Raw genomic sequence first — 288,358 nt, 5'->3', positions numbered from 1 at the left:
CATAAAAAAAATCCTATTGCGTATTACTGTGTGTCTTTTTGAAAGGAAGAAACCGGATACCGTACGATGTGAGAGGAAGGTCTTTTTGATAGTTCTTTGTAAAATGTCCAAAAATGAAATGCGTCCCGACAAACAATAAAGCAACGTTCTATTGTGTCGGGTTGGTTGCAAAGGCTACAATTTGTATACCAGGGCAGATATGGTAATTTTTCCTGAAGCCACGTTTTAACTGTCAGGGTGAAGGTGTGCAGGTGCAAGAAAAATCTTTTCGATGCTAGAAAAATCCACATTCTACGAACACGGCAAAGAACATCTTGACCAAATAGACCGATACGGCTTTCGCTACATAGGTTCAGGGAAAAGGTTTCGTATAAGCGCTACATTTAAAGGCCTTCTAACAACGGTAAACAAATATTCTAGAGTGACTCTGTCTTTCAAAAATAAAATACTTTCGACAAGTTTCTTTAGAAATCCCCATAACGGGAGTTCTTCAGTAAAGTTTGTCTTGAAAAAAAAAAAGAAAAGGGATGCGTGAATCAAGACGTGTTCGATTAACCACGAGAAGGAATGGATGACGGACGTTTTTAAGCTAAAATAATAGTATGACCAGTTATTGCCCGAACAAATGCACAAGACTCAGGCCTCCCTTCTCAAGTGGAAGAAATCGGTTGTCCCTTTTCACGTCTTCCCATGATGAACGCCAAATAAAACATGCAAGTATTCTATGAAATGCCTGATAGATACGTGAGCATTGCAAGACCTGCAGAGCATGAAGAAGCTCAGAAGCAAGAAATATATTCCATGTCTTACCTCTCGCGAAAATGGCGAAGAGGTCATGTCCCTGCCAGGCTGTCACCTTTTGACAGATAGTGGTAATTGTTGATGTCCAATGAGGCCCACTATTACGGAAGTTATCGAGAGGCACATCAAGATATCGCGACAGAGACTGATTCCGATTAATATTCGCGAATACAGAGGGAGTGAGCGTCCACATGCCTAGCCAAAAGCCCCAACTAATATAAAAATTTACACTAGCTCCTGCAGTCTCACAGAAATGCAGGGCAGCGTTCATTGCTTTGGTAATGTATGGCTTATCGATACAAAAGAAGGCAATGTTATCTGCATGAGCTAGCACTTTAACTTATTTATCTGCATAGATGCATCCTTTAATGCTCGAGTCGCAAAGCCCGCTTAAGCAAAGTGGTTCCAAGTATATAGCGAAGAGTAAATCCGAGAGCGGGCAGCCATGATGAACGGATCACTGTACGTGTATTTTATCTGAGTGGGTACGGTTGACAATTAACTTTATTGCAATGTTATAACAAAGTGTTGTACCACTGCAAAATACATCCCCTAACTGAAAATGTCCAGTAGTTTGAACAAAAAATCGTGCTGAACCTTATTAAGGCTCTGGCGAGGTCAATTTCGAGAAGAGGTACTTGATCCATACTACCATCTATGCAATGAAGGAGTGGACGTGCTATATGAACATTTGTCTGTATAGAGCGCCCTCAAGTTCCGCATTTTGATGGTCACCTACTAATTTGGTACTGACTGTCTGCAACCTATTTGTCAGTAACTTTGCAAATGTATTTATATAGACGTTACATAACGATACCGGCCTAAAACCGTTTGCTCTCTTTATTAGTTCCTTATCAGTGTTTATGGGGAATAATGTTGTGTGTCCCTGAAAGAAAGACAGGGGAGGCTCACCATGTTTATAGGCTTCCTTGAAAAGCTACTCAAGAAAAGGACACAGGAATTCTTGAAGCTTTACATAAAATTCCACACTAAGGTCACCAGGGCCAGGTGTCCTGTTTTTCTTCAGGGTTTCGATGGCAAACCTAATTTCTTCGAGAGGTATTGGTCCAGCATCGCTGAATCCATCATCTTGACATAAGGGAAATAAACTGATCAGCTTTTTCTTCGTAACCATTCTGAGGCCTAACTGCAGTGAGTGAGTGAGTGAGTGAAAACTTTTATTGAGTCTTTTAAGAGTTTCGCGGTTACGAGGCCTCCGTCGTCTTCATCTTCTTGGCGCTGGCGACTTGAGACTTCTCTTCAGCAAGGGTGGGCCCCTATTCCAAGGCTCCACTGAGTCGTGCTGCATCGCTCGCTTGCTGCACTAGGGCCCTTTGGGCCGTGAGCTCGCTGCTGGTGAGCCGACTCTCCCATTGCTCCGCACTCGGGTGTTTGTGTTTGTGGAATGCTTTGTTGCGTTCGCACTCCCAGGTGATGTGGTAGAGTGTAGGTGTGGCACCGCACCAAGGGCAGGTGGCCCTGTATTGTGTCGGAAACATCTTATTGAGCACGTGTAAGTTGGGGAAGGAGTTTGTAGTCTGCGCCAGCTGGTCGCTTCCTCCTTTGTGAGGGCTTTGTGTGGTGGCGGATATCTAATTGTAGTTCCTCTATATAAGTTCAGGGTCTCTGCGTATCCCCCCTCGCAAGCCTGTAGTTGGGTCTGCGGAGCATTAGACCGTCCTGCTCGAAACGCTTCACCTCGAGCTAGGCTGTCTGCCCTTTCGTTCCCCCCTATGCCTACGTGACCCGGGATCCAGATTAGTTTGTGCCTGGGCTTTTCCTTCTCGGCGGAGGTGGCTCCGCTGAGTATTCTGAGGGCAGTTTTGCTGATTCTACCCCTCGTGTAGTTCCTGCACGCCTCTTTTGAGTCCGTCAGTATGTTGAGAGATCGGCCTGTTCTATAACCTTCCGCTGCCGCCAGCGCTACGGCAATCTCCTCGGCCTCCGCTGTGCCAGCGACCTTTGCCGTGGCATACGTGATCGTGGTTCCTTCCTTGTTAACCACTACCGTCGCGGCCACGCGTTCTCTTCCGTGTGGATATATGGCGGCATCCGTGTATACTGTATTGTCTAGCTGGGCTAGCGTTCTCTCAACGTATTCGGCCCTAGCTTTTCGCCTGTTTTCGTGTAGGTTGGGATGCATATTTTTTGGCAGTGGTCCCACATTAATGGTTTTCCTGAGGTGGTCCGGTACGTCCGCGTATCTGTCTGTCAGTCCGCTCATATCCCGACCCAACCTCCTCAGGAGCGCTCGTCCCGTAGGGGTGCCTCTGAGTCTCGCGGTTTGCGTACCCAGCAGAGCCTCGGCGAGCTCGCTGAAGGTGTTGCTGATGCCCAGCTGGAGCAACTTCTCGTTCGACGTGTTTCTGGGTAGACGCAGAACCGTCTTGCACGCCTTCCTGAGGATGGTGTCTGCTTGCTCTCTTTCTGCCTTGGTCGACACGTGGTAGGGCAGGGAGTACGTGACTCGGCTGACAATTAGGCTGTTGACTAGCTTGGCAGTGTCTTCTTCTTTCATTCCGTATCTCTTTTGGGAGACCCTATTGATCATGCGGCCCACCTGTTCCGCCGCCTTGCTCAGCAGGCTAATGGTGTGGCTGCACTTCCGGCTGCCTTGTAGCCACATGCCCAGGATCCTAATCATGTTCTTCTCCGGGATGTTGTGTCCCTCGAGGATCACCTCCAGTGTCGCTTGCGTTGGGTGCTTGCCGACCCTGAGGAGCTCCGACTTCTCTGTGGAGCATCGCAGTCCCCTTTCTTTGGTACAGTTTTCCACGCAGGTCGCCGCTTCCTGCAGTTTTTCTTGTTTTTCTCCGAGCGATCCTTGGGTGACCCAGATCGTGACGTCGTCGGCGTATATCACGTGCTGGATGCCTCGGATCTCCTTAAGTTTTCTTGCTAGGCCAATCATTGCCACGTTGAAGAGGACGGGCGATATGACGAATCCTTGGGGTGTGCCCTTGCACGGCATGGGGAAGACGTTGCTTCTCAGCTCGCCCAGCCCCACCATCGCCGTTCTGTTGCTCAGGAAGTCCTTGACGTAATCGTGCACTCTCTTCCCGCAGTTGGTGTTGTTGATGCCGTCCATAATGGCCGCGTGGCTCATGTTGTCGAAGGCCCCCTTTATGTCGAGGGCCATGACGACGTTTTCGCCTGTTTTCGGCATCGTCTCGAGCACTTCCCCTTTGAGTTGGAGCAGCACGTCTTGCGTTGAGAGGTTGGCTCTGAACCCGTATATGCTGTCCGGGTACCATCACTCGTTTTCCAAGTGTGACTGGATTCTCTTCGTGATCACTTTCTCGTACAGCTTGCCCAGGCACAACGTTAGGGATATCGGCCTGAGATTTTCTATTCGGAGTTTCTTCCCTGGCTTCTGAATCATTACGACGACGGCGTGTTTCCACTCCGAAGAAGGAACTCTTCCTTCTTGCCAGAGCTTGTTGAGGTAGGCCGTCAGTTGGTCGATGGCCTCGTCGCCGACATTGCTGATTAGCGAGTGCCGGACTTTGTCCGGCCCCGCCGGCGTGTTCTTGGTGGCCGATCTTATCGCCTCGACGACCTCTTCTCTCATGATGGGTCGGTCCGTGGTAGGGTTTTCTTCGCCGCGGTATTCTTCCTTGTAGCTCTCGACCTGGTCTTTGCCGTAGCATTTGACCTGGATTCCTCAAGGAGTTGTTCGTCTGTGCCTTCGTACTGATTGACTAGCGTCTGTATCGACTTGCTGCCTTCGGATTTGTTTTTGCTCGGGTCCATGAGGGCCTTGAGGATCTGCCGCGTTCTGGCCGAACTGAGGGTGCCGTTTAGCGAATTGCTAAATTGCTGCCACCCCTGTCTGGCAAGCTGCGTCGCGTACTCCTCCGTTTTCTTGGTGATGTCCGCAATTTTTTTTTTTAGCTTTCTGTTGAGTTTCTGTCTCTTCCACCTCTTGGTTAGCCCGCGTCTCGCCTCCCATAGCTTGAGGAGCCGCTTGTCCACCTCCGGCGTCTGTTCCGTCCTGTCTACTTCCTTCGTGTATAGGTCTTGGATTCGCCTGAGTTGTTGGCTCCACTCTTCTGCCGAAACGATGCTGCCTTCGAGCTGCTTGCAGTGCGCTCTAAAGGCGTCCCAGTCCGTCAGCAGAGCCGTGCCAATCTTCCTCCGGACGTTGTCCGCCACCGTGCTGATCCTTATTATGTGATGGTCGCTCCCAAGGTTCTCGAGCAGGTTTTCCCACTCCGCTTGTTTGGCGCCCCTGATTAAGGTTAGGTCGGGACTCGTGTCTGGACTGACGCTATTCCCCTGCCTGGTTGGTTGGTTCTCGTCGGTTAGCAGCTCGCACCCTACGTTCTCTGCCGCCGTGCAGATACCGCGCCCCTTTTTGTCCTCGTTAGTATAGCCCCATCTCGGACTCTTGGCGTTAAAGTCGCCCGCAATGATTAGAGTATTCTGCCCCGCTAACTTTTTCGCCTCCGCAAAGAGCCTAATAAAGTTCCCCTTTGTTTGTCTGGGTGGGCTATATAGATTGACGATGTAGGTGCTCTTGGCTTTTCTGTTCTTTTTAGGAATTATCTCCGTGATTACATGCTCTATTTGGGTATCCTCTATATCTTTGTGTGCAAGATTACTATTTGTTTGCTTATGAGGGTCGCGGTGCGGCCGCTCTCTTGACATGTGTAGCCCCTGAGCGTTGGGGTGTTGTTTGTTTCTTGCAACATGAATACATCTGGTGGGGTTCCTCGGGCGTATATGAATTGCTGTAGGAGGCCCTGCTTGCGCTTGTACCCCCTTCAGTTCCATTGCCAGATTTCTAAGTGTTGTTGTTCCCGTTCTGCCATGTCTAATTATTGTTGGTTGCGTTGGGGGTTTCTGCGCCGAACCTACGTTCGTTGTATAGTCTGTCTCTGGTGTCGTTGGTGGTTCTTTGCGTATTCTGATTCCTTACGTAATTTCGGAAACTCTGCTCTTGCAGGGCAAACTTTTGTTGTGTTTGCTGTATTTCGCTTTCCATCTGTTGCATTTGAGTTTGCATCAGGCTCTGTAGATTCATTATGAGACTTCTGGTGTCGTCAATGGGGTTCCCCTTTTCGTTGTTTTGTTGCGCCAGCTCCATGGTCTGGGGTGGCATAGAAGGTGTGCTAGTCGGTGTATAACCTGCCCTCATTTCTTGTTATTCCCTGATTAAGTCGTTTAGCTGTTTCTTTAATTGTCTCGATTCCTCGCGACTTTGCTCGAGTTCGCGCCTGAGACTTATGATTTCTTCAATTAGTTGTCTGTCTTGCGTTGTCTGTGTGTTGTTCGAGTGCGGTGCAAAAAGCGATTTGGGAGGGCCGTCTCCCCAGCTCACCTTAACTCCTCCGCCGCTCTTCTTTTGCTGCTGTTTCTGCTGCAGCTGAAAATATTTTTATAATGAGCTTTAAATACGGTTCTACGTGCAACGTTTCTGTGTATATGAAACCACAAGACTCAGTTTGTAATATTTGCTTGGAAAGCGCGTGTCGCTTTTAATCACCGAGAGCCCCTTTTGTGGGCTCCTCATCTGTGAAGCGAGTTGTGTGTGAACGCGCCATTGTTCCATTGTACACTTTCGTCTCGTACTTCTGTATTTGTGCGCGAACTGTTTTTATCTCATCGCTATACAACCCTGGTTCCTGGCTTTTGAAAGTGTGCAGCTTGTGAAGTAGATAATAAAGGGGATGCTTTTCAGCATTTTTTTGAGACAGCTCACATGAAATTGCAATCGCCTCATTTTTTACTATTCCCACTGAGCAAACAATGGAAGCTGTTGACAATGTGTTATATCTAGCAATAGTTCTTTTGCTTTGTTTGCAATAATTTCCTCTCGTAAAAGTTGTGCATTAAGTTTCCACAGTTTCCAATTTGGAGAAAACTTACGAAACTTTCGGTGACGCCATGGAACAGCTACTAAACAGCGGTCTGTGAAAAATACAGGTTTTGCGCCGTAGTTGTGAATGTGACACCACAGATTTGTCAAACCTACACACGATGAAGTCGACCTTGTGAGATGCCTTGAAAGTGCATAAAGCGCACCCGAGAACGTGTGTAGGCTCCCACGTCTATTAGATTGTGATACGCTAACTCATGTAGGGAAGTAGCACTTGTATCATAACGATTCGTTAGGTATGAGTGATCTCTGGAATGACAAACACAGTTGAAGTCTCCCAACACTACCAAATCTCTGTCAGTATCTACGATAGGATCATGAGAGGGGAAGAAACCCTTCCAGTCACTCACTTTTGAGGAAGCATAAACGCAAATAAACCACCAATTACGGGTACGAAAAGAGTGGTCACAGCATATAAGGCGGCCTTCCCCATCAAGACGTAGCGACAATGAAGAATGATTTAACTGCTTTCTGACTAACAAAAAGCATCCAGTGGAAGCACCACATGCTTGTCTAATACACACCTCGTAATCTGGTTGAAAAGTTTGCAGCGCAAGGTTGACATCACCAGCAGACGATATGTTTGTCTCTTGCACTCCACCAACATCAACCTCATGCTGCCTAAGCACGTGTAGTAACTGCTGCTGACGCCTTATATTCCTCAGCCCACGTACGTTGAGTGTCGCTACACGTAAGGGGAGGGTGAAGGCGGTGGCCATTTTGCTCACCTAAAGCTTCTGTGTTTCATCGCCCTTGGCCACAGGTAAATCTGTGGTCTCGCTCCTTTTAGACTTCTTTGTGGCACTTCTGCCTGCGCTGACAAAACCGGTGTGGCACATCCTCACCAGGGGAGGGATTCATTGAGTACCATTAGGCACTATTTCGGGAACCTGTACTGTACCTTCTGCTGCTTCGTCGTTGCATGGTGCCAGATGTTTCCTTGCGGGACTGCTGTCCGTCGCCTTTTCTTCTTCTTTGTGGTCAGGGGTTTCCTTCAAGGTTTGCTAGGCCATGTGAGTGAACCGAGTTATCCTCACCTGTAGCTTCGTTGGTGCTACTTCAGCTGCTGTGACTGCTTGGCATTGGCTTTGGGGTCCCCTGTTCTTCGTCCCCAATGCCACTTGTAGTTGTTCCAGTGGAATCTACTACCCCTCTAGAATCCATGAGATAGTCGAGTAGTGGCTCGTCTACGCTATATTGACTTGAACGAAGCTTATTGGCGTAGGTCAACACGCAGGCGTCCAACGAGTGACCAAATCAGTAGCACTGCAAGCATCTCGGTGTTCTGCATTGTCGGTGGACTTGTCCCACACGCTTGCAATGACGGCACAGCGGAGGCCTAGCGGGGATGAGTACCAGGCACTGGTGTCCATAAAGGACATATTGTGCTGTATTGAGGTTACGGTGACCGTATCCTTGAGCACTGAGGAAACCTCCCGGTTTCTTGTCACCCACTGTTCCATACCAGTGCACCTTTACACTTCTCTCTTCACAAACTTCGCCTCACCATACGCCTGTAACGCCTCTTCAACGCGTCGAGGTTCAAGGTGAGGTGGTAGCCGCAGTAATTTGAGCTCCAGATCTATTTTAGTCTCTGGATCTATCACCATGCACTTCAGCCCTTTGGCAAGGAGCTCGCCAAAGGCGACGAGAAATTGTTTCGCCGCACTACTAGTGCAAGTAACCATCCATATGTGCCTCATTTGATACTGCTCCACAGCTATAATATCTGCAGCATTCACTACTTCAAGCGGAGCGTCTTGGAAGTCAGGAGCTGCTACCCAAATCCGCGTGAAGAAAAATGGAATTCAAAACATCATTACTGGTTGGTAGACGCGAGGGGACAACTTTGTAACTTGCCTTTTTATTCAGAAACGGTGTCGATGGTCTTCGGCCTGGATTCGATACGTTGTTTCCAGCAGAGAGTGTTTCCGTTCCGCACGGCTTCTTCTTTCGAACGTGTTTGCACATGTACATTTTGTCCATGTGCATTTTGTCCATGTGCAATTTACATTTGTATGTTGAGAGCCTGGGTGCGCTTTTACTCCACCGCTTCAACTGGCGTCTCTCTAGGAGAAGAAGAGTGTTGTTACTACCAGCAAGTACAGTGTGGAGCACTACAACATCGATTTTTCTTTACGGCATCCATATTAAATAAGAAATTCAGAAATAAAGGTCGTTGGCCTGCTGTTAGCCAGTGTTATGGTTGTTACTGCTAATTTCGACAGCAGCCTCTCGCTCGTTACACTTTTGAGTGCGCATGTAACTTGCGTGCTCAATGCAAAATAGCTGCATAAATATTCGTGGATAAGTGTTCATTTATACAGCATACCGTTTTCTTACGGGAGCGCTGCGCCAGAATACTGACACCCGGGCGAGACAGCTTTTCACGCAACTTTGTGGAACAACTAAAAACTTCTTTTTCGCTTCGCAAGAGCGTATGCAATATTTCTGGGAAATTCTTGTGTCAGCGTAATGGCGCGTGAAAGTCCACAAGGCTGTGTGTCACATCTTACGAAATGAAACAAAATGAATACGCTGTCGTTCCCGCAGATAGTGTGATTGTGATCAGCGCCCGATATTGAAAGAGGTTGGTAAGGCCTTGCTGGTGCCTCGTCGCCATGGCACAATTACGAAAATTGTCCACGTCGACTTTACTACCGGTGTCGGTCCTATCAGCATTGCCCGATTCAGAGAACGCACCGCTGAATACCGCACAAGAGAAAACTACAGTGTACAACTAGTGTGTCGCCACCGATTTTAAACTGACATACAATTATAAAGCGTCGGCGATGGAAAGCAGTCCTATCACGGCCTCAGAACTTATGTCATTGCGACAGAGAGCGGTACATTTCTAACGGCACGACAGAAAGTGTGCCATCATGCCAGAGAGTTCCCGTTGCTACGTCAGAATCGCTGTTGCGATAGAAAGCTGTTGCGGCTTCAGAACTCTCGGTCGTCGCGACGGAATGTTTTCGTTGCGACGTCATCATTTCTGTCGTAACGTTAGAATCGCTGTCACGATAGAAATAAAGCCTCGCGAACCAAAACTGATTATGCGTGGAAAAAATATAAAGAATTAGCTCGTGAATCACAAAAAACAATTGAAGAAGCTAAGGATCATTATTTCAATTATACCCTGCCCACTTTGTTAACGTCTGATCCAAAAAAGTTTTGGCGTGTAATTAACCCTAAAGATATGGACACTGCAATAACCCTAAAGGACGCAGATGGCTGCATGGTGCCCAATGAAGCATGTGGTGACCTCTTGAACAACACTTTCACTCAAGCTTTTACCGACGAACCGCCACTCGACCAGTTTTGTACCGTCTCTCTTTCTACGATAACTCATCCAAGCGAGCCCATCACCGTTACTGCAACAGGTGTATCACGGGCTATCGACAGGCTCCCGCTTAGCTCCAGTCCTGGACCGGATGGCATCAGTTCTAAACTACTAAAACTAACTTCCCACGTATCAGCATTTATACTGTGTTTAATTTTCCAACAATCACTGGATACCGGCTGTGTTCCAGATGATTGGAAGTCTGGCCATATCATACCTATATTCAAATCTGGTGATCCCTCATGTCCAAGCAATTACCGCCCGATTTCACTGACATCAGTTTGCTGTAAACTCCTTGAGCATATAATTTACTCCCACATTATGAGTCATCTTAATGCAAATAATCTGTTATTCAAAAATCAGCATGGCTTCAGATACAAACGGTCTTGCCAAACACAGTTGTTCGAACTAACCACTGACCTACATGACTCTTTGTACAATTTGCTTTATACTGACGCAATATTTATTGACTTCTCGAAAGCCTTCGATCGTGTTCCCCATAAACGGCTAATCATGAAAATAAACAGCCTTAAGTTAGATGAGAAAACTACCCAGTGGATTAACGAGTTTTTATCTGGTCGCTCTCAGTCGGTAACTATTAATAACAACCAATCTACTTTCTGCCGCGTTAGGTCAGGGGTACCTCAAGGGTCAGTGTTAGGCCCATTATTATTCCTAATATATATTAATGACATAGCTACGAATATAACTTCAACAATACGGCTGTTTGCCGATGATTGTGTAATTTATAGACAGATAACCACCCCTGATGACGTTGCCATATTACAAAAAGATTTAACCACATTAGCTGAATGGTGTCGCGTATGGAAGATGGAAATTAATGCAGAGAAAACTAAGGCCATGACATTTTCTTCCAAGCTAACCTTTCCATCTAACGTATACACTCTACGCAATTGCATACTCGAACGAACCTCTTCCTTTAAATATCTGGGCGTTATTCTTACATCTGACTTAAGCTGGGCCATGCATGTTGAGCATATTACTAACAAGGCAATAAAAAAACTTGGCTTTTTAAAACGCCGTCTGTACCTTGCAAACAGTGACACAAGACTTCGTGCATACATCTCCCTTGTCAGAACAACCCTCGATTACGCCTCAATTATTTGGAACCCTCACACAGCTAACCTTTCTGATTGCATCGAATCAATTCAAAATAAGGCCGCCCGCTTTATTTTGCGCTCCTACTCTCCATATCAAAGTGTGTCAGTATTAAAGCAGACCCTTAATCTTCCGGATCTTGACACACGACGGAAATATTTCCGTCTGTCTTTTTTTCACTCCCTTTACTATAGTGGTTCATCTTTTTCATCTGCTCCCATCTTACCCGCCCATTATCTGTCCACCCGCAATGACCATGTATGCAAAGTGGCTCCCATATTTGCTAGGACGAAAAAATTCCAAAATTCCCCTTTCGTGTTATCAGTGAACGAATGGAACGCCCTACCTGAAGATATTGTAACAATCACTGACCCGTCTGCCTTCCAATCAGCCCTGCGCACATTTTTAAATGTATAAAATGTTCAGCTGCCACTTCTTGACTGGCCTGTGTTACATATATGTATAATTTCTAAATTTCCATTTACCCGCACCCACCTGCCACTTGTGCCTTGTTGAAAAGTGCCATGTACAGCAAATATGAATTGTACCATGTACTCTCGCCCAAATTACTTTTCGTTTTTTTTTTTCCCTCTTTTTTTTTCATCTTTCTTTTACAAAGTGTTTCTTCTACCGAAATCTGTGCTTGTTGCCTTCAGTCATTTTTATTACAATATCATGTGTGAATTGTATCCCCCCCTATGTAATGCCTCTCGGGGCCTTTAGGGTATTGAAAATAAATAAATAAATAAAATAAATAAAGCTGCTGTTGCGACTCCAGAAATCTTGTTGTCGCGACAGAACGTTTCAGTTGCGACTTCAGAACTTTTGGTGTTCGCGACAGAATGTTTCAGTTTAGACGTCATAATTTCTGTTCTGAACGTCAGAACTGTCTGTCCCAACTGCAGCAACGTCAGGAACTTCTGTCGTACGATAGCAATTTCTGTAGTTGCGACATAAATTTCTGTTGTTTTTTCAACTGAGAAGGTTCTTCGCAGCTGTTTATCCGTGATAGATCCCTTTCCAATGCATTTCTACAATGTCAGCTTGATAGACCTAATGAGCCCTTCATAAAAAGCTCCCAACAAGAGGCATGATTGCTATTAAACTTACATTTTATACGATGGTTAGCGATGTAGTTGCAGATTTCTTCATTTCTCAATGATCTTAATAGTCTCGAATGCTCTCTCTTGCTCTTCCTGAACGCCAAAGCGCTGTCTAAGTAGGTAAAAAAGAGTCCCCGCCACTACATAAAGCTTCCGAAAGCGTTGAGAAAGCTTGTGGCGGTCTTCGCTTCCACAAGTTCTAGGTGAACAGCTTTAATCACAGCGAACGCGAACAGGAAATATGCACTTTGGCGTAGTCACCAAGGTGTTTATTGTTGAGTGCACCGGCGAAACCTAGACCTGTTGCTTGGAAGGGTTCTGCGATGGTTACTCTTTAAGGGGTCACATGCAGTTACTTCGGACAAAGGTCTCACGTTGTAGCATTGTCACATATGGCATCTTCTGATGAGCCACCTAACTAGTTGCCGTCCTCGTGTGTCTCGAACTACTGCATGAAGTTGTCAATGATAGTGGTCTTTTGGTAAGATGATGAGATGTTGTTTATCGTAGGACATCTTGCTGAATTGCCGAAGTCCTGCGACCAGAACTCCTATATTGTCTAGGGATCACGTGACGTCCTGTAGTGCTGATTCCTTTCTATACTGAGCTCCCTTAGAGATGCGGTCAATTTCTTGCGAAGAAAGCTGAACTTTGAGCCTTTTTTATTCAATATACGAGATGATCCCTTATAAGTTTCATGAAGATTTTAAAAATCGCCTTTGGCAGATAGCACAGTTTTTGTGCTGGAGCTGGATTATTCGAAGAGGTAGACATTACTACCAAGAGAAATCGATCGATATATTCAAAGAAATAGCAGAAATTAATTAGTTAACTTCTAAATAATTACTTTAGGTCAGAGACTTCTGTCCAGGAATTGTAACCTATGAGTTTTCGAGAGGTACCATAATAAATGCATTTCCCCGATCATGATAGCTTCTCAGCGTACGTTGGACGCGTTTTCAACGCAGCCCGCTCAGGTTAATTTTGTCGACACGTACGGAACCCCACAACCGTTTTCTTGTTTCGGGATACCGACGACGTTAGCTCAAGATGATGACCGATGGTCGCCGTCAAAAGAAAGGTACTACAGGTCGTGCCATACGGCACTGTGTGCCAACGTTAAAAAATGGCGGACCTGCCGCGGGCACTTTCTTCAACCACAGGTATAACTGTACTTGCCGGTGGTACTCATTTGCGGAAACGCTTTTTTTAATCGGCTACTAAACTGATACGATGTCTTTCAAACCTAAGCAGCAGTCCTACGCGACTGACTGGTATTAAGGTCTGGTACGGAGTGCGCGCTGTCGTACAATGACAGTCCCCTTTTATTGCGACACCAATTTATGTACCCTTCCGGCGCATTTCTTGCTGTCGCTGTCGCCGTTGGAGTCAGCGTCGCCATCATGTTCCGTGTAAAGTTCAAGGGTGATAGCACAGTCGCGGCCGTTTCATGCTGTACGTGCGAGTGCATGTGCACGCGAGGGAAGCGAACTATCGCGGCTCAAACTGGCGCGCGCGAAGGAGTAAAGCGTAGAGTACACGCGCCGTGTTCCGTCGCGTGACATACCGTGGGGGGACGGGGACAGCGCTGTGCTACGTCAGCAACCGCGCATTTCGCAGCCAGGCGCAAGAGGAACTGAGGATAGCTTCTCCATGTCACATGCCATATATATGAAGAAAAGCGGGTAGGCAGCGCGGGAGGAAAGGGGCGGGGGGAGGTGCGGCTTCAAGTCCGCAAAGTGCGAACTTTGCACGGCTCTCGGGCGCTCGCGCTCGCCCTATCTTCAAAGGGATCTGCAGGTGGCCCGTACATTTGTGCGCGCTGTGTTCTCGCCGCTCTTGCGTTGAAGCAATTTACCGCCCGAAGGGCACGTGGCTCGCAGCGGCTGCTACATTTGCTCGCACCAGTGTTTTGACCGCGAGTGTCCGCGCTGATCGAGTGCGGTGTGTTCATGTTTGCTTGTGCGCGCTGACACCATGCTTGGTAATTCAGTTAGCAAGCGAATGTTTCCGCGTTTACACAGCCGATAAAAGTAACATCTTTACTTCGTATAGCTGTCTACTAATTTGTTATTGCAATAGGTGCTTCGCCTTTCGGGCGAAACTGCGACTTTGTTTTTAGGCAGGAAGCATCGGCCACAACCTTTACTGTTCTTGTACGATCCTCGCGTATTACTATGTCCTACTGTTTTGTAGTCAGTGACCTTTTCAGCTGCACCCATCATTAGTGTGTTTGCCTATGGTGACGTCATAATCTCGGAGGAGTTCAGGGCACCGGTAAAGCTTTCAAAGAAGTTGACTGAAACTCATGTCTGGATTTGCTCGATTGATGCGGTTGAGAATTGCCGGTTTCCACGGAAGCGAAACATCGTTACGTTGATTGTTCGTCTCAACAATGCTGTTGAAGAGATTGAAAACTTGGTCTCTGTCCTGGATCTTGTTATGTCCATCACATTTATCCCCACGATTTCAGTCCTAGTAGTTACCTGCGGTAATGCTACAGCGCGTCACTGCCGCTTCAGTACCAGTATCTCGTTGCCGTGCCTAAAAGGTGGCGATTGAAGCTGCCGCTCCATGAAGTGTACCGCCTAAGGAAGGGTCGACGGCTTTGATTCCATTGTCCAACTTACGTGCCAACTTACGTGACAAATGACGAGCAGTAGTCGGTGCCAATTAGGACATCGGCAGCTTTTGGGTGTTGAGCTTCATCTATGCCATCTAAAAGGTTCCGGCGCCTTGGTGCCTTGGTGCTCGCGCTCGTCGGTGATCCCTTCACTTGGTCGGACTGGTTGCAGATCTTGGTCCTTACGACAGCTTCGATGAGCAGATACTTGTGATTATTCACTGAACTCTGAGTGAGGAGTAATTGGCGTAATTTCTTTTCATCATAATCCTACAAGATATCTTGCTGTGAGACACTCATGATCAAGAACATCACAACTTAGTTTCTCAGCAAGTTTCTCGTTCACAAATGTGCGCTGACTGCCTCCATCCAACAAAACGAGAACAAGTACTTTTCTTCCCTGTGCAGCTGCCCAACGCACAGCTGTTTGGAGATATACGAGCTGCTTCGAACTGTCCGTTCCAATTATGTGTTGTTATGTTTGTTTAGAGAATATCTGTGGTCTGCCAGTGGATTTCGTAGAACAGGGGTCCTAAACTGTTTCCAAATGCACCGACTGTACATTCAAGTTTGACCTTTCTCATTGTGGTTTTTTCTACGTGATGCTCGAGGGTAAACAGGAGCAGTGACATTCGCCTTGTAAGCGCCTTTTTTTCCTCGAGAGATATTGCAGTGTTGAACTGCCTGGTATAATGGGTCGATGACTCAAAGAAACAGCAGGCCTTTCTTTGACGATTAGGCTTGGCGGAAGAGGCCAGGGACTCTGCGGTTGACCGTTGATGACATGGCCGTTTCTTTAAAGATGAAAATTGCGATGTCGATGTCGCGCAACAGCAAAAATACCCTTTGCAGATCAAAGCGCCCGTTACTACGCAAAGAAGCAGGACTGTTTGTTCTCGAGACTCCATTTCTGTCTCAATTGCAGAACAGCAGCAATTTGGGCTACTTGGTTGAAGTTTACCTCGTAATACGAGGGTTATTGCACTACAAACAGAGGGACAACAGAAGCAGAAGAGGACAGGACTGCGCAAGTCCTGTCCACTTCTACTTCTGTTGTCCGTGTATTTGTAGCGCAGTAACCCCCGTATTACAATCTGTCTGAATAAAAAGCAACAAAAATTTATCCACATCTTTTGTTGTTCGGTGTGCTGTTTTTGATCGGCAGTAATTCCTTCCAACTCTTCCCCTTTCCCCCGAACTCTGGCATGCGATGCTTTTGTTGAAATCGAGGACAGTATTATCTTAACGGAAGAATTATCTTCAAATACTCCGATAGCCTTAAGGCCACGTGTATGAAATTGCACCATGTCGTAGAGGCTTTCGAAGTCCTTCAGGGTCCATGGGGGATCGAGGAATTTTTAAATCAACGAGTAGCTGCATCTTGTTCTGAATGATCGAATGTGCCTTAGCAAAGCTACATTTTGTAATGTCGAGGGCGTCACTGTAGCAGCTTGCAGTTTCTGGAACTCTTGCAATTTCCAGTGTAGCGCCGCTGATCAAGACCGAGCCCAACTAGATGAACCTGTCAACGTCAGCGAGTGAGGCCGATACTACTGTGGATAAGTTCCTTGAACTGTAGACAAAAAGATGGCCAAACTTATTGATGGCCGTCGAACTCCATGACGTCGATTTACGGAAGGTGAAGAACTAGCTCCCTTGATGTCAGCGGGGACGTGTTGTTGCATTACGGGAAAACAGCGCGAAAACAACGACACAACAATGAACACAAGGTCTTGTCCTGTTTGTCTTTCTTGTCTCGTTTTTTTTTTCGCGCGGTTCTCCCTTAATATTGTCATGCGACCAAGCTCAAATTCAGACCTTTTTAACGTAAGGTTGGATGATTCGTTGAACTGAGGTATGCTGTATGTCACCTTCGCAGTCATCGCGGTGGCTCGGCTATTTTAGTCCACAAACCGCTCAAACTCTGCTTCCGCTTCTGTGATACACAGCAGAGGGACAAAGCAGGAGTCAGTAATACTCAATCCAGTGTGAGCATGATTGAAGCGCTCGCTCTGGATACCAAGCTGTCCATCCGTCGCACTGTGTTGTCGAAGCTTTTTTGATATCTTTAGTAAACCACTTTAGCTGCGATCTCTCTGCTTTGCGTTTGAGCTTGAGGGGCTCCATGGTTTTACCACATGATGACGAGCCACAGACCGGTATGATGAATTGGTGGACACAAAGGCGATGAACCTGTGGCCATTGATGTAGCTCGCTTTTCCGATGAGTTTCGGCACCACTTGTAGGGAGTCAAGCCTCCTGGTGTATACAGAAAGGGCTTCATTAACCCCACAAAGCTCGAACGCCACTCAACGCCAAGGAAATTTAAAACTTCCTCACACGTATTTCTGGCCATGGAGAGTATTGGTATGCAGAAAACCGCGAAATTATAAATGAGTAAAAATTAATTTGCATGGTAATTATTTAATAGTAATTCATTTGCTAAACTATTCGCGACCGAGCACTCCCTCCAGAATATCAACAACGCTAATATGGGCTGTTCATTGGGTTTACACCATTAAATCAGATTTCTAAGGCTTAAAATTCAGCCTATTAGAAAAACGTTGGGCTTTGTGGGGTTAGGAATAAACCGCAGCCCGAGTCCATGGGTAGCTGCGGTTGAGCGTGTGCCGATGCACGTGAACTCCCTTATCCTCTTGCTCATCGTTCTTCTTCCAACAGCTAAGTCATAACAGTTCCCTCGTAAAGACGAGTATATTGCTGCAGCTCTACTTTGAACTGCATTGAGCGACACACTGAGGGTCTGTTGATTTGCGCGAAAAAAGGCACATTGTGCATTCTCGCGTTTGACAGCGTGCACTTCACCGGTAACAATTTCTTAGCAGCAACTTGCTAGCGCTTGTGTTATTTATTACGGCTGCAAAACTATAAAGCTATCAAGCTCGAAACGGACCAAATTTTTCGGTCGTGATCAAAGGTGGTAGTGTTCCACGGTCCATCAATTCGGATTGAGTTGGTTGGGCTCATTCAAAAATACGGTGCAGGCGAAAGCGTACGACCACGATCTACCGTATCCGGATCGTGTAAAATCGTGGTGAAAAGCGTCCGTGTAGAAGTGCGCGATCCAGGTTGGACTCGACAGCGCTCCAAGGTTCCTGAGTGACACGGGTGTAAGTTCACAAAGGGTTTAGACACCTCAGCGACGTCACAATCATTCTGTAGCGCACGCAATGGTGACATCGTCTGTCTCGGCACTTGTGAGGTGGACTTTCTCTTGCTCTTTTAATCTGTCCTAGCCCTTTTCCTTTGCTCCAGTGCAGGGTAGCCTACCGGGCTCAGTCATGGTTAATCTCGCTGCTTTGCATTCATCCTTTTTCCTCTCCCCTGATACTTTTTCAGCCTTTGACGAATAATTTACCTCTTCCTTTGTGTTAGTTTTAATTATGCAGTGATATTGCATCAGATGACACCACTAGCTGCTCCTGCCCGAAGCTGCCGCTTCGGCCCATGCAAAGCGGTGGCACCCAGCGGAGGTTACGAGCCCCGGTGTCACTTTAATAATAGATTCAAGTTACATACGGAGCCCTCTCGACTGAATGGGGCATGTGGACAAACATATCGCATGCCAAATCAATAAACAAACCGCATAAATTGCATTCGAAAGCGGACCAAGCGCGAAAAACTCTGCCAACAACAGCATAAGTATCACCTGTGTTTTTTGGACTACCTGGTGAGAAATATATAGGATTTCACAGATGGATGTCATCCCTTCGTATTTCCGAGGCAGTTGGGGCACTGAACAGCAGGCTTGTGAGGACAAATGCGCGGGAGACACAATCTCGCAGCCCGTGCTTGCATACACAATACGTATACGCAAGCGCACTGCCCGGCGACGTATTCATCTGCTGCCTCGAGCGGCGCTGCTCAGGAGCGCCCGCAGCGCTGCCTATTGCCAAGTTTGGGAACTCTATACACGCTGACAATACCACAGTAGTTTACTGACATCCAAGCTAGAAAAAAAAAAGACAAAGCACACTTAAACACTTCGTACGGAGCGTCGCCAGCGTGCTAACAACATTGTAGGTATTGACTTGCTTCTTCGCACGCCTTTAAAAACTCAGTGCCTTTTAACTGCGTAGATCTAGGAATTTAGTAGAACGAGTGCCGCAAAAAAAATTAATTATCGAGCATTCTTTGTAATGGATTCCACCTGATCACTCTATAGAGGTTGTTCTTATATACTGCAACGTGTACTTGCTTATCGCGTGACCGCGTTTCCCCGTCTCACAAATATTATCGCTCAGCGCAGGACGCGCCTCCATGAATCGGAAGTTTCTCGAATGTTATCGGTGGTTCTATCCGCTGTCTGTTGTCACAGGAGTTTGTGTGATCTGATTGCGTGTATGCTCGACGCTTATGGCGTGGTACTTTCTGGAAGACACGCGGACACCAACGATTACTCTGCAACCTTCGATAACTCACGTATCGAAGCGACACGCTTGACCCGCTGATCAGATTTTCGATGATCGCCGACTATGTTCGCTGCTGTCGTTGTTCGCTAAGAGCAACCTGTTTTTGGGGGCAGAGGTTCGCCCAATAAAACGCTAAATTCATCATTCACAGCTCTGCTGCCTTCTTCAGCGTCACTACTACGTCAGAATACGCAATGAAGATCAGTGGTGTATTATTTTGAACAAATATACTTCAAAAAAAAGAAAAAAAGAAACGGATAACATCGGCAGATTCACGCGTTATTACGAGCTCATCGTCTTGTATCCTGTGTTTCAGTGCATTAGTCATCTCCGTAGGTAGCAGGATGGCTCCTATCTCAGCCGGAAAGGGGGTGAGGGTGACAGTTGTGAAAATGATCGACCCAGTTCTCTACCCGCCGAGGATACAATACTCCGTTCCATACATACATACATAGCAATCAACGTTGTGGATGATATAGAGACTTTTTGCAATGGCTTCGTTCGCACCTGAATATCGTTCGATGTTTTTTGGCCGCAGCTGTGGCCGACTGTTGATTGTATATAGGCTCAGTATGGAATGAAACAAGTTTTAATTCTTAGAAACAAACACACTGAGGTATATGGCTGCGAATGCTTTGTCTTAGATGATTTTTCATTCTCTTTATCTTTTATATTTGCAACCTGTCACAGGGAGCGTCACTTGCATGCCAACGCGAGCGAACGCTTTTGGCGCGTAGCGACGCATGGACAAAGCACAGAAGGAATGCGCGGAGTGATAAATGTTCTTCACCTAAATTATTGCGCAGCTTCCACATCGTTGACTGCTATGTACGGAAGCGAGCATAGACAGAATGAAATCCCTTTTTGCGCATAATATAAGCATAAAAGCAAAGTGACAGAAAACACTTCAGAAGTTCAATTTTAGGGATTCTTCTCGATTCAAACATGACCTTCTAAGCATTTACAACAAAACTGATACTTTGTGCAGCCGAAAAGACCATTTATCGTTCACCTGCACTTTCCGACATCAGAGCGCCGACAAATTACTGCGGCAACTATTTGCACACTGGCGCTGTCGGTCATGGGCCTTTTTAATTAACTGCGTAGCTCAGATGTTAAAGATACGTTGGGTGACCCAATCGTTCCGCCTTTCTACATACGAACATACATACATTGTACATATAATAATGTACAAATATGCACGACCTATGGGCCCTATAACGTAAAACTATTCCAATATGTTTTTATTCCAATCTCCAGATGTCAGATTTGCGTAACCGCCGACGCAAGCACCGGGCGGTCACGCACAGGGTTGTCTGAACTGACCAATGAAGCGCTCTCCTCATACATAGGTCACTTTTGTTAACTTGATGAACGAATAACATTGCCTACACTGAGCTGCTTGTGTTATCTAACTGGCTGACAAGAGGCGAGGAGCACGCTCAAGTGGAGAGGGATTCAATGGGGCCGACCCAATGCAGTGAAAGTCGATAACCGGATGAAGAGGGTGATGCCGGCGTCTGCGATTGGTCCACTTTCCCTTACATAGCTTACGGTGGCTCGTCGACAATCGCGGCGGCATGCAACGGAAGTTTAAGGATGATGCTAAAACGGACCCTCAACAAAGAAGAGTTGGCAGAACGAGGTCGTAAACTTTCTGAAAGTGCGTGAAAACGTTACAAGGCCACGCAAAAAGTTTTATTATAAGCAAATAAACCCATGCTCTCCGGAAGGTGCCAGTACCTAGCGCCTGAGCGATCGACGGCAGCCATCTTTTATTCCTTTCGGAATGGGGCAGCCTGCGGCTATTCAGAAGAAAATTTAGTTTTGTTCGACATATTAAGGCATCTTTAACGCGTACACGTTACTTTGACGCGGTGAGTTCTTGCGGTTTCGTGACGTCGCCTCACAGGCAGGTGAAATGGTTGCAGCCCGAAAACATTTGACCAATTGCCCTGGGTAAATGGCGAAAAGGCGTCGAATCAGAAATAACTATTTTTCTTTCTTTTTCCGTGAAATCATACATAACCAGTGTGTGCGCGTCATATCATATGGGGAGTTATCGCGGTTTTCGTGACGTCGCGTGACAGACAGGTGAAGTGGGGATGGCTCAAAAACGTTTTTGACCAATCGCGGAGGACTGATTACACAATTGGAATAGAAAAGATTGGAATAGTTTTACGTTATAGAGCCCTATATTGTTTACTTACCCTTCGTGATCGGGGAAACGTGCTATGCGCTTTGTATTACGCGTGGATGCCTATACAAGCACTGAAATATTTCCGAAGCGCATAGTGAACCGACACACTGCAGCTTTCGGTGCATATCTCCAATAACTTGTCAGCATTATCTGCCCCATTAAATTATTGCCACTTTTGGTTCTCTCACGGTAACGGTGGGATATTGAAAAATCCTTTAAAATATACAACACAAGGGTTTATCGCATGTACTTTACACCCAAATAAGCCACGTGCGCCTAAATTTCTCTGGACATTTCTCCTAGCATGCTCTCAGTTTCCTGTCATTATAAACATGGAAAATCGTGCAGTTCTCCCATAAACCGTGAAACCGCGCACATAAGGTTTTCAACGGTTTCTGCACGGTCACGGCTTCGCTGTAAAAAGCGCAGCGTACATCAGCAGCGTTTTAAGCACGCTCTACGTACCCCTTCTAAAATCTGCATTGTCATTAGGCTTTTAGAGATTGAGCGTAACACAAGCATGAGATCGCACGAATGTTCCAAATGATTTTCACAACTAAATGACTTTGAACCGCTTACCGAAGACGTCTGCTTGTTTTTCAGGGACAGTTACTGCAATTACCAGGGTTAAAATCAACACCGCTTGGGGAACCATGGCTTCCTTCCAGCCCCTTGCGACAGTCTGCCACTTCAATACCGTCCTGTGCGTACAACTATATACATAGCGATCCACGAGACATAGCTCAACGGGCACAACGTTGGGGATCGATGCCCTTACTTTAGTAAAGGAACACAACAGTCCAAAGGGCCCGTAAGTATTTGTTGAGTGAAAGGATGACGGCTACAATAAATCGACCTGCGCACAGCTTATCGTATCCACTCTGCAAGAGCAAACAAAAGGTTGTAGCACGCCATTGCGTCGTTTTCATCAAGCCATAGAATGCTCCTGCACTCTAGCACAATGTCACGAAAGTTGAGAGCGCGCAAACATGTTGCTTGACGCCCGCGCCCTCCGCGAGTGGCCACGTGCGTTACATGGATATACCGAAGTCAATCGATAGGCGCGTGCATCAAAACACAATAATAAACGTGTGCGAGTGTTACCTTTTGAGACCATATCGTTACGGGGATGTTGACAATATAAGACTGCCTTTACAATGTATATACAAGGAGAGTCAGTTGGGTTAAAAATGGCTGACTAGTAACACGCAGCAGGCAGCGTCTCGCGATCTTCTTCCTCTCTTCGTTCACCCTTCCATAACAGAACCCCCGGGTGGTGAAGCACCGTCTCGGCGCATGGCACCGTCTCACAAACAACTAAATAGAGAAGACGCCGTAGCATGGCGGCAGCTACAAACGGGAACATTCCCGTGCCTAAACATGCTAAGCAAGATCTACCACACGCAGTACGAGAGCAAGTGCCCATGGTGTGGAGACAAACCAACCCTATACCATACCACATGGGCTTGCCAGAAAATAGATGGGCTAGCCATAATAAAAAACCCGAGTGCGGAACAGTGGGAGAGGATGCTATCCAGCGACATCCTGAAAGTCCAACAAGGACTAGTAAGGCGTGCACGCAGGGCAGCTACCCTCAGCGGAGCCCTGGACTAGGGGAACCGACCCTGGAGAGAAGATGGAAGACTCCATCTGAAGCCGCAAAAATCACTGCAAAATAGAGCAAATAAACGTTTTTCATCATCATCATCATCGGCGCATGGTAGGCGAAGAACTACGAGCGAAGTATGGCTTCAGCCGGCAAACATGCACGACGTCAAAAGGCGGCGGACTGGAGGATGGATGAAACTGCAACGGCGCGATCTCGTAATTGACGTCATTAACTTGACGTAGGACTTTATCAGGACCTGTGTAGCGAGAGAGAAGCTCCTGGGAGGGGCCGACCCGACGACATGGTGACCAAAGCAGCACCCAAGCACCTGGGGCGAACTGAACATCGCGATGGCACCGGTCGTAATGCTCTTTTTGCAGATGCTCCGAGGCTAATAAGGGAGATCGTGCGACTTGACGCGCCATGTAAGCGCAATCGATGACATCACGGGCGTACTCAGTGGCAACATGGGGCACAGAAGGTAGGATAGTGTCAAAGACAAAGTGGGGTCGCTACCATACAAAATATAAACGGGAGTATATCCTGCGGTGTCATGTTGGGACGAGTTGTACGCGAATGTCACGTTGGCCAGCGTGGCGTCCCAATCTCGGTGATCGTTGGAAACGTACGTCGACAGCACCTGTGTGAGTGTTCGGTGGAGACGTTCGGTAAGACCATACGTTTGTGCACGGTAGGCGGTGGACAGCTTGTGCTCAGAGGCACAAGGGCGGAGGAGTTCGTCCACAACTCGAGACAAGAACGAGCGGCCGCGTTCTGTAATTGTTGAGGTGCACTGTGCTGGAAAATGACGACATGAAGGAGAACATCGGCGACGTCAGTTGCGCAACTACCCGGCAGCGCCTTTGTTATCGCGTAGCGTGTCGCGTAATCAGGAGCGACGGTGATCCACTTATTTTCTTTAGTAGTCGTCGGAAAAGGGCTAAGCAGGTCAAGGCCTACGCGAAAGAATGGTTTGATAGGGAACTTCAATTGGATGGAGTTGGCCGACGGGTGGCAGGGGACGTTTCATTCGGCGTTGACACAATTCGCAAGTTGCGACATAACAACGCACAGAGCGGTAGAGGCCCGGCCAGAAGAACCGGCGTCGTACGCTGTCGTATGTACGCAAAACTCCAAGGTGTCCCGCGGTCGGTGCATCGTGAAGCTGTTCGAGAACGACGGATCGCAGATGACGAGGAAGGACAAGGAGCAAGTCAGGGCCGCCAGAGTTGATATTTCGGCGGTTGAGGATGCCGTCATGCAGCACGAACATGCGGCACGTGCCGTCGGTGCTGCCAAATTGCAGTCCGTCAATGATGGACTGTAAGGACGCGTTGCGTCGTTGTTCAGCGCGCATGTCGGTCATCATCATCATCATCATCATCATCATCATCATCAGCCTGGTTATGCCCCCTGCAGGGCAAAGGCCTCTCCCATACTTCTGCAACTACCCTGGTCATGTACTAATTGTGGCCATGTTGTCCCTGCAAACTTCTTAATCTCATCCGCCCACCCAACTTTCTGCCGCCCTCTGCTACGCTTTCCTTCCCTTGGAATCCATTCCGTAACTCTTAATGACCATCGGTTATCTTTCCTCCTCATTACGTGTCCTGCCCATGCCCATTTCTTTTTCTTGATTTCAACTAAGATATCATTAACTCGCGTTTGTTCCCTCAGCCAATCTGCTCTCTTCTTATCCCTTAATGTTACACCTATCATCCTTCTTTCCATAGCGCGTTGCGTCGTCTTCAATTTAAGTAGAAATCTTTTCGTAATCCTTCAGGTTTCTGCCCCGTACGTGAGTACTGGTAAGACATAGCTGTTATAAACTTTTCTCTTGAGGGATAATGGCAACCTGCAGTTCATGATCTGAGAATGCCTGCCAAACGCACCCCAGCCCATTCTTATTCTTCTGATTATTTCAGTCTCATGACCCGGATCCGCAGTTACTACCTGTCCTAAGTAGATATATTCCCTTACAACTTCCAGTGCCTCACTACCTATTGTAAACGGCTGTTCCCTTCCGAGACTGTTAAGCATTACTTTAGTTTTCTGCAGATTAATTTTTAGACCCGCCCTTCGGCTTTGCCTCTCCAGGTCAGTGAGCATGCATTGCAGTTGGTCCCCACAGTTACTAAGCAGGGCAATATCATCAGCGAATCGCAAGTTACTAAGGTATTCCCCATTAACTCTTATCCCCAATTCTTCCCAATCAAGGTCTCTGAATACCTCCTGTAAACACGCTGTGAATAGCATGTTAGAAATCGTATCTCCCTGCCTTACGCCTTTCTTTATTGGGATTTTGTTGCTTTCTTTATGGAGGACTACGGTGGCTGTGGAGCCGCTATAGATATCTTTCAGTATTTTTACATACGGCTCGTCTACACCCTGATTCCGTAATGCCTCCATGACTGCTGAGGTTTCAACTGAATCAAACGCTTTCTCGTAATCAATGAAAGCTATATATAAAGGTTGGTTATATTCCGCACATTTTTCTATCACCTGATTGATAGTGTGAATATGGTCTATTGTTGAGTAGCCTTTACGTAATCCTGCCTGGTCCTTTGGTTGACGGAAGTCTAAGGTGTTCCTGATTCTATTTGCAATTACCTTAGTAAATACGTTGTAGGCAACGGACAGTAAACTGATAGGTCTATAATTTTTCAAGTCATTGGCGTCCCCTTTCTTATGGATTAGGATTATATTAGCGTTTTTCCAAGATTCCGGTACGCTCGAAGTCCTGAGGCATTGCGTATACAGGGTGGCCAGCTTCTCTAGAACAATCTGCCCACCATCCTTCAACAAATCTGCCGTTACCTTGTCCTCCCCAGCTGCCTTCCCCCTTTGCATAGCTGCCAAGGCTTTCTTTACTTCTTCCGGTGTTACCTGTGGGATTTCGAATTCCTCTAGACTATTATTTCTTCCATTATCGTCGTGGGTGCCACTGGTACTGCATAAATCTCTATAGAACTCCTCAACCACTTGAACTATCTCATCCATATTAGCAATGATATTGCCCTCTTTGTCTCTTAACGCATGCATCTGATTCTTGCCAATTCCTAGTTTCTTCTTCACTGCTTTTAGGCTTCCTCCGGTCCTGAGAGCATGTTCAATTCTATCCATATTATACTTCCTTATGTCAGCTGTCTTACGCTTGTTGATTAACTTCGAAAGTTCTGCCAGTTCTATTCTAGCTGTAGGGTTAGAGGCTTTCATACATTGGCGTTTCTTGATCAGATCTTTCGTCTCCTGCGATAGCTTACTGGTATCTTGTTTAACGGAGTTACCACCGACTTCTATTGCACACGCCTTAATGATGCCCAGAAGATTGTCGTTCATTGCTTCGACACTAAGGTCCTCTTCCTGAGTCAAAGCCGAATACCTGTTCTGTAGCTTGATCTGGAATTCCTCTATTTTCCCTCTTACCGCTAACTCATTGATCGACTTCTTATGTACCAGTTGCTTCCGTTCCCTCCTCAGGTCCAGGCTAATTCGAGTTCTTACCATCCTATGGTCACTGCAGCGCACCTTGTTGAGCACGTCCACATCTTGTATGATGCCAGGGTTAGCGCTCAGTATTAGGTCTATTTTATTTCTAGTCTCGCCGTTCGGGCTCCTCCACGTCCACTTTCGGCTATCTCGCATGCGGAAGAAAGGTATTCATTATCCGCATATTATTCTGTTCTGCAAACTCTACTAATAGCTCTCCCCTGCTATTCCTGGTACCTATGCCATATTCCCCCACTGCCTTGTCTCTAGCCTGCTTCTTGCCTACCTTGGCATTGAAGTCGCCCATCAGTACACTGTATTTTGTTTTGACTTTACCCATCGCCGATTCCACGTCTTCATAGAAGCTTTCGACTTCCTGGTCATCATGACTGGATGTAGGGGCGTAGACCTGTATAACTTTCATTTGGTACCTCTTATTAGGTTTCACAACAAGACATGCGACCCTCTCGTTAATGCTATAGAATTCCTGTATGTTACCAGCTATGTTCTTATTAATCAGGAATCCGACTCCTAGTTCTCGTCTCTCCGCTAAGCCCCGGTAGCACAGGACGTGCCCGCTTTTTAGCACTGTATATGCTCCTTTTGGCCTCCTAACTTCACTGAGCCCTATTATATCCCATTTACTGCCTTCTAATTCCTCCAATAGCACTGCTAGACTCGCCTCACTAGATAACGTTCTAGCGTTAAACGTTGCCAGGTTCATATTCCAATGGCGGCCTGTCCGGAGGTCATATCAGTCAGAGCCATCGAGCAGGTCACCGGACCATGCGCAACAGGATTGGGAGGATCCACGGGATGAGGCGAGAGGCAGTCAGCGCCCTTGTGCAGACGTCCAGAGTTAGAGTTGACAACAAATGCAAATTTCTGGAGCCGCAAAGCCCAGCGACCAAGCCGTCCTGTGGAGTCCCGGAGGGAAGACAGCCAGCAGAGGGCGCGGTGGTCTGTAACGACCGAAAGCGTGTGACCGTACAAATATGGCCGTAACTTGGCGACAGCCCAAGCTAAAGCCAAGCACTCTTGCTCGGTGATGGAGTAATTTCTCTCAGCAGGTGACAGCAGGCGGCTGGCGTAAGCTATGACGCAATCGGTACCATTCTGTTGTTGGGTAAGAACAACGCCGATAACGTGGCCGCTTGCACACTGTGGACTTTGGTTGGTGCAGATGGATCAAATTGGGTAAGTATGGGAGGGGTAGTCAGAAACCCGATGAGAGCGGCGAACTTGTGAGCTTGCATAGGGCCCAGTGAGAACGGCGAGTTCTACTTTAGAAGATCTGTCAAAGGCCGAGCAATGTCGGCGAAATTTTTGACGAAACGGTGAAAGTAAGAAAACAGGCCGATGAAGCAGCGCACGACAGAAACAGAACGTGGCAGAACCGGATTTAGTTGGACACCGGATGCGTCAACGAGGTGTTCCAGTTTCTTCTCTATAAACTTTCCGCATTTTTTGTATATCTCAAGATTTTGAGGGGATTTGCTGGTTACAAATGACTTAAATAATGGGTTTCGTTGCTTCATACCGTTAAGTAATTCCTTTGTAATCCATTACTTATGACACTTTCTTGAACGTGTAAAGGGCTTGCAAGGAAACGAAGCGGAATATGGAGCTTAAGATAGAGTCAAGCAGCTAACGTCAACAGCGTTGGCGTCAATTTCCTCGGCCATCGGTTTCCAACTGAATCTGTAAAAGCGATCCCTAAATGTATGCAAGGTTTTTCAGTTGATAAGTCTGTGAAAAAAGTTCCTTGCAATGTTAGTGTAGCCTACTGTTAACTTTACGCAGATAATTTCGGACAGATGTTCACTAGCAACCCCAGCAATGGCAACTAATTTCACTTTAAGACTGGCGAAATTTATAATGGAGAAGCTCATAAGAGCGCATGTCGTTCATTCGAGTCTCGCGGGTGCGTTCATAACGTTTACTAAAGGCGTAAACTTAAAAGTGATTCGAAATCTCAAGTTCTCTTATTTTTGTTCAGCATGCTGAATGAGGTCTCTACCTATATTATGCTGATAATGATTTCTGTCCAGATACATTTAAAATGTGCCTATAAGTGACACAAAACGGGAAAATTCACTTCCAGGGAATCGATAGCACACGCAAAAAGTTCACGTCTCACATTTATTCGTAAACACTTTGCAATTGGGAGAAATACAAGTAAAATCAGAAATCGGCTTAGAGTGCTTTGCCGTCTACGTCAACATAGAAACAACACCACCTCGCGTTATAATATGGTTGAGATAGTGTCGTTGGTACATCAGAGCTCAGCAAACATTTTCCTCCGAGACAAATCGCGTTTCGAAGAACATCTCGCACATCAAAGCGTACTTCAGTTTCACTAAAATAACAAACAAGAAAGAGAGAGATATATATATATGATGCATAGAGGGACAGAAAGGTTACATAGAGGTAGTGCGGAGTGGTTGGCAGAAGGGTTTAGGGAGAGAAAAGAAAAAGAGACGGGAAGAGTGGGAGAGAGAAAGAGAGACGAGCACAAACAAACTGCGTACGCAGTCACTTTTATGACGACCTGATCTTAAGTCCATATGAATGCATGTACAACAATGCGAAGTGTCTTTGTTGTTGAATCTCTCTAACTCCAATAAATCTACGGCTTGAGTGAGAAGCGATTCGATGATATAAATTAAAAAAGGAAACAGCTTGGAGTGCAATTATATTGTGTGTTTTGCCTGTCACACAGCTTCTTTAACCTCTCCTACGCCCTGAGTCGTATTGGACAGTCAACTTCCCAATTCCTGAACCAAAATACTTTCATTTGTATGTCATCTAAACCAGTAGCCGTTGTGCGCTATGCACATAAAGTACAGCTATCCACTAAAGCGCTGTTTTGTGGCATCATATTTTTCAACAACCGAAGCATGCCCGTTACATATGCAATCTACATTCTACGGTCTGTTATTACATCCTTTCTGATCCGTTTAGCTGACGCACTCGTGAGTCATTCCACGAGGGATGAACAGAGGTTCAAAAATTCCTATTTTAGATTTCATTAAATATCCTATATCTGATGCGTATATGAGTCGGTAGCGCGAAAGGGATCTTGGTTATTTCGCCAAATTGATACTTTAGGAAGAAAAAAATTACCGGAATTCTCCAGCGTGGTGAGGCCATTTTCATGCAATCGGGCATTCTCGCAAGTTCACAACAATGCGAAGTAGAAAATACTACGGCTACAATGAATGACCTTTTTCTGTGTAAAATGTATACGTAATGAAGAGTCAGCTAGCATTGTTAGAGGTTACTGTGTGACCCGGAAATCTTTTAGAAAAATTATTCAATTTTATACATTCTCTAAAATTTGCCATACTTACGAATTTACATGTACTAAACCGATGCATGTAGCCTTTTGCAATTTGGTGGGCTGTGAGAGCTTAACCCATTCAACAATTTTGTTGAATATTGTTGCTATATCACACATCATCATTTTTACCATTGGCCTCAAATAAGAAGATTCGAAGAAAATTAACGCTATCTAAAAATGAAAATAGAAAGAACATCGCTAATTTGTGTCAGAATCTCGTAAATAGCGGTCCACAGACACCGGAAAAAGAACATTAATAACATGTCGGAATACTTTGTAATGACAATATAGGTGGTAGAAATGAGAGCTTCGCCAGAATGCTGCAAGGTATTAAAGAAAGGGACATCGTGGTAAAAAGAAGGTCCATATGTTCCTGACTAGTCTAACATCACCATGGTTGCTGCAGAAAGCAACTTTAGTGTTATGATTAGTATTTACGCATGAAAGTGCGTTTGATACAATACTCAATCGCTTCGATGCAATAGATACGTCAAAAGAGCAACGTTTACATGACTCATTTTTTTTTAAAGAGCAATTCTCCATAGATTACAGCGTAGATAATTTGTTCTTTCTGTTATTGTAGGTTTGTAGTTCCCTTTTCCCTGCAGATTTAATGGTGAACTTCCTGTGCGTGTACAAAAACTAACAGAATTTACGGCTGGTAAACGCCTGTGAAACTGTCGTACTGGCCATGACTCCGCCAGAAACGTCAATGTATAACCTACGATGCAGTCGTGGAAGTGGAGACGGCCTTGGTTAGGGCAGGTTTAGCTAGCACATAGTACCAGCGATTGCCCTGTTCCACCACCTATTTAAAAAAAAAAGGATGTAAGATTATTAAGTAACGAGAAGTTCACAGTCCCTAACAATTAGGACTACTTGACGGAAAGTTCACAGTTCTTTAGAAATGCTCAAAAAAAACGCGACACTTCTCTCCGTACTTAAGTGTTTTTGGAAAGACTAGTCATTTCCTGTACTCATAAGGAAATTTTCTTCTTTGCAAGGCCTCCACTGGAGCATTTATCTTTTCCTTGAAGTATTGACAGGGCAAGATGAAGAGTTATGCGTCGCCAATTTCGTCACATTGAGTGCAGAGCAGAAAAGCTCCAACCTTGAACGCCCAAGCTGGGGTGTTTGCAGAGCTAGTTCTTACTCTATGAAACAACGTGGATCTTCCGCGTTGTGGATTCTTTGAACCACTCTTGGATCGTGAAGTGATATACAAAGTGTTCAGAAGTGCCTTATCTTTAGATAAGAGGTGACTGACTGGCACTCTTAACTTCACCTTCGGCTTCATTACCTGTAGGTCCAACATGCAGCGGTTCCCACTGAAACTTCAGGCTGCAATGGCTATTACTAAGCTCTTTAACACACATCAATGACTGTCAGCGCCCCCGAAACAGCTGCAGTGTAAGTAGTTTCTTCTGTTTAACCCTGCGTCCATACCGCCAGAAACTTTCAACGTATTCTGCTTCACTTGCTCCGTCCGCCACCCCCTCCCGTGGACCCACTCCCCATTTTACTACACTCTACCAACTTGTTCAATGGATGGATGGATGAATAGATGGATGGATGGCGGCTATACCCTTTGTAATGGGCGGCGGCTGGCGCCACCTAGCCTTTTGCTCCCCCTCCTAGTTTTTTTAATTCTTTATATTCCGTTCTCCTTAAACTAGTTTTCACTCCCCTCCTCCCCCCAAAATAAATATCTAGGATAGTATAAAAAATTTTAGCTCCCCGATTTATGGTATTATCTCTCCCTTGACTTCCTCCACAAATCCTCTAGACTCCCCATCGTTACTGCCACTCTTTTCTCGTCTGTTGTCCTCTTTCCCAGGGAAAACCTAATGCCCCTTCCATATATGTGACTGTTCCCTCAGCCAGAGCCGGGCGAAGGTCTGTGCATCTCAGCACTATATGCTCTATGGTCTCAGTTTCGGCTCCGCAAGTTGTGCATGAAACGTCCACCTCTTCAAATTTAGCCCTGTATGTTTTCGTTCTCAAAACCGCCGTCCTAGCTTCGAATAATAGTGAGCTGCCCCGGGAGTTATCAAATAAGAGTTCTCTCTTTATCTCCTGTTTTGTGTCCTACACATAGCTTGCGCTGGCTTTCCGAGCATCCTTTCTTCCCACCTTTTTCTTTCCGTCTCCTTCACCTTCTTTCCCACACTAGAACCACGTTGGACCTCCTCCCTCGGCTGCAGGTATCTAATCCTCAGCTTTCTAGTTCTCATTGTCCACTTTGGGTTCAAACTTTTCATGTATAGATATTTGTAGCCTTTTCCCGGCCACCTTTCTTCCCCCTGTGCTACGAGTCTCTGTTCATATTTTAGCTTACTTATTGCCTGTCTACCTTCGAATGACGTCCATCCGATGTGCCCCTACACTGCCGCATTAGGGGTGTTCCCGTGCGCTCCTAAGGCCAACCTTCCTACACTTATCTGTCTTGTTTCCATGCATGCCTGAACTTCCGATTTCATGCACAGTACTGAATTTCCGAATGTGAGGCGAGGTACCATAACCCCTTTTCATACCCCTCTAACCACCTCGTACCTATTATAGTTCCACAGGGCCTTGTGTTTCAGTACAGCTGAGTTCCTTTTAACTTGTTCAATCACAATTTTTTCATGTTCTTTCAAATACTTTTAGCGTTCGTTTAGCCATATGCCCAAATACTTGTATTTTTCAACATGATCAATATTAGTGCTTTGTATTTCCAATGGTTCCACCCTTTGTTAATTATATACTATTATCCCAGACTTCTCTCTACTGAACTGCAGAGGATTCACTGCGATATCAAATATATGGGCATTCCAAGGCACTTTCTGGCCGTTGGCGTCGCCGCGAGCTTCCGCATAAAGTCTAGAGAGATAACACCATTGACTGAAAGCGCGCGTGCGATCGCGGCTCAATCTCGCAACACGAAAGGGCGGAAAGTGGGCGCAAGCTCGCCTTCTTCCGTCACGTGCAAGGCTCCGGGGGAGGGAAACTGAGGGGGGAGGCGCCTTCTACTCCTGCGCTGCCTGGGCGGCCGCGCGACGGGGACAAGGTCTGCCGTGGGTTGGAAAGTACGGGGGGGGGGGGGGGGGGGGGATTGCGTTCTGCTCCGTGCGACGCGAGTGGCCATGCGCTCTTGGCCCGCGTTATCTCGAAAGCCATCCGCGACAGGGACACGTTTCGCCGCGTGCTGTATTTCGTGGCTTAGTTCCCCTTGATGCGAGACAGCTCAGGGTTCGCTCGCTGCTACTGCCTCGCTTCCTCAATCCAGCGTTATGACAGCGAGCTTCCGCGCCCATCGAGTGAGCTGTGTTTATGCTTGCTTCTGCGCGCGTGACACTATGTTTGGTAATTTAGTTAGTGTGCCTATATAAATAATCTAATACCGTTGATAAAGCTACTATCCTTATTCAGTACAGATATGCAGGAATTTACTATCGTAGTCGACGCTTCGCCTTTCGAGCGAAACTGCCTCATCTTAAAGCGCGAACAAAATGTGGGCGTAAATATGGCCAAGGAGAAGCATCTATGCAGAAATTTACGTCAGAAAGTTAGACATTGTAGAACCGCGTGCTTGAAATCATAATTCGAGGGCCCTATAACGTAAAACTATTCTAATATGTTTCTAGTCCAAACTCCTGACGTCAAATTTGCGTAACCACCGACGCAAGCACCGGGCCGCCACTCGCAGGGTTGTCTGAACAAACCAATCAAACGCTCTCCTCGTTCATAGGAGGTCACTTTTGTTTGCTTGAAAACCGAATAAAATTGCCTACACTGAGCGGCTTGTCGTATCTAATTGGCTGACAAGAGTCGAGGAGAACGCTCAAGTGGAGAGGGATTCACTGGGGCAGAGCCAGTGCACTGAAAATCTATAACAGGATGAAGAGGGTAGTGCCGGCGTCTGCGATTGGTCGGCTTTCCCTTACTTAGCTTGTGGTGGCTGGTCGAAAATCGCGGCGGCACGCAACGGAAGCTTAAGAATGACGCTAAAACTGACCCTCAGCAAAGAAGAGTTGGCAGAATGAGGGGGTAAACGTGCCGAAAAGGCTCGAAAAGGTTACACGGGCACGCAAGAAGTTTTATTATGCGCAAATACACCCATGCTCTCCGTCAGGTACGAGTATTCAGCGTCTCAGCGATCGGCGGCAGCCATCTTTTATTCCTTTCGGAACGGGGCAGCCTGCGGCTATTCCGAAGAAAATTCAGTTTTGTTCGGCATATTAATGCATCTTTATCACGTACACGTCACTTTGACGAGGTGAGTTTGTGCGGTTTTGTGACGTCATGTGGCCGGCAGGTGAAGTGGGTGCAGCCCGAAAACGTTTTACCAATAGCCGTGGGCTAATGACAAAAAGGGGTCGAGTCAAAAATACCTGTTTTTCTTTTTTCTGTCAAATCATGCATAATCAGTGTGTACACATCATTCAGATGGGGAGGTATCGCGGTTTTCGTGACGCCGCGTGACAGACACGTGAAGTGGGCGTGGTCGAAAAAAAGTTTTTGACCAATCGTGGAGGGCTGATAGCAGAATTGGAATATAAAAGTTTGAAACTCACAGTTTTACGTTATAGCGCCCCTACTTCACCAGAATTTCCTTTCTGTCCCAATCAAGGTTCATTTTAGGCAAGTTTGAGGCATGTGTATGTTTTTTGTTACCCCGATGTCCCTTTTTCTTAGCACCTTGCTGCGTCCTGGCGAAGCTCTCATTTCTCTCACCTATATTGTAATTACAAACAAAACAATGAAATGTGTTTTTAATGTTCTTTTTGCAGCATCTATGAACAGCTGCTTACGAGATATTGAGAAAAATTGGCGATGCTTTCCTTATCTTCTTTTCAAACAGTGTTCACATTCGTGAAAGCTTCCCATCTGAGGGAAATTATAAAAGTGGTGTTTTGTGAACAATATAGAACAAAATTTTTGAAAGGGTAAACTCTATAGCCCACCAAATTTCAAAAGCCTACATTCATTGGTCTAGCATAAAAAATTGAGAACACACCAACTTTTGAACAGCATAAAATTAAGGAATTTTTGCAAAACACTTCCGTTTCGCATAGTAACCTCAAACAACGCTAGCTGACCGTTCGTTACGTATACGTTTGACGGACAGAAATATATTCTTTGTAGCCGTAATATTTTCTATTTCACGTTGTTGTGAATTTGTGAGAATACCTGGTGCATGGGAATGGCGCCTCCGCACTGAAGAATTTCGGTATTCCTTTCTTCCAAAAGTACTCATATGGTAATGAAACCAACATCATTTTTGTGCTGCCGAGTGATATGCGCACAAAATGTAAAACATTCAGTGAAATCTAAGATGTGAATTTTCGGACCCGTGTTGATCTCTTGTGGAATCATCCTCGTACTTTGTGCTACATATTCTGCAACCAGATATCGACATCCAACATCCCTCGCTTCGGAGGAGTCTTACAGGCGGTGTCGTCGGTTTAGCCTTTCATTCATTTTTGCTTCCGCGCTAATATTTTTGCAAGGAAGTTACATCGTACGCCGTGGAGCAATGACTGCGCTTTCAATTTACGATGGTTATAGGAATCACGAGACGTAAGTCTACATTGCGAATACGCCTACCAATTCCGTCTGCCCAAATACATATTGAAATCCTGCATTATGTCTTTAGTATTCCAAGATGCACCTGGGCTCTTGCTGGCTCATCCTTTTGATTAGTGCACACCAAATCCCGAAACGCTGTGAAAGGTAAAAAAGGAATTTTCTAAAGCCCGCCGGGTACATGAAAAACTCACAGCTTTAAAAATCGGCGCTGTCATTGAGCTGTAATCTATAAGGGCATCTCTTCATAGGTGAAGTGCCTGGGAGCATAGTTATAGGCCAAAGTAGTTTTTTTTTTCTAGCACTGAAGTGAGTGAAAAATTGTTAGTTAGTGTTTAACTTGCAGTTTCACGATTGTCCATTGTAGGCGATGCATAGCGGTCACGGCTGTTGCCATTTCTTCACAATGCCGCAGAACATTTCGGATATGAACACCCCCAAAGCCCCACAAAGACCAGCGCCTAGGATGACGAATGGCAGCAATGACTCCTCCATCTCGAGCGGTTGCCAGACGTCTTCTGCGGGAGTGCTGTTTGGCGCTGGTAGAACACGGTACCAGTAACGATCACTGAATTGGTCGATTAGTCCTGCCTCCATCATCCTGATTGCCCTGTAACGTGAACATCAGTCGAAAAAAACGAAAATTCTGTGGTTTCACGTGCCAATACCACATTCTCATTATGAGGCACGTGGTAGTGGAGAACTCTGGATAAAATTTTACAACCTGGGTATCTTTAACATGTCCACAATGCACGCGACATGGATCATTTGACATTTCAACCCCACCAAAATGTGGCCCCCGTGGCCGGCATGGCTACAGACGAAAAGGAACATTTCTTGCAGCACTCTTGCCTTAAATTTAGTACGATCAACAGGAAGCAGGAATCAGATTAAATTTGGAGGAAAGCTCTCTGCACTAAGCAGTAGCATTAGGTAGACTAATCAGAAACTTCTGGAAATTTTCTTTGTGTTAATAACAAGTAAGCACTACAGTTGACTACGATGCTCAGACGACGCGAGTGTATAGCGATTTCTACCGATTTCCATGGCAGCGGCAGATACCCGCCTTTTCCGTATTGTTTCAACAATCAGATCGCTAATGTGCCTCGCGGCACTTGCACCTAATATATTTTTTTCAAATTAATACATGTATTTAGGAATAAAGCATAAACCGTTGATTTGCTCAAGAAGTAATAACATGAATCGTACGAAAACTTCTTTATATACCATAGTACCACAATTCATCGCCTGTTCATATAAATGACTCCAACGTCAACCTTCGTAAACAAACGTCGTGAATTACATATGGAAATGGTTAACCACTAAACAAGCACCACCTATAGAGACTGCCCTGAAGCAGCTAGGCATAGACGTAATTTCCCGCTCTGACGCCTATGGTATTTGTAAAAGATATCTGCGCGTACAGATCATATCCGTAAAGTACGAAAAATAATTTCTTACACAGAGCTCCTAAAAAAAATCTTTTTATTTCGAAAACAATACGGAATTGGAATATATTGCAATTATCAGTAGTTGATGCAATTTCGAAATCTAGTTTTTAAGCTATACTGCAGTATTAGAATATTACTGTCTACAATTATTTACTCTGCATGCAAACAGTGTACGTATATTCTTGCTGTACTTAGAGTTTCATAATCTTGCTTGCTTTCTAGTTTTTGTTTTTCTCAAAGAATGCTAGTTTTTTTATTGGCATAGTGTAATTTAATAGCGTAAATGTGTTTGATGTTGCATACTGACTTGCGATATAACGCGTGTAAGGACTCTGTATCACATATACATACGCCTGATTTGGCGGAGTTACAGAAGAGCAGAGCTTCCTCGGTCTACGAAGACCTCTAGTTATAAAGCATCTCGATTGCTTTTGATCACCGGGATCTTCTCGCGCTTCGTGTTTGTTAACTTAAATAAATTCTGAGGTTTTACATGCAAGAACAACGCCTTGATTATGCGGGACGCCATAATGGGGACACCAAAAATTTGAACCACCTGGGCTTCTTTAACATGCACCTAAATATAAGTGCACGTACATTTTCGCATTTTGCCCAAATTGAAATGCGGCCGTCGTGGCCCTGTGCTTGTTGTTTTTCAAAATGGGGCGTCATATATTTTGGCCGAAATCTGGCGTGGCTCCAGAATGACTCGTGCATAAGATTATGCCAATAACAAATCGTTATTAAATACCGTGATTTAAAGATAAATAATACTCTTCGCCTGCTTATTTCAAGCCCAACACAGGATCAAAATATTTGCCAACGATCTATATTGTGCACTCTCTTCCGTCCACCCTGTCGCATACTGCACGTACAGTTTCTGCACTCACATGACACAATTGCGTGGCAGTGCGATTAAAGGCACTGTTTGTATGCACATCGTTGCATGGTTTTGGTGAGCTATCAGTCACAAATTCAGGGTGTTGGCTATATGCTCGTCAGCCGAGATTTCCTTTTCCTAATCTTTTGTAATTTTTTTATAGTCCTCTTCCTCTTTGTGACAACGTCGTCCATAGTTATACCTTTGAACAACTCGGAGACAGCCATCCAATCACGAATGCTAATTCGGTTGCTCGTGCATCCACATCATCTTAGTTATTTGCAAGGTAATAAGGATTGTTAAGGATTGTTTGGATTAAAGACATTAAACGTTAGTCGTAATTCACCACCACCGTAGCCCACTGACCTGCACAATGTTTTGCTTGATGCCGCTCGCCCTACAGGGCATAGGTGAATCCGGCGTAAGTGCGGCGTCGTGCGGTGGTTTTTCCCGGATGTCGGGCATAGGCTGCACTTACTAGTTTGCTTGGTTCGGTAAGACTGCAGCCGTAGCAATTTTCTTCAAGGTTTTCCGCGCTTTAGGGGGTTTTCTTGTCTACTCATGTCTGGTGAGCGATTTTACGGTAATGCGAACCGGCGTGCAATATTTTTTGTTTGTTTGCCACAAGGCGTTTTCTCTATTGCCAGTGCTTCCAACGCGCACCACCCATGTTAGCGCATGGGCAAGTGTGGATGTCTACACGAAATAGTATTCCGATAGCAATTATGTGGACATTGGGAGCGCATTTCTCCCGTCGCCATGAGGTTCCGTATTAAGTCCAAGGGTGATAACACGGTCGCCACGCGCCCTGCGCTGCATGTGCGAGCGAGAGCGCGCGAGGGGGGCCAAGGACCGCGGCTTGATCTCGCCCGCGCGAGAAAGGCGAAAGCGGCGAGGAAGCGCGCTGTCTTCGGTCGCGCGCGAGGCACCCAACGTTGCGAGGCGCCTGGGTCGGGGGAGCAGCGTCTTATTCCGGCTGCAAATGCATATACAGTCAACTCTCAGTTGTACGAACGTCGGTTTAGCGAATATTTCAGAATAACGACCTTTTTAGAAAATCCCCGGTGGTTTTCTTATGCGTACTACGCAAAAACATTTCAGTTGAACGAATGTCTGAATAGCGAATATTTCTGTTTAACGAACTTGATGGCCCTGGTGGACAGTAACACCGGCTACAATTAGAAACTGCTGACATACATCCGGCCCTTACCCACTGTGAGGAGAAAGTGAGCAAGAGGAACGGTGCAATGAGGTGATCGACCCCGGCATGTGGACAGAGATCTGTCACCAGCTGGATGTTAACAGATTCAAATACTGTAACTCTAGCCAAGACTGTAGAATGCCTTGGAAAGTTGCGACACTTCGCGTCTGTGCAAGAGGAAGTGCACAAAAACAAAGACTGTCTGGATAGCTTTGTTACTTCTTGCGCTTTCAGAGCACTAGTGCAAATGATAATTAGAGATTCGTCTCTTTAAAATATGAGATAAGCAACAACGTAACTGTTACTCACTTCGTATATATATATATATATATATATATATATATATATATATATATATATATATATAACTGCTTAAATTGCATTTAACACTTTAGACTCGATGTCGGCTGTGCCCTATGTTCTTCCACATTCTGGCGAATTTTCAGTTTAGTGAACTTTCAGTTCAGTGAACTATTTCCTTGGGTCCCTTAAAGTTCACTCAAGTGAGAGTTCACTGTATATGTGGCGGCCGCGCACGGTCGCGCGGCTCCTTGGTGAGAGCGATCTGCGTTGGGGGCAGAGTCTAGGTCCACTGGCGACTCCTAGCTTTGTGCTTGCTGTGTGTTCTCGGCGCTCACTCTGATTTCGAGCTATAGACATAGTACCACCATTGTTGTTTCTTCATCTCTCAGGCTTTTTTTTAGGCACCCGTTTGGGTTTCTTTTGTAGCAATTGCTACGAACGGGTGGACGCCTGATTTTCCTTTACGAAGGTACAGACAGCAAAAATATCACTTCATTCGCTGCTGCTGCCGCGTGTCCTCAAGCCAGAGTTCTGACAGTTAGTTTCCGCGCTCATCGATGCCTATGTTCACAAGATTATACGGCCGAGAAAACTATATCCTTACTCCGTATAGCTGTCCACTAATTTGCTATCGCAATCAGTACCTCGCCTTTCGAGGGAAAGTGGGAGTTTATTATCCGGCTTCCTAGGGTAGTTATCGGTAGGTGTATTATGTAACAAAGGAAGCCGGGATAGCGTGCTTGTGAAGCGCCACTGCTGAGTGGCAAAGCGCCGGCTCGCGGTGCAATGCAGCTTACTTCCAGTGCCTTTACTCGACCATAGCGCTCGATGCGCTGTCAAGCGCCCTAAATTGCAGATCAGTGGCATAGCCCAACAGGATAATGTGATCTGCAAACCAGACCTGGCTGATATCGCCCGCTTATTGTCGCAGCTATCGAATTTCGGTTTAAAATTTTCGATGCGTCTGTTAAGCATGTATTGAAATCTAGAGGGAAAACTTTGTTTCTTAGATAAAGGTTTAGAATCATTCCAGATATTTCCTAACGTTAACGTATCTCTACCCCTCGGATACACAATAGTTCAATTTTGAGTAGTGTCCGCCCCTGATCTGAAGATCTTCCGAAATATATAAATGCCGTACATATTGGTGAGAATTCACACAGTTTGCAATTTATTGAGTGCGGAAAGTGAAATGATAAATTCTTAAGTATCGCTTTCAATCGTGTTTTGAACATGACTGAAATCATATAGTGAGCCTGTGATATTCCAATTTCGTAGTCTGTTCTTTTTTATCAATACGCAATATCACAATATTTAGTATTTCTCGTATTCTCGAAGTCACGCGACATAGCGTTTTAATATTTCACATCTGTTTGGAGAAAAGTATTGCTGCCATCTTTGATAAGCACAATTACTTCATCCTGTTGCGGGTCGGTTTCCCAGTCCTCATGATTAAAAAGACTACCAGTGCCGCTCTTCCATACCCAAAAGATTTCAATTTATTCATTGGAACTACGTCAAAGCTTTGTTGCATGGGTTCTTTGCATCATGTACAGTACCGTGTGGAAGGAATCTCATCCCATTATGATATGATTGAAACTGCTAGTGACTGTTTTAACTTTCTTAATTTCATGCATACCACTGGTTAGTGCCAAAGTTCTGTGCTTGCAGGATTTTTGCTCTTCTGGTTTTAGGTTCTTTCATTTTTTTTATTGTCATAAGTTTGAATGTAGGCTCTTTCTCTTCTTCTTGGCAAATTGTGAGAATTCAGTCCGTCAGGCCTGACCTTAAGTTTTCAAGACATGTTTGCCCTGGCGCTCCTTTCTTAGGTGTTTTATTGTTGCGAGTGCTTGCCTGCGCGTTGTAGTAATGTCGCACCTGCAAATGCTGTAGCCGCCTCTAAATAAACCTTCACTGGGGTATATTCAATTCTCCTGATGCTACCAATAAACTCGTAGTCTAGAGCTCAACAGTTTTTTTTAATCTCTAAAATCAATCCATCCGTTTACTGCTTTATTGTTACGAGGTTTGTCCGCTGTTTGGTTAGTAATGTGCTCATTTTACTTTTCTCATTCAGTGATGTCGTGGACCTAACTTTACACCACTGCTTTTTCTCAGGTCCTATATCTTGCATGTTCTTCAAGTCGGCAAATATCTTGCCTTATATTTCAGTCTTTATCAAGTAATACTTTTGTTCAGGCTGTTAGTTTTGTGTAATGGAGGTGCAAATGTTTGAAAAGAATCGATTCCAAGTGGAATATTCACTATGACGTAGGAACTGCTTACGCCTTGTCAAGAACGTCCTTGTAGGGGGAGGCCTTAGGGATCAAAATGGAGGCCGGCAGAGTGATGTATGGCGCGTACGCATCCGATACTTGAACTTGTCCTGGGAACAAACGGAGGCCATTTTCCGCGATGGCGCTGTCCGAAAAGTAAACAGCGCGCCGTCGCCTCGTCGACTCGATACAGGCGCTTATGCTGTTTCTTGTGAATGGTGCCCAGTCCTGCACCGTGCTCTTCAACCTCGACAAAGAGGGGTTCTTCGAACGCTGCGAGAAAAAAGCAAGTAAATAATAAGGTACGATAAAAAGCCTTGTGCTCTAATCAACAAAAAATAACAGCAGCTTTAAATGCGGGACTCTCCATTGAAAACCTCATCGGTCATTCAAAGTGTCAGCGGACTTTCATATGCTGTAATGGCAAAAGTACAGACTCGAGGCAAATCTAAGGCACCTGCAACATTAAACGGTGAACGAAATGCATCCGAAGACTTCAAGAATAATATACAGGAAAGAAATGTTCTTTGCAATTTTTTCTTGTACTTATGGTGGAGCTCCGCATGTAAAGATTTAGGGTCGCATATACAGATAAAAAAACAAAGGGTAAACGAAGGGTCGGCGATCAGAAGACAAGGTCGACGTACATGATCTTCCAAATGATTCGATGAGTAGCTCTTAATTCTACGTATGTATTTGTTTCTTTTTCTTAATTATTAATAACTGATTTCGTATACTAATGGCACCTTATTTCACGCGGAATTACGTCGGTCCCGTCGGGTCTCCATGGCAGCCTTGCAACACAAGAGGCCAGCGTTGTGTTCTTCAGAAGTCCCTGAATACACGTGTCTGTTTTCCTCTTCAAATTTGACATATTGTTATGGAGCGTTCCTCACATGAACGACCAGAAGGGTTTGAAACAATAACAGGTTAGGCGAAGGCTCTATTGCTTTTTTATGATTAGTTTAACGAGTTCATTTTGGATGAGTTTACGTTCGGGTTGGGATGCCCGACGTGAACTTCAATGTAGAGTATTGGTTCCACCAGTGTAGATTTCATGAGTCACGACAGATGTTTCACCTAGAACACAATCTTCAAAGTCGAGGAAGGACGCAAGGACATGGTGGAGATCGTTAGCTGGCACCTGGATGAAGTCGGGAAGGTTCATCATGTATAGGTCCTCTAGAGACAAAGGAGCGAAATTGGCGGCGTAGAATGAAACATCACTATCCATAGTGGCAATATTTCAAGGATCAAGCGCAGATATGGTTGCCAGCAATATTCCTTGCAGGGTAACCTTATTCAACAGGCTGACGTTGGCAAGGCTAAGGAACAGTGTATTTTCAACAAGAAAAACAATGGTGTGAACAACTGGGGCATGGCGTTAGTCCACAACATCGCCGTTGCCCTAACGCCTAACATGACTTGCACCCTGTTAGGTGCTGTCCCGCTAACGGGACGTCGAAAATCGCAGACAATTTGTAGTCGCTATCAACAACGTCGTGTAAAAACGTGAAAGTAAGTCTCAGCTAGAGGCGGCAAGTGAACGTGATGGCGAGAGCTTATGCCCGGTCATATGTGAGCTCGAATGTCAATAAGATGGGGTAGCGCAAGCTGAAAAGCACTGGTCGCACAGTTGAACTACGGCACAATCACTTGATAAAAGATCCATACCAAAGAATATGTCCTCGGGAAATTTCTCAATGAGAGCAAATAGAACGGCAATTGGATGACTAGTAGCACAGACTCGGCTGGTGCACAAGCAAGAACGGCACGACGCCATCCATCAGCGGCACATAGGATGTGGATGGAACTGGCAAGAACCATTTATGCAGACAATAACGAAGACCTGCGCTCATAACAGAGATCCTAATACCATCCAAATCTTGGCCAATCCCCTGCAGTATGTGCGCGCCATCGAAGAAGGATATCTTATCCTATCCTATAACACAGATATGCGCCCTAGTTTTGGCGTGCGCAGAATCTCAAATCTTGGAAGAGGACGGCTCCTTCATGACGGACCCCTAACAAACAGCTTCTTTTAATGCTCTATTCCCTGTGTATAGTACACCAATACTGGCCCATTTCGAACCTGCATCACCGATATAACTTCATACCGATGCCAACAGTCATGAAATTGGGGCTCTCCTAGGTCAACAGCAGCAAGTCAAGAAATGAGGAATCACCCTACACCAGTCACCTTCTTTCGTCGTCGTAATGAAGCCTTTTTTTTCATCACTGAGAGTGAGTGCCTGGTTTCAATATGGATTGTCGCCAAATCCAGGTCGTAGATACTTGGGCGAACTATTTTGCTAGGTACCGACTATCACGCCCTCTGCTGCCTCTATTCGTTCAAGAATCCGTCTGGGCGTCTAGATCGACGGGCACTAGACCTTCAATATTGTTATTTGGTTGTCCACAACAAGTCTGGGCGATTGCACCGGGACGCCGGTTGCTAGGCATATCACCCTGTCAATGCTCCCGACCTCGTTGGCCGTGACTCAAACGCCTGCCTATTGGCCATAGTTGCTTCGGATTATAACCCGAACAAACAGCTACGAGGTGCGTCTTTACAGCTCATCATCGACCACCTCCTATCTACATCATGAGACCTTTTGTCAGCTTGTTTCAGCCAATCAACAACGTTCTGTAAAGTTGCAACATCAGCCGAGATGGCCCGGAACTTGTGCTTGTCTAAACCTGGCCATCTACGCTCCAGTGCTCTGCACCAGCTTCACGACGTACTAACTGCCGGTCACTTGGGTTATTTTCTTTTTAGGCCTAGCATGTAGTGTTCTGTGCCCCGCTACATCGCTGCTTGCGAAACGCTGCCAATGCTGCAAGCGTCTTTCAGCGATTTCTCCCGGTCAACTACAACCTATCGATGCCTATGAGAAACCATTCTTCCATGTTGGCCTTGACTTCCTTGTTCCTTTCCCCACATCAACCTCCGGAAATAAATTGGTTGAAGTCGCGACGGACTACGCCACACACTTCGACATCACTAGGCATTGTTAAAAAGCTGTCCTACATATGTCAGTTGTTTTCTCCTCTGCGACGTCATTCTCTATCATGGCTCCCTTAGTCATTTGCTCAAGGACCGCGGCAAGTTTTTCCTGTCAAGAGTGGCAGATGACATCCTCCGTGCCTGCTCCACTGAACACAAACCCATTAGCACTTATCTCCCGTAGACGAATGGAAAGACCGAACGCCATAACCGAATTCTAACTGAGATACTGTAGTTGTATGTTTCACCTCATCATCGTGACATCACGTTACCGTTTGCTACCTTTGCGCATACCTCGTCACATCACGCCACCGGATATATACAGCTTTATTATTGCGATAGTAATTATATAAATACTACAGTCACATGTTTGCCGTCGCTGTTGGCGTGGCCGTGATAGTCCGTGTAAACACCATCGCCGTGCGCCCTATGCTGTATGTGGGAGTGAAAGCTCAGGAGGCCGACGATAGTGGTTCAATCTGGCAGGCGCGAGGGAGGAAAGCAGAGAGAAAACGCGCCGTATTCCATCGCGCGATAGGTGGTGAGAGATGGAAGGGAAGCAGGGCGGTGGGGGTGGCGTTGTTCTCCGGCAGCAACTGTGTATTTCGCGGCCGGGCGCAAGGCGAACTCACGATCATGGCTCAATCCCGCGAGCGAAAGGTAAGAAAGCGGGGAGGCAGTGCGGGAGGTAGGGGGGCGGCGGCGTTTACTCCGCTAGCAACTGCGCAGTTCGTGTGGAAGCTCGCGGTCATGCGCTCCATATCTTGAAAGCAATCTGCAGACGGCTCATTCCTTTGTGCGTGCGGTGCTGTCGCCACTCAATTTCCGTTGATGCTATAGGCAGCATCAAGGTCACTTCGCTCGCTGCTGTTGCCACGCTTGCTAACAGCAGTGTTTTGCTAGCGAATGTCCGCGGTAATTGAGTGTGATCTGGGGCGCTATTTTGTAGCAATCCCTTATGCCTTATTCTATGCTATTCTTATCATCCACCACACACTGCCGCCTGATCGCGTTGATAATGTGGGCAGACCGTCGCTGTGACCAGTGGCCAAGCGCGAAAAGCCTGAAAAAGCATAGAATCGGAAAAGGCATCGCTACAAAATACCGGCGCTGTTCATGTTTGCTTGTGCGTGCTAACAACATGCTTCGCAATTCAGTTAGCAGGCGAATGTTTCCAAGCTAATACGGGCTATAGACCTCAAACTCTGCCCAGGCGGCGCTGCGGAAAAACCCGCTACCAGCGCCCCCATCGCAGCCTTGGCGCTAACTGAGTAGTGCAAGGAGAGCTGTCCGCAAGCGAAGGTGCATAGGCCACAATGGACCCTTCTCTTTCGTTTGTGTTGAGGCCCGGTTTCCTAAAAATCAACGACCTGGAAAGCTTCTTCTGCCCATCCACGCTTTGGAAAGGAAGCTCAGCAGGGCGAAGTGCGTGTACAATATAAAATAAAGTCTCAAGTGGTATTTCGGCGTGCTGCAACTCGCAAATACAGAGAGCATCAGGTTTGTCTGTATATCAGCATAAAAATCTAAGCATTTCAAATTGGTTCACACTGAATATTTGAAAAACACAGTCGAGCAGGCTCAGCACATTGCGAAGCGTGCTTGCTGTATCGGCGCAGGACTTACAAAATACCGAAAGTGGAAATGAGCTCGCGATACAACGATGCTCTAGAGCAGGATTTTGAATTCATAAACGAACCAAAATGCTTGGTTAAGCTGACCTGCCAATTCTCTCCGTTGCACTTGTTGAGTCAAGCGGAGGCGGACGTCTGTTAAAAGGTGGAGATATCGATGGCACATAAGCAGGATGGTTCACAACGTTGTTGTTTCTGTTACTAACGAAGTGGCGGCTGCAGATTCTTGAGTTTTCGCTTGGCTACCATTGTCCTCCGCCAGGGCTACGCAACACAATTACAGAAGAAAAAAACTGTCGCACTTTCTCATGCGAGCCGCTGTGTTGTGGGGAATACAAGTAATCCGATTACCCAACAGGTTGAACGGCCCGTATCCAGCGCTCTCGCCATTCCCCTTAATACGATCGCGATAGAAATCGGTAAAACTGAACGTTGTTATTCCGTCCTTCACGTTCATGGCAATTTACAACACAACAGTAACGTATATTGCGGCCTTTCTTCGTAGCGCGCGGAGCTATCGCGGTTGCCTTCGTTTCCGCCATCAGTCTGAAGAGTGAGCCAGCAAGCGCTTTATGGCAGTTCAGCGGCGCGTCCGACTAGCGTAGAAATTCATAGCTGTCTGTCTGGGTGTTAAATGCGCAAAACACTCGCAATATGGACCAAAATCTAGTTAAATCGTTGTTTCGCAGTCGCTAGCTGCATAGGCAACTTAGCAAGGGAGTCGGGCTTCGCACTACTCAATTACTGCCTCTTCGCAACGGCAGGTGGCGCTACGCGTCTTGCAAAACTCCACAGTCTGACGTCCATAAAGCTAGTATCCTTATTTCTTACGGCTGTTTCCTAATTTGCTATCGGAATGACTGCTTTCTTTATGTTTTGCCGATATCTTGCACCGCAATTCCAGACTTTCTTTCGACTGGTCGTTTTTCTGCCGAATACGCCAGTGATGTTGCTTGAACCCGTGCAGCAGTCACCTTCCCCGTGATTGACTTTCTGCGTCTCAAGTATCTCAGAAAACCAATTATGACCGGCAGCACACATGCTTGTAGTTCGCGATCGGCTCTCGGGTCATCTGCTCATCGCCGCGCCTCCGTGTTTGCGTATCACAGAAGCTTCTCTACAAGTTACTACGGCGAGTACGTGACGTTAAGAAAAATATCTCACCCTTGGACATTGCGTCTCGGACCTCCTAGCTACCTATTAATGTTGATTTTGTGCCGCCGTAAGAGGAAGATGTTACCTATCGATGCTGTCATTGATGAACGCGGAGCTCGGAAATGTATTGAAGACGACAAATATGTGGGTCGCTTGCGCATGTTCCTCTTTAGTCAACTTGCCCTGCGTTTCTATATAAAAATAATTGCCTAAGCATCCTTACGCGACTAAACCAGGAAATCTGTCCGTCCGTAACGCATAACACGATGTGCCCAGTACAGAGAGGAAAATAAAACAGAATAAATTTGCAACAACATATTATTAGAAAAAAAAGGTTGGTTTGTGCTCGTGAGCTTTGGAGCTACGACCTCACGCTGAAAAGCCGAGTGTCTTAGCCACTGGGTTTAACATCAAGGCTAGCAGAAGGTGAATATATCTGAACCATATAAATGTGTTGTATCTGCTGTACAAAAGAAATGCTAAAGTAGAAGAGTTTCTGTGAAGGCACAGTTGAAACATGGGTTGATCATGGAATAAAAGCCATCTCTAGGATCAAATATAGTGCCAACTTAGAGCCTTGAACATCAGAAAAAGTGCGGCTTTGTCATAACTTTATGCCAAACACGCCACATATCCGATGCGTTTCGCTGATCGCGGGATGCGACTACCGTTAGGGCTTCCCTTCACCGACCGAAAGGCCAACGATCTCTGAGGACACAGGCGCTTCGCGTCGTGCAACTAAGACTAATACGCAGTCGATGAGTTAATAAGGAGTGATAATGGGTTGTCTGGGTCTGCTCAGGCTTGATAATGGTTGGATGCGGATGCATAAAATGCGAAAGAGCGATCAGGGCTTATAATGGTAGTTTAGACTATGGCAAGCTTGATAGTTGTCTAATAAGGGTTGGATCAAGTCCAAAAAGGTCGATAACGACCGAGAAGGCTTGATAAAGGTGGGATCATGTCTGATAAGATTGATAAGGACTGATAATGGATGATAAATAACGGATCTATTCCGATAAGGCTGAGAACTACCAATAAGTGTTCGTAAGGGTTCGTAAGGGTAGGATCGAGTCCGGTAAAGTTGATAACAACCGATACGGGTCGCATTGAGTCCGATAAGGTTGCTAAGAAGCGATAAGGGTTGATAACAATTTATACCGGTCGTATGAAGCTTGATAAGATTGATAAGGAGATCGGGATACATGGAGATGAGCAAGTGATGTAATGATTACGCATACTTGGATAACTACGAGATTCTCTGCAGAGTAGTAGTAAAACTTTATTGACAAAGGGAGTGGGGGAAAAGGGGTCAAATAGCGATGCGGTGCTCCCTTAGTTCAGTGCTCCACTGGCCTTGGCCGCCCGCCGGACTTGCTGGAGGAGTATCCTCTGCACCCCCAGGTCCGAGCTGGCGAGCTGTATCTTCCACTGCGCCGCTAGTAATTGCTGTTTGTTTGTGTTAGGGTTAACAGCTAACTCTGGCGACATTCTTTCACACGTCCACGAAATGTGGGAAAGGGTTGGTCTACCGCAACACTACGGGCGTGAAGTTTTAGGAGGTGAAGTTTTAGCGCGTGAAGTTTTAGGAGGTGTGGATAAACATCGGTCTGGATTTTTCGGATGTTTGTGGCCTCTTCCTAGTTTAAGGATTTGTGCGAGCAGGCGTATTTTTGGTTTGTCAAACGCTGGTGTTCCAACATTTCGCGCGGGTGTTTCGGCATAGGCAAGGCGTGTGAGCTGGGCTGCTCCGTTCGGTTGCAAAAGTCACGAGCTAGAGCACTAGCCCGTTCGTTGCCTATGAGGTCTGAGGCACCATATTACAGTGTGGTAGCTGCATAATTCTTTTGCAAATGTACATTTGGCCTATTTCTCGCCTCCATCATAATACCATCTCCCGTTTCATCGGCGGAAGCAGAATAGTTTGGCTACTGATTACACGTTCTCTATAGGTTCAGAAGTGGGCAGCCCTGCCCCGATGACAAAAAAAAAATGTATGTAATTTTGGGCAGTTAATTTTATCAGAATGTTTTACATATAACTCGCGTATTACTAATTAATTTACCTTGACATTAGCGTGCCAGTACCGTCTGAACTGGATCTGAACTTGTCTCATTGTTTCAACGTTGTCTCCTTGCTTAGTGTGGGAAATGACAAAGGACAATATACTCATCGCAACATACAGTTCCAGGGCTTTCTGTCACAAAAAAAAAAAAAAGATATTTGACGGCATGTGCGAGCGCAAGACCGGCATTATTTTTATCAGATTTGCCAGAAGAGTCAAGCATTGTGATTTAACAAATATATAGGGTGAGTAGTTGCACGTAGTTCACAACGCAGGTGTATTTGAATGTAAACCTCTCCTTTTTTCATTGAAGCACCAGAAAGGTACGCCAACTTTGAGAGGCCTCATTAGACATATGCTTCCGTTGTAAACTTCAACTGTCCTGTCCGAAGGATTGTCACAGCACCAGTGCACTTAGGTGCATGGCTTGCTTTCACTCAGCTAATTGAGCATAAGAACAGTACGTAGACATACTGAAGCATACGAACCCTCATCAAGACATCCTCGAAGGAATTGTTCACAATGCAGGGAACCAGGCTGCCCTTCTGCAACGTCGTCAGAAGCTTTTCTTCCGTGTCTGGAGCTTCTTCGTGTATAGGCTTGTTGAGGAAGCTGATGTAGGCGCCCGTGAAGCAGTGCATTATCATGAATAAAAGGATGTCAGTCACCAGCAGCAAGATACGAAGGCTTCGTTTCATACTGCACGTCGCCACTGGAGCTGAAATTAAAAAATAAACGAAAATATTGCATTACTAGTACGGTTTTAGATGTGGAAATGCTCTTTCTTCTTGCCGAAATCTACGATCACAAAACCAGGTTGTGGGGACGCAATATTCACGAAGTGTAACACACTGCGCTTCCTAATCGTAAAAGAAGGAGATTGTCAGGCAAACTAGATTGATTGCGTTTTTATAAACATCATACAGCCATGCACAATGTGTCTGTGTGGCATTAAATGGAAGTGTTTCAAATAATGTTTCGAGCATCGCGTATGAATGATTCTAACTAATGGGCTGGAAACGATCTAATTTCTTCGTCGCAGAATTCTGAAATGGCCTGCCACAGGCGGCATAATTGTACGTCCTTGGGTAGGGTAATTGAAAAGGCCGACCATAATTTTACGACAAGTTGCCCTAGCGATATAGGTAATTTATGAAAGAGAAATTCGTGGCACTGCAACATTCATATAGAGACGAATTACCAGTACTTAGGCTTCATACCTGGGCTGAATACATTATGAAACGATGCACTTTTTTTTCTACGGCACCACACTACGCCGAATCAAGCACTGCCGCATTCACAGCCTCCGCCCCTCTCCCTGCCCCTGCCGAAACCGCTGATCCAGCCGTGCCGGCCCGTCCTACGCGCCTGACGTTATAACCACCGAAGCGCAGGCCACGTGCACAGGCACAATCTCCACACTCTATCCCCCTCTCCCCTGCCCGTGTCCATTCCTGTACACGAGCAGAGTCCCCTGTACGGATGTAAGGCGCCTAGGGTACCCTGATGCATACGGGCGCCAGAGGTAACCAGCTTCCCTGTAACAAATTATTACGAGTTCTTGTTTTACTGCACCAAACAAAACATGCAAGGCAAGATGGAGGCTTGAAGTGAATAACGACGGCGGACTATAAGTGCCACTGGAGCCATCGTTCAGACAAGGGGATTTGTCTTAGGGCAGCAAGTGTATGCTTGGCAGCCTTTAAGTTGGTGCGGTTCTCTCTCCCGCACTCAACAGAGGAGCTTGAGGATAATAGACAGTTTTGCAATAAAACTGCACTTAGCAGCTTCACAACACGTACTTCATATTGTTCTATGGCACTTTCTTATTCTATTTTCTGCCCGTGCGCCTTGCCTTGTTTCACCTTCTATTTGCAGGCCGTCATAGGATTGGTTCATTCCCCCCAGCATTGTTTGCATCCCTCCTGGGATGATACTTGAATATATTCCCAATAGCAGCGGGTTCCATGGTGTCATTGGGAGTAATGTACCATATGGTCTTTAAGTGTTCTTGTTGACTTGCCGTCTTGAACACACGAAATGCCCCGTTATAGGCCGCGTTCAGGCTTGGTCCTCTTTTTACCACTATGAAGTCATCGATATCGACTGTACGTAACGTTGTATTTTGTTTCTTGTCGAAATTTATTTTCATTCTTTCACGATACCTTGATCTAGAACCTTCAGTTCTTGCTGCGTCCGTAAGCTTTGTGTTCTTGTCAATGCCGTGGCTTGTATCTGCAGGCAGATAAGGTGGTCTCCCAATTGCAGCGAATAGAGGAGTGCATTCCAGGCCAGTTGTCTACAAGCGGCTGTGGTGAGCTACTGCCGCTTCCAGACATTTCCAACCACCTGGGAATACTCGATTCATGCTAATGTATTTTTTGATCTCCCTGATAGCCTTTCTGTCGTGGAGTAGTTCAAATCAGTTTTGTTGAGCGTGTAGCTGTAATATCCATCTATACACCAAGCTGTTGGCTTGGTGTACGGGATGTCTCTTTGGTATACGATTGCTCCCGTCTCTTGGTGAGGTGCATCGTTATTCAATTCGAAGGGCACCGCAAAATCTGGTAAGCACAACACAGGATCAGTAGAAAGTTTTGGGACCAATCCTCGATAAGCGTCATCACATTTTTCTGTCCAACAAAAGGGACATCCTTCTCAGTCAGTCTTTTCAGACAGTGACTTTTGAGAACATAATGTTGAATGAATGCTCTGAAATGGCCCGCCAAACCTAGAAACACGTGAAGTGAGTGTACATCGTATGGCTTTACTAGTTTAGCTATGCGAGCTGCTGATTCTTCTTTCGTTTTCTTCGTTGTTCCATCCGAAACTCTGCCTAGAAATATCACCTCTTTCCCCTAAATCTCCCCTATCCGTGCCCATTTCAATACGCGCGTAGTATCCCCGACACGGATGTAAAGCACCCTGGGTACCCCCATGCATACTGCCGCTAGAGGTAACCAGCTTCGCTGTAATCAATAATTACGAGTAGTTGCTTTACAGCACCAAGCAAAACATGCTAGGCAGCATGGAGGCTTGAAGTGAATAACGACGGCAGACACAAAGTGCCACTGGAGACATCGTTCTGACAAGCGGATTGGCCTTCGTCAGGGCAGCAAGTGCTATGCTTGGCAGCATTTAAGTGCTAGCGGGTATCTCGCTCCCGCTCTCAGCAAAGGAGCTTGACGATAATAGAGAGTTTTAGAGTCGCGTTTGTCGCCTTACGTACGTTAAACCTAAGCATCCTTGTGGGAATTTACGGTGCGCGTTCTTTCAAAACATTTAGGTGAGAGCACGGCCACGCAAGCGTAAGGAAGACGTTATAAAACAGGGCGCTGTCTGGTGCCTCATGCCAAACGTGTCCAAGCCAAAACAACCCATTGGTATCCATCATGTTGTTGCTATGCTGGTGTGTCTCGTTAGGCCTACTTGTGCCGGAATCACCGAATGATCTTAGAAATTGGATCCGCTATGCAAGGATAACTAATCTGTCAGGTGCGAAAGCTCATTTCAATAGTTACTGGCTATCAAGGCGACTGAGAACGCAGGAATCACGAGAATTCACACTGAATTGGAAGTCATGGGTGCCCCCATCCCTGCGAACGCTATTTCTTGGCGTCCGTAGACATGAAGAACATTAAAGTCACAAGAAAACGTACCTTATCATAGCTCACGTAAATCACAGCAACCCAATAACGTTCGGAGCATGCGCAGTGAGGACAAAGCCATTTCGTTATGTACGTTACGAGTTTACGCTCAGTTGTAAACGCTATGCTAAAACTGCCTTATGAGCTAGGGCCACGTGATGAGACGAGCACGTGGTGATGAATTCAAGCCGGTGAGGACCCATGGCACACATACTTTAGGAATAATTCTAGGCGTCCACCAGATTTTGGATAAAGGCCGTGAAGCTACGAAAAAGATTATACTGTTGTTTAACTTACATTTTCACAAGAACCAGTGCAGGAGAATCTAAAATGGCACGTTTATTCATAATTTTGAAGCATTTGTCTCAGAACTTGTGCTAAACTCAATTTCTTTAAAAAAAATATAACTTGAGATCTCACCGGCTCACATTCGTAAACCGGAATACACATATGAAAAATCATTTGTTTAAAAGCTAATTGCGAAAATTTGTTAAAGGGTGGTCGATTCACTTTTGCTTCAGCACAGGTAATTTTGTGCTCTTCACGTGTTCTAAACCAAAAAGTAAAATAGGGCTATATGGCACAACCGAAATAAAATTACTTCGCCCTGGCACTTCCCAATCGGGAATCCTGATATAATGCGGAGCAATATTTGTAATCTTTACTTATGGAGCTTATATTTTGCTCCTGGAGCCTAGACTTCCATATTGTAAGATATAAGAAACTACAAAGCATACTTTATAACAATATTCGCAGTAAGCTTGTTTTGATCGCCCCCCCCCCCCCCCCCCATCTCGTGATTGTTAAACGAAAGAAACGTTGTTGTAGTGTTTCTTGTCTCTGGTAATCTGCACGCTACACGATCGCCTGCGTTCCAACGCCCCCTCTTCAGAAGAAAAGGTCATTTGGTTGCGTTCTCCACGTTGCTGCGACTCGGTGAGGACAAATCAAAACGTGCCAAGCGATTCTACGCTCTCGCTTGCCCGCGAGAAATTCATAGGGGCATTCTATGCTGCTCGTCGATGCATGCTTCCGTGGCGTAATGGTTTCACTATCCGGTTTCTGTAACAGACGTCGTGTGTTCTCTTCCTTCCGTTGGACCATTTTAACGGTGCTTAGCTATACATGAAACAATGACTGTTGTTAATTATAGGCTCACAAACGTCCCGAAATTCTTTGAAGCGTTAAGGACGACGTTTAGGGAAAGTATTTGTAGTAATCGTCGGGTCGTATATTATCGTGTCGGAGGTTCGTGCGCCCCTCAAGTAAGTGTCGATAAGCGTACAGAATTTTGTGTACTCACACGCAGGCGCAGATGTCGCCAGGGTCTTGCGGGACACGAAATGCAAGCACTAACGAAACGGAGTGGAAAATGACCCGGGGAAAGTAGCCAAATAATGCTATAGGCACTGAAAAACTTGTGTTTGTAAATTAACATGTGGTATAACTGGGATCGTTACTTTTTTTGCGTGCCTCATATTCGAGGGTTAATAATTCATAGAGCTTTATTCCAGGAAAGAATACATGCGCCTTGTCAGAAACATACAATAATTATTTCGAGTCAAGCAGAAGGACGCCTAGTATCCATGCAGGCCCCAATTACTAATATTATACTGTTTCAAATAAAAACATCATCAGCTCACCTTGAAACTGGGCCAGTGACGATACCTTAGATACACCGTTGCTATGGGCGGAGCAGCGCTCCACTAGAGATACCGCACGAAGTGCGAAAAAAATCACAGCTAGCGAGGCACCCCAAAAGCACCAAACCTGAAAGAATAATATAATGTGCAAGATATATATGTTTCACTCTATGTGCAAGACATTATTGAACGTTTCCATAGGAGCAAAGTTCGGATAACTCTTTGGGATAGAATAAAAAAAAACTCTGCGGTTTGCTGATGCTACGCTTCAGCGAGGGGCACGCCAAATCATCGGTAGCTTCTTGGTCAGTCTACTTGCGACTCGTTTTTGTTATACACTGTTGTTTGTTTCGTGTTATAGTGTATGGTATGTCGACTCATTATAGGATTGGTTAATTAGTAATGATTACATCGAGCAACCACCGATGGTAGTGCATGCCACCACTGAAGAGCCATATGAGCACCGCCGCTGTACGCGGAGAGACATAACGTAAGGTATGCCATACTTCACTTATTTTGCCGGATATCCACGAGGACCCGCATCGCCAACTTTCGCAAACTTTCTTTGTCAATGGCTGCGCTTCGCCATTCTCATTGCTTTCCAAACTCGCAGCGCTTCCCTCCATTCGTTTTGGTAGCATAACGCTTTCTTGGAGATTGCGAATTGCGTTGACTCGTGTCAAAATCTTATGACATGCTGTTTGCACTTATACGATAAAGTCAGAGACGAAGATAATGATGGGCGTAATAATGATTAACAACAATGATTCTGTAAGCGCCAATGCCTTCGAACGTCTTTAGCGGCAGATGCGAGATGCGTTTTAGTAGCTCATTTCAGCAACGTTAAACAAATATTTATATTTCGCGTAATATACTATAAGGATCTGCGTATAGGTGTAAAACAAGACTCACAGCAACCGAAAATATCTTCATCACCGTGAAGTTGCTCGTCAGCATCTGGGGTGACGGATACAGGTAGGCGAAGCTGTATGTCACTAACAACGGTGTTACGAATTGCGTACAAAATGCACGGCGCTCCTTCATCACAACGAAGCTCAACCGAATGTCCGCCACCTGAAGAGATCCAACAAAAAATTCCGTAAACAACCAAGCACGCAAATAAACAAGCAGACAGACCAACAAACAAAAAAGAAATATATGAGGTTCACAGGCATGTTTGTGCATGTCAAACAACAATTTCATTTTAAACAGTTCCTCCCGGCGTAAGAAATGCCCGCGGTGCCTTGTTACTGCAAGTTGTTGCCGATACCGCTTGACTCTTGGTGGAATCCATGCCCTTATAACGAAAAGCGGGCCCATAGAACACCATTGTTTCAATCACAAATAGACTTTTGCATGTTTCACTGTCACACTGCAGTTCTTAGATTCAACTCCAGACGCAAATGTAGAAGTAGCTCCATGTCAGTTTACTAGAGAGCTGCAGCTGCGTTAGGCCTGGAGACAAGATTGTACTACATATGAAGATCTGTTCCACTTGGCCTTGATGATGCACCCGAAGGCCATGGAAGCATGGAAGCTATGGAAGCCATGGAAGCCATGGAAGCCACGGAATCACTGAAGCAGTGCTTCCACTGTAAGTTAAGGGTATTCCATAGCGAACACCGCGCTTGTTGTTTTATTAGGGCGAAGTGTATTAGGAGTGCGTTGATGACAAATGCTACAATGATATTTTTCTGTTTCAAAACAAATACGTCCGGCATTTAGGATACTCGCTAATGCTATATTGACCACCAGCCGTCGAGTCTGGCCCATGCATCTGCTTCTCACTATATCCATGTCGGGAATGCTGGCGTGTAGCCAGCAACTCTGTATCTCAGGGTCAGAGAAATCGTCGAAGGCGTGAAACATGATGCCTCGCACGTCGTCGTCTCCAGGGTGAGCGTACACGTGAACCTAGGTCGACGACTCTGCCGGTGCCCACGTTGACGGATTTGATGCGAATATGGTGCGGAGGTAGGCTTGGGAACGCTGAGAGTCGACGATGCTCAGCGTGAAAGGGTTGTTTTTGGGATGCGTCCGGAGGCGATGCCTGTTCGCTGGTGGTTGATCGGGCAACGAAGCTGCCTCGAGCAGGGCTTCTTGTAGCTGCCACGGTGGCACCTTCGTGAGGTCGATGGGTGACTGCGGGTGTCCCACGATGTGGGTGGCGTCCGCCGGCATTCTAGTTAGCTCAGTGGCGCATGCCTGCGTCGGGGTGTCGGGCGTGGTTTGGGCTTCGATAGGCTTCGTACTTTGCCGTAGGAGCTCACTCCCGTCTCACGCAGGCTGGGAACTCCCTTGCCTTGAGTCGAGTTCGCAGCAGCGTCGTGCTTGAGCTATGGAGCCGGCTCACTCACAGAAGCCGTCCCACCATATTTCCTCGGAGATAGGTTGTCCTTCGACCGCGTACTCCACGTCGATGGGCGACCGGGGCACGTCGAGGGAGCACTTGCTTCGGTTCTCCTTGAGTGTTTCTGTTCCGAGATATTCATCACAAAACTTGTCAGGCAGTTAATTTCACACTAAGGGTTTCGGTCCTCGGGGAAAATGCGGACGCCACGCCGTAGGCGCTGGTGAGCGCACCGCAATAACAAAGGAGCGGCGACTTTAAATCGAAAGCAATACATAGCTCCTGAAGCGCTAAACGGTACAAAAAGATGGTACAAAGTCAAGTACAAGTACGCGATGGTACCAAAGTCACGTGGTCACAGCCGATCAACCAAAGGCAAGCACCGAGTGGGAGCTGGGTTCCCAGAAGCACCCCGAGATGGCCCTCACGTCCGCTGACGTGTGGAGTTGAGCTTAAGAGAAAAAAACGAAATCAGGAAAGAAACAATTTATGGTAAGTCAAAGGGAAGCTCATTACTTTTCGAAGCGAGATTAGGATGCCTAAGGACACGCACTGATAAAGCGACATATGAGAAGGAAGAAGAAGCATGTGCTTGCTGCGGTAAAGCCAAGGAAACGTTGAAGCATGTTTTATTAAATGGTGAAGTTATCTGCCCAGCGGTCGATGTAGGCATCTGTGGACTCCTTGAAGGCTTTGGGTTAAGCGAGACTAGGGGGAAAGTAAACATGTCGGCAGTAAAGGTTAGTAAGCGGTGCTTGGAAGATTGATGGAAGGAGGGAAACGACAAACAATAGATGCGTGCAAAAAGAAAGTTCACAATAGGGGTTCAGAGAGTGTGGTTATGGGAATTCATCGTGTTCTTTCTTTATTTTTATTTTTAACAAAGGTAGGACATTAGGCAATATAATAACAAGAGCTTGGTGGAGCAACCCGCCAACCTGTTAGCATCCATCCATAGCATCCATTCATCCATCCGCGGGAACATTGTTGTTCATGCCATATGTTAAGATCATAGAAATACGACTGGAAAACGGCGAATTCGGCTTCCATTTATCATACATGAGTGAGGGAGAAATTCTGCAAATGAATCTCTCCGGACTGATCTGTGCTGAGGACGTAGGGCTACTAGCAGGAAATGCAAGAGATTAACAGGAACTTGCGCTTAAATGTGCCAACGCAGCCACAGATGTAGGCCTGATGTTTAGCACACAGAAATCTGGAATTATTATCTACATTGAAGAGACGAGTAATTACGTGGTGTCAATTCAACACCGAATTACACCCACAATCCAGCCATATAAATACGTCGGCGTATGCATAAACGAAAAGAAAAAAATTACCGACGATTACGTTACTTCCTAATGCGAAATTTGAGCGCAGAAAATAAGCTGTTTCACCTTTTCGATAGATTGAGGCAAAGAAATCGAGCAACACATGTATGCGCTATCACAGAATTTTTTTTTTTTTTATTTTTCACACGTATTCCTTTAACAAAGACTCCACTAACAGTTCTTGACAGACATGAAGGAAGCTTTGTGGTCGGAGAAATAGACTGATATATGTTCGACTTGGTACACCAATGCTTGATTCTCAAAGACGAGATCTATACAAGTGCCTCGCGAGGTTGTCACAGCCGTGGGACGCGTTACGAGCGAGAGGAACGGGATGTTCTCCCGCATAAGTGTTAGGAAATTGCTGTTTGTCTTTATGTCAACATTAAAGTCCCCCACTACTAACATCGGTGTGGATCGATGGACGGTTAATGCGAGTTGCAGGAAGTGCACGACGTCTTTCGTGAGTGCGGTAGGGGCGAAGTAGGCAGCTACTACCAGCAAGATAATTTCGCAGTGGCGAACGGCAGCGGCAATTTCGGCTCGGGCGGTGCACATATACAGATCCGCCGCCACCGATCTGGCTCTCTGATTGCCACCGCACAGGGCGAACGGCAGCGGCAATTTCGGCTCGGGCGGTGCACATATACACATCCGCCGCCACCGATCTGGCTCTCTGATTGCCACCGCACAGGGGTTGCATTGGAGGAGGAGCGAAGAAAGGAATTAAGTTCGAGCCGGCGCTTTGACAACCGGAGACTCGCAGGAAGAGGGGGGAGGGGGGCGGCGTGTACACCCAGCGGCAAACGATGGGGGCAGAAGCGCGCGCAGCAAGCGGACAACACGATAAAGGGAGGAGGGAAGAGATAGCAGCGACTGACTGATGCCGCTGACGCCGATAGTGAGTCAACCCCAGCTGCGGAGTTGGTTTCAGGGACAACGCCGCCGATGCCGACACAAACAATATGATACCCTCGCTTCCGCAGCGCTAAGAACCAGGTCTAGCCGTGGGAAGGTGGTCACGTATTCGTCGACGTGCCGGGGCCTACGTGAAATAACCGGCGCGTCGGCAACTGAAGAGCACCCTATCCGCCACACAAGAACAGGGGGGGGGGGACCCTTTCCTCCTCTTTCTGCATGGCGGCGACGGTGTTCTATGCAGTCACGTTATCTTGACTCTCTAGCGGCGTCAGCGGCATCCAGCGGTATCAGTCGGTCGCTGCTAGCGCTGGGGGGATGAAAGGGGGGCGGAGCTGGTTACGAGGCCGACGACAACGCCGACGACGACGCGAAACCCAGGAACGGACGCCAAAGAGCTGCGCTCTAAAACACCTACTCAAGCACCGACCAAGATAATTTGAAAATAAAGGGGAAGCGGAAAGCAGCAACTATGGAACTCAAAGCACTTTGGGGCCAGAATAAATATGAGGTGCTGCGTGGAATCAGGAAAGGCATAATGGTGCCAGCGCTAACAATCGCAAATGCCATTCTGTGCTTAAAATGGGATATCTTGTCGGATGGCCGACTGGATTTGGTAGCCCACGGTAAAATCACGAATGAGGCAGTGCAGGATCACATTGGTTGGGCCTCGTTCGAAGTCAGAGAAGCGCAGACCAAAATTAGTCTTCAAGAAAGGCTCAGGTACATGGATCAAAATAAATTGGCGGCTAAAATGCACAAGTATCGGTACTTGAGAAGGTTGGACACACATTGGAGCAAGAGGTCAAGAAAGATGGCAACCAAGCACAGCGTAATTTAACGTGCAAATAGGCTACCAGGAGTCATCAGAAAGAAATTGAGCAAGACAGAGACGGTGAATTGTATGCAAAGAATGGAAATAAAGAATACCATGTACATTTGGAAGAATACTAAGAAAGAAATTAGAAGGGAGAATGTGTACTGTAACACGAACGGGAGTGCCTTGCTATATTTAGCTGGGGCTGGTTTCCTAAGAACAAAAACACACCCGAGCAAATATTCACAACTAGCTGTAGCAATGCTCTAGCAAAACCCAAAGACCACTCAGCACATCCTAATAGAATGCGAAGGGATTCGCCTAGTAGGATTCGTAAGCGACGTAGACTTTCCATAATCTATTGGATTTTAATTGGACGGAATTATCAACAGGTCAGCAGTCGAGATGAGGGAGACACGTTTGGAGTATCAAGGGGAAAAAAAAGCAGGGAAGACATACATACCACCAGATCCGTTTAAGGCATATATAGCGGTAAGATACAGAAGTGTTTAGGAATAGAAAAATAATAAATAGATGTATACAAAAATGCTCGGATGCGAAGCATATACAGCATACCTGAGTAACTCGAGCAGGCTAGGCTAGAATTTGTCACCATCCACTTTTAAAGGGGTTGCCATTAAAACACCATCATCATCACCACGGCACCGTCGGCGATGGCCATGCGGGTGAACGAAAGAAAAATACCCAGAATGCTCGTCTTCGCGCATAGCCTTCGCTGAGAGTGTTCCGTTGTGAATACTACGGTTGCATACGTTGCAGTTGCCGGGACACGGCCACTGTGTGGGCGGTCTATATATAGTACCATGCGCCGCAGCGCCTCCAGCCAGTGCGGTGATTTCATTGAATTCTGTCGTGCGCTCCGATGGACGAAATTTCGTCGTCCACTTCTCAGTGAGTACTTGCACCCGGCTCCAGTGTACGTCCATGAAAGTAAGCGAACTAGGCCGAGGTGTCAACGCAGAGACGTCGCAATACATTTGCATGCATACCTACGAGCTCTTGAATTTTTTTTCCTTCAGCGGAGCGAATACCTATCAGACTTGGTTTTCGCGGCATGCTTCTCGCTGCCGATCAAGGAGACGAATGATTGGCCTGCTCATTCACGTAGGCAAAAGAGGCAAGGAAATATAAACCCTCTCTTTGTATACAGTGTGTTTTTTACACCAGTAAATACATGGCTTCACTGCGATATGCAACACTCAATAATACAATATATCCTCATTTGCACGGGCATGTTGAATTGAGAATAAGTATCACTTACGCCGTGCGTCAGAAGGCCAGAGTACGTTCCTTCAGGAGGAAATATGTCGTCTGAAACTATGGGTAACGGCGCCACCATTGCAACCATACGGCTGGAATAGAGTGGGGATAAAAACGAAGTACACATTGTAAGGCTAAAAGTAATTGCGAATTATCATATATCAATAGAAGGTAATGTGGATCTACGAGAAACACATATTTCTGGAAGAAATACACTCCAGAATCCAGATACCGCCCGATACCGCATGAACATTACGTTTTCTAAGAAGTGAGCAAAATTAATAGGGGACCTTTTCATGGAGCAAATATCTTTTTTTGACAGAATGGTTCCACCTGTTACGGAGAATTGATGCTGCTACGGATCGGTCGTAGCATGTAAATATTTTGAAGCTCTTAGTCGCCCGTTGGAAAAGAATGTTGCACATGCGACCAAGCTTGTTCTTTTAAACTTTAAGGCTCATCGAAAAGTCTGGAACTTTGCATACTAAACTGCAAATTATCGCAATAGATAATTTGCAATAGAAATTGCAAATTATCGACCAATATCTGTAATTCCGGTACTGTCGAAAGTGTTCGAAAGTGCTATTAATATCAGATTACAAATTTTTTTAGTAAGTATGGTATCATAAGTGAGGCCCTGTTTGGCTTTCAAAAAGGCAAATCGACCGAGCTTGCATTACTCGATATTAAAAGTGAGATACTAAATAATTTCGAGGAAAGGCTCTACACTCTGGCACTGTTTGTAGTTTTCCGTAAAGCATTCGCTACCGTGTGTTATAGCATTCTTCTACAAAAACCTAATAATTACGGCGTCCGTGGTATTGCCAATAGGGTTCTACAAAATTTCTTGACAGACCGTTACCAATATATAGTTAGTAATCAAGAGACATCCTTGCATGCTAAGGTTAACAAAGGCGCCCCACAAGGATCTATACTCGGTCAACTGTTATTTATAATTTACGTGAATGACCTGTGTCGCATTCGGGATTCTCCTAAAATAATTACGTATGCCGATGACACTAACATTTTTTACTGGTGCTTCAATTTCTAACCTTGAAGGAAGTGTAAATACATATCTAAGTAAGCTGTCTTGTTGGCTTAAAATCAAGAAGTTACAGCTAAACACGAGTAAAACTAAATACATACTGTTAGCACCTGTCAATAAGGCACGGAATATAAGCTTAAATGTTTCCTTTGAGGGCCAGACTCTTAAGCAAGTTAGGGTTCGAAGATTTCTGGGCGTATGGTTGCAGGAAGACCTGTCTTGGAATGAACATGTAAATAAATTAGCATTAGAATTAAGTAAAAGTGTTGGATGTATGTACAGATTAAGTCTATTATTACCGCTTTTGCTCAAGAAAGCGCTATAATATACATTATTCCATTCCAGGCTCAGTTACTGCGTGTTGATTTGGAGTACAACGACAGCACAGAATCATACCACATTACTCACATTACAAAAAAGGTGCTACGAATATTTGAGAGATATTATGGTCACCCGCAAACTCTCAGCACGAGTCCGCGATTTTCAAATTATTGCATATTGCAAACGAAATCTATTATCTCAAGCTTTTCTTGCATATACAAAATAATAAGCTATACCCCACCTCCAGTTCTTCTGGATGTGTTCAGTACTGCCTCCGTACACAAAGTATAAGAACACCAATAATTATAACTGCATATTCGGCACCAAATAGCCAGTCTGCTTAATAAACTTGAGAGCATTTTAGACCTAAAGGAACAAATTTCCAAAAAGAGGTTCGAACGAATTCTGCTAGGAAACTGCAGTGAATATGTTTAAGTACTGTTTAAGTGTTAATTACAACTTCCATGTGTATAGACTTTTTACCTTGCTCAATGTTCTGTGTGTGTTTTATTTCTGAGCGCAAAGTGTTTCTTTTGTTGCTGCTTGTCACAACATATGTAATGTCGATTTGCTTATTTTCTTTACTCTGTGGCAGTTCTGTATTTTTTGTTTTTGTTTTTTATATATCTTAGAGACAATTTAGATTGTTAAATGCTTATCTTATTTTAATTATTGTATATTGTTGTTGTTTCTCTACTTGTATTATGACTGCGTGCTGAACTCTATCTCGGAGCACAAGCCTCTGTCAGGTTGTATAGCCTCTAGCTTTTGCTTCAATTTCTGTTGATGTAGAGAAAGAAATCAATAAAACAGACAAACAAACAAAACGAAACAAAATTTACAATAACTACATCCCTTTATCGCATACTTTCGTTTTGCACAATAACTCCTCTAGCCATCTGTCAAGACTCTCTACAAGAGATTAATATCCTTAAAAGGTAATGTCACGGCAGCACATCCAAATGTCTTCGGAATTAATATTCAGCCATTGTACTCAAATAGCCTCAACCTTCCCTTCCCCCTTTTCATGCGTGTCGTATTCACATTAAATGTTTGTTATACCTAGGCGTTCTGAGAAACATGTCAGGTTTCTAACCGCAGACCATTTTTTTTAAATTATGGGGTTTTACGTGCCAAAACCGCGTTCTGATTATGAGGCACGCCGTAGTGGAGGACTCCGGAAATTTGGACCACCTGGGGTTCTTTAACGTGCACCTAAATCTAAGTACACGGGTGTTTTCGCATTTCGCCCCCATCGAAATGCGGCCGCCGTGGCCGGGATTCGATCCCGCGACCACGTGCTCAGCAGCCTAACACCATAGCCACTGAGCAGCCGCGGCGGGTGACCGCAGACCATTGCCCACGAGATTGGTAAAAGCTTGTTGTTTCATCTTCTTTCTTTTTTGCCATTTTTTGGGCTGTGTGATACCTTCAATACTACTCAAGCGCTGGTTCCATATCAAGTGCTACTGTCAAATACACGTTTTCTACACCGCTGACTCTACATTTAACAATCTCTTGCCACTGTCAATCAGATTAAGATATTTGCTGGTCTGATGAAATGATGTAACAGTTGTGGAAGAAACCACCACTGTAACCTTTCTATAAACTTCGTACCGGCGACAGCTTTCTCAAATTGGACAAATATTCAGGAGATCAAGCAACAAGCTTGAAGAACTGATTGAACGTGCAAGTCGTGTATAATTAGCACCGTGTAATATGACTGCAAGCTCATCAAGTCCAGAAGCGATCGCCGAAGCATCACGTAGTCCCTATATTCGGGATTGCTAAGTGCACAATTTCAAACATTTTCTATTAGCTGTTTAGTGCACATTGTTTTGCAAATAGCGCCAGTAAGACTGATGTTAAAATTCAGAAAGAAAACTATCAGAGGCCACAACACTGAAATGACTCTAAGACCTTCGGTAAGAACTTACGTGAGGTTCAGGTATTGCTGAATTACTCGCTGTCCCTCTTTGAATAGTGCGAGGGAACAGTAATCCTGAAAAGCCGCAACAACAAGAACAACAAAAAAGGAAATGCCAGTGTATCATAATTCCCGGGACAATTGAGAAAGAATCATAAAACCACCCGCACTCTCCCCGAAATAGGACATGCCATCATTATGGAATGCACCTTGATGGCACAATTCTTGTCCCAAAATGTGAGCAATCCACGTCATCTATTCTGTTCTGTTGTCACCACTCAGTCTATCTCGCTTTGATTACCGCCTCCAGTAAAATATTTTCAATATTTTGAACACCCATAAACTGTTACTCGATAGACGCATGATGAGGAAATGGTAACGCACAGCTTCAATTCAATTTCGCTGCAATCAAGCTAACATCAATATCTAACAGCAACACGAAGACAGCTAAGTTAACTTATTTTACACACAAGACTGGGCACGACGATCGCGCCTAGGTTCATCTGGATTGTAGGAATTTTTGGTTGGCTACTCGAGATGAAATAATACTCTGGGGCTACGTTCTCTATAATACGTGGAGCGGCTTTCATTCGTCTCTATCCTGACAACGCTCGGTTACTAAGAGAGCGCTGTCAAGGACTCGAAGGTTTATATGTTCGAGGCTCCGTGCTGAATGATGTTTATTTGAACAACAAAGCAATATCTCAATGCTCGTGGCTAGTGGATTCGGAGCCAATTTTTTTTAGCAAAAATTCGTTCGAGAAACAAGGCCATCACGCTGCATGGGCTGACAAAACTCGCTGAAGCAACAATAGAAGCTGCACTTTCCGAGTTCTCTGTGGTTTTTCATGAACCTCTCACTGGAAATGTAGTACGCCCTGTACCACTTGATCTCACAGACAAAGCAGGGATTACTGAGGGGCCGTCAAGTGCCACTGGCATTACGTGACGCTGCACGCAGACAATTGGCAAAAATCATGCTGGTACCAGTCCCCGTCTCGGAAAGAGCGACGCCTGTGGCTATCGTTACCAACCCAAATTCTTCGCGACGATAATGCAGCGAGGACAGTACCACGGTGACCACTAGCACCAAGCCAGCGGCGTATTCTTTCGTCAGCGCTGTAGTTCAGCACTACGCAGATGACAAATATTTTTGAAGATATATGTGATAGGCACGTCGCACGTCGAGAAGCCCACTTCGCAGGTTTTGGCCATCAGCTCCATTGATGGATTAAGGGATTTTATTTATAGACTCATCGAGAATTGGCCATTTTGTCCCCTCCATCCATATTTCAACGTTACACGGGCCGATTGCTTGCATAATGGACTCATTGGGTTTGCACCCATCTAGACGACATTAGAGGCATAGAATGAAGAGCATTAAGATGTGCTGAAAGGCTGAAGAACGCCTTTCAGCACATCTAGCAAGCAGGCCTAAAAGCAATGAAGGGAAAATGGAAGTTTGCAGTTCGGGAAGTGCAACATGTGGGCTTAAACGTGAGCTCTAGGATGGTTGAAGTTAGGTCTGAAAGGTTGAAGCTATAACGAAGGCTCCACCGCCAGCAAGCAAGTCGGAGATGCAGTCAACTTTATGAACGATACATCATTAACGCCGGTTCCTCCGCGGCGAAGTGTCCATCGCCGAACATCTTCTAAGGAGCACTAGACTTGCAGGTCATAAGGACTGGCTGAAGAACTTCCTCAACAACCCCAGTGGTTACCCACTGTGAAAGTTGAACATTGGGGCAGTAGACGTTTCCAACGACCATCGAGGATGGCAAGCGCAATAACGTCATGTGGAGCACACCAGAGGCAGACCTACGGATGATAGAGGTCCACTCTAAGAAACGCGGCATCATTCTTTGGCAGGAAATCATCGAGTTTCTAAATAAATACTCTAGAGGGAAATGTGGCGCTAGTGCCTACGGGGGTTCTCGTAAGCGTTGTCTCAACCTACATGGGAATGATGGCAAGTACAGGCTTCCGATTGACCTCGAACTTTAGACTAGCGGCGTTTGCTTGCGGCGCAGTAAACGAAGTTCTACTCAAATATTATCGCGTAAAATATAATTTTATTTATGCAGTGTATTATATGATGCACAACACGTTACTCAAACTTACTGTGACTTTGACATTGAAGCGCGGCTTACTATGGTTTATACCAGGACACACCGGGGTATGCATTCTTGTACAATTCTGTTCCCTATTTAACGCCATAGAATCATTATTTAATTATTTTTACAACAGCAATAACAACCGTGCGTGTGCTTATATCAAATACTCATCAAGTATTTATGGAAATAAAAATTTTGTGTTGTGGAATGCTACAAATGTCGTCTGCTACGACGCGTGCTCGCTGCGAACGGGATACTTCTCTGGCAGACGACAGGCACTTGCAAGCTCTCTCGTTCTTTCGAAAGGCTGCGTCGGCTGTCACGATTGCTGAACGTCTTCAAGTGCTTTTAAGCACATCTGCTGGACTACTAGCAGGGATGCTTGAGGCCTCCTACGAGTATGCTTCATTTCATTTTACGTTGACGTACCGCTTCTGAAGCGTTACGGCGTGGCTTTGTACTTACCCATATTGCGACACTGGACCACAGACAAGAAGCAGCAACCTTTCTAACTACAAGTAAGTTTGTGTTCTCAAAGTCCTAAAACACGCATTTCAATGAGCACATAAATGAACAGTGCGTAATGAAGCCTTCAATAAAATTTGTATGTCAAGCCACTAGAAGTACAACTCCCTATGTCTTGTATCAGTAGTGCCTTCTTTTTCCTATGCTCAAGTTTCATAAAGCACGTAATGCTACAGCACCAACCCAACACACTTAACAAACCACGGTCCAAACGGTCAAAACATATTCTTTCAACGTTTACGACGCCGTCGCTTTCTGGTCGAGGTTTCGACACCACACTGCGACACAAACATCGTCCTAGGCGCTGGCCCAGCGCGCTATCGCCACTTCGAGCAACAGGAAAAAGGCAGATAGCTTTGTGTTGCACTGTCTCCCTGCAGGTTATAGCAATTGTGCTTGGAGCGAAAACAAAACTGCCAAAAAATACTTGTAGACTAGTACCCATCATTCCGATGATGTTTGAACGATCACAGCGCCACATTTGCCTCTAGTTATACTGATATGAAACTCTATGCAGGAAATGGACTCCTCGAGGACACCGGTCTCACTACAATGTAACATATGCGAAGGTCAGATGCCGATTCTCTGAAAGAAGGCTCCCACGCTGCTTCTGACATTGGAGCGCCTCCTGGTTTAGATTAGTTTTCTGACTTCGTGCGACGGCGCAGACGCTCTTCTGTACTGAATTCGCCAGAGCGCCTAGAGATATGAACATGCCATCGGTGAATTGAGTGTCCAATTGAATTTCAGTAAGACTTCCCTAGAGGGCGGAAGTATTACATATAGTAGCCTGGCGAGAAAAGGCTGACGAAACTGACGAAGGGGCGCTGCCAATGACTCAGGTCGCCTCGCCATCGGCCTGCCTGGCAGACAATTACAAGTGTTCTAGAGAAGTAATAAAGGGTCTGCGACAACGGCTGTAATGATAGTTCTAAGACTGAATTTAACTAAACTGTCAGGCGGTTTAGCAGTGTGCGCAGTATTTTCTTCATATTTACTTCCTCCCATATTTGGTATACCTGTTGGAATATTCAACATATTGCAGTTCACTGACGCCAGGGTTTTTCCTAAGTACCGTTACAACACATGCTTCTCGGAACGAAATATCTCGAAGGTATGCTCTATAATACACGAACTCACTGCCATTTAAATAAATTATTGTGAGTCTCGTAAGCAACCTATCCGTTTAGGTATTCACCTTCGTATGTACGCCTTGTTCGCCTTAATACTGCAAAATCAGATGTGGATGTGACCTTTTTTACGATAGTAACTATATGGGTCTTTCAGATGAATTTTCGGCATGACCGTGAGCCTTATATTACACAAGGTCCGAGTGTGGTAGGATCCTATCGTGCCCAGCGCGTCGGACGCTGAAGGCGCGAAAGCAAGCGTGCGAGGTCCAGCTGAAAAATACGGTGGCATGAAGCATGCCCAATTTCCAAGGTCACGGGATAATGCGCATGCAAGGCTGGGGTGGAGAGACAGTGAGCACATGGTATCGGCATCAACCGATCTAAGGGGGAGAGGGTGCAGGTGAGCTCCAGTATCCTCCGCTAATCTGGCAGTGGCTGCGCTTGCTGTCCATCTGGCTGACCCCGTACACCACTCACACCCTGTCTTTTAGGTAATGTCCAGCAGGTGCGAATGTTGGGGCGAGCCGGAACGGCTCGCGGATGCATGTGCGATGTCTTCCCGCGTGCCTCTTGGTGGACGTTGTGAAGTCTCAAGATTCAGAGACGCATTGAAGCGAGAGGCAGCAAGAGCACTTGCTTGCCCGTATCCGGTGGGATCATCGGTATTGCCCTAGTTGAGCCACAAACGAATGAATCGCAATAACACTAACGCAAATACTATTAAAAATACTATCGTAAATATACTGTCACAACAATACATACCAAATACGTTGGACAAGCGCAATGTAACAAAGCAAAAAGATGTCCACTGAAGCCCAGAAAAACATACAGCGAGACTCGTTTTAAAATGTAAACATTTAAATAGGTGCTTGGGCTTCGACCATCAAGTTGGCGCGAAGTCTTCGGTGGGCTGCGTTAGAAGTGCTCGATTGTGCTTGCTACAATTCTGAATACTGATTTACCTTCACAATATCAAAAAATAGCTAAGCTTCATACTTTGTGCAGAAAAGCCATGTCTGCAAAGTCAACCGCTCATTAAACACGTGTTGTGGGCTTGAGTACTGCGCCTTTCTCCATTGTCCTTAGCGTCTGCGAAGAAAATTCGTTTAACGTAAACGTTGAGGCCATTCCCCGTAAGTTACCGTAACATTGCTTCATTGCGTTACAACTTCTGTCTTTCCGTGATTTCTTGATCCTTGAAGTGTCGAGCACTTTCCGTTTGCCTTTACCAACTGCTTCTTCAGACAAATAGATAAAATAATCACTCGTTAAGGTAGATAAAGCAGTAAGACTCACCACTTTCTTGTCCCCCATGTCATGGGCAGCGCAGGCAAGCGCAAGGACATTGGAACGTTGTTCCTTCGCCGGTGGCACTAGCATTACTGATTTGGATCCAGGAGACGTGGGCCACCTAGCGATGGTCCGCACTCCAGAACAATTGCTCCGCTTTGCATCGTTCGGCCCCAGTAACACGTAACCCTAGAAACAGGAACCATCTCTGGCTTTCGCAATACTTCGCAGGCAATACTATTCGACAACGAAATTCAACGTTCGCATGCGCAGGAACGTTTACAGAAAGTAGTACATGACATCCAGAATGCGCACCATAATACATGTGTACACCGTTTGTCATTTTTTGGATTTGCCTAATTATGACAACTACAGGGCGTAGGCGTCTTCTAGCGATCTCTTTTATCATAAGGAAACACCATTTGCTTTTAGGAACACACCCTTTCCCTGCAGCTCCTTACAGACCACCGTTGACACATCGCAAATTGAATCTGGCATATATTGGCAGATGCTCTTTGTTTGCTCTTCAAGCAGATGGGCCAGTTATGACACCGCAGTGCAAGCCGCCCCAACAAATGCCCAAGCGTCTACTGCTAAGAGTCCAGCAGCGCTGCAAACCTCCTAAGCCCGTTTTCCTATAACTCTGATAAAATATTTTCCGATATGTCCCCAGGTTTCTGCAAAACGTCGCGGTTAAGTTTGCTAATATTATATTTGTAACCATATATCTTTGTTTATGCCCTGAAAATGGACGGCAAAATTTGCTGAAATTTATTTCTAAGCTCTACCCAAAATACTGAAGTAATGAAGTCATTGCACCGAAGATCATATTGTGTCCTAGTGCAACTTGCCATGCTAATAGCACAGCGTGTTAGTTGGAATCATATTCATAGACGAAGTCAGCACGTATATACTTTGCTGTTCCCCGACGTTCCCTTGCACCAAGAGCAATGTGCCAAAGTTACAGAAAACCCTATTCAAATTGTAACGAACATGGGTGCATCACATTCCTTGCCGAATTTTAAAATTTTAGAACAGTTCGCCACTTCACAACATGAACATGAAAGATGTGAACAAATTTTTGTTTGCCGTTTACTTACCTAGCACCATAAAAATACGCGCTTATTGGTCGTTTGCAACAAAGCACATCGATATGGTGACCAATAGTAGTCAATCCACGGTTGCTTCGCCTATGGGCGTCCCCTAGTATATTTTAGTTTAGTTTTAGTTAGTTACATTTAGTTTTAGTTTTTTCCCTAGTATATTTTAGCTAACTAGGCAAGGCAGACTGCTGGTTAAAATTTTGTGCCTGCAACAAGTCCTCTAGCCAGTATGAAATTTCGTATCTTCGCTTATTCATTACTGTAGTTTTCCTGTCAAATTATGTCCCACTTTTCCATTATTCCACCTGGATGGTATTCTGCTTCGAGCAATTTCTCGCGTAAAGTTATTTCATGGAGAACAGCATCGCGAGTCCTTACACCATGCCAAATTATTCAAATATTTCTTTGTCGTGGTAACAATAATTTGTATTCGCTGTAGTAACGTAATTAAATAAAACGAGTGTCTGTGCAAGCCTATCAATTCCAAGCACTTCCAGCCATCGTACGAATAACTCGCTCATGCAGTATACTTGCGCAAGATCAAAGAGGTTATTGGAAGCCGCCGTGAAATGGGGCGATCAGCGTAGTGAATACTGGTTATGAGAAGATCACCATAACTGAAATTTGAGAGAGTTTGCAAGAATTCTTACTTAAAGTGCCAAAAACGACGACTCAAGAAACAAGACCAGGAAGCGCTCGTGCTATCTGGTCTTCCTTCTTGTGTACTTGTTTTTGTGCTTTAAGTCGAGTTGCATCAATTAGGACAAACGTTTACCTCTGAAAACCTACATGATAACTATAAGTAATGATAGCAGCGACAAAATAACACCGCCTCCTATTTTTCGTTCTAATCTTGTCAAACCGAGTGCTTATTTCTATTAATAATGTAAACAAACCTATGAAATCTTACCTCTGTTGTGGCAGTGATTAGATAAAATGTACATGGTCGCTGCTTCAATATTATATTAGTCAAGTTGTGGCCACTACCAAGCACAACCCAGTAGGAGTAAATCAGGTGAGTCCATACCTTTTTGATCTGTTAGGAAATATCGTAACACTTATAATGCGAAATCATAGTTCAGCAAATCGGAAATTGTTACATCATAAATGAAACCTTTCACTCTTGAGTACGCTGCGTTGTAGGCATTTAAAAAAAATATGCGTAAAAGGGGAATTTCAAATGCCAGTAAGAAATCTCTGCAAAGGTGTAAAGGTGTTGTTTTTAAACATTCTATTTCCTCAAATGCAAGCGCACTTGCAGCGTTGATTAGGACATTGCAGTAACGTCATTGAGATCCTCTTCCGCCTATTAAGGCTGCTAACTTCATCTGCAGAAATTCTCCAAGTGCGATTTTTATGATGGCGCTGGTATGCATTATCAACGTCTGAAAATATTGCGCGCCAATATAAATTGATTTTTTCCGTTGCACTCCAGTGAGGTAGAATGAGGTAGATGAGCTGTGATTTGCAGTATACGTCACCAAGTGTCAGGTCATTGTGAAGGAAGATTGTTTATTCAGAATACTAGACAATCGTATGGGTCATCCTTATGGCCAGACGTCTACGCTTCACTACCTACTCTGGTGGAAAATGAAGGAGGACCGCATCACGTCGACAAGAGCACATGAAAGCGCAGCTGAAGTTGTACAACAGAGGTGGTCGCTCACATTCATGAGCATCGCCATTTATGAGGTATAGGTGTTAAGAAAAGCTGCACACATCACCACAGGCGACAAGGAGCAGTGAAGTAAGCGCCCTGATGGTTCCGTTCTTCGAGGAAGGCATATTATAGCAAGTTACGACCCTGCGCAAGCCACTGAATGCACGTAAAGAACACTTCGGGAAGGTTTAGGCATTTTGTCTTTTCATGCCAAATCTAAAAGCATGGGTGAAAATTCCTCAGGCGTAGAAGCTATGAAAATCACAAATTACTTCCAGGAAGCCCGCTGATCTGATTTGCCGTATTCAGTGTCCCAGCGCTTCGAGTTTCGAGCGACCTGTCATTTTCTGTTTAGCAGAGATGGTAGAGCGACAGCCCGATAAGGGTTTGGTCCCTGGTTCAAATCTCGGTCCAGGAGGAATTTGTCTTAATCGCAAAGTTGTCGTTCCAAAAAGCTACTACGGAGCTTTTCCATTGCAGCTTCGGGCTGCTGTAGGCTTGATGTCAATTTTCCCGTTTGTGCTAAGAACACCGTTAAACAGAAAGCGACTTACCGATGGAATAATATGCATCCTGTAATCTTCCTCCGATAAAAGGCATATGATGTAGAACTTCGTATTTGTCGGGAGCCCATGCAATACATGGTTTATAAAGTCCAATCCAGATTTAGTTGATGAAATTCTTATCGTGGTAGTGAGAACCGAAGAGGAGTGTAAGGTTGAACTAAGCAGGGAAGGGAAACCGTCTGGAATAAAATTGAGAACAAGTGTCTGCACTTTCGTATAATATATTTTGTTATTCGAAAAATCCAAACACTCTTAGAACGGCGAAAAAATTTCTACCACACACAGTTGGCAACCATGATTTGCCAGTCAAGAGGCGCTGTCGCGAGTGAGTGCGTTTGCGTTAAATCTACGCGCCACAATAATGACAAAATATTGCCGTTAAGCTTCGCTATTTTCACCATCTAATGTGTTGCATCCAATACCCACGATCTGCTTTCTGCCTTAAAAAAACCATTCGCTAGTCTCCAACGTCGGCCAGGTGTTTTGCGTAAAGAGAACCATACTCTAAAAGCACCTTAAAACATATGAGACCAGCAGTATGTCGTTCATAGTGGTTTTCAGTTACTCAGACAATATTTCCAGTGCCTGTTCGTTTTTTTTTTTTGTTAAGTTTGGCTACGCAAAATTCTAAACATAAGTTGGAGAGAGATGTCTTATTGTAAAAGTTGTAGCACGTGCTCATATGCGTCTAACACAGGTCTCGTCATTGGCATATTGACGAGTGTATTTGATTACCTTTCTCAGGTGGACGCTTTTCATCGAATAGGAAACGTCAAACGTTACCACTCAGTGAAGGTTGCGCCTAGATGTATCGGAGTTTTCCCGAGTGTGATCGATGGTTCTATTCGCTGTCTGTTGTCACAGGACCTTCTGTAATGTGACTACGTACGTGACGCAAATTTGGTGAGTGAGTGGGTGAAAACACTTTATTTGGTCTGCAATAGACGCGAGCAAACTCAACTTAACCTGGCTAGGCCCACTCGCGGACCATGATGTGAAACCTGACGCCCCTCTCGCGAGCCCTTTGGACTGCCAGAATTTCAGAGGCCTGGTCCTAGGCCCGAATGAGTTTCATCATTTCCTCTTGGGTCAAAGGGGTACCGGCAGAGGCCCAGCGCCACAGGACATGCTCGAAGTCCCCATAATCACCACTCAGGGGGCAGTCCGGGCTTGGGGACCGTTCGGGGTACAATGTGTGCAGCGCCGCGGGGCTCGGGTAAGTGCTTGTTTGCAGAAGTCTGCGAGCGACTGCCTGGGCACTGCAAAGCGAGGAGTGCGGCAAAGGCAGGAGTCTTCTTGACAGACAATTATGTTTGCAAATCTCGTTCTACGAGCAGAGAAGCTCGGGTCACCCAGGAGAGGACGCGTTACCCAGCTCACGGTCAGTCTAACCTCGTGCAGCTGAGTGCACGTCCTCGTTGGGGTTGATCGAGGCACCCTCAATGGTTCCAAGGTGCGCAGGGAACCAGGCCAAAGAGTGATGTTTGATGTTTTTAGCACTTTGGATGATACGTAGGGCCTGGAGAGCCACCATTCCCATCTGAAAGGCCCCGACAGTGGCCTTGGAATCTGAATAAATCGTGTCATGTACACTGTCCATCAATGCAAGAGCAATAGCAACCTGCTCTGCAACGCTGGAACTAGAAGTGTGGATGGTAGCGCAGGTAACGACTTTAGAATGACAGTCGATGGCCACCGAGGAGAAGGCTTCTTCTTGAACGTTCGAAGCAGCGTCTACGAAGCATGTTCGGTCCTTGTTCAAGCAGGCGCTGGCGAGCAGAGCTTTAACCCTGGATCGTCTTCGTCCTTCGTTGTAGGTGGGATGCATATTGCGTGGCATCCGGTGTATGTAAACCTTGGATCTTACGTCGTTGGGCAGCTTCACAGCGTCAGGACTGACGATCGTGGGGTTACGTTCCAGGTTCCCAAGTTGGCTCGGCCCACTGGGGTAGCGGAGAGTCTGACAAACAGGGAGAACTCTTGGGTTTTAACGATTTCTTCGAACGTGTTGTGAATTCCCAAACTTAGGAGGTCTTTTGTGTGCATTCGGACGGGAAGGCGGAGGGCAAGCTTGAATACTCTTCTGATTTGGGCATTGAACTTGTTGCGCTCTGACACGAGCCATTTGTGCATAGCCCCTGAATAAGCGAGGTGGCATAGCACGAAGGCGGGGATAATCCCGATCAGATTGTCCTCCCTGATTCCGCGATACCTTTTGGCGATTCTTCGGATCAGGCCGAGGGCGCTTTCGGTCTGGCTCCATTGGCCCCGTTCGACTCGATAAACATTCCTAGGACCCTGAAAGTGTCTACTAGCGGTAATGGGTAGCTCTTACCGGCGAATAACGGAATGTGGTTCTCTGTTGCTGACTTCCAGGACCGGTGAGAACCGCCTGTGGGCCTCTCTCTACTTGTAGAGCAAGAGCTCGGATTTAGCGGGCGAGCACCTTAGCCCGGTGGCGATAAGATACCTCTCCGTCACATCGATGGCCTCTTGCAAAGCACCCTCGACCTGACCCTCACATCAGCTGGGGCACCAGATGGTGATGTCGTCCGTGTAGATCGTGTGGTTCATGTTAGGAATCTGGTTGAAGGCCCTCGACAGGTTAATCAGGGAGATATTAAACAGCGTCGGGGAGATCACCGCCCCCTAAGGTGTTCCCTCTGGCCCAAGCTCAATTTCGTGGGTCAAAATACGTCAATCTTGAGTATAGTGGACCTCGAATAAAGGAAGGCGCGCACGAAATTCTACGCCCACTTGCCGACGTTAAACTCTGCACCTTGCAGACAATTGCCAGGCTAAAACTTGTAAGTGTCCCAACTGTAAGGGGCCCAACGACGCCTCATCAAACAAATATCCAAGTGTTCAGAGAGAACTCTCCCTCTTGAAGAAATTGATGAGGGACCAGCCGACTCATCGTGAAGCAGCTGCTGACGTCAGGCGACATCGTTCTCGTCGCAGACGCTCATCAAGAAATTCTGTTCTGCGCAGGCAGAACACGCCAGCCGCAAAGCCTCTTGCTGTTGAATACGCTCCAACTCCAGTGCAGAATATGTCCAAACCGCGTATTGATAATGGAGCAGCTGAAAAGAATGCCATGGATGAAGCATGGCTACAACTGCCAAGGATAAGCCTAGTGGAAAACCCCCAACAAGGGGGTTTTCCCTAGATGAGCTGACAGAGCATGACCGCCGAATTCTAGCAATGCTCAAATCTTTTATAAATGCGATTCGCACGCTTGTGGGCAACTCGAATACGCAAACAGCTCGAGGCCCAGTGCAAGTGTTGGATGCCCTGAGCACTGTGATTGCAATTCTTGCGTAAGCCCAAATGCTCTTCCTGTGCCTTCACTTCGTGCTGAAGTGCGTAGTGCAACGATTTTCCAGTGGAGTGCCAGACGACTTAAATAACGAATTTCATGTTTCCGCCAATACGTTCTTACGAACCGATTTCCCTTAGTGGTAATATGTGAACCGAACGTGTCAAAAGCGCTAAGACTCTCTGGATACGAAGTCATTATGGCGTCGACGTGCGGGCAATCCAGCAAAGTAATAGTTTACATCCGTACGGAACTAACTTACATTACCCACTTGGTGCAGCTTCATGATGGGAACGAATACATGTGTCTCTGCATTACAAAGAATAAAGTGGTCTTCACACCCATCGGCGCCTACATCTCCCCTTATAGTCGGTTCGACGGCGACTGACTGCGAGAAATCCTGACGGCAACTTCTGGACCGTGGATTATCACGGGAGACTTTAATGCTCATCACTTGTTTCCGGGAAGCTCCAGAATAGATTCAAAGGGCCGGAAACTTGTGGAATTTGCTTCCGATCACGAACTCATTAGCATTATGAACGATGACAGTCCAACGTACCTGCGCGGTGCAACCTATAGCAGTTGCTTAGATTTGAATTTGGTGTCAGGGTATCTTGGTCAAAATGTTCGACGTTTCTCTGATATGGAGACTCATGGCAGTGACCATATTCCCACCTACTTAAGAATCACTGGAGTTGGTAGCTTCTCCTTTACTACTTCCTGACAAGGGGGTCAATATATAAGACAAAGGTGGAAGAAGCATGCAAAGAAGGATTTACCAGCACCATATGGAACCTTATTACAGGTGTACTGGAATCGTCTAAGTACACATTTACATCCGCTAAAAGATGTAACGATTTCGATTTGGAACTTGAGCGACTTCGAACGATTCGCAGTAGGGCTGATGGGCGATACAGGCGCAGCAAGTCACTTCATGACCTAAGAGTCGCTCGAAGTATACAGAAAATCCAACATCGTATGAACATGCTGGAGGAACAACAGTGGAAGACATTCTGCGAATCACTTGACCCCCCGCAAGCCACTGTCTATCATATGGAGAACGGTCCGCGGCCTTGGTTCATCTCCACAACAACGACACCCATTCTGCGCCCTAGCCCTCCATCAAGACCGCTCGCAGGTTGATATAGCCGAAGATTTCTTTGTGAAGATTTCGGGCAGTGTGGTGACCATCAATAGCGAAATTCTGGGTGAGGTTCCTACGACACGTTTCCCAGGATTGAACATGTCCTTCTCACTTGAAGAATTGGACGCTGCTCTGGCCACATGCAAGGGTTCATTTCGCCAGGACCAGACGGCATCACCTACGCTGCTTTATGCCACCTAGTTTAAGATGGCCGAGGTAGCCGTCTGGAATGTTACAACCAGTCATGGAATGAAGGCGTCTTTCCTTAGCGGTGGAAGTCCAGCCGCTTGATACCACTCCTGAAGCCTGGAAATTGCGCTGTCCAACTGTGTTGGGAAGGTCGCGGAAAGAATGATTCTCACACGCCTAGAGTGGTATATTCAGCGCCACAACGTAAACCCCGAGGCCATGGCTGGGTTTAGAAGTGTCCGTTCCTCTATTGACAACGTCATCGACCTCGTGAAGTCTGCACAACAAGAAAAACACCGCAAGCGATATCGGTTGCCCTTTCCCTCGATATTAAAAGCGCCTATGATAATGTAACGCATGAAGCCATGGTTGATGCCTTGGAAAATAATGGAATTGGTGGACGCATATTTCGGTGGGTTCGGAGCTATCAATTCGAAACATATTTCTTTGTGCACTGTGCAGATGGCCAAACCGCTGACCGTTGCATTTGCCATGGCGTACCGCTGGGAGGGGTTCTTAGCCCCACTTTGTTCAACCTTGCAAACCTTGGACTTACCGACGTTCTACCACACACAGTAAACCTTTCCATATTTGCTGATGACATATGCATATGGGCCTCGGCAGTTATGCATCACCAGGTGCGTGCACGGCTCCAAAAACAGTGGTCCTAAGATCATCGTACTTGCGTGCTCAAGGCTCAGAATTTCGACCGAGAAAGGCGCCTTAGTCGCTTTTACCCACTAGCCCATGACCTGGCACCCCATTTCTGCTGACTACCAAACAATTTCATGCCCAAAATCTCACCTATTCCTAGGCGGTATTATGGACACAGACCTTTCATGGAGCCCCCACATCTCATACTTGAAGAAGAGGCTTACTTCTATCGCCCATATACTAAGGTTTCTTGCCGGTAAAACGTGGAGCACATCCGTCGCATCTATTCTTCAGCTATACAGGACGCTCTTCCTAGGATACTTGCGATGTAGCAAACCAGTGCTGTCCATTGGCAACAACACTAACATCCATGTCATACAGAGCATTCAAGGCGAAGCCCTTCCGACATGTATAGGGCTACATCGAAGTGCTTACACCATAGAAACAATTGCCACCACGAGAGACCACCCAATAATGACCTATATAGGTATCAACGCACTCCGGGCGCATGTTTGCCATATATCCAGTGTTCCTGACAATCATCTCGCTCGCTTGGATGAGAAGAGACCCAAGGCAGCGTTCACCAGATCAGTTGCGTCTGACCGGCACTCTTCGTCATTGAGGCATTCACTCGCGACAAGAACGCCATCCCCTCTGTGGTGCTTGAAAAAGCCTCCTGTGTACCTTGCCGTTCCAGGAATAGAGAATAAAGCTAGCCTGACCACCGAGGCTATCAAGAAGATCACATTGGAACTTCTGCATTTTTTATACGTTAACCGAATCCATGCTTACACGGACGGTTCCGTCTCGGAACATTCAATGAGTGCCATTGCTATACAATCTCAATCGGTTGTCATCAAGTTTAAGGCATTGCATGTAACGAGATCTACAGGTTCCGAACTGGCCGCTCTTCGTGCTGCTGTCGAATACATTAAAAAGGAACCGCCCAACAAATGGGCAATATATTCGAAAGCAGCCCTCCAGAGCTAGCGAGGTTTACAACGTGGCAATTATGAACAGCTCGTGTCTAAAGTCTACTAAACTTGCCATTACGCTTCTAAACGAGGATATGATATCATCTTTCCGTGGCTACCGGGACATTGTGGCATCGCTGGTAATCACCTCGCTGATGACGCTGCCCGACATGCCCACGATGCCGCACCGACATTCCTTATACCTTTATCGAGAGTAGACGCTGCAAGAGAGCTTCGCGGTCTCGCTCGTACCATCACGTTAAGTTACTGGCATACACCACAGAACTTAAGTGTCATTTATACAACCTCGACTCGTGACCGAAACTTAAATTACCAGCAAACGTTTCACGACCTGACGCAACACTGCTGTTTCGGCTGTGGGTAGAAGCAGCATTCACCAACTCCTACAGCTACGTATTGGAATGGCAGATTCTCCAATGTGCGCTAAGTGCAAGTGTGAAGAGACCATTGGTCATCTTCTGTAAGACTGTTCTCGCGTTGATAACCAACGTCAGACTCTCAAGTGTGCCTTGAATAGAGTGGATGAGAGGCCATTTACAGAAGCAAAGATCTTGGGAGCCTGCCTCACAGTTCATTAGCGCAGAAAGCAGTTCGAGCGCGTCTTCACTACTTTAAGGCAACAGACTTGATTGCCCGACTATATACATCCTACACCTAACTTATTGCATGTGAAAGTGCGGTGTATACTTATGTTTTCTCTCTATTTCACTCCCCATTCCCCTACCCACGTGTAGGGTAGGAAACTGGACTCAGTCTGGTCAACCTCCCTGCATTTCTTTCTTGCCTTCTTTCTCTCTCTGATAGATGAAGGTAAGATAAACTATAGTTGAAAGCTCTAGAAACATCAATTGACCAATTGATAAATGCCAGCAGAATGTGTATAAATATCAACGGGAAGTTCTTGGGAAGCCTAACAAAATACAGCAAAATATCAGTAGAAAGCCTGACTGAGAGACCGGCGGAAAGTTCGACAGCAAATCAGCCGAATGTTTGCCAGCACGTAAGTAGAGTGTTCATCAGAAAGTTAATCAGCGGGTCAGCAGAGCGTTCATCAAGAAGTTCAACATGAGATCAGCAGGAAGTTCAATTGAAAGTTCAACAGCAGATCAACAGAAGGTCCAGCTAGGCATTCGCCTTCACCCGCTTAGAATGTTATAAGCATCCACCGAAATTTTTTACAGCGAAGCTTTATTTGCGACCCCAAGTAAATGGTCGCTACCTATCGGCCGCGCCGAGAAACAGCGGATCCAGGTTCAGGTTTGAAACAAAGGAGGGTGTCCTATCACGCCATGCGCTGAATGCTTCGTTGTTCACAAACCATTGTAATGCCGCCGCGCATGAGCCCGAAAAGGAAAGAAAAATGCAGTTGGGTGGAAAGACTTTTGTGGTGTATTATTATGGCGTGTCATCGTGATAGAAAGACAGAAATGCATGATTTCATCTTTTCTAGAAAGAAGTAGACGTCGCGCATCGAAGAGCGACTTGGATAAGAAACTTCCACATTGGCAAATGTTGACAGATACTATACCGGTTTCTACGAAACCCTTCACTCAGGTCGGCTTCGTCATTACCGGTCAGTAGACCACTGCGTTTTTTTTGCTTGTTTTAAACATCTTGCTGCCCTTTCCAAGCGAAAATGTACTTTTTAAGACAGGCGCTTTCATCAATTTTAATGGTGTAGGCTTCAGATTCATTTCCTTGTTTTCTAATTTATTTTTTTCTGCTCCAGCATTAGTGTTACTGACGCTTTAAGTGGCAGGAATATTCCTGCTAATGTACTTTTTTCTGCTTTTGTCTTGTAATAGGAATAACTGCCATGGAAGGTCTGAAATTGATCGTGACTAATGTTATACCGCGAAGCAACACGTGGTTGCCATAGCATGCTATAGTTTGGCGGCACAAGCAGAACGCGCAGTTTTCTCATTCAATGCAGCAAGTTGTCAGTTTATTTACTTGCAAAAAGTTGGAAGCGTCTGCAAACAATGCTCATTAGAGCTTTGGAGCATTCTATCTGCGCACAGTTCCGTGCATTCCGACACTGTGCACGCGGCTAAATTCAAATGCAACTAGATCAATTCATTTACAAGTCATGCATTTACACTACTACAATTGACTTTTGCCTAAAGAAAACGCTCACTAAATTTTGAAAACCTGGTGGAACAAACTCAGCTTGGGCCGATTCGTTGTTTATAACTTCTCAAGTTTCACGGGATTTGAGAATTCTTACGGGCGGCAGGTATCTGCTGTGTTCCCAAGCCCGTGTCGTATTTCTGAGACTGCGCACTTCTAGCAGGTACAAGCCCTATAGCTCGGTCGCAGACGACCTTACCACACGTATCAGCTTACTATAAAAAGAAAGGTGCACTCCGACTAACGGAATTTGCATTTGTTTTTATACCAAGGCAAAGTGACCGGGTAATTTTACAGTTCTTGGCCTCGTTTTATCAGTGCAGAATATCCGTACATAAATTCCTAAAGCACGATAGAGGTTAGTAAATATATATTAGGAAGGGATTGATATGATATACTGCAACACGATTCGCAGTGGGACGTTGTCTCTGAAAGTCAAAACCAGTCAATTATCATACCTATAGCAGTGGAGCAACCCCACGAACAAGTGCTTGCACCTTTGGGAGGCCGGCTACGCAGAAACACTTCCTTCTTTTTAACCTCCGGCTCGATTGAAAGGTTCTTTCTTTTAAAAAAAATCTGATGCGGCTAGATGGGCAGGTTGGACGTTGGCACGCACAGGACAACTATTTCCGCGAATTCATCGCTCAGATCTTTCAGACCGATAAAAATATTCATTGGCCGCAAGGACCCGTTCGGTTTTCACGGAACACCTTCACTAGACGGCACAAAAGATAAGCATGGCCACTGCAGTAGCAAAAGAGCCGCCATGTACCTGGATGTCGTACCCGTCCTTGGGCGCCATTCTGGACACGCATGGCGGCTGCACGGCCGCCATTATCCGCCATGTTTACTCTCTGATTGGCTGTCGAGAGATCACGTGTTTTGAAATTTGTGCTGGGAAGCGGAAGTATTGCAAAATGCAATTTTGCGTTTTCATCAATATGACGAAACGTGACGTGGAGCTGCAAATTTTATGGACTAAAACATTTTTTGGGTCCTTGGCAGCTATATTGCGATGTTAGCGCTTCAAAAAGAATGTGAGCGGTAGCGTGCAGAAGCCAGTGCAATGCATCTGCAATTGCGCGAATATGTGGTGGCGATCCAAGATATGCGCCATGCCAGCTTGCTGATTGGCTGAAGGAATATCTCGTGAGGAGCGTCACAGGAAGGGCTGTTTCGTAAACGTCATTTTGACGATGCGTGACGTTGCGCTGGGCCGCCATTGCTGAGATTTTCCGCCATAATTTTTGCTGCGACGAGCCGCGCGAATTATGCTAATAAGCAGCCATATGCAATGGCCGCCGAGAGGAATGCGTATCGCCACATTTTCCCCGTCGTTTGGCACCACGAAAATATTTTGTTCATAACGCGTGCTCATAGTATTTGCATCGCTCTCGGGTGGTGTTGACATCTGTGTTTGGGGCCATCATTTTTTAAGAGAACGCGTTTATACGAAATAATATTGGTTGAACATAGCAAACTTTCGGCAATGTTGTCCACTTTTCACTGCTGAATTTGTATTGTAATCAAGATTGATGCCTTTTTGCACAATCAAAAGTTATGACAACGGCCTCTTTCTGATTTATAAAAAGAAATGTACGCAAGGCGGCGCCTTGAAGTTTCCTCCCCTCGGTGCGAGTAACCAGCGAAATGAACAAGAGATGGCAGCGCCGGCGCTTGCGTCGCGCTAGTGGATATCTCTGGCGCGCGCAACGCTATCGGTGATACTCGGCCGTTTCTCAGCCAGCCGAGTCGGGCTGAGTCACTTGCGTTTCACGAGATAGCGATGACGTGGCCTAGAACGTGCGCGCATCACCACTGGTAGGTCGCGTATGTTGTCTCAAGCAAGAAAACAAGCGCGTTGGCGCCAACCATGCGATGACTCATTCCATTTTCCGGGGACACGCATCCTAGCTATTGAAGCAGACGACGGCTTGTACGCAGCAGAGGACGGAAGCGAGAAGCGTTTTCGACGGAATAATCATATGCTTTGAGATAGCTGCTTTATTTTTACTGCGGAGGAAAACTGTTTTGCTTTACTGATAACGCTACATTCAGTGCCACCTTTTCAGTTTCTTAGGCGAAACGTCAAGTTGGCGTCACGTTACGTAAGCAAAACTGGGCCACCAGCGCCATTTTGTTTGCGTCGCGCCTACATCACACACCGAAGAAAATGGCGGAATGTCCAGAATAGCGCCCCTTGTTTATTTGGACGTTGTAGCCAGCTCAAGTGTTTGGTTCAGGCGTTGCCGATATCTCTGTCCCTCAGTGCATTTTTCGTGTCCTTGGGCAAATGTTCGACCAATGCGAGCACCACCAGATTGCGCTCGCATCCACAGGAGCGCCAGCGTTGGCCGTGAGGGGGAAATTAACAAAAAGAACCAGAAAGCTCCTCTTCACGCATAGCTTCGCCGCCAGCGTTTCCTGGTTAGTGCAGCTGCCGGCACCTGCACTAATCTACAATTGCTTCTTTCCGGATGCTGCAGTGGCCCGAAAGAATCAATTGTAGCATACGAAATATAGAGTGGCATAGCCATATGTTCATATATAAAAGAAGAAGTAGCCTAACAACTGATTTGATTTGTCTTCTGACAGCGCCATGGAAATACCACGCATAGTTAGTGCTCCCGAAAACCTCCGTGAAAACGCTGAGTGGCGAAGGGAACAGCTACGCAATATGCACAACGCCTTCCCGCTCAGGCTTCATTGAACTTAGCGGTTCAACCCAATGCTAGCCACGCACAGTTAGGACGCCAGTAGAGCAGGGGGAATGCGATGAGCGAGCAAATCAACAGAAACGTCAATATCCGCAATGGCGTCAAGACCAGACTCGGCAAGAACCAGTTCCAAGCTGTGCCACACTCGTTTGTACGATCGGTTAATACCCCAGTTTTGCTGGCCAACCAACTTCACTGAGTGGATTGGAACACATTTTTGAGCGAAGTTTTCTTTGCTAATTAGTCGGCTATTTCACGTGTCATTGCGCCCTTCGTAGCCATTGTCAGTTTTCTGTGCAAGCAGAAGTATTGCTGCTCTAGCCACAAGAACAGTTCCTGTCCCGATGCCACGTGCGCGTCCACCAACGAGAGGGGATACTTCAGTCCAGTAATGTAATGATGTTCGTATCCTTGCAACCTCCACCAGATGGTGTTGCCCTCCGCGAATTACGTACCGTAGAACCAACAAATTGCGTCTCGAGTATCCTGGAAGTTTCGCAGTGTCACGTTTTCGCCTACGACCAAAAAGCCATGCGGTTTCAGCTGACAGCGTTCCTGGTGCTGTACCACGCTCGCTATATTTTCACACGCCAGGAAAGCGTTAGGTCGTTTACTTCGACGTGTCTAGGGCAGAGACACGGCATATTTCACGAAGATGATAGAATCATGAGAAGTTATCGCTTCAGAATATCGCCCTTGTCTAAAACATTTTTGCGCTGGAAGGTACGCCACAGTGGCTGATGGTCATAACATGCATGTTACGAGGCACGTTCATCGTCCACGTCCACTGCGTTTTTCTCATCGTAATGCGCTGTTTTGTCTTATCGGTTTGCCCAAGCTCTGACTCCCGCAGTGCATGGGATCTATCATTTATTTTATTTTCTTATATGTATGCGTACTTCGCCCTTTCGAAGCACATTTGAGAGAGTTTACACCCCGATTGGTGAGGTCCGAGTTGCATAAATTTGTTTTCTCATCCTTCGCTGTCTGCATAAAAAATCATGTAAAGTATGAAGTCGTGGAAACAATTTTCAGTTATATGCCTGCGTGCGTTAGGCAACTTTTCCAATATGATATATCTAATGTGACATGTCCTTTATGACATACCAGAAGAAGAATACATAAAGCTTTTCATAATTAAACCAATGTAGTTAACTAATCGCACTTCAAAAAATAGCCTGGATAACCCGTGCGGACTTCAGGCCATGCTTGTGTGCATGCCATGAAGTTGGAGCCACGAGTGATTGTGCTCATAACACGCTTTCACAATATCCTCACAACATATCCAATTGCGTTTCATCTGAATGTTCTAAATTGTGCAAAATATGTATGCCGTTTCATTGAAGTTACTTAAGGTACACACACGTGGTATAGAGAAAGAGCAGTAGGATCCTGTTATTTATAGTGAAGGAGCTTACCTGAATATGATGACACTAGAATTTCAACTCGGGTAGCATTGAAAACATCTACCATCACCTCAGCAACGAAGTCAGCAATACATTCTGGCACTGCAAAAGCAAAATAGTGCCACTGAAGTGAACCCGCGAACCTACCAAATAACAAACTTTATTGGAACCATCGCACATGCTTGTGTGCATGGCATGAAGCTGGAGCCACGAGCGATTGTGCTCACAACACGCTTTCACAACTACTTCACAACATATCCAGTTTCTTACAAAAACGATGTTAACCAGATTGGTATATTAGTACATCTTAACAGAATATTATATACTGATGATTGCAACGTGCGCTTACTTACACCAAGGCCGAAGGGACGATTGCAACAGCAAAATATTAAACAGCTATAATAACTAAGGATAGGAGCTTTATCGGCCGTATGTACTTGTAAAGATTCGCTTACTAACAAAATTGGCAATCATGGTGTCACGGGTGCACAGGCAATCAGGAACACATATCGCTCGATGAGCGCGGAGATACGCTATGGGACGCTGCCGTGAGAAAGTGCAGCAGTAGCATTGAGAGAACTGTCCCACGTGCTGCCTCTGGCTTCAACCCGAACTGAGCAGTCAGAACACACCCCACACGAGGCCACCAGCCCTCGGCGCTCCTAACCTTTAAAGCCAAAGCCGATTGGTTCCAAGATGGGGACCACACGACGCTCTTAGCAGTGCCATACGCAGCCGCGGCCGGAGTTGAAAGCCACCAGCAATTCTCTCTAACCCACTCCCCCTCGCTGCCTTGCGCGCTATGGAAGGCGCGCTTCCGCCGCGTCTTCCTGCCTTGGGCGCGCGAGATCAGGCCACCATCCTTCACGGCCAACCCTCACGTGATTTCACCTATAGCATACGGTGCATGGCCCCGACCTTATTCTACTAGGACTTTATATGGAACATCACGGCGACGGCGACAACGACCGTGGGTGAAATTACGATAAAGTCTCCATATAATCGGTCATAAAAACTTACATCTATGTGGTATTTCTATAACGAGAAATCGTAAAAAACGATAACTCTCGCAAGACAAAATTGGCAGGCATTTTTCGTGGCAACAAATGCCGCACACCGTATGCGGTAGCCATAGCAATCTCAGGGTCGTCTGTTCTTTTGAGGCTGGGCAATAAGTTTCGGTTCTGCTGCTTCGGAAGAATGGCTGCTGCCTGTAATCCTTTCAGGTGCACTGCAAGTATTTGGTGCCTTGGGCGACTACTCCACATCCGCCTTGGTAAAAATGTCGTTTGGGCTTTGCGGACGAGGCCCTCCCCTGTAGAAGAGAGCCTGCATGGACCAGCAGCACCGTTTATTCCACCGCACGTGTAATGGACAACAGAGGCTGATGGTATCTACGACAACACGTCAAAGTGTTCCACGTTATGCAATCATCAAGGCGGAAATACGACGGTTCTTGCGTGCTGAGAACTTGGGCCACTAAACGTACGGTAAATTTTGAAGTTTGTTGTGGGCCTCTTCGCTCTAACAGCGTCACCAACATCCACTCTATATTCCCTTGCGACTCTGCCAGTGTACGTGGAGGCTTTTCTGTTCTGCTGCTTTTGCTCCACCCGCGCGTCTTGGCGGCGGAACTCCGAAACAGGGTCAGCAAGCAAACTGGCTGACGGGCGCCCGACCACATCGAATTTACTTCTTGGCAAACGACTGTGCAACTCAGACTTGGGCACCTCCAGTTGTAGCATTCTCCGTGTAGAAGCTGTGTTGTCCTTTTTAGTCTAATTTTTACATTGCTCTCACTCGTGCGGATACAAAAAGGTGAAAAGAAGGACGCCGACAAGTGGAGGGTAAGACACGTACGGTTTACTTTGCATAAGGGAACATCACAAGACAGAAAATATTCTAGCTTTGGTGTCACGCTGCGACGCACGAGATCGCGGGATCAAACCCTGGCCGCGGTGGCCGCATTTATAAAGGAGCGAAATGGAAAAATCTCCCGAGTACCATGCATTGGATGCACGTTAAATAGGCCCACGTGGTCGAACTTATTCCGGAATCCCAAACCATGGCACGCCTGATAATCAGATCGTGGTTTTGCCATGTAAAACCTCATGATAAAAAGAAATATACCAACGGCTCTCGCGATACAGACACCGGAAGAGAAGGGATAAAACAAATGAGTCCCACGGCTCACTAACATTGTCTTAGCGCGCCTGAGCCCTTCTAGTGTGCTTGATGCTCTAGCAGTAACGGACAAAACATTAATGCTGTCGTACCAGGAGAGGGTTTCTCCAAGAGTCCACGTAGTGGATATGTCCATTTTGCCTGCTGCTGAAGTGCTGAGTGAACGGATGTCAGTTCACAAAGGGTTTACAAACCTCAGGGACGTCACAGTCATTTTCTCGCGCACGCACTGGTGACATCGCCTCTCTCGGCACTTGTGAGGTGGACTTTCTCTTCCTCTATTGATCCGTTCCTCCCCTTTTCCTTCGCTGCAGTGCAGGCTAGCCAACCGGGCTCAGTCATGGTTAACCTCCATGCTTTGCATTCATCATTTTTCCTCTCTCCTTATGCTTTTTCAGTCTTTGACGAATCATTTGCCTGTTTCTTTGTTTTAGTTTTGAATATGCAATGATACTGCATCAGAAGACAGCATTCGCTGAACCTGTCCGAAGCTGCTGCTTTAGCCCACACAAACTGAATGCGGCATGGGGACAAAAATTTTGCATGCCACACCAATAAATAAACTGCACAAATTGCATTCGAAAGCGGACAAGCGCGCCAACCTTGACTCTGCCAACAAGAGTAGAAGTATCTCCTCTGTTTTTTGCACTACCTGGTGAGAAATACTTAAGATTTCACCGCAGAAATGTCGGCCCTTCGTATTTCCGAGGCTTGCGGGGCACTGAACGGCCGGCTTGTGCGGACAAGTGCTCGGGAAGACACAATCTAGCAGCCCGTTCTGGCGTACACAACACGTCTATGCAAACGTACTGCCCGACGACGCATTCATTTGCTCCCTCGAGCGGCACTGCTCAGGAGCGGCCCCAGCGCTTCCTATTGCCCAGGTTGGGAACTCTATACCTGCTGGCAATACCGTACTAGTTTACTGACATCCAAGCTTGAAAGGAAAAGACAACGGACACTTAAACACTTCTTAAGGAGCGTAGGCAGCGTACTGATAATATTGTAGGCATTGACTTGTTTCTTCGCAGGTCTTTAAAACCTCAGTGCCTTTGAACTACATGGGTCTAGGAATTTATTGGAACGAGTGCAGGAAAAAAAATTATTCAGAGAGTATTCTTTGCAATTCATTGCATCTGATTACTCTATGGAGCTTGTTTTTATCTATTGCAACGTGTACTTCTTTATCGGGCGACCACGTTTCACCGTCTAACAAATGTTATCGCTCAGTGCAGGACGCGCCTGCATCTATCGGAAGTTTTTCCAATGTTATCGGTGGTTCTATCCGCTGTCTGTTGTCACCGAACTTTCTGTGATCTGATTGCATGCATGCGCGACGCTCGTCGTGTCGTACCAACGATTACTCTGGAACCTTCGATGACTGACGTGTAAAAGTGACGCGCTTGACCCGCTGGTCAGATTTTCGATGACCACCGACTGTGTTTGCTGCTGTCGTTGTTGGCTGCGTGTAGCCTGTTTCTTGGGGCACAGGTTCGCCCAATAAAACGCTATTTTCATCATTTAAAGTTTTGCTGCCTTCTTCACCGTCACTACTACGTGACAATACGCAATGAAGAACAGTGGTGTATCATATTGAACAAATATATTTCAAAAAAAGAAAAAAGAAACGGATAACATCGGCAGATTCATACGGTATTATGAGCTCATCGTCTTGTATCCAAGGTTTCTGTGCACTAGTCATCTCCGGAGGTCGCAGGATCGCTCCTTTCTCAGCCGGAAAGGGGTGAGGGTGACAAATGTGAAAAAGTGCGGCCCGTTCCTCTCTCCGCTGTGCCGTTACATTGCTCCCAAGGATGCTACACTCGGTTCCATACATAGCAGTCAACGCTGTGGATGCTAGAGGGACAGCTTGCAATGGCTTCGTTTCCGCTTGAATGTAGTTCAATATTTTTTGACGGCAACTGTGTCGGAAAAAGAATTTCACTCATCCTAATTTCTTACTATATACTTACTACTGTATACATGCAAAAACGTTTATAATCTTATTATGCAATTATGTTATTGTGTTTATACGTTTATTGTTATTGCTCTACATTTTGTATTAGCTAATCTCGTATTAATTTTCCATGTTGCGTGCATATTCCTTTCATTATACTGATGTTTCTTTTTTCCCGACTCCATACTAATATGTTGCGGTATTTCCCCCTTACACAATGCCTGTTCGAATGCCTGTAAGGTACATGTAAATAAATAAATAAATAAATATATAAATAAATATATAGGCTCGGTATTGAATGAAACAAGTTATAATCCTTAGAAACAAGTACAAAGCGGTATTTGGCTTCTAATGAAGGGTTTTAGATTATTTTTAATTTTTCTTGTTCTTTTGTCTTCTTTATTTGAATCCTGTCACCGGGAGGGCCATGTGCATGCCCGCGTTAGCAAACACTGTTGGTGCGCAGCGAAGCCTGGACGAAGCATAGACGGAAGGGGCGGAGTGATAACTTTTCTTGACGCATCTTGCGTAGCTTCCACAGCGTTGAGCGCTATGTATGGAACTGAGTACAGACACAATGAAATCACCTTTTACTCATAAGAGTCGTTTAATAAGCGTAACAGCAAAGTGGCAGAAAACACTCCATAAGTGCAACTTTAAGGACTGTTCTTCATCCAAGCATGCGCCCTACTGTTGGGCTTCCAAGGATTTACAACAAAACTCCTAGTTACTTTGTGCAGTCGAAAAGGCCATTTATCGTCCACCTGCACTTTCCCACATCAAAGCGCTGGCAAATCGCTGCGGAAACAATTTGCACGGTGACGTTGTCGGTGCTGGGCCGTTTTAAGCGCGTAGCTCAGATGTTAAAGATAGTTCGGCTGACCCAACCTTTCCGTCTGTCTACATATTAACACAGATACACAAAATAATGTAAAAATATGTACCATTTACGTTGCTTACTTCACCTTTGTTGGCGGGGAAATGTGTTATCCGCTTTGTATTACGCGTGGATGCAGATACAAGCATTCAATAATTATTTCCGAAGCGTGTAATTAACCTACATACTATACCTTTCTTTCGACGCATATCGTGAATAACTTGGCACAGTTATCTGGTATATTATATCGATGCAGTTTCGGCCCTCCTACAGCAATGGGGAAACATCGCAAACGCCTTTAAAAAGTCGAAACAAAAGGTTGCATCACCTTTTCCTTAAACCTAAATAACCCACGCCCGCGTAACTTTGTACGGACATTTCTCCTAGCATGCCCTCAAATTCCTGGAGTTATAAACACGGCAAATGATGCACTTCTCCCGTAAAACGTGCAACCGCCCAAGTAACGTTTTCAACCCGTCCTGCTCTATATTACAGCTTCGCTGTAGAAAGCGTAGCGTACATAAGAAGCGTTTTAAACATAATCTAGGTACCCCTTATAAAATGTGCATTGTTTTAGGCATTTAGAGATTGGAGGTAAAACGGGCATGAGATCGCATAAACATTCCAAATGATTTTCACAAATAAATGACTTTGAACCGCTTACCGTAAAGTTCGCAGTGCTTTTCAGGTACAGTGACTGCAATTATTCCGACTAAAATCCACACCACTTTGGGAAGCATGGCTTCCTTCGAGCCCCTTGCGTCGGTCTGCCGCCTCAATACCATCCTGCGCATCAAGCTCTATCATATAGCAATCCACGAGACATAGCTTAGCGGGTACAATGTTAGTGATCGATGTCCTTACTTTAATAAAAAGCAGAGCAATACATTAAAGGGTCCGTAATAGTTTATTGCATCAAAAGATGACGCCTAAAATGAATCGACCTGTGCACAGCTTATCGTTACCACTATGTAAGAGAAACGAAACGGTTGTTGCACGCCATTGGGTCGTTTCCTTTAGGCCATAGAACGTTCCTTCAGTATAGCCCAATGTCACGAAAGTTGAGAGCGCCCAAACATATTGCTAAACGCACGCGCCCTGCGCGAATCGCCACATGCATTAGATTGACATCCCGAGGTAAATCGATAGTCGCGCGCATAAAAACACATCAGTAAACGTGTGCGAGTGGTAGCTTTTGAGACCGTATCCAATACAATTCAAATAGTGCCGAAATCGAATCGAATCGAACATGGAAATTCTTTTCGAATACCTCGCAAGTATCCGCCGTGAGGCCGTCGTGGCTTTAGCATTGCGCTGCTAAGCCTCAGGGCCTGGCGTCGAATTCTGGCAGCGGCTGCTGCATTTCGATCACGGCGAAATACAAAATCGGCCATGTATTCAGCATTGGGTGCATTTTACAGAACCCCAGGTGGTCACAACATTCCGGAGTCTTCATAATCGAATTGTGATTTTGGCATCGGAAAACCCCTGAATATTGTTTTAATAGCTTGCTAATATTGTACAGCCTTCTCATCGCTATTATAAGACAGTTCTTACATCCTTGTATTTACAATAACATAATGTTTCCATTATTACATTGGGCATTGTGAAGCGTGCTTTCTTAAATGCACAAATTGCGCATATCAAAGCAACCAAGCAGCTTATTTGCTCAGTTCGGGCTTTTCGGAGCAAACGCGGTAACTAATTAGAATGCAAATGTTTCAAAAAGCAACCCTGTTAGCCATTACACATCGGCACCTAACCTTGCAGCCAAACAGGATGTGCGGTTTGCCTGCGACGATGGTGGATCGCGAAAGTTATTTTTCGCCCGAAGGAGTAAGCATTGGCAGCGATATTGACGGGATGGTAAAGAACTGGACAAAGGCACAACAATGATTCCCAAAACCAACTCTTTATTGGGCGAACCTGCGCTTACAAAACAGCGGGCAAAACGATACTGATGAGCGGTAGCATCGATCTAAGAAATCGTATCTATGAGTCAGAAGCGTCGCCTATTTATGCAAGACTCGTCAAAGGCGACAGCGTTATCAGGGGCGCTCGCGCACCTTCCAGAAAGTTCAACAGTGTTCGCGTTGCGCATACATTCCGATCACACAAGGTTCAGCGGCAATATACTCAACAGATAGAATGGTTTCCAAGAATCTAGACAGTTTTCCTACCTAGAGGCGCATCTGACGCCAGGAGATACCTTTTACCTTTTGTTAGCCAGTAACAGGAAAACGGAAATAATGGACGCGCGTCCACCTTTAATGGTGTGCTCGAGCTCGTTGGTTGGTGTTGTAGCATTATGGAAGCAGATAGGTCGGCTCGATACTGTGCACTAGGAAACTGTTTGTGTGCCTAGATCCTAGATATACCTAGATATGGTACCGACAATTTGGAGCTGCTATTCTCTCTGCTGGCGATGCGCGCTAGAAAATTAAAGAAGCCAATTAATTGGCTGCAATTTGATACAATTTTCGTGGGTAATTGAGCGCGTGTGATGAAATAAGCTAGCGTTTGAGTACCACATTAGCCCATTATTGTAGGTATACAAATTATAAGTAAAACGCACCAATTGTTACGCTTATAAAAATTTATTGATCTCCAATCTGCCGCTTGGCAATGTCTACAAACAATTATCAGCACAAAAAGGTTGTTGCATCGGACAATTACGTAAGTATGACTGGCTTGCCTAGTTTGAGTTCAGGAGGATGGCTAACTCGAGAAATCTTCAAAGAAATTGCTACATTTGCGACACCTCCCTTTAGATCCGCGAGCTGCTTCAAGCCCATGCATGGGACGAGCTGCATGACTTGCAGTTGGAGACTGCGTCCGCACGTTATAAATGTCGCATACCGAATGATCGTCCTCCCCATCTGCAGATAAAGAAGAAATCGGACTGTGTGATTTACCACTTTCTGAAATGTGAAGGTTCATGCAAGTACCGTATTATCTAAAAATAATTCTGATTCCTTTCGATTTGAATGCGGCATTGAAATCAGTTTCACTATGGCCACGCGTCATAACTTTGTTTGGGCTAAAGCTAACTCCAACGGAAATATATGGGCAGAGTTGTCGCATTTACTCAATTGCAACAAGCGTTTTCTTTTTCTTTTTAAAGATTTTTGTTGCTTGAAGCCCTCCCCTGCGTTAAATACGAATAACACAAAAATTCAGATTTTGCGCGACCACAAGAATTCTACGAAATATGGTGGCGGGAACAGAGTTTGCTCTGTTCCCACAAGGGAAACTGTGGGGCGGAATACGCTAAAACTGCGCGTGAACGTCGATCTCAAGAACAGCGCGACACACCCAATGGCGGCCCCATGACGTACTATCCCCTGCGCCCGAAGCGAGCAAGAATAACGGCGAAGAATAAGCTTAAGTACCCCATTCCAAGATAAGAGCAGCCAAAATATTTTCCTATGGTAATTGTTTTGGTGTCCTACCCATTGAAGGGCAACTAACACCGTTAGCGTTTGTTACCTTATGCCGTAATTGAACCGCAATATAACAAAAACTGTAGATAACACATTCCTAATCTTGTAAGATGTAACTGCTGCTAATCACAGCTCCTGGTGCAATGAACCTAAATATTCCCTCCAATTTAGTGGAGCCGTGGCAAGAAACGCACCGCATGGTCTTCGGCCATCTATATTTGGGACAGGATCCACTGGCCGCATAAGAGCATACCGCATTCTTATCATCTTTCATATGCGGATCTTCACTGCTCTTTGTGGCGTATATGGCTTCTTCACGCATGACCCTTCTTCCTAGGCCGCATATATGCCTTTTTAAATATGCGCCACGCCGATGAGTACCACTTATATCCGAGAGGTCAACCAGGACTTGACTAAGACTGTATTAACACCAGTAAAGCTTTTGTTCACGTGCTAACTTTATATCTGTATAGTGCCCGTGTCTGTATTCATTTGCGTTGTTAGTTTTCACAGGCAGGCAGTGTTCCTATAGCTCGAACACTATTTTAGTACCATTAGACACGGGGAGAACAAGAGGGCTGTACTACGAAACAATCCTCACCCACGTTTAATAAAGGTGCTCAAAGACAGCAACCCCGTCCGCACTCTCAAATAATCGAAAAGCGCCAAATTATTTGTCGAAAAAAATGCAAGGGTACATGCAGTGCATATGACGCATGCGATAACCATTTACTTTATCGGAAGCATAAAAATATTATTGCTAAGCGGTAAACATCTTAACCTTTAACAGGGCGCTTCTGGTCTTTGCGGACTTTCTCTTTTATGATAATCTCGCACACAAAGCGTGCGAGAAGCCGTTGCTCATCCTTCCGGTTCCGATGACAATTGCGGTAGCAGCCGGGAGAGGCGCGAAATGCAAGAGGCCCATGAGCTAAGTCACTATAATCCTTGCTATAACTGTCAGGTGCATTTTAAGAACGTAGGTGTTCTAAAGACTCTAATATAAACTAATGGGTAGTAAATAATTTGCCAGCCACTTGCGATGCGCGATACCTTTGCATAATTTGTGCTCGTTTCCCAATTTCGCAATGACTCGAGGACCGGGTAGCCATAAAGTAAGGCAGTGTTGCGTGGTATACCACGCAACTGTGCCTTACTTACAAAATTAGAACACTCCCGAAAAAATGACAGTCACTTACGTATCCTTGTGTGATCTGAATGCTAAAGCATTACGACTTGTCTAAATATGAGCTTAAATTAAAACTCCACCTTAATCCACCCTGCTCAAATCTTTACCTACCTTAATGCACCTTAATGTAACTTGCTGTAATTTTTACCAAGTTAATGCACATTGCTCTATTTTGCAGCAACATTATTTCACCTTAATGCACCTTGCTCTAATTTGCACAAATGTTAATCCGTCTCAATTCATTTTATTTCACCTCAAGCGACCTTAATCCCCATTAACCAACCTTAATCTAATTGTGGCAGTGGGCCCCAGGAGTGGGATCCCCCGAAGATCCAGAACCGAGGACGTGACATCACTTGGTCCTGTGGGTTTTCTCGCGCTGCGATTTTAACTCCGGAAGCTCGCCGGGTTCTCCGCTTCATGAGGCCTTGGATTGACCCAGAAAGTAATGGATTGTCTTGAGGAAGAAAACTAAAATTGAGGCGATGTATACAAGAACTCCACAATGAAAAACATGTACAGCATACCTTATTAGACCAAGCAGCCTAGGTGACAGTCAGCGCCCCGTTCCAAAAGGGATACCAATCAATCATCACCATCAGCAGCAGCATCAAATCGTGCCGCTTGCGAAGCGATATGACAATGACACCGCCCACCGACGATACGTGCAACCTTTGTATTGCAGTCGCGTTCTATTCCATCAGGTGTCCCTACATGTAGCAGTGCATGTAGCAATTAATTGCATGCTGCATGCAGCTGGATCCGGTAACTGAAGCAAGCAAGGTGACTATCTGTGGCTGCCCCGGTGTCAAAGCGTGCGTCTATTTGTCGTACAAAAATCCCTCACGTGACCTGATCCAAGGTGCCTAGGGACAGCATCTTTTAGGGATTTTTGAGAAGGCGCGATGCTGGCGCCGAGCGGCCAAGCGACGCCGTGGCGTGTTCGACCTCGGCGTGATCGTTCTCTTGAGCACGCGTTGTTCAACATTGCTCCTGTGATCGCGCGTGCGTTGCTTGTGTGTTGGTTGTAGGTTCTGTGTTACTTGGCGGAAAGCCGTGAGTAGTGGCGGTGCGGCAGTGCGGCTTTGGCCTCGGTGAGCTCTGGCACTACAGAATCTGCGTTGTGTGACCCGTGCTTCCTTGAGAACCCGGCGGTGGTGACAATTGAAATATCGAAGTGGCCTAGCGCCTCGGCAGCGAAGTTCTGCGAACTGCGATGTGGCGTCGCCGTGTGCGACTTTGCTTAACGAACATCGAGGGATGTGCTGCTCGCTGCAAGTCATGCAAATGCAACTGCGTCGACGCCCACTGTTTAGCGCTGAATGTGTGTTTGGTGAGATGTGCTTGAAACGAGTGGTGCAGCCGTGCAGTGGGGGTGGCGGAGGAGCAGAGTGGCTTAGGGTGTGCTAGCTCCTTGCCTAGCATGAAGTTTACGACGCTAACACACAGCAGGTTCACGTTTTTCCGCGCTATATGTCATTTGCATGACGGCCGAGTTGAAAACGAGACATATGTCTGTGTTCTTTGCATTTGTGTGTTGTAAATTACTTTCTGTTGTGGAAGTTCTGGGAGTCTTATTACGCAAGGAGTGCGAACGTAAACATAAACACATGTGTGTGTCTGAAATTTTGAATTACCCATAATACCCATTAGGACTGATAAGTGGGCTACACGGCCTGTGTGAATCAGCTACCGGATGTTGCGACGCTCTTTCGTGTGGTAGAATGATGCATGGTGCGCGTCCATTTCTGTACTGTTGTAAAAACCATTTGTTTATTCACTCAATACAAATATACGGCTTCTTCGCCGCAGTACGCCTCAGTCACGCGGTGAAGCATACTAAATGTGGGAGGCGGCCGCTATCAGTCAGCATAGTATGTCCACTTAGGCGACGTGAGAGGCGGCGGGTGCGCGAGTGTATAACTAAAGAACTCTTATTATGTCCAGTGACAGTGGAGATCATTAACTGTAGCACCAAAGTAGTGTACCACTACCAGAACAAGGGCACGTAGTATGCCCATCTCAATTCTTGTGCTTATGCCACTCTTCTTTTTTACAGCAATAGCTGTTATGGGCTAACTCCCCTGGTTGTTCTGATGTCTACTGGTGTTGTCACTGGAATTCCCGAATTTCTTGCTAGAATATTGCAAATAATGTTCTCATTGTGCTGCGAGGATTCAAACATACGATCGAAAGCGTGGCAGTCCACAATTCTACATTTCAGCCACTCTGCTGAAGGTACACTCGTGGTGAATACTGATCCCGGAGAGCGTGATCTAGCAAACAAGTGCCATGATGGCTAACACCTGCTCAGTGTCTGCGTACTGTATATAGAGCTGGCATCCACACCTTCAAGTTCTTATACATCACCTTCCCACTTGTGAACGTAGTCCTATGTTAAATTTTCTTCTTACATGTGATGACAATGATTGGGTGCATCTGCTTCATTAATCTTCTTCTAGAGCTTGGCTTCTCAGATTTAGAGGATGGAGCTGTTGGTGTCTTGTTTCCCTCAAGCAAAGCGCAAGACCTAGCAATGGGTAGCCCAAATATAGATTTGAGAAAACCAAACAAATTCAGCAGTAAGAAGCTAAAGGGTTGTTTTGGTGTAGATCAATGGCTAAGTCCGGATATGCAAGATGAGGAAGAAAAGCCGAGTCTTTGCACTTCAACACTGTGAGGCACAACTCCCGCAAATAAATACGACTCTTACTTATTTTACTTTTTTAAGGAGATTACCGACTTGCATTGGCAAGTGTTCACTTCAACAAACACTGCATGAAGTAAGCTTCCTGCGCATATTTCACCAGTTACTGTATCATTTTTTCACATTATGAGTGAAACTGCAATTTTCTTTATGCCACAACTTGCCCAATTTTGTGTTTTGCAGTAGGATGTTAGCAGTGCTATTAAGGTACCTAAATACTCATGAATAGTAGTAGACAGAAAAAAAAGTAAGAAAGCAGTGGCTTTTTGTGCGTAGACTATGCATACACCTGGTGCTCTTATGGTCAATTGTTTTCCCTATCCGCTAAACCATTCTAAACAAGAAAAGTTTATACACAATTAGTTTATACACAGACCACAAATAAACCACAGGTATCGTTGGTAAGCAAAGTATATTTATTCGGTGACATTTTCTGCAGCCCTGCTATTGGGCTTTCCTTCCATCCTTTTCAACTGTGCAGGTTCATTAAGAAGTGATGATACAGTTTGACAATTTTAATCGTTGAAAGACTTGGCGAAACCTTTTTCGGGTTGTTTTTTCTTGGTTTCAAACTCGGCACATTGCATTTTAAGGCGTGTTTTCTGTGTTTGTTACTTTTTCTTTATGGGTAGGGCATGTCAACATTTTTTACACCATTTCAAGTATGTGGTGCCATAGACTGTTCTTAGATGGAGTCTTGCCCTTTCATTCTGTACAATATGATGTCGGTTTTTTGTGTCCAAGGCCGTTTTACAGCGTAATTGTAGCATTTTGCTAAGTTTTGCCTCTGTCACCCAAGCTTGAAAGATTGCTACCCACTGCTGGTGGCATGACACCATGTCACATTTCTTTTTCAATAAAAGGAAGTCTGTCAATTATCCTGTGCACTGGTTGTCTTTTGTCTCTTTGAATTGCAATTTGTTGCCTATATTTGCTCTTTTGTTGCATTTCAGATTAGGAATGGCTATTATAATTGACATTTAACCATATTGCAAACAATGTGGATGATATGTAATTGCAATATATGGCCACCATAAATATAATAGAAGTTAATCATTCAAGAATAGTGACTTTGCATGGTGGGGCAGCCATGAATTGTGGCTATAAGGTACCAGCGCTGCAGATAGCACTGCTTGTGCAGAATATAGTTCAACTCTACTACTTTCAAATATGATTGTTTTTATCTGCATTTGCACAGCTCCAGTTTCTATGAACAACAGACACCTGGTGGAAGAGTGGCTTGCACCTGCAGTTGGGTCCAATGAATAGCGAAATTTCTGCCCGTTTTCATGTTATTAGCACATTAGTAAAGGCAGTCGTTTTTATAGTAGCCTGTTTGCCCAGTGTAGAAGCCGCTGCAGGGTGTCAGGATCTCATACACATCTTCAGCTTTGCAGGGGACACAGCATCTGTTTGTCACAGGCCATGTATTCGGGGCAAGTTGAGTTCACTCACTAGCAAAGGGAGAACCAAGCTTGTTGGATATGAAGTAAACCGCCTGTATACTCAGTGACCTTTTTCATTTCGTGTGACATATGTGGTTATAGCGACCCTTGTTTTAAGCACTTCTAGTCCAGCAGCGGTCGTTTGCTTTTGAAACACTCAGGATAGCTTTCAGCAAGCTGGACAGGAATAACACTGAAAAACCAGCAGATGTTAATTCTCGCACTTATCATGCGAAGCTTCGTACAGTATGATGAGGGCGTAAATAAATGAGGGTGTTCCTCAAGGCCTTGTAGCACATGTCACGAGTTTGGAGCAACATGATATATAGCACTTTTTTGATCGCATGCTATAGGTTTAGCAGGTGTGGCCATGGTTGAAGTGCAGTGCAAGGTCAAGAAAACAGATATCTATGAGCAGCACCCTGGTAAAGGAGACTCTGGGAAAACTAGTTGGAAGCCTGTTGAACATCTGGTTGACCCACTTGCTGGCTCCATCAGGCAAAGTATGATAAAGAGAAGGAAGTCAACACATCAGAAGGTTTTTACATATAAACACTGTGCTAAGGTCATAACATGCCAACAAGTCTTAGTGCGCAGGCTATGCACGACCAACTACATATGCCTTCTGTTCGGACATTGCTCATTGTAACTAACAAGGATGGAGTGGACAAAAAAAGAACAGCAGCTCCATAAATTTGGTTTCACTGGTATCAACAGTGTTTTGTACATGTACATTGCCATACTCCCCAATGCCTTCTTGGGTGACATCAGCAAGGACCAGCTTGAGGCTAGGGGTAATAGACGTCTTTACAAGCTAAAAATGCATGCAAGCATGGAGAGCACATTGTGTCCAAAAAGTAGGCACTTCACAGGGGCACTGGAAAAGGAACAGGTTATTAACAGTGGGCAAAGACAAGCTACTAAACACCCAACACTGCTGCCATGTAACGACCTCTGAAACAATCTCCCTTAAAGAGGAAATAATCTTTGTGTATCCACAAAGAGGGCAGATGGGCAAAGCCCCTTCAGTAATGCTGCCAGTTTCAAAAGCCCATTTTGCACATCCTGAATGCTTCCTTCTTAAGACCTTGCTGGGTGCAAGCATTCCAATGTCCAAAAGCTGTCATTGAGAGCAAGCACTGTTGCTTTAGTGGCAATAAAGTTCAGAAGCAATTGCAACAAACCTCCCTTCCTAGCTGGCCTGGATGCTCACGGTGCTTATAAAGCAGCACCATGAGGCAAGCAACTTGAACGGATGCCTCCAAGCCCTTGTTCGTTTATCACACTGTTCTGATAGTAACAACCACGAGACTTGAAACCAACAAGCTCATGTTCGGCCCTCGCATGATTACTGCGGAGGATCCATAAAAAGCACAAAAACAGAAAACTCAAGGGAAATGATAAAGCACCATTTAACACTTAGTATTGCAACAGCCCACCCCCTTCTTTTATTTTGTCTGGTCGTGCTACATCTTTTTACTATAGATATGCATGAACTTAGGTGATCTTCCAATCAGTGTCCAATTTTTATATACACTATGTGCTGGTTCAAAGAGGTTCGAAACACTGCAATGGAAGCTTCAAGTAGAAAAGGTGCCTGGAAGAAAAAAAAAAAGCTGTGCTGCAACCATCTCGGCAACATCTTGTCCCTTTAATAAAAATTGTGCTTCCATATTAACTTGAGCTCTCCAGTTTAGAGTAAAGTACCAGTGCACTTATGAACAATGAATAAATTCTCAAACAGCATGTGCAGTCCAGCCAAAAGCAGGGGCAAGAATCCGCATTGTGCTCCTGCATTGACGGTGAATAACACATACCATAATGGCGAATGTGCTTTAGTAAGCTTCCCTGCAATATTAATTTGTAATGTACAAAGAATTGTCAGTGAAGCTTGCCATGAGCACAGATGCACTTGCAAATTATGTCACAATTGAATATAATGAGCAGTGTAAAACTATGTGCCCTTTCCACTCTTGGTATGCTTTACTGCACGATGCTTATTTACACCCCTGTATTGGGGTGTAGCAAGCTACAAAAGAAACTTTGCACAATTAGGCTTTTTCGGATTATCTTTCTCGCAATACACTAATATTTCCCGGTGAAGCCTAAGCAACGTACTGCGGTGAAGCATACTAAAAGTGATAAGGGGCCACTGTCATTGGACATAATAAGAGTTCTTTAATCATACACTCGCGAACCCGCCGCCTGTCAGGTCGCCTAAGTGGACAGACTATGCTGGCTGATAGCGGCTCCCTCCCACTTTTAGTATGCTTCAGCGCGTAACTAAAATGTACTGCGGCGAAGAAGCCGTACATTTGTATTGAGTGAATAAACAAATGGTTTCTACAACAGTACAGAAATAGACGCGCACCATGCATCAGTCTACGACACGGAAGAGTGTCGCAACATACGGTAGCTGATTCACACAGGCCGTGTAGCCCACTTATCAGTCGTAAAGGGTATATGGGTAATTCAAAATTTCAGACACACATATGTGTTTATGTTTACGTTCGCACTCCTTGCGTAATAAGACTCCCAGAACTTCCACAACAGAAAGTAATTTACAACACACAAATGCAAAGAACACAGACATATATCTCGTTTTCAATTCGGCCGTCATGCAAATGACATATAGCGCGGAAAAACGTGAACATGCTGTGTGTTAGCGTCGTAAACTTTATACTAGGCAAAGAGCTAGCACACCACAGTCCCGTCACAGCCGCTAATGAGACCAAGACGGGAGCACATGTCTGTGAACGCGCAAACGCTAAGCCACTCTGTTCCTCCGCCGCCCCCGCTGCACGGCTGCACCACTCGTTTTAAGCACAACACACCAAACACACATTCAGCGCTGAACAGTGGGCGGTCGACGCAGTTGCATTTACATGACTTGCAGCGAGCAGCACATCCCTCGATGTCCGTTAAGCAAAGTCGGACATGGCGACGCCACATCGCGGTTCGCAGAACTTTGCTGCCGAGGCGCTAGTCCACTTCGATATTTCAATTGTCACCACCGCCGGGTTCTCAAGAAAGCACGGGTTACACAACGGAGATTCTGTAGTGCCAGAGCTCACCGAGGCCAAAGCCGCACTGCCGCACCGCCACTACTCACGGCTTTCCGCCAAGTAACACAGAACCTACAAGCAACACACAAGCAACGCACGCGTGACCACAGGAGCAATGTTGAACAACGCGTGCTCCAGAGAACGATCACGCCGAGGACAAACACGCCACGGCGTCGCTCGGCCGCTCGGCGCCAGCATCGCGCCTTCTCAAAAATCCCTAAAAGATGCTGTCCCTAGGCACCTTGGATCAGGTCACGTGAGGGATTTTTGTACGACAAATAGACGCACGCGGTGTCAAAGGGGATGCCCCAAGTTCTTCATCACCATCCACCGCATCATATCGTGCCACGGGTCGAGGGATTTGACATGTGTAGCTCGCTCGCATAGTAGATACCTGTTTGCTGTCCAGTACACTTTATGGCGCCTCCTCTCAAGGTACGAACCACTGCTGAAGAGGTTAATCATAGGGCTACGTGCGCGGCTACAACACGGCAATATCGAGTTCAGCAAACCTCTGTGTAGAGAGGAGCACAAGCCGTAGCTCGCCGTCGACACCGGATGAACAGTTCAGATGGTGCCCTTGAAAATGACGCCAAGACACTTCGCCGCGAAGATCCTCTAGGGCATGCTACCAAAAATAAACCTCCTATGCTCCATAGGAGGTTCATTTTTCATAGGAGGTTCATAGGAGGTTTTTTATTGTTCTGTTATGCTCCATAGGTACTCCTCCAGTTAAGCTGTGACTGTGCTGGGTGTACCGCGCAGACCTGTCTCTTTTTTTAGTTTTCAGCGAAATTATAATATGAGGAGGAAAAATGTCTCCGTAGAAAGGAATCAGCCTTCATTTTGCGAAACGTATATATATATATATATATATATATATATATATATATATATATATATATATATATATATATATATATATATATATGATTCAGCGTTGTTTTTTTGCCGTTCCAGCAGAGGCGATATGGATGAAAAATATTTGGCAAATCTTGGCAAATATTTGGCAATAAATCTTGGCAATATTTGGCAAGTTGCGAGAAAGCTTTTCAAGATTTGCCAAATATTTTTCATCCATATCGCCTCTGCTGGAACGGCAAAAAAACAACGCTGAATCATATATATATATATATATATATATATATATATATATGATTCAGCGTTGTTTTTTTGCCGTTCCAGCAGAGGCGATATGGATGAAAAATATTTGGCAAATCTTGAAAAGCTTTCTCGCAACTTGAAAGAGGAATTGTGCAACTACACCAGGTATTTATTTCATTACAAAATCCCCCAAATCCCAATTTGCTGAAATTTAAGAAAGCAGAATATTTTAAAGGCGTCGTAAAAATAATAACCACAGCCGATGTTTAGGAAAATGTAATAGAATGCTCATCCAGAACCGATGAATACTACGAAAACATATCGCATTATTTTTTTTCAGATGAGAAAATTTAGCCTACCTTACGGGCCACGTATCTTAATCCCAGCGATGTTTCTTGCTATAATAATAAAATAAACATCACCCCTATGTTGAACCCGAAGTTACTATTTTTGCTTTAGTAAAGAAAAGTGACTCAGATTGTGTCTTTTTTGCATATTTCTACCCATGAAATTAGTTTACCTTGAGTTTTCAGAGTTCCAGCATGCATATTCCTTCCTACTACTACTGTACTTTGACGTAGCAAGCATGCGAGACCACGTACAGCAAGTATGTTTTTAACTAGTCGGGGGACCCTACTTCTAGCATTGATTTATAACTACATTGGCTATAGGAAATGATCCCCACGTACATGAACGATGCCTGAGCCCAGTGGGAAAACGCGACGACGCTATTGCAGTGGATGAGCTAGCTGGGTATGTTCAGATGAGGACCTTCGCTAAACCTGTCCGGAATATGTTTTATTCTCAACCAAATTTTCATGTTAGCCATAAAAATCCTTCCACATAGTGGAAGTGCAACTACTTTCCAACACAAAATTTTTTTATCACACAAAAGATTTAACTGAGACAACGTCCTAAAATGTCGTTATCGGGTTGCTAAGCGTTGCAAACTTTAAGATCGTGCGGTATAGCGTACAGTATTTTCTACAGGTGAAACATTTTACGCCACATCAGTAAATAGACAGCTTTAGTTACACGTACGTAGAGGCTTCACGTACGCAAACGTGAAAAGCCTACGTGCCTTACGTGCACGCTATCTGAAACGCTTTTAGCTACACGTACGCTACGCACGCCAAGAGGGACCCCGTAGCTACGTCTATCGGGAAATGTGAACACGGCGGTAGCCAATTCAATCCTGTCGCCGCGTTTCGATGCAAGCCGTCTGCGCGCGCGCGGCCCGCTATCGCTTGTTCGTGATCTCGCGGAACTCCCGCGCGAAGCTGTCTACGTGCGCAAGAAACGCACGCAAAGAATTGAATCTCACGTACGTCCGTGAGACGCGCGCGCGCCCGCTACGTTATACGCATGCGCACTGCTGACACGTAGAAGCTCTACGTACGCAAAGCCTCTACGTACGTGTAACTAAAACTGTCTAATGATTTTCAGCAGCGGCGCACGAATACGGCCAAGTTTGATCACGTGAGCCCGCCGGCATGACTGGCCGTGGATTGAATGCCAGCGACGCCGGCGTACGGCTGTAGGCATGGGCGATAGTGCGGCAAGCGCCGTTGTTCCGGGTCCATCGATGCACGGCAGCTTAATCGACGACACAAAGCTTTGGCCCGTGGTTCAACGAACATGTAAGTGAATCATTGTTTGTAATTTTAATGTTATATCTGCTCGCGCGGGAGTGCTCTGGCACTCGATCATCGTCCCACCTTCGCGACTTGCGATTGAAGCTCATGATGACCTCTTGCGCGCCCTTCGCGTCAGCTAGCGCTTCACTCCCAGTAACTATTTCTTTCTTTTTGGGCCTAGTTTGGTATATTTATGCCACCATCTGCTTGAGGTTGTTTCCCGCCCTTTCGCGCTTTGCTTGACGGCCTCGAATGTGTGTGCTTTAGCGCCTGGTGAAAGATCGTGTCTGCTTGTGTGTTGACTTCTCGCTGGCTAGTATCTCAGCTTCCGCATATGTTAAGGTAAACGCTTGTCTCGATACTGGCGCAGTGATCTCTGTGGAATTCACCATTGCGGTGGGGGCGCAATAGTTTCGTGCTGTTGACTTCAGCGCTGCAGATTCTGTTTGTTGAATGCCCCAACTGAACGCCCCCAAACGGCTGTTGTTCCACCGTAATCCCCCTGTCAAACGGGTACTCCCGGTTGCGATCGAGCCGATCCAAATTGGGTGCTGCTACACAGTCACTTTCGATCGCGATCGTGCCTCTAGCCGAATCCAGTCGGTTATGATGCGCGCACCGTGACCGACGTAAGCAGCTTCTAGCCGATTGTTACAAAACAAGGTACAACGACAAAGAAAGACAACCGAAGAAATCCCTCCAAAAGGCTGTTTTAACCAACAGTGCAAAATAATGATTTTTCTATCTACGTTTACTTTTGGTAATCTTTGTCTGTAGCTTCGACACCATGCATGTAGTTAGGAGAGCTGCATATGATTAGAATCTGAAGAGTGGCATGTCTTTTACCTAGAATAACGAATGAAATTATTAGTTTTCTAAAAAAAGGCTTTATTCAAATACCTTTACTACCGATTAGGCATATTTATTTGCCTCGCGCTTTTAGACTCTAGGAGTGAGAGCTGAACCAGTACGATCCCGATCCTTGGAGTTTGTAGTAGTGATAATTATCGGTTGCTATCGAAATTGGAATTGGAATACGAACCTGGCAACGTTTAACGCTAGAACGTTATCTAGTGAGGCGAGTCTAGCAGTGCTATTGGAGGAATTAGAGGGCAGTAAATGGGATATAATAGGGCTCAGTGAAGTTAGGAGGCCAAAAGAAGCATATATAGTACTAAAAAGCGGGCACGTCTTGTGCTACCGGGGCTTAGCAGAGAGACGAGAACTAGGAGTCGGATTCCTGATTAATAAGAATATAGCTGGTAACATACAGGAATTCTATAGCATTAACGAGAGGGTGGCATGTCTTGTTGTGAAACTTAATAAGAGGTACAAAATGAAGGTTATACAGGTCTACGCCCCTACATCTAGACATGATGACCAGGAAGTCGAAAGCTTCTATGAAGACGTGGAATCGGCGATGGGTAAAGTCAAAACAAAATACAGTATACTGATGGGGGATTTCAATGCCAGGGTAGGCAAGAAGCAGGCCGGAGACAAGTCATTGGGGAATATGGCATAGGCTCTAGGAATAGCAGAGGAGAGTTATTAGTAGAGTTTGCAGAACAGAATAATATGCGGATAATGAATACCTTTTTCCGCAAGCGGGTTAGCCGAAAGTGGACATGGAGGAGCCCGAATGGTGAGACTAGAAATGAAATCGACTTTATACTCTGCGCGAACCCTGGCATCATACAAGATGTAGACGTGCTCGGCAAGGTGCGCTGCAGTGACCATAGGATGGTAAGAACTCAAATTAGCCTTGACTTGAGGAGGGAACGGAAGAAACTGGTACATAAGAAACCAATCAATGAGTTAGCGGTAAGAGGGAAACTAGAGGAATTCCGGATCAAGCTACAGAACAGGTATTCGGCTTTAACCCAGGAAGAGGACCATAGTGTTGAAGCAATGAACGACAATCTTATGGGCATCATTAAGGAGTGCGCAATAGAAGTCGGTTGTAACGCCGTTAAACAGGAAACCAGTAAGCTATCGCAGGAGACGAAAGATCTGATCAAGAAACGCCAATGTATGAAAGCCTCTAACCCAACAGCTATAATAGAACTGGCAGAACTTTCTAAGTTAATCAACAAGCGTAAGACAGCGGACATAAGGAACTATAGTATGGATAGAATTGAACAGGCTCTCAGGAACGGAGGAAGCCTAAAAGCAGTACAGAAGAAACTAGGAATAGGCAAGAATCAGATGTGTGCGTTAAGAGACAAAGCCGGCAATATCGTTACTAATATGGATGAGATAGTTCAAGTGGCTGAAGAGTTTTATAGAGATTTATACAGTACCAGTAACACCCACGACGATAAGGTGAGAGAGAATAGTCTAGAGGAACTTGAAATCCCACAAGTAACACCGGAAGAGGTAAAGAACGCCTTGGGAGCTATGCAAAGGGGGAAGGCAGCTGGGGAGGATCAGGTAACAGCAGATTTGTTGAAGGATGGTGGGAACATTGTCCTAGAAAGGTTGGCCGCCCTATATACACAATGCCTCATGACCTCGAACGTACCGGAATCTTGGAAGAACGCTAACATAATCCTAACCCATAAGAAAGGGGACGCCAAAGACTTCAAAAATTATAGACCGATCAGCTTACTGTCCGTTGCCTACAAAGTATTTACTAAGGTAATCGCAAATAGAATCAGGAATACCTTAGACTTCTGTCAACCAAAGGACCAAGCAGGATTCCGTAAAGGATACTCAACAATAGACCATATTCACACTATCAATCAGGTGATAGAGAAATGTGCGGAATATAACCAACCCTTATATATAGCCTTCATTGATTACGAAAAAGCATTTGATTCAGTCGAAACCTCAGCAGTCATGGAGGCACTATGGAATCAGGGTGTAGATGAGCCATATGTAAAGATACTGGAAGCTATCTATAGCGGTTCCACAGCCACCGTAATCCTCCACAAAGAAAGCAACAAAATCCCAATAAAGAAAGGCGTCAGACAGGGAGATACGATATCGCCAATGCTATTCACAGCGTGTTTACAGGAGGTATTCAGAGACCTGGAGTGGGAAGAATTGGGGATAAAAGTTGATGGAGAATACCTTAGCAACTTGCGATTCGCTGACGATATTGCCTTGCTTAGTAACTCAGGAGACCAATTGCAATGCATGCTCACTGACCTGGAGAGGCAAAGTAGAAGGGTGGGTCTGAAAATTAATCTACAGAAAACTAAAGTAATGTTTAACAGTCTCAGAAGAGAACAGCAGTTTACGATAGGTAGCGAGGCACTGGAAGTGGTAAGGGAATACATCTACTTAGGGCAGGTAGTGACCACGGATCCGGATCATGAGACTGAAATAACCAGAAGAATAAGAATGGGCTGGGGGGCGTTTGGCAGGCATTCTCAAGTCATGAACAGCAGGTTGCCACTATCCCTCAAGAGGAAAGTGTATAACAGCTGTATCTTACCAGTACTCACCTACGGGGCAGAAACCTGGAGGCTTACGAAAATGGTTCTGCTGAAATTGAGGACGATGCAACGAGCCATGGAAAGAAGAATGATATGTGTAACGTTAAGGGATAAGAAAAGAGCAGATTGGTTGAGGGAACAAACGCGGGTAAATGACATCTTAGTTGAAATCAAGAAAAAGAAATGGGCATGGGCCGGACATGTAATGAGGAGGGAAGATAACCGATGGTCATTAAGGGTTACGGACTGGATTCCAAGGGAAGGAAAGCGTAGTAGGGGGCGGCAGAAAGTTAGGTGGGCGGATGACATTAAGACGTTTGCAGGGACAACGTGGCCACAATTAGTACATGACCGGGGTAGTTGGAGAAGTATGGGAGAGGCCTTTGCCCTGCAGTGGGCGTAACTAGGCTGATGATGATGATGATGATGATCGAAATTCGTACCCGGATCGAGGCTATACTGCGTTCAAAAGCGCTCATGTGACAGGGTCATAAATGGCTGCAACTTAAGCGTTTTATAAATTCGAGCTTCCATTTCAACCACTGAAACTCATCATATGAGAGCAACACCAGTTCAGTAATCCAATCACTATTTAGGTATTGGAACTGGACAGCGGTAATTTAAAAATGCACACGATCACTATAATAAAGGTTCTATGTATCGTGTTATTTTAGTTCTTTTTTAAAACATCCAGAGATGACTCGCAGAGTAAATGAAAATCAGCTCGTTATAGTGTTTTTAAAAATTACCGCAGTTCATAAAAATTTTCCTGCACTGTTTCAGTTTGCAAATACGTCTAGAAGGTGACCGATTGAGAGAGGAAGCGCATGGGTTGTCCTGATGCAGCAGCAGTGCGTCTGTTTCATACACCGACGTGTTCCACTGCTTAGGGTCTCCAACAGAGCTCTCGCGTTCCACCACAGCACTAGTTTTTCGCATTGTGGAGAATATTGTTGGAAGTACAGCTTTTGCCAAAAGGCACTTGTCAGACTCCGTTGGCTACGCGTTGGCGACGGAGCCATGATAGTTTCGATTTCTCGTCGCACAAAGCCCAAAACGCGTGGCGTGCCAGTGGCGCCGCCTGATTTCGCTTGCACAAACCGGCTGCTGTAAGCTCCGGTAGCGCGTTGCCGCAGCTGATCGCGGCGGCCACGTGACAAGCGTCTTATAGACGGAATCGAAACAAACAGAATTTAAATAATCCCCGCTCGACAACACACTAAATAGCCTTATTTAAGGCGCCTTGAGTTAAGGACTCAACTAGAAATTCGCATTGCTCCGTTGTTAGTTAAGCGCTAGACAATTTACAACTTAGTGTGCTTACCAATTTCTTGCTTTCACTTTAGACTGCATGGCCAAATAGAAAATGGTGGCATTAAAAGTAAGCTTTGCTCGTATTTTTTACCATAAATAAATAATTATACACCTTTTACTTTGGGAACGCGGGTGCCACGCAAACGTATTGCCGCTATTCCTCAATAATTGCGACAGCAATTATATTGTCTTTAATTTACCACGTAAGAAAACGTCAACAAAACTGCGGGACTACTTCCTGCAGCAGTGAAAGAGGTGCGCTTAGTTTCGGTTGCCCTAGCTTCATAGGCAAGAAAAGTTGTCCGCGAATACAGCTCCCGAAACTCGCACAAACTGCAAGTAGCATAAATTTGAATTTCCCTGTGATGTCGCGGGAAGCCCGAACGGTCTGTGCCACTTGAGCGAAAAACCGGCGTCCAGGCGGCGAAAAACGCCCGGCGTCGAACGCTCGCCCCTCGGCGTCCAAAAATTTGACGCCCGCCGGCTATCCGCACCGATCGGAAAAATCGACGCCCGGCGATCGACGCCGGCGGAAGTGGTGGGAGTGCCTCTCGTGCTCACCAGGCGTCGCGACGATCGATCTCCCACCGACTTCCGGTAGCCGCCGAGCGTTTCTGTGTGTTTTTCCTTTTTAGCTGGTGCCTCCGTGGGAGCGTCCGTCGCGCGGCCGCGCTAGAGCGACGGAATGTGGGCGTTCGCGCTTGTTCGGACGCGCACTTTTGGTCTCTCTGCGCGTGAAAAGGACACCATGGATCGTTACAGCCGAATATTGAATGTTTCAGAGCATTAAATGAAGAGTACAAATTTGTGTATACATATTATTCATTTACAAACTTAAGTGACGTGCTCACGAAAGAGATAGTTATATATGCGGTACAGTTTTCTTACCAACCCTTTCAAAAATTGCAATTACTGTGAAATATCCTGCTTCAAACCTTTATTCTGCGTAAGTGTTGATTATTACTCGAAATGCAGGAAAATAAGTGACAGCAAAGGTAAACTTTGCCCATATTTACAACGTCAAATTGCAGTAAACTCGGCAGACTCCAATAAGTACATCATGGAAGTCTAAAAAAAAGAATTGGTGCGGATGTGCTCAATAACATTTGCTCGTTTTAAGAAGTTAACTTTCGTCGGGGGTGATGGGGTATTAAACTCTTTGAATTTACTGGTGACGCCAGCGTCACTATAACCGTCGCGTGGGTGCTATGAGCTAGCACTGGCTAATCTGAACAATATTTCGTCTTTTCGCAACTCTTGGTGGTGCTTGATCACACAGACTGCGCTCTTTTCTTTTCCAAGTAGTAGGCTTCCATTCATGCTCTGGAACATCGGGGAATATTGTTGATGGCACCGCATCGTTTTTCAACTAAGGCACATCGCCAAAAAATGGCCGGTAGCAAGAACGAGAAAAGAAATTAAACGTATGAAAGCAAATAAAAAAAAAATGCGTACACCAAATAAAGTAACTTTTATAAATTGCTGACTGCCGCGTCACAGCTTGCACATGCTGTTGTCGGCGTACGTATAGAAAAGGCGACGCTAGCAAAGATAGCATACAAAGGGACAACTGAAACTGCTACGCTAAAAGCCTAATGAAATCCAGAAGGGTACACGGCAAGCTGTATGCCCTGAGGTGAGCGGCAGACGAAACTAATGAGACACATATGGTGACGCACGGCACCGGGGAGCGTCCAAGGAGCGCACATGTGAAGATACCGAAGGATTCTGCTTCCACGTGAAATGCCGAAAGGCGTGAGAATAGTTTACAGAGAAAGCGGGTGTTCCAGACAACTACATGACACTGCCAAGCGTTCGTACGAAGAGAAAGCGCCCACTCGGTATACGGTTGTCGCGGATACAAGAGGTGCGCGGAGAGAGAGAGAGAGAGAAAATAATGCAGAGAAAGGCAGGGAGGTTAACCAGAGGTAGTTCCGGTTGGCTACCCTGCGTAGGGGGAAGGGTTAAGAGGGATAAAACGAGAAATAGAGTGGAAGGGGGAGATAGAAAGAAAGGGAGACAAGCACGAACAAAGCGCGTACACTACAGAACGGTAGGGGGCGGCATTCTTAGAGTCTGTCGTGAAGCCCCGTAGACCGCAAGAACGTTAATAGCGCGAGTAAGGCCTTCAACGCGGATGTTCTTTCGGAGCATTGGCCTAAAGCTTTTAGTTCTGAAAGTGGACGATTGTCCAGCTGGTCCAGTACCCTGCACATCACTTGTCTCTCAGAGGTGCGCGGAGGCTGCACAATATCCAAGTGCTCTAGGGACAGCACTGTAACCATGGCAAAGTCATCGAAAGCAGCGAGACTAGAATACCATGATACGCTCATTTCAGCAGTGCAAATACGTGGCATAATTTGGGATTGTGGTCGCCAGGACTACATGGACCAGCGAAAGAAAGCTGCGGCATGGGCAGAGATCACCGCCGATATCGGAACCGATCCGGGAGGTAAGTTCGCAATGTTGGTACTGATGAAAACAAATTTATATGCGGAAGTGATCACCCGATGATACCACCCTTTGTGCTTTCGGTACACGACCGCGTTGATTTATATATTCGTCGCGCCAACTTATTGTCGTTCTAATTGTAGGATAGTTATATAATTCTTGCGCCCTTGATGTGCTCATTCCTCCTGCTTTCCTGTTGTTGTTTTATTTCTTTTTCATTCCCCTTTATCTCAGTGTATAGTTTTCAAAACCAGTGCGCGATCTATGTGTGCGTGCACACACGGAATGTTTTGGGCGCCAGGACGCGTGTTTGGGTGCCGCAGCTTCAGGCGCTGTTTACACCGCGCGTTTAGATTAGTAACTATTCTAATTTTTTTTTACCGAGTTACTTTAGGATCACGCTGGGATCACGCTCGGAACGAGAGCCGACCATTTCACGCCAAATATCGATAATTCTGTCCTCTCCAGCTGCAGTACAAAACGCTAGTTCTTGGAGGAGGCTTTAAAACAGGAACGGACACTGAAGTAAACATCAATAACCACAATTTATTTTTACGCAAAGTAAACGTCGCTGTTGGAGATCCACAAAACCTTCTGCAACGCCTGCACTCCGCGGTGATCGCAGGTGACCGCTCACTCAACGTAGCCAGACGGCGCAAAGCCAGCCCACTAAAATGCTTGCAGCTAAATGAAATGTGTAGAAATCGTTCGTAAGCGCCTCTATGAAACCTTTTTCGAAGTTGTTTAGTCAGTAACAATAAATAATACAATAAAAATTCTGCTTATTCTCTTTTTGTTATCCAGAAACACATTCTTATAGTCTGGCAACAATGCGGCGGGCGCGCGGCGGCGTCCGCCCGTTTGTCGCTGCATGTAAGCGAAGCTGGCGAACCACCGGCGTCGTCCCGCCGCGTCTATTTCCGCCGCGCGATGTTCGCCGTGAAAGAACGCTCCATGTATCCCGCGCTTAAAACGATTTGGCAGTGGCTTAGCTAAGCTATGCCAAGATATACGTAGCGTAAAGGTACGCTGTTGTTGCGAAGCCATATCACGACGTTTACCTTCTTGGCGACGTCCTTTCGCTAGGCGTGTCTCGACCGCACGTTTTGCCTTGGCACGCTCGTTCTTTCGACGCTCGACGGCCAACTGCCAAGCGACAACCTCGCGGTGTGAAGAATTTAGGTTTTCCAGTCTTTTGCGCCGACTGGCAGCGGCTCGACTCCTTAAACTCCATGTCGAGCACGCTGCATCAACCGTCTCTCCCGCGCATCTATAGGCACGGTGCGCCCTCCTCGCGCATGCGCAGTGCCGCGCGGCGCCGCAATCGTAAATGCAGCAGCGGGCGCACACAGCGCCGGCGCGTCTGCGGAGACTGCGACGTCACACTTCTGGAATGCGCCGCAGTCGGCGGCGCGAGGAGCACGCGCTGTCTGCGGCCGTGGCGGCGGCGAGGGCGACGCAGCTGCGCCTCTCGTGAGGTCACGCGGCTCTCGCGCATGCGCAGTATGGCAGGCGCAGAAGCACGCGAAGCTCGGCTCCAACCAGCGTAATCTAGCTTTACGCTACAAAAGCAGTTGCAGCGGCGAATCCATCGCTTTCTCTTGGCTCGGCGCCGCCGTCCGTCGGGCGCTGTTTTACTCAACGACGGCAGCAAAGGGCAGTGATGGCGTATGCAACGTCACTATTCCCCGGTTTTGGTGGCGGGAGATTCGAATTTCGAAAAAGGTAGACCCTTCAGATGCAATTTTCTAGTACACTAAGTTTCTTTCATGGCACGAAACGAGCGTTCCGAGGTTTTTGTAATGATATTTAAATGATCCACGTCGACTCAATATTTCCCTTTAGCGTCCCTTTAAACGTCACATACATAAATGTAAAATAATGTAAGTGGGGATCACCCACTTATTTAACGCGAATTATTTGCCTGGCGTATGTCAACAAATTCATATGGGGCGCATCTATCGCTGTTCTTAATTCGAAACTCAGAAATAAAAAGCAATCCTATATACACTTGCATACAGGCTAATTTCTTTAAGAAGCTCCCCGCAAAAGCGTCTTGTGCCTGTTCTCTCTCTTCATAGTCTTGGAAAAGGTGTGTTTTACCTCCCACAGATGGGAGAAGGCGTCGGAGTACCTCAGGGCCTCTCAGCGATCGTACAGCAACATGCGTTAGCAATATTAACAACCTTCAAGACTTAATTCTACTTCATGTATTCACGATTCAATAGCTAAACAGACGCCTGAAATAAATACGAACATCAGCGCCTTACATACTGAAGTGGCACTGGTAGGAGATGAATGCGACCCCGCCCGCCACTTCCCGTCATTTATGGTGCGCTATAATCACGTGTAACTGCATCGCTGTTGACTGGGCCTAAATTCAGATTCTGCTAACAGCAAGTAGCAACAGAGAATTCACCGCGTACGGGCCAAAATGTTCACAGAAAGCGGAGAGTCGAGGCGTTGTTCCAAGCTCCTTTGCCCGCTTGACGCTATTCGCAATATGGCGGGCGGCACTCACGCAGCTCGCTGCTCGGCCTCGCGAGATGGGGCAGGTTTGCTGACCGCGAGCGACTAAAGGCTGCGGAGCAAGCAGGGCTCCACCGCGAAAAGAAAAAAAGAAGAAGAAAAGAAGGTTTTTCTGCCAAAAAGAACTAGTTTCAATAGAGTTTCGAGAAGACGGTTGATACAAGTGGTCATTTAGAAAATGTTTTGACAGCGATTTTAACGATGAGCTATAAGCTGAGTAGTCTGAGGCGTCTTTAAGACATCGAAAAAGGACAGAAATAGGTTTTATGCGTTGTATCCCTGAGATCGACGTTTTTGGGAATCTGTGTGCTACCTCTGCATATGCGGTTACATTTTCTACTAGCTTCACTAACCTAACCCCTGCGTCATCTTCAGTTGGCGATCGTCAGTTTGTACTTTCGACACAGTATATAACTTTCCGATAAATACGCTGAATTGACATTACCTTTCTGAAGAAGGCCCGCTTTGTGTGCAAGGAAATTTGGATACAAGACGGTTAACCGTTTTTTTACACGTGGAATTCTCTTAAAGAATTCCCTTGTTGTATTTACCCAGTCAAATAGTCCAAACTGAACTCGGGGTAGGAAGAGGTTATTGTAGAACATTACGCTCACTGACATAGCAAAATGCAAAGTATGGCCACCTAGTGCGCCCACGTTCATAGACAATATACCGAGAATATAATTAACCTGGTCATCTTAAGTCACGTGTTCACCAACGAAAACTCCCAGCTTATTTGTAAATGATGCTAAGTCTAGCCCACTGTCATTTAGCTTGATAGGAGAAAGCAGAACAGATTTATTGCTTGAACGGAACAGAATTGCTTTGGTTTTATGAACGTTAGTCTTATAGGTAAATATGAGTTGCCCAGTGCCTTTTTTCGTTAATGTAATAATACCTGTTAAACTAAGTGGCCACCTATTTGCCAGCAGCACTAAAACTCATGTCATCCGCATATATTATGTATTTGGCTGCCATAGGTACATTAGTTATTTCATTTATGCAGAGCGTAAATAGAAAAGATACAACGATGTTACTGTGAGGAATGCCGGACTTTAGCGGCTTTATTCTGAACACGCACATGCAATAATTAAAAACTTTAACCAACTTTGCAAATAAGTATGAATTAAAGGACTTGCGTTGACTCTATATATACTATCATACCGTTCTATTTACTTAAATGAAACGCCAATATTACTAAGCTCAAATGCCTTCTCAAAGTATAAGTAGAGCTCAAGTACCATTTTCAAGGGTTCAAAATTTTCCGAGAATACGCTCTTTTCATTCTAGAAGAGCAAGCTCAGTGGATCGTTTTACTGCGATAGCAAATGAATACACACCAAGCGCACTTCCGCCGTTGGCGTCGGCATGGGCGTGGGCGTCGCCGCGCGCCCTACGCTGTATCAGCGAGCGAAGGCACGCGAGGGGAGCCGATCATCGCGGCTGAAGTTCGCCCGCGCGAAAGAGAAGAAAGCGAGGAGGAAGCGCGCCGTCTTCTGTCGCGCACGAGGCTCCCAACGTTGCGAGGCAACGGGGGGAGGGAAGAGAGGGAGGAGCGGCGTTCTACTCCGGCTGCAGCTGCGCATGTGGCGGCTGCGCGCGGTCGTGTGGCCGTACTGTCCGTATCTTCCGCGCAATCTGCGTTTTGGGCAGGCGGCTTGTAGCTGTGTGCGTGCTGTGTGTTACCGGCGCTCGCTTTGCGTTGAAGCGATAGACAGCACGAATGTCACATCGTTCGTTGCTGCTGTCGCGTTTCGCCGCGCCAACGTTTCGACAGTGACCTTCCGCGGTCACCGAGTCAGATGTGTTCGTGCTTGTTAATTTAGTGCACCTATGCACACGCTTGTACTCCCGATAAGACTAGCATCCTTACTTCGTATGGCTGTCGAGTAATTTGCTATCACAGGCGATGCTTCGCCTTTCGGGAGACACACCTATTCTTTTTTACGAAAACCGTATTATGGCGAATTCGTGAAATTGTGGTAGTCATCAAATTCTGTCAGACGTATTGAAATAGCTTATATGAACTTTTGTAGAAAATAGGTAAGTCGATGTTAGTTTGTAGTCAACCATGTCATTTTCCTTTTGTCATGATCATGTAACTCTTGCAGTTTCCATGTTAGATACAAAATCCTATAAACAAAATTAGGTTGAATAATTGTGTGAGATGAGGTGCTAGAACATCAGTGACCTGTTTCGCTAAGTTAACTGGAAATGCTGATGCATCAGTTGCCTTACTATTGCTTAACTCCAGAACGTAAACCATAACTTCGCTTTCTGATATAGGTTTATGAAAAAAGGTTTAATCAGTACGAGAGTTCATGTATTTTGGGTTTGCGCTTGTGTTTGGACCTGAACAAATAGAACGCAAGATTGTTAATAATCTTTCAGCTGGCACCCAACCAGAATAGTTTCTGCCACTGGCACTCGTCAATTGCCAAGCGTCGAATTAAGTACCTTCCAGACATTTTCAGAGCATCCCTCAGACGAGTTATACAGGTTGAAGAGATAGTGATGCTTAGTCGAGCCAAGTTTCTTAGCTATAAAATTTCCACATTTTTTGTATATCTCAAGATTTCGAGGGGATTTGCTGGTTTTAAAGGACTTAAATAATTTGTCTCGTTGCTTCATACTGTTAAGTTATTCCTTTGTAAACCATTACTTGTGACACTTTTTTGAACGTGCAAAGGGCTTGCAAGGAAACGAAGCGGAATATGGGGCTTAAGATAGAGTCAAGCAGCTAACGTCAACAGCGTTGGCGTCAATTTCCTCGGCCATCGGTTTCCCACTGAATCTGTACAAGGGGTCCCTAAATGTATGCAAGGTTTTTCAGTTGATAAGTCTGTGAAAAAAGTTTCTTGCAATGTTAGGGTAGCTTAATGTTAACTTTGCGCAGATAATTTTGAACAGATGTTCACTAGGAACCCCAGGATGGCAACTAATTTCTCTTTAAGGGTGGCGACATTTATCATGGAGAGACTCAAAAGAGCGCATGTCGTTCTTTCGAGTCTCGCGGGTGCGTTCAAAACGTTTACTGAAGGCGTAAACTTAAAAGTGATTCGAAATCTCAAGTTCCCTTATTTTTGTTCAGCATGCTGAATTAAGCCCCTACCTATATTATGCTGATAATGATTTCTGTCCAGATACCTTTAAAATGTGCCTATAATTGACACAAAACGGGAAAATTCACTTCCAGGGGGTCGATAGCACACACAACAAGTTAACTTCTCACATTTATTCGTTAACACTTTGCAACTGGGAGAAATACAAGTAAAATCAGAAATCGGCTTAGAGTGCTTTGCCGTCTACGTCAACATAGAAACAACACCACCTCGCGTTATAATATGGTTGAGATAGTGTCCTTGGTACATCAGAGCTCAGCAAACATTTTCCTCCGAGACAAATCGCGTTTCGAAGAACATTTCGCACATTAAAGCGTACTTCAGTTTCACTAAAATAAGAAAAAAGAAAGAGAGAAATATATATATATATATATGATGCATAGAGGGACAGAAAGGTTACATAGAGGTAGTGCGGATTGGTTGGCAGAAGGGTTAAGGGAGAGAAAAGAAAAAGAGACGGGGAGAGGGGGAGAGAGAAAGAGAGACGAGCACAAACAAACTGCGTACGCAGTCACTGTTATGACGACCTGATCTTAAGTCCATATGAATGCATGTACAACAATGCGAAGTGTCTTTGTTGTTGAATCTCTCCAACTCCAATAAATCTACGGCTTGAGTGAGAAGCGATTCGATGATATAAATTAAGAAAGGAAACAGCTTGGAGCACAATTATATTGTGTGTTTTGCCTGTCACACAGCTTCTTTAACCTCTCCTACGCCCTGAGTCGTATTGGACAGTCAACTTCCCAATTCCTGAACCAAAATACTTTCATTTGTATGCCGTCTAAACCAGTAGCCGTTGTGCGCTATGCACATAAAGTACAGCTATCCACTAAAGCGCTGTTTTGTCGCATCATATTTTTCAACAACCGAGGCATGCCCGTTACATATGCAATCTACATTCTTCGTTCTGTTATTACATCCTTTCTGATCCGTTTAGCTCACGCACTCGTGAGTCATTCCACGAGGGATGAACACAGGTTCAAAAATTCCTATTTTATGTTTCATTAAATATCCTATATTTGATGCGTATATGAGTCGGTAGCGCGAAAGGGATCCTGGTTATTTCGCTAAATTGATACTTTAGGAAGAAAAAAAAAATACCGGAATTCTCCAGTGTGGTGAGGCCATTTTCATGCAATCGGGCATTCTCGCAAGTTCACAACAATGCGAAGTAGAAAATACTACGGCTACAATGAATGACCTTTTTTGTGTAAAATGTATACGTAATGAAAAGTCAGCTAGCATTGTTAGAGGTTACTGTGTGACCCGGAAGTCTTTTAGAAAAATTATCTAATTTTATACATTCTCTAAAATTTGCCATACCTACGAATTTACATGTACTAAACCGATGCATGTAGCCTTTTGTAATTTGGTGGGCTGTGAGAGCTTAACCCATTCAACAATTTTGTTGAATATTGTTGCTATACCACAGATCATCATTTTTACCATTGGCCTCAAATAAGAAGCTTTCAAGAAAATTAACGCTCTTTAAAAATGAAAATACAAAGAATATGCTAATTTGTGTCAGAATCTCGTAAATAGCGGTCCACAGACACCGGAAAATGAACATTAATAACATGTCGGATTACTTTGTTTGTAATGACAATATAGGTGGTAGAAATGAGAGCTTCGCCAGAATGCTGCAAGGTATTAAAGAAAGGGACATCGTGGTAAAAGGAAGGTGCATATGTTCCTGACTAGTCTAACATCACCATGGTTGCTGCAGAAAGCAACTTTAGTGTTAAGATTAGTATTTATGCATGAAAGTGCGTTTGATACAATACTCAATCGCTTCAATGCAATAAAGATACGTCAAAAGAGCAATGTTTACATGACTCATTTTTTAAAAGAGCAAGTGTCCATAGATTACAGCGTAGATAATTTGTTCTTTCGGGTATTGTAGGTTTGTAGTTCCCTTTTCCTTGCAGATTTAAAGGTGAACTTCCTGTGCATGTACATAGCCAACAGAATTTACCGCTGGTAAACGTCTGTAAAACTGCCGTACTGGCCATCACTCCGTCAGAAACGTCATTGTATAACCTACGATGCAGTGGTGGAAGGGGAGACGGCATTGGTTAGGGCAGGTTTAGCTAGCACATAGTGCCAGCGATTGCCCTGTTCCACCACCTGTTTAAAAAAAAAGTATGTAAGATCAGTAAATAACGAGAAGTTCACCGTCCCTAACAATTAGGACTGCTTGACGGAAAGTTCGCAGTTTTTTTAGAAATGCTCGAAAGAAACGGGACACTTCTCTCCGAACTTAAGTGTTTTTGGAAAGACTGCTCATTTCGTGCACTCATAAGGAAACATTCTTCTTTGCAAGGCCTCCACTGGAGCGTTTATCTTTTCCTTGAAGTATTGACAGGACTAGATGAACAGTTCTGCGTCGCCAATTTCGTCACATTGAGTGCAGAGCAGAGAAGCTTCTCCAACCCTAAACGCCCAAGCTGGGGTGTCTGCAGAGCTAGTTTTTACTCTATGAAACAACGTGTATCTTGCGGGTTGTGGATTCTTTGAACCAGTCTTGTATCGTGAGGTGATATACAAAGTGTTCAGAAGTACCTTATCCTTACGTAAGAGGTGATTGAGTGGCACCCTTAACTTTATCTGCTGCTTCATTACCTGCAAGTCTAAGATGCGGCGGTTCCCACTGAAACTTCAGACTGAAATAGCTATTGCTAAGCTCTTTAAGACACATCAATGACTGTCAGCGCACGCGGAACAGCTGCAGTGTAAGTAGTTTCTTCTGTTTAACCCTGCGTCCATGCCGCCAGAAACTTTCAACGCATTTTGCTTCACTTGCTCCATCCGCCGCCCCCTCCCGTGGACCCCCCCCCCCACTCCCTATTCTACTAGACTCTACCAACTCGTTCAATGGATGGATGGATGAATAGATGGATGGATGGTGGCTATACCATTTGTAACGGGCGGCGGCTGGCGCCACCTAGCCTTTTGCTCCCCCTCCTAGTTTTTTTAATTCTTTATATTCCGTTCTCCTTAAACTAGTTTTCACTCCCCTCCTCCCCCCAAAATAAATATCTAGGATAGTATAAAAAATATTAGCTCCCCGATTTATGGTATTATCTCTCCCTTGACTTCCTCCACAAATCCTCTAGCCTCACCTTCGTTACTGCCACTTTTTTTTCGTCTATTGGCCCTCTTTCCGAGGGAAAACCAAATGCCCCTTCCATATATGTGACTGTTCCCTCAGCCAGAGCCGGGCGAAGGTCTGTGCATCTCAGTACTATATGCTCTGTGGTCTCAGTTTCGGCTCCGCAAGCTGTGCATAAAAGGTCCACGTCTTCAAATTTAGCCCTGTATGTTTTCGTTCTCAAAACCGCCGTCCTAGCTTCGAATAATAGTGAGCTGCCCCGCGAGTTATCAAATAAGAGTTCTCTCTTTATCTTCTGTTTTGTGTGCTATACATAGCTTGCTCTGGCTATCCGAGCATCCTTTCTTCCCACCTTTTTCTTTCCGTCTCCTTCACCTCCTTTCGTACACTAGAACCACGTTGGACCTCTTCCCTCGGCTGTAGATATCTAATCCTCAGCTTCCTAGTTCTGAGTGTCCACTTTGTGTTCAAACTTTTCATGTACAGATATTTGTACCCTTCTCCCGCCCACCTTTCTTCCCCCAGTGCTGCGAGTCTCTGTTCCTATTTTAGCTTACTTATTGCCTCTCTACATTCGATTGACGTCCATCCCATGTCCCCCTACACTTCCTCATTAGGGGTGTTCCCGTGCACTCCTAAGGCCAACCTGCCTAAACTTCTCTGTCTTGTTTCCATGCGTGCCTGAACTTCCGATGTCATGCACAGTACTGAATTTCCGAATGTGAGGCGAGGTACCATAACCCAGGAGAGCACGTTGTTGGGCGAGTCGGTCGTACATACTTAAGGAAGGGAACTGCGCTAAAAAAGACACGGACGAGTAATGACACGCCCGTCCATGTCATTACTCGTCCGTGTCTTTTCCCTTCCTTAAGTACCATAACCCCTTTGCATACCCCTCTAACCACCTCGTTCCTATTATAGTTCCACAGGGCCTTGTGTTTCAGTACAGCTGAGTTCCTTTTAACTTTTTCAATCATAATTTTTTCATCTTCTTCCAAGTACTTTTAGCCTTCGTTTAGCCATATGCCCAAATACTTGTATTTTTTAACATGATCAATCTTAGTGCCTTGTATTTCCAATGGTTCCACCCTTTCTTATTTATATAATATTATCCCAGACTTCTCTCTACTGAATTGCAGAGGATTCAATGCGATAGTAATTATATGGACACTCCAAGGCACTTTCTGGCCGTTGGCGTCCCCGCGAGATTCCGCATAAAGTCTAGAGAGACAACGCACCATTGAGTGAAAGCGCGCGTGCGATCGTGGCTCAATCTCGCACACGAAAGGGTGGAAAGTGGGCGCAAGCTCGCCTTCTTCCGTCACGTGCAAGGCTCCGGGGGAGGGAAAGTGAGGGGGGGGGGGGCGCCTTCTACTCCTGCGCTGCCTGGGCGGCCGCGCACCCCTGTTCGGCCAGCTGTATATTGAAAGCCATCTGCGACGGGGACAAGGTCAGCCGTGGGTTGGAAAGGGGGGAGCGGGGGGAGGGGTGCGTTCTGCTCCGTGCGACACGAGCGCCTATGCGCCCTTGGGCCGCGTTATCTCGAAAGCCATCCGCGACAGGGACACGGTCCGCCGCGTGCTGTGTTTTGGTGTCTTACCTCCGTATTCAGAAATGACAGCGCTGGGTTCGCTCGCTGCTACTGCCTCGCTTCCTCAATCCAGCGTTATGACAGCGAGCTTCCGCGCCGATCGAGTGAGCTGTGTTTATGCTTGCTTCTGCGCGCGTGACACTATGTTTGGTAAATTAGTTAGTGTGCCTATGTAAAAAAATCTAATACGGTCGGTAAAGCTACTATCCTTACTCAGTACAGATGTGCACGAATTTACTATCGCAGTCGATGCTTCGCCTTTCGGGCGAAACTGCCTCATCTTAAAGCACGAACAAAATGTGGGCGTAAATATGGCCAAGGAGAAGAATTTATGCAGAAATTTACGTCAGAAAGTTAGACATTGTAGAACCGCGTGCTTTAAATCATAATTCGAGGGCCCTATAACGTAAAACTATTCCAATATGTTTCTAGTCCAATCTCCTGACGTCGAATTTGCGTAACCACCGACGCAAGCACCGGGCGGCCACTCGCAGGGTTGTCTGAACAAACCAATCAAACGCTCTCCTCGTTAATAGGAGGTCATTTTTGTTTGCTTTAAAAACGAATAAAATTGCCTACACTGAGCGGCTTGTCGTATCTAATTGGCTGACAAGAGTCGAGGAGAAGGCTCAAGTGGAGAGGGATTCCCTGGGGCAGAGCCAGTGCACTGAAAATCGATAACAGAATGAAGAGGGTGGTGCCGGCGTCTGTGATTGGTCGGCTTTCCCTTACTTAGCTTGTGGTGGTTGGTCAAAAATCACGGCGGCATGCAACGGAAGCTTAAGAATGACGCTAAAACTGACCCTCAGCAAAGAAGAGTTGTCAGAATGAGCTGGTAAACGTACCGAAAGGGCTCAAAAACGTTACACCGCCACGCAAGAAGAGTAATTATGCGCAGATACACCCATCCTCTCCGGCAGGTGCGAATAGCCAGCGTGTCAGCGATCGGCGGCAGCCGTCTTTTATTCTTTTCGGAACGGGGCAGCCTGCGGCTATTCCGAAGAAAATTCAATTTTGTTCGGCATATTAATGCATCTTTGTCGCGTACACGTCACTTTGACGCGGTGAGTTTGTGCGGTTTTGTGACGTCGCGTGACCGGCAGATGAAGTGGGTGCAGCCCGAAAAGTTTTTACCAATAGCCGTGGGCTAATGACAAAAAGGGGTCCAGTCAAAAATAGCTGTTTTTCTTTTTTCGGTCAAATCATGCATAATCAGTGTGTACACATCATTCAGATGGGGAGGTATCGCGGTTTTCGTGACGCCGCGTGACAGACACGTGAAGTGGGCGTGGTCGAAAAAAAGTTTTTGACCAATCGTGGAGGGCTGATAGCAGAATTGGAATATAAAAGTTTGGAATACTTTTACGTTATAGCGCCCCTACTTCACCAAAATTTCCTTTCTGTCCCAATCACGGTTCATTTTAGGGAAGTTTGAGGCATGTGCATGTTTTTTTTTTACCCCGATGTCCACATTTCTTAGCACCTTGCTGCGTCCTGGCGAAGCTCCCATTTCTCTCACCTATATTGTAATTACAAACAAAACCATGAAATGTGTTTTTAATGGTCTTTTTGCAGCATCTACGAAAAGCTGCTTACGAGATATTGAGAAAATTGGCGATGCTTTCCTTATCTTCTTTTCAAACAGTGTTCATATTCGTGAAAGCTTCCCATCTGAGGGAAATTATAAAAGTGGTGATTTGTGAACAATATACAACAAAATTTTTGAATAGGTTAAGCTGTATAGCCCACCAAATTTCAGAAGCCTACCTTCATTGGTCTAGCATAAAATATTGTAAATGCACCAACTTTAGAAAAGCATTAAATTAAGGAAGTTTTGCAAAACACTTCCGTTTCGCATAGTAGCCTCAAACAACGCTAGCTGACCGTTCGTTACGTATACGTTTTACGGGCAGAAATATATTCTTTGTAGCCTTAATATCTTCTGTTTCACATTGTTGTGAATTTGTGAGAATACCTGGCGCAAGAAAATGGCGCCTCAGCACTGAATAATTTCGATATTCCTTTCTTCCAAAAGTATTCGTTTGGTAAAGAAGCCAAGCTCATTTTTGTGCCACGGAGTGGTATGCGCACAAAATAGAAAACATTCAGTGGAATCTAAGATGTGAATTTTCGGACCCGTGCTGATCTCCTCTGGAATCATCCTCGTACATTGTGCTACATATTCTGAAACCAGATGTTGATATCTAACATCCCTAGCTTCGGAAGGGTATTACAGGTGGTGTAGGCGGTTTAGCCTTTCATTCATTTTTGCTTCCGCGCTAATATTTTTGCAAGGAAGTTACATCGTACGTCGCGGAGCAATTGCTGCGCTTTCGATTTACGATGGTTATAGGAATCACGAGACGTAAGTCTACATTGCGAATACGCCTGCCAATTCCTTCTGCCCAAGTACATATTGAAATCCTGCGTTATGTCTTTGGTATTCCAAGATGCACCTGGGCTCTTGCTGGCTCAATCCTTTTGATTAGTGCACACCAAATCCCGAAACGAAAAAAAAAGGAATTTTCTAAAGCCTCGGGGAACATGAAAAACTCGCAGCTTTAAAAATCGCCGCTGTCATTGAGCGGTAATCTATAAGGGCATGTTTTCATAGGTGATGTGCATGGGAGCATAGTTATTGGCCAAAGTAGTTTTTTTTTTCTAGCACTGAAGTGAGCGAAAAAATGCTAGTGAGTGTTTAACTTGCAGTTTCACGATTGTCCATTGTAGGCGATGCATAGCGATCACGGCTGCTGCCATTTCTTCACAATGCCGCAGAACATTTCGGATATGAACACCCCCAAAGCCCCACAAAGACCAGCGCCTAGGATGACGAACGGCAGCAATGACTCCTCCATTTCGAGCGGTTGCCAGACGTCTTCTGCGGGAGTGCTGTTTGGCGCTGGTAGAACACGGTACCAGTAACGATCACTGAATTGGTCGATTAGTCCTGCCTCCATCATCCTGATTGCCCTGTAACGTGAACATCAGTTGAAAAAACGAAAATTCTGTGGTTTCACGTGCCAATACCACATTCTCATTATGAGGCACGTGGTAGTGGAGAACTCTGGTTAAAATTTTACAACCTGGGTATCTTTAACATGCCCACAATGCACGAGACATGGATCATTTGACATTTCAACCCCACCAAAATGTGGCCCCCATGGCCGGCATGGCTACAGACGAAAAGGAACATTTCTTGCAGCACTCTTGCCTTAAATTTAGTACGATCAACAGGAAGCAGGAATCAGATTAAATTTGGAGGAAAGCTCTCTGCACTAAGCAGTAGCATTAGGTAGACTAATCAGAAACTTCTGGAAATTTTCTTTGTGTTAATAACAAGTAAGCACTACAGTTGACTACGATGCTCAGACGACGCGAGTGTATACCGATTTCTACCGATTTCCATGGCAGCGGCAGATACCCGCCTTTTCCGTATTGTTTCAACAATCAGATCGCTAATGTGCCTCGCGGCACTTGCACCTAATATATTTTTTTCAAATAAATACATGTATTTAGGAATAAAGCATAAACCGTTGATTTGTTCAAGAACTAATAACATGAATCGTACGAAAACTTCTTTATATACCATTGTACCACAATTCATCGCCTGTTCATATAAATGACTCCAACGTCAACCTTCGTAAACAAACGTCGTGAATTACATATGGAAATGGTTAACCACTAAACAAGCACCACCTATAGAGACTGCCCTGAAGCAGCTAGGCATAGACGTAATTTCCCGCTCTGACGCCTATGGTATTTGTAAAAGATATCTGCGCGTACAGATCATATCCGTAAAGTACGAAAAATAATTTCTTACACAGAGCTCCTAAAAAAAATCTTTTTATTTCGAAAACAATACGGAATTGGAATATATTGCTATTATCAGTAGTTGATGCAATTTCGAAATCTAGTTTAGGCTATACTGGAGTATTAGAATATTACTGTCTACAATTATTTACTCTGCATGCAAACAGTGTACGTATATTCTTGCTGTACTTAGAGTTTAATTATCTTACTTGCTTTCTAGTTTTTGTTTTTCTCAAAGAATGCTAGTTTTTTTTATTCGCATAGTGTAATGTAATAGCGTAAAAGTGTTTGATGTTGCATACTGACTTGCGATATAATGCGTGTAAAGTCTCTGTATCAAATATAGATGTACCTGATTCGATGGAGTTACAGACGAGCAGAGCTTCCTCGGTCTACGAAGACCTCTAGTTATAAAGCATCTCGATTGCTTTTGATCACCGGGATCTTCTCGCGCTTCGTGTTTGTTAACTTAAATAAATTCTGAGGTTTTACGTGCAAAAACAACGCCTTGATTATGCGGCACGCCATAATGGGGGACGCCAGAAATTTGAACCACCTGGGCTTCTTTAACGTGCACCTAAATCTAAGTGCGCGTAGATTTTCACATTTTGCCCAAATTTAAATGCGGCCGTCGTGGCTCTGTGCTTGTTGTTTTTCAAAATGGTGCGTCATATATTTTGGCCGAAATGTGGCGTGGCTCCAGAATGACTCGTGCATAAGATTATGCCAATAACAATACCATGAATACCATGATTTCAAGATAAATAATACTCTTCGCCTGCTTATTTCAAGCCCAACACAGGATCATAATGTTTGCCAGCGATCTATATTGTGCACTCTCTTCCACCCACCCTGTCGCGTACTGCACGTACAGTTTCTGCACTTACATGACACAATTGCGTGGCAGTGCGATTAAAGGCACTGTTTGTATGCACATCGTTGCATGGTTTTGGTGAGCTATCAGTCACAACTTCAGGGTGTTGGCTATACGAGCTTCAGCCGAGATTTCCTTTTCCTAATCTTTTGTAATTTTTTATAGTCCTCTTCCTCTTTGTGGCAACGTCGTCTATAGTTATACCCTTGAACAACTCGGAGACAGCCATCCAATCACGAATGCTAATTCGGTTGCTCGTGCATCGTCTTAGTTATGCATCTTCTTAGTTATTTGCAAGGTAATAAGGATTGTTAAGGATTGTTTGGATTAAAGACATTAAACGTTCGTCGTAATTCACCACCACCGTAGCCCACTGACCTGCACAATGTTTTGCTTGATGCCGCTCGCCCTGCGGGGCGTAGGTGAATCCAGCGAAAGTGCGGCGTCGTGCGGTGGTTTTTCCCGGATGTCGGGCGTAGGCTGCACTTACTAGTTTGCTTGGTTCGGTAAGACTGCAGCCGTAGCAATTTTCTTGAAGGTTTTTCGCGCTTTAGGGGGTTTTCTTGTCTACTCATGTCTGGTGAGCGATTTTACGGTAATGCGAACCGGCATGCAATATTTTTTGTTTGTTTGCCACAAGGCGTTTTCTCTATTGCCAGTGCTTCCAGCGCGCACCACCCATGTTAGCGAGGCTGTCGGCGCCGCAAAGGCCAATTGTGGATGTCTACACGAAATAGTATTCCGATAGCAATTATGTGGACATTGCGAGCGCATTTCTCCCGTCGCTATGAGGTTCCGTATTAAGTCCAAGGGTGATAACACGGTCGCCACGCGCCCTGCGCTGCATGTGCGAGCGAGAACTTGCGAGGGGGGCCGAGGACCGCGGCTCGATCTCGTCCGCGCGAGAAAGGCGAAAGCGGCGAGGAAGCGCGCCGTCTTCGGTCGCGCGCGAGGGACCCAACGTTGCGAGGCGCCGGGGTCGGGGGAGCGGCGTTTTCCTCCGGCTGCAAATGCATATAGAGTAAACTCTCATTTGTACGAACGTCGGTTTAACGAATATTTCAGAATAACGACCTTTTAAAAAATCCCCGGCGGTTTTCTTATGCGTACTACGCAAAAATATTTCAATTGAACGAATTTCTGAATAGCGAATATTTCAGTTTAACGAACTTGATGGCCCTGGTGGACAGTAACACCGGCTACAATTAGAAATTGCTGGCATACATTCGGCCCTTACCCACTGTGAGGAGAAAGTGAGTAAGAGGAACAGTGAAATGAGCTGATCGACCCCGGCATGTGGAGAGAGATCTGTCACCAGCTGGATGTTGACAGATTCAAATACTGTAACTCTAGCCAAGACTGTAGAATGCCTTGGAAAGTTGCGACACTTCGCGTCTCTGCAAGAGGAAGTGCACAAAAACAAAGACTGTCTGGATAGCTTTGTTACATGTTGCGCTTTAAGAGCACTAGTGCAAATGATAATTACAGATTCGTCTTTTTACAATATGAGATAAGCAACAAGGTAACTGTTACGCACTTCGTATATATATGTATATATAACTGCTTAAATTGCATTTCAAACTTTTGACTCGATGTCGGCTGTGCCCTATGTTCTTCCACATTCTGGCGAATTTTCAGTTTAGTGAACTTTCAGTTCAGTGAACTATTTCTTTGGGTCCCTTAAAGTTCACTCAAGTGAGAGTTCACTGTATATGTGGCGGCCGCGCACGGTCGCGCGGCTCCTTGGTGAGAGCGATCTGCGTTGGGGGCAGAGTCTAGCTGCACTGGCGACTCCTAGCTTTGTGCTTGCTGTATGTTCTCGGCGCTCACTCTGATTTCGAGCTATAGACATAGTACCACCATTGTTGTTTCTTCACCTGTCAGGCTTTTATTTTAGGAACCCGTTTGGGTTTCCTTTGTAGCAATTGCTACGAACGGGTGGATGCCTGATTTTCCTTTACGAAGATACAGACAGCACAAATATCACTTCATTCGCTGCTGCTGCCGCGTGTCCTCAAGCCAGAGTTCTGACAGTTAGTTTCCGCGCTCATCTATGCCTATATTCACAAGTTTATACGGCCGATAAAACTACTATCCTTACTCCGTATAACTGTCCACTAATTTGCTATCGCAATCAGTGCCTCGCCTTTCGAGGGAAAGTGGGAGTTTTTTATCCGGCTTCTTAGGGTAGTTATCGGCAGGTATATTATGTAACAAAAGAAGCCGGGATAGCGTGCATGTGAAGTGCCACTGCTGAGTGGCAAAGCGCCGGCTTGCGGCGCAAGGCAGCTTACTTCCAGTGCCTTTACTCGACCATAGCGCTCGATGCGCTGTCAAGCGCCCTAAATTGCAGATTAGTGGCATAGCCCAACAGGATAATGTGATCTGCAAACCAGACCTGGCGGATATTGCCCGCTTATTGTCGCAGCTATCCAATTTCGGTTTAAAATTTTCGATGCGTCTGTTAAGCATGTATTGAAATCTAGAGGGAAAACTTTGTTTCTTTGCTAAAGGTTTCGAATCATTCCAGATATTTCCTAACGTTCACGTATGTCTACGCCTCGGATACCCAATAGTTCAATATTGAGTAGCGTCTGCCCATGATCTGAAGATATTCCGAAATATATAAATGCCGTACCTATTGGTGAGAATTCACACAGTTTGCAATTTATTGAGTGCGGAAAGTGAAATGATAAATTCCTAAGTATCGCTTTCAATCGTGTTTTGAACATGATTGAAATCATATAGTGAGCCTGTGATATACCAATTTGATAGTCTGTTCTTTTTTATCAATACGCAATGTTACAATATTTAGTATTTCTCGAAGTCACGCGACATAGCGTTTTAAATTTTCACATCTGTTTGGAGAAAAGTATTGCTGCCATCTTTGATAAGCACAATTATTTCATCCTGTTGCGGGTCGGTTTCCCAGTCCTCATTATTAAAAAGTCTTCCAATGCCGCTTTTCCATACCCACCAGATTTCAATTTATTCATTGGAACTACGTCAAAGCTTTGTTGCATGGGTTCATTGCATCATGTACAGTACCGTGTGGAAGGAATCTCATCCCATTATGATATGATTGAAACTGCTAGTGACTGTTTTAACATTCTTAATTTGATGCATACCACTTGTTAGTGCCAACATACTGTGCTTGCAGGATTTCTGCTCTTCTGGTTTTAGGTTCTTTCAATTTTTTTTATTGTCATAAGTTTGAATGTAGGCTCTTTCTTTTCTTCTTGACAAATTGTGAGAATTCAGTCAGTCAGGCCTGACCTTAAATTTTCAAGACATGTTTGCCCTGGGGCTCCTTTCTTAGGTGCTTTATAGTTGCGAGTGGGGGGCTTGCCTGCGCGTTGTAGTTGTCATACCTGCAAATGCTGTAGCCGCCTTGAAATAAACCTTCATTGGGGTATACTTCATTCTCCTGATCCTACCAATAAGCTCGTAGCCTAGAGCTCAACTGTTTTTTTTTTTTCTCTCTAACATCAGTCCCTCCGCCTACTCCTTGACTACGGGGTTTGTCCGCTATTTGGTTAGTAATGTGCTCATCTTACTTTTCTCATTCAGTGATATCGTGGACCTAACCTTACACCACTGCTTCTTCCCAAGCCCTATATCTTGCACGTTATTAAGGTCGGCACATATCTTGCCTTATATTTCTGTCTGTATCAAGTAACACCTTTGTAGAGGCTCTGATTTTTGTGCTATCAAGGTACGAAAATCTCGAAAGAATCGGTTTGAAGTGGAATATTCTCTATGACGTCGGAGCTACTTACGCCTTCTCAAGGACCTCCTTGTAGGGGGAGGCCTTAGGGATCAAAATGGAGGCCGGCAGGGTGATGTACGGCGCGTACGCGTCCGATGCTTCAACTTGTCCGGGGAACAAACGGAGGTACTTGTCCGCGATGCTAGTGGGCGTAAAAAAAATCGCACGCCGTCGCCTCGTCGACTCAATACAAGCGCTCCTGCTGTTTCTTGTGAATGGTGCCCAGTCATGCACCGCGCTCTTCAACCTCGACAAAGAGGGGCTCTTCGAACGCTGCGAAAAAAAAGGAAGCAAATATGAAGGTACATTAAAAAGCCTTGTGCACTAAGCAACGTAAAATAGCAGCAGCTTCAAATGTCGGACTCGCCATTATAAACGTCATCAGTCATTCGAAGTGGCAGCGGACTTTAATTTGCCGTTATGGTATAAGTACAGACTTGAGACGAGTCTAAGGCTCCTGCAACATTAAATGCTGCATGAACCAAAAGGAAAATATATCCGAAGACTTTTCAAATAATGTAGATGGAAAAAATGTCCTTTTGATTTCTTTCTTGTGCTTATGGTGGAGCTCCAGATGCAAAGATTTAGGGTTGCATACACAGATAAAAAAGAAAGTGTCGACCTAGAATAAGGCAAGGTCGACGTACATAATTTGCTAAATGCTTCGATGAGTAGCTGTTGATTCTATGTAGATATTTTGTTTGTTTTTCGTATTTATTATTACCTGGTTTCGTATCCTAATACCACCTTATTTCACGCGGAATTACGTAGATCCCGTCTTATTCCCATGGCAGCCCTGCAACTGAAGAGGCGAGCATTGTATTCTTCCAGAAGTCCCTGAATCCGCGTGTTTGCTTTCCGTGACCATACTCCGCTCCAGAGCTTCCGAACGCTGCTCGACGTCGTTTCGCTCGTGCTGGGGCCGATACAAATCACGCAGGGGAGCGAGACTTGCCTCGGGAGCTTCAGCCGTCGTCTTATCACGCGTTTTGGGTGGTACGAGCTTCAGGCGTGTGGGCACTCTCGTTGACCCGTCCAGCGAGAGCTTTCCTGCCTTCAGTGTAGGCAGCTGTGCAGCGACAGGGCGGCACGTTACCGTCATGAACGCGTCACACAGTCCGATAGAGGCACAGTGAGAGAGATAGGGGGGGTAGGGGGGTTTGATGTGAACGGGAACCATTTTCTACATGACTGAGAAGGAGGACAGCTGGAGAGTAACGCACTAGGGCTGCACCACGGCCGGTAGCCTCTTCCGCCTCTGAATGCGCTGTAAAGAGGGAGGGCAGGGTTGTGGCCCGGCAGCAACAGCGCGTTTATCCACCGGGCCCAAGGGGAACTGACGATCGCGGCTCAATCTCGTGAGCCATATATGGATGAAAACGAGGTGGCAGCACGGCAGGGAGGGGCGGCTTCTACTCCGCCAGCGAGTACGTACATTGCACGATCGCGCGCGCTCCATCTTGAAAGCGATCTGCAGATGGTTCATTACCTTTGTGTGTGCTGTCTTCTCGCCGCTCTTGCGCGGAATCGATATATTGCACGAAGGTCACTTTGCTCGCTCCTGCGGCCGCGCTTGTCCACATCAGCATCCTGGGAGCGAGTGTACGCGCTCATCGAGTAGGATGTGTCCAGGTTTGCTTGTGCGCGCTGACGCCATGTTTGTTAATTCACTTGGTAAGCGAATATTCGCAAGTTTATACGGCTGATAAAATTGGTATCATTACTTCGTATAGTTGTGTGCTAATCTACTATCGCAATCGGTGCTTCCCCTTTCGGGCAAAACTGATTGTTTTTTTTTCATGCTTAGGTGTGGACCATTGCTCTGCGCTCAGAGCATCATACCTTATCCTGTAATACCATTTACATCTTCATACGACATACACAAGTCACCTGACCAACAATTTCTTCATAGAATTATTTACAAGACACCCAAATATGTCGAATCCATCGGAAGGTTGCTTAAAAGATCTCTTGAAAAGGAAAATTTTTATCTAGCCGAATCTAGAACGAAGCTACAAAGGAAGCTGCGCACGGATTTCTCAGTAGCAACACTTCGCAGTTCGTAACAATTTCGTCCTGGTCGGGGTTTTTTCGCCTTCGTGATACTTCCTCCTCATTGAGGAACGATTCGCCAGGAAGACCTTCTCTTCCAAATTGACAGATTTTTAGGGAGCGATCCGCATATGAATGACTTCAAGGATTCGAAACGATAACACGTTAAACAAAGGTTCTATTACTTCTTTTATGATTAGTTTGGCGAGTTTGTTGCGGTTGAGTTTACGTTAGCGTAAGGATGCATGTCGTGAACATCGACGTATAGTATTGCTTCCACCAGTGTAGATTTGATGAGTCACAAAACGTGTTTTACCTAGTACGCAGTGTTCAAAGTCGAGAGAGGACGCCAGGACGTGGTGGACAGCGTTAGCTGGCACCTGGATGAAGTCGGGAGCATTCGTCATCTTTAGGTCATGAAGAGGCAAAGGAGCGAAGTTGACGTCGTAGAATGAAACATCAGCATCCAAAGCAGCAGTCTTTCGAGGACCAAGCGCAGAGATGGTTACCTGCAACTCCCCTTGCAGGGTGACCTTATTCAACAGGCTGACGTTGATAACGGCAAGGAACACTGTATTTTCAACGACGAAAACAATTGTGTGAACAACTGGAACTGGCGGTAGTCCCCGGCAATGCCGTTGCCCTAACACCTAGCATGACTTCCACCCTGCTAGATGCTGTCCCGCTAACAGGACGTCGAACATCGGAGACGATTTGCATTCGTTATCGGTAACGTAGTGTAAAGACATGAAAGTAACATACGTGTCAGCTACAGGCAGCAAGCGAGCGTGATGATGAGCGCTTAAACCCGGTCGTATGTCGGATCGAATATCAATAAGGGGGTGTAGCGCAAGCTGAAAAGCACTGGTCGCAAAGTTGAACTTGGGCGCAATGACTCAATAAAAAATCGATACTAAGGAATATGTCATCGGGAAACTTCTAAGTGAGAGCAAATAGAATGGCAATTGCATGACCAGCAGCACAGACACGGTTGGTGCACAAAGCAAAAACGGCAGGACGCCCTCCATCAGCGACACACAGGATGTGGATGCAGAAGGCAAGAACCCTTTATGATGACAATAACGAAGATCTGCGCTGATAACAGAGATTCTAATACCATTGAAATCTTGGCCAATTCCCCGCTGTGTGTACGCGTCATCGAAGAAGGATATGTTATCCTGTCCTATAACAGAGATGTGCGCCCTAGTTTCGGCGAGCGCAGAATGTGAAATCTTGGAAGAGGACGGCTCCTTCATGACGGACGCCTAATAAACAGCTTCTTTTAATGCTCTAGTCCGTCTGTATAGTACACCAATACTGGCCCATTTCGAGCCTGCATCACCGATATAACTTCATACCGATGCCAACAGCCATGAAATTGGGGCTCTCCTAGGTCAACAGAAGCAAGTCAAGAAATGAGGAATCATCCTACACCAGTCACCTTATTTCGTCGTCGCAATGAAGCCTTTTTTTTCATCACTGAGAGGGAGTGCCTGGCTTCAATGTGGATTGTCGCCAAATCCAGGTCGTAGATACTTGGCCGAACTATTTCGCTTCGTACCGACTATCAAGCCTTCTGCTGCCTGTCTTCGCTCAAGAATCCGTCTGGCCGTCTTGGTCGATGGGCACTAGACCTTCAAGATTACTATGTTGTTGTCCTAAACAAGTCTGGGCGATGGCACCGGGACGCCGGCTGCTAGGCACATCACCCTGTCCATGTTCCCGACCTCGTTGGCCGTGACTCAGACGCCTGCCTATTGGCCATCCTTGCTTCGGATAATAACCCGAACAGCTACAAGGCGCGTCTTTACAGCTCATCATCGACCAACTCCTTCCTCCATCACGAAAGCTTTGGTCAGCCTGTTTCAGCCAATCAACAACGTTCTGTAAAGTTGCAACATCAGCCGAGATGGCCCGGAACTTGCGCTTGTCCAAACCTGGCCATCTACGCTCCAGTGCTCTGCACCATCTTCACGACGTACTAACTGCCGGTCACTTGAGTTTTTTCTTTTTAGGCCTGGCATGTATTGTTCTGTGCCCCGCTACATCGCTGCTTGCGAAACGCTGGCAAGGCTGCAAGCGTCTTTCAACAATTTCTCCCGGTCAACTGCAACCTATCGATGCCTATGAAAAACCATTATTCCATGTTGGCCTTGTCTTTATAGTTCCTTTCCCCACATCAACCTCCGGAAATAAATTGGTTGAAGTCGCGACGGACTACGCCACACACTTCGACATCACTGGGCATTGTTGAAAAGCTGTCCTACATATGTCAGTTGTTTTCTCCTCTGCGACGTCATTCTTTATTATGGCCCCCTTAGACATTTGCTCAAGGACCGCGGCACGTTTTTCCTGTCAAGAGTGGCAGATGACATCCTCCGTGCCTGCTCCACTGAACACAAACCCATTAGCACTTATCTCCCGTAGGCAAATGGAAAGACCCAACGCCATAACCGAATTCCAACGGAGATACCGTGCTCGTATATTTCACCTCATCATCTTGACTTGGACAGCACGTTACCATTTGCTATCTTTACGCATAACTCGTCACATCACGCCACCGGATATACACTGTTTTATTATTGTGATAGCAATTATATGAATACAGCAGTCACATTTTTGCCGTCGTCGTCGCCTTGATAGTCCGTGTAAAGTCTAAGGGCGATAGCACCGTCGCTGTGCTCCCTATGATGTATGTGGGAGCGAAAGCTCCGGGAGGTGACAATTGCGGCTCAATCTGGCAGGCGCGAGGGAGGAAAGCAGAGAGCCATCAGAGCGCAAACGCGCCGGACTCCGTCGCGCGAAAGGTGGTGGGGAAATGGCAGGGAAGCAAAGGAGTGCGGGGCGCTTTTGTTCTCCGGCAGCAACTGGGCATTTCGTGGCCGGGCGAAAGGGCAATTCACGATTACGGCTCAATCCAGCGAGCGAAAGGGAAGAAAGCAGAGAGGCAGCGCGGGAGGTTGGGGGACGGCGGTGTTTACTCCACCAGCAACAGCGCAGTTGGTGCGGCAGCGCGTGGTCGCGCGCTCCGTATCTTGAAAGCAATCTGTAGACGGCTCATTCCTTTGTGCGCGAGATGCACTCGCCGCTCAATTTCCGTGGAAGCGATAGACAGCACGAATGTCACTTCGCTTGCTGCTGTTTCCACGTTTGCTCACTCCAGTGTTTTGACAGCCAGTACGCGCGGTAATGAGTGTGATGTGGTAACGTTTGCTTGTGCATGCTGAAACCATGCTTGGTAACTCAGTTAGGCGAATGTTTCCAAGTTTATACGGCCTAGAAAACTAGCATCCTTATTTCGTACAGCTGTCTACTAATTTGCTATCGGAATCATTGCTTTTTATTGTTTTGCCGATATCTTTCAGCGCCATTTGCGACTTTCTTTCGACTGCTCATTTGTCTACTGAATACGCCAGTGAAGACGACAGATATGTGGGACGCTTGCGCGTGTTCCACTTCAGTCAACTTGCCCTGCGTTTGTATATAAATAATAATGCTTAAGCATGCTTAGGCGACTCAACCGGGAAATCTAATCGTCCGTAACGCATGACAAGATGTGCTCAATAAACAGAGGAAGATAAAACAGAATAAATTCCAAACAGCAACTTAAAAAGAAAAAATATGTTTGGTTCGTGAACGTGAGTTTTGGAGCAACGACCTCACGCTCAAAAGACAAGCGCCTTAGCCACTGGGTTAACCATCCACGCTAGCAGAAGGTGAATATATCTGAACCATATAAATGTGTTGTACCCGCTGTACAAAACAAATGTTAAAGTAGAAAGGTTTCTGTGAAGGCACTCTTGAAAGATATGGTGATAGTGGAATAAAAGACATCTCTAGAATCAAATGTAGTGCCAGATTAGAGCCTTGTATACATCAGGAAATTTCATTTGTTTATCTGTTTTGTTTACATCAAGTATGATGTATTACATGTGATGTACTTTATGTTGTACTTTTCGTTGATACCACAGTTGTAAGCGTGCCTACGGGTCAATAAATTTCCTTGGCAACTAAGACACAACTTCAGTGAGTTTAAAGGAGCGATAATGGGTTATCTGTGTCTGATCACGGTTGATAATGGTTCGATGCGGATGCGTAAGGTGCTAAAGATGGATAAAGGCTTATAATGTTCGGATAGATTATGGTAAGCTTAAGGTAAAGAGTGGATCAAATCCAAAAAGGTCGATAACGACCCAGAAGGCTGGTAAAGGTGGGATCACGTCCGATAAGATTGGCAAGGACTGATAACGGATATGTAACGGATATATTGCGATAAGGTTCAGCCCGTATTGCTGGGCGAGTTCGTTAACTAAAAGTAAGTGTTCATAAGGGCTTCTAAGGGTCGGATCGAGTCCGATAAAGTTGATAACAAGCGATGAGGGTCGGATTCAGCCCGATAATATTCCTTTCGAACGATAAGGGTTGATCACAATTTATACCGGTCGGTTCAAATTTCATACGATTGATAAGGACTCTGGGCTACGTGGAGATCAGCAAGTGATGCAATGATTACTCATACTTGGATAACTCCAGGGGAGTCTCTGCATAGTAGTCGTAAAACTTTGTTAGGAAAGAGAGTGGGGGAGAAGGGGTCAAAGAGCGATGGGCGGCTGCCTAGTCAAGGGCTCCAGTGGCCTAAGCCGCCTGCTGGACTTGCTGGGGGAGTGTCCTCTACACCCCCAGGTCCGAGCTGGCGAACTGTACCTCCCACTGCTCCGCTAATGATTGTTGTTTGTCTCAGGCTGAATAGCTAACTCTGGCGGTATGCTTTCACACATCCATAAAATGTGGGAAAAGGTTGGTCTACTGCCACACCCCGGGCATCTAGCTCTATATTGCTTAGGGTAGAGCGCGTGCAGTTTTAGGAGGTGCGGATAGACATTGGTCTGGATTTTTCTGGTGTTTGTGGCCTCTTCCGCGTTTAAGGATTTGTGCGGGGAGACGAATTTTTGGCGTGTCGAAGATTGGCGTTCCAACATTTCGCGTGGGTGTTTCGGCACAGGCAAGGCGTGTGAGCTGGGCTGCTCTGTTCGGTTGCAGAGATCACGAGCCAGAGCATCAGCCCGTTCGTTACCTAAGACGCCTGAGTGTCCTGGGCACCATATTACAGTGTAGTAGTTGAATAAGTTACTTTAAAAATGTACCTTTGGCCCGTTTCTCTCCTCCTACATAAAACCGTCTCCCGTTTCATCGGCGGAAGCAGGATAGTTTGCCTGCTGAATACACGTCCTCTATAGGGTCTGTACTGGGCAGCCCTGCCCTGACGAGGAAAAAAAAATGTGTCCGTTACACATGCAGCTGGCGGTTTAAACAAATCAGCTTACGCGAGCTCGACTGGTAAGGTACAAAACAAAATTTGCCTTTGAGTATCTGTACCAGTGGTGGCTGTATATGCTAAAAAATGTGTTGAAAAGTTTAAATATTGTAGCTTTTCATTTTGAAATTTGCAGAGCTTGCAATAAGTCATGTTAATGATGAGCAGTTAATTTTATTACATTGTTCTACGTATACGTTGCGCATTACTAGTAATTTACCTTGACCTTAGCGTACTAGTACCGTCCCAACTGGATCTGAATTAGTCTTGCCGTCTCATTGCTTAGTTGGGGAAATGATAAAGGACAATATACTCATCACTATATACAGTGCCAGAGCTTTCTTTCACAAAAAGAAAGCTTACGTGACAGTATGTGTGAACGCAGGACCGGCAGTATTTTTATCAGATTCGCCAGAAGAGACAAGAATTGCCCTATTACAAATGTAATAGCGTGAGTAATTGCGCTAAGCTCACAAGGAAAGTGTATTTGACTGTAAACGCCTTTTTTCTTCATTGAAGCACAAGAAAGGCAAACAAACTTTGAGAGGCCTTGTAAGACATATGCCTCCGTTATAAACTTCAACTGTTGTGTTCGATGGATTGTGACAGCACCAGCTCACATAGGTGCACGGCTTGCTTTCACTCAGTTAGTTGAGCATAGGAACAGTATGTAGACATTGTGAAGCATACAAACCCTCATCATAACATCCACGAAGGAATTGTTCACAATGCAGGGAACAAGGGTGCCCTTCTGCAACGTCGCCAGAAGTTTTTCTTCCGTGTCTGGAGCTTCTTCCAGTAGAGGCTTGTTGAGGAAGCTGATGTAGGCGCCCGTGAAGCAGTGCGTTATCATGAATAAAAGGATGCCAATCATCAGCAGCAAGATACGCAGGCTTCGTGTCATACTGCAGGTCACCACTGGTGCTGAAATTACGAAATAAACGAGAATAAGGCGTAACTACTACGGTTTTACACGCGGAAATGCAATTTTTTCGTATAAAAATGAACGATCACCGAACAACGTTTTGGGACACAATATTCACGAAGTGTAACGCATTTCGCTTCCTAATTGTAAAAAAGAATGTCAGGCAAACTATACTGATTGCCTCTTTCTAAAGACGATAAGGCCATGCACAATGTGTCTGTGTAGCATTATATTGAAGTTTTTCATTGAACGTATCTAGCATTGCGTAAGACTGATTCTAACAAATGGGCTCGAAACGATTTAATTTGTCCATCTGAGAATTAAGAAATGGCCTGTTACAAAAAGCATAAATGTATGTCATCGAAGGGTAGTTGAAAAGGCGCACCATAATTTCACGACAAATAGCCGTAGCCAGATAGTCAAATTATGGAAGAAACATTTGTGGGCTGCAAAATTCATATGAAGATGCATTACCAGCGAAGCTGCTTAGGCTGCATACATTATGAAATCACACTTTTTTTCTATGGCGTTGCAGTACGCCGACTCAAGAACCGCCGCATTCACGGCATCCCCCATGCACCTGCCTCAACCGCGCCGGCCCGTTCTACGTGCGTGGCGTTATAACCACAGAAGCGCAGGCCACATGCACCGGCACCGTCGCCGCAGTCTTTCCCCATCTCGCCTTCCCCTCTTCATAGCTGTAGTGCTGTCGCCAGACTCTTTCCCCCTCTCCCATACCCGTGCCCATTCCTGTATACGCGCAGTATCCCCGATACGGATGTAAGCCGCCCAGGGTACCCCCATGCATACGGGCACTACAGGTAACCAGCTTCACTGTAATCTAAAATCGGCAGTGGCTTAGCTCGGCTATGCCAGCATATAAGTAGCGAAAGCTAAGGCAAAATTCATGGCTAGCCTAGGTTAATCTTGATTGCAAGTCCAGGTTAGTCTGGTTGTTTAGCTATGTTGCGGTGTTTAGCCCGTCGTTCTGCGCGCTGTTGGCCTGTTTCCTGGACCATTCGTTCTCTCTTCATCGCGTTCCGATGTCGATTCCAGGCCTCCTCCTCCTTATCAGAATTGTTGTCGTCCATACTGGCGCCTCAACTGTGGTTGCGGCGCACGCGAGCCCTCCTTTTCAATCCTCCCAAATGTTATCAGGCATGAGACGTAACTGGCAAAGCGAGCGGAGGCGAGCACAACGACGAGGAACGTGGTGCGACGTCATACCAAACGGCGGCAGCGGAAAGACGCGGCGATGCGCAGCGGCGGAACACCTGTGGCTCGGTTCTACTAGTGGCTCACGCGCAGTAGTAACTAGGGAGCATGAGAGAGAGCGAGAAATATCAGCGGCGAGGTGCGCGTTGTGACGTCATGTGCCTCCTCGGAGCACCGCCACGGCGAAATCCCAAGTTCGTGGCCAGTCAGGCTTTCGCTTTAAAATTACGACTTATCACGCTACAGCACCAAACAAAACATGCAAGTCAAGATGGAGGCTTGAAGTGAATAAAGACGGTGGACAAAAAGTGCTACTGGAGCCATCATTCTGACAAGGGGATTTGTCTTGGTCAGGGCAGCAAGTGCTGTGCTTGGCAGCCTGTAAGTGCGCGTGGCTCTCTCTCTCGCGCGCGCGCGCAATAGAGGAGCTTGAGGAAAATAGAGAGTTTCGTAATAAAACTGTACTTAGCCGCTTTACAACTTTTGTTCTTTCGCACTTCTCTGTTCTCTTATCTGTCGTGCCCCTTGCCTTGTTTCAACTTCTATTTGCAGGCCGTCATAGGATTCCTTCATTCCCCCCAGCATTGGTTGCGTCCCTCCTGGGATGATATTTGAATATATTCCCAATAGCAGCACATTCTATGGTGTCATTGGGACCAATGTAGCATATGGTCTTGAAGTGTCCTTGTAGACTTGCGGTCTTGAACACACGAAACGGTCCGTTATAGATCGCGTTCAGGCTTGGTCCTCTGTTTATCAGTACGAAGTCATCGACGTCGAGTGTTGCTAACGTTGTACTTTGCCTCTTGTCGAAATTTCTCTTCATTCTTTCACGATACCTTGATCTACTATCTTCAGTTCTTGCTGCTTCTGTGAGCTTTTATGTTGTTGTCAATGCCGAGGCTTATATCCGCAGGCAGATAAGGTGGTGTCCCAGTTGCACCGAATAGAGGAGTGCATTCCAGACCAGTTGCATACAAGTGGTTGTGGTGAGCTATTGCCGCTTGCAGACAGCATTTCCACCCACCTGGGAATGCTGGATACATGCTAATGTATTGTTTGATGTCCCTGATAACCCTTTGGGCTAGCCCATTTGCTGCGGGAGCATATGGCGCAGTGAACCGTAACTTGGTGTTACGCCTTTCAGCTCTTTCCTGCAGCCGACGATTTCAGAAAGGAGGTCCATTTTCGGGGACAGTTACCTTTGCATTGTGAAACATTTTCCCATCCAAAAAGAAAATCACGCTCTTAGCGTCTTCTTTACGCGGTCTTGCTGCAATCATCCTGGCGCACTCATCAATGCACAACACGAATGCTTGTGTCCTCTTAACTCGTTCAGACATTTATCGTAGTTCCGCAAAGTCTAGATGAATAACCTCAAATGGCGTGTTAGAATATTATGGCGTAATCATTTTTTTCCGTCGTTTTTTAAATATTGCTTTGTTAATTTGGCATTTGTGACCTAATAACAACAAGTTCTTTTGTTTCTTCCTTCATACGAGGCTATGGATCCTTTTTGTCAATCTCATGTAGGTTCTCCAAAAGGCACTATGGCCTCCTGATTCGGGGATATCTTGATACAGTTGCAATATTTTTAGAACCGAGGAAGTAGGAACGGCAACTCGTCCATTTTAGTACGTTGCAAAACCTCGGTTCCTACCCATGTCCTTGCAATATTTGCCTCTTCAAGATTTTCTGGAAGCATAATGGCTAATCGAGACGTTGCATCCGCGTCCTTCATAGAAGCTCCCGGGCGATTAGCTACTTCAAAACCAAATTTTTGAAGATCACCCGCCGAACGGGCTATCTTTCCCTTCAGTTGAGCCACTTCAATATGTACGTTAGAGTTTCATGCTCTGTGTATAGCTTGAACTTTGCAATTTCCAAATATGAACCGAAGTAGCGGACGGCTTTTAAAATTGCGAGAGGTTCTTCTTGTGTCGTCGTAAAGTTTAATTCAGTTTTGTTGAATGTGTGGCTGTAATATCCAACTACACGAAGCTGTTTGTTTGGTGGTCTTGATGAATCTCTCTGATACAAGACTGCTCCCGTTCGATAGGGAGATAAATCATTATTAAATTCGAAGGGCAGCGCAAAGTCTGGTAAGCACAACACAGTATCAGAAGAAATTATTCGGAATAATTCTCGGTAGGCGGTTTTCAGTCTCGCGTCCAACAAAAGGGAACATCTTTCTGAGTCAGTGTTCTTAGACAGCGGCTTTTGAGAGCATAATCGTCAATGAACGCTCTGAAATGGCCTAAAAAGCCTAGAAACACGCAAAGTAAGTGCATACCGTATGGCTTTACTAGTTTTGCTATGCGAGCTACCGGTTCTGCTTTCATTATCTTCGTTGTGGCGTCCAAAAAAACTCTACCAAGAAATGTTACCTTAGTTTTGAAGAATGCCCTCTTTTTGAAATCAACCTTCAGCTTAGCATGAGATAACGCTGCCAGAATATGATGCAGGTGTTCTTCGCGCAACTTTTCCCTTTTAGAGTATATGATAAAGTCGTCTACGTGGGCATTGCAGAAGCGGTCAATGTAAGGATTCCAAACTGTGTTTATCATCCTTTGAAACCAATTAGTGAGTTTTTACATCGAAAATGAAGGCGATTATATTCATATATGTCAAATGAAGTCGTAAAGGCGATGTATTGGTTGGTGTCTTCTTGCAGAGGCACCTGCCAGAAGACCTTGCACAAGTCTATGCGAGAAAAGCAGGTACAATCTGCGGTTTCATTGATGATGGTGTCAATTCTTGGCATTAGAAAAGGAATCAATACGGTTTGGTTATTTATTGCTCTGTAATCCGTGCATAGCTGCCAGCTGCCGTCTTGCTCTGGAGCAATGGTGATAGGTGAAGCAAAGGTAAACACCGACGGGCGAATAACATCAGCATCTAACATCTTTTGTGGCTCTTCCTTTAGCCACGTCTTGTTTTCTGTCGTTAAATTGTATGGCCTTGTGCTCAAAACTGGTTTGTTGTACAAATCAAATGGAACTTCGAAATTTGTTATCGCCGGTGGACATACTCCTAAGCATACTAAATAGTTCAGGGTAGAGTTGAGGAATTGCACTGGTTTTCTTCAGCATCCGTAGGTGGTCCTCTTTTTGTCTCGACTCAGTTTGGTCAGCCTCTTGATCGACAGGCACCTTATCGTCCCAATAATTATTCAGTCTCAAGTACTTCATGTCTGGACGAGATGGGAGAATGTCGTACTCCACAGTGTGAAAAACTAATGAAACAACTTCTGCTTCTTTAGATATTCAATTTACTTTCAGGCGTGGCCACTTACAATACTCTTTCGTTCTTCCATCATACCCAGGCACAAGAAGTGATCTCCCTCGAAATACATCTTGCGGAATTGCGTTGCTGTTCTTAAGAATGGATACAGAAGCCCCGCTGTCTATGAGTGCTCTTGTACTTTGGCTATTAATCTCAATTCCTATATGTAACAAAACTCGCAGAAACCAAACAAACAGTCTCGTTTTGTGTCATAGGGTCAGACTGAGAACCCCCAATTATTAGCTGTTTTTCCAATCTGGGCAAACTTCGGTCCTCAGGCATGGACTCTCATTCCACGGTATGCAACGCTCTATGGTGACCTCCTTCTTGGTAACCGTTCAATGGTAACCGATCATGAAACTCTGTTTCTCGATACTTCTGCCCCTTAAACATACCAACGCGGCTTTGTCATCCTCTCCACCAAATGGCAGGCGACCTTCTGAAGTGACTCCAGCAAAGCTTCTGTTCTTGTGCTGCATCTTGAATTTGTCGTTGCAATTTTAGGTAGGCCATGTATTATGTGCGTTATAACAGATTTTAGTGGAAATACCGGCTCTGCAAGTTGAAGTAGTGGACGCTTTTTCAAGAAATACTCGAGCACCGCTTCAGACATGTAGCGACAAAATCAAGATTGTTCCCATCAGTCAAGCGGGCAGCCACGGAATGACGACATGTAAATGTGCGTGACGTTATAACCACAGAACCGCAGGGCAGACTCACCGGCACCGTCGCCACAGTCTTTCCCCCTCTAACCTGCGCCTCTCCATTGCTGCAGTGCTGTCGCCACACTCTTTCCCCCTCTCCCCTTTCCGTGTCCATTCCTGTACACATGGCGTATCCCCGATGCGGATGTAAGGAGCCCAGGGTTCCCCCACGCATACAGGCGCTAGAGGTAACCAGCTTCACTGTAAAAAATAATTACGATTACGTGCTTTATAGCACCAAACAAAACATGCAAGGTAAGATTTATGCTTGAAGTGAATAACGACGGCGGACAAAAAGTGCCACTGGAGCTATCGTTCTGACAAGAGGATCTGTCTTAGGGCAGCAATTGCTATGCTTGGCAGCGTATGAGGGCGCGCAGCTGAGCACCATTTTAGTGCTGCTCATTTAGTTATTTAGTAAAGAGGACTTTGTTTTAAATTATGACTTCACAAACATCCCGAAACTCTTTGATGCTGGGAGATAGAAGTTTTGGGCGAATATTTCTACTAAACGTCCCGTCGTGTAATGTCGCGTCGGAGGTTCGTGCGCCCACAAGTAAGCGTCGGTAAGCGTGCAGAAGTTTGTGTAACCACACTCAGGCCTAGATGTCGCCAGGGTTTTCCTGGACACTAATTGTAAGTACTAACGAAACGGAGTGGAAAATCACTTCGGGAAAATAGCCAAATAATGCTATAGGCACTAAGAAACTTGTATTTATAAATCCACGTGCGGTATAACGGAGGCTTTTTTTCCGGGCTTTATGTGCATGGGTTATTATTTCATGAAACATTATTCGAGGAAAGAATACCTGCGCCTTGTCAGAAACACTTTAATTATTTCAAGTTAAAGAGAAGGAGACCTAGTATACATGCACGCCCTAATTACTAGTATTATAATGTTGGGAATAAAAACAAACTCAGCTCACCTTTGAACTGGGCCAGTGATGACACCTTAGGTACACAGATGTTATGCCTCAAGCGGCGCTCCACTAGAGATACCGCACGAAATGCGAGAAAAATCACAGCTAGCGAGCTGCCCCAAAAGCACCAAACCTGCAATAATAATGCCATGTGAAACATATTTATTTTTCCCTTTATGTGCCCGACATTACTGAACGTTTATATAGGAGCAAAGTTCCGATAACGCTTTGCGATATAATAAAAAAAAACTATGCGGTTTACTGATCCTACGCTTCAGGGAGGGTACGCCAAGTCATCGGTAGTTTCTTGGTCAGTCTACATGCGACTCGTTTTTGTTGTACTCTGTATTTTTTGTGGTATTGTGTATGTTATGTCGCCACAAAATGGTTCATTAGTAATGACTACATCGAGCAACCGCCGATCGTAGCGCATGCCACCACTCAAGAGCCATATGAGTACCGCCCCTGTACGTGGAGAGACATAATTTGAAGTATACCATATTTCACTTGAGCAGCGGTGGCGTAGAGGTAGAACACCCGCCTCGCGTGCAAGAGGTCCGTGGTTCGAATCCCGGTGCCGCGCAATTTTCCACCGGATTAAAAAAAAAAAAAAAAAATCCGCGTGTTGATAAAATTGCATAAACAGGCCTGGAGTGTGGCCTGATGCCGGTGACCAGAACCGGTAACACACTCCCTCACCAGAGCAGGATTGGCCACCCTGGTGCAGTACTTGGCCACAACCTCCTATATGAACACAACAATCAAACCCCGGCCCTCAGTCCCCAGCAGCTGCGAAGCAACTGACCACGGCGGCGGTAAGACCTGCGACGCTGCAGAGGGTGCTAAGAATCCCTGGCTCCGGACAGGCCGCCATTGGAATATGAACCTGGCAACGTTTAACGCAAGAACACTATCTAGTGAGGCGAGTCTAGCAGTGCTATTGGAAGAATTAGAGGGCGGTAAATGGGATATAATAGGGCTCAGTGAAGTTAGGAGGCCAAATGAAGCATATACAGTGTTAAGGAGCGGGCACGTCCTGTGCTACCGGGGCTTAGCGGAGAGACGAGAACTAGGAGTCGGATTCCTGATTAATAAGAATATAGCTGGTAACATACAGGAATTCTATAGCATTAACGAGAGGGTGGCATGTCTTGTTGTGAAACTTAATAAGAGGTACAAAATGAAGGTTGTACAGGTCTACGCCCCTACATCCAGTCATGATGACCAGGAAGTCGAAAGCTTCTACGAAGACGTGGAATCGGCGATGGGTAGAGTGAAAACAAAATACACTATACTGATGGGCGATTTCAATGCCAAGGTAGGCAAGAAGCATGCTGGAGACAAGGCAGTGGGGGAATATGGCATAGGCACTAGGAATAGCAGGGGGGAGGTATTAGTAGAGTTTGCAGAACAGAATAATATGAGGATAATGAATACCTTCTTCCGCAAGCGGAATAACCGAAAGTGGACATGGAGGAGCCCGAACGGCGAGACTAGAAATGAAATAGATTTCATACTCTGCGCTAACCCTGGCATCATACAAGATGTGGACGTGCTCGGTAAGGTGCGCTGCAGTGACCACAGGATGGTAAGAACTCGAATTAGCCTAGACCTGAGGAGGGAACGGAGGAAACTGATACATAAGAAGCCGATCAATGAGTTAGCGCTAAGAGGGAAAATAGAGGAATTCCAGATCAAGCTACAGAACAGGTATTCGGCTTTAAGCCACGAAGAGGATCTTAGTGTTGAAGCAATGAACGACAATCTTGTGGGCATCATTAAGGAGTGTGCAATAGAAGTCGGTGGTAACTCCGTTAGACAGGATACCAGTAAGCTATCGCAGGAGACGAAAGATCTGATCAAGAAACGCCAATGTATGAAAGCCTCTAACCCTACAGCTAGAATAGAACTGGCAGAACTTTCGAAGTTAATCAACAAGCGTAAGACAGCTGACATAAGGAAGTATAACATGGATAGAATTGAACAAGCTCTCAGGAACGGAGGAAGCCTAAAAGCAGTGAAGAAGAAACTAGGAATTGGCAAGAATCAGATGTATGCGCTAAGAGACAAAGCCGGCAATATCATTACTAATATGGATGAGATAGTTCAAGTGGCTGAGGAGTTCTATAGAGATTTATACAGTACGAGCGGCACCCACGATGATAATGGAAGAGAGAATAATCTAGAGGAATTCGATATCCCAGAAGTAACGCCGGAAGAAGTAAAGAAAGCCTTGGGAGCTATGCAAAGGGGGAAGGCAGCTGGGGAGGATCAGGTAACAGCAGATTTGCTGAAGGATGGTGGGCAGATTGTTCTAGAAAAACTGGCCAGCCTCTATACGCAATGCCTCAAGACCTCGAGCGTACCGGAATCTTGGAAGAACGCTAACATAATCCTAATCCATAAGAAAGGCGACGCCAAAGACTTGAAAAATTATAGACCGATCAGCTTACTGTCCGTTGCCTACAAAGTATTTACTAAGGTAATTGCAAATAGAATCCGGAACACCTTAGACTTCCGTCAACCAAAGGACCAGGCAGGATTCCGTAAAGGCTACTCAACAATAGATCATATTCACACTATCAATCAGGTGATAGAGAAATGTGCGGAATATAACCAACCATTATATATAGCTTTCATTGATTACGAGAAAGCGTTTGATTCAGTCGAAACCTCAGCAGTCATGGAGGCATTGCGGAATCAGGGTGTAGACGAGCCGTATGTAAAAATACTGAAAGATATCTATAGCGGCTCCACAGCCACTGTACTCCTCCATAAAGAAAGCAACAAAATCCCAATAAAGAAAGGCGTCAGGCAGGGAGATACGATCTCTCCAATGCTATTCACAGCGTGTTTACAGGAGGTATTCAGAGACCTGGATTGGGAAGAATTGGGGATAAGAGTAAATGGAGAATACCTTAGTAACTTGCGCTTCGCTGATGATATTGCCTTGCTTAGTAACTCAGGGGACCAACTGCAATGCATGCTCACTGATCTGGAGAGGCAGAGCAGAAGGGTGGGACTAAAAATGAATCTGCAGAAAACTAAAGTAATGTTTAACAGTCTCGGAAGGGAACAGCAGTTTACGATAGGTAGCGAGGCACTGGAAGTGGTAAGAGAATACATCTACTTAGGACAGGTAGTGACTGCTGATCCAGATCATGAGAGTGAAATAATCAGAAGAATAAGAATGGGCTGGGGTGCGTTTGGCAGGCATTCGCAGATTATGAACAGCAGGTTGCCATTATCCCTCAAGAGAAAAGTGTATAACAGCTGTGTCTTACCAGTACTCACGTACGGGGCAGAAACCTGGAGGCTTACGAAAAGGGTTCTACTTAAATTGAGGACGACGCAACGCGCTATGGAAAGAAAAATGATAGGTGTAACGTTAAGGGATAAGAAAAGAGCAGATTGGGTGAGGGAACAAACGCGCGTTAATGACATCTTAGTTGAAATCAAGAAAAAGAAATGGGCATGGGCAGGACATGTAATGAGGAGGGAAGATAACCGATGGTCATTAAGGGTTACGGACTGGATTCCGAGGGAAGGGAAGCGTAGCAGGGGGCGACAGAAAGTTAGGTGGGCAGATGAGATTAGGGAGTTTGGAGGGTCAACATGGCCACAATTAGTACATGACCGGGGTAGTTGGAGAAGTATGGGAGAGGCCTTTGCCCTGCAGTGGGCGTAATCAGGCTGATGATGATGATGATGATGATATTTCACTTATTTTGTCGAATATCCACGAGGACCCGCATCGCCATCTTCTGCAAACTCGCTTTCTCAATGACTGCGATTGGCTACTCTAACTGCTTTCCAAACTCGCAGCGCTTCCCTCGATTTGTTTTGGGAGCGTGTCGCTTTCTTGGAGATTGGGAATTGCGTTAACTCTGGTCAAAATCTTATGACATGCAGCTTGCCCTTATACGCTGAAGTCAGCGACAAAGATAATGATGTGCGTAATAATGATTACCAACAATGATTCTGCAAGCGCCAATACCTTCGAAAGACTCGAGCAGCAGGTGCGAGATATGTTTTAGTAGCTAATTTCAGCAACGTTAAACAAATATTTATACTTCCCGTAGTATGTCATAGGGGCCTGCGTGCAGGAAAAGGTGCAAAACAAAACTCACAGCAACCGAAAATATCTTCATCACCGTGAAGTTGCTCGTCAGCACCTGGGGTGACGGATACAGGTATGCGAAGCTGTATGGCGGTAGCACCGCTGTTAAGAATTGCGTACAAAATGCACGGCGCTCGTTCATCACAACGAAGCTCAACCGAATGTCCGCCACCTGAAGAGATCCAACAAAAAAAATTCCGTAAAGAAGGAATAAACAAGCAAACAAACCAACAAACAGAAAGCAAATACATGAGGTTCACAGAAATGTTTCTGCATGTCAAACAGCAATTTAATTTTATCACAGTTCCTCCAGGTGACAGAAAGGCCTGCGGAAGCTTGCTACTGCAAGTTTTTGCCGATACCGCTTCAGTATTGGTGAAGTCCACGCCCTTATGACGAAAAGTTAGCCCATAGAACACCATTGTTTCAATCACAAATGGACCTTTACACGTTTTACTGTCGCATTGGAGTTCTTAGAGTCGACTACAGACGTAAATATAGAAATTGTTCTCTGTCAGTTTACTAGAGAGCTGTAGCTGCTTTAGGCCTGGAGACAAGAGCGTACTACATATGAAAACCTGTTCCACTTTACCTTGATGAAGTAACCGAAAGCAATGGAAGCATGGAAGCCATGGAAGCACTGCTTGTGACGAAGCATTGCTTCCACAATAAGTTAAGGCTGTTCCATAGAGAACACCGCGCTTATTGGTCTAATAGGGCACGTGAACTAGGAGTACATTGTTGACAAATGCTACAGCGTTATTTGTATATTCTTTCTAAATGTGATGGAAACAAACTTGCTGTTTCCGTTGGACCCAGGATCCTTTTAATAAGGACACGGTAGACGGGAGCTTTTTACATGCAACACAGACTTTATAAAGACACGCTAACACGATACAGACGATTTACATAGACGCGGGCTAGAATTCGGAAGTTGTTTGTGCTTCTATTTAATCATGTGCCTAGCACTCATGCATCACGACTAGCCCGTGTGCGTCGTCGTTACGGTGACCGTGACGGTTGTCGTTTTGTCGTTAGTCGCTGTGTCGTCTGACACTTGAAGACAGCTGATGTGTTGCTTGCGACGTCTTAAGCCATCATCATTACGCCGCACCGTGTTGTGACGTGGGAGTAGGGGAACAGCAGGCCGGCGGAACACCAGGCCACTGTTTTAGCTGGTGCGTAACGCCTGGCCTGCAACGCCGGGCTCGGTCGGAAGGCAGGTAGCTCAGGCGCCATGGTGCCCAGCAGAAAGCACTGCACCAGGCCGCTATAATAGCATGCCACTGCTGCACAGGGGAGCTCAGCCACGAGTGGGATCTTCGACCAGGTCCGCACGGTAGCATGACACCCGGTCGCCCGTCATCGAGCCTTGAACCGCCGTGCTGCCAGCTGCCGTTCGAGACTTCCCCTCGCCCTTACACTCTGCGTGCCCTGCACGCTGCTTCCTTGTTTATGGCACGCGGTCTGCTTCCGCAATCAGCATCACCAATTCTCTTCTTGTTGTTGCCTCAACACAATCATCGTTCCAAGCTGGCCTTGTCACCACAACATCCAACTATCCACATCATCACACTAAATAAATACGTCCGACGATCAGGGTACTCGCTAATGCTAAATTGAACACCAGCTGCCGAGTCTGGTCCATGCATCTACCTCTCACAATAGGCGTGTCGGGGATGCTGGCGTAGAGCCAGCAACTCAGTATCTCATCGTCAGAGAAATCGTCGAAGGCGTGAAACATGATGCCTCGCACGTCGCCGTGTGCAGGGGGAGCGTACACGTTGAGCTATGTCGTCGGTGCGGGTGCCCAACTTGATGGATTTAATGCGGAGGTAGGCTTGGCAACCCTGACAGTCGACGACGCCCAGCGTGAAAGTGTTATTGGGACGCGTGTGGAGGCGATTCCGGTTCGCAAGTGGTTTATCGGGCAACGAAACTGCCTTGAGCAGGGCTTCGTGTCATACCCATAATCATACCCATAATCGAGCAATAGAAATACCTCCGCGTATACATAAATGAAAGAATCAATTACTAAAGCTCAGGCCAAGATAATCTGAAAATAAAGGGGCAGCGGAAACCATCAACTGAAAACAAAACACTTTGTGGCCAGAATAAATATGAGGTGGTGCGAGGGATAAGAGAAGGAGTAATGGTGCCAGCGCTAACGGTCCCAAATGGGATTGTGTAATAAAAATCCGTTATCTTGTCGGGTAGCCGGCTAGCTTTGGTAGCCCACGATAAAACCACAAATGAGGCAATACAAGGTGACATTGCTCGAGCTTCATGTCAGAGAAGCACAGACCAAAATTAATTTTTAGGAAAGGCTCAGGTACTTGGATCAAAATAAATGGGCGGCTAAAGGGCACAAGGGCCTGTACTTGAAAAGCGCGAACACTGAATGGAGGAACAGGTGAAGAAAATTGGCAACCAAGTACAGCGTAATTGAAAGTGAAAATAGACTACCAGGAGTCATCAGAAAGAAAGTAAGAAAAACAGAGACAGTGAATTGGATGCTATGAATTGAAATAAAAAGACCATGTAGATTTGAAACCACCGGATACAAAGGGTTCGCAGCATACAAATCTACCAACTCGATCACTGTGCACTTGGCATCTCTCAGTGATGTGCAGAAAATGTGCACTTTAACATCTATCCCGCTGTCAGAAGGTCAACACCTGCCTGTGCAGTGCTACTTTGCATCGGGCCCTAATATACAGAGGTGTGTTGTCTATGGCATTGACCCAGAAGACACCCCTGAGATAATATGTCGTGAATTGACCTCCACGACACACAGGGTGCTCGCAGCTAGATTCATGGGCAAAAGCCGTACATGCTTAGTGACGGTACAGGGCCCTCAATGTATCCCAGAACGGTTTTATTACTATGGTTGCATATTGCGACCTAAACCCTACCTCCCTCGAGCAATATTCTGCTACCGCTGCTTTCAACGTGGACACATGCAGGCATTTTGCCCACAGCGTACTATTGATCCAGAAAAGCTCACACCAGAAGGCCAACCACGATATCGATGTGGCTTATGTAAATCTGATGAGCACGATATGACAAGCACAAATTGTCCGACTAAACAGAAGGCCACAATGCGGATACGAAAGGCTGTACCAAAAACGACTATAGTAACAACACACAATCGTTATGAGGTTCTTGCAGAAGAGCCAGAGATGCTCTTGGCAGAAGAGGAAAAAGCCCCAGAAACACAACTGTATTCTTCTGTTCTTAAACGTGGCAAGCAGTCGCAGACAAAGAAACAGAAATTACCGGAACCTCTGCATCAGTCAGATGATGACCATGATGACATTGACGCTCGGATAGACGCACTGGCCAGAGAGATTGAGCGACTACGCAAACATAAAGAATTGGTAATTCTGCGTCGTCAGAAAATAGGACCGACACGTGACGCATCAACCACTGCAAATGCCACCGTTACGCCTGGATCCCGTCCGGCACCACAGGTCAACCAAGCTGTTTGGACAGCAGTTTTAGATCAACTTGCTCAACTAACGTTGCTCATTCAGAATTGCCTGCATCATGGCTAATTCTCTGCAGCAGCTGTCACAGGATGGAATTCTACAGTGGAATTGTCGGGGCCTAAACTCCAAGTTAGGAGAAATTAAAACCAAGCTTCAATACAATAAGCTACATGTATGGGCACTGCTTATTCAAGAGCATAATAAGCTATGCTCCCTATCCAATTTCAATGGGTATCATAACCCATCTATTAGAGATAGACGTGCTACTACAATGGCTTCAGCTCCGGGAAAAGCTGCAGTTTATATATCATCGCATATTGCTCACACAGTGATTGACCTGGAGCCATGGTGTAGTGGTAATCAAGAAGTTGTCGGGGTCCTAACACGACCAGTGAAGACTCCTGTCATTCTAGTGTCATTCTACGCCAGACCGCAGCGCACACGTTTGAACTTGGGGTGGATAGCCCATCTCCGGTCTACGTACCCGGGAATTCCTATTCTCGTGGGTGGAGACTTCAATGCCCCACATACAGAATGGGGGTACAAGTACAACTCCCGAAGAGGATACCAAGTTAAAAACATCATGAGCGATGCCACTTTTACACTGCTGAACCATCACGCTGTGGCTACCTGTGCTGTACCCGCAGTATCTAGAACACACGCTCCAGACCTCACGTGGTGGTTGGGTCCTGGAATGCCGCAGTGGCGGGTGGAACCAGACACATGGGGCAGTGATCATATGCCAATAATGATTGGTTTGCACAGAACGTGCATAAAGAAAATTCGACGACGAGTAACAGTCACGCATTGGGATAAGTTTCGGGAATCATCGATTGATGAAGTACCCTCAGAGCCCTCAGAAATTCTTCCCGCTTTGCAAGAACTGCTACGGAGGAACACCACTGTGACCACAGTTGACGAGGAACAACCTCAACCGGACCTCACCCTTTTGCAACTTTGGGCAAAGCGACGTCAGGCAGAATTGTATGCGTCGAGGAAAGCCGTGCACGTGCTAACCATATAGCGGCGAAGGCGCGTCAGCACGAAAAGCAACTTTCTCGACGACGATGGTATGAGTGGTGCGAGAATCTTGGATCGGGCATTGGAAACAGAGCACTTTGGCGTACGTTCCGGTCAATGGAACGCGGTCATAAGCAACCTGACCCTGCAGCGAGCGTTAGGTTAGCGATGCAGAGTTCGCCACATCAATTTGCAGAACACGCTGCTAGAGCGTTTTTCCCGAAATACGATCAAGCGTCACCTATAAACTGCCCCGATATTGATGAGTCTGCCACAACCTCCAAATCCGAAATATCCAGCCCTTTCAGCATGGCCGAACTAATAGCGGCGATTGAAACTTCGAAGCAACGAACAACACCTGGTCCCGATGGTATTCCTTATGAGGTTTTCAAGAACATGGAAGGAGCAGCTCTCGACGCACTTCTTCAGGCTATTAATAAAGTATGGGAGACTGGAAACGTTCCACCTGATTGGAAGCATTCACTTGTTGTCGCGATTCCGAAACCAGGAAAGTCTCCAAATAGCCTGCAGTCTTTACGCCCAATTTCACTAACCTCAACTGTCTGCAAACTCGCTGAAAAGATGCTGGCCACACGAGTTTCCTGGTGGCTTGAACGCCACGATAAATATCACCCTGCTCAAATTGGATTCCGTTCTTACTTGGGAACTGAAGACGGCCTTTCTATGTTATCAGACGATGTTTTACAGGTTTCTCCACACAGTCATGCTGTGCGCACGGTAGTAGCAACAGACATAACGAAAGCTTATGACAATATCGACCATGAAATCATTATATCTAACCTCATCGACCTGGGACTTCCACCGCGGGTGATAAGATTCATCTACTCATTCCTTCAGAATCGCACATTTGCGATTAGAGTAGATGGAAGGCAAGAAGGATATTTCACATCGAACAGAGGAGTCCCACAAGGTTCGGTTCTGGCTCCTCTTCTCTTCAACGTTGCTTTAATACCTCTAGCCTGGCAACTACATCGGATTCCGGATGTGAGGTTCTTAATCTATGCGGATGACGTCACTTTGTGGTCCGTGCATAAAGATATATCTAGACAAACTCAACAGCTTCAAGAAGCCCTTGATGTGATGAACAACTACGCTCTGAAAGCAGGATTGGACATTTCCGCCCTAAAATCAAGCTATGTTGTGGTGGCCAACAAGAAAGGACGCACAAGAATCACGCAGCACCCCTTCACATTTAGACTCGGCGCAGTGACAATCCCTGAGGCTTCTGAGGTCCGTATACTAGGTCTCGATATTCACCAATCCGGCAGTGGTGCCCACTGGCTCCGTAAAACCAGACAGAGTTCGACAAAAACACTTCACCTTATTCGTCGCATTGCAGCAAAAGCAGCTGGAGCTCGTACTGACGTAGCTCGACGGTTGGTGCGTGCAGTCTTGCAGCCACGAATTTTATATCAAGCACAATTTCAACGGCTGACTTTGGCACAGCTGGCACAGTTGGAGACGATTAATCGCGATGCTATGCGCACAATCACAGCACTGCCCCGCATCACTCCGATACCAACCTTACAGGAACATGCCCAGCTCAACACAATTGCAGAGCTAATTTTGCAACGTGAAAAAGCACGTGAAATAAAAAAGCAACTTATTCCGGCTGTCGCTGCGTTGCATGCTCATTTTCACCGCGGCTCTCGGATTGACAATCAGCCCTGTCCAATGCCTCCCTGGGAATTCACCAGCATCACAACTAATAAGCCAACGAAGTTACGACGCAGCGATACAACAGGTATTATTGACGAACACAACAACGTCGATGCATCATGCGTTAACACCTGCAAAGTCTATACGGATGCTGCCATTCTCCCGGACGGCGGAAGGACATCATTCCTGAGTACTACGCATAATTTCATCAGCGGCCACCACCGCTATTTATCTACGGAAGCCAGCGCTCTAGTAATGGAACTTCAAGCCATCCATGACGCTGTGCAAGATGCGACATCTAAGCTGCCTACCATCAAGCAACTAGATATCTTCACTGACTCTTTAGCGGCTATTCAGGAACTCAAGAAGGTTGACAAGGCGATGAAAATCTGCGAGAGAATACACACTATGAATAGTAAGACAGCTACTTGCGTCAAGGTACACTGGATTCAAGGCCATTCAGCAAACCCTCACAACATTGCTGCTGACCAGCAGGCACACTGCCCTCCTAATCCTGATCCTCCACCTATTCCCCTCCCACCCCAACCCCGTAACTCGCTGCGAGCCCGTAAAAATGTTCTCCGGCAGGACACACGCGCTCTTATCCCACCGTGTGTCTGCTCCCTCCCCCTTCATCTTACTAGGGCGGAGGAAGTTGTGCTTAGGAGGCTTCGGGCCGGGGTGGCCCTTACACCGGCTGTTGTCTCAAGGTGGAACTGGTCGCATTTACAACTGGGTGCTACGTGTCCATACTGCTCCATTCCTGTGGTGGAATCAGATGCATACCACCTAATATGGACATGTACGGGTTTACAATCGGAACGCTCGCGTCTCCTACTGCAAGCCGGCCTCCGCTACAGTGTGACAACCAGCTATGACCGCTGGATACATGACAACAGATTCCACAAAACACTGCTTCAATTCATACACAACACAGGCCTCACAGCACACATATAATACACATATACGCTCCAAGAATTATGCCTTAAGGGCAAGCCTCTATCGCAATAAAAAAAAAGAAAAAAATGTAGATTTGGAAGAATACGAAGAAAGAAATTGAAAGGGAAAAGGCCTGCTGTACCATGAATTAAAGTGTCTTGCTATTTGAAGCTTGAGCTCGTTTCCTATGAGCAATAACACAACCGAGCTAATATTCACAACTAGCTGAGACATTGCAATGCTTTAGCAAAAACCCAGAGACCAACTACCCAGCACATCCCAATGGAATGCGAAGGAATTTGCTTGGAAGACTCGTAAGCGACGTACACTTTCCAGGCGCTCTTTTAAGTGGACGGAAGCAGGAACCCGTCAGCAGTCGAGATAAAGAAGAGACGTTTGGACTACTGGTGAAAAAAAAAAGCAGGCAGCGAGATCGACCAGATCCGTTACGACCGGATCCGTTACAGGCATAGGTAGCGGTAACATAAGTTTTTAGGAAGAGCAAAAGAATAAATAGATGTATACAAAAATTCATGGATGCGTAGCATGTACAGCATTCCTGAGTAACTGTAAATATTCCTGAGTTCCTCTCCAATAGAACAGCAACAATAGGTTTGGGAGAGATTCGATCGCAAAAATTCCCCACACCAAACAAGGGGACACCCCAAGGTTCAGTAATTTCCCCGATACTCTTTAACATCGCAATGATTGGCCTAGGGCATAAACTAAGCAAAATCGAAGGCATAAAACACGCCATTTATGCAGATGACATCACCATCTGGGCCACTAAAGGCTCGCTGTGCCAAAAAGAAAGCTATCTGCAAGAAGCAGCCACTTGCGTGGAAGAATACGTCGGGGAAAGAGGCCTTGAGTGCTCCACGGAGAAATCCGAGCTTCTGAGAATTACACGGGGCAAGAAAAGCAAAGAAAGCCTTAACATATGGCTAAAGGGGCAGCCGATACCCGAAAGCCAACAAATCAGGATCCTTGGAATGTGGGTGCAATCCAACCAGCGCTGCACCCACACGCTGAAAACACTCAAGCAGTCAACATCCCAAATAGCACGCATGATCACGCGGGTGTCACAAAAGAGATGTGGGATGAAAGAAGGAGGCACACTTAAGCTGGTTGGCAACCTAGTGGTCAGCAGGGTCGCATACTCACTCCCGTACTTCAACTGCACCAAACAGGAAATACAAGAAGTGGACACAATTTTACGCAAAGCGTACAAAACAGCACTTCACCTGCCGAACAATACATCGACAGAGAAACTAATGGCACTTGGTTTAAGCAACACCTTCGAAGAACTAAAAGAAGCCCAAAGTATCGCACAGCTCATGAGACTCCAGCAGACCAAAACGGGAAGGGAACTGCTAATAAGGCTAGGCTTCGTGGAATCAATCAAAGAAACCCAAAGAACGGAGGGGATTCCTGATGAATATCGGAAAACATACACTGTTAGCCCCCTACCCAAAAACATGGACCCAAACCTCCACACGGCGCGAAGGGACGCAAGGGCGAAATACGTCGAAAAGTACCTGGCCACAAAAAACACAACAGTATACACAGATGCTGCAGTATACGCCAAGCAAAGAGGCACAAACATAGTAAAGACAGCTGCGATAGTAATAAGCCAGGACTACAAAGAGATCAGCAGCGCGTCAATCAAGGACTGCTCGGTAACGGAAGCTGAGGAAATAGCCGTAGCTCTAGCGGCAGTGGAGGGCTACCGATCCGAAAGGTCTTTAACAATACTCACCGACTCGCAAACTACGTGTCGGAATTACATGAACGGCAGAATAGGACGCAGAGCGCTTCACATCCTCCGCTCCTGCAGGGCTAACAACAAAGTCATGCATACAATTTTCTGGGTACCGGGACACGCTGGAATAGAAGGGAACCTAAGGGCGGACAAGGCAGCTCGAGAGCACACAAACCGAGCGGCCACAAGCACCGACCCTGAGGAACCCATACCAGTCAACCCAAGCTACTCAGACATTTTGAATTACTATAAGGGGTCCGAATCAAATACCCTCCACCCCACAACAGCCTAAATCAGCATGAAGCAACCTCTTGGAGGAGGCTGCAAACAGGAACATATCCAAACCTAAACACACTAAGCAAGATGTTTCCCACCCAGTATACAGACATTTGCCCCTGGTGCGGCGCCAAGCCCACCTTATATCACATTACATGGGAATGCGTTCAGAATCAACAATTCCTTCAAATAAAAGACCCGAGTGCGGAGCAGTGGGAGAGGGTGCTCTCCAGCAGCGACCCGAAAGTTCAGCATGGACTAGTAAGGCACGCTCGCCGAGTAGCCACCCTCAGTGGTGCCCTGGAATAGGGGCGTCGACCCTGCGCAGATGGGGAAGAAGACCGTGAAGACGGCCGACCGCATCTGCCACCGCAAATTTCTAACCAATTAGAGCAAATAAAATTTTTCCTCCTCCTCCTCCTCCTCCCCTGTACATTCCTGAGTTCACCTGTAAATATTACGGCTACATAAGCTGCAGTTGCCGGGTAGCGGCCACTGCGTGGCCGGTCTGTATATAGTACCACGCGTCGCAGCGCCTCCAGCGAGTGCGTACATTTCAGTGAATTCTGTAGTGCGCTCCGATGGACGAACCTTCGACGTCGACGTGTCTCAGTCAGTACCTGCACCCGGCTCCAGTGTACGTCCATGCGAGTGAGCGAACTATGCAGAAGCTTCAGCGGAGAGACGACGTAATGTTTTTGCATTCATGCACGTAGGGCTACCTATGTGCCCTTGAATTTTTTTCCTTCTGCGGAGCGAATACCTATCAGATTTGGTTTGCGCAGCATGCTCTCACCGTCGACCAAGGAGACGAATGAGGGGCCTGCTCATGTGCGTAGGCGAAAGGTGCAAGGAAACATACAGCCTCTCTTTGTATTTCGTGTATTTTTTACTCCAGTAAATACATGGCTTCACTACGACATGCAATACTCAAGATTACAATATATTCTCATTTGGGCAGGCATGTGGAACTGAGAATGAATGTCACTTACTCCGTGCGTCAGGAGGCCAGAGTACGTTCCTTCAGGAGGAAATATGTCGTCTGAAACTATGGGTAACGGCGCCACCATTGCAACCATGCGGCTGGAATAGAGTGTGGATAAAAAATAAACATTGTAAGGCTAAAAGCAATTTCGAGTTAACATATATCAATACATGGTGATCAGAATCTATAAGAAACATTTATATTTTTCTAAGAAATAAGTTCCAGAATCCATATACCGCCAGGTACCACATGAACATTCCGTTTTCTATGAAATGAGCAAAATTAACAGGGGACCTTTTTATGCTGCAAATATTTTTTTGACCGACTGGTTAAACATGTTATGGATAATTTATGCTGCTGCGGATCAGTCGTAGCATGTAAATATTTTGAAGGTCTGAGTATTTCTTTCGAAAGGAACGTTGCACAAACCACCAAGTTTGTTCTTTTAAACCTTGCGGCTTAACCGAAAGTCTGGCACTTTGCATACTAAGCTGCAAAATTTACAACGAGTAGTTCCCTTCATCGCATGCTTTCCTCTTGCACAAGAACTTCTCTAGCCATCTGTCAAAACTCTCTACCAGAGATTAATATCATTAAAACCTAACGTCCCGCCAGCTACATCCAAATCATATCAGAATTAATATTCTGCCATTGTACACAAATAGTCTCAACCTTCCCTTCACCCTTTTCACGTGTATCGCATTCGCAATAAATGTTTTTTAAAACTAGGCGTTCTGAGAAACATGACCAGGTTTCCAACTGCAGACCTTTGCCCACGAGATTGATAAAAGCTTTTGGTTTCATTTTCTTTCTTTTTTCCTTTTTTGACTGTGTGATACCTTCAATAATACTCAAGCGCTGGTTGCATACCAATTGCTCCTGTAAAATACACGTTTTCTACACCGCTGACTCTACATTTGGCAATCTCTTGCCACTGTCCATCAGAGTAAGATATATTTGCTGGTCTGTTAAAACGCTGTAACAGTAGTGGCAGAAGCCACAACTGTAAGCTTTCTATAACCCTTGTACCTGCGTCAGCTGTTTGCAAATTGGATGGTTCACAAATATTCGGGAGATCAGGCGACAAGCTTGACGAATTGCGTCAGGATTGATCGTGTGACTCGTGTATAGTTAGCATCGTGTAATATGACGGTAAGCTTATGATCTCCAGATACGATCACTGAATCATCACATAGTCCCTATTTTCGGGATCGGTAAGCGCATTTTTTCAAACATTTCCTGTTAGCTGTGTAGTGCATATCGTTTTCCAAGTAGCACAAGCAAGACTGCTGTTAAAATTCAGTAAGCCAACTATCAGAGGCCATAACACTAAGATGACACTAAGAGCTTCGAAGATAACTTACGTGATGTTCAGGTATTGTTGAATGACTCGCTGTCCCTCTTTGAATGGTGCGAAGGAACAGTAATCCTGAAGAGGCCGCCACAAAAAACAAAGAAGTGCCAGTGTATCATAATTCGCAGGACATTTGAGAAAGAATCATAAAACCATCCACACTCTCCCAGAAATAGGACATGCCATCATTATGCAATGCACCTTGATGACACACTTCCTGTCTCCCAATGTGCGATACGCGCGTCATCTGTTCTCTTGTCACCACTCAGTCTATCTCACTTCGATTACCGCGTCTAGTAAGATATTTTCAATATTTTTAAACACCTATAAAAGGTCACTAGATAGAGGCACGATGAGAAAATGGTAACGCACAGCTTCAATTTCAGTTTCGCTGCTATACAAGACAACATCGAAATCTAACAGGAACGCGAAGACAGCCTCGTTAACTTATTTGACACACAGGACTGGGCACGATGATCGCGCCAAGGTTATTTGGGGAAGTATGGCTTTTTGGTAGGCTACTCGAGGTAAAATAGTGTTCTGGGGCTACGTTCTCTATAACACGTGGAGCGGCTTTCATTCGTCTCTATCCAGACAACGCCCGGTTAAGTAAAAGAAAGCAATCAAGGACTACTGACCTGATCAGTAGAAGGTTTAGATGTTCGAGGCTCCGTGTTCTGCAAAGTTTATTTCAACAAGAAAGCAATGAACCAATGCTCGTGGCTAGTGGATACGGAGGCAGTATTTTAGACAAAATTCTTTCGAGAAACTGGCCACACCGCTGCATGGGCAGAGAAAACTCACTCAAGCAACAATGGAAGCTGCACTTTCCGAGTTCTATGTGCTGTTTCATGAACCTCTCACTGGAAATGTGGGACACTTCTACCACTTGAGCTCACGGATAAAGCAAGGATTACTGATGTGCCGTCAAGTGCTCTGTCATTACGCAATGCTGCATGCCGACAATTGGCAAAATCATGCTCGAGTCAGTCCTCGCCTCTGAAAGAGCAACGCCTGTCGGAGTCGTTGACAACCAAAATTGTTCACTGCGATTATGCAGCGAGGGCAGTACCACGGTGAACGCTGGCATCAAGCCAGCGGCGTATCCTTTTTTCAGCAGGTTCTCGCCATCGGTACTACTCAGGGATTTAAGGCTTTTGTTTAGTGAACCATCGACCACTCGGCATTTTGTCCTCTCCATCTATATTTCAACGTTACATTGGCTCATTGCTTGCTTGCTGGACTCATTCGGTCGGTGCACATCTAGACGATAATTGAAGCATCGAATGAAGAACATTTAGATGTACTGAAAGGCATTCTTCAGCGATTGCAGCAAGCAGGCCTAAAAGCAAGGAAGGGAAAATGGAAGTTTGCAGTTCGGGAAGTGCAACATGTGGGCTTAAGCGTGAGATCTAGGATGGTTAAACTGAGGCCTCAAAGGTTGAAGCTACAACGAAGGCTCCACCGGCAGCAAACAAGCCGGAGATGCAATCAACTTTATGAATAACACATCTTTAACGCCGGATTCTCCGTTACAAAGCGTCCATCACAGAACGTCTTCAAGGAGGCGCTGCACACGCGGTACCAAGGGGACGCAAGGTCACAAGGAATACCTGAAGAACTTCCTGAACAACCCTAGTGGCTACCCGCTGTGAAAGTTGAAACTTGGGGCAGTAGACGTTTCCAACGATGATCGAGGATGGCCGGCGCATAAACGTCATGTGGATCACACCAGTGGGAGACATACGGATAATAGAGGCACAGTCTAAGAAACGCAGCATCAATCTTTGGCAGGAAATGAATTTCTCGACGACACCGATCTCCCTATTACATAACCTATGCGAAGTTCAGATGCCGAGTGTGTGACAGAAGACTCCCACGCTGCTTCTGACATTGGAGCGCCTTCTGGTGCTGTTCGGGATTGGTTTTCCGACTTCATGCGACGGCGCAGTTGCTCTTGTGTGCTGAATTCGCCAGAGCGCCTAGGAACTTAAACATGCCATCGGTGAATTGAGTGTGAGTAAGAGTTATCTAAAGGGCGGAAGTATTGGACATAGGAGCCTGGCGAGAAAAGGACGACAAAACTAGCGAAGGGACATTGCCAGTGACTCACGTTGCCTCGAGGTCTGCCTGCTTGGAAGTCTATCGACAAGTGTTCTAGAGAAGTAATAAGGGATCTGGTTTACCAGTTACACTGGTTTACCAGTGTGCGTAGTATCTCAATCATATTTACTTCACTGATGCCCGCATCTTTCCTAGGTACCCATAGAACGCATGCTTCTCTGAATGTAATAGCTTCAAGGTATGCTGTATAATACTTGTACTCCCTGCAATTTGATCAAGTTATTGTGCGTCTCGCAAGAAACCTATATGTTTAGATATTCACCTTCGTATGAACGCATTGTCTGTCCTACTACTGCAAAATCACATTGGGATGTGACCTGTTTTACTATAGCAATTATATGGGTTTTCAGGTGAATTTTTGCCATCACCATGAGCTATATATTACATAGAGTCCAAGTGCGGTAGGATCCTATCGCGTCCCGCGCGGTGGACGCTGGCGTTGCGAAAGCAAGCGTGCTAGGTACAGCTAAGAAATACGGTGGCATCATGCGCGCCCAATTTCCGAGGCCATGTAATAATGCGCATACAAGGCTGGGATCGAGAGAAAGTGAGCACATGGCATCGGCATCAACCTTTCTAGGCGGGAGGGGGTGCAGGTGAGCACCAGCATCCTCCGCTAGTCTGGCCGTGGCTGCCTTTGCTGTCCATCTTGCTGACCGCGTACACCACCCGCACCCTGTCTTTGACGTAATCTCCAGCGGGTGCGAATGTTGGGGCAAGCCGAAATGGCTCGTGGTTGCATGTGCGATGTCTTCCCGGGCACCTATTGCTGAACATTGTGAAGTCTCCTGTTTCACAGATGCGTTGAAGCGAGAGGTAGCAAGATGTCTTCCTCGCCTGTTTCCGATGGGATCATCGGTATTGCCCTACTTGAGCCAGATACGAATAAATTGCAAAACTCTATTATACTACCGCTTCCCAGTGCTAATTGATTTCGGACAGATCCTACAAGTCCATATTCTCATAACCCCATTTTATGAGTTTCGTGCTCTCATAATTCGTATATTTCATCATTCCTTCCATTGCGTTTCTTCAAGACGCACTTTAACACAATTTTCTCCTGAGAATATTTTTACGTTTACAACTCTAAAGCCATCATATGCGGCATACATAGCAACGACATTGGACAAGCACAATCCAACAAAGCAAAAATACGTCCACTGAAGTCCATAAGAACATGGAGCGAGCCACATTTCAGATTAAAATGTAAACATTTAAACAGGAGCTTGGGCTCCGTCCATCAAGTTGGAGCAAAGCCTTCGGTGGGCTGCCCTGAGAAGTGCTCGATTGTGCTTGCTACAATTCTGAATACTGATTTACCTTCCCAATAACAAAAAAATAGGGAAGCCTTATGCTTTCTGCAGAAAAGCCATATCTGCAATGTCAGCCGCTCAGTAAACACGCGTTATAGGCTTCAATACTGCGCCTTTCTCCACTGTCTTTATCTTCTGTGAAGAACATTAGCTTTAAGTAAATGTTATAGCCATTGCCCGTAACATTGCTTCATTGCGTTACAGCTTCTGTTTTTCGGTGATTGCTTGATGCTTGAAATGTTAAACACCTTCCCTTGGCATCTACCAACTGGTTCTTCAGGCAAAAACATAAAATAACCACTCGTTAAGGCAGATCAAGCCGTCAGACACACCGCTTTCTTGTCTCCGATGTCATGGGGAGCGCAGGCAAGCGCAAGGACATTGGAACGTTGTTCCTTCGCTGGTGGCAGTAGCATCACTGATTTGGATCCAGGAGACTTGGGCCACCTGGCGATGGTCCGCACTCCAGAACAATTGCTGCGCTTTGCATTGTTCGGCCCCAGTAACACGTAACCCTGGAAACAGGAATCATCCCTGGCTTTCGCAATACTTCGCAGGCAGTACCATTCGATAACAAAATTCAACGTTCGCATGTGTAGGAACGTTTACAGAAAGTGGTACATGACATCCAGTATGCCCATAACAATATACGTGTACACCGTTTGTCATTTTTCAGATTTGCCTAAATATGACAACTGCAGGGCGTAGGTGGCTTCTAGCGATCTCTTTTATCAGGAGGAAGCACCATTGCAGTTTGCTTTTAGGGACACACCCTTTCCCTGCAGCTCCTTACAGACTAGCTTTGACATATCGCAAATTGAATCTGGCATATATTGGCAGATACTCTTTGTTTGCTCTTCAAGCAGATGGGCCAGTTATGACACCGCAGTGCAAGCCGCACCACCAAAGGGCCAAGCATCTACTGCTAACCGTCCAGCAGCGCTGAAAACCTGCTAAGCCAGTTTTTCTATATCTCTGATAAAATATTTTCCTATATCTCACCAGGTTTCTCCAAACGTCGCTGTTAAGTTTCTTAATATGATAGTTTCAACAACATATTTTTGTTTATGCCCTGAAAATGAACGGAAAAGCTTGCTGAAATTTATTTCTAAGCTTTATCTAAAATATTGAAGTAATGAAGTCACTGCACCGAAGATCATATTGTGCCCTAGTGCAACTTGCCTTGCTAACAACACAGCGTCTTAATTGGAATCATATTAACAGACGAAGTCAGCACGTATATACTTTGCTGTTCTCCAAAGTTGTCTTGCACGAAGAGGAAATGACTGTGCCCAAATTACAGGAAACCTTATTCAAGTTATAATGAACATGGGCGCCGCACATTTCTTGCCGAATTTAACAATTTTAGTATAGTTCGCCACTTCACATCAACATGAAAGATGTGAACATATTTTGCTTGCCAGTTACTCACGTACAACCACAAGACATACGCGCTTTGGGTCATTTGCAGCGAAGCATATAGATATGGTTATTTTTTCTCTCTCATCTAAAGGTAAACCGACCCAAATACACGACCAATGGTAGTAAATCCAAGGTTGCTCCGCCTATGGACTGCTCCTAGTGTATTTTAGTATATGCGTAGATATTTCACTGTTTAGTTCCTCAACCCCAGTGTCTTGCTTTGCGCTAGATATATGCCTTCATTTTACCTGCGCTGCTTGTTTCGTTTTCCTTCTTATGTTTTTTCTGCCATTTACAGATGAATATTTCATTAAAGTGAACAGACATCGACAGCACAGCTATAGTTACAAACGGCCAAGCTGTTGAGGCAGTAACTAGTCAAATAACCCAAGGCAGCTATACTCTTGTCATTTACTTGGTGGGATGCGCTCACTGCACTTCTGTACGAACACAGGCCAATATTTGCATCGCAACCAGAAGGTAATTTGTGGTGACTGAGATGAACACACGCTATGTGAGCTGTTTTGCCATCACAATGCCATAGCGCAAGATTTTCGTACATTATGGCAATGTTCCCTTTTCTCTTAAACATGGCTTCAATTCCTAGATGCGTGAAAATTTCGGTAAAGTCGGTAGCATTGGCGCGGTGACACATTTTGTGAATACCGGAAAAAAATGAGGGGCGACAGGTGCCGAGAAACTGCTTTGCGTTATTTGCCGTTAAATATAGAACCAGTAAATTGAGTATGGACTTAGAAATCAGATATTATATTTTGTTTATTAACTCACAAAAATATCGCGCATGCGACATTCATAATACAAAGCAGGCAATTATAATCAAGACCACATAAATGCACATAATAACGGGAGAATGACACATCCAGATTCGTAGCAATTACTACAAAGGAAACCACTGACCTAACCAGGCTAGCCACATGGTAGGGTAGGATAGGAATACCTTTATTAAAATGCCGGCAACAGACAGTTTAATGCGTCGTGACGTCGGCCGATCGTCGACCCGGGGTTATGCCCTCCTCTGCACTACACCAGTTCGGCCCGTTTGTGGTGGGTCGTGAGGCTTGTGCTTTTCGAGCGCACCCCTGGCCTGCTGGACAGCTGGTTAGCCGCCTGGTATGTTCAGATGGTAGAGTGGCTGCCCGAGAAACGCGATGGTCCCGGGTTCGAGTCCCTGGCGAGGACAAATTTTTCTTCAACCGGGAAGCTTTTCTTTTGAGTTACCCGTATTGTTTTCCTTTGTAACAATTGCCACGATTGGGTGGATGTCCCATCTTCCATTAATTATTTCTCTCCACCTTGCGGGTTTCCGGAGAACTATTACGCGAGAAATGCACCTGATAAAAATTTTGCAGAAGCCATCTGACGATGACTGTTGACAGCAATGCGTTTCGCATTGAATCAATAGGACATTGTCGGGAACCGAGGGGTTGGGAAGGAGCGCAGGGTACCGCCCTTGAAGGCTTCCAGAATCGAACTGCACGTGCCGTGCTTGCGCCTAGAGCACGTGCTGTCCAAGTTTGTTTTCGTCGTTTTTCGTAGCCGGCACCTAGGCGTTGGCTGAGAACGCCGACCTTAGCGTCACCACGTTGCGGCGTCGGTGGGCGCTGTCGGTGGACGACAGCGACATCAGCAGGAGCTGCTGGAGAGGCGTCTTGAGCTATGCCGGCTTGAGGTAGTCTAACGAGATCACCTCTAGACGACAATTCAATAAGATGTTGGCAGATTTCGGCGTTTTGGGGAAGGTGAGGTATGGCCCATATGCAACAGGCGCCCTTACAACGTCTCGTCTAAGAGAAATGTGCGTAGAAGACCTTGTCCCGATGCAGAAAGATGCTGTGGTCAGATGACTGAGGCGGGACGGGGAGCATTTGCTGAATAAAGTTCTGTAGGCACTGGAGGTACTGCAGGGGCTCGGGTGAGTGGGCCGAATGAGCGAACAAGTATCCTGGAATCCGCAGGGGTTCACTGTACAGTTCGGCCTCTGGACAGCCACGGTCGCGACGAAGGATGACGCGTAGGCCAAGCAGCACCTTAAGAAGTTGGTCGACCAAGTGCTCAGGAACCAGGCGCGTGTTCAGGACAGCTTCGAGCGGGCGTGGAGCCGCTCAACCGCGCCATTGGCTCAGGGATGGTATGCAGTGGCACAGCAGTCTTTAAGGGACACTAAAGGCAAGTGCTAATTCGACGTCGACTGTTTAAATACCTGTCCTGAAACCTCGCAACGCTTATTTAGTGCCATGAATAGGCGTAGCTAATGAGAAAATTGTATTTAAAGGGTCCGAATACCTTTTTCGAAATTCATATCTCGCGCCACTCAACCGCGGGGGGGGGGGGAGGCAGTGGTGACCTTGCATACACCATTACCGCCCTAAGCTACCTTCGTGAGTAAAACGGCGCCCGACAGACGGCGGTACCGACCCAAGATAGAGCAGCGGATTCGCCGCTACAACTGCTTTTTGGTCAAGTGCCGTAGACCATTCGGGCATCCCTTGACATCTCATGGAACTTGAATTCTCTGCTACTTGCAGTTTGTGCAAGTTTCTCTAGCCCGCAAAACCAGCGTATCACTACGCGATCAGGAAAGTACTGAAACGTGAAAGTGTGGGCGGTGCAGAGTCGAGCGAAAACGATACATTTCGATCATGCGCGTTATTTTCAATGGTAATTTCAATGAGCTCTTTTTCTAAACATGAAATGCAACTGATGAAGTAGCGTTTTATTTCTTCTTATAACACAATATGAGAATCTTTCTGGCAATGAGTAGTTGAGTACTAGTAAGAAAACATAACAAACGAAGGCTTTGGCGACCGCAGCGATGTCCTGAATGTGCACAGCCTCGCGCTAACGGGTGAATCGGTCAATCGTTGTCAGAATGTATCGGCACCCGTGAGAGGGAGGAAGTATTCCACCAAAATCAAGACGGACGTGGTCAAAGCGACAGCCAGGTGAAAAGAAAAACTGCGTGGGAGTCTTCCGGTGGCGGGTCAATTTGTTGGTCTGCAAGCAAGGCACCAGCAGGCCCACTCGCGAATCTCGGTGTTAATGCTCCGCCAAACCTGCCGCAGTATTACGAGGCGCTGCGTGGCGCAGGTGCTGGGATGGCACATGTCGTGAACGGATTAGAAAAGCGCACCATGAAAGGCAGCCAGAATTAGGGAGCGACGTGCAGCCGATGAAATGTCGCACTACAGTGAGCTAAGGGCAAATGGATGATGAACGAGCTGTAGTCGGAGAGATCGGGGGTATTCAAGCAGCGCAACACCTAACAGTCCTCCATCGGCGCCCTAGCTAAACGTTACCAGTCCACAGTAGATGCAGAAGTGCCGATGAAGATGATGCGTGAAAGTGCGCCAGCTGCCTCTTTGTCGGTGCCTTTGATGTGCCTAATATCTGTTGTGAATTCCCATATATGGGCCAGTTGGCCAAGCTCACGTGAGACGTACTTGGATGACTTGGTACGGAAGACATAGAACCTAGACATGGCGGAAGTGGTGGATGGTGGAGAAATTGGCGAGCAGCTCACGGCAAAAAAAGCTGTACTCAGTCTCAGCAGGTTGGAGCTTCCGAGAGAAGCTGAGTGGGTGCCAGTCTGTGCCGATTTTCTGTAGGACAACAGCACCGATGTCCGCGCCGCGCTAGGAGCATCCGTCATGATGCGAGTTGGCCCGTTAGTCCTCCGATGGATAAGAAGTACCGAATCTGCGATAGCTTGCTCAGCAGCCCGGAAAGGAGCTTGAGCTCTGGGAGGTCCGAAAATTGCCAGTGAGGAGCTCTCGGTTCTGTGAAGAAGGTCAGTCTGTGGATGCAGAAGCGCAGCGCAATATTGAATAAAGCACCATGGGAAATTTACTAGGTCTAGCAATTCACGCAACTGGCATAAGGTAGTGGGCGCTGGGAAGTATTTCACAGCCTGGACGTGAGAGGGCAACCACGAATTCCCAGCGTCGAGATGTGGCGGCCCAGGAACTCCAGCTTTTAAGACCCCAAGGCGCATTTCTGTGGGTTGACGACCTGACCAAACTGCTGACATTGAAAGAGTTCCCAGAGGTTAGGCTCATGACATTGTGGAGTGCGACTCGTGAAAAGGATTTCGTCGATGCAGGCCAATAACGCAGGGAGGCTGTACGTTACCTTGGCAATGAATCGTGGGGACGCTTGAGCGGTGTTGCTTAGCCCAAAGAGCATCCGCACATATTCGAACAGGCCGAAAGGTGTGGTGATGGCGGTGTTCGGCATATCGGCAGGCTCAACTGTGATTTGGTGAGACGCCTCGACAAAGTGCACTTTAGTAAAATATTGCATCCGTGTAAGTGGCCTCTGAAATCTTGGATGTGTGGAAGGGGATGACTGTAGTCAACCATGTGAGCGTTAAGCGCCCCGTAGTCGCCGCACGGACGCCAGTCACCCGGTACATTCTTGGGCACCAGGTACAGTGCAGAGGCCCAAGTGCTATACGAAGGATGGGTAATACCCACTTGGAGCATGTAATCGAATTTTCGTTTAGCAATAGCCAGATGCTTACCGTAGAGGCAGGTAGGTAGAGTGGACGAGCCGTGTTGCGTGGTCCACGCGTGACAATATGCTGCGTTACACTGTGTTTGGGTGGCTGACTTATAATACAGGGCTTCGTGATCTCAGGAAAGTCTTTGAGGATTCTGGCGTAACCGCTCAGTGGGATAAGTGTGCGGATGCCAATGGGAGCGACAGCCGACAGAACGCCCTGGATGGAGAGACACGTCTTGCTGTCAATCAGGGAACGGCGGCACATGCCGACGTCGATGGCGAAATTGGTCAGGAAATCGAAATCAGAGTCGAGGATACGCTGTTCAACGTCAGCTACGATGAAGACCATCGGAAACGTGCGCCGCAGGACATACGTGGCGGTGGAGGCATAGCTCATCGTAGGGAGCGTAGGTCCAAGTGACTACGAAGTGCAGGATCCCTTTGAGCGTGGCAGTACTCTGACTTCGGCAACCGCGTCCGCGATGCAGCGCAGGCCGGAATTGTGATCCATGAGTAAGAATAAGTCGCACTTTTTCCCGAAAGGCGAAGCATCGATAGCGAAAGCAAATTAGTGGACAGCTATACGAAGTGAGGACCGTGGTTTTATCACCCATACAAAGTTGTGAACGGAAGCACACCAACTAAATTAGCAAGCCTGATGTCACGCGCACACAAGCAATCATGAACATATCTGACTCGATGACCGCGGAAGCTTGCAGTCAGAATGATGGCGTGACGAAACGCGGCAGCCGCAGCAAACGAAGTGACATTCGTGCGGCTATCGCTTGAGCGCAAAGTGAGCGCTGAGAACACACACCACGCACTAAGCTACGACCCACCGACGCAGTTAGGCTCTGCTCTCAACGTAGGTCGCTCTAAATATACGGCCGCACAACCACGCGCACCCTGCACATGCGCAGTTGCAGCCGAACTAGAACACCGCCCCCTTCTATACCCCTCCTCCCGCGTGCATCGCAACGTTGGGTGCCTCACACATGACGAAAGACTGCGCTACCTCCCAACTTTGGTCCCTTTCGCGCGGGCGGAATTGAGTGGCGATGTCGGCTCTCCTCGCACGCCTTGACTGGCATGCCGCGTAGGGCACTGGTCACGGCGTTATCGCCCTTAGAATTTAAACGGAGCATCACGGCGACGGCGATGGTTGAAGTACGCTAGGAGTACCCATATCATTGCTGTTGCAATAAAAGGCGGCCGTGTTGTAAAACGAAGCCCCACGACGCTGCAAGTGATCTTGCGGCGCGTTCCCCCACTATTTACGGCGAGCGCGGTGCTTGAAAGTGCGATGATACCAGAAAATAGGCGAGCTTCGAGGACTGCGAGAACACGGTCCTCTCGGGGAAGACGAACGGTGGCTTGGACGCGGAGAGTAAGCGCCGCCCTCACATGGAAACGACGTGGTGGTCGATCCGGGACTCTAAGCCGCACAGTACTGAGGACTCTGGTGCTGAAAAGAGGGTGGAGACTGTTTGAGGCGGTCGAGGATCAAGCCTTCTGCACCAGCCAAGACGAGGGGGGTGGTGGACTGCGGCGAGTACTGCAGGAAGAGCTCCGTCAACAGGACTGATTGCAGGACTGGAGGACTGATCGAAAAGTAAGTGGGGAAACCGAGAAGTCTCCGAGGCGATGTGTTGCAGGTCGGAGATGGCTTCGACCTGGGTGAACGAAAGCTGCGAGTTCTTGCGCCAGAACGGAGGCAGGCGGAGCTGGAGAGCTGCAATGTTCCGAGGGCGCGAGGTAGCGTCAGGTTCAAGGTTGCCTGAGAGCTGTGCTCAGGTTGGTTTGTGAGGTTGTTGCTGAACCGAGGGGTCGCAACGGAGCGGGCTGTCAAAAGAGACCTGCCCTCCAGGCTTCAAAAACTGAACTGCGCCTGCCGTGCTTGCGCATCGAGCAAGCGTCACTGGTACTTAATCCTCGTCTTTCGCAGCCGGCATCAAGCCGCCGATTTAGAGTGCTGACCTTAGCGTCTCAGAACGTATTGCCACTGTCGAAAAGAGTCACGCATGAGACGTGTACTGCATCTGAATTTCTCTCTCGCGTTTCTGGGGATGCTGTGTAATCTAGTGGTGCAGTCGAGGAGTCCGCGCATGGCCTCCGAGGCGAGAAGCTTGGCGCAGAACCGTTACCTCTTTTTTCGCATATGGCAAATGCTCAGTGACGCAAGGTGGCCAGAGGTTCATTGAATAGGGGCACATAACCAGTACATCATTCATGGGGGCACACCTTGCTAAAGCATCGGAGCGAAATACGTTCATCGAAAAGCAGCCCATGCGCAGTGCATATGTGGCGCAATCTTCTAAAGCGTCGCGTTTCTTTCCTTGAGGAACCCTTGCAAGGTGGATTCGATTCCGCTCATAAATGGGGAAATTTAAGGAATCTTTTTCCTCGTGCTAGAGAGACACATTCCGAGTGGCACGTACCTAGCTCCCAGCTTGGCGTCAAATACGTTTGTTGAAGAGCGGCACAAGCATATGCAACATACGCAGTGATCCAAGCTAACGTCAAAAAGACTTTCTCGAACAACGGCATCTTCCCAGCCCTTAGTCTACGGCGACCCACGCCGGCCCATTGGAGGTACGTTGAAGAACATGTGCGTACACATTGCTACATGCTTAATGAGCCATGTTGTTCAGACGGTTGGTTTCGAACCCTGTTGCCATAGCATACCAGCCTGAGGTGCTACCCATTCGGTAACGCAATACGCAGGTACCCAGGTAGGCCGGAAAACTGTTAGATAGATAATTGAATCCCGGAAAGTTGGATACGCGAAGAATGCTAACGAAAACATAAAATCGACTCCTGTTTCGAGAAGCCCATCTCCGTATTCAGCCGGAATTTACACTGCGGTATGAGTAACTTTCCGGCAGAGTACGTAGGAAAGATATCCGCACGTGAGAGAGACCGTTAGGAGAAATATTTAGCGAACATTTTCAACACATACTTCTTAACTTGTCATGAGGATTTCTTCTAACTATGCAAAACCTAATACGGGTTAAAATTTTCTGCCGGCAACAAGTGCCCTAGCAAGTTTGAAATTTCGGATCTTAGCTTATTCATTGGTGTAGTTTTGCCTGACATATTGTCAGGTGGTAGTGACTTTGAAGAAAGCAGCCAAACTGAGAAAGACGAGACTAGCGTTTGATTGGGCGAACTTCATCATCATCATCAGCCTGGTTACGCCCACTGCAGGGCAAAGGCCTCTCCCATACTTCTCCAACAACCCCGGTCATGTACTAATTGCGGCCATGCCGTCCCTGCAAACTTCTTAATCTCATCCGCCCACCTAACTTTCTGCCGCCCCCTGCTACGCTTCCATTCCCTTGGGATCCAGTCCGTAACCCTTAATGACCATCGGTTATCTTCCCTCCTCATTACATGTCCTGCCCATGCCCATTTCTTTTTCTTGATTTCAACTAAGATGTCATTAACTCGCGTTTGTTCCCTCACCCAATCTGCTCTTTTCTTATCCCTTAACGTTACACCTATCATTCTTCTTTCCATAGCTCGTTGCGTCGTCCTCAATTTGAGTAGAACCCTTTTCGTAAGCCTCCAGGTTTCTGCCCCGTACGTGAGTACTGGTAAGACACAGCTATTATACACTTTTCTCTTGAGGGATAATGGCAACCTGCTGTTCATGATCTGCGAATGCCTGCCAAACGCACCCCAGCCCATTCTTATTCTTCTGATTATTTCACTCTCATGATCTGGATCAGCAGTCACTACCTGTCCTAAGTAGATGTATTCTCTTACCACTTCCAGTGCCTCGCTACCTATCGTAAACTGCTGTTCCCTTCCGAGACTGTTAAACATTACTTTAGTTTTCTGCAGATTAATTTTTAGACCCACTCTTCTGCTTTGCCTCTCCAGGTCAGTGAGCATGCATTGCAATTGGTCCCCTGAGTTACTAAGCAAGGCAATATCATCAGCGAATCGCAAGTTACTAAGGTATTCTCCATTAATTTTTATCCCCAATTCTTCCCAATCCAGGTCTCTGAATACCTCCTGTAAACACGCTGTGAATAGCATTGGAGAGATCGTATCTCCCTGCCTGACGCCTTTCTTTATTGGGATTTTGTTGCTTTCTTTATGGAGGACTACGGTGGCTGTGGAGCCGCTATAGATATTTTTCAGTATTTTTACATACGGCTCGTCTACACCCTGATTCCTTAATGCCTCCATGACTGCTGAGGTTTCGACAGAATCAAACGCTTTCTCATAATCAATGAAAGCTATATATAAGGGTTCGTTATATTCCGCACATTTCTCTATCACCTGATTGATAGTGTGAATATGATCTATTGTTGAGTAGCCTTTACGGAATCCTGCCTGGTCCTTTGCTTGACAGAAGTCTAAGGTGTTCCTGATTCTATTTGCGATTACCTTAGTAAATATTTTGTAGGCAACGGACAGTAAGCTGATCGGTCTATAATTTTTCAAGTCTTTGGCGTCCCCTTTCTTATGGATTAGGATTATGTTAGCGTTCTTCCAAGATTCCGGTACGCTCGACGTCATGAGGCATTGCGTATACAGGGTGGCCAGTTTCTCTAGTGGGCGAACTTGCCCACTAGAAAATAGGCTACACTCAAAGAACGGCGTCAGCGGTGAACGCAGTCGGCGATCGTCGAAAATATGGTCAGCGGGTCAAGCGCGTCGGCTTTTATGCATCAGTCGTCGAATGTTCCAGAGTAATCGCTGGGACCCGCGTGCCTTCCACAAAGTTCTACATTATTCGCGTCGCGCACACATGCGATCAGATTACACAAGGTTCGGTCACAGCCAGCGGATGGAAGCATCGATAACATTCTAGAAACTTCACATGCAGGCGCGTTCTGCGCTGTGCGATAACATTTGCTAGGTGGCGGAACGTGTCGCCCGATAAAGGCAAAGAATTACACGTGTCAATGTCATGTCCGACTTTCCCATTGTTCTAACTGGATGGTATTCTGCCTGAGGGAATTTCTTGAGTAAATTTATTTCATGGAAAAGAACATCACATGACCCAGCACCCTGCCTAATCGTTCAAGCATTTCTTTCTCGTGGTAACATTATTTTTTGCTGTGGTAGCGGAATTAAGTAAAACGAGGGCCTGTGCAAGCCTATCAGTTCCAAGCACTTCCAGCCGTCCTATGAATAACTCCCTCATATCATATAACTGCGCAAGGTCAAAGAAGTTATAGGAAGGATTCGTGAAATTCCACCTGCATAGTAAATTCTTGTTATGAGAAGATTAGTATAACTTAAATTTGGGCGAGTTTGCAAGAATCCTTACTTATAGTGTCAAAAATGACTACTCAGTAAACAAGACCAGGAACTGCTCGTCCTATCTGGTTTTCCATCTTGTGTCCTTGATTTGGTGCTTCAAGTCCAGTGTGGATGATAAGATTGTTTTTTGCATTCAGTTGCATCAGTTAGGGAAAGCTTTACCTCTGAGGACCTAAATGACAACTGTAAGTAATGACAGCAGCCAGAAAAAAAACGCCGCCTCTCATTTTTCATTTTACTCTTGTCAAACCAAATGTTTATTTCTGTTGATAATGTAAACAAAAATATAAAATCTTACCTCTGTCGTGGCGGTCATCAGATAAAATGTACATGGCCTCTGCTTCAATATTATATTAGAAAAGTTGTGGCCACTGCCAAGCACAACCCAGTAGGAGTAAACCAGGTGTGTCCATAACGTGTTCATCTGTTAGGAAATATTCTAGCATTCATATTGCGAAATAATAGTTCAGCACGTCAGAAACTGTTACATCATAAGTGAAAACTTCCACTCTTAACAGCGTTGGCTTTTAGGCACCGTAAAAAAATATGCTTAAAAGGGGAATTTCATATGCCAATAAGAAATCTGTGAACAGGTACTAAGGTGTTGTTTTTAAAGATTCCATTTCCTCAAATACAAGCACACTTACAGCATTTATTAGGAAATTGCAGTAAGGACATGGAGATCCTCTTCCCGTATTGAGGATGCTAACTTCATCTCGAGAACTTGTTCAAGTGCGACTATTATCATCGCGCTGATATGCACTATCTACGTCTGAAAATTTTGAGCACCAATTTAAATTGATTTTTTCTGTTGGGACCCAATAAGGTAGAATAAGGTAGAGCAGCTGCGATTTGAAGCAGACGCCACAAAGTTTCAGGTCATTGTGAAGGAAGATTGTCTTTCCAGAAAAGTAGATGATAGAATGAGTCATCCATATGGCCAGACGTCTGCGCTTCACAACCTACTCTGCCGGAAAATGAAGTAGGACCGCATCACGCCGACAAGAGAACATGAAAGCGCAGCTAAAGTTGTACAGCTGAGGCGGTCGCTTACAGTCACGAGCATCGCCACTTACTCCATAAAGGTGTTCAGAAAAGCTCGGCACATCGCCACAGGCGACGAGGAGCCGCGAAAACAGCGTCCTGATCGTTCCATTCTTCGATGAAGGCATATTATCGCAAGTTACGACCCTGCGCAAGCCACTAAATGCACGTAAAAGAGACTTCTAGAATTTTTCGACGCTTTTTTTTTTTCTTTTCATCCCAAATCTAAAAGCGTAGGTGAAAATTCCTGAGGTGTAGACGCTATGGAAAGGAAAAATGAGTTTCAGGAAGCCCGTTGATCTGATTTGCCGTATTCAGTGTCCCAGCGCTTCGAGTTGCCGACTGTTTAGCCCTCGCTAAGCGAACTGCTATTTTCTGTTTAGCTCAGATGGTAGAGCGATAGGCCTATAAGTGTTTGGTCCCTGGTACAAATCTCGGTCGAGTAGAAATTTTTCTTCATCGCAAAGTTTTCTTTCTAAAAAGCTAGTATGGAGCATTTCTTTTGCAGCTTCGTGCTGCTGTTGGCTTGATGACAATTTTCCCGTTTATGCCAAGAACATCGTTAAAGAGAAAGCGACTTACCGATGGAATAATATGCATCCTGTAATCTTCCTCCGATAAAAGGCATATGATGTAGAATTTCGTATTTGTCGGCAGCCCATGCAGTACACGGTTTATAAAGTCCAATCCAGATTTACTTGATGAAATTCTTGTTGTGGTAGTGACAACCCAAGAGGAGTGTAAGGTCGAACTAACCAGAGAAGGGATACCACCTGGAACAAAATTGAGAACAAGTGTTTCTGCACTTTCGCTATAATATATTTTGTTATTCGAAAAATCCAAACTATCTTAGAACGGCTGAAAAACATTTCTAGCACATGTAGTTGACAGCCATCATTTGCCAGTCAAGATGCGCTGTCGAGTGTAAGCGCGTTTGCATGAAATGTCCGCGCCAAAATAATAACAAAAATATTGCCGACAAGCTTTGCTATTTTTATCATCTAAGATGTTGCATCCAATGTCCGCGATCTCGTTTCTACATTAAAAAAAACTATTCGCCAGCCTCAAACGTCGGCAGAGTGTTTCACGTAACGAGAACCCTACTCTCAAAACAGCTTAGACAAATGAGACCAGCAGTATTTTGTTCGTAGTAGTTTTCAGTTACCCAGACAATTGTTACAGTGCCTGTTAGTTCCTCTTTTAGTTATGTTTGGTTACGCGAAATTCTAAACATATTGTTACGGGAAGGAAGAAGCGTTCGTCTATTTACAGATGGCTTTTAATGGCTGAGCCAACAAGCGTAGAGCATCGATGCTGCTAAACACTTCTTCGTCGTCTCCAAGACCACCATCAGCGTCGTCTTCTTTCCACATTACCTACTGTGACATCACCCCCGTCAAAAAAAAAAAAGCACCTTATTGGAGCCGCTCATCGGTCTGGGAAAGGTAAGGTTTGAGACGGCTCACGTGGATGATGTCAGAGAGAGGTGAAGGCAACGTGGCATTCAGCGGAGACACTTCTCATGTGACAAGGGTCACCTGGCGAAGGATGCGGTAAGGGCCATAGTATTGCGAGAGGAATTTCTCAGAAAGACCAACATGCCGAGTTGGATACCAAACTAGCACAAGAGCACCTGGTTCGTAGTTCACGTCGTGATGGCGCTGGCCGTAACGGCACTTCTGGCGTGTCTGTGAAGCAGAAAGACTAATGCAGATAATGTGGCGTGCTTGGGTCGCTGTGGCTATTACATCCCGAGTGTACTCTGTCGGCGAATCGAGTGTGGTCGAAAGGAGAGTCTCGAAAGGCAAAGTTGGCTCACGGCTGAAGAGGAGATAGAAGGGTAAATAGCCAGCTGTGTCGTGGCGCGAGGAATTGTAGGCGTACGTGACAAATGGTAGAGTAATGTCCCAGTCGCGATGATCGGAGGAAACATACATTGCTAGCATGTCAGTTATTGTGCGGTTCAGGCGTTCGGTAAGACCGTTAGTTTGAGGATGGTAAGCCGTAGTAAGTTTGTGTTTAGTAGCACATGATCGAAGTAGGTCGTCTATGACATTGGCAAGAAAATATCTGCCGCGATCGGTGAGAAGTTGACGAGGTGCACCGTGGTGCAAGATAACGTCGTGAAGCAAGAAATCAGCGACGTCTGTAGCGCAGCTGGTCGGTAGGGCTCTAGTAATGGCATAGCGAGTTGTATAGTCCGTAGCGACGGCAATCCACCTATTTGCGTCCTTGGATATAGGGAATGGTCCGAGGAGATCAAGGCCAACGCGAAAAAAAGGGTCGGCCGGTATATCCAAAGGCTGCAGCAGTCCGGCTGGAGGCACAGCTGGTCTTTTTCGGCGTTGACGCGACTCACACGCGGCAACATAGCGCTGGACGGAGTGGTTCAGACGGAGCCAGAAAAACCGCCGCCAAATTCGGTCATAGGTCCGCGTGACGCCACGGTGTCCAGCGGTGGGAACGTCGTGGAGTTGCTGCAGTACCTTCTGTTGCAGATGAGACGGAATGACGGTTAGGAGCTCGGGCCCGTCGGGGTGCATGTTGCGGCGATAAAGGATGCCATTTTGTAGTACGAACATGTGAAAGGATGGGCCAGAGGGAGCAGAGAGCAGGCGTTCGATAATGGGGCGTAACGACTCATCGCATCGTTGTTAGGCGCCAATGTCTTGCAAGGCTGAGAGCGAAAGAACGCAAGTCGGTGCGACATCCACTACACCGTCCGGTACATCGGCGGGATGACGAGAGAGGCAGTCGGCATCCTGATGTAGATGACCCGACTTGTAGACCACAGTGTATGTCTATTCATGCAGCCGTAGGGCCCAGCGACCGAGGCGTCCGGTGGAATCCTTGAGGGAGGAAAGCCAACAAAGGGCGTGGTGGTCGCTTGTAACTGTAAATGGTCGACCATATATGTAGAGTCGGAACTTGCCCACCGCCCAAATGAGGGCGAGGCACTCGCACTCAGTAATCGAGTAATTGCGCTCGGCGGGAGAGAGGAGGCGACTGGCGTAGGCGATAACGCGGTCGTGCCCACACTGGCGTTGAGCTAAAACCGCGCCGATGCCGTAGCCACTGGCGCCAGTGCGGCTTTCTGTCGGAGCGGAGGGGTCAAAATGGGTGAGAACAGGAGGTGTGGTAAGCAGCGTGATGAGCTGCGAGAAAGCAGACGCTTGTTCAGAGCCCCAACAGAAAGGAACGTATTTCTTCAGGAGGTCAGTAAGGGGACGGGCAACATGGGCGAAATTGTCCACAGACCTGCGGAAGTAAGAGCAAAGGCCCATAAAGCTGCGAACATATTTGGCACAAGTTGGTACGGGGAAATTCTGCACAGCATGAACTTTAGCGGGGTCGGGGCGAATGCCTGACGAATCGACGAGGTGTCCGAGCATGCTTATTTGGCGGTGACCGAAGTGGTACTTGGATGAGTTGAGCTGCAAGCCAGTGGTGCGAAAAAGAGAAAGAAGAGATGAAAGTTTTTCAAGGTGGAGTCGCAAAAGTTGAAGAGAATACGATGACGTCATCCAAATAGCACAAACAGATGGACCATCTCAAACCACGCAAGAGCATGTCTATTATCCGTTCAAACGTCGCCGGGGCATTGCACAAGTCAACTGCCATTACTCGGAACTGATATAGGCCGTCTGGTGTGACGAATGCGGTCTTTTCATGGTCCATTTCATCCACGGCAATTCGCCAATATCCAGAGCGAAGGTCTATAGATGAAAAATAAGTGGCACCGTGGAGACAATCCAGAGCATCGTCAATGCGGGGAAGTGGATATACATCTTTCTTGGGGATCGTGTTTAGATGACGATAGTCAACGCAGAATCGCCAGTTGTTATCCTTCTTTTTGACGAGAACAGGGGACGCCCACGGGCTGGAAGAGTGTTCAATAATCCCTTTGGCAAGCATCTTGTCAACCTCGCTCAGGATAACTTGTCGCTCAGAGGGCGACACCCGGTATGGGCGTCGGCGAACAGGTGCTGCATCGCCGGTATTTATCCGATGCTTCACGACCGTAGTTTGACGCAAAGGGCGATCGTTCAGATCGAAAATGTCGGAGTAGGACTCGAGGAGGCCACGGAGCTGTGCGGCTTGTTGGGTTGAGAGATCCGGTGCAATCATCTTTGTAAAGTCGTCGGTCGGGACTGATGCAGAAGGCGCAGAATGAGCAGTGGTCGAAGACGGCGCAACAGATAGAGCAGAAATGTGGCACTCGTGCGTTGGTGACAACGAGGCAAGAGACATGCCTCGAGGAACTACTTGCGGGCACTGTCCGAAATTTAGGATAGGAAGACATGTCTGATTGTCTGCAACAGAAACGACGGTGTGTGGGAAGGAGACATTGTGAGAAAGCAGGACTGACGTCGCGGGAGTAAGGACATAGTCTCCGTCAGGTACAGGTGGGCCGACTAAAACAGGGATGAAGGTTGCTGCAAGAGATGGCAGGCGTATAAAATCCGCGGAACAAAGCTGAGCTGGAGCTTGAGCAGGAAGCCCAATGGGAACAGGTACGGGTAGGTCAAGTTGTACAACACCGGCGGAACAGTCAATCAGAGCACAATCGGCGGACAAAAAGTCGACTCCGAGGATCACATTGTGAGGGCAACGTTCAAGCACACTAAACAAATCGGACGTGTGGGACCGGCGACACTGACACGAGCAGTACACATTCCAAGCACAGCCGGAGTTCCACCATCGGCGACCTGGAGCAGTCGAGTCGGAGCAGGAGTAAGTACTTTTTTCAAGCACGTTCGAAGCTCCGCACTCATGATGGAAATTTGGGCTCCAGTGTCGATGAGTGCTGTAACGGGCGAACCATCCACGTCCACGTCCAAAAAGTTCCGATTAGTAGGCAGGGTCAGCAGTGGAATTTCAGGCCGGTGTTCTAGAGCAGCGTCACCTCCAGGAGCTGCCCCAGTTAGTTTCCCGTCGGAGAGCGGCGACGGTAAGCTGGGGATGGAGAGCGACGCAGCTGGGGCGAACGGGAGCGGCGACTATGTGGTGAGGGCGATCGGCTGGTCGCGGTGGCTCGAGCGTTGTCAGGTGCGTCTTGAACCTCGGTGGAGAGTGATGGCGAGCGAGGATTCAGTGGGGAGCGGCGGTAGGCGGGAGAGCTTGGTCGAGAGTGGGCTGGCCAGGAACTTCGACCGTGGCGAGTGATGTGGCCCACACGTCCACAGTAAAAGCAGGTGGGTCTATCGTCATGGGTGCGCCATTCGGCCGGGTTGCGATAGCTCGGATATGGACCGTATTGGCTCCGGTGAACAGGGGAAGAGGCAGCAGACGAAGCAAAGTCAGGACGGCTGGTGGAGCAGATGGATGTAAGACCTACATTGGCAGGTTCTTGGCGAATGACCAACTGAATGAGGGACACAAGCGGCCGGGAATCGTCAAAGCACTGCTTGACTGGCGTGGAAGGATGCGCTGCTTTGATTTCTCGCCGAACGATACGTACGACGTTCTCGCAGGAGGTGGGCTCATGCGGTGGACAAATGTCTTCGCACGTCGATGAAGCTGCGGTATTAGGTAGACGCGTAAACTGTCGAACTATGCGGCGACTCTTCGCGTCTTCAAAGCGGCGACATTCGTTGATGATCTCATTGACCGTTGTGATGTTCTTATAAACAAGCAGGTTAAACGCGTCGTCCGCGATGCCTTTTAAGGCGTGGCTGACCTTGTCTGCCTCTGCATATTGTTATCTACTTTGCGGCAAAGAGCGAGGACGTCCTGGATATACGACACGTAAGATTCAGTGGACGTCTGTACACGGGTCCCAAGCTCCTTCTTCGCAGCACGTTGGTGGCCCACGGGTTTGCCGAACAAAATCTCTAAGGTTCTGTTTACACTGGTCCCAGCTCGTAATCTCTTCTTCATGTGTTTCGAACCACACCCGTGCTGTTTTCTTGAGGTAGAATATTATATTAGCCAGCATAAGCCTGTTATCCGACCTGTTGTGTTCGCTGACCCGTTCATAATTCTGTAACCAGTCATCGACGTCAACGTTGTCAATCCCGGAAAACATGCCAGAGTCGCGAGGCTGGGCCAGGATGACCGTCGGCGGCGACGACGGGGCCGCGATTGAACTCTCTCCTTCGGATGACATGGCGGCGAGGTTATGTCCGCCGCGGAGCTCCGTCTTGCTCAAGTGATTACCCCGCACCTCCACCAGTGATGTTACGGGATGGAAGAAGCGTTCGTCTCTTTACAGATGGCTGTTTATGGCTGAGCCAACAAGCGTAGAGCATCGATACTGCTAAACACTTCTTCGTCGTCTCCAAGACCACCATTAGCGTCGTCTTCTTTCCACATTACCGAATGTGACAATATGTTTGAGGCAGATATTGCAAGAGTTGTAGCGCGTGCTCATATGCATCTAATACAGGTCATGTCATTAGCATATTGACAAATGTATTTGTTTACCTTTCTCAAGTGATCGCTTTTCACCGGATAACAAACGTGAAACGTTACCGGTAAGCGAAGGACGCACCTAGATGTTTCGTAGGTTTCTCAAATGTCATGATGGTTCTATTCGTTGTATGTTGTCACCGGACTTTCTAATCTGATTACATGCGTGACGCAAATTGTGTAGCAATTTCTAAAGACACGCTGGTAGCTGTGATTACTCTGGAACTTTGGATGAATCATGTATAAAAGCCGACACGCATGACCCGTAGAGTGAGTGAGTGAGTGAAAACTTTTTAGTCTTTCAAGAGTTTCGCGGTTACGAGGTCTCCGTCGTCTTCATCTTCTTGGCGCTGGCGACTTGAGACTCCTCTTCAGCAAGGGTGGGCCCCTATTCCAAGGCTCCACTGAGTCGTGCTGCATCGCTCGCGTGCGGCACTAGGGCCCTTTGGGCCGTGAGCTCGCTGCTGGTGAGCAGACTCTCCCATTGCTCCGCACTCGGGTGTTCGTGTTTGTGGAATGCTTTGTTGCGTTCGCACTCCCAGGTGATGTACAGATTTTCGCCGATCGGCGACTGCGCTCGCCGCTACAGCTGCGCTCGATGCTCGATGGTTACTTGCTTTGCTGGGTACAAGTGCGCCCAGTGAAATACAGGGCCCTTTCACTCCGTGAAAAAGGATGACCTGCGAAGCCATGAATGTCGGCCACTTAATGGCGAACCCCACCTCCGTAACTGGTCGGCCCGGTATTACACTACCTTCAGGATCTGGCCAAGTATGAAAAAAAGTTTATCTATGACCACAGAGACAAGACCCAACAGAATCAAGCCATAAACAGCTTCGCTGTAAAAGGACTCCGGAAATTTCGACCACCTGGGGTTCTTTAACGTGCACCTAAATCTAAGTACACGGGTGTTATCGCATTTCGCCCCCATCGAAATGCGGCCGCCGTGGTCGGGATTCGATCCCGCGACCTCGTGCCCAGCAGTCCAACACCATAGCGACTGAGCAACCACGGCGGGTAGATATAGCTATGACTAATCTGCAGGGCAAGAGTTACAGTGCATGACCGAACTTGTATGGCAACCTCCGTTATCATGCAAGAGTGCTTACGCGAACTAATCATCGGAATGGATATTCTCAATGAAGACGGCGCAGCCAGTGACCTAATATTAAAGTTGATAACGCTGTCCACAAACCTAACGATACCACCAGAGAGGTCTTCCAGACAGCATTTAGCCTCACGCTAGCGTCATGATTTTCGATGGGGCTGAAGTAGCCGAAAAAATCGAAGCCTTCGTAAGGAAGGACCGACACCCGCTTCTCGACAGCGAAATCGGCATCGCGAGGGCTGTCGTCCAGTTACACGAAGAAAAAGCGCAGGTAATTGTGACAAATTTTAGCCCAGAACATAAGGAACCGAACAAGTGCATGAAGATCGCATACGTTGAGGAAGTTGTAGCTGTCAGCGATGCATTTGTCATGTCGCCTTCTACCGAAGCTTCAATGGCGAGCGTTCCTGAAGCAACTTTCGATAATATTGCGAGTCTTCCTGGGGATAAGGAAAAACTGCTCAAGGGTCTCCTCCAGCAATACAAAGCCTGATTTTTGACGACTGTCTTTGTTTTCCTTGCATAATGGCGTCTTCACACACACAAAAAAACTTTTCGTGGAATCGGACGTGGAATCGGCGATGGGTAGAATGAAAACAAAATACACTATACTGATGGGCGATTTCAATGCCAAGGTAGGCAAGAAGCATGCTGGAGACAAGGCAGTGGGGGAATATGGCATAGGCACTAGGAATAGCAGGGGGGAGGTATTAGTAGAGTTTGCAGAACAGAATAATATGAGGATAATGAATACCTTCTTCCGCAAGCGGAATAACCGAAAGTGGACATGGAGGAGCCCGAACGGCGAGACTAGAAATGAAATAGATTTCATACTCTGCGCTAACCCTGGCATCATACAAGATGAGGACGTGCTCGGTAAGGTGCGCTGCAGTGACCACAGGATGGTAAGAACTCGAATTAGCCTAGACCTGAGGAGGGAACGGAGGAAACTGGTACATAAGAAGCCGATCAATGAGTTAGCGCTAAGAGGGAAAATAGAGGAATTCCAGATCAAGCTACAGAACAGGTATTCGGCCTTAAGTCACGAAGAGGACCTTAGTGTTGAAGCAATGAACGACAATCTTGTGGGCATCATTAAGGAGTGTGCAATAGAAGTCGGTGGTAACTCGGTTAGACAGGATACCAGTAAGCTATCGCAGGAGACGAAAGATCTGATCAAGAAACGCCAATGTATGAAAGCCTCTAACCCTACAGCTAGAATAGAACTGGCAGAACTTTCGAAGTTAATCAACAAGCGTAAGACAGCTGACATAAGGAAGTATAACATGGATAGAATTGAACAAGCTCTCAGGAACGGAGGAAGCCTAAAGGCAGTGAAGAAGAAACTAGGAATTGGCAAGAATCAGATGTATGCGCTAAGAGACAAAGCCGGCAATATCATTACTAATATGGATGAGATAGTTCAAGTGGCTGAGGAGTTCTATAGAGATTTATACAGTACGAGTGGCACCCACGATGATAATGGAAGAGAGAATAATCTAGAGGAATTCGATGTCCCAGAAGTAACGCCGGAAGAAGTAAAGAAAGCCTTGGGAGCTATACAAAGGGGGAAGGCAGCTGGGGAGGATCAGGTAACAGCAGATTTGCTGAAGGATGGTGGGCAGATTGTTCTAGAAAAACTGGCCACCCTGTATACACAATGCCTCAAGACCTCGAGCGTACCGGAATCTTGGAAGAACGCTAACATAATCCTAATCCATAAGAAAGGCGACGCCAAAGACTTGAAAAATTATAGACCGATCAGCTTACTATCCGTTGCCTACAAAGTATTTACTAAGGTAATTGCAAATAGAATCCGGAACACCTTAGACTTCCGTCAACCAAAGGACCAGGCAGGATTCCGTAAAGGCTACTCAACAATAGATCATATTCACACTATCAATCAGGTGATAGAGAAATGTGCGGAATATAACCAACCATTATATATAGCTTTCATTGATTACGAGAAAGCGTTTGATTCAGTCGAAACCTCAGCAGTCATGGAGGCATTGCGGAATCAGGGTGTAGACGAGCCGTATGTAAAAATACTGAAAGATATCTATAGCGGCTCCACAGCCACTGTACTCCTCCATAAAGAAAGCAACAAAATCCCAATAAAGAAAGGCGTCAGGCAGGGAGATACGATCTCTCCAATGCTATTCACAGCGTGTTTACAGGAGGTATTCAGAGACCTGGATTGGGAAGAATTGGGGATAAGAGTAAATGGCGAATACCTTAGTAACTTGCGCTTCGCTGATGATATTGCCTTGCTTAGTAACTCAGGGGACCAACTGCAATGCATGCTCACTGATCTGGAGAGGCAGAGCAGAAGGGTGGGACTAAAAATGAATCTGCAGAAAACTAAAGTAATGTTTAACAGTCTCGGAAGGGAACAGCAGTTTACGATAGGTAGCGAGACACTGGAAGTGGTAAGAGAATACATCTACTTAGGACAGGTAGTGACTGCTGATCCAGATCATGAGAGTGAAATAATCAGAAGAATAAGAATGGGCTGGGGTGCGTTTGGCAGGCATTCGCAGATCATGAACAGCAGGTTGCCATTATCCCTCAAGAGAAAAGTGTATAACAGCTGTGTCTTACCAGTACTCACGTACGGGGCAGAAACCTGGAGGCTTACGAAAAGGGTTCTACTTAAATTGAGGACGACGCAACGAGCTATGGAAAGAAGAATGATAGGTGTAACGTTAAGGGATAAGAAAAGAGCAGATTGGGTGAGGGAACAAACGCGCGTTAATGACATCTTAGTTGAAATCAAGAAAAAGAAATGGGCATGGGCAGGACATGTAATGAGGAGGGAAGATAACCGATGGTCATTAAGGGTTACGGACTGGATTCCGAGGGAAGGGAAGCGTAGCAGGGGGCGACAGAAAGTTAGGTGGGCAGATGAGATTAGGAAGTTTGGAGGGTCAACATGGCCACAATTAGTACATGACCGGGGTAGTTGGAGAAGTATGGGAGAGGCCTTTGCCCTGCAGTGGGCGTAATCAGGCTGATGATGATGATGATGATAGCGAAAAACAACGCAGGTCACGCTATCTAAGCTGCTTTATGGAAGAAACCTAACGAGGACTTTCAACCCCACGCTGCCGCACGTCACCGATGAAGAGAATCTGCAGCACGTCGAAGGAGCACGATAACTCGCCCGCCTGTGCACGAAGAGCTAGCTAAGCAGAGAGAGCCGAGACTTCAATGTTCGACCAGGCTGCGTGGAATACCGGACCTGTGACCGTGCTTGGGTATGGACTCCGATTATGCCAACGAGGACTTGGTAGGAAACTTTTGAAGCGCTATTTCGCACCCTACGTGATCATCCGACGTATGGGCGCACTTTACTTCAGGTCATGCCAAGCATCATTTCGCAATCACAGCGGCGCCGCTCGCGACCTCGCGTAATTCATGCTGCGCGTCTTAAGCATTTCTACGTCCGCTGACGAATTTCGTGGTATATTCTCTTTGTTACATTATTTTTTTTTACTACCGGTACTTTTGGTTTTCTTCTTGTTTATTTTTAGCAGCGGGACGATGCTCCTTAAGAGGGGGAATTGACACGTGTACGTGTTTATCTTTCTTGGGTGACCGCTTTTCACCGGCTAATGAACGTTACCGCTGAGAGCAGGTATCGCAACAGGTACTGCAGGTATCGCAATGTCTTGAAAGTTGTCGATGGTTCTATCGGTTGTCTGTTGTCACTAAACCTTGTGTAGTCTAACTGTACGTACAGCACGCATTGTGTAACACTTTCTGGGTGACACGCGTGCCCCAGCGTTTACTCTGAAACATTCGACCCGTCTGTTATTAAAGTTGACACGCTTAGCCAGCACACCAAATTTTCGACCATCGCCGATTGCGCTCGACGCAGTCGTTCTGCACGAGTGTGACTTGTTTCGCTGGGCAGAAGTTCCCCTACTAAAGAGCTAGTTTTGTCAATCACACTTTTGTTACTGAGTTCTTGACCGTCACTACAACGTGAGCATGTTGTCGGGCTTTTATTGTTGTTTTGTGCGTGTGTATGTGTGAAGGGAAGGGGCTATGAAAAATGCCCGCAAAGTATTTAAAAAAGAAACGTTCGCACCTGCGCCTTTTGCTCTACATATGGCAGCACTGTCCAACGTGTACAGAACAAACTCAGCCCTCAGGTCTGTCATAAAAAAAGGACGCTGCCAGTACGTTAGTTTGCATCCATATTCAGCGCCTGCCCATCTTCTATCATTCAGGATTGTAGCAGTAGCAGTTGTAAATCTACACAGTCAAGGTGTCGCTGTACGCTCAAAGACGTGGCCGATTACTTTTTAAGGCGGAATACTTACAGCGCTGTTTCAAGGTCGCGTAGTGAGGTACAGAAAAACTCAGTGCGACTGGAAAGGGAAACAGGATCGCCGGAGCGGGGCTCTAAGAAAACGCGACGGACGAGGAAGGAAATGTCAACGGTGGTGCCCGTAGAATGCTTTGAAAATTGAGACAGTGCGCTCGCTCGCCTTCTATAGGTCGGCGCCTCGAGAGATAAAATTGCCGACGAGGGCGAACAGAAGGCTCCTGGCGAAGGCGGGCGAGTGGAACGAGGTTCGGAGGGTGGTGTCCAGCGGGCTGGTCAAGTGGTGACGGGCGCAGCCGCTTTGGCGTTAATACAAGGGCGACAGAGTAGAGCGACGGCCAAGTACCAGACAGAATGTTGACTGTGCTCTTGGTGCAGTGTCTGATGTGTGCGACCGCATTTGGTGCGAGGGGGACTTGAACAAAGTGACACATGAGTGGCGCTCTCTATTAAGTCCGCGATTTCCGGAGAAGAATGTGGACGCCTTCTCCGTGTATCATATGCGTGGGGCTTTGTTTGCTGGGGGAAAAATACCTAACCCTGCAGTCTGTAATGAGTACGTGCACCCGAAACTACAGCAGCACCTGGGACGACTGAACTTCGTGAAACAGATCTCGCCACGCATTCCATTCATGGATATCAGGCGATTAGCTTACTGCACTTCGGGTCAACTGGCCATATTGACACGTGAACTCGCTTATCTTTTACGGCTGAACGCTTTTACCGTCTAAGAAATGTTATCACTCAGCGCAGGATGCGTCTACATGTATCGGTTGTTTCTATAACGTTATCGATGCTTCTATCTGCCGTCTGTTGTCGCCGAACCTTGTGTAATCTGATTGCATGCATGCGCAACGTGAATGGCGTAGAACTTTGTGGAAGGGACGCGGGTCCCAGCGATCACTCTGGAACATCGACGACTGATCTATAAATGCCGACGCGCTTGACTCGCTGATCAGATTTTTGACGATCGCCGACTGCGTTCGCCATTTCCGTTGAGCATTGAGTGTAGCCCGTTTTTCTGGGCACAGGTTTGCCCAGTAAGGGTAGTTTCGCCATCCACAGTTTTCTTGCTGCCTTGATACCAAAGCGGCTAGCTAATGATAATGAGTTCCATGTCAACATAAAGCTCCGCATGATCTACAAAAGCTCCTACATCCAATGAATGGTTTCATAGAGTCAGATGACGAGCGAGAAATTACTTAGTATCGCTTCATGTGTGCGGCTAGGCAAGGAACTAATGTGGCTGTTGGATTTCCAATCTGTCAGACGTGGAATTGAAGCCACACCGCTTGAACTTACTGAGAGGGTTGATATCGGTGAACTGTGTGCCAATCAACTACTTTCACACCTTAAGATGTTCTGCTCCTACGTCGCTCCTAACATCGGCGAAGCGAGGGTGACTGAATTTGTCATCCATAACATACCGACTGAGAAGAAATACCACACGATGACCCCCTTAGAAAGCATGAATCAAAACGCCCAGGCCAACTCGCATTTCTTAGAGAGGATTGGTCAGTCTCTGGGAATTGCAATTGTCAACTCCAAAGACAACGGCATCTCCTATAGAGGCATGGATAACTATTTCCGCGAATTCGTCGCTCAGATCCTACAGGCCGATCAAAATGACGTTATCGGCAACAAAGTGCCTTTCGGCTTCCACGAACCACCTTGATTCGACGCCACAAAAGAGAACTCAGACCACTGCACAAGCGAAAGAACCACCATTACCCTGGATATCGTAGCTATCCTTGTATATTTGGAAGTTGTTACCAGCTCAAGTAGCGGATCCTGGCGTTGCCAATATATCTACCCCTCCGTACATTTTTCCTGTCCTTGGGCAAATACTCACCAATGCGAGCACCACCAGGTGGCGCTCGCATCCGCGAGAGCCGGTGCGAACGCATGAGGAATATGGAAAAAAGTGAATGGGCTGGGAGAGTGTTCAGGTATCTGTACAGGAAAAACATTGATTCACAGTGGAGGAAAAGAACTAGGAAGCTTACCAGCAAGTATGTGGCCTGTAGGGTGGGCAACACAGCAACAAAGACGGTCAAGCGGAAAGCCAGAGAGGCTGAAATAATCTCATGGGTGGCGGCAATAGAAAGGAAACCTGCCATGAGTAACTACTTAAGAAGAAAAAACAAAATCGGGAAAGAAACAATTTATGATAACTCAAAGTAGAAGCTCATCACTTTTCGAAGCGAGATCGGGATGCCTTAGAACACGCACCTATAAAGCGAGATATAAGAAGGAACAAGAAGCATGTGCTTGCTGCGGTGAAGCTAGGGAAACTACGGAGCATGTTTTATTAGAATGTGAAGACGTCTACCCAGCGGGCGATTTAGGCACCACTGGCCTCCTTGAAGCCTTTGGGTTCTGCGGGAGCAGTGGAGAAGTAAACATGTCCGCACTAGGCATTAGTAGGGGGCGATTGGAGGATTGGTGGACGAAAAATAGGGAAACGACAAAAACGGAGACGTACAAAAGCACAGTTAGCAATAGGGGAACAGAAAATTTGTGTGGGAGTTCATAGTGTTTATTTTTTTATTTTTATTGTTTAACTTAGGTAGGACATTAAGCAGTATAATAGCAAGAGCTTGGCGGCGCAACCCACCGCCCCGTTCCAAAGGGGACGCTCATAACATCCATCCATCCATTCAGCGGGTGCGCTGGCCGTGTGGGGAAAAGGAACAAAAAGAACCAGAAAGCTCCTCTTCACGCACAGCTTTCACCGCCAGCGTTTCCAGGTTAGTGTTATGATTGCATAAGCTGCAGATGCCAGCAAGAACCAATTCTACCATACGAAGCAGGGAGTGCCGTAACCATACTTTCATATATAAAAGAACAACTAGCCTAGCAATAGATTTGATTTCTCTTCTGACAGCGCTATGAAAATGCCACGCTTAGTTTGTATTCCCGAAAAGCAGCGTGAAAACGCTGAGCGGCGACGGGAATAGCAACGTCAATATGCGCAACGCCTTCCCACTCAGGCACATAGAACTTAGCGGTTCTACCAAAAGCCATCAACGAACAGTTAGGATGCAAGTAGAGCCGCGCGAATACGATGAGTGAAGAAATCGACAGCAACGTTAAAATCCAGAACGGCGTCGAGCTCAGGCTGGGCAAGACCCAGTTGCAGGCTGTGCCACACTCGTCTGTACGATCAGCTGATACCCCAGTTTCGCTGGCCAGCCAACTTCACTGCGTGGATTGAAACCAATTTTTAAGCGAAGCTGTCTTTGCTAATTACTTCGCTATTTCACGTGTCGCTGTCGTCTTCGTAGTCATCGTTGGTTTTCTGTGCAAGTAGTTCTAGCTGCTCTAGCCATAAGAACAGTTCCTGTCCCGATGCCAAGTGCGCGTCCTCCAATGAGACGGGAGAGTTCAGTCCAGCAATGCAATGATGTTCGTATCCTTGAAAGACCACCAGATGGTGTTGCCCTCCGCGCATCACGTTCCACAGAACCCACAAACTGCGGCTCCAGTGTCGTGGAAGTCTCGCAGCAAAGCGTTCTCGCTGAAGACCAGAGGGCCATGCGGTTCCTGCTGACAGCGTTCCTGGTGCTGTACCACGCCCGCTATCTTTGCACAGCGCCAGGAAAGCTTTCGGTCATTTACTTCAACGTGTCCAAGGCAGAGGCACGGGATATTCCAAGAAGATGATAGAATCACGAGAAGTTATCGATTCAGAATATCGCCCTTGTCTAAAACTTTATTTCGCGCTGGAAGGTGCGCCACAGTGGCTGATGGTCATTACATGCAGGTTACAAGATGCGTTCATCGTCCAAGTCCACTGAGTTTTTCTCGTTATAATGCGCTGTTTCGTCCTATCGGGTTGCCAAAGCTCAGACTCCCGTAGTCCATGCGATATATAAGTTATTTTAATTTCCCATATGGATGCGTACTTCGTTTTTTCGAAACACAATTGAGAGATTTTTTACCTGAATGCGTGAGGGCCCAGTGGCGCAACATTGTTTTCTCATACTTTGCTGTACCATATAAAAATCACGTAACATATAAATTCATGCAAACAATGTTGACTTAAGTGTCTGCGTGCGGTATGCAACTTTTATAATGTGATATATATAATATGACATGTCCTGTATGGCATAGCAAAAAAAGAATACCGAAAGTTTGTATGAATATAACTAATCGCACTTGAAAAAAAATGGCCTGAATAACTCGTGTTGATTGCAAACATTATACTGTTTATGTGAATTGTTTAAATTCTGCAAAGTATTTTCGAAGTTTGATTGTAGATAAACATGATACGCACACATGGTATATAGAAAGACCAGTAGGATCCTCTTATTTATAGTGAAGGAGCTTACCTGAATATGATGAGACCAGAATTTCAACGCGGGTAACATTGAAAACATGTACCATCACTTCAGCGACGAAGTCAGCAATGCCTTCTGGGACTGCAAAAGCAAAATAGTGGCGCTGAAGTGAAAAACCGGTCAATGTACCAAATAAGAACCTTTACTGGATACAGTCTCACATGCTTGTGCACATAGCACGGAGCTGGCGCCACTGGTGATTGTGCTCGCAACAGGCTTTCACAATATATGCACAGCATATCCGCTTTCTTACAAAAATGATGTTAACCGGATTAGTAGAGTAGTACATCTAACCGAAATTCTGTATACGGATGATTGCAGCGTGGGCTTAGTATACACAGAACATAATACAGAAAATACCGTCTCATTTTCTCACAAAAGCCCAAGTAACGATTGCTATTGCGGATAATTAGACAGCTATAAGAAGTTAGGATAGAAGGTTTATCGGGCCGTATGTACTTGTAGATATTCGCTTACTAACTAAATTGACTAGCATGGTGTCACGGGTGCACAGACAATCAGGACCACATATCACTCGGTGGCCACGGAGATACCTTATGGGACGCTGCCGTGAGGAAGTGCAGTAGTAACATCGAGCGAACTGTCCCAGGGGCTGCCTCTCGCTTCAACTCGAACTAAGCAGCGAGAACACACCCCACACGAAGCCATCAGCCCTCGGCGCTCTTAGCCTTTAAACCCACCGCCGATTAGTTCCAAGGCAGGGACCGCGCGACACTCTCAGCAGCAGCATAAATTGTTAAATAGTTTTATATCCATATGAGTAAAATTTCCGAGAGGCCAATGCGTCTGAGTTTTAATATTAGTTTGTAATGGGGGAACTCAATCGGAAGTTTTACTGAAGCCAAGAAATATTGCATCAATCTGACCGTTCTTATAGAGACATGAAGGGAGTGAATGTATTACTGTCACTAGTTGTGTAATTGTTGAGTATCCTTTGCTAAACCCGTGCTGGAAATTAGTGAGGACTGCGTGCGCATCTAAATACTCATTAATCTGGTGGCAATAATATGTTCGATTAGTTTACAACATGATGATGTAAGTGATATCGGACGGTAATTTTGTAATAATATGCGGTCACCGATGAGTTTCGGCACCATTTGTAGGAGATCAAGTGCATAGAGAAAGGGCTTCATTAACCCCACAAAGCTCGAACGCCATTCCACGTCAAAGATATTTAAAACTTCCTCACACGTATTTCTGGCCATGGGGAATATCGGAATGTAGAAAACCGCGAAATTAAAAATGAGTAAAAATTAATTTGCATGATAATTATTTAATTAGTAATCCATTTGCTAAACTATTCGCAACCGAATGCTCCCTCCAGAATATCAAGAACGCTAGTATGGGCTGTTCATTGGGTTTACAGGATTAAATCAGATTTCTAAGGCTTCAAATTCAGCCTATCAGAAATGCGTTGGGCTTTGTGGGGTTAGGAATAAACCGCAGCCCGAGTCCGTGGGTAGCTGCGGTTTCTAGCTCCTTTATCTTCTTGCACATCGTTGTGGTTGCAACAGCTCAGTCATAACAGTTTCCTTGTAACGACGAGTGTATTGCTGCAGCTCTACTTTGAAGTGCATTGAGCGACACACTCAGGGTCAGTTGATTTGCGCATCAAAGGCACGTTTTGCATTCTCGCGTTTGACAGCGTGCACTTCACTGGTAACATTTGCGTAGCAGTAAGTTGCTAGCACATGTGTCATTTATGACCGTTGCAAAACGTGCCCTTTCGAAAGCTATCAAGGTCGAAACGGACAAAATTTTTCGGTCGTGATCAAGGGTGGTAGATTTTGCATGGCCCAACAGTTCGGATTGAGTTGGTTGAACTCGTTGAAAATTACGGCGCAGACGACACCGTACGACCACGATATGCTTTGTCCGGATCGTGTAAAATCGTGGTCAAAAGCCTCCGTGTAGAAGCGACCGATCCAAGCTGGACTCGACAGCGCTCCAAAGTCCCTGAGTGACACGGGTGTCAGATCACATAGGCTTTAGACAACTCAGCGACGTCAAAGTCATTCTGTAGCGCACGCAATGGTCTCATCGTCTCTGTCAGCACTTGTGATATGGACTTTCTTTTTCTCTTTTAATCTGTCCCTCCCCTTTTTCTTTGCTCCAGAGCAGGGTGGCCAACCGGGCTCAGTCATGGTTAACCTCCCTGCTTTGCGTTCATCCTTTCTTCCTCTCTCCTGGTTCTTTTTCATTTTTTGACGAATAATTTGCCTCTTCCTGTGTTTCAGTTTTAATTATGCAGCGATATTGCATCAGATGACACCACTAGCTGCTCCTGCCCGAAGCTGCCGCTTCGCCCCACGCATAGCGATGGCACCCAGTGGAGGTTACTAGCCCCGGTGTGCCCTTTGATAATGAATCCAAGTTACATGCGGGAGCCCTCCCGACTGAATGTGACATGTGGACAAAAATTTAGCATGCCAAATCAATAAATAAACAGCATAAATTGCTTTCGAAAGCGGACAAGCGTGACAAACTTGACTCTGCCAACAATAGCAGAAGTATCACCTGTGTCTTTTGCCCTACCTGGTGAGAAATATGTAGGATTTCACAGATGTATGTCAGCCCTTCGTATTTCCGAGGCTGTTGGGACACTGAACGGCAGGCTTGTGCAGACAAATGCGTGGGAGACACAATCTCGCAGCCCGTTATCACGTACAGAACACGTCTACGCAAGCGCACTGCCCGGCGACGTATTCATTTGCTGCCTGAAGCGGCGCTACTTAGGAGCGCCCATGCCACTGCCTATTGCGCAGGTTGGGAACTCTATACATGCTGACAATACCATTCTAGTTTACTGACATCCAAGCTAGAAAAGAAGAAACAAAGCACACTTAAACACTTCTTACGGAGCGCAGCCAGCGTGCTGATAACATTGTAGGCATTGACTTGATTCTTCGCAGGGCTTTAAAAACTCAGTGTCTTTCAATTTCGTGGAGCTACAAATTTAGTAGAACGAGTGCAGCAGAAAAATTATTCATCGAGCATCATTTGTAATACATGCCATCTGATCACTCTATAGAGTTTGTTCTAATATATTGCAACGTGTACTTGCTCATCGCGTGACCGTGTTTCACCGTCTAACGAATGCTACCGCTCACCGCAGGACGCGCCTGCATGAATCAGAATTTTCTCGAATGTTATCGGTGGTTCCATCCGCTGTCTGTTGTCACAGGACTTTGTGTGATCTAATTGCGTGTATGCTCGACGCTTATGGCGTGGTACTTTCTGGAAGACACGCGGACCCCAACGATTACTCTGCAACCTTCGATAACTCACGTGTCGAAGCGACACGCTTGACCCGCTGATCAGATTTTCGATGATCGCCGACTATGTTCGCTGCTGTCGTTGTTCGCTGAGAGAAGCCTGTTTTTCAGGGTTGAGGTTCGCCCAATAACACGCTACATTCATCATTCACAGTTTTTGCTGCCTTCTTCGCCGTCACTACTACGTGAGAATATACAATGAAGATCAGTGGTGTATTATTTTGAACAAATATACTCCGAAAAAAGCAAAAAAAAAAAGAAATGGATAACATCCACAGATTCACGCGTTATTATGAGCTCATCGTCTTGTATCCAGTGTTTCGGTGCATTAGTCATCTCCGTAGGTCACAGGATGGCTCCCTTCTCAGCCGGAAAGGGGGTGAAGGTGACAATTGGGAAAATGATCGGCCCAGTTCTCTCTCCGCTGTGCCGTCACTTTCCTCCCTAGAATACAATACTCCGTTCCATACATAGCAATCAACGCTGTGAATGCTAGAGAGACTTCTTGCAATGGCTTCGTTCGCACTTGAATATACTTCGACGTTTTTGACCGCAACTGTGGCCGACTGTTGTTTGTATATAGGCTCAGTATTGAATGAAAGAAGTTAAATTTTAATTCTTAGAAACCAACGCACTGTGGTATATGGCTGGAATGCGTTGTATTAGATGATTTTTCATTTTCTTATTTTCTTTTTTATTTGCAACCCGTCACCGGGAGCGTCACCTGCATACTAGCGCGAGGAAACGCTGTTGGCACGTAGCGAAGCATGGACGAAGCATAGAAGGAAGCGCTGAGTAATAAATTTTCTTCACCGAAATTATTGCGTAGCTTCCCAAGCGTTGACTGCTATGTACGGAAGCGAGCAAAGACAGAATGAAATCACTTTTTACGCATAAAATATGCATAAAATCAAAGTGGCAGAAAACAATTCAGATGTTCAATTTTAGGGATTCTTCTCCATCCAAACGTGGGCTTCTAAGGATTTACAGCAAAACTGCTAGTTTGTGCAGTCAAAAAGACCATTTATCGTTCACCTGCACTTTCCCACATCAAAGCGCCGACAAATTACTGCGGCAACTATTTGCACGGTGGCGTTGTCGGTGATGGGCCGTTTTAATTTACTGCGTAGCTCAGATGTTAAAGATACGTTGGGTGACATAATCTTTCCGCCTTTCTACATACGAACATACAAACAAACATTAATGTACAAATATGCACAACCTATGATGTTTACTTCACCTTTGTGATCGGAGAAACGTGCTATGCCCTTTGTATTACGTGTGGATGCCTATACAAGCATTGAATTATTTCCGAAGCGCATAGTGAACCTACACACTAAAGCTTTCGGTGCATATCTGCAGTAACTTGTCAGCATTATCTGCTCCATTAAATTAATGCCACTTTCGGTTCTCCCACGGCAATGGGGGATTATTGTAAAACCCTTTAAAACATGCAACACAAGGGTTTATCGCATTTACTTTACACCCAAATACCCCACGCACGCCTAAATTTGTCCGGACATTTCTACTAGCATGCCCTCAGTTTCCTGTGATTATAAACATGGCTAATGATACAGTTCTTCTATAAACCGTGAAACCGCGCATATAACGTTTTCAACAGTTTCTGCACTGTCACAGCTTCGCTGTAAAAAGCGCAGGGTACATCAGCAGCGTTTTAAGCACTTTCTACGTACCCCTTCAACAATCTGCATTGTCATTAGGCTTTTAGAGATTGAGCGTAAAACAGGAATGAGGCCGCATAAATGTTCCAAATGATTTTCACAAATAAATGACGTTGAACCGCTTACCCAAGAGGCCTGCTTGTTCTTCAGGGACAGTTACTGCAATTAGCAGGATTAAAATTAAAACCGCTCTGGGAAGCATGGCTTCCTTCCCGCTCCTCACGACAGTCTGCCGCTTCAATACCTTCCTGTGCATACAACTCTATCTGTAGCAATCCAAGAGACATAGCTTAACGGGCACAACGTTGGTGATCGATGCCCTTACTTTAATAAAGAAACAGAACAATGCATTAAAGGATCCGTAAGAATTTGTTGCCTGGAAGGATGACGGCTACAATAAATCGACCTGCGCACAGCGTATCGTTTCCAATCTGTAAGAGCAAGCAAAAGGTTTTATCACGCCATTGCGTCGTTTTCACTAAGACATAGAATGTTCCGGCACTCTAGCACAATGTCACGAAGCTGAGAGCGCGAAAACATGTTGCTTGACGCACGCGCCTTCCGCGAATGGCCACGTGCATTAGATGTATATCCCGAAGTCAATCGATAGGCGCGCGCATGAAAACACAATAATAAACGTGTGCGAGTGTCACCTTTTGAGAAGATATTGTCGCGGGGATGTTGGGAATATAAGACTGCCTTTAAGATGTATATATAAGGAGGGTCAATTGGGTTAAAAATGGCTGACTAGTAACAACACGCAGCAGCCAGTGTCTCGCGATCTTCTTCCTCTCTTCGTTCACACTTACGTAACAGGACCCGCGGGTGGTGAAGTGCCGTCTCGTCGCATGGTAGGCGAAGAACGGCGAATGAAGTATGGCTTCAGCCGCGAAACATGCACGACGTCAACAGGTGACGGACTGGATGATGTTTGAAACTGTAACGGCGCGATCTCGTAATCACGTCGTTAACTTTACGTAGGACTTCATAAGGCCCCGTGTAGCGAGAGAGAAGCTCCTGCGACAGGCCGACCCGACGACATGGTGACTAAAGCAGCACCCAAGCACCTGGGGCGGACTGAGCATCGCGATGGCACCGCTCGTAATGCTCTTTTTGCAGACGCTGCGAGGCTGATAAGGGAGGTCGGGCGACTTGACGCGCCATGTGAGCGCGATCAATGACTTCACGGGCGTACTCAGTGGCAACATGGGGCACAAAGGTAGCATAGTGTCAAAGGCAAAGTGGGGTCGCGACCATATAAAATATAAAAGGGTGAATATCCTGCGGTGTCATGTCGGGACGAGTTATACGCGAATGTCACGTAGGCCAGCGTGGCGTCCCAATCTCGGTGATGGATGGAACCGTACAATGACTGCATGTGTATGAGTGTTCGGTGGAGACGTTCGGTAAGACCATTCGTTTGTAGATCGTAGGCGGTGGACAGCTTGTGCTCAGAGGCACAAGACTGAAGGAGTTCGTCCACAACTCGAGACAAGAACGAGCGGCCGCGTTCTGTAATTGTCGAGACGCACTGTGCTTGGGAATGACGTCATGAAGGAGAACATCGGCGACGTCAGTTGCGCAACTCGTCGGCAACGCCTTTGTTATCGCGTAGCGTGTCGCGTAATCAGTACCGACGGTGATTTACTTATTTTCTCTAGTCGTCGTCGGAAAAGGGCTAAGCAGGTCAAGGCCTACGCGAAAGAGTGGTTCAGAAGGAACTTCAGTTGGATGGAGTCGGCCGACGGGTGGCAGGGGATGTTTCTTTCGGTGCTGACACAATTCGCAAGTTGCGACATAACAAAGCACAGAGTGGTAGAGGCCCGGCCAGAAGAACCGGCGTCGTACGCTGTCGTATGTATGCAAAACTACAAGGTGTCTCGCCGTCGGTGCATGGTGAAGTTGTTCGAGAACGACGGATCGCACATGACGAGGAAGGACAAGGAGCAACTCAGACCCGTCCGGGTTGACGTTGCGGCGGTAGAGGACGCTGTAATGCAGCACGAACATGCGGCACGTGGCGTTGGTGCTGCCAAATTGCAGTCCGTCAATGATGGACTTTAAGGATGCGTCGCGTCGTTGTTCAGTGCGCATGTCCGTCACGTCAGTCAAAGCCATCAGGCAGGTCACCGGATCATGCGCAACAGGATCCGGAGGATCCACGGGATGACGCAAGAGGCAGTCAGCGTCCTTGTGCAGACGTCCAGAGTTATAGTGGACAACAAATGAAAATTCCTGGAGCTGCAAAGCCCAGCGACCAAGCCGTCCTGCGGATTCCCGGAGGGAAGGCAGCCAGCAGAGGGCGTGGTGGTCTGTAACGATCGGAAGCGTGTGACCGTACAAATATGGCCGTAGCTTGGCGACAGCCCAAACTAAAGCCATACACTCCCGCTCGGTGATGGAGTAATTTCTCTCAGCAGGTGACAGCCGGCAGCTGGCGTAAGCTTTCATGCAATCGGTACCATTCTGCTGATGAGCAAGAACAGCGCCGATGCCGTGGCCGCTTGCGTCACTGTGGACTTTGGTTGGTGCGGATGGATCAAATTGGGCAAGTATGGGAAGGGTAGTCAGAAACCCGATGAGAGCGGCGAACTTGTGAGCTTGCTCAGGGCCCAGTGAGAACGGCGAGTTCTTCTTTAGAAGATCTGTCAAAGGCCGAGCAATGTCGGCGAAGTTTTTGACGAAACGGTGAAAGTACGAACCCAGGCCGACGAATCAGCGCACGACAGAAGCAGAACGTGGCAGAAACGGATCTGGTTGGACACCGGATGCGTTAACAAGGTGTCCCAACACGGTAATCTGACGGCGCCCGAACTGACACTTCGTGGAGTTCCATTGGAGACCGGCTTTTCGGAAGACCGCAAGAATGGAAGAGTCGGTAAGGTGGCTGCCGAACGTGGGAGAAAAACAATAGCGTCGTCATGGTAACAGACCGGTGGTCCATTTGTAGCCTCGCAGAAGAGAGTCCATCATACGTTCAAATGTCGCAGAAGCATTGCATAGGCCAAAGGGCATAAGTTTGAAGTGATATAAGTCATCCGGCGTTATGAAGGCCGTCTTCTCGCAGTCCATTTCATCAACTGAAATGTGCCAGTAGCCGGATAGAAGATCGAAGGACGAGAAGTATATAGCTCCGTGCAAGCAGTCCGAGGCATCACCGATGCGTGGTAGTGGGTTGACGTCTTTTCGGGTGATCTTGTTTAAATGGCGATAATCGACACAAGAACGCCAGATACCATCTTTTCTTTAACAAGTACGACAGGCGAAGCCCAAGGGCTGGCTGATGGTCCGATGACCCCTTTGGGGAGCATTTTTTCCACTTCTGATTTGATGACTCGATGTTCAGCATGCGATACACGATAGGGACGCCGACGAATAGGATTCGTGTTTTGAGTGTTGATCCGGTGGTGAACAACAGATGTTCGTAGTAAAGGCTTGTCGCCGAAATCAAAGATGTCAAGGTACAATTCGAGAAGGAGACGTATGTCCGCGGCCTGCGCAGAGGTGAGGTCAGGCGCAATCATCTTCGCCAAGTCATCCGTTAGGGAAGCACAGCTGTGAACTACAATTAGTGCTAAGAAACCGCTCTCGGCGTTAAGACTTTCAATGTGAAAGATTCGGAAGTATTAGAAACGCTGGCCAATAACATTCCGGCTGGAAGCACTTGAGGGTACACGCTGAAATTGAGAAGTAGAAGAACGACGTTGTTATTAGTAATCGTCGCCGTATGCGTCGTATGCGGAAGAGCAACTTTCCGGTTCAAGAACACGTCGATGATAGGGCGAAGGACATATTCACCATCGGGAATCGGTGGATGTGTGGTCAAAGCGACATAAGTGACTGCCTCAGGTGACAGACGCACATCTTGAAGTGAACACAAGCGCGGTGGAGCGGCGCTCGGAGCATCGGTGACTTGAGGCAGTTCCAACTGAAGAACGCCGGTTGCGCAGTCGATGAGAGCGGAATGGTGGGATGAAAAGTCGAATCCAAGGATAATGTCGTGAGGGCAGTTGTCGATCACAGCAAAGAAAACAGAAGTAGGGCGGCCGGCTATACTTATACGCGCAGTACACATTCCAAGTACAACCAGCATGCCGCCGTCGGCCACACGAAGCACTCGGGCAGCTGCTGGGGTGAGGACCTTCTTTACACGTCTACGTAGGCTTGCACCCATCACAGATGCGTGGCTCCAGTGTCGACGAGTGCTTGGACAGGTAAGCCGTCTATTTTAACGTCAATTCCAGTCATCATATCCATTCCCGCGTCGAATCCAGTCAAATATGGAAGTTCTTTTTGAATAGCTTGAAAGTACCCGCCGAGAGCGTGGGGTGGGTTTGTCGTTGCACTGCTAAATCCGAGGGCGTGGAATCAAATTCTGGCCGCGACTTCCGCATTTCGATGACGACAAAATACAAAATTGCCCGTGTACTGTACATTGGATGCACGTTGCAGAAGCCCAGGTGGTCACAATAATCCGGAGTCGCCATCATCCCATCGTGCTTTTGACACAGTAAAAACTCCACAATTTTATTTTAATGGCTTGCGAATATTGTAGTCCTCTGATTAAAATCATCAAACAGTTTTCATGTCCTGGTATTCGCAATACCACAAGGTTTCTATTATTACGTAGGGTATTGTAAAGCGTGTTTTATTAAAAGCACAAATTGAGTATATTGTAGCAACTAAGCAGTTTATTCGCCAGGTGCGGGCTTTTTGGAACAAGCGCGGTCCCTAAGTACAATGCCAATGTTTCAAAAGCAACCCTGTTGACCATTACACATTTGCTCCTACCTTCGCGATCAAACTGGATGTGCGGTTCGATGGTAGATCGTGAAACTTGTTTCGCACGAACGGCCTAAGCACTGACAGCAATATTAGGCAGTTTTAGTTGGGCGTCCGCAACCGCCCACTTGCGCAGGTGATTTGTCCGCAATGGCACAAAGCGGTGCAATAACTTTCACACCAGTGTAATGTATTTAACTAATGATCACTCTAATGCGTATCTGGTTTTGTTAGTGTTAAAGAAATTTGAATGTTTATGAGGTAACAGCGTTTGAATTTGTCATCGTGGCTCATTTAAATGAGCTGCTAGGAAATAAGACGCAAAACTTACCACACGCCAGTTGTAGCTATTTTTGTTTTCATGACTACAGTATACACGTTTCAAAAGATTGAAAGTGGGGGAAGAAAGCCTCAAGAACATAATCATCCTAGGATTGTCATGTCCTTCCATCTCTGCAATAACTAATGCCTCATGCATCTTGGGAGCACATTGGCCGCAATGCCTACAGGTATATTTGATAAGAAAATAGCTTGCACCCAGATTTGCCACACAGTTGATGACTAATAGCTTTTTGTCGTCTTCTTGTTACTACTATGTATTCAATATTCCTTTAGATGTGAAGAGCACTACAGGCACTGAAGTACCGAATGGCACTTGCATTTCAGGGGACAAAGTGTCCAGCATGCCTGCCACAAAACGTGTTCTAGGGGCTACCTTGCCTTTATAGGTAAATGGACACCAGATGCTCTATGTGCAATGTAATTGGTGTACTTGTCTGGAGAGCTTGAAAGATGTGCTACGGGTCGTACTGGCACTGTCTGGAGATAAAGCATGGTTCTAGAAAGCCTGCAGCTGAGCACCTGCCACCGTACTGCAGGAACTGTCCTAATTTATTTTGTTGATGTGGTTGAAATTTAGGAGCTGCAATGAATAGTTGTGACTGTGGCAGTGCTGCTGAACTAAAGCACAAATTACACACCTCGACTCGCACAATGCACTCTGAATGTTTCGCTACGTGGTATAAGTGTTTGCTGCCTGAACTTATGGTACCTTTACAAGCAGTCGCAGGTGATTGCAGCTGCTGAGGCTTTATCAACTGAGAAGGTGAAAAATGAACGCTGTGCCACCAGTGGGGGTGCAGTCTCCGAGATGCAAGCTATCTTGTACCAGGTGTTCGGTAGACGGTACCTGTGCAGCCGAAACATCGTATTTGAGCCTTATAGGCAGCTGCGTTCACAGCTGCACACAAGCGTGCTGTAACAACAGAAAGTTGAGAAAAGCTGCATTTTTACTGGGGTTTCTTCAAAACATTAGTCAAAGTCATTCTTTCACCAAGGCTGGTAATCATGCATAGGTAATGAGAACAGGGCGTTTGTGTCAAACGTTTAATAAGATCAGTAATCTATGACATGGAATTATAAGAAGTATACCTTTTGTTCCTCAGTGGTCTGTTGGAGAGACATGACCGTTTCCGGTAGTTTAGTTTTGACTTTTTATGTCTAGATTTGGTATGCATATTGCAACTATTACTAACAGCCAGTGCTCTGTCCTGCCCAGTTTTTATGCTGTCTTTGTGATATTTTCAATATTTTGCAATTCAGCTGAGCGAAGTATATCTCTTTACTAATAATAGTTTTCATGTTCAACTTTTGTGCAGTGCTGACTAGTTATTACTAGCCATGTTTTTTTCACATAGACACACTCAGACTTGTTCGTTCTTATGTAGCCGGTTGTTTTCCTACTTTATGATAAGATGCAGTACTTTTCGAATAAAACATGTGATAGTTCGTAGTGAGGTTATTTAAAAAGAAACTTTCCTGCTTAAAATTTCATTGAACAAGCCCGTGCCATTAATCGGTGCTTATGTCTTTGTATTGTTATGGTTTTACTCCTGATCTTCCTTTCTACTTTTAAAATGTGCAAACTTTATTATGTAACCATTTCTCTTTACTGGTGTAATAAATACTTTTCTTCTGACATTTCGTCACAAATTTTACAGTGATTTTTTTTCATTTAGGTAGCCTTAGACTAGCTGATTGTGATTCTCGTGCGGGTATACCACCAGATACAAGTGTCAACGGAAGAGGTCCCCAAGACTGCTATCACTACACCCTTTGGTCTATTCGAATTCATGTGCATGCCATTCGGCCTTCGCAGCGCGGGTGAAACGTTCAAAAGGTTTATCCACGGTGTTCTACAGGGCCTCAATTTTTGTCTCGCCCACCTGGACGACTTGCTTATCGCGAGCACCACCTCAGGAGAACATGAAGAGCACCTGCGGATTGTTTTTCGTCATTTATCTGAGCACGGTGTTATCGTCAAACCGGCCAAGAGTGCACTCGGCGTGCCTTAGTTAATTCTGGGCCACATCATTTCGCGCTCGGGAGTACGGCCATACCCATCTAAAGTGCAGGCCATACAAGATTTTCCACTGCCAACCACAAAGCGCCAACTACGTGAATTTCTCGGATTGCTAAAGTTCTACCGCCGCTTTCTGCCTTAATGCGCCCATATCGCACAACCACTTCACGCACTGCTCAAGGCAACGCAAGGACTTGCGAATGACCTGCCTTGGTGCGAAGAAGTTAAAAGGGCTTTCAACCAAAGCAAGCAGGCCTTGGCAAATGCAGCACTCCTGGCATACCTACGGCCAGGATTTCCCCAATGTTTAGTAGTCGATGCCTCAGACATAGCCATCGACGCCGTGTTGTAACAGCTGAGCGACGGCACATGGCACCTAACTGCATTCTTCTCGAGGAGGCTGACACCTACTTAGTGCTGCTACATTACCTTCGGGCTTGAACTGCTGGCCGTCTACTCGACTATAGGCAACTTCCGACATTTCTTGGAAGGCGTCGAGTTCTTCATTTTAACCGACCATAAGCTGCTGACCTATGCTTTCCGCTCGATGCGTTCGGATGGTGGCACGCACACGGCCCGTGAACTTCGGCAACTGGCATACATCTCCGACTTCACGACAAACATCCGCCACGTAAAATGATTCGACAATGTCGTTGCCGACGCCCTGTCGCGGAGCGCTATAAACGTCATCAACGCTCCGGAAGGAGTTCATTTCGACGCGCTGGCAGCAGTCCAAAGAGATGACGAAGACCTAAATGCCTCCTAACAACAAAAACGGCCCTCAAACTACAGTGGATGCCGATTCCGTCATCAGGCGACCAGATTTGCTGCCACACCTCAACAGGCAACCAACGCCCCTGGTCTATGTGATGGGCCGGCACGGCTAATCACATGCACCGTCACGTTTCACATGCATGTTTCGATGAGGGTACGGTGACAGATGACGTCGATGACAGATGAAGGTACATGTTTCACATGCACCGTCATCTCTGACACCACCCTTCAAGGCTCTACTTGTCCAAACATGCCAAGTCACAAGGACACGGGTGCTTCACGGTCGCACAGCAGCAGCAGACACCCTTTCCCCTTTTTTGACTCGGTAAAATCTTATTGCGAAGCGTGCGGGAAAGGTAAGTAATGCGAGAGTGCGCAACCGAGCCGTAGACGCTGGACGAACATCAAAATAAAGTCAGTTGTTGCTTGTTCTTCAGGGACGCAGTACTCGCTTCTGTCTGCTGATTTCCAGCCGCGCTCGCATCCCGCACAACCGTTGCAATCCAAATGATGAAAAGCGCGTTTGCCTCGGTGAGCTAGGAGTAGTAAATTTTACAAGCATGTTATGTGGCGAAGCCATCTCGTAGCCGTAGCTGTTGTGTGTGCAATGAGGATGAAGGTGATAAGTGCTTGTTGAGTGAAGAATGTTCACAAGACGTGTATGCAGTGAAGTACGACACTTATCTATCTACATCATCATCATCAACAGCCTGTTTTATGTCCACAGCAGGAGAAAGACGATATCCAATCGCCCCTGTTCTGAGCCAACCGATTCCAACTAGGGCACGCGAATTTCCTAATTTCATCTCTCCAACTTGTCTTTGCATCCTCGACTGCGCTTCCCTTCTCTTGGTACCCATTCAGTAACCCTAATTGTCCAACGGTTTTCTAACTGGCGCATTACATGACCTGCCCAGCTCAGTTTTTATCTCTTTATGTCAATTTGAATATCGTCTATACCTGTTTGCTTTCTGATCCAAACCGCTCTCTTTCTGTCTCTTAACGTTATGCCTAGCATTACTACATATAATGCTTCTATACTTCTTGAGTCACCGTGTCACAAACCCATTGTGGGGAACGGGCCAAGAACAGGCACATACTCATTTGAGCATACCCCGTAAGCCACATTTCCCACTCGACAAAACACCAGCCTCCATAAAAAAACGTGGGAAGTCGTAAAGAAACCTTCATACTCAGACCATACCATCACCATCGAACTCTTCTGACAAAGCTTGTGTCATGCACAAACACGGTGGTGTATACAGCAATGGTTGGCAGAAACCCAACCAATAGCTACAAAGCCATTTACATGTTCGGAAAAAGGGTGAAGCATGTCCAGCGCTTAAATACCTAATGATGTTCTATTCTGTCCCGGCAGTGGTCGTTATCGTTGCATCAGTCATTCCAGTACGCGACCTGACTTTCGGTAAACCGTTGTTGTCAGCCTTCTAAGCCAATCCAGGTACCCAAGTTGCCAAATAGCTTGATGACTAGGTATGTGCTCATGGTTGTGATGCCATCGTCAACGATCGTCTCGTTCCGGCTTTGGCATTCGACTCTCGTCATATTTTCGTCGTCATACAGTCGTCATGCATTCGTTATCACACCGCTGTCCTGAAGGTGTCGCAGTCTTTGCACGTCGTCGCTTCAGCTTCATCACCCGACACTCGTTGTGCCTTCGTCATCATTCCAACGTCACCATAGGAGCCTTCTGATACCCTGATACTGTCGTCGTCGCGCAATTGATGTCGTACGCTCTTCGCAATCATATTCGCATGATACCGTTATCAAGTCATCTTCGTCTTAATGTCGTCCTTATGTAATCGCCGTCAAGCATTTGTTCTTGAAATATCGATGTGACACCGTCGTGGTTCTTCCATTGTCTTCATTCTGATTTCGTCATCTGACTCTCATCATGCCGCCATCGTTACGCGATCGTCGTCACAAAGTTGTCATGTCGTCTTGTCGTGGTCCTCATCTCGTCGTCGTAGCGCTTTCGTTTTGCTATGATAATTAATTAAGCAACGTCATCCTATTTTGGTCAAGCCGTCACCACCATACCGCCTTCATCGTTCCATCGACGTCAATTCTACTTGCTTATTCTATCGTAATCACGCTTCCACCATTCATTCGTGATTATGCCGTCGTTGTCGTGCCACCTGTGTCACTGCGTAGTCGTCAGACATTCACTACCATAGATCCGTTGCGATGCCATCGTCGTCAAGGCAACGTGGTCGTGCCATCCGCGTCAAACCAGCTTCTTCATCCGACTCTCGGCATGCCGTCATCGTCCCGCCATAGTAAACATCGTAAACAAAAACGCTTCGTGGTACAGTGTTCATTTCACGATTGCCTTTACATACTCGTTACCGCATTGTATTCTTAGCGTTATGCCATCGTCGCAATTGCGTCATCTACAGTTGTCGTGATGTACCCGTTGTCATACCGTTTGTTGTGATGCCTTCGTGGTGGCTTCATCGTTATCATCCTAACTTCAACATCCGACTCTCGTGATTCCGTCTCCTCAGGCTGTCATTCTACCGTCGTCATCACTACAGTAACGTAGTTCCATCGTCATCAGGCCGTCTCCTCTAATCAATTGAGGCCATTTGTTCGTAGTTCCATAGTAAGGTTACTGTAATCATTCAGTCATTGTAATGCCAGCGTTTCCATGCCATCGGCTTCATGGTCGACCTTTCGCAAGCGAGAGCCATAGCAAAGCGATACCAAAGGCTGACACATAACGCTGAAGAAATTGAAATCTCCGAATGACCAGTACATATGGTAAATGAACGGAAATTGTGAAATACGGTGCGTTTACGTTCATCATTTGCTAATCGAATTGCCATCGACAGTCATCGTGAGGGTTGTGCCGTATATAATACTTGATTATTCAGAAAGGTATATATATATATATATATATATATATATATATATATATATATATATATATATATATATATATCTATATATATATATATATATGTGTGTGTGTGTGTGTGTGTGTGTGTGTGTGTGTGTGTGTGTGTGTGTGTGTGTGTGTGTGGGTGTGGGTGTGTGGGTGGGTGTGCGTGTGTGTGGGCAAGAGACGACGAACCTTTTGAAAGACGTACTTACTTAACGTTTTTCGCTGACGGATCAAATAAATATATATACATATATATATTCATGGTTACTATACAATATAGATGTATATTGATTGCTTTACAAAACATATATATATACATACATTATAGCATTATGGCAACCAGTGGTCTCAAGGCAACATACCCAGTAGAATAATGTCGGTTTACCATTTTGGGCCATCTCCAGGATGGACCTACGAAAAATGCTAGACTCCTATTTGATACAGGCATCATCATCGTCATCATCAGCCTGGTTACGCCCACTGCAGGACAAAGGCCTCTCCGATACTTCTCCAACTACCCCGCTCATCTACTAATTGTGGCCATGCTGCCTCTGCAAACTTCTTTATCTCATCCGCCCACCTAACTTTCTGCCGCCCCCTGCTACGCTTCCCTTCCCTTGGAATCCAGACCGTAACCCTTAATGACCATCGGTTATCTTCACTCCTCATTACGCGTTCTGCCCATGCCAATTTATTTTTCTTTATTTCAACTAAGATATCTCTTGGAAAATGGTACTTAACACACTAATAAAAACTAATATTTCCCAGAAGTTTGCTGCGCGTTTCTATCATACTGTGGCGCCATGGTGCGCTCTTACAACACGTAACGTACCGTATCTTGTGCATGCACAAGCTTTAGTGATAAATGAAATTTCGTATTTGGCTACACGGTCCATAAGGATGCACGAGTGACCCGCTAGTTACTGAATATTGCAGCGCGTCTCGCGTTGTAATAATTGCTGTCAAAAACCCGACATATACAACGTGTTTCCGGTTTGCGCAATTGCTTCCGTTGCATGCTACCCACAACTGCATTGCCTTTAAAGAATAGCAACAATTACCCAGAGGACGCCACTACTGCGACGTCGACTTGGACACGGCCTATGCACAAGCAATTTAAAAATATATCACGGCAAGTTTGGCCCCGTGGGAACATTCTTGTATTTTAATTTAGTTTTCCGTGTCAAAAGGAGTAGCCACTGCCGATAAATGTGCCAACCTTTAATATCACGTATCTACGAAGTGCCCGACAGGTGCAAAACATTTTTCGAAACGCCTTTCTGGCAAAGTGAGTACGAAGAAGAAGAAGAAGTAGAATATGGAGACATCCGAAGATCTTCGCATACCAGCCTCCAAGAACGCATATTCTCCCAGGCTCCACAGTGCCGTCGCCAGGGACGACGCATCCACGGATGCCGGGAAATGGCAATGCTCCGTCTTCTACGCCTTTGCCGCTGCACTGGTCGTCTTCGTCGCAATGGTGATGTTGATGAGCCTCTACTTGGCCACATGGCGACGCCGACGAGGCGAAGCCATCGACGAACACGAACAGCCGTTTTGTTGCCCGAGGGAAGCGCAGCAAACTCTGCGGTACGTGAATGCCAGCGTCGACCCGTGCTATGATTTCTTCGCGTACGTTTGCTCCAACGTCATCAAATCTCGAACGTGGCAGGATACCAGCACCCAAAGTGAGCTCGACCGCATCGTAGTTACCGGTGCCATGCCACCCGACGTTGAGCGCATCCCAGCAGGAGATTTCCTCGTTGCGTACTTCAGATCCTGCGTTGAAGAGATGGCGAGCATCGATGATTTCGTCTCTGACATAGCGGACACTCTGGTTCGGAAGGAGAGGAGCTTACTAAACAGGATGGACAGAAAGAAAGCCTTTGTTTACGCGACGAGAGTAACATCCAAGTACCAAATCCTCTCAGCAATTTATGTGTTATACGACAGCTTCGCTGCTGGACTTATCATTCGCTACGAAGCTATTTGCACTGGCAAGCCGATTGTAAACTATGTAATAGCCGCTACCGTGGGCGCTCTCAACGCCGGCTTAAATCTAAGCACGAACAACGAAAGCGCACTCGAATTCGCTGGAATGATATGCAGCCAGATTTATCCCACCGAAACGCAAGTCACGAATTACACAGTGGCCAACCGCAGCAACTTCTATCGTGACGTATGGAACACTGAAGACCTGGAGGCAGGACAGGACGCCATCGGTTATTCGCTGAGCAAGACTCAGTTTTTCAGAGCTTACGGCGCAGACCGCCTTGGAAGAATGCATCGCATCCTCTCCACTCTGCAGAACAGCGCCATCGAAGAAGGTGTCATAGCAGCGTACTTCCTTTGGCACAGCGTCATGAGCATCATCAATGAATTTTACGCTTTTTACGATTCAACACCGCAATTCCTGCTCAACGCCTGCAAACGAAGTCTGTACAAAGTATGGCACCTCTCCTTCTCCTTCAGTGTGGACTTACTCACGAGCACCGAAAAGGACGCCCACGCTCGCGCCATCTTCGCCGCCGTAAAAGACGCCGTGAGAGCAGACTGCCACGCGAGCGGCCTCTTTCAAGAAGACGACGACATCAAACTTCTCGAGAGCTTTTTCCAAGGCCTAACTCTGTACACTCCTGCCGAAGTGCGTCCGAATACAGGCATGGTACCCAAGCCATCGCGTGATTTCTTTGAGAATCTTCTACAAGGCCGCGATTACAACTTCCAGGCTGAAAAGGATCGGTTGGCGTTCGTAGGCAAAGAAGGCGTACATCACTACAGGTCTATAAACTTCATTGGCCGAAGACGAGTCTACCTACCTACCACAATCTGCAATTCTATCCGCCCGGGCACAGAAAACATACACCTACTAAACATGGCGGTGCTCGGCCGCACACTTGCAGAGGCCCTGTGGTTCATGGTGTTCTATATCCTTCCGTGGAATTCGCGGACATTCGCGAATATGTTGAGGCTGAGGGAGTGCTACGACAGTCTGTACGGCATCAAGGCTGAAAACAGCCACGGCAGCACTAATCTGTTCGCTGCGCTGGGTCTCTCATCCGTCCTGAATGCATTCAAGAGGCAGGACTGGTACAGCTTGAAGCTGGCGTGGAGCTTGCTGCGCCTTTCGCACGCCCAACTCTTCTATGTTTTGGCAACCTATGCGCGTTGCCCAAAGAGCTCATCGCGCGAAGACGTCTATTCCATCAATGGACCGTTGATGTATGTCAAGGAATTTGCAAAAGCTTTTACCTGCCCATCTGATGCGCCGATGGCTAGGCACCGTCAGTGTTCTTTTGCCGCGCATCGACAAAACTATTGAGAATGTTTTCCGAATAGGGGCGCGCTGTTCTACGTGCAAGAGAATTAGCCATTGCATTCTTTTGTGTTAGCTGACATTGACATTTGTAGGCTAGTGACGGGGTGACATCCTGTTTATTTATGACATGAATCTCTAATACCGCGATATCTTTCCGCAGCCGCTCATTTTTGGCTGTTCTTGGCTTGTGGTGCGTTCGCACGTTTGGACTTGCTCATAGTGGCGTGCGGTGTTAAAACTTTTTTTTCTCACGAAATAAAAATTTACAACGAAGTAAATGCAATAGAATTTGTTACCTGCAATGTAATATTATTTTTCACGTCTTGGTTATTCTTTTTCTTTGTAAATCTAGCGCGTCAGTTTATTAAGTAGTCTAAGTAGGGCTAATACTAAATATATTCATAGGAGAACAATCGCAATGTATATTGCGCGCTATGACATTCACGAATAATGCGGGCTTTAATTTAAACCAGAACTACTTATGTATGTTTTTAATACTAACTGTGAGTCGTGCAGCCGTCGCTGCTACTTACATTGTTCAAACTGATTGGTGTGATGTGAACATTCATTGCATTTAGAGCACTACTACGGAAATGATGAAAGGTGGCGTTTTTTGCGTAGAGCTTGCTTTGTTCAGTAGTATATATTCGTTTGTAAAATCTAGCGCTTTCCCACGAAGGCCAATATGGGTAGAGCGACGGGAAGCTTTAACCATAGCATCAAGCATACGACTCTGTGGAACACCCCCACGTCTGCTACCCACTCCCAGACACCTTCACCGTCAATCTTACCTAGAAGAGTTCGAACGCTGAAACTCTTGAAAATTCCGTGACGCAACTGGAGAGGGGCAGGGGCCGAAAGTGAAAACAAGAACTTTGCTTAGAGCTTGCCTGGAGCGCGCACGTTTATCATTTCAAGGGGATAAATACGCGTTTTATTAACAATGATTTACTTTTAGACAGAAAAACAAATAATTTTTGCATCGCACGGACTTTTCCAGCTACTTCGTGTGGCCCGATTTCACTTACTTCTGGTAATTTTGAGAATAAATTTTTTTGAGGTAAGTACCCTCCAGTACAATCTAAGCCGCAAGAGCAAAATGGGGCTAACAAAACAGTTCGTCTTTGTGATTAGCAGTAAGTCCGAGAAGAGATAAACTGCGATGCAATGGTGCAATGTGAAAATATCCGGTGTAAGTGCTGCTTACCGAGGTGCAACACTTTCACTCATGTAAGTTTCCGGCGAAGCGGCAGCCGCAGTGCGCGGAGAACGAATGGGCAGCGTGTATGCAGGGGGGGGGGGGGGGGGGTGGAGACACAGGAAGTAAAAGCAAGCACTTTTAATAAAGTTTGCCTGCAGCGGACCCCGTTCATTTTTGCTATTGAGCAAGTGTCGTGCTTTCTTAAAATCACTTTAGATTGACAAGCGTATAATTTTTATATCACACTGACTTTTTCAGCGATATTTTTCTGGCATATCACACCTGCTTCAAAATCTTCTCAAAATGAGCTTGCTTAAGGCCAGTAAGCCTCTAGTATATTAAACAGTTAACTTGTTCTCCCACAAAAGCGCGCCACAGTTACTACCCCAATTTCGTTCTTGTATGCATCCTTCTTCGTAGTCTAGCGCCAAGCCTTCCTTGGATACACTCAAGACGTTGTCGCTATATGAACCTGTCTTCCGTTAAGCATTACGCAAGAATAAAAAAAATCGTACAACAATTAGAAATTCATAAATTTTACGACAAATTTGGCCGAGTTGGCAGCTTTGCTTGAATTCCGTTGACCGGTGGCTGAGAGAAACCACCGGCGTCGTAGACCAACGGTAGATAATTAGTACCTTGCGGTGTTTATACATTTTGCACTGAGAAATAGCGCAAGCGAGGCTACAACCCACCTACCTAAGAACATTTAAAAAAGAAAGTTGTGTAAAGCGAAGCATTTGGTGCCGCCTAATTCGACTCTCCCACTGCTACTGTGGTCGCTCTCTTGCGTGCGGATTCGTGAGTTCGTTCAGAGTTCGCATATGCATAGAAGGAGAGTGCCAGAGACGTAATGAGATGCGAGAAATCAATTTGAACTTTTCATCACATCGGTACAATGACGTGTATAATTAGTTGGCATCGCCCAAAACCCTCTTGAGGACCTTAACTGAGCGTGACCCCCGCAATAGAGTTGCAGAAATTGAAATGTTTACCCGTGCACTAACGTGTAACAGTCCACAGGGGAGGTACATAGAATGGTAGACAGGTGGTAAGTTCGGGAGGCAGAGAAGTGGTAAAATAGATCTATCTACAAAACAAGAAAATAAGAGCCGCATTTCGATGGGGGCTACATACAATAATGCTCGTTTCCTTAGGGTTACGCGCTGCTTAAAGACTGCCAGGGGCTCAAAATTATTCTAACGATTCGGCACAAAAGCATGTCTCCTGTTGCGATTCTGGTTTTCGCACGTACAGCGCCATTGGATTGGAGTGGACAAACTTTAATAAAGGTCCTGCAGGACGCACGTCAGCGCACAGTGGGCGTCTCCCACTGCCGCCAGATACAGCACCGATAATTCAAAGTAATTTTTACATTTCTATCACCACCCGATGTGCCGTGTCAGGCAGTCACAGTGCTCACCTTCTCTGAGGCTATGAATAATGGTGTAGCACAGCGCCTCAAGCAAAGACGTCTTGCTGCTCTGTGTGATACGCGGAAAAACAGCAGTGGTGCGTCCACGGTAAACGTTAAGACCAACTCACCACTCTTGTACGGCACTAAACGCTGAAGAAATTAAACATTTACCGTCAACACGACCACTGATCACCTTCAATCAAAGCGAACAGCGCACCACGCTCCTCCCTCTTCGCTTGCCACAGTGCGCGGGCTGCGTGATTTTTAGATTTACCCACTACTTGTGGACGAGTGTCATATGGCAGAAAAGGGTGGTCCCAGACTCAATGTAGAGGAGAGGGCCCCGTGGTAGCAAGCAAGATTTGTATTGCTTGAGGTGGGTTCTTGAGCAAACACGCCGCTGTTGCCATCGTGTGTTTGCCACTTCGTTGCGTCGACTAGCGTTGCGTCGAATAGCCACGAATAGCGTTGCGTCGAATAGCGACGAAGAGCAAGAGCGCTTCGTCGCTATATGTGCTTTATATGACTATATGTGCTCATTTAACTTCTTCCTCGCTCTGTCAGAAACGTGCCGTCCATGTCGTTAGGTCATATTCATACCATCGTTGTTACATCATCGCTGTGCTGCTGGGATAATTATTCGAGCGTCGTCATCCCATTGTCTTCATGCCGCGCCGTCGTCGCCATGCCGTCCTGGTCACTCCGGCATGGTAATCCAGTTATCCTCACGGGGTCATCGTCCCGTCATGGTTGTCGTTCTAGTGTCGTCGTGATCATTCAATTGTCGTGACGTCATCGTTGTCACTCCATCGTTGTTGTTCGTTAGTTTTCTCGCATTGAGGGGGGTATCGCCATGTTCGAGTCCCGCATGTCCGTCTTCACTGAGGCACTTCCTGACGAAAATAAGCCCAACAATAATAACGCTTCTCTCAAAAACCAAAGAAACCTTCGCTTCAACTGATTTGAATAGTGCGGGGATCTCCATAATTTAGCTCTCTTTCTCGAGGGCAGTCTTCGACATGTACGAGATCCTGCACGTTCGCACCACGTAGCTCGCCGTGACTGTTCCTCGGCATCAGTAACAGCGCCCTGGGCGTTACCAGGTGTCCCGAAACACTGACGTGATCACGACCACCGCGAGTGGCTTTCTAGGCGTCGCTTATCGGTTATACGCGATAGGTGGCCAATGGAATACGGTTCGCGTTTTCCAGTGGGAATTCAAAGGATTACCAATTTTTATGTTGACGTTTACTGTCCGTTCAGCTCAGACCCGTGTTTTTATCGCCTTTTGCTATGCAGAACGCGCCCGACGGAAAAACACTTAGCGTGCGTATCAACATCGGTCACTCCACCAGCGCAAAGCAGGACACTATGATGCCTCCGTAGCAGAGCCCGTTAAATAGACCGCGATGGCTGGTCCAATTGGCATTGTTGTTCTTGGAGCCAAAAGCGATGCGCGTCCCTCACCTCCGTGGAGGTCTATCTTTCGCCCGTAGGCCGAGCATGCGCGGTCGCTATTGCAGTTGCATGGCATCGTAGCACAGCTGAAGCGGAGGGTTCTAGAACCTTTTTCATTGCAGCTGAAGTGCTCGTATACTGATATTTATTGCGAGATTCTAATCCTAAGCTTAGCACGCAGTAATTGAAAGCGTTAAACCACATTCCTTCAACTAGTCTACATTACTGGTGTTTCCTGTAGCGTTGCCGAAGGAATCACTGAGCCGTCTTTCATGGGCTAAAATCGCTGTATTCCGCCCAACAAATCAGACAAATCATGTATTAAATTTTAATTACCCTGTCAGTTCTACGGCGCTTTCTAGAATTTACACGTTTAAATCGTCAGCGGTAAATATATCAAAGAACATCAGCAGCCATGTTACTGAATTTTGCGAAACCGCAGCAACGAAGCTTCGCCGTTTGCGATGGAAACAGGCGGTCAGCTTCCCAACCAGTAAAAATTTGGAGGATTATTAAGCTTGGCTTTAGGAGGGGAACGCGGCAGAATTAAAAGATCTCTGACTGCTAGTCACGCTTCGCTGCTACCGCAGCTTTCTTGCGGACTCGCGGAGGCAAACGCCATCTTGAAGGACTTGTTGCAATGAACGAGTGGGCCGCACCCCTCTATGAACGGTAGAAACGCTGGCAAAGAATTTGTGTCTGAGTTACCGCGTAACACACACAGGAAATCAATAAGTTCCGTAACACCTCGACGCCACTCGGTGGGCCTGCGCGGTTGTGACTCGCAATGAGCTTTCGCCGCAAGACCAAGGTCCATCTAAATAGATCGCGAAGCTTGGAACGAAAAGTGTGCCAAGCCTATCGCCGGAGATATCAGCAAGTGGTGCACGATGGAAGCGCGACTAGGTAAGGGGGGAAAACTACTCGGCACCTAGAAAACGTATGTCAAGAAACATGGTCAAAATTTTTAAATCTTAGTACTGCCGTACGAGTCAGCATTCCATTACAAATGTTTTTGCTCTACTAAAACAACAAATGTAAATTTTTCTATTTCACAATTTGTTCGATCGTTCTTGGTGCCAGCTACCAACTAGTTACTTGGCTGGTGCAAGACTTGGCAAGGCTGTGCAAAGCAGCCATTATCTCGTGCGGAATGGTGTTGCTCACTTGAACATGGGGATGCCATCCGAGCTTGAACGCGATAGGGTTAAGGAGCCCATGTCGAAGAAAAACCCGGCGTTCCTTGTCGGCGTCCGACGTCTTTTCGGCAAAGAGATTTTCGAACCACGTATAACGAGGCCTTTCATCTAACGCAGGGAATTGACTGACCTAATGGAATTTCGCAAGCTAAAGTACGTAGAAAAATCGTAAACTACGACATGCACACAACCTACAGAGAAGGTAGCTCTCGAATTGTAATTGGTCCCTAGGAGAAAACACAATTATGTTACGCGAAAACTCGAACAAGCACCTTCACGCAGACAAACTGCCCGCGGCGTTCACAGACCGGCCGCGGCGTCCACCATTTTGCGCGCGCCGGCACAAAGGGGGTCTTTGGGCCCGCGGAGCGGCGAGCCCGGTTCCCTACAATACCTCCGCTTGACACTCGCCTCCGCTAAGGTCTTTTTAGCCTCCGCCGCATCGCGGCCCACGCATGAAGCCGCGTTTCTACCACAAAGCTCGCATTCGTGCATAGCGTTTGCGGCCAGCGTTTCCCGGTAAACATTAGGGTTGCATACGCTCCAGTTATCGTGAAGCGTCAGTCAGGGATCTTTGAATGCTATCGTGTTCCACTCTTAAAAGGAAGCTTTAGCATGCTGCATGACGTCCGCCAGACTACACAGGCTGCAGGGAAAAGGCAGTCCTGTGTGCAGAAACTGCGCCGATGTGGAGACGCTCGGGCACCTCCTGCTTCACTGTCCCGCTTTCAGTGGGGAGGGCACGGACTTGTGTTCCTCATATCGGCGTTTGGGACTGCCTTGCGACACGACCAACGCGCTGCTCTTTCCTGTAGCCCACTCGTATAACGTCAAGAGTGCGCTCGCGGCACTATTTGAATTTTGCACTGTGACGCAACTAAGAGCGCGGCTCTGAACCCCGCATTCGCTTACGTTTTTTTTTTTTTTTTGGCGCCTTCTCCTTTCCTCTTTATTCATCTTTTTCTCACCACACCCTTTTCCCCGTGCAGTGCTGTTGAGGTGTCCTTCTGTGAGAGACAGTTACGGCACTGCACTTATCTCTTCCATTCTCTTTAAAAGTCACCTCACACACACACACACACCACCTCGGGCGCTCCTATCTAAATACATGTAAAAGGAGAATTCGTCTTTCTCGGCAACCACTGCACCAAATTTCACTAGGTTTGTTGCATTTAAAAGACACACTTATAATCTAGTGACTGTTTGTCCCGAATTCTCGATTTAGGTCATCAAGTTTTTATTAAATATTGGCAAACTTCGAAAATTTTCATAAAACGAAACTATCAAGTTTACAACTCTGTAACGCAGCTAGGAAAATTGATAATATAATTATATGAATTGCATCTAATAGTACATATAAAGCGGACAAAATTGACATGTTACACATCAACCTGCGAAAATTCAGTAATATGGAAATGCAGCTTTTGCAGAACCCTTGTACACAACGTAACAACATGACGTTAGATGTAGAATCACATGCGGAATTCGTCCGCTTTCAATGATATAATGGGTGCCGTTTACAGAACCGCGATATCCGTTCTTGATGCAGAGCTACGAAATTGTAAACTTCGTGCTTCTCTTTTTTTTCAAGCATTCAAATTTTTGAGAATCTTCTTAACAAAATACAAGACCTAAATCGAAATTGCGCTTTCGACAGTCACTAGAATTTAACTTTCTCTTTTAAATGCAATACATTTCATTACAATCAACGCAGAAGTTATCTCAGAAAAACGTTTTTTCGTTTTACATGTATTTGAATAGGCCACGTTGGAGTAGGTCCCGAGCTAAAGCTTCCTCTTGAAGGCGAAGCTTAAGCGTCCTCCCATTGTTTTTTATTTGTTTGTGAGTTTGTTGAAAGTGTGGCTTGAGCTGCACGTCAAATTTTGCCTGAACTTGCTCACGGAATTCATTGGTGAAAGCAGTGAGTCCAGGTTTTTTTGTTAGCTTGCATGTTTACGCTGCGGAATCCAACGCGCTGTGTCTGGTCGTTACGATAAATAACGCTCCGCGAAGGAACGTAGAGGTATGTTCGTCCACTCTCCCCAACAGGCTCTGAGCGTCTGGCGGGCAGCAAAATTAGTTAGTCGGACACTTTCTAAATGATAATGTGGGCCAATCTTCTATTGTCTAATAACTGTTGGATATGAATAAATGTTGTCGCATGGAACTGCGAATGATTATTTCAAAAAGTATCGCACATGTTGATGTATGTTAGGACTGCGTACTGGCCATAATACTTTTGAACCACTAAAGCATGTTTCGTTAGGTCACTTATATCGGTTGCATTGTTGCACACGAATAAAAATGAAGTTGCTTTTGAAACCTCTGTTGCACTGTCATTTATTTCCATTCTATTCGCTCACCTTCGTTAGGAACGTACAGGAGCAATTGCGTCAATAATAACCTAATTTTGTTTACATTAAGGCATATACGCCACTCCTATAGTTTTATCACACGCTGGCGTTTCAGATGAGGCGAGTCGTAAGCTCGCCTCAACCTAAAAAAAGAAAAAAAAATTGCTGGCGCAGCGGTAGCAATCTCGCACGTTAATGAAATTCAGACATTCGCGCCAAGCAGCATAGGACGTCACTGTCATTTGCGGTTGTGACGTCATTTTTTTTTTACTTTTTGCTTGCTGTTAGTTGGCCCCCCGATACTTATATGGCGATAGCTGCAACGAGAAGCCATATTCTTGACATGTGGTCTTCTACGGAAGCTTCGTTACCAGTTGACATATACCTTGAAACTACTTCCGACGCCGATACCGTACTTTTTGCTACATGGGGCTCTAACGCTGTCGGTTTAAAACTAAACGCATACTTCAGGTACGTTTGGCAATTGCAGAATAAGCTACCACAATGTGGAGCCCTCATAAGTTAGGTTTAATTGAAGGAGTGGATAAAGAAGAATGTAGCCAGATTAATTCTTTCAAGATATTCTCGCAGGATTTGTCTCTGAAATGCTCAGTTGTTCCTTAATGTGGCTACACTTGCCGAACGCGTAGGCACATAGCTAGTGTAAACTATCCTTTCTTCTCATTAGAAACACTTTAATATCAATATATTTATGATCACGAAAAGACAGAACGTGATGAAGAGCCAAATATGGTGCATTTGAACTCCCACAGAAGCCCCTTAACACTCACGAGCCTAGCTATCTCCCAAGAATGATTAAAGAATGGTATTCACTGTCAACATGAATACGAGGATGCACTAGTGTAGAACTACTGAATATAACAGGAAAAAACTGTGAAACATTTACATAAGAGTATCTCGTAGACTATTTTTAGCATTCTCTCTCAGTTTACCGTATGTATTATTCTGCTTATCTAAACGGTTAAGTTGCGTGTACATCTTTTCTCTTGTGCTGCTATGCATTTAGTAAGCTTATTTGATATTAACGCTGTAATGTCCACTTATTCGTGTAATAACTTCAGAAGTACTGCTTCGGACCTACCTTGTAACAGCCGATAGGCCAGGAGTATGAGTCGAAAAGAGTCAATCAAGTGTCGACGTTAAAGAAGACAAGTTCAGTCTACATGGTTCTTCATCTCATTGTATGATTAAATGGGAAATCTAGATGCCTATTTTTTTCTCTTTTTCATAATAATCATTTACTTACACTTTATCTTTACTGATTGCTCTCCACGTGAAATTACGTCGACCCTTATCGGTTTTCCTTAACCATTCTGCAACATAGGTACGCTCACTGTATGATTCAGATTTCTCGGCAGCTACGCATCTGCGTTGGACTATCTTGCACTGCTCCAGGGCCTCGACACGCGGCTCGACGTCGTTCCTACTATGGCACGCAAAAAGAGCCACGCAAGCTTTGGCTGTCTTCTTCGCGTGGCTGTCATGCACACTGGCTAGACGAGATTAAACTCTGTCAACCAATGTATGCAACTGTGGTCGTTAGTTGCGCTACAGCAAAGTTAGTAATCAATGCTGTGCAATTACGCTTGGGTGTTGCATTCAGCAATGCATACACGCGTTTGATTGGAATGGCTCATAGCTCCGAGTGCAATGCCTGTGGTGTCGAGGAAACAATTGAACACCTACTGTGCTACTGGCCATCTTTTGAAGATGAAAGACATGACCTCTACAAAGTTCTAATTTAGTTAGATAGAAAATCCTTCACTATCAACAAGATCTTGAGGTAATGGCCTCGCATACTGCAGCTACAGAAGGCCACAAAAGCTTTGCTGAGATTTTTGAACGCTACTGGGTTGCATGACCATCGGTTATATACAGCAGAAAAATGTTAACACGTGGGCAATATCCGCAGTCAATTTTCTCTTCTTCTCTTAACCTTTCGCTCCCCTTTTCTCTTCCCCATGTTTAGGGCAGCACACAAGACTCAGTCCTGGTTAACCTACCCTGCCTTTCACTTATTATTATGGTCTATCTCTAACACGCCCGTAGAGTGCACACAGCCTCGCAGCGCTTGCGTTTCCTGTCTTGATCGCTCACATCCGTGTTACGACGCGGTGTGGCATCTTGCTTGTGCGGTCCCCTCACGTCTCAGAGCTGCACTTGAAAAATATTGTAAGCGATAGAGAGGACACTCACGTAGGCCCCCGATCTAGTCGGCAAGAAAATGCGAAATGCAAGTCATGGATAATGCTCGGTGATGAATACCGTTATCCTAATGAACTTTACACAAGTAAAGTAACACGTAAACGACGTTTTGCAAGCATGCAAATAATAAAAAAATCTACACAAGCAAGCCAGCAAGTTATTTACTCAAAATGGTGTTGCTTTAGAAGCAATTAATATGACGCTCTTTCTTGTCCTTACACGAAGGAGGGCTAATTAAGGTAGCAAAATTGTGTGAATTGTTGGGTGCCAAAATAAAATCGTTGCATAAGCAATTGGGCACGCACCAACATGATCCTCTGTAATGTGAAATGCAGTGAGTCCCTGATTACACAGCTGCAAAATATTGGAATCTCAGACAATTAAGTATTTCCACTGTGCTAGACGTCTTCACCTGCTGTCTTCGAAGCCTTGCGATCGTCTTCTAATACTCGGAAATTTCCTTTTCATATGTCTGATGTCCTGTAGCTGTAGCGTGCATTTTGAGGAAGTAATAGTGAAGGTTTCTGCAATACGTCTGCAGATGCCGAATATAAGCAATACTTGAGCCTTCAAAGGTTTTGAATGTAGATGTTCCTTCGGGTAATACATATTTAATGTAGCGCAGCGACTGTCTCTTCTATTAATGCATGTCCTCAAGAAGCATGACTGTGAAGTATCCACTGCTATTATTGCTAAGGAACAAGAAGATTGAAACATGATTAGAGCAAGGAAACACGTAGCTTCAGCCCAACGCAAAACGCCTAATAATGGTTCACCGCAAATATTGTACAGAGGTTGAAAGCGTGCGCATTATTTTCATTGTGCAAGTAATTAGGCATGTGCGAAAAGTGATTTTTACGCGCAAGCATACATGTCTCTTCAATGAAATCGGCGATGTTATGTTTGAAGCGCCAAAGGAAGCGAATGCAGTGGGAGGAAGACGTCGATGTCCCGTTCAGCGAAGCGGGGAAGGAGAGAGGAGGCGCTGCATCGCTAAAGAGGAGGGACGGAACACAACAAGACGGAACACTTGGCGAAAACAGGCAACAGGAAACGCGTAACGCTGCAATTATAGTCGTCCTTTGGCTGGCGCGAACCTCGAAAGAAAAAGATGGTTCAACAAAGCTAACACACATTATTCTATTATAGCTATTCCTTTCCGCTTCAATTGAATAGTTTTGCGTATGAATGAACGTTAATTTTGGGACTTAGTTTTCTATGCGTTACCCAACGACAAGCTAACGGCACGCCGGACGCGCCAGATGCATGCGTCCTGTGCCAGACATTCCACCGAAGCTTGCGAGACCAGCTGTGAATGTGACGTCTGCCTGTTCGGCGACCCGTCTCTCTCTCTCTCTCTCTCTCTCCTTTCTCTTTTGTAGCCTGTTTTCTATTTCTGGAGGGCAGAGGGCGGGCTTCCGGCCTATTCCTGCTTTTCTTCTGCACTTCGACACGGCACCACTGCACTATTGGACAACGGCAAGGCGAGAAATATTGTTTGTCAGTATGTGTGGGATTTCAAACGATCTAAGCTTACGCATTGGATAACCGGGACTTGTGACGCAGTTAGCGAAAAAACAACTCGGCCGTTCTAGCGTAGCTGATTTGGGTTAATGACCGGTACTGGGACGTGTTGGCGATGCGTTCTCAGTGCCCCAATATTATTATAACTTATTTCGGTAGCTTTTGGGCATGCTCACCGCACTGGGCTTGGTGACGCAGTTAGCTAAAAGCCGCTCGGCCATGGGACGCCGTTAGTTTCACGTGTACTGAATCTTCCTTGGACAAGTTCATGGCGCTTTCTCTGACCCCTAACGTTATTGTTATTAATTTCGTTACTTTTTGGGGTGCTTTCGTTATGTACTTGAACCCTGCCACGTGAGGGTTTGCGGGCCCATGTCAAGCTGTCCAGAGCAGGTTTTAGCCTTGAAGACCTTCCGGTTTCTCTGGAGAAAATAATAATAATAATAATAATAATAATAATAATAATAATAATAATAATAATAATAATAATAATAATAATAATAATAATAATAATTATTATTATTATTATTATTATTATTATTATTATTATTATTATTATTATTATTATTATTATTATTTTTACGAGGCACTTTCGCCGCACCTGGCGTCATGACGCAGTTCGCGAAAAGCAGCACGGCCCTGGCGACATAGTTTGCCGTGTACTGCACCTCAGTGGGTCAACTTTGTGACGCTTTTTATGGTCCCGCAACGCCAAATATCTTCTTTCGGTATCCCTGGTTGTGGAAAAGACGATGAGGGATTGCCAAGAGTGATAGCCCGGAAGCGTATTGTTTGCGCCGGCAGAACGCGCAAAAGATAACGCAAAGGAGCTCATAAACCACGAGCTTGTGACTGGAAAATTCCGTCGTCTGAACGACTCAAAACGGGCTTTGCACCCACGCATTTTTCCTGAGAGCGAGTAGCGGGCATCCTGCGAGCGTCTATACTTGCGGAGAACTTTCTGCGGCTACGAAGGGAAAGCTACGGGGGCGGAGCTTCTGTACGCGTGTTAACGCGCCAAGTAGTCCGCCAGCGTTTGCCAGTGTTTTGGTTGCGCGGAACAGACGGCGAATCGACGTAGCTTTCACGTGGGGCTGTTCCGCATTTGCCCGGACGCAGAAAGGGAAAAGCCACAAAATAAGTAAACATTTCATTCAGTGGTGTGTTTTATCTCATATAACTGTTGCTAATAAAGTGTTTGCTCTTCCCCAGCTTAAACTAACATGGATGAGAACGCAAGACTCTCTTCAGAAGCGCTCTCACTTGGACGCGCTTTGCCTCCGTAGCTTTCCCTTCATTGCCACACAATGTTGTCCTCTAGTTGCTATATAGCATGGTCTGGCCGAGAACTTGTCTTGTGGCCACCTCTTTTCACGTAGAATCACGTGCAATGAAAACAATTTTTTGAATAAAGGGAAAATCAGACATCCACCCGTTCGTAGTAATTGCTACAAAGGAAACCCAAACGGGTTCCTCGAAAGAAATACCTCATAGTTGAAGAAAAATTCGTCCTGGTCCGGGACTCGAACCCGGGACCACCGCCTTTCCGGGGCAGCCGCTCTACCACCTGAGCTAACCAGGCGGCTAGCAGATGGCAGGGCGAAGTCGAATTTGTCGACAACACGAAGCAAAGGCAAAAGTTTGACGTAGTAGTTCTGCGGAAACCCGCAAGGTGGAGAGAAGTAATGAATAAAGGGAAAATCAGACATCCACCCGTTCGTAGCAATTGGGTTCGTAGCAAACATTCGTAGCAAACGGGGAACCCAAACGGCTTCAACCCGTTTGGGTTTGCCCTTAAAGTACAGGAAATGCATGAGGAATGGGGAAATTCCTGGAAATCAGAAGTTATCTTATTTTACGCTATTGTTCGGGAGAAGTACGGTAATTTCTACGCCATGTATGCAAAAGCGAACTGATTATCTTTGTGATGCCGCCCATTCACCACTTTTGTACGTTCCGTCTTTACACGCAATATTTCTATCAGGTGCAAATACCAAAATGACACATGCTTGAAATTAATTATTTTCACCTGAAGCCGTCCGGTCGAACTTAGTACGGAAACTACAGCTGCTTACCTGGTGTCACAACGTTGTATGAATGCGCCAAAAATCCAGAACGAGCATTTATATAGAGGAGCATAAACATTTTCTGATTTCAAAAAGCGTCTTGCGTCTAATATATGAAGTTGTAAGCGGCACACATTCGATGGAGGCTTCTAAAGGTCATACGCAATCATTTTTTTACTGAATTATAACACGACTGCGCACGAAGTCCGCGCGCGGTTGAACAGTAAAAGCAAGAAAAAAAAAATTGCCACGCCGACCAGCGCTGTTCGGCGTAGCAGATTCCAGCTAGTGTTCAAAACGCGCGCGCCCTAAACGGAAACCGGAAGTGTGGTTCACGTAATAATGCCGGCGGCTTGGTGCGCTGCAGTCGATTCGGCCGCTGGGCTCTGAGGGAGGATCCGCTCTTGTCGAAGTTTTTTCGTTATGAGTGCGCTTGGCTGAGCTTTGGCAGTTGTACGGCTCGCGTGTGCGTTAGGCAGGTACCCGGTTCCTCTCGGGGCGAGAACGCAGCCTGCTTAAAGGTGAGAGTCGTCGGCGTGGCCAGACTGCCGCGCAGCAGCGAGCGAAGCAGCCTTCGTGCCGTCTTCGTGCCTTCGCCGCGCTCCCCGGAGCATAGCGAGCGACGGTAGATTGCTTCTTTCCCGCTTTCCTCCTTTGCACGCGCGGCACTGAGCCGCCATCGTCGACTCACCATCATACGATTTCACTCGCGCATACAGCAGACGCAACGCGGGGACAATGTTATCGCCTGTGCAATTAAGGGCTAAGCACCATGAGATGTTTAGGTGCACCATTAGGTGCACTTTGGGGCTAAACACCATGAAATCGGTGACGAGCGACGGTTTCGAGCCCGAAATGCGCCGTCGATTGAACGGATCGCTCGGTCTTGTCACGTGATCGCTCGGTTCTGGAAATCTACAATTTGCCCCTCGTTGCCCGGAAGTTTCATGTGTGATTAGCGCGAAGCCGGAACTGGATGTACAGGGTCGTCCTTTTTGAAAGGGAACACACGAGCGCGTGGCCTGTGCTCTGCGGCGGCTGCCTAGAGCGCCGGTCAGTGGCAGCAAGAGGAAGCACGTCCGCTTTTGGCGTCATCTATTGACGGTCAGAATGACTAGGCATGGCCGATTGGAAGCGCCTACTGGACTCCCTTCCCCGTATTACTGATGCGCAAGGAACGGGGCCTGCAGCGCAGCGTCTGCTGCTAGCAAATCGCGCTCGCGCTGCTGGCCCCGCTGCTTGCCCATCAGTAATACGGGGACGGGAGTCCAATAGGCGCTTCCAATCGGCCATGCCTAGTCATTCTGACCGTCAATAGATGACGCTAAAAGCGGACGTGCTTCCTCTTGCTGCCACTGACCGGCGCTCTAGGCAGCCGCCGCAGAGCACAGGCCACGCGCTCGCGTGTTCCCTTTCAAAAAGGACGACCCTGTACAGTCAACAGCACAGCGTTGCCATCTGGTGAAATTGGCCACCAAATTTCGGAAATCTGGTGAAAATGAAGAGCTCCTGGTGGCCAGGCCAGCAAACTACTACACCAGACAAAATCTGGGTATATCTGGGGAAAACCAGTCTACCGAAATTACCGTCTACCGGCCTTGCTCATCCAAACATCTAGCGCTAGGTAGCGCCTGTGGCCGCCCGATTCTAAGGCCTATATTTCTATTTGTCTATTCCTCATGGAGTGCCTGTGTTGCTGTGCTAATGCTAGGGTACAGTGAACTAAAGCTTACTGTATCTAAGGTTTATGCTAGCGTGTGATGCTAGCAGTAGGTCTCAACGCACGTATAGTTATAAGAAGTTTCAATAGGCGGCACCGTCTGTTCTAGCGGAGGAATGAAATTACCGTGGGAAGAGCTACGCCGGGCCACCGGCAACGAGTCAAGTGGCCAGCCAATACACGTGCGGACGCTCCGTTCGTTTCGCTTTCACAAAACGCTGTTGCACAATATAAAGGCATTTAGCTTCCATGAAATTGGTAGCCTAAGATCCACCCAGGACTTCGCAGGCAAAGCACATCGCAATTTGGTAAGTTTGGCGGTAATTGTTTACTTGCGTTGCTTTTTTGTAGCGTTTGCCACAAATGCCCTGATTCTTTTTCTAGACTCAACCGCTTCACACTGTCGTAATGAGCAGTGAAAGCAAGACGACTCCGAAGGGAGATGGTGATCCAGACTGTGCCAAGACAGTAAAAAGAGCCCGCAAGTCCTATGAATATAACAGGAAGTACCTCGAATCCTGGGAAAAAGAATTCCCATGGCTTACAAGTGCGACATCACAAGGTAGCAAGCTTCCATTCTGCAAGTTATGTCGAAAATTTCTTCGACCACACCACGGCACACTAACCAAACATGCACAGGGAGCTCAGCACAAAGGAGCTGTCAAGTCTACATCAGTTTCTCAGACGCTGAATTTCCCAAAGAAGCCAAACCTATCGGACGACCTGAAACGTGCTGAGTTGGAGTTAGCGCTTGCAACCTGCTGCCACTGCCCTACCTTGGCTATTGACCATTTAGGGGAAGTGATAAAAAAAAATGGCCAAGGAAGCGTTCTTGAGCACCTACGTCTTCACCGTACCAAGTGCACTGCTTTAATCAACTCTGTCTTGTCCCCCTCTCTTCGAGACGAAGTTATGGCTGATATCAAAGGCAAGAAGTTCTCTCTGATGCTGGATGAGACCACGGATGTCACGGTGGAAAAGTTGCTCGCAATCTGCACCCGGTATTTTAGCGAAAGATCCGGCGAAGTTGTGACTGCATTCCTGGGGCTTTATCCAGTGATTCATGCGACTGGTGAAGCGCTTTTTCAGATTGTCAGAGATTGCCTTTATGAGTATGGGATGTGCCTTTGCGATTGTGTCGGCATTGCCTGTGATGGAGCTGCTGTAATGGTTGGTGAACACAACAGTGTTTGGTCACGAATCAAGGAAGAGTCGCCTAATTGCATCCTGAACAAGTGTGTATGCCATTCACTGGCCCTCTGCGTGCAAAAGGCTTTTGAAACGTTGCCTTCTAGTCTAGGCTACCTCCTAACTGAAATCCCAGCATGGTTTTCAAACAGTACACTCCGACGCCATGCTTACAAGGAACTTTTTGAAAGCATGAAAGAACAAGAAGTAGAAGCACAAAGTGACAAGAAGCCTTGCCACATGCCATTTTTGAAACTATCTCGCACACGATGGCTTGTTCGGGGGCGTGTCATCAAGAGATTGATCGAACATTGGAATGAGCTGAAGGCTTACTTTACGTTAGCCACGCAAGAAGGTACTCAAGAAGTAAGGCACAAAGCTCGATTGATCCATGACATGCTCCATGGTGATGTAAACTACATTTACGTCATATTTTTGTCTCCCATCGTCCAACAATTTGAAAAGGTCAGTGCCTTCTTCCAGTCAGTGAACATTGATCCAGACAAGATGTACAAAGAGCTTGATCTGCTTCACCGAACGCTGAAGTCAAGAATTTTTGACAAGCAAGGGCACAGACTGGGAATGACAGACTTTGGGTCTCAATTTGTCAGTGAACTCCTCCGTTGCAAGCACCAGGAGACCAACCTCAACGAAGCTGCTGTGCAAGGGGTGAAGCAACGCTGCCAAGATTTTCTCAATGACTTGCTGAAGGAAGTGGAAAAGCGTCTTCCCTCCAATCAAGTCATTTTTCAAGGCATAAGTGGACTTCACCCTTCACGAGTCTTGTCTCAAACTGCACGACTTTCTCTTTTGCAACTTCCCCTTCAACATCTGGTTCAAAAAAACATGGAGGTTATTGAAATGCAATACAGGAGAATTGTTATGCATCTTTGGAGCGAGGAGGCCGTCTTCGACGGGAAACTTCCTGAGGATTCTGCAACGTTCTGGGCTGGAATTTTCAAGTTTAAAAATGCCATGGGGGAAAAGCCCTACCAGGAACTTGCATTGTATGTACTGGCATGTCTTTCTTGCCCAGTGTCGAATGCAGTGGTGGAGCGTGTCTTCAGTCAGGTCACGTGTGTGAAGACGAAGTACAGGAACAAGATGTCGCTGAAAACTTTGGATTCCATTGTACGAATTCGCACAACGTTGGCCTCCAGAGAGGGGTGTTGCGTGAAGTTCACTATCACAGACGATATGCTACGCAGGTTTCGTTCAGACATCTACGATGCTCCAAGCGATGATTAAAGGCTCCTAATCATCACAGACGATATGCTACGCTGGTTTCATTCAGACAATTACGATGCTCCGAGTGATGATTAAAGGCTTCTCATCATGATTTTATATAAATAATAAAGTGAGTGTTTCACGAATGTTAATTCTTGGTCATTTTTGTGCATTTTAAGGCAATTTTATTTTCTGGTGAAATCTGGGGAAATTTTAGCGAGTTTCTGGTGTCGTGCCGACTTTCCAATCTGGCAACGCTGCAACAGCAACAGTTTGCGGGATGCGCGAGCGCGTGGCAAAGCGACCCTCCTCCCCTTCTAGCGGTGAATCCCTGGTGTCGAGACCGACGCCTGCACGCATGCGCATCCCTCCGAGACTGCAAGCGTGCATCTTTCCGCGCTTCCTCCTTGCGCGCCCGGCGGTATCCGAACGTAGCCGCGAGGTAGCCCTCTTGCGATATGCGCTGTGGCGTCTTCGATGGGCGAAACTGTGTGAAACGCGTTTAGAAGCGTGAACTTGCGGGCGCCGCTGCGGCCGCTTTTTGTCGAGTAACGTACGAGCTCTGACGCAAAGGTCTGGCCCGGTGGCGAACGCAACAAGTCAATTTTTTTTTCTGAGCTGCACCTTCTCGTGGCCAATCTTCGTTGTTTCTTTCTTTTTACGAACGGTGCGTTCTACCGCAGAAAAGGGTGGCAGAAGACGCGCTCTATAGAAGGAGACCGGCAAGACGAAAATGGACAATTGATTTCCGTTGTATAAACGAATATCTGTCTTTCTTTGTCTTTCTTTCTTCTGCCGCCTGCCCACTCACCTGCTCTTGTCCCCTCGTCTTAGACATCACGCCTAGAGACCTCAAGCGACACCGCTCATTTTCTTTTCAGTCTCGGCCTTTACAGCCAGTCGCTATCGACAACAAGTGCACGCGACGTCATTCCACTAACCCGCTAAAGCAAACCTCCCGAGAATGACGAGGCAGCTTTTGACGAAGCTATGTCGTCTCATCTAAAGTTTAACCAGCCTTTCTGAGGCACGTTGTCTCTTTTTATAAGCTTCATACCACGTGTGCTACTCCATCTGTCTGCTTCCATTTGATTTTGAACTTACAGGGAACTTGCTGAATATATTTTTCATTTTCCAAGCACTGCAGCAAGAACAAATAACCCTCAGATGAGCTTAAGAACAAGATCATTCTTTTTGCAAATAATGGCCTGATAAATGAAGCAATTGTCTCCGTAAGCTGGAAATATGGTCAAGTAAATCATTTATCTACAGCAATAGAAACGGTGGACCCAATACCGAACCTTGCTGAACTCGACAAGTAACATACATCATCGATAGGATATTTAGCTGTACTGAAACAGACAGGTTGGGCCCTATGAGATTGAAAGTAAGACATGCAATCAAAATGGTGGGGCTATTTATATAATATTCAGTATAGGCTAAAGTTTCGAGTAACCAAACTTAGAGAACGCATTAAAGATGTCTATGAATGTAGTTTCACCATGAAAGGCTAAATTGAGAGATTGACAGACATCATGTGCCAATTCAGATAATTGGTTCATAGGGCCTAAGCTGCGTAAAAACCATCCTGACCGGCGACAAAATGTTGTTAGCTATTTATACCTACTATTACATGCTCTAAGTGCTGGCTACCTTGACAAGCTAACGAAATATTTCTGTGGTTAAAGAGGTCTTGTTTACTGCCAGACTTACGCGACGCGACCACTGTTGCTATTTTCTAGGCTGAAGAAGCAGATGATACTAAAGAAGGTGCCAGAAATTACTGCGCAATGCCTGCTTCAATGAAAGGCCATCCTGAACAAGAAAAAGCGTTGGGAATGTGATGATAAGCACGACGCTTTTAACAACTTAGTTTAAAAAGGAAATATAGAGCTCCTCGCAGAGATACAATTATATAGTTGATAAGATATGTAAAAGTGTTACTTCAGAATTGTCTGCTTAAAATGCTAGAAAAATGTGATTGTTCAAAACCGTAGCCAATAGGATTGCTAAGCATGCACCTATAATTGTAAAAGTATTAGATGAAGTTTTGGCAGGCAAAATAGGGCCCGAATTTTTCATCGGATTTCTTGTTAGTAGAGTGGCAAATTAAGAGCTAAAGAAAGTTACTTTGCCAGTTAAGTTTTTAGTCGAAGTTCCTCCTTTGCGGTCTGAAACTGAGCAATTGCATAGAAATTACCTCGGGGCTTTGAGGCCGTAATATAACAACGCGATGGGCAAAATGAGCGATATTCCTGGTCATCCACGAAAGATCGATATTTCTCTTGGTTTTTGCTTTCAGGAGAACAAAGCGCGTGATAAATGATTTCAGAATATTTTGAAAAAAACTGCAGCAATGTATATTCCTCTTCTGAAAACTGAACTTTTTCACACACACATATATATAATGGGCAAGAAAACTGTGTTATGGACAGATCATCTGCCCTTATGAAGTAGCGCAATGTAATATAAGTTATTTTTAGGAACAAAATATAATCAAAAACCAGAAAAATTTTCTGGCTCGATACTCAATTATTAGCATGAAACGTGTACCCATTTTCTACAACAACTCTGCTAAGTAAAACCTGGTAAGGTATTGATGAGAGCATAGTAATGGCTACTTTACGAGAGGGTAATCGTCAACAGTTATCTAGAAATTACGAAATCATTACAAGATGCCGAGGCAAAATGCCATGAAAAAGACGGTGCATTGAAGTCACAGAAAAAAATAGACGTTGTTGATGCAGAAATGCGCTTGCTGGATGTAAATGTTGAACGCTGGTCCTTATTGGGTGGTACACTACAGCAATGATAAGAAAGCATCTAGAAAAAGAAACTGCACCATACAGGCTGTTTAACATTAAGGCCATGGAGCCCTGGGCGTTCTAATGAAAATTCTGTAGTGGGGAGGATGTGCTTAAAGTGAAGCAACCACCGCAATCTTACTATGGGAATAGGTGAACATTACCATGTGGCGGAAAACAAGAAGCGTTTTCTTCTCACTTCCAAACGGCTTTACAATGCCGCTTTTGCCGTACAGGTGCTTCTGGAAGTGTCTGTGTCTCCAATTTTCGAATGAAGTTTGAAGGTCGTGGCAGATTGTATGGGAGATCATGATGTCACTACTCAGCTAATCGCAATACCTTAGCCCGATACGAGAAGCTGTTATTTTCCAATCATACTAAAATTTAATTTCATAGAGCAAGAGCAGCCGAAGTGCGACCGTTCTCCATCCAGTTTCACGCGCTTTCAAGGGTGAAGTCGGGGAAAACGCCGGCTTAACTGGGCGGTCACTTCAGAATCTTTACCTGAAACCTCCTTGCATGAAGCACAGAAAAACTAAGGTAAGGCCAGGTGGCGTAACTTCAGAATCGTGTACGTCGGAATGCAACGAAGTTTCCGCTGCTCCAAAACATCAGTTGAACGAGCTGATGTAAGGGAAACTAAGCCTGGAAATTTAATAAGCTCCTTCCTTTGATGTTCACGATGCAAATATTCTCGCTCGACTCACTATGGCGTCAAAGAGACCTATCAGAATTTCGGCTGGTAGCAGTAGAAGTAAGGACGTTCACATTGTGACTCCAGTTAAAGTTTTTATGATCAGCATTTTAGAACGCAGTTCTTGCGCGCCCACTCATGCGTTGAGCGTGGGTGTGCTTCGGCGTCGTTTCCCGACGTAACCGAGCGATCCAGCATAGCGACATATGAAAGTGAACGCGGACTGCAGCACGAGATGAAAGAAGAAATAACGAAGAGTAAAGTGGACTTAGGAGGCAACACTAGAAGCATGGGGCGGAAACTGGAGCAGGAGAGTATGGCTAAATAGTGATGAGGACTGCAGGGCGCCGCGGCAGACGGGAAGATGGCGCCATAGTATTTGTATTCTGATTGCAGGCGCTACGTGATTTGTGTAGTACTTTCTGGAAGCCACGCGGTTACACTGGAACCTTCGGCGAGTCATATATGTAAGCCGGCAGGCTTGACCGACGACCGATAATTTTCGATCATTGATGACTCTGCTCGCCGCTATCGTTGTACTCAAGTATTGCTTGCGTTGCCGGTCACAAGTAGGCTCAACAGAGAGTTAAAATTGTAACCCGCAGTTTCTACATTGTGTCGCTCTTCAGTGAGACTGCCACGTGACAACATACTAATAATTCAAAAAAGTTTCAGCCAGTTCGTTCTGAATAATGATCGAGACAACCGTTGGAAGTGATTCGTCTGCCGCAGCTGCCAAACGAGTTCCCGGAGCAGTGGCTCAGCGCCCACGACGTCAGAATCCAAAGGTGCGCGCTGCAGAAGCACAAGCTACGCGCAGGTGCTGAAAATGAAGAGTTGGCTGGAAATATACGTACATACATGACTCTATCAAATGTATTGCCTCAATATAACGCAAAACACAACCCCGTGCACAGCTGCGCTGAAATTTCGCATTGAGGAATATTGTATTTGTTTTTTTAATTTTATTTTTAATCCTGAAGCCACCACCAATCATGCAAGCAATTCACCAATCATGGATGTAGACGCCGCTATTAGGTGCGTCCCACAGCAACAATTCACTAATTGGTAATAAGGAAGGAGTGTGATTAAACTTCCCCTGGGAGTCTGTGAAAGTCAATGTCTTCGTGAAGGAGTGGGGGACGAGATACCGGAGGAGTCAATGCTCACAGCCATGTATATCATGTCAGACCCCCCCCCTGAGAAAAAACGGAGTAGCGTCGGGCTCTCTTTAAATTTTTACTGCATTAACTTCACGTTCATCAAACATTTCTAGACTTCACTACTTTCGCGATGGGCCCAGTTTTCATTATATATTGACTGTAACATTTCATTTAACCAATATACCATGCAATATTATCGAGCATATTCTGTTTTCTCATATTGCCAACTTCTTAGAAGAAAACTCCTTTTTTTCTGAGCGTCAACACGGCTTCCGCAAAACATATTCATGTGACACCCAACTAGTATCATTCACGCATAAACTAAACCTATTGCTTGACCACTTTTCAGTTGCAAATGTAATTTTCTGGACTTCGCAAAAGCGTTCGATAAAGTGGGCCAGTGGGATAAAGTGGGAGTAGTGTTTTAAGCGCAGCGGTGGCGTAGAGGTAGAACACCCACCTCGCGTGCAAGAGGTCCGTGGTTCGAATCCCGGTACCGGCAATTTTCCACCGGATTAAAAAAAAAATCCGCGTGTTGATAAAATTGCACAAACAAGCCTGGAGTGTGGCCTGATCCCCGTGACCAGAACCGGTAACGTACTCCCTCACCAGAGCAGGATTGGCCACCCTGGTGCAGTACTTGGCCAGAACCTCCTATATGAACACAACAATCAAACCCCGGCCCTCAGTCCCCAGCAACTGCGAAGCAACTGACCACGGAGGCGGTCAGACCTGCGACGCTGCAGAGGGTGCTAAGAATCACTGGCTCCGGACAGGCCGCCATTGGAATATGAACCTGGCAACGTTTAACGTTAGAACGTTATCTAGTGAGGCAAGTCTAGCAGTGCTATTGGAGGAATTAGAGCGCAGTAAATGTGATATAATAGGGCTCAGTGAAGTTAGGCGGCCAAAAGAAGCATATACAGTGCAAAAAAGCGGGCACGCCCTGTGCTACCGGGGCTTAGCGGAAAGAAGAGAAATAGGAGTCGGATTCCTGATTAATAAGAATATAGCTGGTAACATACAGGAATTCTATAGCATTAACGAGAGGGTGGCAGGTCTTGTTGTTAAACTTAATAAGAGGTACAAAATGAAGATTGTACAGGTCTACGCCCCTACATCCAATCATGATGACCAAGAAGTCGAAAGCTTCTATGAAGACGTGGAATCCGCGATGGGTAGAGTGAAAACTAAATACACTATAATACACTATGCCAAGGTAGGCAAGAAGCAGGCTGGAGACAAGGCAGTGGGGGAATATGGCATAGGCACTAGGAATAGCAGGGGGGAGTTACTACTAGAGTTTGCGGAACAGAATAATATGAGGATAATGAATACTTTCTTCCGCAAGCGGGATAGCCGAAAGTGGACGTGGAGGAGCCCGAACGGCCAGACTAGAAATGAAATAGACCTCATACTCTTCATCAACAAGCGTAAGACAGCTGACATAAGGAAGTATAATATGGATAGAATTGAACATGCTCTCAGGAACGGCGGAAGCCTAAAAACAGTGAAGAAGAAACTAGGAATTGGCAAGAATCAGATGTATGCGTTAAGAGACAAAGCCGCCAATATCATTACTAATATGGATGAGATAGTTCGAGCGGCTGAGGAGTTCTATAGAGATTTATACAGTACCAGTGGCACCCACGACGATAATGGAAGAGAAAATAGTCTGGAGGAATTCGAAGTCCCAAAGGTAACGCCGGAAGAAGTAAACAAAGCCTTGGGAGATATGCAAAGGGGGAAGGCAGCTGGGGAGAATAAGGTAACAGCAGATTTGTGGAAGGATGGTGGTCAGATTGTTCTAGAGAAACTGGCCACCCTGTATACGCAATGCCTCATGACCTCGAGCGTACCGGAATCTTGGAAGAATGCTAACATAATCCTTATCCATAAGAAAGGGGACGCCAAAGACTTGAAAAATTATAGACCGATCAGCTTACTGTCCGTTGCCTACAAAATATTTACTAAGGTAATTGCAAATAGGATCAGCAACACCTTAGACTTCCGTCAACCAAAGGACCAGGCAGGATTCCGTAAAGACTACTCAACAATAGACCATATTCACACTATCAATCAGGTGATAGAAAAATGTGCGGAATATAACCAACTTTTATATATAGCTTTCATTGATTACGAGAAAGCGTTTGATTCAGTGGAAACCTCAGCAGTCATGAAGGCATTGCGGAATCAGGGTGTAGACGAGCCGTATGTAAAAATACTGAAAGATATCTATAGCGGCTCCACAGCCACCGTAGTCCTCCATAAAGAAAGCAACAAAATCCAAATAAAGAAAGGCGTCAGGCAGGCAGATACGATCTCTCCAATGCTATTCACAGCGTGTTTACAGGAGGTATTCAGAGACCTGGATTGGGAAGAAGTGGGGATAAAATAAATGTAACTTGCGATTCGCTGATGATATTGCCTTGCTTAGTAACTCAGGGGACCAATTTCCATGCATGCTCACTGACCTGGAGAGGCAAAGCAGAAGAGTGGGTCTAAAAATTAATCTGCAGAAAACTAAAGTAATGTTTAACAGTCTCGGAATAGAACAGCAATTTACAATAGGAAGCGAGGCACTGGAAGTCGTAAGGGAATACATCTACTTAGGGCAGGTAGTGACGGCGGATCCGGATCATGAGACGGAAATAATCAGAAGAATAAGAATGGGCTGGGGTGCGTTTGGTAGGCATTCTCAGATCATGAACAGCAGGTTGCCATTATCCCTCAAGAGAAAAGTGTATAATAGCTGTGTCTTACGAGTACTCACCTACGGGGCAGAAACCTGGAGGCTTACGAAAAGGGTTCTACTCAAATTCAGGACGACGCAACGAGCTATGGAAAGAAGAATGATAGGTGTAACGTTAAGGGATAAGAAAAGAGCAGATTGGGTGTGGGAACAAACGCGAGTAAATGACATCTTAGTTGAAATCAAGAAAAAGAAATGGGCATGGGCAGGACATGTAACGAGGAGGGAAGATAACCGATGGTCATTAAGGGTTACGGACTGGATCCCAAGGAAAGGGAAGCGTAGCAGGGGGCGGCAAAAAGTTGGGTGGGCGGATGAGATTAAGAAGTTTGCAGGGACGGCATCGCCGCAATTAGTACATGACCGGGGTAGTTGGAGAAGTATGGGAGAGGCCTTTGCCCTGCAGTGGGCGTAACCAGGCTGATCATGATGATGATGATGATGATGAAAGTGGGCCACAGCTTATTAATCTACAAACTGCAAGAACTAAACCTTGACCCTAAAATTTTGTACTGGCTTGAGGTTTTCCTCACGAAACGTTCACACTTTGTTTCAGCTAACGAAGTAACCTCTAATCTGAGTCCTGTTTATTCAGGTTTACCGCAAGGCTGCGCGCTTGGACCCCTCCTATTTCTCATAAATATTAACGACTTACCTTCCTGTGTTTCAATATAAATTCACCTATTTGCTGACGACTGCGTAATTTACACCGAAATAACTCGCGACGAGGATGTAACCAGGCTTCAAGCTGACCTTAACGCCGTTTCTGCATGGTGCAATTCATGGTTAATGGAACTAAATGTTAACACGTGTAAATTCATGCGTGTATCTCGATCTACCAGTGAACCACCTCTGTACTCCCTTAATAACGCTCCATAAGAATTGGTAACAACTTACATGTACCGTGGCCTTCACATCACCTCTGATCTTACTTGGAATGCAGACATCACCCATATAATAAGTAACGCTAACAGAATGCTAGGTTACTTACCACACAACTTTTCCAAAGTACTTTCTTCCTTAAAAGTAATCCCCTATAAAACTCTAATACGACCTAAGCTTGAGTATGCTGCTTCAATCAGGGATTCAGGTCGCGTAAATCTAATGCACTCACTGGAAGTGGTTTAGAATGGTTTTACTCGTTTCATTCTTTTTAACTGTAACAGTACCGCGAGTATCAGTGCCATGAAATCTAGCCTTAACTTGCTGTACTTCTCATCACGTCGAAACCTGTTCCGTTTGTGCCTTTTTCATAAATTATTTCATCACCCGCAGCTACACAACAAACTTATTTCTCCACCTCCGTATGTATCGCCCAGACTAGGTCACATTCATAAGATCGGCATTTCATTATGCAGATCAAACGCTTTTTTGCAGTCATTTGTACGACGCACTTCCAATGAGTGGAATCAACTTCCCGCTTCGATGGCCACTCGCAGATCACCAATTATTAAAGAATGCCGTAGCTAGCACTGAATAAATAGGAACCTTTTTCTTCACATTGTTGAACCTGTACTCACAAACGCCATAGATAACACTGTATATCTTGGTGTCATCGGTTAAATATCTTTGTATTCATAAATATATATATATATATATATATATATATATATATATATATATATATATATATATATATATGATTTTCTGCACTAGTAAGTCCTGTCTGTGGAATTTACCCGTTTTGCTTGTAACCACTCCCCTCTATACAGCCGTAAAATAAATAAATAAATAATAAATAAATAAATAAATAAAAATATAAATAAATAAATAAATAATTGCACGGCTTAATATGTCAAATATGTGACCTTACAATAACTCACGTCGTGGTGGGGCAAAAGCTTCCTGGGCGTAGAGGTTACCGTAGCGAATGTTTTGACATAGTACTTGGGCTACTGGGATGGTGTTTAAGATATGTGCGGGTGTCACATATTAGGGAGACGCAGCACTAAGGCGGCTCCTCCTGGATCGAAGTAACATCGCCCTTCCATTTACGAAGCGTACAGCAACGCTGGTGCGATGAAGAGAGCTGCCAGTGTTGTTGCACACATCCCACACCATTGCTGCATCAGGTAAGATTGACAGGACTCCGTCGGCATTCGGGAAACGAGTGAATAATTTGCAGCGCTAGTTTGCATCACGGAAATTGTTAAGGATGTTCAATTCTGCCCCTGCAGTGATCGTTATCATTAAATCGTAGTTATTCCAGATGCTGATCTGACGTTCGTCAGACCATTGTCGGAGCACTTCCTATGCTGTTGCAGGCACCCAAGTTGTCAATAGGTTGAAGAGTGTGCTCATGGTCATGATGCCATCGTCATTCGTCAATACGCGTCTCATTGTGGCTTTCACATCCCACCCTCACCGTGGTGTGGTCATCATATAGTCACCATTCATTCATTGCCACGCCGTTGTCCTGACCCTGTGCTGGTCGTTCCATCGCCGTCACTAGAGCTTAGTGAAACAAAGGCTTCGTGATACAGTGATCGTTTCCCCATTGTATTCATATAATCATCCTCATCTCATTGTATTCTTACCGTAATGCCATCGTCGGAGTTGCGTTATCTACAGTCGTTGTGATGCACCCATTGTGCTACCGTCGTTGCGATTCCTTCGTGGTCGCTCCATCATTATCATCCTAAATTCAACATCCAACTCGCTATTTCGTCTTCCTCACGCTGTCATTTTACCATCGTCATCACAACAGTAATGCAATTGCATCGTCGTCAGGCCATGTCTTCTGACCCATTGACGTCATTTGTTCGTTGTTCTATAGTAAGGATGTTCTAGTCTTCCAATCATGGCAATGCCAGCGTTTCCACGCCATCGGCCTCATGGTCGACTTTGGCAAGCGAGTGCCTAGCAGTGGGATACCAAAGCACGACACATAACGCTGAAGCAGCGAAAGTATACGAACGACCAGTAAAGATGGTAAATAAGCGTAACTTGCGAAGTGCGGTGCGCCGTTGCACTGGACATACACATATTCTATTGCCATCGACTGCCATCGCGAGAGTTATGCCTTCATTGGTTATACTTACGATTATTTATGTCTTCATATAGGTCTCTCTGTCTCTCTCTCTCTCTCTCTATATATATATATATATATATATATATATATATATATATATATGTGTGTGTGTGTGTGTGTGTGTGTGTGTGTGTGGGTGTGTGTGTGTGTGTGTGTGGTGTTTTTGTGGGTGTGCGTGTGTGTCGGTGTCTGTGTGTGAGAAAAAATTACGGCGAGCAGTAGCCTCGGAGCCACATACAGAATGACACGATGTCGGCTCACTATTTCATGCTGCGCTATTTCCTGGATGAGCTTGCGGAAGAGGACGGACGAGCCTGCGGTTGTTCGAGCTGAGGATGAAGAATAAACTTACGGAAAGTGTTTGCTTCTTAAAGTTCTGCGCGTTTCTATCGCAATGTGGCACCGTAGTGCCTTCCTACACGGCCTATCACGTCGTATCTTGTGCCTCTGCGTACTTTAATGATGCATAATAGCACGTATTTCGCATCAGGGTACATCAGGGTGCGTGAGTGACTCACTAGTAGCTCATATTTGCAGCGTGTCTCGCGTTCTAATAGACGTATACGACGTGTTTCCACTTTCCGCAGCTGCTTCCGCTGCATGCTACCCACGAAAGCATTGGCTTCAACTTCAGATTTTTTTTAAGAAGAGGGCGCAGCAACGAGGGCGCTGTATTGGATACGATTGATGCACACGCACTTTCTAACAAATGTGTCACCCCAAGGTTGCTGTCCCCAATATTGTTTAATATACTAGATGATATTTTAATAATGCAGATTCTCGCGGTTTATGTTTATGCGTATAAGATTGCATTTTTTACTTTCTATAAAGATATTTACATGCTTTACCAAAAGTTGGAAGCGTATTTAAATGTTCTTGTGGTCTGGCTGGATAATTTGCTACCGGTCCTTAACAGAAACAAAAGTGCCCTTCTTCTATTTCCTTACGTATCAATCAATTTCCTTATCCCTTTTGTATAAGAATAAATTGATTCGGCAGCTAGACAGTATAAGGTGCCTGGGAGTTATTTACGATCATGACCGAGATTGGCGTCCTCATATAAAAAAAACCATGTGAGAAAAGGTAAAATCGATCTTGGCCTGTTGAGGAGAAAATGCAACAGGAAGGTTCGTATGCGTAGCAATACTCGACCTTTGTCGTGCTTATGTAAGACCCATTCTGGAACTTGGATGTGTGCTGAAATCTGGCTCTCCAAATTACAAGCTGCAACCTTTCTTTATGATAGAGAGACAGGCCCTAAACCAGTGTCTTGGAGTTCCTAAGTATGTTGCGAACTCTGGGCTATGTTTAGAATCAAACATGACAGATTTAGCGTCAGAATTTAAGCTCCTAACGGTAAACACTTTTTTAGAGCACACAAGCTTGTCCCAGGGGCAAGTTTCTCTGTGCTTGTCACACAGCCGGCACGATTTTTTTAGTCTATGGGGCCAAGATGCAAGCTCCCCCAAGTCGTGTTTACGCAAGATCTCACTCTTATATGTTACGCAAGATATACGTTAACCTTCGATCTGTGCAATTCGTCCCTTCAATGAAAACATGTTACACTTGTAAGCATGATAGCGTCTTTCCGAAGGATGCTAAATTCATAGGCAAACAAACACTAATCGGGCTCTTGAATTAGTATCTGGAACATTTTTCCTCATAGAATGTTGTGTCCACGGACGCCTCAGTAAAACATGAGAAATAGGCAATAGGCATTTGCTCTCAAACACGATCTTTGAGCTCCGCTATTCCTCTTCCCGATTACACACAAATTTATGTGGATGAATTCATGGCCAAATGTGTCAGGCACTATATTGCACGCAGACTGCCTGTCGTTTCTTATATCGCTAGAAATTACAAATATTTCACGATTGCACGGATCGCTATACTTCTTTATCCCACACCATGTTAAAAAAATTCGGTTTTGTGGATACCTGGACATTGTGGACTAGAACATAATGACATGGCAGACCACTTGGGAAAGGTAGCGCTTGCTGACCAAAGTTTCTTGATATCCAGCCTTACTCTGCTAGCAATAGAAAGATTTAGAAGGCGACAACAGGTCCTAGTTAGAAAAATTTACACCCTGTTTGCTTCACAGGATTACGAACAATTCGCGTTCTCCCGGAATGTCCGGCCTTGTCGCTCTCAGTAATGCAATGTTTCCATCACACAACTACCATGTCGACTACTGCAACTAATCGTGTACATGGGTAGGTGTGGGTTCGCAGCATCGAAACCTTGCGCATCATGTGAGGATATAGAATCATTGGACCTTTCCTCCTGTGTTCTGACAGTACGGAAATATAATTCCGAAAGGAAGACCTACTTAGAGAAGCCTCTACCAGTTATGGGCCTTCGCGGTGATCAATCAACATTTCATATTTTCGGGCAGGTACCCTTGGCCGAGCCCGAAAGTAGTTATGTAAGATATTACATGACTACGTCATTGCAACTTGGAGACTCTCAGGGTACGCAGATTTTCGTAACGAATAACACTGAAAAGCGTTATTTTCATAACATAGCATCTTCCTCATGATTGGCATGACCAATATTCAAGAAAAATAGAGCAACCTCTATCGCGCACGGGCCTTCATCTCTCGGTGATTGGCATTTTATATTTTGGGGCAAGTAGCCTTATGCTAGCCCAAAAGCAAGTTTGTCAGGTAGTACTATCAGCGCCAAATGAAATGTGAACAGCGGAGCGCGTGGTCCAAGCACAAGTGGAGGTATAGTTTTCGCCGTCTAGTTATCACCATTTACAGGCTCGCACATCCGGTTTGGCCACACTGCGCAAGTTTGCTGACTGAAAGAATGAATTTGGCGCACAAGCTGCAAACCGCATGGGCAAATGAATCTCTATGACAGTGTAAACTGCCAGCAAGCTCAACGCTTGTCGCGTTTCATTTGACGCCGTTGGCACTTATGGTTTCGGCGACAACACTCGTCATATACTGCAATATTTTCTCTTCTGATTTCTTTTATTTTCTCCATTGCAAACATAAGAAGCAGAACAGAAGCAAAAATATTATGACACGCTGACGAAGAAGATGTTTTAATCATCGTCGGAAGAAGGCGCTGGCTACCATCTTGTCAGCTGATATAATTAGTGTAAATATTCTGTAAATACACGTCTGACTATTTTTAACCCCGTAACATTGTTGGTGGAGGTTGCGGGATCATTATCAACACGGATTTACGCAGCGCTCCTCCACAGCTCCTGACCGACCGAGGCCGCTACTGTCTTTCCAAGGTTGTCAATGACATTCTACACTCGTGCGCGACTAAGCACAAACTTGCTACTGCTTAACATCCACAAACGAACTGTCTAACCGAGCGCCTTAACCGTACCCTTACTGACATGCGGTCCATGTATGTCTCCGATGACCATCGCGGCTGGGACGTTGCGGTGCCGTTCTTTACTTTCGGCTGTAATTCGTCTCGCCATGATACCACAGGCTTCTCTCCGTTCTTCCTCTTGTTTGGCCGTGACCCTACGTTACGTTTCGACACCGTTCTGCCTGCTAGTCTGAATTCCACATCCGAGTACGCCCGTGCAGCCATCCTCAAAGCACAAGAAGCACGTGATATTGCTTGACGTCGACTTGTGGAGTCGCAGGACAATCAGCGGCGCTTATATGACGCCCGCCATCGTGAGGTCCATTACACACTGGGCGCCCTGGTTCTCCTTTGGTCGCCGTCGCGACGCGTTGACCTCTCGGAGAAGTTGCTTTCACGCTACTCCGGCCCATACCGTGTTTTGCGTCAAGTAACTGACGTCACGTATGAAATCGCCCCAACCGTGGCTCCGCATCGCTCCGACGTGGTGCACGTCGCGCGTCTTAAGTTGTATCACTCGCCCGCCTCCTAAACAGCACCGAGCGGGTGCTTCAGCCACCGAGGGTCATGTGACACGCTGACGAAGAAGATGTTTTAATCATCGTCGGAAGAAGACGATGATCTGGGCTTCGCGTGCTGGCTACCATCTTCTCAGCTGATATAATTATTAGGAATATTCTGCAAATACACGTCTGACTGTTTTCAACCCCGAAACAATATCTCACTATATGTCGATGGCGTAGTGCGACCAAACAGGGGGTCCGCACGTGTTAATGGTGATGACTGAATGGCGCGCCCTATACCTTCACTTATTCTTGGGCCATGTTTGATTTCACGCTGTTCATACATGACTAGGTAATTGCGAATTCCAGACTCCAATATTAACAACATTTCCATCATTATTAACACTGAATTGCATTATTTTCATAATAAAGCCTCTTCGTCTTGATTGGCATGACCACTATTCAAGAAACGGAAAGAGAAAATAATTCATATTTACTAATAAATATCAATAGTACCGATCAATAAATTGAGAGGAAGTAAGAAGTTCACCTTATGTTTCCACTGAGAACCATGGCATATCCAGCCCTTGTCCTTACGTGCCAAAGTTGAAAGAAGAAGAAGAATCTGTGCAGTTCCGCATACCAGCCTCCATGGACTCGAATTCTCCCAGGCCCCACACTGCTGTCGTCATGAACGAGGCATCCAGGGACGCCGGGAGATGGCAATGCTCCATCTTCTGCGCCTTTGCCGCTGCACTGGTCGTCTTCGTCGCAATGGTGATATTGGTGAGCGTCTACCTGGGCACATGGCAGCGCCGGCGAGGCAAAGCCATCGACGAACACGAACAGCCGTTTTGTTGCCCGAAAGAAGCACAGCAGACTTTGCGGTACGTGAACGTCAGTGTCGACCCATGTTACGATTTCTTCGCGTACGTTTGCTCCAACGTCATCAAATTTCGAACATGGCAGGACACCAATGTGCAAAGCGAGATCGATCGCATCGTGATTACCGGCGCAATGCCAACCAACGTCAAGCGCAGCCGAGCAGGAGATTTCCTCGTTCAGTATTTCAGGTCTTGCGTTAAGGAGATGGCGAAAATCGATGACTTCGTCGCCGACATAGCAGAGACCCTGGTTCGTAAGGATAGGAGTCTACTAAGCAGGATGGACAGCAAGAAAGCATTTGTCTACGCCACGACAGTAACAGCCAAGTACCAAATCACCACAGCATTGCATGTGTTATACCACCCCTTATTTGATCAACTTACCATTAGCTACAAAGCAATTTGCACTGATAACACGTTGATGAGGAAAATAGTAACTGCTTCTGTAGGTGCTCTCAATTTCGGCCTAAACGTGAGCATAAATATCAAAAGTGCTTTTGAATTCACAGCCATCATATGCAACCAGATCTATACCACCGAAATAGAACCCACAACTTACACAGCGGCCAACCGCAGCAAGTTCAATAGAGAAGTGTGGCGCATTGAAGACCTCGAGGAAGGAATGGACTCGATCGGTTACCCGCTAAACAAGGCTCAGTTATTCACAGTTTACGGTGCAGACCGCCTTGGAAGAATGCATCACATCCTCTCCACTCTGCAGAACAGCGATATTGAACAAGGTGTCATAGCTTCTTACTTCCTCTGGCACAGCGTCATGAGTATCAACGCTGAACTCCAGGCTTCTCTTGATGCCACACCGCAATCTGGGCTCAAGACCTGCGAAAGTAGTCTGGAGAAAGTGTGGCACCTCTCGGATTCCTTCAATGCGGACTTACTCACGAGCACCGAAAAGGACGCCCATGCTCGCGCCACTTTCGCCGCGGTACAAGACGCCGTGAGAGCAGAGTGCCATGCGAGCGGCCTCTTTCAAGAAGCAGACGACATCAAACGTCTCGAGAGCTTCTTCCAGAGCCTAACGCTGTACACTCCTGCCCAAATGCGTCGCAGTACAACCCTGATTCCCAAGCCATCACGTGGTTTCTTTGAGAATCTGCTACATGGCCGCGAGTACAACTTTCTGGCTAAGAAGAATATCCTTAAATTCTTAGGCAAACAGCACGTGGATCACTACAGGTCACTAACCATCATTGGCCGCAGACAAATCTACCTACCCCCCGAAATCTACACTTCTATCCACGGGGGCGCGGAAAACGTTCACCTACTAAACATGGCGGCGCTTGGCCGTACACTAGCAGAGGCCCTGTGGTTGAACTTGTTTTATCGTATTCCGTGGACTTCAGGGACAACGACAAATATGTTGCGGCTTAGGCAGTGCTACCACTCGTTCTACGGCATCAACGCTCAAGAGAACATACGTAAAAGGACTACTTTTATCACTGCGCTCGGTCTCTCATCCGTCCTGAAGGCATTTAAGAGGCCGGCTTGGTACAGCGTAAGGCCGGCGTGGAGCTTGCTGCGCCTTTCGCACAGCCAGCTCTTCTATATTTTGGCAACCTATGCGCGCTGCCCAAAGAGCTCATCGCGAGTAGACGTCTATTCCATTAATGGACCGTTAATGTATGTGGATGACTTTGCAAAAGCCTTCTCCTGCCCTTCTGATGCGCCGATGGCAAGGCATCATCAGTGTTCTGCCGCCACACATCAGAAATGATAATGTGCTGTACAGTTGCGTGCTATTCAATGTGCAAGGAATGAACCAATTTATTCGTTTGTGCTACTTTGATTTGAACTTCCTAGGCCTGTGACATCAAGAATGTTTATCCTACATGTTATGAGTATATGCCATGAAACTCTAATAGGTTCTTGTATTTGCGTAGTCACTCATTTCTCGCTGTTCTTTGTCCTTACATGCTTCGACTTGCTGACACTGTCGCGGAGTGCTAAATATTCTTTTTTGCCAAGTAAAAAAAGAAAAGCTAGAAAAATAAGATGCGATTGAGAATATAAGCAGGAACGCAAGATTATTTACGTCTTGCTTACTTTCTTTTCTTTTTTTGTGAAATCAAGCGTCTCAGTTTATTCTTTAATTAGGTGCATTATTGGGAGAAAAATTAATGAAATATATGTAGCATGTGAACAAATTAAGCGATAAATTGGGCTTTATCTTAAACATATGCTCTTTAATCATGTATATTATGAACACTAACTTGCATTGAAAGCCGGCGCTACATCTATGAGGCGTTGAACCTGACATGTGCGATGTGAACATTTATTGCATTTAGAGCACTAGAACGGAAAATGCTATAATGCGATGCCTGTTGGGTTATGCATGATCTGTTTAATAATACGGATTCGTTTGCGAAAAGCAACACTTTCGCACGAATGCGAATAAGTGGAGATCGACAGCAAGACTTGAACTTAGCCTCAAGCATTCGGCTCCTCGGAACACCCCCACGTTTTCTACCTACGGCCAGAGAACATTACCGTCAACCTTAGATGCCAGCTTTGGAACTCAAATACTCGAAAAACACTGCGAACCTAATTTGTGAAGGGATAGGGAGGGGAGTTAAAAGGTAGGAAAGGAAAGAGAAAAGCAGAAGGCAAGGAGGTTAACCAGAATAACGTCCGGTTGTCTGCCCTACGCAGGGGGATGGGAATGGGGAAAACAAAGATGACAGCGAGAGAGAGAGGAGGCAAGAAAAGAAGGAAATTAGCGCTGAGTTCGCTGCCGCATGTGGTGTAATAGTGAGTGCACTAATAACCGTAGACGTTCACACAAGCGCGTGAGAAAAAGCCAGCATTTTTAGTAATGTTTGCCCGTAGTGCAGACCTTTATAATTTACTGGGATATATGAGGAACTTTATAAGAAATGATATACCTTTAGAGTGAGAGAATAATAATTTTATTATCGCACTCCTTTTTCAGCGATTTTCTTTTGGTTGACCTCACTGCTTTAAGATATTCTTGAAGTATGGCTCCAAGGCATAATTACCTAGTGCGGCCTCTTAAGGGCGACGCAGATATTATCAGAATTCTGTTGTCGTATGCATGTGCTTGTACACCTTCAAAATGGTGTCTCCAACTGAACCCATGTTTCATAAAACATTACGTAACATTCGGAAAAACTTACAACGAGCTGAAATTCGTAAGTTTTACTTAATTTTTTTAAGGTTGGCAGTTATGCTTTAATCCTGTTTACCGGTGACTGACTGAAATCACCAGCATTTGATGAACGGTAGATCAGTAGTGCCTCGCGCTATTTATAAATTCTGCACTAAAGAATGACACAAGCGAGGCTCCTGGCTTATGGCTTTTTCTCTACAACCATCGTGTCTGAAAACATTCAAAAAGAGAGTTCTTTAAAGAGAAGCCTTTGTTGACTCTTCCTTCGAGTTCTGCGCTGATGCTGCAGTCGCTATCTTGCATGTTGCGACAGGAGGTTGGGCAGAGCGAGCATATATATAAGAAATAACATGCCAGAGGGAAAAGGCCACGCGAGAAACGGATGACATTTTCATTGCGTCGCTTCAATGCTCGCTAGAGTTCCCGTGCTCCTTAGTCCTCTAGAATACCCTCTTCTCGGCTGTAGTTATTGGTTACCTACGCAAGAGAATTGCTGAAACTGAATCGTTCACTTGGGTACTAACGCGCAACATTGCAGAGGGTAGGTAGATAGAATGATAGAGAGGCGGTAGGTTGAGGGCGCCGAGAATGTGAACCGACGCAATCACGAAAACCATTGGCTTTATTCGCTCGTAAGTCCCATACATTGGACGGAGGGCGTAAGAGGAAAAATATACCTGAAGAAAGAAAGGGAGCCCTACTACAAGCAGCGACATCGGTACGAGCATACTGTTAAATATAACTTCAAGGTATGGTACCGTAAGTTTCTACTATTTTTGAAAAAAAGACAAACTTCGCAAATATTTCAAGCGGACAACTAACGTAGGGCGTGCAACGAAAAGCCGAATTGAAACACCTTCGCGTCTAGGCGACTCCTCGAAAGCAGCCGCATGTCAGATCAACGCTTGCGGTCGCGCTGCGGTAGCTTTGCGGCTATGCTGTTACTCGAAGTCACGGTTTTGATCGGGGTCACGGAAGCCGCATTTCGACGGGGGCGCCATACAAATACGCTTGTTTGCTTAGATTTACGTGCACGTAATGAAACCCAAGGGGTCAAGATTACTCTACAGATCCGCCACAGCGGCGTGTCTCGTATTCCAATTGTTGTTTTTGAACTTACCGCCCCATAATTAAAAAGAACATTTACACTTCCGCTATGATGCTATGTGCCCTGTAAAAAATTCGTAATGCCAACCTTCCCGGACATTACGAATAACGGGGCACATTAACGTATCAAGCAAAGACGTCTCGCTGTATGTTCTCAGTAATACGCTGAAAAACAGCAGTGGTGCGTGCAATGTGCTATTTAACTTCCACTCATAACTCTATTATGGTACTAAAGACTGAAGGAGTTAAACATTCGCCGTCAACGTCCCCACTAATTATCGTCAATTAAATCAAAGAACACACAACGCTTCGTCCACATCGATTACCACAGTGCCCGGCTTCTGCATGATTTTTACCTCTTCCCACAACTTTGTTGACGACTGCCATATCCAGCAATAGGCCGGTCCTGGACGTAATTCAATGAAAGGCGCCCTGTGGTGGCAGGTGGCATGTGCAACGGGAGGAGTGAACTCTAAGCAAAAAAGTTGCCGACACAATCATGTTTTCTTTCTTTGCATTAATTCCACCGCTGTTGAGCCTTGTGTTCATGTTTCCGTCTTCCTTACGCTGTCGTAAGCGTGCAATCCATGTCGCTAAATCATCCTCATGCCATCGTTGTAATGTCATCGCTGTGCTGCTGTGGTAGTTATTCTAGGGTAATCATCCCATTGTCGTCAGGCCACAGCCTCATTATCTGGCCGTACTAGTCACTCTAGCCTCGTATTCCCGTTTTCCTCGTGCCGTCATCATCCCCTGATCGTTGCTATTCTAGTGTCGTTTTTCTTTAATCCACTTGCCTGGAATCTATATGTTCGAGCCCCGCAAGTTCGTGTTCGGGCAGGCGTTTTCTGGGGGAAATATGCCCAACATTGTCCCTAAACAAGAACACCGTCTCCCTAAAACACCAATGAAAGTTTCGGTCCAACTGATTCCAATAATGCGGGAGATCCTTATAATTTTTCCCTTTCTCTCCCGTGCAGTCTTCCTATGGTACGAGTTCTTGCATATTCGCACGAAATATCTCGCCGTGCCTGTTGCGCCTCACAAACAGCGCCCTGACCTCTACCAGGCGTCTCGAAACAATGGTGTCATCACGACCACTGCAGGTGTCGATTATCCGTCATATGCGAGTCATTGTCGATGGAAAACGGTTGGCCTTTTTCAAAGGATTACGGTGGTTTATGTTGGCGTTTGCTGTCCGTTCAGGTCAGACTTCTGTTTGCATCCCCTTGTGGTATGCAGAAGGTTTCCGAGCAAGAAAACACTTAGCGTGCTTATGAAAAGAACATGACTGTCATGCCTCTGCAGCAGAGCTGATTGAGTGGATTGCGACGGCGGGTCCAGGGGCGTAGCCAGGGGGGGGGGGGGGGGGGGGGAGGGCTTACGGGGCTTCAGCGTCCCCCCACCCCCCACACATTTTTTTCGTGCTGTCATGCACAGCCGACTAAAACAAGCCCCGGCGCCGGAAATCATTCTGTATTTTCTCTAGAATGTCATTTTCACTCTCGAAAGGAAATTTCAGCGTGAACTTTGCGACAAACTCGGGCTAGGTGTCGTGGGAATGGCCGTGCACCTGCAGTCACATAACGCAAGAAGCCCCATCCCAACACGAAGTTTCAAGTGCGTTTTAATGGCGAGAGGGTTCGTCACGGTCTCTCCCGGTGGCGGCGGAATCTACGGAGGGCATGGATTTCAATTCTGAAACCTTATGGGCGTGAAGTTCTGAAACTTTTGATGCAAAATGTGCGTTGACATTTCCAAAGTCGTGCTTTGGATTTCCAATTGCGGAACATTGCGGGATTCATGTTATAAGCCATGCTAGATGCCAAAGGTGCATTGACTTTTCTAAAGCTGTACAACGGACCATACAACGACACAAGGAAAATCAACACACTATAGCAGAAGACGAGACGTTCATTTGAGGGATCGCTCGACGTTTGTGCGCGCAAAGCATGCAGCTAGATCCGATGAGACGAAGCGTTATGGTGTTTCATTTGTGCCTTCATGTCGCTGAAAAAAATAACACTTTTTTCACCTTCGCGAAAGCAGCCATGTCAAGACAGTAAAGAAAGCAAAGGTAACTACGTTCTTTTTTATTTTATTTTGGCTTTTTATAGCGGGGACACATTTCGCCTCTTTTATTTTCTTGTTCTCGCTACCGCGGGCTGCCAGAGCCAATCAGAGCGCATGCGTGTTTCTCGTGTTGCCCCTCGCCTGGCAGAGTTTTGGATACTTTTTGGCTAGCCGATGAGAAAAAGAAACAATGGTCGCTCGACGTCATCACTGTGGAAATTGGACGGATTGCAACGCGTTCGCTTGAGCGCAACCTCTCCGGAAAGTCCTGTCGCGCCGGTGTAGGATATCAAGCAATACGTTTTCTGCGATAATCCTTCGCCGGCCAGATTATGCGCCCAAAGCAGGCGTTCGACTGTAGCCAACATGCTTTCCTTTGGGTTTCCTTTTTCATTTGGGTGGCCCCGCCCCACAAAATAAAGAAAAAAGACATTGTTGCGGCGTACCGAATTCTCCCATGGTAAAAGTTAGATTTTGTTACTTCTTCTTTTGAAGAAAGTTACGAGCCTCGGGACGCTTCAGTTGCCTTTTACTCGTATTATATTACTGCGATGGCAATTATACGGACACTCCAGGTGCATTTCTGCCGTCGCCATAGCCCTCATGTTCCGTATACAGTCCAAGCGCGATCATATAGTGACCGCGGGCCGCATGCTTTATTTGTGAGTGTTAGCGTAGGAATGAGGGGGGGTGTGGCGTGGATGAGCCGACGATGGTGGCTGAGTCTTATGGGCGCAAGGGAGAAAAGCGGGGTGGAAGTGCGCCGCCTCCCGTCGCGTGCGATGCGTCAGGGGGAGTGGAGAGAGGGAGGGCGAGAGCTAGGATTCTGTGATCTGTAAATCTGTGCTTGCGCAACATGTTTATTTGACTCGCTTGGCGCATTATATATAGTGAGCTTTTCTTGGATATGTACGTTTATTAGACTTATACGTATATTTAAATAAGTTTTTGCGAGACTTTGTGTATACGTGCACTTAACACTGTTTTCAGTGACACTTTCTTGCCCTTTATCAAGCTGTACTTTCGCATTTGTATATTTCATTGTATCTTCGGATTTCTAATGTACGAGGGCGAGTCAAATAAAAATGAGTGAACCCACACTGCGCAATGATGGTTCGTTTTATCATCTGGGAGGCATGCACGTTGCGCACAAGCATCTCTCATTTACAAAAGTGACACACAGGTGTGAGGATAAACATTCCTCAATGCACTCACACACTGGGTTGAACATGGTTGCGTGACACAACGGAGGTTCAAAAGTTGAACCACGTGGTGTTGTGAGGTTTTTAACAGCTGAACGTGTTTCCCAAAAAGAAATTAATCGCCGTATGGCCGCCATGTACGTTGAACCTTACATTTCCTTGGCCACTGTGAAGCATTGGAGCAAACGATTCAATGAAGGACGTGAAAGTTGCAAATCGGTCCAAGGCCGGGCCAAAGCCACCGTGCAATCACCCCTAGCACAATTGCAAAGGTTGATAGCTGAAATCGATGAAATGGCAGAGCGTATGAACATCAGTCACGGTTTGTTCACACCATAATTCATTAACATCTCGGTTATCGGCTCTTGTGTGCGCAATGGATGCCCAAGATTTTGAACCACCGCCGGAAGACAGAGAAGTTCGGCGCTGCCTGGACTCATCTGATCCGGTATCACAATGAGGGTGACAGCTTCTTGTCTGCAATTATGACCGGGAACGAATCGTGGTGCCACTACTACGAGCCTGAAACACGACGGCAAAGGTTCCAGTGGAAAGATTCGAATTCACCAACCACAAAGAAAGCCAAGACCATCATTTGCGCCGGAAATGTGTTGTTGACTTCTTTTTCGATCGTCAGGGCCCATTACTGATCGAATTTGCTAAGCCTTGAGAGACTGTTAATCGTTTACGATATTGTGAAACACGGGATTGCATGCGTGTCGCATTGAAGAACAAATGACGTGGAAAAAAGACGAATGGGGTCATCTTGCTCCACGACAACGCCCGTCCCCACGTCGCGGATGGTGGTTAACACAAAACTGGTAAAGTGGGAAACGCTGCAGCATCAGCAATACCGGCCTGACCTGTCGCCTTGGGATTCCCACATTTGGGGCAATTGAAAAAACAGCTCAAGGGAACCAGATTCGTGTCGGACGATGACGTGAAAGAGTCAGTTACGGACTTTTTGAAACAGCAACCCAAGAAGTTTTACGAGATGGGAATCACGAGACTCCGTGGTAGGTAGGTCAAGTGTCTAAATGCTCATGGAGACTATTTCTGAATAAAGTACCCCGTTTGTCACATATTCGCATTTACTCAGTCTCATTTGACTGGCCCTCGTATATATTGCTGAATTCCTGCTTTTGATATGTGCCCTTTCTTGCGAATATAATTTAGGTGCAATCACTCACTATACAAGACCGATGGCAGCTGCTCCTGCGAAATACGTATGAACAAATTACAGCGTCATTGAAATTTTTCCTGGCCGTTGCACTTGTACAAAAATATAGATAAACTTCTTGAATGACAAAGTTTAATTAAAATGTTTGCCCTGAACTTGTTCTTTTCATGGCCTTTACATTTTTCATATAAGAGGCACGGACAGCTTTGCTGGTTTCTAACTGATATGGTTCTTGAGTTCGTGTAATATGTTTACTTATTTAACAGACAAAAGGCATGGAAACATTGATATCAGTTATTTGGGGTAAAATTTTTGGATCAACAGAACAGACTGGTGGGCTAGTTGGTATTGTATGTTAATCGTTATTAGCGCAACGAAACGCACGACACGAGAGAAGTCGGTGTTTCTTTGGGGACATATGAGTATATGCTTTCATGAAAAGATGACATATTTTACTTGTCTTCACAGTGCGTAGCGTTCAAGAATTTGTTTGCGGCATCTTTGGCAAAAGGAATGCAGTTAATATTCATGTATTGGATCCCTAACCAAATTCAATAACGAGGAGGCCGAGCTGCAACGTGAGCCTGCCCCCCCCCCCCCCCCCTCGTACGCAATTTCTGGCTACGCCACTGGGCGGGTTCACTTGGCGTTGTTGTTTTTGCAGCCAAAGGCATCTGCGCGCCTGTCGCGTCCCGGAGAACTGTAACTTCTCACTTGCAGACCGAGCGTGCACCATCTTTATTGTGGTAACGTCGTAACACAGGTGGATAGAGTGTGCTAGAACCTCTTTCGTTGTAACTGAAGTGTTCGTCTAGTGACCGCTATAACACGGTTCTAGTGCAGAAATGAACACGGTGTGATAGGTAGCAATGAACAGAACACGTATTTGAAAGCCTTAAACCATTCCTTGAGCGTGCCGTAATGTGTCCCGCATGGATCTCAGCAAGCTTTCAGTCTAAAAAAATCGTATTGTCACGTTGTAGGGACCCTGAAGAACACTGTAGCAAGACTGTGAATGACGAAACTGACTTTTTATTTGACGAGCTTGTGGTCGCGAAAGCAAGCACAGTGACAGCGTCGAAGACGGTCGGCGGACCTCAAAATCTGATCTGCGGGCCAAGCGCGTCGCCTTTTATACATCATTCGGTGAAAGTTCCTGTATAAGCAATGGCACCAGCGTGCCTTCTAGAAACTACTACACACATCCTGTCACGCATGCGATCAGATCAAATTACACACGATTCAGCGGGAGAAGACGCAACCGATAGAATCAACGACAACGTTAGACTAAAACTCCAAATTATGCAGCCGCGTCTTGCGCAGAGCGCTAACCTTTATCCTTTGTAAGCCGGTGCAAAAGCACAATGCAAGTACACCGGTCTATGCCCCCTTAATAATGAGCATCGTCCAGATGGTACAAAAAGAACACGAGATCGAAAAACACAAGCACAACTACGATAGAATCGCAACATTCAACAACTGGAACAGAACAGGCGACGCTGGGGCTGCCATCGTGCCTACTGTCTAGGTGTGGGTCCTTCTGGTATACTCCTGAAGAAGTCCATGCTCTAAGGGCAGACTTTGTAGCCGGCGGCTTGCTCGATGGTCCGGGGCAATGCTGGTGTGGTTTTCGGGGTGTGGGTTTGGCGGGGCCGTCCGGTACACGAACGCAACATCACCTTCACCAGATGTCACGCTGTAGTGACTATGAGGGACACAGCAGCAAAACTGTGAATGACGAAACTTAGTTTTTTGGGGGCCAGCCAAATTATCTGTAGATTGCGTGTCAAAAAAGGATTGCTGCATAGCCAATAGGAGACGCACCAACATCATCTTCTCTAATGTGCATTTAATAATTCGCTCATTAAAAAGCTGCAAGACATTGGCATCTCAGCCAATTAGGCAATTCGATCGTGCTGGGGGTCTTCACCTGCTGTCTTGGAAGCCTTGCAATTGTGTTCTGATACATGGAAATATATTATTAAATATGCATCATGTCCTTTGTCTGTAGAGTGTATATTGGGGAAAGAATAGTGGAGATTCCTGCAATACGTAGGATGACAGAGGCAGAAGGTAAGCAATACTGGAACATTTGGTTGCATATCATTCTTCGTGTAATGCATATTTTTTTCTGGTAAACACATTGACTGGCTCTGGTAATAATGTATGTCACGAAAAAGAATGGCTGTTAAGGAAGCACTGCTTTAAATTCTAAGAAACGGGAAGGTTTTAAAGCGAAAGCTTTACTACGCCAGCCAGCGAGCCATTTCGGCTCATCGCACCGTATGCCATATGCAGGCAGCCGTATGCCGTATGCCACATGCAGTGGCCGACGAACGACCTTGAGCCGCCGTTGCCTAACAACGCCGAAGCCGCGCTCCAATTCATGGTAAGGACTACATACGCAATTAACACATGAAAACTTGTATCTTTAGTCCAATGCAAAGAAAAGCTAACAAAGCTCGAGCGCACATAGCATGCTACAGAGGTTATGAGAGCGCGCATTATTGTGCGACTGCAAATATCAGGAGGGTGAGAAAAATAATTTTTGAGACCGGAACAAATGCGAATGGGATGGTGCCAGGAGCGAATTTAATTGAATATCGAATAGTTTTTAATAATGAAGAGCCGTAATCCCGATTATTATAAAGTGATGTTCAAAATCCAGTATTAATAAAGTTACGAAGTTTCTGTCATTACATAGTGCGTTATAAAGTGTTGTTTATTAAATGCACAAATCGAGCATTAAAAGTAAACAAGTAGTGCCTTTGTATGCATGGGGCTCTTCAGAGAGTGCGAATGACCGCTGTACAGCTGCAAAGTATCATTACCCAAGGGACGTAGGCCGCTCCACTACGCAAATTCTCATGTTTTATGTCTATACTATGACCGTGGGGTTTAGATTTAAAGAGATGGCTGCAATTTGTTGTTTATATCTGCGTGGTTGCCATATTGAAATATTCGAAATTTATCTGAAAATATTTCTGATTCAAGAATAGTGACTATTCGATTCGAAGGCCGAATGGAGTAGCGCACTATGCAATTTGTTATTCGAAAGCTTCAAGCATTTGACCACTCCTACAAATACTAAACGTGGACGGCTTCAGAAATACCCGCATTTTTTTTTTTTTTTACGAAGCTGTCGCATCATTTTCTTTCAGAAGCCGCTGCGCGCAACCTTTTTTTTATAAATCAACATAGAACCCTCTACACAGAACGGCATGTGTTAATTTGACGCGTTCCATAACGAAACATATTATTTTCGTTCCTTTCAGAACTTCCTCATTGCTTTCAACATGCCTTGCAGCTGGGAAGCTGCCACGTCACTGCAATCGCTGGAATCACGACTCATTGGACCTGGTGATTACAGAACACATATATTGCTTGATGAAATATATATGCACCAGGCGGCATAAAAACGCGTTTTGATGAAACCCGAATGGCTTCGTATGTCTTTTCCCTTTTTTTCTCTCTTGGGTAGGAAGTTACATGGTTGAACAAATGTCATCCTACGTAAAGAAAGTCAAGCTGTTTTTATTTTGAAGCCTCCGATTTCTCGTCAGTAGTGAAAGGGTTAACAGCCAGAAACACTTTGCTGATCCAATCGCTGCGCTCTGCTGCATCCGATGACTGCTGTATAGGCACTGAAGCATTGAAAAAAGGCTGACCAAGGCGTTTTTTTCTGGCTACCAGTTTGCAAAAGCGGTGCAAGGACTTCTACAGTTGTGTCCAAATTTTGAATATGAATACCAAAGTGGTGTGTCGACACGAACCTAAGCTTTCTTCATTGTTTTTTGCTCTGCATTTGGGCTTGTGAAAGAGCGTTGCAGAACGATGAAACGCCTGATGAGGTTGCAATATTCAAGAGTTTTCATGTTACTGGTCGAACTTTAGCAGGGAAGAAGTTTGGGCGGGTTGCTGGAATACATACAAAGCGGGATACATAGCGCAGGAATGATAAAGGGACAAGCTTGTCCCTTTATGCTTGTCCCCGTATCATTCCTGCGCTATGTATCCCACTTTGTACTGGTCGAAAACTAGTAAGATATTTAGCCACATTCAGAAACAATGTGCAGTATTGACCATTCTTTTGGCGGACAACGCATGTGTACTCAAGCCAATGAAATTTCAAAATACTCCTCCGCAGCCGCTACGACGCCATCAGTAGCGATACCCTCAAGTAAGCTTAAGAAGCGCCCAGGAATTCGACCACAAGTGCTGAAAAATTCGTGATCCACTTCAGGCCAGCTACAGCCGGTGGCATTGGCGAGCAACAATTCGCATTCACTGTAGACCTGGGCCAATCTCTACATATTACCGCTGCCAAGGCCAAATCAGGTTGCAGCATCAGGCCGCTATTAGCACTTGAGCAATAATGCATTGAATGTTTCCAAGATTGCACAAGACTAGACAGGAGCACACAAAAATGATAACGAGCCTAAAGAACGCTATTATGTTTTAAAAAAGACTCCCTTCGGAATTCTTAAGGCTGCAGAAATTCCGCGACAAAATATAGAAGGCATGCACACACACCATGCATGTCACTGGCAAAGGTGCCTGGTGAAGCCTTTCAGGCCTATTCAAACATCAGCAGTGCTGAAGACACAGACAGTTGGATATAGTGAATAGTACAGTGACGTAGCGTAACGAATGAAAAAGGTTAGAGCTATCGAACAAATCCCCGTCTTTTAATCCCACGTGGTAGCACATGACGAGAGGGAAAAAAAAGCACTGATATAGTAAGCAATACGATGATGAAGGGCAGTCATTATTACAGCCCCAACAAATGTCACTCCATAAATTAAAGCAATGGGACCGCATTGCGTTGGAACAAAATGGCGTAAGCATGCCCAACAGTGGCCCATATGCTATAGTGAACTAGGTATACCCATGCTATTGCCGATGCTGGAAGTGAGATGCGCTACAATGGAAGAATTCGGTAGTTTGCCAGCGCTGTGCAGTTTGCGCTAAGAACACACGATAGTCGAACCGTATAGAAACAATAATGTATGGTCATATCAACAAAGAAACGCGCAATAGCTAGCCTTTACGTATATATGGCATGTCCCTCTCGCTCTTAGAGACCCCTGAGTAGACGCCGCTTCCTGAGTTTCCCTTGCCTGTCAATAAACATGTTTCATCGTCATCTCTTCCCTCGTACTTTACTGAGTTTGGTTGTTGTCAAAATATTTGGTTCGAACAATAACAGTTTACTGAAATTATTCATCGGCGAAATGGCTCTAGCAAGTTTTTCAATTTGCAAGAATTGCTTAAATGGTAAGCAGATTGAAGGACGTCGATAGTGCGGAGCACCATCGCCAGTACCCGTGACCTTGGCTCGCGTGTCATACTACCCACACTCATTGTTATTTTTTACTGGTTCAGCAACTGTTTTGTGGTCCGTGGCGTGCCACTCGACACTCCCATTCAGTGACGTGTCACGACTCCGCATTTGTTTTCAGCGGTAAGCGCGACCATGTCCAATGCTAAGGAAAGCCATAAGAACGTACAGAAGTGGCTGGTGCTAAAGAAGATCCCATAAGGAGACAGACGGGTCGCAATGCACTGCCCCCCGTGGTCTACTCTGGGACTGATAGGGAACATGTAACTCAGTGCGGGACGCGTAGCAATCGACGTTGTGGGAAGCTTTCTTCGAAGATACACGTATGCATGTAGTATGTCGGTCTCACGCGTTTTGTAACGCTGGGGCAACGTTTGAATTTAAGAAAGAATAAGGTCTGTCAAGCTAACAGGATTGATAACGTAACATGGGCAGCGCTAAAGAGCACCGCACTGACAATAGGAAGACAAGATACGCTTCTTGATATGATGCAATGGTTGGCTTGATGGGTTGTGGACTTGCGCGATCCTGATCTGCTGTGTAGGTGAACTCTTCCGAAAAATTCCCAGTTCCGCCCGCAAGACGAAGCACCGATTGCGATAGCAAATTACTAGATAGCTGTACGAAGTAAGGATAGTAGTCTATCGGCCGTATAAACTTGTAAACATTCCCTTACTAACTAAATTAACACTGATAGAATATAAAGCGTGACTCAACGAGGACGTACAAAGAAACAGACATACGGAGACAACGCTGTCTTTGCGTGCCTGTTTCTTTTGACGCCTTTGTTCAGTCGTGCTTATCAATTCTATCATGAATTCAAACCAATTGGACCGTCAACGTGTTTTCACTAAATTAACCAGCACGGTGTCATGCGCGCACAGGTAAACACGAACACATCTCGATCGATGACAGCGGAAACTGCTTCATAAAGTGGTGGTTTTCCAGCCGCGAGCCAATTAACGTCCGTGAATTTGTCGCTTGAACACGTACGAAACGTCCAAAGCACAGCGCCTACGAAGCTACCGGCTCTACGCGCACTCTGCAAACGTCCCAGATCGCTTTAAAGATGAGGCCCGCGCGGGCGCACACTTTAGCCATATCACAGACCACTTTCAAGAAACGCGAGCACCGGCAACGCGTCCTGTTAAGAACGGCCCAGCTGAGCTAGGTGCAAGTTTTGCCAGCCAATTGCGACAGCGGCGTCAACTTTCTTGGAATGCCACCGTTACGCTCTAGCCTCGTTGCCGTTGGGACTGAATGCGATCGGCGGATCAACTATTGTTACTGAGCCCGCCACCACCGCCCTGGTCTGCCGCGAGCAGGGGAGTGCTCGCGAGAACGTAGTTCGAGGCTCCTTCCCACGCGCCGTCCAAGACGCAAGACAATGGGCACCCGGCCGCGCTGCAGGGGTCAGCTCGGGCAATAAAAGGCACCTTTCCTGACGTAAGCCCAGTGTTCTACGCAGTCCATCTGACGTCGGCTCCGGACCGTGAACCTCGGGCAAAGAAGTGTGTGTGTGTGTAAGCCGTCCCGCAGAGCGGCGACTTGTTTACGATGACTAGACGAACGTTTCCGTCACCTTGGGATCGAGGGGGGGACCGAGTGTTATGAACCGCTGTTGTACGGATGCTGAGTACACTTTCTCAAGCACTCATGTTAGATTGTTTTACTTTGTCTCGCAGTCATGCTAGACTGATGTAGATACTGTCAATAAACCTATATTCCTCGTTCTCGATTAGATGCAGTCCTTCCCTTCATCAGTGCCCTCAGCGTGGATAAGTTGGACAACGGCATGGGCCAGCTACCTTCTAATTCAGGCCGGACTCCAATCTTGACAAGGGGTTACGAGCGATCGGATTGGGCCCCCAATCCTAACAGTCCTTACGGCGTCTGCTAAAGGGGTCTACTACGGCGTCCCCGATTTGGGTGGCCAAAGCCGCATACTCCATTTCATACATTAGGTGCGACGCTGTGGAAGCTAGAGATACTTCTTGCCGGGGCTGCCTTCGCACTTGCAAATAGTTCGATGTTTTTTACCGCAATTCTGCGTTGCTGTTCGTTAGATAGGCTCAGTATTGAATGAAAAAAGAAATCCTTAGAAAGAAAGCAACTGTGGTATACAGCTGCAAATGCTTTGTTTTAGATCAATTCCCGCTTCGTTGTTTTTCTTTTCGGGTTTTTTATTTCCAGCCCAACGGGGCCGCCCCGCGTGCGTGCTCGCGCGAGGAAAAGCCGTTGGTGCGTAGCGAAGCATTCACACAATGGGCGGAGTGACCAATTTTCGTGACAGAACTACTTGCGTAGCTTCCACAGCGTTGCACCCGATGTCTGAAATGGAGTATAGTAGACGCCACCATAGAGAGGTTCAGCCTTTCCGGTATTCTGGTAAACGCAGCGGATGTTGCGTTAACCAAGTGTATTCTACTTCGCTGTTGGTGTAAATTTTCGGCACTGGCGTGCGAGAGGGCAACGCCTCTCGCACGATAGCGAACGCTTCTCGAGCAGAACGGGACAGGCTCACCAGATACAACGACATCACCAGTGCATATTTGAACGCCAGAAGGATATACCCACCGCCGAGTCCCAAATTGAACAGGAGGCAGGCCGTCGCCTGGCGACAACTCGAGACAAACACGTTCCCTAGTCCATTCCGTCTCAAACGTATCTTCCCAGATAAGCATCAGGACGACACGTGCGAATTGTGCCAGGAAGGACTAGCAACACTCAAACACATGCTGTGGGAGTGCAGTGTAGTTTTAGGAGGGATGGCAGTTACTACGGAGACCCTGTCGTCCATGTGGGCCGCCGTTCTGCGCAGCTCAGACCTCGAAATCCAGATGTGGGCAGTCCAGCAAGCCCGTGAGGCGGCGTTGAGGCAGGGCCTTGACTAAAACCCCTTGATAATTTGAAAGTAGTGACACTCTCCTCCTCACGGCGCTTTCCTCCTCGATTCTCCTCCCCCACCGGCTGCGCACGGCGCGCTTTTTCTCCTGGGATTCCGCGGACGGGCTGCAGGATTCTATGGAGGAGTGTTATTTTGGGCCAGTTGCGCGCCCCAGTGGGGTTGAAAATTTTGAGAAATGCTAATAACAGCGTCGATAATGCAGGAGGCAACGTTTATGAGGAGGTTGTTTGTTTCTTAAAGCCGTATGAACGGGGTATACCGATGTAAAAGGAGCTTTGAGGCGAGTTTTATACTCCAGACACATGATCAGATGCTTACTTCGTGCGTCCGATCTGGTATTGCTTGTGACACATCCCTTTGTGTGTGGCTTATTAAGCGAAAGCCTTAGACCTCTGTTTGAAGGTCCCGTTGTGAGCTACAGAAAATATCACGTGACCGAAGGAAGGCGGGAAGCGAACCAAAGCATGTACAGCCACGTATAAACGATGATTAATGATTAGAAAAGTAATGATTGATTAGTGATTGGATTAAGATGAAGTCGGGTGTATTAAGGAGGATTAAGGTGGATTAAAGTCGATGAAGGTGCATTAGGGCGAATCAAGGTGGATTAAGGTGCATAAAGGAGGAGTAGGTTGGATTAACGTCGATGAAGGTGGATGAAGGTGGATGAAGCTGCGTTTAGGCGCATTAAGGGCGATTATAGTGGATTAGGGTGGAGTAAAGCGCATGAAGAAGGCTAAGGGTGGATTAAGAAGAATTAAGGTGCATTAAGGATGATTATGGTGGGCTATGGTGATTTAAAGTGAATGAAGGAAGATTAGGGTGGATTAAGTAGGATTAGGGTGGAGTAAGGTAGATGAATGTGGATCCGCGTGGATTAGGGACGATTATGGTGAATTAGGGTGGATTAAAGTGAGTGAGGCAGCATTAGGGTTGATTAACGAGGATTAAAGTGCATTAAGGAGGGTTAGAGTAGATTAAGGTTGATGAAGGTGAATTAGAGTGCATTAAGGAGGACTTTCGTGGGTTCTGTGGATTAATGTGCATTAGGAGGATTATGGTAGACTAATCGGTCTTAACACTCAATGAACCCTAATTCACCTTAGTCCACCTTAATGCTCCTTCATCCACCTTAATACAAGCTAATCAACCTACATCGCCCCTAATGCACCTTATCCTACGCTATACCGTCTTAATCCTCCGTTATCAACCCTAATCCATCAATATCCGCCTTAATCGTCCTTCATCCAACTTACTCCTTATTCATGCACCTTAACCTAACTTAACCCTGCTTAATAGAACTAATCTACTTTAATACACCCTAATCCAGCTCCAGGGTCCCTAATCCACCTTAATCTACCCGAATCTATCCTAATAGGCCTTAATCCTCCTTTATCAACCCTAATCCACCTTAATCCACATTAATCGACCTTAGTCTTCCTTTATCCACCTCAATCCTCCTTAATCCTTGTTCATGCACCATAATCCACCCTAATCTGTCTTAATACCCTTTCATCAACCCTTCACCTTAATCCACCATAATCCGCCTTAGCCCTCCTCCACCCACCTTAATCTTTATTCATGCATCTTGATCCTTCTTAATGCATTCTAATACATATAAGTCTTCTTTATAACACTCTAACCAACCTTAATCCTCCCTAATCCACCTTATGTCAATCACTAATGATTCAATAATAAACTTGGGTAATCATTCTCTTATACAGGGGTGTACATGCTCTGGGTCACCTCTGGCCTTCCTTGGGTCACGTGATACTTCCAGTTTACAACGCGACCTTGAAACATAGAAATCTAAAGGCTTTCGCCTTAAAACTTAGAAAAAAACGCACTGTTGACTAGCTAACGCTCATCCCCTGCAATACCACGTGTATACTTGCCACTAATTTTTTCAGGGCGCAAAGCAGAATCTATAATGCTGCACTTCCGACTCAATAACAACAGTTAGCGACGTGCGCGGTGATGGAGCCGCCCCAGAAAATTAAGCCTACTGAGGACGACCGCAACAAAGACGCTGGTGAGCAGGCCGGAAAAATGAAAAAAAAAAATCAACATTACGGGATGCTTTGCTACGAGCTATAATAATGACGCCTTAGCTCGCAAACAACGCTGTTATTTGTCGGAACAAAGTTATTTCGGCCAATGTCATGCAGCCACTGCTTCCTGCGCAAGCCGTCCCGCTTTCCTTGCGGTATCATAAAAAAGGCATAACCATCTTCAAGTTTCTTGATGCAGTTATATGCGCAACAGCCCGAAATAGCGCTAGCACACAGAGGAGGAAACACAGCATACAACGTTCGCCTCGGCGAGCTAAAGCGCCGAGCCAGCCATGCTCAGGAGGAAAATGGCGCGAACGAAAAAGAAAAACACAAGCAAAACTAAAGATCCGCGCGTTTCCAACGGCAACGGCAGAAGACCAATCGTCGTGCAGAAAAACCCGGGCAAAACTGGTTGCCGCGGGGGAACGCACAAGGGGCGCGGAGGTCGCGCGGCGGCGGCAGAGTTCAAAGAGTGTTGCTACTTTCAAGTTATCAAGGGACTTTAGCCTTGACGTTCCTCCGTGGGAGACCTGAGCCCGTGTCGCGTTAAACCTTGCCGGACGTACAAGAAAGTTGTATCCATCCATCCATGGCGTAATTGTTGCTACACAAAAATGTACGGCCCCAGCAAAGTAAAATGCACTTGGTTACTGCAGTATTAGCTGTTTTTGTCTGTTTGATCTCTGCGCCACCAGGTGGCTGCACCATGCAGACCACTCTAGTGTTCCTGTATATGCTCCCGCAGGGAGCAGAGTTGCGCATAGGTGCGCCGCCGTGATCCAGCTCTGCAGCGAAGCCACTCCTCGCGCGCGCAGGAGCCAAATGCCGCGCGGTGTTCCGCCTTTTTCTCTAGTGGTCGCGAGCTACAAGCGCCAATCGTTCGCAGGCGCTTAGGAAAGTTCACTTCAAAATACAGGCTACGCTCGAACGAGTCATTCGTGCAGCCGGAGGAGGTGGGCTTTCAACCAACCGAAGCTTTGTATGTACCTATGTAAACACGCATATACAAACACACACACGAACGTACAAATAGGGGGGTAGGACCGCCTTCGATTCCTCAAAATAATGTATTCCCGTGGCTCGAACAGCTCCAAAGTTCGCTCGCAAACGCGCAGTACGTTGCCACAAAAATAGGTGCAATGATTTTCAGCATGCATATGAAGTTGTCTTATCATGATCAGAAAGCAAGAAATGTTTTAAAGAGTGTTTAGAACATCACACACGTAAGGTGGACACTTCGCGCATTTTGGCTGCCGAAACCAGCCGATTAATGACCGTCGCCAAGAGAGCTATCGTGCCTGCAGTTATGTCAGTGACCGTTAACAGAGCGCCATTTATCACTAACCATCGTTCACAACAGCTGCACGTTTTCGATACATGCGGTGCAGACACAGATTTAGACACATTTCAAATGTTGACATGCGCACATTTTAAGCAAAGCTTACTTTTATTTACTATTACTATTTAGTAGTACTTACTATTTAGTAGTGCTTACTATTTAGTAGCAGCAAATCTGCAAGTAGAAAAAGATTCAAGATGCAAGAGCTTCTAGCTGCTCCTCTGAACGCACGTACGACGGTCCACTGATAGCAATGGCGATGGTACTGACGGAAACGACGAGTTCGCATGAGTCGGCGATGCGCCCGTAAAGTTGGCTTCGCAGCGACGCGGATCATTTGACGTCATTTTTCGCGCTCGGCCAATAGCGGTGCGAGCGGCGCCGGAAAAGGTATGCGCAACTCTGCTCCCTGCGGGAGCATATACAGGAACACTAGACCACTCACGTTTACACCTCCGCCCTGACATTGAGTTCAATACTATGAAGAGCATCCCGGCGACTGCGGTTGCACTAGTAATGGCGGCCTCTTCCGCCTCTATTATAGACCTCGCTACGATTTCTTCGGTTCGGAGGATCCGCCGCGTTCTGTCCACAGCCGCTATCGCATATGCGCCGTTCCCCTCAGGCGAAGCGCCCACATACGCGGCCGGTTTGTCTGCTAGTCTTTAAGGGATTCCGCGCGTGCGCGTCGGCATCCCTTGTTGTGTTTTCCCATGTTCTTTGGGAGTGGTGGATTGACCAGTTTGTTCCTAATGTCTTTCGGAATTTCCACTCTATTGGTGGCTCCTGTGTGTGTGGGGGGGGGGGGGGGGGGGGGGGAGATTCGGGAGTTGTAAGGTCTCATGCCCTTGCTGTGTGCATGACATCCTCCACCACTGCACCGCTCTCTGCGCTTCCACGATTTCTGTGACGGTGTTATGCAGTCCTAATTGCATCAGTCTTTCGTTGCTTGCCCATGTATGAAGTCCGGTGGGTACTTTGTAGACTGAACGCAGTAATGTATCGATCTTTGCGATGTCGATCTTTCCTAGTTGAAGGAAAGGACATGTGTATGCTATCCTGCAGACGAAGTAAGCCTGGATTAGCCTGTGTGCCTCTTTCTCTTGGAGTCCAAACTTGCGGACAGTAATACGTCGCAGCAGCGCGATTATCTGACGAGAGATGCTCGCCAGCCTCCTCATAATTTCTTTGCACGAGTTCGTTTCCTATAGGAAGAGCCCCAGTCCTCTGATCGTGGCAACCTGGGGCACTACTTCTTTACTGACTACCATTTGCAGCGTAGTTTTGATTGCCTGCGTTGTTTTGCAGGATCAAAAGCTTCATATCGGGCCAAGTAAACCAAACCGCGGCAGAGAAACTACAGAGGGTGGAGATAAGCATTAGGCTTCTCTTGCTCCCTAGCCACGAGGAAAGCACCGACAACGAAGCTGCCCACCTCATAGCGCGCGCAACTCCTAACCGGGCCGAGGGGCAGCATCCTCCGGAAAACCCTGAAAAACTGTCACTAACTTACGGAGATCGCCTCCGTCGGCAAAGAGAGGAACGAGAGATTTGCACGCCTCCATGCGGTGGCGTAAATAAACAGGTCGTGGTCCTGCGCCGAGCTCAAACGCGCAGTTTGCTCAGCCCCAGGAGACTACCGGCCATCGTGAAGGATGACAGCGTCTCTACATGTAGGTTTTGCGGCTTAGCAAAGGCTGGACAGGATCACATTCTATGTGGGTGCGACAACCACACACCCCACAAAAGAGCTCCTGCGGCTAGCCCCCTCACCTGAGGAATGGGAGAAAACATTGAGAAGTGTCGACCGAAAATCACAGTCCAGGTGCGCTACAACATGAATCTGTTCCAAAATTGTCTATTGTAATTCGACAATCAGCCCTCCGCGATGGCTCAAAAACGTTTTTTGGACCACCCCCACTTCAGCTAACTGTCGCCTAATGTCACGAAAACCGCGATAGCTCCCCATCTGATATGACGTGTACACACTGATTATGCATGATTTGACCGAACAAAAGAAAAAACAATTAGTTCTGATTTGACGCCTTTTCGCCATTAGCCCTCAGCTATTGGTCAAAAGTTTTCGGGTTGCACCCACTTCACCTGCCTGTCACTCGACGTCACCAAACCGCAAAAACTCACCAAGTGTACGCGTTGAAGGTGCATTTATATGCCGAACAAAACTGAATTTTCTTCGGAATAGACGCAGGCTGCCCCGTTTCCAAAGGAATAAAAGATGGCTGCCGCCGATCGCTCTGGTACTGACTACTTGTACATGCCGGAGAGCGTGGACTTACTTGCGTATAAGTAAACTTCTTGCGTGGTGGTGTGACGTTGTCGAGCACTTTGGGCACGTTTACGACCTCGTTGTGCCTACTCTGTGCTGGGCATCTGTTTTAGCGGTATTCTGAAGCTTCCGTTGCATGCCGACGCGATTTTCGACCAGCCACCGCAAGCTGAGTAACGGAAAGCGGACCAATCGTAGACGCCCGCACCACCCTCTTCATCCGGTTATCGATTTTCAGTGCACTGCCTCGGCCCCATCGAATCCCTCTCCACTCGAGCGTGCAACTCGCCTCCTGTGAGCCATTTATATAAGACAAGCCGCTCAGTGTAGGCGATGCTATTCGTTTTTCAAGCTAACAACAATGACCTCATATGAACGAGGAGTGCGTTTGATTGGTCTGTTCAAACAACCCTGCGGGTGATCCCCCGATGCTTGCGTCAGTGGTTACGCAAATTTGACGTCAGGAAATTGGAATAAAGACGTATTGGAATGGTTTTATGCTAGGGCGCCAGGCTGGCGGAATGGACGGCGACAGCCGCGGCCCCCTGGGCCCCGACCTAGCCTCCCTGCATGACCTGGCTCCCCCTTCTATTTAATAAAGTTGTTTCCTCCTCCTCCTACACTTCCGCCACGACGTTCAGTCAACCAGTGTTTACCCGAATAGTGGACAAGCTAAACCTCTCTATTGTTTTCACTCTATACGGAGCGGCAGGCGAGGTGGACATCGAGACAACTTGGCAGCCGCAGAAGAAGAACGCCCCTCTCATCCCTCGCCCGACACCAATTTCCCGAGGCGCCACAGGAGAGGGCACGCTTCGGGGCCGTGTCTTCGCATTTGAGCCCAAGCCCAGCTATCAACCGCTGCGCCACCATGCGCCGTTCGCGTGTAGCATGTTTCTAGGTACTTTATCCCCGAAGTGCCACGGCGTGCGCCCTAGATCCTCGTAGGTACTTTGTGGGGCTAGGGAGAACTTATGCTTGGGCGCAGAGTCTGCTCACCCAGATATCGCTAAGAGAAAATAGGTTTTAACGCGACTGCGTTAAAGAGCTCGTGTCGAAGAAAAGCCGGTGTCGTCGGCGGCGTTGGCCGCGAGCGAGAAATGGCGGAAGGAGATTCATAAATAAAAACAACTTGCAAGATGGCCTGGGTGGAAATGGAACCAGGGTCTCTGGAGTGTGAGTTGGAGACCCTACCACTCAGCCATGAGTTTGATGTTTCAAAACGGCACAAGAGCGCCTCTAGTGAATGCGGTGTTGCTTTAAAAACATGCCGTAGAAAGTTATACTGCGCTGTTATGAGCATGTAAATAACAGAAGTCGCAGTTAAACGCGTAGCGAAGTACGTTTCCGCTACATTTCTTCCGCGCTTTCCGCACACGCAGAGCCATTTTGCGGCAAACACAGAAGACCCCCTCCTCTCAATGAACGGCGCTGCCCCGACAGGTGGCGCGCCACGCGCGGATTGGGGCTGTGCGGCGACTGTTGCAAGGCGCGTCGCGGCCCCGACTCTCTCTGCCCTGACCACGCTACGCCGTGCTCCCTCACGGGTTGCAGAATGGAGCGTTGTCCCTTTCTTTACATCACTATCTATCTATCTCTCTGCCCGTGCCGATCACGACGTTTGGCTGGCGTAGATCGTTTCCCCCTCCGAGTCACCGAGTTCTTTGGTTCGTTCCCTTGCTCAGGCGCACGTTTCGTTGCCGCGCCGAACGCTGCGTTGCTCGACGCTCACCGCGTGATTGGTGGGTGCAACGCCGATGCGGGGCGCCTCGTAAGTGATCGCTGCATCGTAGCGCATTGTATTACACCCCTTGGCGGGTCGACGGGAACGCTTTTGCGTTCCACTCTTGAAGGCGAAGCTTAAGCGTCCTCCAATTTTCTTAACCGGCGATTACGTCGTTCCTAAGCGAAAAATGTCGCCCAAAAATTTACGTGCATGATTTATAGGGTTCCCGCATCCGTATATGAGCGTCCGGTTGAATTCGACGGACTCTTCATCTTCCCTTTAGGCGTCCTCCAATTTTTTCGAACCACACCGCTTAGGCTATTTCAAGATAGGAGTTGCGTGCGGAAGCTGAAGTAACATTGGACGAAATTTTTCAGCCTGGATAAGCGGATAAAGGGATGTTATAAGGCAGCTCCTGCTGGATCGAAGTAAGATCGCCCTTCCATTTACGAAACGTACAGTAACGCTGGCGCGATGAAGAGAGCTGCCAGTGTTGTTGCACACATCCCACACCGGTGCTGCATCCGGTAAGATTGACGGGACTCCGTCGGGATTCGGAAAACGAATGACTCATTTGCAGCGCTGGTTTGCATCGTAGTGCATCGTAGCGCATTGTCTTACACCCTTTGGCGGGTTGACGGGAACGCTTTTGCGTTCCACTCTTGAAGGCGAAGCTTAAGCGTCCTCTAATTTTTTTAACCGGCGATTACGTCGTTCCTAAGTGAAAAATGCCGCCCAAAATTTTACGTGCATGATTTATAGGGTTCCCGCATCCGTATATGAGCGTCCTATTGAATTCGACGGACTCTCCGTCTTCCCTTTAAGCGTCCTCCAACTTTTTCAAACCACACCGCTTAGGCTATTTCAAAATAAGAGTTGCGTGCGGAAGCTGAAGTAACATTGGGCTAAATTTTTCAGCCTGGATAAGCGGATAAAGGGATGTGATAAGGCGGCTCCTGCTGGATCGAAGTAAGATCGCCCTTCCATTTACGAAGCGTACAGCAACGCTGGCGCGATAAAGAGAGCTGCCAGTGTTGTTGCACACATCCCACACCGGTGCTGCATCCGGTAAGATTGACGGGACTCCGTCGGCATTCGGGAAACGAATGACTCATTTGCAGTGCTAGTTTGCATCAGGGAAATTGTTAAGGATGTTCAATTCTGCCCCTGCAGTGCTCGTTATCATTACATCATAGTCATTCCAGATGCTGATCTGACGTTCGTCTGACCGTTGTCGGAGCACTTCCTATGCTGCTCCAAGCACCCAAGTTGTCAATATGTTGAAGAGTATGATCATGATCATGATGCCGTCGTCATTCGTCAATACTCGTCTCATTCTGGCTTTGACATCCCACCCTCGTCGTGGTGTGGTGTTCATACAGTCGCCATACATTCATTGCCATGCCGTTGTCCTGACGCTGTGAAGGTCGTTCCATCGCCGCCACTAGAGCTTAGTCACGCAACGCTCGTTAGGCCATCGTCATCACGCCAACTTCGTCATATAGGTTTCCTGATCCTGTCGACGTCCTGCAGTTCTCGTTGGACGCTCTTTGTCATCACATTCTCCTCACATTGTTGTCAAGCCGTCATCCTCAGGTGTTGTCACCATACAATCGCCGCCAAACACTCGTTGTCACAATATCGGCGTGATGCTGTCGTGGTTCTTCCATCGTCGTCATACAAAATTCCTCATCTGACTTTTATCATGCCGTCATCGTAACGCCATGTTGTCAAACAGCTGTCGTCGTACCAAGGGGATTATCCCATCGTCGTAAGGTTTGGTTTTTCTATGATCATCCCTTCAGGAACATCATCCCATTTCAGAGCAGCCATCGTCTTCATACCACCTTCGTCGTTCCATTGACGTCAATCCTTCTTGCTCATTCAGGTTTGATCGCTCACTCGTGTTTAAGCTGCCGTTGACAGGCATCTGTTGTGCGACCATCCTCGTCACCACATCGTGGTAATGCCGTCCGCATGACTCCAGATTCATCATCTCACTATCGTCATGCCGTCATCATCACGCCATCGTGCCATTGTCGTCACAAAGGTTTCGTGATACAGTTGTCATTTCCCCATTGTATTCATATACTCATCGTCATCTCATTGTATTCTTACCCTAATGCCATCGTCGGAGTTGCGTTATCTACAGTCGTTGTGATGCACCCATTGTCCTACCGCGTTGCGATTCCTTCGTGGTCGCTCCATCATTATCATCCTAAATTCAACATCCAACTTGCTATTCCGTCTTCCTCACGCTGTTAGTTTACCATCGTCATCACAGCAGTAATGCAATTCCATCGTCGTCAGGCCATCTCTTGTTCCCCATTGACGTCATTTGTTCGTTATTCTATAGTAAGGATGTTGTAGTCTTTCAATCATGGTAATGCCAGCATTTCAACGCCATTGGCCTCATGGTCGCCTTTGGCAAGCGAGTGCCTAGCAAAGTGATACCAAAGTACGCTGAAACAACGGAAGTATCCGAGCGACCAGTAGAGATGGTAAATAAGCGTAACTTGCGAAGTGCGGTGCGCCGTCGCACTGGACATACACATATTCTATAGCCATCGACTGCCATCGCGAGAATTTTGCCTTCATTTTTTACACTTATGATGATTTATGTCTTCATATAGGTCTCTCTCTCTCTCTCTATATATATATATATATATATATATATATATATATGTGTGCGTGTGTGTGTGTGTGTGTGTGTGTGTGTGTGTGTGTGTGTGTGTGTGTGTGGTGTGGGTGTGCGTGTGTGTCGGTGTCTGTGTATGAGAAAAAATTACGACGAGCAGTAGTCCCGAAGCCACATACACAATGGCACGATGTCGGATCACCATATAATGCTGCGCTATCTCCAGAATGAGCTCGCGGAAGAGGACGGACGAGTATCTGATACGCAACAGTGGTTGTACCTCACTAATAAAAATACGCCTTTAAAATTGGGCCTGTGGTTGTTCGAGCTGACGACGAAGAATAAACTTACGGAAAGTGTTTGCTTCCTAAATTTCTGCGCGTTTCTATCGCAATGTGGCGCGAGGGTGCCTTCCTACAAGGTCTATCACGTCGTATCTTGTGCCTCTGCGCACTTCACTGATGCATAAAAGCACGTCTTTCGCATCAGGGTACATCAGGGTGCGTGAGTGACTCACTATTAGCTGATATTTGCAGCGTGTCTCGCGTTCTAATAGACGCATACGACGTGTTTCCACTTTCCGCAGCTGCTTCCGCTGCATGCTACCCACGAAAGCATTGCCTTCAAAGTCAGATTTTTTTAAAGGAGAGGGCGCCGTTACTAGGGCGCTGTATTTTATACGATTTATGCACACGCACTTTCTAACAAATGTGTCACCCCAAGGTTGGCATGACGGGAAAATTCTTGTGTCCTTACTTTTTTGCCCTCTCAAAAGGAGTAGCCATCACCGATAAATCTGCGAACCTCTCCTTTAAAATCTTGTATTCTACATGTTTCTGACAGGTGCAACCAAGACTTCGAAAGAACTTTCGCACAAAGCGAGAACAAAGAAGGAGAAGAACAATGGGGCCACACCTCAGGGTTCAGTGCTCTCCTCACTATTGTTTAATATACTACATGATGTTTTAATAATGCACATTGTCGCGGTTTATGTTTATGCGAATGACATTGCATTTTTTGCTTTCTCTAAAAATATGTACACGCTTTACCAAAAGCTGCAAGCGTATTTAAATGTTCTTGTGCTCCGGCTGCATAGTTTGCTGCCGGCCCTTAACAGCAAAAAAAGTGCCTTTCTTCTATTTCCTTACGTTCCAATCAATTTCCTTATCCCTTTTGTATAGGAATAAATTGATTCGGTAGCTAGACAGTATAAGGTGCCTGGGAGTTATTTACGATCGTGACCAACATTGGCGTCCTCATATAAAAAAACCTTGTGAGAAAAGGTGAAATCGACCTTGGCCTGTTGAGGAGAAAATGCAACACGAAGTTTCGTATGCGTAGCAATACTCTAAATTTGTCGTACTTATTACAGACCCGTTCTGGAATTTGGTTGTGTGCTGATATCTGGCTCTCCAAATTACAAGCTGCAACCTTTATTTATGATGCAGGGACGGGCCCTAAATCTGTGTCTTGGAGTTCCTACGTATGTTGCGAACTCTGGGCTATATTTAGAATCAAACATGGCAGATTTAGCGTCAGAGTTTCAGCTCCTAACGGTAAACACTCTTTAGAGCATACAAACTTGTCCCAGGGGCAAGTTTCTCTGTGTTTGTCGCACAGTCGGCACGATCTTTTTAGTCTATGGGGCCAAGATGCAAGCTCCCCCATGTCGTGTTTACGCAAGGTCTTACTCTTATATCTTACGCAAGATATACGTTAACCTTCGATCTGTTCAATGCGTCCCTTCAATGAAAACATTTAACACTTGTAAGCTTGATAGCGTCTTTCCGAAGGATGCTAAATTCATAGGCAAACAAACACTAATTGGGCTCTTGAATTAGTATCTGGAAGATTTTTCCTTATAGAATGTTGTGTCCACGTGCGCCTCACTAAAACATGAGAAATAGGCAATAGGCATTTGCTCTCAAACACTATCTTGGAGCTTTGCTATTCCTAATCCCGATTACACACCAATTTATGTCCAAGAATTCCTGGCCACAGGTGTCAGGCACTATATTGCACGCAGACTGCCTGTCGTTTCTTATATCGCTAGAAAGTACAAATATTTCACGATTGCACGGATCGCTATACTTCTTTATCCCACATCATGTTAAAAAAATTCGGTTTTCTGGATACCTGGACATTGTGGACTAGAACATAATGACATGGCAGACCACTTGGGAAAGGTAGCGCTTGGTGGCCAAAGTTTCTTGATATCCAGCCTTACTCTGCTAGCAATAGAAAGATTTCGAAGGCGACAACAGGTCCTAGTTAGAAAAATTTACACCCTGTTTGCTTCACAGGATTACGAACAATTAGCGTTCTCCAGGAATGTCGGGTCTTGTCGCTCTCCGTAATGCGAAGTTTCCATCACACAACTACCATGTCGACTACTGCAACTAATCGTGTACATGGGTAGGTGTGGGTTCGCAGCATGGAAACCTTGCGCATCATGTGAGGATATAGAATCACTGGACCTTTCCTCGTGTTTTCTAACAGTACGGAAATATAATTCCGAAAGGAAGACCTACTTAGAGAAGCCTCTACCAGTTATGGGCATTCGCGGTGATCAACATTTCATATTTTGCGGCAGGTACCCTTGGCCGAGCCCGAAAGTAGTTATGTAAGATATTACATGACTACATCATTGCAACTTGGAGACTCTCAGGGTACGCACATTTTCATAACGAATAACACTGAAAAGCGTTATTTTGATAACATAGCATCGTCCTCATGATTGGCATGCCCACTATTCAAGAAAAATAGAGCAACCTCTATCTCGTACGGGCCTTCATCTCTCGGTGATTAGCATTTTATATTTTGGGGCAAGTAGCCTTATGCTAGCCCAAAAGGAAGTTTGTGAGGTAGTACTATCAGCGTCAAATGAAATGTGAACAGCGGAGCGCGTGGTCCAAGCATAAGTGGAGGTATAGTGTACGCCGTCTAGTTATCACCATTTACAGGCTCGCACATCCGGTTTGGCCGCACTGCGCAAGTTTGCTGACTGAAAGAATGAATTTGGCGCACAAGCTGCAAACCGCATGGGCAAATGAATCTCTATGACAGTGTAAACTGCCAGCAAGCTCAACGCTTGTCGCGTTTCATTTGACGCCTTTGGCACTTGTGGTTTCGGCGACAACACTCGTCATATACTGCAATATTTTCTCTTCTGATTTCTTTTATTTTCTGCATTCCAAACATAAGAACAATAACAGAAGCAAAAATATTATGACACGTTGACGAAGAAGATATTTTAATCATCGTCGGAAGAAGACGATGTTCTGGGCTTCGCGCGCTGGCTACCATCTTGTCAGCTGATTTAATTAGGGTAAATATTATGTAAATACACGTCTGACTATTTTTAACCCCGTAACATTTTTGGTGGAGCTTGCGGGATAACTATCAAGACGGATTTGCGCAGCGCCCCTCGACAGCTCCTCACCGACCGAGGCCGCTACTCTCTTTCTAAAGTTGTCAATGACATTCTACACTCGTGCGCGACTAAGCACAATCTTGCTACTGCTTAACATCCGCAAACGAACTGTCTAACCGAGCGCCTTAACCGCACCCTTACTGACATGCGGTCCATGTATGTCTCCGATGAGCATCGCGACTGGGACGTTGCGGTGCCGTTCGTTACTTTCGCCTATAATTCGTCTCGCCATGATACCGCAGGCTTCTCTCCGTTCTTTCTCTTGTTTGGCCGTGACCGTACGTTAGGTTTCAAGACCGTTCTGCCTGCTAGTCTGAATTCCACATCCGAGTACGCCCGTGAAGCCATCCTCAAAGCACAAGAAGCACGTGATATTGCACGACGTCGACTTGTGGAGCCGCAAGACAATCAGCGGCACTTATATGACGCCCGCAATCGTGACGTCCATTACACACTGGGCGCCCTGGTTCTCCTTTAGTCGCCGTAGCGACGCGTTGACCTCTCGGAGAAGTTGCTTTCACGCTACTCCGGCCCTTACCGTGTCTTGCGTCAAGTAACTGACATCACGTACGAAATCGTCCCAACCGTGGCTCCGCATCGCTCCGACGTGGTCCACGTCGCGCGTCTTAAGTTGTATCACTCGCCCGCCTCCTAACCAGCACCGAGCCGGTGCTTCAGCCGCCGAGGGTCATGTGACACGCTGACGAAGAAGATGTTTTATTCATCGTCGGAAGAAGACGATGGTCTGGGCTTCGCGTGCTGGCTACCATCTTCTCAGCTGATATAATTATTAGGAATATTCTGCAAATACACGTCTGACTGTTTTTAACCCCGAAACAATACCTCACTATATGGCGATTTCGCAGTGCGACCAAACAGGAGGTCCGCACGTGTCAATGGTGATGACTGAACGGCGCGCTCTATACCTTCACTTATTCTTGGGCCATGTTTGATTTCACGCTGTTCATACATGACTACGTCATTGCGAATTCCAGACTCTAATATTAACAACATTTCCATCATTATTAACACTGAATTGCATTATTTTCATAATAAAGCCTCTTCGTCTTGATTGGCATGACCACTACTCAAGAAACGGAAATAGGAAATAATTTATATTTACTATTAAATATCAATAGTACAGATCAATAAATTGACAGGAAGTAAGAAGTTCACCTTATGTTTTCACTGAGAACCATGGCATATCCAGCCCTTGTCCTTACGTGCCAAATTTGAAAGAAGAAGAATCTGTGCAGTTCCGCATACCAGCCTCCATGGACTCGAATTCTCCCAGGCCCCACACTGCTGTCCTCATAAACGAGGCATCCAGGGACGCCGGGAGATGGCAATGCTCCGCCTTCCGCGCCTTTGCCGCTGCACTGGTCGTCTTCGTCGCAATGGTGATATTGGTGAGCGTCTACCTGGGCACATGGCAGCGCCGGCGAGGCAAAGCCATCGACGAACACGAACAGCCGTTTTGTTGCCCGAAAGAAGCGCAGCAGACTTTGCGGTACGTGAACGTGAGTGTCGACCCATGCTACGATTTCTTCGCGTACGTTTGCTCCAACGTCATCAAATTTCGAACATGGCAGGACACCAATGTGCAAATTGAGCTCGGCCGCATCATGATAACCGGCGCAATGCCAACCGACGTCAAGCGCAGCCGAGCAGGAGATTTCCTCGTTCAGTACTTCAGGTCTTGCGTTAAGGCGATGGCGAAAATCGATGACTTCGTCTCCGACATAGCGGACGCCCTGGTTCGTAAGGATAGGAGTCTACTAAGCAGGATGGACAGCAAGAAAGCATTTGTGTACGCCACGACAGTAACAGCCAAGTACCAAATCACCACAGCATTGCATGTGTTATACAACCCCTTATTTGATGAACTTACCATTAGCTACAAAGCAATTTGCACTGATGACACGTTGATGAGGAAAATAGTAACTGCTTCTGTAGGCGCTATCAATTTCGGCCTAAACGTGAGCATAAATATCAAAAGTGCTTTTGAATTCACAGCCATCATATGCAACCAGATCTATACCACCGAAATAGAACCCACAAGTTACACAGCGGCCAACCGCAGCAAGTTCAATAGAGAAGTGTGGCGCATTGAAGACCTCGAGGAAGGAATGGACTCGATCGGTTACCCGCTAAACAAGGCTCAGTTATTCACAGCTTACGGTGCAGACCGCCTTGGAAGAATGCATCACATCCTCTCCACTCTGCAGAACAGCGATATTGAACAAGGTGTCATAGCTTCTTACTTCCTCTGGCACAGCGTCATGAGTATCAACGCTGAACTCCAGGCTTCTCTTGATGCCACACCGCAATCTGGGCTCAAGACATGCGAAAGTAGTCTGGAGAAAGTGTGGCACCTCTCGGATTCCTTCAATGTGGATTTCCTCACGAGCACCGAAAAGGACGCCCACGCTCGCGCCACTTTCGCCGCGGTACAAGACGCCGTGAGAGCAGAGTGCCATGCGAGCGCCCTCTTTCAAGAAGCAGACGACATCAAACGTCTCGAGAGCTTCTTCCAGAGCCTAACGCTGTACACTCCTGCCGAAATTCGTCCCAGTACAACCCTGATTCCCAAGCCATCGCGTGGTTTCTTTGCGAATCTGCTACATGGCCGCGAGTACAACTTCCTGGCTGAGAAGGATATGTTTAAATTCTTAGGCAAAGAGCACGTGGATTACTACAGGTCACTAACCCTCATTGGCCGCAGACGAATCTACCTACCCGCCGAAATCTACACTTCTATCCACGGGGGCGCGGAAAACGTTCACCTACTAAACATGGCGGCGCTTGGCCGTACACTAGCAGAGGCCCTGTGGTTGAACTTGTTTTATCGTATTCCGTGGACTTCAGGGACAACGACAAATATGTTGCGCCTTAGGCAGTGCTACCTTTCGTTCTACGGCATCACCGCTCAAGAGAACATACGTGATAGGACTACTTTTATCACTGCGCTAGGTCTCTCATCCGTCCTGAAGGCATTTAAGAGGCCGGCTTGGTACAGCGTAAGGCCGGCGTGGAGCTTGCTGCGCCTTTCGCACAGCCAGCTCTTCTATATTTTGACAACCTATGCGCGTTGCCCAAGGAGCTCATCGCAAGAAGACGTCTATTCCATTCATCGACCGTTAATGTATGTGGATGACTTTGCAAAAGCCTTCTCCTGCCCATCTGATGCGCCGATGGCAAGGCATCATCAGTGTTCTCCTGCCACACATCACAAATGATAATGTGCTGTACATTTGCGTGCTGTTCAATGTGCAAGGAATGAACCAATTTATTCGTTTGTGCTACCTTGATTTGAGCTTTGTAGGCACGTGACGTCAAAAATGTTTATCCCATATGTAATGAATATATGCCATCTAACTCTAATAGGTTCTTGTATTTGCGTAGTCACTCATTTCTGGCTGTTCTTTGTCCTCAACTGCCTCGACTTGCTGACACTGGCGAGCAGTGCTAAATATTCTTTCTCGCCAAGTGAAAAAATACAAGCTAAAAAAATAAAACGCGATTGAGAATATAAGCAGGAACGCAAGATTAATTACGTCTTGCTTACTTTCTTTTCTTTTTTTATGAAAACAAGCGTCTCAGTTTATTCTTTAATTAGGTGCATTTATGGGAGAAAAATAATGAAATATATGTAGCATGTGAACAAATTAAGCGATAAATCGGGCTGTATCTTAAACATATGCTCTTTAATCATGTATATTATGAACACTAACTTGCATTGAAAGCCGGCGCTACATCTATGAGGCGTTGAACCTGACATGTGCGATGTGAACATTTATTGCATTTAGAGCACTAGAACGGAAAGTGCTATAATGCGATGCCTCTTGGGTTATGCATGATCTGCTTAATAATACGTATTCGTTTGCGAAAAGCAACACTTTCACACGAAGGCGAATAAGTGGAGATCGACAGCAAGACGTGAACTTAGCCTCAAGCATTCGGCTCGGCGGAACACCCCCACGTTTTCTACCTACGCCCAGAGAACATTACCGTCAACCTTATTTGCCAGCTTTGGAACTCAAATACTCGAAAAACACTGCGAACCTAATTTGTGAACGGATAGGGAGGGGAATTAAAGGCAGGAAAGGAAAGAGAAACGCAGACGGCAAGGAGGTTAACCAGAATAACGTCCGGTTGTCTGCCCTACGCCGGGGGATGGGAAAGGGAAAACAAAGATGACAGCGAGAGAGAGAGGAGGCAAGAAAAGAAGGAAATTAGCGCTGAGTTCGCTGCCGCATGTGGTGTAATAGTGAGTGCACTAATAACCATAGACTTTCACCCAAGCGCGTGAGAAAAAGCCAGCATTTTTAGTAATGTTTGCCCGTAGTGATGACCTTTATAATTTCCTGGGAATAAATGAGGCACTTTATAAGAAATGATATACCTTTAGAGTGAGAAAATAATAATTTTATTATCGCACTCCTTTTTCAGCGATTTTGTTTTGGTTGATCTCACCAGCTCCAACATGTTCTTGAAGTATGGCTCCAATGTATAATTGCGTATTGCGGCCTCTAACGGGCGACGCAGATAGTATCAGAATTCCGTTGTCGTATGCTTGTGCATGTACACCTTTAAAATGGTGTCTCCAACTGAACCCATGTTTCATAAAACATTACGTGACATTCGGAAAAACGTACAACGAGTTCTACGAGAAGCTTGGAAAGGTTGGCAGTTATTCTTTAATCCTGTTGACCGGTGACTGACTGAAATCGCAAGCATTTGATGAACGGTAGATCACTAGTGCCTCGAGCTATTTATAAATTCTGCACTAAAGAATGACACAAGCGAGGCTCCTGGCTTATGGCTTTTTCTCTACAAACATCGTGTCTGAAAACATTCAAAAAGAGAGTTCTTTAAAGAGAAGCCTTTGTTGACCCTTCCTTCGAGTTCTGCGCTGATGCTGCAGTTGCTATCTTGCATGTTGCGACAGGAGGTTGTGCAGAGCGAGCATATATATAGGAAATAACATGCCAGAGGGAAAAGGCCACGCGAGAAACGGATGACATTTTCATTGCGTCGCTTCAATGCTCGCTAGAGTTCCCGTGCTCCTTATTCCTCTAGAATACCCTCTTGTCGGCTGTAGTTATTGGTTACCTACGCAAGAGAATTGCTGAAACTGAATCGTTCACTTGGGTACTAACGTGCAACATTGCAGAGGGTAGGTAGATAGAATGGTTGAGAGGCGGTAGGTTGAGGGCGCCGAGAATGTGAACCGACGCAATCACGAAAACCATTGGCTTTATTCGCTCGTAAGCCCCATACATTGGAAGGAGGGCGTAAGAGGGAAAATATACCTGAAGAAAGAAAGGGAGCCCTACTACAAGCAGCGACAGCGGTGCGAGCATACTGTTAAATATAACTTCAAGGTATGGATGGATGGATGGATGAAAAACTTTATTAGGGTCCTTTAGGGCGCGCCCTAGCGCCCAGCGGGCCGCTCCCACGTCGGGACAGAGAGGCCGAGCCTCTCCGCTGCGTCGCGGGCCCGTTGGACAGCCCATAACTGTTCTTCGAGGTTGGGGCTGTGTAGGACAGCATCCCAGCGTGAAGAAGTGTTACTTTCATCGCCGCGTAACGCGGGACATCGCCAGAGCATGTGAGGTAAGTTCGCTAAGTCATTGCATAGTGCACATGCCTTTGTCGTCTGAATTTCGGGGTAAATCTTGTGAAGAAGTAGGGGGTTTGGGTATGCCCCCGTCTGTAGAAGCCTTAGTGTCAAAGCCTGAGGTCTATTGAGTTTGCAATGTGGGAGGGGGTAGATCCTCCGAGCCAAGTAAAAGTGCTTAGTAATTTCGGTGTACGAGGAAGGAGAGTCCCGATTGTCAGTACCCCCGGCGTCACGCTGCCCGGTAGCTACGCGGTTGATGATTCCTCGCGCAGCTCCGTGTGCAGACTCATTGAGGTTGGGCGGGGCACCCTCGATCTGTCCCATGTGGGCTGGAAACCAGATGAATGTGTGTGGCGTGATCTCTTTGCTTCCTAATGTCCCAAGGGCCAGCTCGGATATGGTTCCCTTGGCAAATGCCCTAACAGCTGCTATCGAGTCACTGTAGATTGATGTCCTCTTGTTGTCCAATAAGGCCATCGCTATTGCAGCCTGCTCTGCGATTTCAGAGGACGTCGTCCGAATCGAGATTGCGTTCGTTATTTGGCTTTCATGATTTACGCTAACTACAGCGAAGGCCTGTCCGTCGGCGTAGCACGCTGCGTCTACGAAACTGTTCTGCGAAGCCCGTTCACGAGCCTTTTCCAGGAGAGCCTTCGCGCGCGCCCGACGTCTTCCCACGTTGTGTTCTGGATGGACGTTTCGTGGGATCGGCGCGACAGTGATGCGGTCCCGCTGCTCTCGAGGAATGCTGCGGAACTTTGTTTTGATTACTCTGGAAGGAACGCCCAGCTCCTGTAAGGTGTGTCTTCCAGCTTGTGTGGTAGATAGCCTGATGAACTGGGCCCTCTCCTGTGCTTCCGCTATTTCCTCTAGCGTGTTATGCATGCCAAGCTGAAGTAAGCGTTCCGTGGGAGTGTATATGGGGAGGCCGAGAGCTCTCTTGATTGCCTTCCTGTATAATGCATTGAGCTTATCCCTCTCCGATCTTTGCCAGTTGTGCATGGCCGCGACGTAAGTGAAATGACACATTACGAACGCATGTACCAATCTCACGAGGTTATCTTCTCCGAGGCCTTGCTGCCGGTTGGCCACTCTTCTGATTAGTCTGATAGCATTGTCCGTCTTCTTAGTGAGTCGCAGCACTGTCTGGTTGTTTGAACCACTCGACTCTACCATCATGCCGAGAATCCGGATAGCATCCACCCTCGGAATATATCCTCCGTCTTTTGTGCGCAGTTTTATGTCGCATTCGCCGAGTGGCTTCCATCCCTTTGGTTTCGGGCCTCTGCGCTTGGGTCGATAAAGTAGCAGTTCCGACTTGTTCGGTGAGCACCGAAGGCCCGTGGACTCAAGATATCTCTCGGTAGCATCAATCGCCTCTTGCAGGGCCGTCTCTACCTGTCCTTCACTACCTCCCGTACACCAGATGGTAACGTCGCCTGCGTATATGGTATGATTGATACCGTCAATAGCAGACAGTGTCCGGGATAGACCGATCATGACTAGGTTAAAGAGGGTTGGGGATATGACTGACCCTTGTGGCGTCCCCTTAGACCCCAGCTTGATCATGTCTGAAGTCAGGTCCCCGATCTTAAGGGTGGCTTCTCTGTCTGACAGGAAAGATCTCGTGTAGGAATGAAAGTGCTTCCCCAGGTTTAGGCTTGAGATTGTGTTTAAAACGCACGAGTGAAGAATGTTATCAAATGCCTTTTCCAGATCTAGACCTAGTATGGCTCTCGTGTCCCGCGTATTACAGTCAACAATGCGATGCTTGATGAGCTTCATCGCGTCCTGCGTCGAGAGTCCGACCCTGAAGCCGATCATGTTGTGTGGGTAAATGTCGTGGTCCTCCAGGTAGCGTGAAAGCCTGTTTAGGATTGCGTGCTCAGCAACTTTCCCCACGCACGATGTCAGCGAAATTGGGCGGAGGTTATCGAGGCTGGGCGGCTTGCCTGGCTTGGGGATGAGAATGGTGTTGGCAGATTTCCACATTTCCGTAAGTTTCTACTATTTTTGAAAAAAAGAAAAACTTCGCAAATATTTCAAGCGGACAACTAACGTAGGGCGTGCAAGGAAAAGCCGAATTGAAACACCTTCGCGTGTAGGCGACTCCTCGAAAGCAGCCGCATGTCAGATCAACGCTTTCGGTCACGCTGCGGTAGCTTTGCGGCTACGCTGTTACTCGAAGTCGCGGTTTCGATCGGGGTTACGGAAGCCGAATTTCGACGGGGGCGCCATACAAATACGCTTGTTTGCTTAGATTTACGTGCACGTAATGAAAACCAAAGGGTCAAGAGTACTCTACAGATTCGCCACAGCGGCGTGTCTCGTATTCCAATTGTTGTTTTTGAACTTACCGCCCCATAATTCAAAAAACATTTAACACTTCCGCTGTGATGCTATGTGCCGTGTAAGAAATTCGTAATGCCAACCTTCCCGGACATTACGAATAACGGGGCCCATTAACGTATCAAGCAAAGACGTCTCACTGTATGTTCTCAGTAATACGCTGAAAAACAGCAGTGCTGCTTGCAATGTGCTTGCAAGGCGTCTCGAAACAATGGTGTCATCACGACCACTGCAGGTGTCGCATATCCGTCATATGCCAGCCATTGTGGATGGAAAACGGTTGGCCTTTTTAACTCGGGAATTGAAAGGATTACGCTGCTTTATGTTGGCGTTTGCTCTCCGTTCAGGTCAGACTTCTGTTTGCATCCCCTTGTGGTATGCAGAAGGCTTCCGAGCATGAAAACACTCAGCGTGCTTATGAAAAGCGCATGGCTGTCATGCCTCTGCAGCAGAGCTGATTTAGTGGATTGGGACGGCTGGTCTAGGGGCGTAGCCATAGGGGGGGAGGGCTTACGGGGCTTCAGCGTCCCCCCACCCCCCCACACATTGCGTTCGAACTCGGGCTAGGTGTCGTGGCAATGGCCGTGCACCTGCAGTCACATAACGCAAGAAGCCCCATCCAAGCACAAAGTTTCAAGTGCATTTTGATGGCGAGAGGGCTCGTCACGGCCTCTCCCGGTGGCGGCGGAACCTACGGAGGGCATGGATTTCAATTCTGATACCTTATGGGCGTGAAGTTCTGAAACTTTTGATGCAAAAGGTGCGTTGACATTTCCAAAGTCGTGCTTTGGATTTCCAATTGCGGAACATTGTAGAATTCATGTTATAAGCCATGTTTGATGCCAAAGGTGCATTCACTTTTCTAAAGCCGTAAAACGGAACATACAACGAGACAAGCAAAGTCAACACACTTTCGGAGAAGACGAGACGTTCATTTGAGGGATCGCCCGAAGTTTGTGCGCGCAAAGCATGCAGCTAGGTCCGATGAGACGAAGCGTTGTGGTGTTTTATTTGTGCCTTCATGTCGTTGAAAAAAATAAACTTTTTTCACCTTCGCGAAAGCAGCCATGTAAAGACAGTAAAGCCAGCAAAGGTAACTACGTTCTTTTTTATTTCATTTTGGCTTCTTATAGCGGGGACACATTTCGCCTCTTGAATTTTCTTGTTCTCGCTACCGCGGGCTGCAAGAGCCAATCAGAGCGCATGCGTTTTTGTCGTGTTGCCCCTCGCCTAGCAGAGTTTTGGACACCTTCTGGCTAGCAGACGAGAAAAAGAAACAATGGTCGCTCGACGCCATCACTGTGAAAATTGGGTGGATTGCAACGCGTTCGCTTCAGCGCAACCTCTCCGGAAAGTCCTATCGCGCCGGTGTAGGATATCAAGCAGTACATTTTCTGCGATATTCCTTCGGCAGCCTGATTATGCGCCCAAAGCAGGCGTTCGACTGTGCCCAACATGCTTTCCTTTGGGCTTTTTTTTCATTTCGGTGGCCCTGCCCCACAAAATAAAGAAAAGAGACATTGTTGCGGCGTAGCGAATTCTCCCATGGTAAAAGTTCGATTTTGTTACTCCTTCTTTTGAACAAAGTTACGAGCCGCGGGACGCTTCATTTGCCTGATACTCTTATTATATTACTGCGATGGCAATTATACGGACACTCCAGGCGCATTCCTGCCGTCGCCGTAGCCCTCATGCTCCGTATAAAGCCCCAGCGCGATAATATCGTGACCGCGTACATGTTCCCGGACTGATGGGGAACATGTAACTCAGTGCAGGACGCGTAGCAATCGACGTTGTGGGAACCTTTCTTCCTAGATATACATATGCATGTAGTATGTAAGTCCGACAAGAGGAAGACAAGATACGCTTCTTGATATGATGCAATCGTTGGCTTGATGGGTTGTGCACTTGCGCGATCCTGATTTGCTGCGTAGGTGAACTCTTCAGAAAACTTCCCAGTTCCACCCACAAGACGAAGCACCGATTGCGATAGCAAATTACTAGATAGCTGTACGAAGTAAGGATAGTAGTCTATCGGCTGTATAAACTTGTAAACATTCCCTTACTAACTAAATTAACACTGATAGAATATAAAGCGTGACTTAACGAGGACGTGCAAAGAAACAGGCATACAGAGGCAACGCTGTCTTTGCGTGTCTGCTCTATTTGACGCCGTTGTTCAGTCGTGCTTACCCATTCTATCCTGAATTCTAACCAACTAGACCGTCAACGTGTTTTAGCTAAATTAACCATCACGCTGTCATGCGCGCACAGGTAAACATGAACACATCTTGATCGATGACAGCGGAAACTGTCTGTGAAAATGGTGGCTTTCCAGCCGCGAGCCAATTGACGTCCGTGCATTTGTCGCTTGAACGCGTACGAAACGTCGAAAGCACAGCGCATACGAAGCTACCGGCTCTACGCGCAGTCTGAAAACGTCCCAGACCGCTTTGAAGATGAGGCCCGCGCGGGCGCACACTTTAGCCATGTCACATGAGCACCGGCAACGAGCACCGGCAACGCGTCCTGTTAAGAACAGCCCAGCTGAGGTGCAAGTTTTGCCAGCCAGTTGCGACAGCGGCGTCAACTTTCTTGGAACGCCACCGTTACGCTCTAGCCTTGTCGCCGTTGTGACTGATTGCGATCGGCGCATCAACTATTGTTACTGAGCCCGCCACCGCTACCCTGGGCTGCCGCGAGCGGGGGAGTGCTCGCGCGAACGTAGTTCGATGCTCCTTCCCACGCGCCGTACAAGACGCAAGACAATGGGCACCCGGCCGCGCTGCGGGGTTCAGCTAGGGCAATAAAAGGTACCTTTCCTGACGTAAGCCCAGCGTTCTACTAAGTCCGTCTGACGTCGGCTCCGGACCGTGAACCTCGCGCAAAGAATTGTGTGTGTGTAAGCCGTCCCGCAGAGAGGCGACTTGTTTACGATGACTGGACGAACGTTTCCGTCACCTTGGGATCGAGGGCGGGACCGAGTGTTTATAAACCGCTGTTGTGCGGATGCTCAGTACACTTTCTCAAGCAGTCATGTTAGGCTGAGGTACTTTCTCTCGCAGTCATGCTAGACTGCTAGACTCTCAATAAACCCATATTCCTCGTTCTCGATGAGAAGCAGTCCTTCCCTTCATCAATGCCCTCAGCGTGGATAAGTTGGACAACGGCATGGGCCAGCTACCTTCTAATTCAGGCCGGACTCTAATCTTGACAACGGGTTACGAGCGATCGGATTGGCCCCCAATCCTAACAGTCCTTACGGCGTCGGCTAAAGGCGTCTACTACGGCGTCCCCGATTTGGATGGCCAAAACCGCATACTCCATTTAATACATTAGGTGCGACGCTGTGGAAGCTAGAGATACTTGTTGCCGGGGCTGCCTTCGCACTTGCAAATAGTTCGATGATTTTTACCGCAATTCTGCGTTGCTGTTCGTTACATAGGCTCAGTATTGAATGAAAAACAAATCCTTAGAAAGAAAGCAACTGTGGTATACAGCTGCAAATGCTTTGTTTTAGATCAAATCCCGCTTCGTTGTCTTTCTTTTCGGGTTTTTTATTTCCAGCCCATCGCGGCCGCTCTGCGTGCGTGCTCGCGCGAGGAAAAGCCATTGGTGCGTAGCGAAGCAGTCACACAATGGGCGGAGTGATCAATTTTCGCGACCGAAGTACTTGCGTAGCTTCCACAGCGTTGCACCCGATGTCTCAAATGGAGTATAGTTGACGCCACAATAGAGAGGTTCAGCCTGTCCGGCATTCTACCAAGTGTATTCTATTTCGCTGCTGGTGCAAATTTTCGGCACTGGCGTAATTGTTGCTACACAAACATTTACGGCCCCAGCAAAGTAAAATGCACTTGGTTACTGCAGTATTAGCTCTTTTTGTCTGCTTGATCTCTGCGCCACCAGGTGGCTGCACCATGCAGGCCGCTCACGTTTACACCTCCGCCCTGACATTGAGTCCAATACTATGAAGAGCATCCCTGCGACTGCTGTTGCACTAGTAATGACGGCCTCTTTCGCTTCTATTGTAGACCTCGCTACGATTTCCTCGGTTCGGAGGATCCGCCGCGTTCTGTCCAGAGCCGCTATCGCATATGTGCCGTTCCCGTAAGGCGAAGCGTCCACATACGCGGCCGGTTTGTCTGCTAGTCTTTAAGGGATTCCGCTCGAGCGCGTCGGCATCCCTTGTTGTGTTCTCCCATGTTCTTTGGGAGTGGTAGAATGACCAGTTTGCTCCTAATGTCTTTCGGAATTTTCACTCTATTGGTGGTTCCTGTGTGTGGGGGGGGTGGGGGGGGGGAGATTCGGGAATTGTAAGGTCTCATGCCCTTGCTGTGTGCATGACATCCTCCACCACTGCACCGCTCTCTGCGCTTCCACGATTTCTGTGAAGGTGTTATGGAGTCCTAATTGCATCAGTCTTTCATTGCTTGCCCATGTATGAAGTCCGCTGGGTACTCTGTAGACTGAACGCAGTAAAGTATCGATCTTTGCGATGTCGATCTTTCCTAGTTGAAGGAAAGGACATGTGTATGCTATCCTGCAGATGAATTAAGCCTGGATTAGCCTGTATGCCTCTTTCTCTTGGAGTCCAAACTTGCGGACAGTAATGCGTCGCAGCAGCCCGATTATCTGGCGAGAGATGCTCGCCAGTCTCCTCATAATTTCTTTGCACAAGTTCTTTTCCTATAGGAAGAGCCCCAGTACTCTGATAGTGGCGACCTGGGGCACTACTTCTTTACTGACTACCATTTGCAGCGTAGTTTTGATTGCCTGCGTTGTTTTCAGG

At 46.3% G+C, this 288,358-nt stretch overlaps 1 long non-coding RNA gene and 1 other non-coding gene across 2 annotated transcripts; one reads left to right on the top strand and one right to left on the bottom strand.

Annotated features, from left to right (window-relative positions):
• The first annotated feature begins 105,212 nt into the window (after positions 1 to 105,212).
• On the top strand, positions 105,213 to 258,028 carry LOC129380695 (uncharacterized). The gene is made up of 3 exons (XR_011890384.1): positions 105,213 to 105,323; positions 256,161 to 256,251; positions 257,138 to 258,028. It is a non-coding gene; the product is annotated as an uncharacterized lncRNA (long non-coding RNA).
• TRNAS-GGA (transfer RNA serine (anticodon GGA)) lies at positions 225,289 to 225,363 on the bottom strand. The gene has a single exon. It is a non-coding gene; the product is annotated as a tRNA-Ser (tRNA).
• Positions 258,029 to 288,358: the final 30,330 nt, after the last annotated feature.

The sequence above is a fragment of the Dermacentor andersoni genome, chromosome 10, assembly GCF_023375885.2.
Source record: "Dermacentor andersoni chromosome 10, qqDerAnde1_hic_scaffold, whole genome shotgun sequence".
Lineage (NCBI taxonomy): Eukaryota > Metazoa > Arthropoda > Arachnida > Ixodida > Ixodidae > Dermacentor > Dermacentor andersoni.
The sequence above is the reverse complement of the archived record's forward strand: the minus strand, read 5'-3'. Positions and strand labels throughout refer to the sequence as shown.